General features: G+C 41.2%; 1 protein-coding gene, 1 long non-coding RNA gene and 1 pseudogene across 2 annotated transcripts; 2 read left to right on the top strand and 1 right to left on the bottom strand.

Annotated features, from left to right (window-relative positions):
• Positions 1-1,277: 1,277 nt before the first annotated feature.
• LOC145538378 (ubiquitin carboxyl-terminal hydrolase 46-like) lies at positions 1,278-2,429 on the top strand (annotated as a pseudogene).
• Positions 2,430-108,820: 106,391 nt separating this feature from the next.
• On the top strand, positions 108,821-286,210 carry COL6A5 (collagen type VI alpha 5 chain). The gene is made up of 41 exons (XM_081573212.1): positions 108,821-108,917; positions 152,422-152,517; positions 154,426-155,016; positions 160,450-161,082; positions 166,630-167,190; positions 171,674-172,228; positions 174,490-175,065; positions 177,613-178,188; positions 180,005-180,345; positions 180,458-180,539; positions 182,309-182,451; positions 183,352-183,444; positions 186,096-186,149; positions 188,344-188,415; positions 188,733-188,759; positions 188,851-188,895; positions 188,986-189,039; positions 191,401-191,463; positions 192,093-192,158; positions 192,587-192,640; positions 196,625-196,660; positions 197,119-197,181; positions 200,159-200,221; positions 201,222-201,284; positions 203,107-203,169; positions 204,600-204,650; positions 204,952-204,987; positions 206,631-206,693; positions 209,044-209,106; positions 211,280-211,315; positions 211,437-211,473; positions 215,074-215,085; positions 217,389-217,876; positions 222,641-222,734; positions 223,289-223,942; positions 227,287-227,377; positions 234,456-234,661; positions 262,336-263,025; positions 264,360-264,456; positions 265,211-265,452; positions 285,491-286,210. Exons 2-41 carry the CDS (start codon positions 152,451-152,453, stop codon positions 285,508-285,510), a joined length of 7,821 nt encoding a protein of 2,606 aa, XP_081429338.1. The 5' UTR covers positions 108,821-108,917; positions 152,422-152,450; the 3' UTR covers positions 285,511-286,210.
• LOC145539335 (uncharacterized) lies at positions 209,941-224,377 on the bottom strand. Its single transcript, XR_014077724.1, has 2 exons — positions 224,306-224,377; positions 209,941-214,715 (listed from the first exon to the last, which is right to left on the bottom strand). It is a non-coding gene; the product is annotated as an uncharacterized LOC145539335 (long non-coding RNA).
• Positions 286,211-288,358: the final 2,148 nt, after the last annotated feature.

Raw genomic sequence — 288,358 nt, 5'->3', positions numbered from 1 at the left:
AGTTTCCATTATGCAGATTAATTCAGAGATATTTGCCAGTCTTTTTAAACTAAAAAAATAGTCAGTGGCATATTCTCAGGCTGCTTTTGTGTGCCTTGACTTCAGAATAAAAGAATGTACAACTATGGAAAAAAAAAAGAAACGCAATGGCAGAAGGACGAACGTTAGCATGTAGACAACCTGCGAGGAAGGTTTCATTCAGTCTTGTGAGGGAGTTACAGTACTTGTTCCAGTGTTAAAATGTAAAAGGAAGTCTTTTTGTCCATTCAGAATCTGAGTTCCTTTTCTTCAGCATCTAAGCTGTCAGGAAAAACAGTATATAGAGCTACTATCCACCTTGGGAAGAAAATAATTACTGGTTTTTAATGCTTGAATGCAGTATATAAATGTTGTTTTAGGAGGTCTAGATTCTTGCACCAACTGAGAGGAATATTAGCAAAGAAATAAGCATCAGAACAAGAACACGTACCCTGGTCCTCTCTGCCTAACGTTCTCATCTTCCTTTGTACCACAGGACAACCCTGGTGAGGAGGGTGTTGATGGCTTGCACGGAGACCAGGTACACAGAGTCTCTCATTCTGCGTCCCCAGCCCCTCTCCGTCCCCACTAGTTTGGCATTAATAGTCTCTATGGTTGTCACAATTGGTCTGGAAATGTAAATAAATATGCATGCTTAACAATGTCGAAAGTTAGCTTATATATTTTCTATTATCTTCAAAACACAAGGCCTTAGAAACTTAATTCCCATTTCACATATTATTGTCCAGTATTTTATTTCTGTCTTTTTATTTTGTTAATTTCTACTAAATGAGACATTGTGATAATTATTGTTTTATTTAGTTGATCCTTATCTGACTTTACCCTCATTTCTATTGCTATCACTGATACCTTCAAAAGAACATGAAAAGATGTTTCTTTTGCCTAAGGTACAACTTTTAGAGTTTTTCTTTAATAAAGGTTGTAAACTCCCTTGGTTGTTTTTTATCTGGGAAAAAAAAATCTCATGATTTCACACTTTTACTTGAAAGATTGTTCTTTGGTAAACTATTTTCTCTCAGACTTTGGAAATGTGATTTCATATTCTCCTGGGCTTATATTGTCTTCTCTCATTCGCTTTTGCTGTTAAGAAGTTATCCATCAAGCTGAAAGCTTAACCCCAGCTCACATCCCCACTGCCAGGGCCACCATGCCTGGCCTCCCCTTGAACACCCCACCATGGCCAGTCCTGTTTTCACCTTATAAAGATAGTGGTGTGGGATCTCTGTAACTTTAGACTAATGACTGTCGGAAACATTGCCTCCATCTATAATATGGTTGCAGTATTCTGCGATGATTTGACAGAGAAGAACACCTGTGTTCCTCATTCTCAAATATTTTGAGTGGTGCCTCAAAGGGCACCCAATGCCTCTGCTCTGGAAAAAGACAGTGATTCAGTGCAGTTTCCAGTCAATGAACAATGCTTCAACCTGGTCAACTTTGGAAACACGTGCTACTTTGGTTCCATGCTGCAGCCTGGAACTCCTGCCAGAGGTTCTGGGAATGTCATGGCATGCAAGACCCAGCCCAGAAAGAAGGAAAACTTGTTGACCTGTCTGGGAGACCATTTCCACTGCTTTGCCACTCCAAAGAAGGTTAGTGTGACCCCACCAAAGAAGTTCATTTCAAGGTGGAGACATGAAAGCGATCTCTTAGATAACTATATGCAGCAGGATACTCATGAATGTTTAAATTATTTGCTGAACACGGACATCTGCGGGAAAAGAAGAAACTAAGTGGGAGATGAAAAAATGACAGTGTAAAGGAACTGCAGAGAGTGATAAACCAGAATTCACTTGTGTCCATGAGATTTCTCAGGGAGCACTCACCCATGAAACTTGATGCTTGAGCTGTGAAACTGTAGCAAGAGATGAAGATTTTCTTGACCTTTGTGTCGATGTGGAGCAGAATATATCTATATTGCTCCCTGTCTAAAAGACTTCAGCAACACGGAAATGGTGTGTCGTGGACAGGAATATTGTCGTGAAACAGGCTGCAGGAGAGGCCCAGCAAAGGATAAGCGTCAGAAAGCTGCCCGTGATTTTGGCCTTGCACCTTGCGCGGTCCAAGTACGTGGAGCAGCTCCAGGTACACCAAACGATCTTACCAGGTGGGCTTCCTGCTGGAGCTTCAGCTCTTCAACGCCTGCAGCGACGTGGTGCATCTGGACTGCATGTATGAGCTGGTTGTGGTGGCGGCCCACTGGAGCAGTGCTCCTCATCATGGCTTTATGTCAGTATTACTGTGGCGAAAAGTCATGGCTTCTGGCTTTTGTTTGATGATGACGTGGTAGAGCAAATGGATGCTCAAGCTATTGAGGAATTCTATGGCCTGACTGCAGATATAAAAAAAATTCAGAATCTGGCTATATTTTATTCTATCCATCAATATAATAACTTAAAGGACTGTGGGACTCATCTGAATGGGGGGAAATTTTCAAAGCACTCTGAGCTGCTGACGTTTCTCTGTAGACACCCATCCTCCCCAAAGACGCACTAGCAGTGTACTCTGTGTCTCTGGGGTCTGGCTGTGTGACTCCCCCGTCCCCCCCAGCTCCCCTTCATTTTCCTACATGCAGCCCAACTCGTGGTTTTAAGTTAGTCTGAGGTAACTTTAACTGCAGTCAGATTGTAGTGAGGTTTAGATGAATGACATTTGCTAATTTTAGGATTGAAATCAAGATTGCTGGGAGAAATATTAACAACCTCAGATATGCAGATGATACTGCTCTAATCTAGTCAAGGCTATGGTTTTTCCAGTGGTCATGTACGGATGTGAGAGTTGGACTATAAAGAAAGCTGGGTGCTGAAGAATTGATGCTTTTGAACTGTGGTGTTGGAGGAGACTGGAGAAGGCAATGGCACCCCACTCCAGTACTCTTGCCTGGAAAATCCCATGGATGGAGGAGCCTGGTAGGCTACAGTCCATGGGGTCGCTAAGAGTCGGACACGGCTGAGCGACTTCACTTTCACTTTTCCCTTTCATGCACTGGAGAAGGAAATGGCAACCCACTCCAGTGTTCTTGCCTGGAGAATCCCAAGGACGGCGGAGCCTGATGGGCTGCCGTCTATGGGGTCGCACAGAGTCAGACACGACTGAAGCGACTTAGCAGCAGCAGCAGCAGTTGGAGGAGACTCTTGAGAGTCCCTTGGACTGCAAGGAGATCCAACCAGTCCATCCTAAAGGAAATCAACCCTGAATATTCATTGGAATATTCATTGGAATATTCTTGCCTGAAAAATCCCATGGACAGAGGAACCTGGCACGCTGCAGTTCATGGGGCTGCAAAGACTCAAAGGACTGAGTGACTGAGCACACATTCATTGGAAGGACTGATGCTGAAGCTGAAGCTCCAGTACTTTGACCACTTGATGCAAAGAGCTGACTCACTGGAAAAGACCCTGATGCTGGGAAAGACTGAGGGCGGGAGGAGAAGGGGGTGACAGAGGATGAGATGGTTGGATGGCATCACCGCCTCAATGGACATGGGTTTGAGCAGACTCTGGGAGATGGTGAAGGACAGGGAGGCCTTGGCGTGCTGTAGCCCGTGGGGTCACAAAGAGTCAGACATGACTGAGCCACTAACAACGACAACATGCTATGCCACTGGCTCTGGCTGAATTAGAATGACATTTCTTATAAATGTGGGCAGTCTATTTGGGGTCTTTACTCATCTTCCTAAATGACTTCCAGGGTCCCATTTCAGTGCATTCCTTTAACTCATCTTTGGAAACACTGCTCTCCATTCTTAGCTTCTCTGCCTCTGTTCCGACAGAAGAGCAGAAGAGTGGGGTGGATGCTCACCTTTTAAGAGCTGAAACTATAGCTTTAAGTTTGCGTGAGTGAAAATGTTTAAAAGTAACCTCAAAACTGAATTCATCCTCCAAGTGGAACTTGGAGAAGAGAAGCTGCTGAGGGTGTCTAGTGGCTGCCCTGGGCTGTGCCTACCGGCTGTTAGAATCCCAGGGACTGAGGAGGTGTGGGGCTCAGGGCAGGCAAAGCCGAGTGGGGGAAGGTCTTCTGTACAGTGGAAAGTTGCTTTTCTTATCTGTCAAAACCAAGGTTCAGGAAAGCAGCACTATGCGCTTTGTTTTTAGTGCTGCTTTTCTTCTGTCCGTGAGTTGTATCTATCCTTTATCTGATGCTGCTCAGCTTTCCAAGGGATCTTTCCAATCCTGCTGGTATTTCGCAGTCAGTGACGGCAGGGTGGAGACACCACAAAGACTGCCTCCAGCCCAGTTCTCCTTTCCTCGGATCAGTCGCATTGCACAACTGTTCACCTGTTAGCATTTCGGATGGTGTGCTGAGGCCCCAGCAAGGCCCAGGACTAACATGGAACTTTCCCTAGAGGAGATACTGGAGTTAGCTGGGGATACAGGTGGGTCAAAGGGAGCGTCCGTGGGTGGGTGGAGAGGGGAACAAAATAGCAGTGTTTCCTCGGCTCAGATTCCCAAGGTGCTTGACAAGACAGTGTTTTTTGGAAGAACCTCATCTCACCATAGTTATTTTACTCTTTTTACTTTTGTTTTATATGTATTAAATCGTTTGAGTATCGGTACCTTTTATTAAAAGGGTCCTTATGGGGAAAAAAAAAGTTATCCATCAAATAATTGTTGTTCCTTTGTCAGCAATCTTTAAAAAATAACAGGCTGCTTTACAAATGTCCCTTTGTTTGTAGTTTCCTGGACTTTCGTGTGATGTGTCCAGCTGCGGATTACTTTTCACTTATCCTGTTTGGGACTTATTAAGCTTCTGAATCTGAGCATTCATCCCTCCTCTTAAGTTTTGGAAAAGCTTTAGCAGATTATCATTTCAAAGTTTTAATTTTTCCCATTTTCTCTATGATCTCCTCCTGGAAGTCTAATTGGAAATTTGTGGACCTTCTCATTTTACCTTCAATAGCTTAGTCTCTCTTTTATGTTTTCTATTTCCTTATCTTTCTGTGCTGGATTCTGAATAATTTCTTCAGTTTCTAGCTCACCAATCCTTTTGTCACTGGTGTTTAACGTACAATTTAACCTGCCAATCGGATTTTTAATTTTGGTTATTCTAATTTTCACTACAAGAAGTTCTATTTGATTTTTCTCTCAAAAATGCTTGGTCTTTTTTAGAAATAAAGAATATAATGGCTGTTTTACTCTTTCTTTTTGGTTATTTAGACGTATTAAAGATACACGGTAATTCTGATTTGTTGTCTGTTGGTTCTGCTGGCTTCTCCCTCGGTGTCTTCCTCATGTGTGTTGTGACTTTTGATTGAAACTCATTTTTGATGGAACTTTATCAGCAAGAAGTTGCTGAAGTCTGAGTGGAGTGCTTCTGCCACGTACTTTGTGGCTCTACCTCCTGGAAGCACGTTAAAATAAATGTGGTTTTCACACCACACACTTGCAGAATGATCAGAAGTCCTTAGGGAAGCCAAAGGCTATTGCTTCCCTAGGTTCTCTTTCTCTTTATTATGAGCTCTAAGGATTTATCTTTTTCTTTATCAGCTCATAGATGTAGGTAAGGTATAATTGTTCAGGATATCTAGTCTGTTGTAGAGTCAGATTTAGAACTTCCTGCTCTTGGCTAGAACGTGAAAGCATGTGAAAAAGTTTCCGGTGTGACTAATGTAACAAGGATTCTTTGTATGTTTCTTTTTCTTTTCCTAGGGTGATCGTGGAGTCCCAGGGTCATCAGAAGAAAAAGGAAATCAAGGAAATAGGGTAAAGTATGAGGGTCCTTCTCTGAGGATCCTTCTCTCCTATTTTTCATATTCCTGCTGTGTAAACTGACCTTGACAGTTTATTTTTAAGCTCTGGGAAGCAATCATCTAGTGACTTTATACTAGACTGGGAGTTAAAGGGCAAGAGACATTAGATGAGTATTTGGAACCTTTACTGAAGGCCTGGCTCTGCTGATAGTGAGAGGAATAGGTAAACCAAGTTGCCTACCGTTTGTGGTTTATTGCCTGCGTCACTCCCTGTCTCACCAGCTTGCTGTGGCTCCCTGTCACCGAGGATTTCATCTGACGTCCAAGGCCTTTCAACCACACCCTTCTCGAATCTCGGCCGAGAGCCTGTCTTTCCAGCCAGATTGTACTTCCTACTGTCACTTGAAAGTCCCTTCTGCGTCCCTACCTCGGTCTCAGCCTGTGCCAAGCACCCCATCCTCAAATGCCCTTTCCCTGCCTCCGTCGTTTTACAAGATTTGTAAAAACTTTATTGAAGTGTAATTGATTTGCAATGTGGTAATGGTTTCTGCTGTACGGCAGAGTGATTCAGTTATACATATGTATTTATTCTTTTTCATGTGTTTTCCGTTCTGGTTTATCACGTATAGTGTTCTCTGTACGATACTACAGGACTTTGTTGTTTATCCTGTGGATACCAGTTTGCATTCTGCTAATCCCAAACCCCCACCCTCTCGCTCCCCCATCTCCCCCCTGCCTCCGTCATCAGTGCTTATTTGAACATCACTCTTTCTTCAGTTTCCATCTTCTTTCTTTCTCCCTTGTGATGCCCTCCTTGGCCCTGCCGGTCTGGTCTCCCCCTTCACTACGTCCCCCCCGTGTGCACTGTCGCACTATCTGCTTGATGTCGCCTCTCTGTGTGAGGGAAAGCAGATACCCGGGGTAAGGGTCGCCACGCCCCCTTCCTGGGCCAATTCTGAAATCCAGCCCGAAGGGCACAGCACCATAGTCAGCTTCTGTTGATTCACCGGATTGGATAAAGGGGGTGAAATTTATTTACTTATTTCTTTGTGTACCCCGTATGGAATTAGAGTAATGCATTGATTTCCTGATAAGTAAAACAGAGAGTTACAAGACGTGGCTTTTCATTGAGGTTCAATTTCCAACCTGTAGTTTGTAGACCAAAATTATGGAGAAGGTGGGGCATACCACACTTCCTTCCGTTTCCACCACATTTTGTTAAACGCCCTTCAAGTGCTTCCTGTCTGCAGGGCATTTGGGTAGATACAGAGACGGTCCACAGGTAAGCAACAAAGAGCTGGTTAACTGGTGCAGGAGACTGGATTTGTAGAGGAAGGACTCTAACACAAGATAGGATAAAATAAAATCTGTAAGAAAGGTGCAAATGAAGAAGAGTGGGAGCACACAGTGACTTGGGGAGGAGTCTAAAATAGAGTATCCTTCTCCATCCAATCAGTCGTAAATATTTACTGAGTAGCTACTGTAATTGAGGCATGACTTCTGTGTCTCAGAACTGGCCTTTATGGGGAAAGACAGACATGAATGAATCAGTCGTGGAAATAGATGTAAGATTACTGCTGAGATAAGTATATGAAGAGGAGGTAAATTTCAGGGGCATCTGATCCAAACTGTGCGATCAGGAGGCCTTCACTGAAGAAGTAAAGATGGGAGGCAATTTAAAGGATTAGTAAAACCCGATTGTGGGGAAGGAGAAAGGCGGAAGAGACCAGACCTCCCTACTGATGTCCTATGGGCCTTTGAGAATGTGCTGAGGGTAGACAGGACTCAGGCATTCCAGGGAACGCAGGAAATCAAGACAGTCTTCACTCCAACCTGTGAGAGGCACACACAGGGTGTTCCAGCTAAGTTTCAGCTGGCCTAGAAACTTTCAGCAGGAAGGTTTATAGGCAAGGAAGAACATGTTCAAAGCCATCGATGTGGAGGATTACTCTGGAAGCCAGTATCTGGGTCAGCAAAAGGAGGAGCTAGTTGTTGGACAAAACAAAATAGGAATCATATGCCAGATTTTATATTTAGCATTTTAATTTATTTTTCTATTGACTCCCTGTAACAGCCCTAATAAGACATTATCAGTTTTACAAAAGAGAAGATTGTCTTAGAGAAGTCAAATAAATTTGCCTTGCTAGTAAATTAATCAGCAGGATGGGAATTTGAAGTCATGAATTCCGTCTTATCACTATATCAGGCCAGGGATGAGTTGAGGGGGGATCTCCAGTAACATGAGGAGGTGGCTTCTTGTAGAGCCCAGAGAACATCTGTTTCCTGTGTGTCTGAGACCCAGATCTCAGAGGGGTTGCCCCACGTCACTATTCTCAGAGTGTGTGTACCGTCCATCAGTTCAGTTCAGTTCAGTCGCTCAGTCGTGTCTGACTCTTTGCGACCCCATGGACTGCAGCACGCCAGCCCTCCCTGTCCATCACTGTGCACATAACACCCTCTGCAGAAGGTTCCTGCAGTGGAGCAGCTCTCTCTGCTCTGTAGGAACTAGGACACAGAGATGGTACCATTAACGGCAGATTTTAAGAGAAGCAACCATTTGCTTATCATGTCACAGTCTCATAGCAAGTGGCCCCCGCCCCCTGGTTCTCCATCTACAGCAGTTAGGAGCTCTGCAGGTCCTTTTTGTCTCTTTCTCCTCCTTTTTTTCCCATGAGATTACTTGCTCTGCTAATGCTGTGCACAGCTGTGATGAAGAAAGCCTTCTTCTTTTTCTTTCACGTGTGTATATTTGGGAGCATCAGGAAGCTGTGGAAAGATCCAGGGATTTGGAATTGGGGAGATGAGGTCCAAGTTCCTGATACACAAATGGGTTAATTCTTGAGTTGTCAGTGTTAAATGAGGTAATATACACCTAGCGCTGGGCGTGTCACAGATTTCCAATAAAAGTATGTGAGTTTTTTTTTCTGTGTCTCCTCACCTCTTTTGCAGCGAACGCTTTACAGTTCAAGTCCTAAATTGCCCTTTTAATTTAAGTCTCACTTCTCCTCTCCCTTTAGGCAATAGGTGATTTTAAAAAGTGACACTTGTTTTTTAATGTGATTTAAGGGCTTGACAGGACCACCTGGACAATGTGGAGAGCGTGGAGAGCCTGGGCTAAGGGGAGATCCTGTGAGTGGTGGTTGACGGGTTTCTGCTGCTTACATACAGGGACTGTGAACTGTTTTCTTGGGCACAACAGCAGAGAACAATGAATTACTCATTAATGAGGCGTCTGTTCAGCCTATCTAAGTATTGCAACAAATAAGAGATTTGAGAGAAAACCCATATTATAGAACATCTGAGTTCTTAAAGATCTTGGAATTTTAGTTACATTGGGTATTTGGGACGACTGCGCAGATCCAGACAATGAAAAGACACGACTTTGGTACCTTTTTTTTTTTTCCAATCTTACTTCCTGTACTTTCTTTCCCTGTCTTTCCTGTCCAATTGAGCTAAGAAACTTTCGTTTTCTCATGGGAGATCCTGGAATTGATAGTTTCATCCAAGGCCCTAAGGGAGAAAAAGGAAGGCGTGGACACCAGGTAAGCCAGTCTTTTGTTTGCCTGCGGATGCTGGTACCCATGGGAGCAGATGCTAGCTGGTGCAGAAGACTTGGGCATTCAGGTTGGATCAACATAGAAAACCAGAGAACAGACCTGTAGGACTCCATTATCCACAGGAACTCTGAATGCTAATCCCCACCTATATCCTTGCCTCTTAGGTTTTTTTTTTTTTCACAAATTTTATCTCACACAACGTTAATAATATAAGTTATTTACATTTTTGGCCCTTGGTTCATCTCCAAAATGAAACCATTAGACTCAAGGATGCCTAAGGTCTTTCCAGTTTTAAAATTCTCCAATTTTATAATTTGAACGATGCTCAGGGTTTTACACTGCTGGCTTGCTTTCTGTTACTGCCTGTGTTAATTGATGTGTATCAGGTACCAGTCATTTTTAAAGATAAGATCATTGTCTAGTTCCAAATACTAGAAGTATCCTGACAGGAGTCATCACAGATGCAGAAAGACTTTTTACCTTGACAGACACTAAATTTGTTGTAAGCTAATTTTAGATTTTTATGTCCTAGACATTCAAATGCACTCTGAAAATGACCAAAATAACCCAAGTCCTCGCGGTTCATCATTCCCAATTTCCAGGAATGAAGTCTGCATAGCAAATGCTTACATGACTATAGAGGAACCACTATTACTTTGAACTCCAGTTTGCATCCTTTGACAAAACCTTACAACTGTGGGACTCCCCCCTGGACTATGAGTGGTTCACAACCATTTGATACACATGCAGGTACTGAATAAAATCCAGTTTGTAATGAGATCATTATTATATAGCTATGTGAGAAAATTGTCATGACTTGCTGCAAGAATGTCTCATCCTTTTGTCAACTGCACTTATTTTGGACCAGCTGGGAGGATTTTCTTTGCTGAGTTGAGATCAGAGGCCCTGTGAATAATAGCCAGCCACCCATCAGCTATGGTGTTGAGCTAAAGGAACAGCAGGGAAACAACTCTTTACCTGTGTGGGCCCCAGTTTCCTAATGGGCAAGGTTGGACTATTAGAGAAATCATTTCAAAATTTCCAGGAGTCAGTGGGTGAAAGGACCTGATCGTATAAACCATGGTTTGCTCCTGTTTCACTGCTGGGAAGAAAGGCCCCTGTGCAAACTGTCTAGTGTGTGACTATCACAGCACCACAGCCAGGCAGAGAACCTCCTGCTCCCAGCTTTCAGAGGCCTCCGTGGCCGACTTTAGCTGGGGGTTATTAACCTTGAACACCAGATCCCCAAATTGTGTGTGCAAACAAGAACTGCAACTGAGGCAGTGTCATAACATATGCATCTAGGCTCCCTATGCTTTTCACTTCTATGCAGAGCTCCAGGAAGGATCTTAACTAAGTATTCTTTGAATAGATTTGGAAAATAGAAGTCACTCCTTCTGCTAGGTAAGCTGGCAGCTAGATGGTGGCTCAAAATTCTCCAAGCCAGGCTTCAACAGTATGTGAACCGTGAACTTCCAGATGTTCAATCTGGATTTAGAAAAGGCAAAGGAACCAAGGATTAAATTGCCAACATTGTTGGATCATCGAAAAAGCAAGAGAGTTCCAGAAAAACATCTACTCCTGCTTTATTGACTATGCTAAAGCCTTTGACAGCATGGATCACAACAAACTGTGGAAAATTCTTCAGGAGATGGGAATACCAGACCATCTGACCTGCCTCCTGAGAAATCTGTATGCAGGTCAAGAAACAACAGTTAGAACCAGACATGAAACAACAGACTGGTTCCAAATTGGGAAAGGAGTACGTCAAGGCTGTATATTGTCACCCTGCTTATTTAACTTATATGCAGAGTACATCATGAGAAACGCTGGGCTGGAGGAAGCACAAGCTGGAATCAAGATTGCCAGGAGAAACATCAATAACCTCAGATATGCAGATAACACCACACTTATGGCAGGAAGCAAAGAGGTAAAGAGCCTCTTGATGAAAGTGAAAGAGGAGAGTGAAAAAGTTGGCTTAAAACTCAACGTTCAGAAAACTAAGATCATGGCATCTGGTCCCATCACTTCATGGCAAGTAGAAGGAGAAACAATGGAAACGGTGACAGACTTTATTTTCTTGGGCTTCAAAATCACTGCAGATGGTGACTGCAGCCATGAAATTAAAAGTCTCTTGCACCTTGGAAGAAAAGCTATGACCAACCTAGAGACTGTATTAAAAAGCAGAGACATTACTTTGCCACCAAAGGTCTGTCTAGTCAGAGCTACGGTTTTTCCAGTAGTCATGTATGGATGTGAGAGTTGGACCATAAAGAAAGCTGAGCGTGGAAGAATTGATGCTTTTAAACTATGGTGTTGGAGAAGACTTTTGAGAGTCCCTTGGACTGCAAGGAGATCCAACCAGTCCATCCTAAAGGAAATCAGTCCTGAATATTCATTGGAAGGACTGATGCTGAAGCTGAAACTCCAATACTTTGGCCACCTGTTGCGAAGAACTGACTCATTGGAAAAGACCCTGATGCTGGGAAGGATTGAAGACGGGAGGTGAAGGGGACGACAGAGGATGAGATGGTTGGATGGCATCACTGACTCGATGAATATGAGTTTGAGTGAACTCCGGGAGGTGGTGATGGACAGGGAGGCCTGGCGTGCTGCAGTCCATGGGGTCGCAGAGAGTTGGACACGACTGAGTGACTGAACTGAGCTGGTGGCTGCTGATATTGTAGCCTGTGAAGTGCTATGTGAAGAGAGCCCTCTAGAGAGCAGCCTTTCCTTGGTGTTAGTTCTGAGTTGATGTGAAGTGCAGATTCAATATCATCTGGATAGAGAAACTTTACCATATGCCTAGTATTGGGGGAAGGAAGGGGAAACCAATCGTGGCTTCATACTTCTGGAGAGAACAAAAACCAATACGACTTTTCTGGAAGGCAATCAGATAATATACATCCATCAGGACTGCTGTTTTTCTTTTTCTTTTTCTTTTTTTAAATATGCAAGTGACAGAAAGCCTGACTGGCAGTGTTTAGCTAATCAATGTGTTTGATAGTCCAGGGGTAGGTGACTCCAGGTCTTGTTACACCAGCTCAATGATGCCATCAAAGCCCAGTGTGTCCTCAGGGACTCAGCCCCTTTCTTTCCACAGTGCCATCCTCAGTGTGGTTCTTGGGCTTGACACTACAGAGCATTTCATCTTCATCTTTGCATAAGATGCCCGTAAGATGCCGGAAGGAAAGGGGCTTTTCCTCACCTGAGTACACCCAGCAGTATTCTCTTTAGAGCTCATTTGGCCCATTAGCTGGGTCCTGTGCTCCCCACCCGCCCTCACCCGATTTTAAGAGAGCCAGAGAAAGCAAGTCTCTGACAAAGGACATGAGATCGCGATGACTGGTTTAGACCCGTCATAAGTTGGTCCCTTGGAGCCTGATGTGTTGTTGCAGCAAACAAAGCTGAAGTTTTCTTAGCGAGGAAGAAAGGGTCGAGAGAGCATTGTGTAGTCACAACTGTGTCTGCCGTGGCTAAGGTGTTTGTGTACTTGGACCCAATCTTCACAATTCTAGAAATTTATCCAGAAGCTTATTATGGGCCAACTCAAAGATTTAGCTCCAAGGATGGTCAATGCAGAGACGTTTAATCACTTTGATGCTTGAAAGTCCAGTGATAAGTTGTTCATATAACAGTGGCACCGTCACACGTTAGGCTGTTATTAAACCATGAAAAATAGTTTAGAAGACTATTTTGTAATGAAGAAAACATCCATGGTATAATACCATCATTTTTTCAAGTGAAAAAAACAGATTACAAAACTCTATATTCAACAAAGGGTCCAGATTGGTAGAATGTATCTATATCTATTTATCCTAGAAGGATAAACACCCAGCAGTTATACAGTTCTTTTTCTTAATCTTATTCTCTGAATTGTCGAAATATTCTGTGATGAACTTGTATTAATTTTCCCCCAATTTTTTTATTTTGAAAAAATTTAAAACTACAGAAAAGCGTTGTAGTTTCAAGAATAGCATGGTAAACACCCATTGTTATTATTTAGCCCTATTTGCTTAATGTCTGTCTGTACAAATACATAGATAATATATGTACATATTTTGCTGAGTCATTTGAGGATCAGTTGGAAGTATGACATTTTGCTTCTGAATATTCAGCATGTATCTTTCAAGAACAAGGACATTCTCCTATAGAAGCACAGTAGAGTCATCACATTAAAAAATGTCTATGTGGATGCAAAATTATTTTCTAATATTTACTCTCTGTTCAGATTTCTATACTTGTCCCAGGAACGCCCTTATGGCTGTTTTTGTTGTTGTTCTGGGACCCAGCTAAGCACTGTGTGCTGCATTGAGCTGTGTTGGCTCCGAGGTATCCTAGTCACAACTGTTTCCCAGTTATGTGTCTATTTACACGACGTTGACATTCCAGACCAGTTATTTTGCTAAATATCCCTCAATAATGATTTTTCTAATTGTTTCCTTATGAACGTGTGTATGTGCTCAGCCATGTCCGACTCTTTATGACCCCATGGACTATAGCCCGCTAGGCTAAACGTTTTTGGAAGGAGATTAATTAATCCTGAATCCTTCTCAGTCAGTAGAAGAGACACTGTCATTTGTCTCATTGCTGTGCTTAGTCACTGCTGCTGCTGCTGCTGCTGCTGCTAAGTCGCTTCAGTCCGACTCTGTGAGACCCCATGGACTGTAGCCTACCAGGCTCCTCCGTCCATGGGATTCTCCAGGCAAGAGTACCGGAGTGGGGTGCCACTGCCTTCTCACTTCAATCGTATCCAACTCTTTGCAACCCCATGGACTGTAGCCCAGCAGGCTCCTCTGTCCATGGAATTCTCCAGGCAAGAATACTGGAGTGGGTTGCCATGCCCTCCTCCAGGAGATCTTCCTGACCCAGGAATTGAACTGGTGTCTCCTGCATTACAGGTGGATTCTTTACCGGCTGTCTCATTATTGGTACATTGATTTTGTCACTGGATTAAGATAATGTTCACCAGATTTATCCAGTGTGAACATGCTTTTCCCTCTTTCCAAGATTAACTAGTCTGGGAAGTGATACTCTAAGACTGTATTTCTTCTTTCTGTACAATCTTTTGTCCAATGGTTCTAACATCTGCCCAAATAATTCCTTTACTATGCTGGCTGCAAAAAAAAAATAATACTGAAATGAGAAAATGATAGTTTAAGAAAGAATATTATATCTAGAGCAGTTGTGAGAGTGCCTTGGTGAAGCCTCTTCCCTCATACGACCTACTTTATTATTTTAAAAATTCTCATTATAAAAATAACACTTACTAGAGATACTTTGAAATTCATGAAAGTAAAATGTAGAGAAAAAAAGCAATAGTTCCAGTAACCAAGAAAGCCATCAGTCTATTGAACTTTTGTTGATGGCAAAGTTCCTCTCCGTAAGAAAGTCAGATGAGGATTCCATGAGCTTATTAAAAAATGTCCTAAAACAATATAAAAAGTGAGGAATCATCATTTTGTCTTTCTCCTTATTTGGAATAAATTATTTTTTCATAAAATTTAGCATACTTGAAAAGAACAACACGGTAGCACATTTTTTTCCTACCTTAAAAACTGATAAACATAATTTCAATAAGCATTTCTACCATAATGTAAATAACACTTCCCTCATATTGTGGAATATGTAAATTGTTTTAGAATCTCATCTTTTATAAATAACAGTTGGAAGAACAGCTTTGCATAAAACGTTTTCATTTCTGTATTTCATATACTTTCCCAATTTATGTATTCTTACTGAGGTCTTCCCTTATAGCTCAGTTGGTAAAGAATCCACCTGCAATGCAAGAGACCCCAGTTCAATTCCTGGGTCAGGAAGATCCGCTGGAGAAGGGATAGGATGCCCACTCCAGTATTCTTGGGCTTCCTTAGTGGCTCAGCTGGTAAAGAATCTGCCTGCAGTGCGGGAGACCTGGGTTCGATCCCTGGATTGGGAAGATCCCCTGGAGAAGGGAAAGGCTACCCACTCCAGTGTTCTGGCCTGGAGAATTCCATGGACTGTATAGTTCATCGGGTCGCAAAGAGTCGGACACGACTGAGTGACTTTTTCACTGAGTTAACAGGTGACTTCACTGACTAAAATATCCCTACTTGGCATCCGAGGTGGTTCTCCATTTCTCCTGAAGCGTGGACATCACTTATTTTCTGACCCTAAAAGAAGTTAGACCATCTAGAGAGTTCCCTCACTGTGACTGTATTGGCGTCCCCCTCGTCACCTTCTGCGTGTACCCTCGACCCCTGTGCGCAGAGACACGCTCTTTGCCTCCTGTTTCTGCTTGCCACTGTTGCCTATGTGACACAGGGAGAGAGGAAAGTGCCAGCATTTTTAAAGTAGTAAGCCTGGCTTGTTGGAGAATAGCGGTGATTACTGTCCCACCATGGGGACCCTGAGGAGTTGTCAAAAAGTCTTTGGGGAGAGAATGCTTATGACATGGATATTTTAAAACACCAGAATTAAATCCATTTGCTTCTAAAGAAGTGCTGACCAGCAGAACTTTCTGAGATCATGGAAATGTTCTGTATTTGTGCTGCCCAGTATGGTAGCCCCTAGCCACATGTGGTTATTGAACAGTTGCAATGTGCCTACTGTAACCAAGAAACTAAAATTTTAAATTTAATTTACTTTAGATGAATTTAATTTAATTTAATTTTTAGCGCTTCCCTCATAGCTCAGTTGGTAAAGAATCCGCCTGCAATGCAGGAGACCCCGGTTTGATTCCTGGGTCAGGAAGATCCGATGGAGAAGGGATGGGTTACTCACTCCCATATTCTTGGGCTTCCCTTGTGGCTCAGCTGGTAAAGAATCTGCCTGCAATGCGGGAGACCTGGGCTTGATCCCTGGATTGGGAAGATCCCCTGGAGAAGGGAAAGGCTACTCACTCCAGTATTCTGGCCTGGAGAATTCCCTGGTAGCTCAGACGGTAAAGCATCTGCCTGCAATGCGGGAGACCTGGGTTTGATCCCTGGGTCGGGAAGATCCCCTGGAGAAGGAAATGGCAACCCACTCCAGTACTCTTGCCTGGAATATTCCATGGATGGAGGAGCCTGGTAGGCTACAGTCCATGGGATCACAAAGAGTCGGACATGACTGAGCAACTTCACTATACAGACCATGGGGTTGCAAAGAGTTGGACACGACTGAGCGACTTTTTCACTTTCAGCCACATTGGGCTAGTTAGTGGATTCCATACGGGTCGGCCCACGTCTAAAGAGTCAACCCAGACATCTAAACCGATCTTCCCTTTACCTCTTGCTTTCCAGGGAAGTTCCAGTATCGATGAATCTCCGGGGGAAATAGGAAATGTTGGCCCTCAGGTAGATGTAGCTGCTCGTGGGATGTATTTCATCTGCTTTTGTGGAGGAGAAAGGTAGGCTTGGGTGAAAACTGGCTTGTTTCCTTCTGTAAGGTCTCTGCTTCCCTTCCGTCCTTAGGGTTCAAGAGGAAGATGAGGCCTGCCAGGGATGAAGGTCAGTGCTTGCTGGGGAGAGTTGCTGTTTTGCTCCACATATATGGCTACTTCATCTAAGTCCTCTCTGGGGTCAAGGGGAATGTTGGTTGGGTTGTTGGAGGCTGCATTGTCCTTGGAAAGTTTCCAAGAAGAAAGGAAAGTGTATATGGTTCTCTGCTGCCTCTCCAACCTGCTATTTCATTTAGATGGAAAATAAGCTAATACCTCAAAGAGTTGCTTTTACCTATGAAGTAATGATTTTTCCATTTAAAGAAGTGGGGCTTTCAATGGGTGCATAAGGGGTCTCATAGTCACTAAATAAAGGTAAAAGACAGAGTTTGCTATTTCCAAAGAAGGAATGGTATGATTTGCAGGTGGAATAGGATATCTCTGTGATTTTACTGAGCGATTATCCAGTACCACTCACTGCATTCGACCTTCATTTATATGACTTCATGTAAACCTTTCTGCAGCCCCAGGAGTTATGAGCATCAATTACTTTTTATGGCTAAGAGAGGAAATATAAGTTTAGCAAGGTGAAGTTGTTGTCAGAGGTCACAGAGCTTTGGATTCAAATGCAAAGATCAAGATTACTCTTGGAAATTTTTGTACAAAGTAGGGTAAAATTTGTTACATAACTTCCTTTCTAACAGATTCTGGTCATGCTCTGCTGGTATTTTTTTCTAAAACTCTCATGTTTGAGGATGAAGGAGAAGTCAGAGACTGGTTTAAGTCATCTCTGAGGTTGGGAATGGGTGAGCGAGTGAGCGTCCATGTGTGTCTTCAAACCACACATGTTGCAAAAGCACAGCTATTGAGAAATCCCAAGTCTCACACATCCAAACAAGTATTGTTGATGCCAACTCAAGTATTATTTCTCGTAAAATGTTAAAACTTGAAATAAATTCTTAAATAGACCATTTCTGTGCTTTGAATTCAGTTTTAACACTTGTGAAATAAATAAAGTCTTCAACTGTCATTTTAGCCTGTTGTTTTTATCCCCTACAAGGCAGAAATAGACTGTGAGTTGACCGGGCTCAGTTTCAGAGAAATTCAGTGGCTGTACTTGGTGGAAGGAATTTCCTACTCTTGAATTATTTAATACTTTTGTTGTGCTATGTGCAGTTTATCTACATAGCCATGGATAGAAGGTCTTCTTCTCAGATGGGTCTTGGGTTTTTGGTTCCCTAAACTAAATTCCACCTCCCATATCTTTCCTTTTTATTTAATTTAAACCAGAGCTGAGCCTGTGCATAAATTTAAAATCCAGTTGCGCTCACAAGCACGTCATGAGAAATGTTTCCCTGGTTGTTGTTTCCCAGGTATTCAGGAGTGTTCATTTTCGTCCTTTAGGGCTGTTCCGTTTGGTATTTTTTGCCATTTTCCTAAAGAACATGCTTCCTTTGCTCTTTCTTGGTTTTAAACTTTAGATGTCTTTCTTTTGATTTCTTCCAGTGGAGGAGAAGAATGTTTTTTAACCTGTCCATTTCCTCCATATGCTGCCCCCCACCTCGTCTTACAATATACGTATTTTCTCCACCTTTGGTCAAATCAATTTGCTGTTCAGATGGTGACTGACACATCGTACTTACAGCTACTTAACTCGGGTCTTCCTTGAGTCACCCTCTCTCCTCATTTGTTTGTGTTCTGTTCACCTATTGCTAGTTAATCATAAAGCTCTTTGACAAAATTGATTGCCTCCAATGTGCTCAAACATGTAAGGTTTATGACTGAGTCACTTTGCTGCACACCTGAAACTAACACAACATTGTAAATTAACTCTACTTCCATGAAAAAATATTAAAAAATGTATAGGCATGGAGTTACAATAGAATAGTTTGGGCTTTGCTGTCTACAACCACATCATTTTCTGATGTGTTACACCATGAACGTCACTAATGTGATGTGCAGATTAGGCAACATTTCACAACCAGTTTCAAAATTTCTAGGTTCATGCCTCTTAAAACCTGATCCACATTTATAAATCTAGGCATCAACTCTTAAATAAATACTGATTTAACAGTAAAGACTAACAGATGTGCTTCCCATTTATCTGAATGGTCTAAAAACTTATGAAACACTAATAATTGGTCCACAGATGGATTAATTCTGAGTATAGGATTTCTTCTGTTTGTAAATCTATGAGTAATCAGTAATCTAGGCAACTTGTGAGCAACATGAGAAAGAAGGCAGCATCATTCGCAAAGTAGATTATCACCCTCAGTCGTGGAAAATGTATCTTCTCTGTAGAAATGAAAGTCTTCATTTGAGGGAGGTATTAAATCAGTTACCAGATAAATCATTTTGACAGATCATCCCATGCCTAGAAAACTAGCTTCATGCTGTAAGAATCTATAGGGTTTTAAAGCCAGTTTTTTGCAATCTTTTGGTGTGCTTTTTGTGCTTTGTTCAAAAATGTCACACTTGCCGCTGAGCTCAACATTCTGAGTCTCCTCAAATGGGATAAAGGTCCTTAACACCAGTGAGCATTTAGCCCACAGCCCTTACAAGGAGTGGATGAGCTTTTAAGAGCCAGTTATTATGTAAAATGGGAGTTTGGGTTTTTTTAAACAAAGCATTTTTGCTTCTATATGTACTAGCTTACATATTGGAAGGGGACTAGGAAAGACAGTAAGAATATAGTTTTTCATTTTCCCAAACAAGTAGGTGGGACCTCCTTATTTCCTCTTCAACTCTGATCCTAGGATGACTGAACACAAGGCCCACAGATATTTTTTGTCTTTCTCTTACTGCTTTCAAGTGACTCTTGCAAAGAAAAACTGCCTTCCAGGGACACGGCACATGTCTGGCAAACTCAACTAAGTTCTATTCATTTTGACAGGGTGTACGTGGAGAATTCGGTGAAGAGGGTTACCAAGGAGAGCTTGGGTATCCAGGTTCACAGGTGGTATCACTGAACTTGTTTTTAGTGCTGAAGAATATTTGCTTGAAATTTTAAGTTAAGTTCTTTGATAGGATTTGACATATATCAGGATGGTCTAGGATGCTGCCCTCCCAAAGGAAACTGCCTCCCAAAGAAAATTGTATAGCCTCTCTTCTGGGCAGGTTAAATCCTAGTAGCCAATATTTACTAAGCAATTACTATGTCCTGTGTATGACCCCAAACACTTGTATTAGCTCATTTAATCCTTCAATGGGGGAAGTTTTATCATGCGCATTTTACAGGGGAGAAATGGAATGGGGATAGAAAAATTAGGTAAATTGGCCAAGCTCACATAGTGTTGTAAGTGACAGAGATGAGATTGAAATTCAGGCCGCCTAGTTATGAATCTGTGCTCTTAACTACTGCCTCTGAAGCTGTGTATGCAAATTACTTAAATAGTATTTACTTCATTAAAATTGGATTCAATTTTGCCGGAAAAATCAGCAAAGTGTTTATTGAGCATTAAGTATATAGAGGGTACTTTACAGATATGCCTGAGTCATTCAGGAGTTCAGGTCTAGTGGGGCATTGTAAATTGTTGGTGATAACCAGGACCAACCAGTTCTTTTGCAGTCTTCAAAGTGTAACCCAAATCTGTCATTCTATAAACCTCTTTGGAACACTTTGTGCATCTTTCTTTGGAAAGCCAATTGTTTCCAGGGATCCTCAAAAGGAGAAATTTTAAACAACAGACTTTACTAACACATTGAATCACTCTCCGTAATTTTGAAACTCATATGAGTGGCGGATGGTCATTTGAGAACGTTTATGCTCTTTTTGACTTGACTAAGGTGCTAACAAAAGAAATGGGTCATCAAAGTGTAATTAGAGATTGTATGTATCTTACAATAGAAAGTAGTGTCTGAACCCAGGGGAAAACAACTGAGAAATATTTTTGGCTTTCCTTTTTTTCACTGGCTTAATTCAAATGTGGACCCCACCTCCCCTACCACTGTTGTGTCCTGGACTTCCTCTTTAAGTTCACTTTATTATATGGCTGAACATAAGGGGAGCTGATCATGAATAAGATAATCCAGAAAGCTTCCCTTGATTCTCACCTTCCCACTGGGATGTGGATATGATGGTCTGTTTAAAGAGATCATTACAATACCTCACCCAGGAGTATAGAAGCCAGGATCAATGCTTCTAATGGGAAAGCATTTCTCAGAAATGCTGAAGAAAAAGTAAAATGTCAAAAATCAGTAAAGTCAAATAGATTGGAGAGAAAATGAAGAACTCCCCAGCAACTGCCCAGTGAGATTAAGCCAGTTAAATGTTTGGGTTCTTGATACCGGAACGCAAACTCGTGCCGTTAACCCTTGTGTGGATAAGGACACAGCTGATTTTCCAAAGGAGATCAATATCCCAGCCACTCTTCTCAATTCCCTTTTAGGGTTAAAATTAGTTGAGTGAAAAAAGCAATTTTTAAATTTTAGTGTTCATTCGATTCAACTGGGGAAGTGGTTAAGAACACAGATGCTGCTTAGACGGAGGGAGTGTGGAAGGAATGAGCTGTAGGTGCTTCAGAGGGCAGTGGCTGCTTGAGTCAAGTGTGATGAGTGCAGTTGTGACGGGTCAGAGCCCCTTAATTTGTGCTTCCATGGGCATCCGAGGTGATTTTATGGTTACATGGAAAATAAATAACTCTATAAAAACTGGTTGAATTCCAATGTCATCTCTGGACTAGGGACCAAGAGGAAGGTGAGGACCACCAGGAAGTTGTGGAGAAAAGGCTTAGTGGGTGCTCAGGTAGGTTTGACAAACTCACGGCTCAACACAGCTGCTCATTCCCCATGGCCAGCTCATAGACTATGTCCCTGGACAAGTAATGTAGAGATACACTGTTTGTTCTGGGATCTGTGGGTATCAGGACTTTGTAGAATTAGTTAATTTGAGGAAATAGACACTGATCACCAGCTATATACCTCTTCTACTCTAGGGGTATGTAGGATTGTGGGAATACAGTGATGACTTAGATTCGGTTTGAGCCACAACGGTGTGTAACACAAGCTCATACTTAGCTGTAGTATAAGAAATACTACTATCAAAGGGGCAAAAATGACTGATTCATTCCTCATAAACACATAAGGAAGCATTACTTAAAATCATCCCAATTTTATAGAAGGGAAAACTGAGGCTCTATGGGATTTAATGAGTTTTCATCTGAATGGTAAGTGGCTGAGCTGGCCACCAACTTGGGTCTTTCTAGTACCTGTTTATTGCCTCCTCCATATGCTATCCTGTGGTTCATAGAAGGGTCAGATCAGGTTGAAGCAGGTGATCAGAAGTGGCTTCCTATGGAAGGAGCATTTGAGACAGCTTTAAAAATCCAAGCAGCACCATTTGAGCCAGGGATTAAAGTGTTTGGAGATTCAAAATGGCCTACGCCATCTCTCTCTTGGTTGGGAAAGGTCAAGTCCTATAACTGATCGTATCATTTTTGTTCTCATTTGATCATATTTTCTATTTGGAGTGGGTAAAAGTTTAGACATTTGCCTTCCCAATTTCTTAATCAGATGGTGTTTTTCTCTAGTAGCCAGGTGATTCCTCCAATTCTTGGTATCTGGAGTATGTGGCCTCTTGCATAGATCACCCTAGTCCCTCACCTCAGTCCCCTGCTCAGAGGTTAAATGTGCATGTTATGCTCTTTAGAGGATAAAATTAATTGTATCAAACATCAGAGCTGATTTGGGTTGTGGTCTTATTACAGGGGAATCCTGGGCCTCCAGGCCCAAATGGTTCAAAAGGAAAAGATGGACCAAGGGGAATGAAGGTAAGTGTCAGAAAGCACACTCTTCCTTGTGCAACTGGGTTCTTTCACATGAATGTCTCCTTACACAATCATTTCCAGCATGAGAGTCTGATGTGTTTGGTGATGATACTGACTCTTCATTACCTTGTAGTTAGATAGATGGAGACCAAGAAGGAAAGATGCTTAGACAGCCATATAGAAAGATGGATGGATAGATGGTCACATACATCAGTAGACATGGACACATTGATAGTTAGATAAATGTACAGATTCACCACCAATGTAGATTCACATTCTTACACCTAGAAAAAGCTATAGTAATATAAAATTCTGTAACTGGTGCTGTATACCTGGTTTGTTAATTTTCAATACCAAAATCTTTACTATAATAAAGTTAATCTGTATATCACAAAGTCTAGAGGAAGATTTGACATTAGACTGTAGGATGATGTCACGAGGACTTAAAAGGAATGTAAAATCTCTAAGGAAAATGGCATAAAATTGATTGAACTTAGAAAATTGACTTCATGTTTGCCTTTTATTATAAAAGGGAAAGCTTGGTGATGTAGGAAAAAGAGGACCGCCAGGTCTACAAGGACCAAGAGGGCAACCTGTAAGTCTAGTTTCTCTGTTTTGGACTCCTGATAGAATTTCATGCCATTTGTTCTTGTTTCATACAAAATTCTAACATTCTTGATGAAGACTTGGAGTTATGAATATGACATGAATCATCAGTAGAGCTGTTGTAAATCTCCATAGTTCAAAGATTCCCAGACTCCTTAACTCAATAAAGATTCCAAAGATATCTTGGGATTTATTGTTGGAGAGGGAGGTTCCAAAAAGACTCTTCTGTTTGACAAATGTATTTTACAAGCGTTTGAGTCTTTGAGAGCACAAAGATGTTCAATGAAACATTTTTTTCCGGAACAACAAGTAAGACAGCCAATCAGAATTGAAAACTTTTAAAGGTCTGGGTTTGATTATTCAGAGCCTGACATCATCTTTGGAGACCAAGGATGATCTGCAGGTCTGTGCCTTTTCACCTTAGTCATTACTCTGAACATGAGAGCAAGTTAATTGTTTCATGACCATTTTCAATTCACTACCTCACTATTACAGAGTAATGCTGTCTTCCAACCCATATTTCTGAGATTTCTTTCATTACAGTAGGAAGGACCTGCTGCTGTTTTGCCCTCAGCATTGAACTTGCATTTTTTTTTTTAGCAAGCAGAAGAAATAAAAACAGGCCTAAGAAGCTTAAACTTAAATGTGGAGAGGGGAAAAAAATAGGATTACTGTCAAATGCATCTACACGCAGGTCAGATGATAAAGTTAACACTGTTGATTAGACTATCTTGACTTGAAATAATGCTGGCCTCTCCCTGGAACAGGCCACACCGGAGAGCAGTGCCTTTCTTGAAGGTGTCACATCTGAGGGGACATCTCCAAAATATACAGTTTGGGCCTCTGGGGTTACAGATGCTGAAGGCCTTGCATGTCCTTGAGCAGAGCAGAGCTGGAGTAAAGCAACTGAGCCTTATTTGCATCTTTTTCCCCCTTCAGTAATTTATTTCTGGCATTTTTTTTTTTTACATTCTTTTTGTTTCTTTTCTAAAATTTCCAACTTTCCCTCTTAGGTCATTGCCACAACTTTTGTGGCTTAAAATTTAAAAAATCTGCCCAGTTGATTTGGGTGCAGTCTTTGTCCATTCAGCAAAGAATAGACAGAAAGTTCTGTATTGACTCTTTATTACAAGTTGCTCACTGTCTAAATGCACAGTACAGATCCCAGTAGAATCATCAACATTTTCATAATTGCCATCGTCATCAGCTCCATGTGGAATTCCACCATCACTGCTTCCATTGTCACCAGTGCTGTCACCATGACCAGCATCACCATCGCCACTACTACCACGGATCCGCACCACCATTACTACTGCCCTACCAACATTACCAGTACCACGGCCACCACCAGAAGCAGGATAATGGCATGGATCAAGCACGTTCCCTGTGCTTGGCATGATGCCAAGTGCTTTCCACGTACAGTTATCCTTAGTCTTTCCAAAAAAAGAATCATGCTGTGTAGATGATATTATTATCCCCATGTAACAGACGAGGAGGCTGAAGCTTATAGAGGTTGAATAACTTGGCCAAGGTCACTTATAGAACCAGTGTTGTAAGTGGAAGAAAATTTAGGTCTGTCTGGGTTTATATCATACGGACCACATTGGCTCTATCCACCCCTCCTCCCCAATTTGTCTTTATCCCTAGAGACTTACCAGTTCTGAAGCTTCTTCTGTTGTGATTTTATCCTACAAACAAAGCAAGTTTAGCCCAAGGGGAACTTTGTACAGTGATTTGGCTTCCTACAACTAAGACGGCATCTTGCTGAGGTCAGAATCTTGCTGAAGAGGTGGTCAAAAAATTAACACACACACACACACACACACATACATACACACACACAAACTTACTTGCCTTGTGGTCTTTTAAAGTTTTAAACCCTTATCCCCTCCTTATCCTGTGAAGGACATCCAGTGTTTATGCTGTAGAGGTAGGAGAAATCTCCACCAAGTCCCTCTAACCTCCACCAAGCCCCTTCTGCCTTCCCTACCTCCTCGCCCTGCTGGTTTGTCCAAGAGTTCAGAGAATATTTTTGACCAAGTGTTGTTGTGGATGACTCTACAATTCATCACGTATCTTTTTCTTAGGGTCTTTCTGGTCCAGATGGATATGGACATACACGAAGAAAAGGAACAAAGGTAAGGCTTACCTTACAGATTATTCTCAACTAAAGACTGTAGTTTTTATTTTACTTCACTAGAATAAGAGTTATTACCCAAGTGGTGTACCAGAAATGGTTTCCATGTATTTTTTTTATGACATATATCGTAGCTGCCAGAGTTCCCTCTTTAAAAAACAAAAGCTGATTTTGTTACTCCCTTATTTAAAAAACAAATTCCTAGCCCCACCCTAGCTCTCGGCATGCCAGGCCCTTTGCAACTGCTTGTCTTTGCAAATGCTCTTGCCTCTCTTTGGCATGGTCTCCCATCTCCTTCTTTTGGACCATTTTTACTCACTTTCTTAGACCGACTCAAGTGTCGACTGCTTTTTGCTGATGGCCTGTTGGGCTTCCCCAGACAGAAACCGTGCTGTGCTCTCTGTTCCTAAAGCCCAGTGTCCGTGTTTCTACAGCAGCTTCCCCATCTAGGTTGGGTTATAATTTATCCCTGCAGCTACTTCCAGTTTGTGAACTTGCCAGCAGGCTTGCATCTTATTCATTTTTAGAAATGTTAAGTGTTTTATTTATTTATTTTTAAATTAATCTATTTAAAAAAAAATTGCTGTGTGGTTGATTTACGCTGCGGTGTTAGTTTCAGGTGTACAGCAAAGTGATTCATCTGTCGAATCTATTCTTTCTCAGGTTCTTTTCCATTATAGCTTGTTACAAGGTTTTGGATATAGAACCCTATACAGTAGAGCCTAGTTGGTTATTATTTTATGTTTATCAGTGTGTGCTAGTCACTCACTCAGTCGTGTCTGACCCTTTGCGACCCCATGGACTGTAGCCCGCCAGGCTCCTCGGTCCATGGGATTCTCCAGGCAAGAATACTGGAGTGAGTAGCCATTCCCTTCTCCAGGGGATCTTCCTGACCCAGGGATTGAACCTGGGTCTCCTGCATTGCAGGCAGATTCTTTACCGTCTGAGTCACCAGTAAAGCCCCCATGTTTAGAGTAAAAGTGTTAATCCCAAACTCCGCCTTTCCCCTTTGGTAAATTTGTTTTCTATGTCTGTGAGTCTATTTCTATAAATAAATTCATTTGTATCATTTTTTAGACATTTTATTCATTTTTGTATTGCTGGAGCAGAGCCTGGCACTGAGAATAGGTGCTCAGTAAGTATATTTGAATATTTCCCCTCCTAGGAGAATCTAGTATTTTAGCAAAACCTCAGTGACAGAGGTTTTGAAGCTTGGAAGCCACATGAAGCTTGAATCAAATGTCATTCACTACAATTATTCTGGTGGCTTCAGTCTACAAGTTACATTTCTTGCCTCACAAAATAACAAATCACTGGGCTGTGCAGTGGTGCTCAGCTGCTGAACAGGACTCTGGGCTGACTTTTCTGCAATTCTCTTGTTTCCTCGTGGCTGCCAAATGGCACCACTGCCATTTTATCAAGCAGAAAAGAGCCCCGAATGCAGTAAGTTCTTAGTAAATATCTGTGGAATGATGGAACATCTAGTTTAGCTTTGTCAGTGTACAGATAAGAATATGGAGATTCAGAGAAGTAAAGCAACCTACCTAAGGTCACACAGCTTGAGCTAGACCTGAGTGTAGGAGCTAGCCTTTGGAGCCCCATCCTGGCAAATTAAATCTTTCTTCTCTAAGCTAGAGTTTGCATAAAAAGGATTCTGGGTCGAATTCAAACCGGCATGTTTGGAGCCGCAGGCCAGCTGTGAGCTAAGCACGAGGGCAGCTCACTGTAATAGAGTTAACACCGTGGAACACAGGGCTTGGGTTTACATTTGCATCATGTTTTCCTGGCAAGACATCACAGTCTCCCTCGTGGCTGTCATGCTGCTTGGCCTACTACCTTTTCCTAGTTGATTCACTCTTCTCCTCTCCGAGTTGACTGTTTCACATCCTCCTGTCTCCCCTCAAGCCTCCAAGACCTGCTTTCTCGTCTACGTTTTCAGCAGGTGACCGTGCCTCCTATTTCTTTAAGTAAGCAGATCAGTGAGGAGAAAACCACTATGTGCACCCAGCACCATGAAGGCCGCCTGCTGGCCTCCGTGCTTGCATGTCCTGCCTTCCCTTGCCCTGCCCTGGATTGGAGTCCATGCCGTTATCTGTCTGTGAGCCTCCTTTCGCCTCCTGTGGACCGGATTCCATTCTTTTCTTTTTGCTTCCTTAAAGCCCTGGCTCTTGCAACAGTTACCTTTCTTTCCTGCATCATTAAATTTTCTTCCCTTGCCATAGACCATTCCCATCAGTATACAAAGAGGTGGAAATATCCCTCATCTAAAACAAACAAACAAACCAATTAAAAAAAAACAACACCCAAACCAAAAAAAAAACCTCTTACTTAACTATGTACTCCCATTGCCCCATTCCTCTCTGACAAAACTCTCTGAAGGAGCAGTCTGTACTAGTGGTTCTTACACAGGGGTGATTTTACCCTCCAGGGGGCATCTGGCAATATCTAGAGATGTTTTGGTTGTCTGAACTGGGGCGAGGATGCTGCTGGCATCTAGTAGGTGGAGACCAGACGTGCCGTTTTATGTCTGTGATACACAGGATAGCCCTTCACGGCCAAGAACCACCAGGTGTAAAATGTCAGTAGTGCCACGGTTTGGAAACACCGCCTTCTTTCCTCTGCTTCTCTGCAACTGATGGCAATTGAGCCTCCACTCCTCAGCTCTCCCCTCCCACGACGTCGGGTCCAGTCGTGGTAAATGTGTGCTGCGTTTGAGGAACAGTGGTGCTGAGTCCAGTGGTCAGTTCTTTGCCCACATCGTGCCACGTGTCTCGGCAGCATTTGGCAGAGATGATCGAAAGGGCTTGATCTTTAAACCTTTCCCCACCCAACTTCCAGCACACACCGCTTCCTTGGTTTTCACTGGCTGCTCTTGGCTGGGCCTTCTCAGTGTTCCCGAGCGCTGAATGTTGAAGACTCGGGACGACTCTATCCTCACATCTCTCTCCCTCGTTAGTGACTCCTGAGATGACCTGACTGGCGGCTCTATCCTCACATCTCTCTCCCTCGTTAGTGACTCCTGAGATGACCTGACTGACGGCTCTATCCTCACATCTCTCTCCCTCGTTAGTGACTCCAGAGATGACCTGACTGACGGCTCTATCCTCACATCTCTCTCCCTCGTTAGTGACTCCTGAGATGACCTGACTGACGGCTCTATCCTCACCTCTCTCTCCCTCATTAGCGACTCCTGAGATGACCTGACTGACGACTCTATCCTCACATCTCTCTCCCTCGTTAGTGACTCCTGAGATGACCTGACGGACGACTCTATCCTCACATCTCTCTCCCTCTTTAGTGACTCCTGAGATGACCTGACTGACGGCTCTATCCTCACATCTGTCTCCCTCGTTAGTGACTCCTGAGATGACCTGAGTGGCGGCTCTATCCTCACATCTCTCTCCCTCATTAGCGACTCCTGAGATGACCTGACGGACGACTCTATCCTCACATCTCTCTCCCTTGTTAGCGACTCCTGAGATGACCTGAGTGGCGGCTCTATCCTCACATCTCTCTCCCTCGTTAGTGACTCCTGAGATGACCTGACTGACGACTCCATCCTGACATCTCTCTCCCTCGTTAGTGACTCCTGAGATGACCTGCCTGACGGTGTCAAGCGTCATCCGTCCTCCAATCTTCAGTTTGTTTCTCTGGCCTGAACCAGTCTCTTAAGTTCCAAATATGTTCCCCTTGGTTATCTAATAGGTACCTGAAAATTGGCATGTCCCAACCAGCCTTTTTCTTCTTCTTTCGTTTTCTAATCGTTTATTATGGAAAAATCCATGCATATATACAAGTGGAGATACAAACATAATGACCCCTCTTCTTCTGTGCACATTACCTTGCTCAAACAATGAGAAACACTTGGCCAATTTACTTCTGTTTTATTTGTGGTCTCACCCACTTTTCTTCACTCCCCTCCCAATTATTTTGAAGTAAATCCCTGGTATTGTATCAGTTCAGTTCAGTTCAGTAGATCAGTCGTGTCTGACTCTTTGTGACCCTATGGACTGAAGCACGCCAGGCCTCCCTGTCATCCTACTTCCGGAGCTTACTCAAACTCATGTCCATTGAGTTGGTGATGCCATCCAGCCATCTCATCCTCTGTCATCCCCTTCTCCTCCTGCCCTCAATCTTTCCCAGCATTAGGGTCTTTTCCAATGAGTCAGTTCTTCTCATCAGGTGGCCAAAGTATTGGAGTTTCAGCTTCAGCATCAGTCCTTCCAATGAATATTCAGGACTGTATATTTCATGCATAAATATTTCAGCTTGCATCTCTAAATAGCCTTTAAAAATGTACAATACCATCATCACACCTGTGTGCGTGCTAAGTCACTTCAGCCGTGTCCGACTCTTTGCGACCTATGGACTGTAGCCTACCAGGCTTCTCTGTCCATGTGATTTTCCCAGGCAAGAACACTGGAATGGGTTGCCATCTCCTTCTCTAGGGGATCTTCCCGACCCAGAGATGGAACATGTTTCTCTTACATCTCCTTCATTGGCACTGGCAGGCAGGTTCTTTGCCACCAGTGCCACCTGGGAAGCAATGATGCTGATCACTTATGGTGAATGGTGCCGCCAGATTCCCCCTCTCTGAAGGATAAAATTTCACTCCGGGACCAAAGACAGTCTCAGACACCGAGAGCTTTGTGAAGCAAAGATTTTTATTTAAAGTGAAAGTGAAAAAGAAAAAGTGAAAAGTTATGTCTGACTTTTTGTAAAAAGAAAAAGTGAAAAAGAAAAAGTTTCTAGCACAGACATCAGAAGGGGGTAGAAAGAGCACCCACCCCCACTATTTTAAGCAGGGCACTGGATATTTCTCCACTGGCTGCTGAGAATAGAGAAAGAATACCTCAAGGTTGTAAGTGCTCCACCAGACCCTCTCTCAAGGCAGACATCCTGAGATAACCGGCATGAGACTAGCCAGGGAGAACATGTTCTGAGCAACATCTCAGGGCAAGATATACCATTGCTGTGTAATCAGGGGGACAAGTCTTGAGAACGGGTTCCCAGGCAAGATTTGTTACAATTATAATCGTTAACATAGAGTCTAAGAAAAGCATTTCCATGAGTAAGACACTGTCTCACTCTGTAATTATCAACTCCAGACCCAAAGAAAGGCCAGTTCTCGGGCAAGATCCACAGCAGCACACGGCTTAAGGAAAGCATGAGGGAGAATGCTCACCTCCTCCTGAAAGGGCCCCAGACTACCTGCCTAAGTTAACTCGCTCAATCTTTTAATGTCATCAAGCATGCAGTCAGTCAAAACTGATTCACCTGCCCTTCACCCTGCCTTCCCCAGCATGGGAAGCAGAGACTGCATCCTGCCAGGTACTCAAGACAGATGTTTGTTTCATCTATAATAAGTCTCCTTCTCTCCCTACCTGCGTTTAATCCATCAACAAATGAGGGTGAGTCTATCTTCAACATACATACATGGGATGAGATTTCATCCCATCTCACCACCGCCAGTGCTGCCCCTGGGCTAAGCCAACAGGCTGCACTAGCTTAATGACGGTCATCGCCACCTAAGTGTTCTCCCTGCTTCCGCCCTTCAGGTTAGCTCTGCTTGAAGGAACCAGAGCCATGTTTAAAATACAGAGTCAGATCATGTCACTTCTTTACTCAAAGCCCAGCCGTGGCTCCTGATGGCATTCAGAGTTAACCGCATTGTTCCGTGACCTACAAGACTCTCTGTAATCCACCCTCCCCATCCCCTTGTTCTGTTTCACTGTTCCTCAAACTTGGCACCTGTTCATACTCTTGTTTATGGTTTTCACACACTCCTTCCTCTGCCTGGATGCTCTTCTTTGGCGCATCTGTTTGGCTTGCTTCCATAATTCTTACTGGAAGAATTATGGAAGAATTCTTTACCCAAATGCCACCTCTCCAAAATGGTTTTGCCCGACACCCTTATATAAAATAGTTACACTCCTCACCCCTACATATCATTATCTATTTCTTAATCCTTTTTTCCAGAATAGCATTGATCTCACCCTGGCAGATTGTATGTCCCTTTCTCAGAAGCAGGAAATTTCCTTGATGGCAGGATCTTTGTTCTGTTTGTTCTCTAGGAATTCCCAATGCCTAGAGACACGTCTGGCAGACAGTAGGTGCTAAATAAATATTCATTGACTGAATACTTGCTTGGTAGTAGTATGTCTTTGGTCTGACAGTGATCACCTACTTCCCTGCATCAATTTAGTGGCCCTTCCCTTGGTTTCCATTGGATCATACCTCTGGTTACTTAAACTGATAGATAAAAATGCATGAAGAGAAAGTTTAGTTACACAATATACAAGGAAGGAGGAAGAGTTTGTAAAAATCATGTGCACATTGTTTGCATTGAATTGCAGAAGGAAAATATGGCCGCTTGGGAGTAGCTTGAGATAACAGCCGTTGAGATCATTGTTTTTTCTGGCACTTGTTTCTGAGTCTGCTTCCTCAAAATTATAGTTTCTTCATTTCCCCCCAAGGAATGTCAAAGAAAGACTTAATCACATGACACTAAACAAAGCCCTTATCTCATCTCTGACACTAGGGTGAACCTGGATTTCCTGGCTACCCTGGTGCACAAGTACGAAGATATCTTTTTGGCCCTGACATCTGGTATGCAGCTGTGTCATTTGTTTGTCCTTTATTTTTCTTTGCACTCATGGTTCTGCTTTTGATCCTATTAAGGGAGAAGATGGTGACCCAGGCCACTGAGGAGAAAAGGGGGCAAAGGGAATCAGAGGGAAGAGGGTAAGAACCAAAGGAATTTCCCCAGATCTACAGAGGCCACATTGTCACTCACAGGACTCTATTTCTACTGAGTTAATGGATTTTTTAGCAGGAAACCCACGTCCTCCTCAGAATATTCTATACCGTTCTTGGTCACTCCCCACTTAATGATAATTAATAAATTATCATTTATCATCTGAATGCAAATGCAGCTCACCAAACCATAACACAGAAAATTCAAGTTGGAGTTTCAGTTATGCAGTATCAACCTTTTAAAGAACGGCTTTGGGGGTAGCCTTGTCTTTGGTAAATCTAGACATTATTTGAAAAATGATGGTTTAGCTGCAGGACAAACATTACTGTTTCTTTAAGATTCTTCTAAGCCTTGACTTTCTCTTAGGTATTCTAGGATTAGACTCTCAAGAATGTGGCTGCCATCTTGGTGGACTTGGAGTCATGTTTCCACTGTAGTTTAGGGAGTCTACCATTAAAACCATTAAAATCTTCATGTTTGGGAGATTCTGCCTTGAAGATCCATGATCACTGGCAGCCCTTCTTGGAAGAAGTAATTTGTGGATACCCCATACCTTGGTAGTGCTTAGCTGATGGATAGGGGCTTCCCTGGTGGCCCAGATGGTAAAGAATTTGCCTGTAATGTGGGAGACAGATCCTTGGAGATTGATCCCTGGGTTGGGAAGATCCCCTGGAGAAGGGAATGGCTGCCCACTCTAGTATTCTGGCCTGGAGAATTCCATGGACAGAGGAGCCTGGCGGGCTACAGTCCACGGGGTCGTAAAGAGTCAGACATGACTGAGCGACTAACACTTTCACATCAGAGAGTAAGATCTTTTGGGAAAGAACATGGACCAGGGTTCAGTGTAGAAAAGAAGAATGGAAAGAGGGTGTGTATTGTCTGGGCACCCGATGATTGGCATTTTCATACACTGGCAAGAACATAAAGAAAAATTTGATCTTTGTCTAACCTGACTTGCCATTGGCTGAACAACTTGTTGTTCAGTCACCAAGTCATGTTTGACTCTTCACAACCACACGGATGCAGCACTCCAGGCTTCCCTGTCCCTCACCATCTCCTGGAGTTTGCCCAAGTTCCTGTCCATTGAAATGGTGATGCCATCCAACCATCTCATCCTCTGTCACTCTCTTCTCCTTCTGCCTTCAATCTTTCCCAACATCAGGGTTTTTTCCAATGAGTCAGCTATTTGCATTGGGTGGCCAAAGTATTGGAGCTTCAGCTTTAGCATCAGTCCCTCCAATGAATATTCAGGGTTGGTTTCCTTTAAGATTGACTGGTTGGATCTCCTTGCAGTCCAGGGGGTTCTCAGGAGTCTTCTCCAGCACCACAGTTCGATCGAAAGCATCAATTCTTCAGTGCTCTGCCTTCTTAATGGTCCTGCTCCCACATCTGTACATGACTACTGGAAGGACCATAGCCTTGACTATTCTGGCTAACATTACCTTGTTCAGTTAAACTTCTCTTTCTTGTTTAAAATTTAAAAAGATAAAGTGTCGGTTACATGCAGATAATTCAGTATCAGTTCAAATACCTGTAAGATAAGCAGCGAGTCCGTGGCCAGCATAGACTTCTTCTGAGACACTAAAGATCAGAAGCTAATAGGAACTTTTCCTTTCTCCTGATGCCTGACCCTCAATACTCATTTCCTGCATTCATTTAATTATGTCACCTGGAGCCTCAGCTGAGGACTGAGACATGTTCTAAGGCTCTGATTGGGAGTACTTGTGTGAATGCACACACTGACCGGGGTTAAATATGTGAGGTGGGGACTCAAGTGGCTGTCACAAAGATACCTCCCTCCAGACTCTGTATCTCACCCCACTAACTGGTCCACAACAGACTCACTAGACCTTGTATATAAGGACAGCTTGGAATCTCAAAGTGGGTCTATTGGTCTTAATCAAGTTGTGTTCAAGGGGGATACTTGCTCCTTGCTTTGGTCATTTTCAGGGTAATGCTGGACTTCCTGGATTTGCTGGAACTCCAGGGGACCCAGGCCCTCCAGAACCAGTGGTAACATGGACTTCTCCTTTCTTTTATTTGAAAATAAAAGCGAATAAGGATTTGATGAGAGGCATCTCTAAGAAGAAATAAACATTTAAAATGCACAGGAGAAGCTTTATAGGGAATAGGCCAAACTTGCTTTAGAGGACATTAGCTCCAAGTCCTTACACAGTATAGTATTTATTAAATATAGATATTTTGACTTAAATGTGGGGAATATGTTAAAGTGGCTGAAGATTCATGAATCTGTCTAAATACAAAAACAATACATAAAGCTCACTGGAGAGTGAATTTGTCATTGTAAACAAGATGACAACATTTATGCAAAAACCAGAAAGAAATCCTAACAAAATATGACATTTGTAAAATCTTTCCTGAACTGACAATGTTGCAGGTCCACAGATATTTGTAAAATTCCCTGGAAGGTCACTTGGTATGAAAGAAAAAACCTGAGGTGGTTGTCATTTTGCCCTATGCTTCATCCTACGAGGCCAGACTGTCATCCATGCAGGAAGGTGCAGTGAGTCAGCAGGGGGTTGAACCCAGGGCCTTCACTGCAGTCTAGTGTTCGCAGGGGAGATACACAAAAATCTTAAAGGTAGACTAAACAATCTTAAAAGTAGAAGGGCCACCATGCCCATTTTTCAGATGGAAAAACAAAGGCTGAGGGGGTTATAGTGAACTGCAGGAAGTCACAACTGACTATCTCAGAGTCCGAGTAAGAACAGAGGTATTCAGACTCCTGGGTGGCCGGAGTCGGGCGGGTCTGTTGTGAAGGTTTCCAGGGGAGACTTGTGTGTGCTCGGAACAGATAGGGTTGTGGTGGGTGGGAGGAGAGGGAAAGGGGAGGGCTGGGGCCCACTTTAGCACTGCCTGTCAGTGGTCCTGGAAGCTTCAAGGACCTTTTCCTGATTTTGATCCTCAACTGTGGCTTGGTCTCAAAATGACCTGTAGCATCCCCCTGGGCACCCTGAACCCTGAGGTCTGGGACACCTTTCCTAGACACTCTGACCTCCTTCCTTAAGGAGTCAGACAGAACTTCAGGCCCAAAGGGGAGGCAAAGGGTGCTCTCTGTACCTTGGTAAACTTTCTCAAGTTCTCTTGCCAAGTCTTCAGAATAATGTGTTGGACTTCCAAAATCTTGCGTTTGAAACCCATTACTGTCTTTTCCAGGGCATCAGGGTCCCAAAGGTGTGGTAGATATGACGGTAGGTGAAGATATTTTTTTTTTTTCATACTTTCAAGGATCTTTCTTATTTCTTCAGACGTACAAAGCATAGTTATTTTGTATTCTCTGATTATTCCAGCATCTGAAATGGCTACAGAATCTGTTGTTCTTCCTGGGTGTGAAGATTTTAATTCTAAACTTTATTCTTTTTAAAACATAAAAATTTCCACTTTCACAAGATAGAAATCTGTAAAGATTCTTTAGTTTTTCCTCTTGTAAGTTCTCCTGATACTTTAAAATGTATAGACTTTACTCTAGTTCGTGATAAGCAAATCAAGTAAAAGGAAAAGAATAATATTTTAAATATTTAAACAATATTTTAAAGAGTGGAATAATATTTTAAACCTGGATGTTTTTGAGTAATACTAGTTGGCATGAAAGGAAGACTTGGAGGCCTACTTGGGAAGCTCCCCTGGAGAAGGGAAAAGCTACCCAGTCCAGTATTCTGGCCTGGAGAATTCCATGGACTGTATAGCACATGGAGTCGCAAAGAGTCGGACATGACTGAGAGACTTTCACTTTCTTTCACTTTTCACCCCTGTGCAAAAAACAAACAAGCCTATTTTGTGAAGTTCAAAAATTGCTTATACGGTATTTATCTTTCTCTTTTTGACTCACTTCACTCTCTAACACACATATATATATATGGAATCTAGAAAAATGGCACCGAAGAATTTATTTATAGGGCAGCAATGGAAAAACAGACAGAGAATAGGCTTATGGACCTGGGGAGAGGAGAGGAGAGGGTGAGACGTACAGAAAGAGTAATATGGAAACTTACATTACCATATGTAAAGTAGATAGCCAACGGGAATTCGGTAATTCGCTGTCTGGCTCAGGAAACTCAAACAGGGGCTCTGTATCAATCTGGAGGAGTGGGATGGAGAGGGAGATGGGAGGGGGGTTCAAGAGGGAGGGGATATATGTCTACCTGTGGCTGATTCATGTTGACGTTTAACAGAAAACCGCAAAATTCTGTAAAGCAATTATCCTTCGATAAAAAATAAATCAATTTTAAAAATTGCTTATAGAGTATTTATAAGCCAACACATAGTATAATACAGGCCACCGTGTCTTATGGCACACCTGAAAAGGATTTCAGCCTACGATTATTTTTCATGTCCCAAGTGCAAAAGTACAATGAAGGGAGGTAGGGAAGGATGTGGAGCAACTGAGGAGCAGAAAGGAATGGGGTCGGTTGGAGAGGAGGACAGAGCAGAGAGGAAGGGATCGAGGGAGTGGTGAAGGTTTCTAGGGGAGGTGCTGGGGTAGAATGTCTTGGCTGTCGCTCTGAAGAAATGTTACAGGAGTCATTAATGTAGAGACCCAAGAATTGAAGGCACTTCTCTGCCTTATGTGCTGAGATTCCTGGATTAAACTTCTTCAAAATCAGATTTGATTCCATTCCTTTGTGAAGCAGATAAAAAAAGAGAAGGGTTCCCCTTATCTAGCTATCTCTAATAATATGGGCAGTGTATTATATATAAAATATTAACAATATCCACTGGATCCAGAAATAGAACTTCTGGAAAGTTTCATCTGCTGTGACAGATTTTGGGTTTTCTGCTGTGGATTAAAAAGCATCAGATAGGCACTGATTCCTTATAAGCTTTTGAAGTCATGAGGGTGAGGAGGAATATGCTTCAAATTAAGTCCTGTTTATTTTACCATCTTTCAAACAGCCTTGTGAAATCATGAAGTTCGCTCGTGAAAATTGCCGTAAGTTGTTAGAAAGGCTCAAAAGGAACCAGCACTGTGAAGTGGGGATGGAACATGCTTTGGGAGCATAAGTCACCTGGGATTTGGAGAGGCATGGTCCACTCTGGGAGGGTCTTATAATTTATAATATATTCGACTCAGTTCCCCCTTGGGTAAGTAACCTTCTTCAACATGATCTCAGCAATGAAGTGGATGAAATGGGGAGCAGTATGGGGGTTCCCTAAAGAACTAAAAACAGAGCCGCCACACTACGCTGCGCCCCAACTGCTGGGAGTGTGTCTGGAGAAAACCATAATTTAAAAAGATGCATGCACCCCAGTGTTCACTGCAGCACTTTTTACAATAGACAAGACGTGGAAACAACCTAGATGTCCATCGAGAGATGAATGGATAAAAAAAATGTGGTATTAGAGTGAAGTGGTCATATTAAGTGAAGTAAGTCAGACAGAGAAAGACAAATCTCATATGATATCCCTTATATGTGGCATCTAAGAAAAAAAGTTACAAATGAACTTATTTACAAAATAGAAATAGACCCACAAACATATGAAACAAGCTTATGGTTACTGAAGGGGAAATGGGGAGGAACAAATTAGGAATTTGGGATTAATGTACTATATATATAAAATAGATAACCAACAAGGACCTACTGTATATAGCACAAGGAACTATACTCAATATTTTGTAATAACCTACAAGGGAAAAATATGAAAAAGAATATATATACACATGTGTGTATAACTGAATTACTTTGTTGTACACCTGAAATTAACCTGACATTATAAATAAACTAGACTTCAATAAAATGAAATTAAAACAAATGAAATGGGCGAAAGGCTTGCTATCTCAACAGCGAAGAAAAATTCCACAATGTGGCACCTCACACAATGATAATTGCACGCCTGCACTTCTTGGTGCTTCTTAACACAAAACAGGCAAAGAGAAGCTCTGTTCTTTTATTTCATCCATTTAAACAAGGGAGATCAACAATGAGCCTTCAGTAAGTAACGGGCCCTTTTAAATTAGCATTTGTGTTTTAAAAGTGGAACTATGAATCACCAGATTTTAAGTAATGGTTGTCACATTCCCAGATTGAAATTCACTGGCCGTCTTCAGTGTACTGCAGGGTATTTGCACTCTATAATAATATACGCTGGCAATAGAAAGGGAACATTGACTTGACAAGTTGCTTAGTTTGGGTTTTCTCCAAAATCATCCCACCCCTCGTACACTAACTCTCCCATATTCTGTCCATTCCCATTCAGTTGCTGTTCAGAGAGAGTCTGGATTATTTTCTCCTGGAAATCATAAAGAATAATACCATTATCTTGACCACAAAGGAAAACAGTTTCAAAGTTAAAAGTGAAACTCCTTTTACATTCAAAAGCGTTGTGAAGTAAAAAACAGGAAAAAAAAAGGGAAAAACATGTGCAATATAAACCATGAACCCAGGGAAACGCCCTAACTTCCTTACTCTATCATGTTGGAATATATAAAATCACTGCTGCTCCATAATTTTCATCTACAAAAACAGACATTTCATAATTTGCTAAACCTGAGTGTAAAAAACTCTTTTAGACTGAAAATGGGTCAACCACATGAATGGAGGATTCAGGAAAGAAAAATCATAATATACCTGTAACAATGGTTGACTTCATAAGCAGTCAAAGAATACAAATTAAAGTAAGATATTTTTTGTTTCAAATTGGAAATATTTTTAAGATGAGAAAAAAGTCCCTATCCAAGGTTGAGAAATGTAGGCATGCCAACTGGCACAGCTTTTCTGAAAAGCCACTGGACAATATATTTATCAAAAGCCATGGTTGTAGAGACTTATCTGGGGCTGTAACTGGACAGATATGCAAGGTTCAAGTATTCTCACCACAAAGGGATGTTGGCATCAGACATCATAGTTCTCTAGATGATATTGCTCTAAATTTATTGATGGAAAGAATAGATGTTCATCATATATGAAGTGAAAAAAGATTCAGTATAGAACATATCATAAGCTCCCAGTCTTATAAAATAAAACAAAGCAAAGCATGTGTTGTTGTTGTTTAATTGTGTCCGACTCTTTGCAACCCCATGGACTGTAGCCTGCCAAGCTCCTCTGCCCGTGGGATTTCCCAGTCAAGAATACTGGAGTGGGTTGCCATTTCCTTCTCCAAGGATCTTCCTGACCCAGGGATCGAACTCGAGTCTCCTGCATTGGCAGGTGGATTCTTTACTGCTAAGGCACCTTGGCAGCCCCAGACAAATTATACATATATACACATGTATATGATAAACTAAGGGTAATTTTAATTTTTGTTTTCTAGTGTCTTCCATAAAAATATATTGCTTGAGTACACACTGCTGCTGCTGCTGCTAAGTCGCTTCAGTCGTGTCCGACTCTGTGCGACCCCATAGACAGCAGCCCACGAGGCTCCGCCGTCCCTGGGATTCTCCAGGCAAGAACACCGGAGTGGGTTGCCATTTCCTTCTCCGATGCATTAAAGTGAAAAGTTAAAGTGAAGTTGCTCAGTCGTATCTGACACACTTATGCATAATATATGCAACATATTAATTATTGTTATTAATAAATAACAAATTAATAAACAACAATATAGTATTAATACTTGGGCTTCCTTAGTGGCTCAGAGAGTAAAGAATCTGCCTCAATGCGGGAGACCCAGGTTGGATTCCTAGGTCAGGAAGATCCCCTGGAGAAGGAAATGGCAACCCACTCCAGTATTTTTGCCTGGAGAATCCCATGGACAGAGGAGCCTGGCTGGCTACACTCCATGGTAACAAAGAGTTGGACACGACTGAGCAACTAACACACACAATATTAATACTTAATTACTAATATTACTATGTTTTATTATATATATGGTTTAAGATAGGTATATATACATATATGTGTATGTGTGTATGTATATATAGTTTGCGAGTAGCTCAATGCATTATATTTAAGTTCAGTACAGTGTGACTCAGAGCTCAAAAGCAGGGACACAAACATGGTTCTTGAATCAGAGCCAGAGACAGTTCAGTTTGGAGTTGGTGGAGTGCCATGGTGCTCAGGGGTGCAGGCTCTTTATTATATAATATATATTATAATAATATAAGTGCTATAATATAAATGTTCCCATTCTGGCACTGGGGTGGGAGTTCTGTTTCCCGTATCACCTCATGACCCAAGAGATCTGTCAAGCTTCGGCCAGCAGGTGAAGGGAAGGAAGAGCATACTTTTTTGGAGTAAGATGCTATCCCACTGAGAAGTGTAGTCTTTGTTCCAGGCAGCCACACACCCAGTCAGAGACTGGGGTTCTTTTACTGTGGGGAAAAGCGGGGAGTGGATATTGGAGAGCAAGCTGAGGTCTCTGCCACGCTCAGGCGGGAGTCACAGCGGCTTGAATTTCTCAGAGGAGATGGTTTTCATATTGATGCTGGCAAACACGTCTTTGCTTATGTCAATTAACAATGTCCTCTTTTCTCTCCGAAATCATTTCCCTTCCAGCCTGTTCAGCAGGTAGATAACATTTGTTAATATTCATTCTGGCCTTTACCCACGTACAGGCATTGCAGACAGTCCTAAATCTGTGTATCCACGTGTCTGAGTTCAGCTCAGTCGCTCAGTCGTGTCCGACTCTTTGCAACCCCATGAATTGTAGCACGCCAGGCCTCCTTGTCCATCACCAACTCCCAGAGTCTACCCAAACCCATGTCCATCGAGTCGGTGATGCCATCCAACCATCTCATCCTCTGTCGTCCCCTTCTCCTCCTGCCTCCAATCCTACCCAGCATTAGGGTCTTTTCCAGTGAGTCAACTCTTCACATGAGGTGGCCAAAGTATTGGAGTTTCAGCTTCAACATCAGTCCTTCCAATAGGTGTTTCCAAATGCCCAGTGTTCCCGACCGAGGTGGTCGTCGCCTTGGACATGTCAGATGATGTCATCCAGCTGGGTTTTGAGAGGATGAGAGACATTTTACTGTCTCTGCTGATGAAGATGGAAATCAGTGGCAGTAACTGCCCCACGGGTGCCCGGGTGGCCATTGTCTCCTACAGCAACGAAACCGATTACCTGGTTCGCCTCTCTGACCACAAAGGGAGGCCCGCGCTCCTGCAGGTGGTCAGCGGGCTCTCGCTGGCAGGGTCATCTGGCAGCAGGCACCTTGGGGACGCCATGAGGTTTGTGGCTAGACACGTATTCAAGCGCGTGCGTGCGGGCCGCCTCCTGAGGAAGGTGGCAGTGTTCTTCCAGGCGGGCCTGACCGGGTTGCAGGTTCTATCAGCACCACCATGCTAGAGTTCAGCGCGCTGGTCATCACTGCTGTGGTCATCACCTTCACAGAGGACCACAACCTCCCAGGTGCCCTGCTGGTGAGTGGGGGACTGAGGCTGGGCAGGGGTCCAGGCTCGTGCTTGGCATGTGGGGAGTGAGAGCTGGTCAGGGGAAGTATTCTCCAGAAACTGATGTATATGTTGTGGCAGGAAGGCACAGGGTTAGGGGGATGTCTCATTACACTCTGCTGCCAGTGTTCCTGCTGGTACCTAGTGGCCATCCTTGAGTATATACTCCATGCCGTGTGCCTTTTAAAGAGTCTTATTGAATTCCCCTCAAACTCTGTAAGGTAGATGCCATTGTAGAGCTCCATTTCAGAGATAAGAATACTGAGGCTTAGACAGGTTAAGTATGTCATCAAAGGTCAAATGTCTTGTTAGGTGCAGGCTGATTTTTATCTACCTTAAGAGCCTGTGCTTACCCACTCTGCTAACCTGTATCATGAAGCGGGGGGTGGGGGGGGTGGTCTACAGACTGTAATTTATTTTCTCTGTTTTACTTGGGGTATAAAACCCATGGCAGCTTACCCGGTGGCTCAGTGGTAGAGAATCTGCCTGCTAATGCAGGAGATGCAGGTTCAATCCCTGAGTTGGGAAGATCTCTGGAGGAGGAAATGGCAACCCACTCCAGTATTTTTGCCTGGGAAATCCCATGGACAGAGGAGCCTGGTGGGCTACAGTCCATGGGATTGTAAAAGATTTGGATGTGACTGAGCACTCAGCACACGCATACATAAAATCCATATACAAAGCGGATAAGGGGTAGTGATTTTAAGGATACAGCTAGATGGATTTTTATTTGTGTTTAAAGCTCAATGACCAAGACATAGTTCAAGATAACTGAATACTTTAGGCATTCTGTATGTTTTCTCATATGACCTCTCCAGCTTCTGTCACCATTGAATGGCTTCATCTGATCTGGTCCTTTGTGCAAATTGAATCCAACAGCATGTACTCTTTGTATCTGGATTGTTTCACTCAACTTTCTGTCTGTTCTCTTGTTCATCCATATAGTTTAATTTTTTATTGAGTAATTTTTTAAAACTACAGTTTTCTAGTGTATGTATATACCATACTTTATTTTTTGAAATTGAAATATAGTTGATTTATAGTTTTATGTTTCAAGCATATAGCTCAATGTTTCATATATATGTATATATGAATGTGCATATCATATATATATGAATCTTTTTCAGATTCTTTTCCATTATAGATTGCCACAAGGTGTTGAGTATAATTCCCTCTGCTATACAGTAGATCTTTGTTGTTTATCTGTTTTGTATATAGTAGTGTGCATATGCTAATCCCAAACTCCTAACTTATCCCTCCTTCCTTTTTCCACTTTGGTAACCATATGTTGGTTTTCTACATGTACCATGATGTATTCATTGATCTAGTCTCTAAACTTTACTTTTCTAACTAAAACCCATGTAAAACATTCTTATGGAACATCTGGAATGACTTATAAGAATGAAAGACGATTTCCTTCTTAAGTGATTTCAGGAGGCTGATGCATATCAGATTGAGCTATGTTCCACTGGCAATATTCAACTGTTTCTGACCTGAAAACATGGAAATGTCATATGGTTCAATCTAATAGCTAAAAAAGTCATCTGTACTGGACCATTGAGTTTTCTCTGAAGGTTGGCTGTGCAGGTCGTGTGGTAGGTGAGAGATTTTGTTGACATAGCTGTGAATATGCTTCCAGGAATCAATAGGTAAAATTGTGATAGCTTGTGAGCTGTTGAGAAGGATGGACAAAATATCTTTAGTTTTCAGAAATAAAGTTAAGATACCAAGGATCAGTCCCTCTTGCCTCCCAGGATGTCTGGACAGAAATGGATAGGGGATGGTGGCAACTCTCAGTAACTGCCTTGAATCGATTAATAAAGACAGAGGAAGACAAGTTGTTCTCATTCAGTCGCTAAGTAGTGTCCAACTCTTTGCTACCCCATGGACTGCAGCACACCAGGCTTCCCTGTCTTCCACTGTCTCCCAGCATTTGCTCAAGTTCGTGTCCATTGAAAGTGAAGAGGAACTATAGAGCCTCTTGATGAAAGTGAAAGAGGAGAGTGAAAAAGTTGGCTTAAAGCTCAACATTCAGAAAACTAAGATCATGGCATCCAATCCCATCACTTCATGGCAAATAGATGGGGAAACAGTGGAAACAGTGGCATACTTTATTTTTTTGGGCTCCAAAATCACTGCAGATGGTGATTGCAGCCATGAAATGAAAAGATGCTTACTCCTTGGAAGGAAAGTTATGACCAACCTAGACAGCATATTAAAAAGCAGAGACGTTACTTTACCAACAAAGGTCCATCTAGTCAAAGCTATGGTTTTTCCAGTAGTCATGTATGGATGTGAGAGTCGGACGGTGAAGAAAGCTGAGCACTGAAGAATTGATTCTATTGAACTGTGGTGTTGGAGAAGACTCTTGAGAGTCCCTTGGACTGCAAGGAGATCCAACCAGTCCATCCTAAAGGAGATCAGTCCTGGGTGTTCATTGGAAGGACTGATGTTGAAGCTGAAACTCCAATACTTTGGCCACCTGATGCAAAGAGTTTACTCATTGGAAAAGACCCTGATGCTGGGAAACATTGAGGGCAGGAGGAGAAGGGGACGACAGAGGATGAGATGGTTGGATGGCATCACCAACTCAAAGGACATGAGTTTGGGTAGGCTCTGGTAGTTGGTGATGGACAGGGAGGCCTGGCGTTCTGCAGTCCATGGGGTCGAGAAGAATTGGACACGACTGAGCGACTGAACTGAACTGATGTCCACTGACTCAGTGATGCCATCCAAACATCTCATCCTCTGCTGCCTTCTTCTTTTGTCCTCAGCCTTTCTCAGCATCAGGGTCTTTTCCAGTGAGTCAGCTCTTCATATCAGATGGCCAAAATATTGGAGCTTCGGCTTCAGCATCAGTTCTTCCAATGAACATTGGGGGTTGATTTCCTTTCAGATTGACTGGTTTGATCTCCTTGCAGTCCAAGGGACTCTTGAGAGTCTTCTCCAGCACCACAATTCAAAAGCATCAATTCTTTGTTGCTCAGCCTTCTTTATGGTCCAGCTCTCACATCCATAAATGACTGCTCTAAAAACCATAGCTTTGACTGTACGGACCTTTGTCCACAAAGTGATGTCTTTGATTTTTACTATGCTGTCTAGGTTTGTCATTGCTTTCCTTCCAAGAAGGACGCTTCTTCTAATTCCATGGCTGCAGTCACCATCTGCAGTGATTTTGGAGCCCAGAAAAGAAATCAGTCACTGTTTCCATTTTCCCCTTCTACTTGCCTGGAAGAGATGGGACCAGATGCCATGATCTTAGATTTTTTTTTAATGTTGAGTTTTAAGGCAGCTTTTCCTCTTTGCTTTCTGCCATAAGAGTGGTATCATCTGCATATCTGATGTTAATATTCCAGCTTGTGATTCATCCAGCCTGCCATTTCCCATGATGTACTCTGTATATAAGTTAAATAATCTACAGCCTTATCAAATTCCTTTCCCAATTTTGAACCAATCAGTTGTTCCATGTAAGGTTCTAACTGTTGCTTCTTGACCTGCGTATGGGTTTCTCAAGAGATGGGTAAGGTGGTCTGGTATTCCCATCTCTTGAAGAATTTTCCACAGTTTGTTGTGATCCACACAGTCAAAGGCTTTCTCCTAGTTTATGAAGCAGAAGTAGATGTTTTTCGGGAATTCCCTTGCTTTCTGTATGATCCAACAAATGTTGGCAATTTGATCTCTGGTTCCTTTGTCTTTTCTAAACCCAGCTTGTGTATCTGGAAGTTCTCAGTATACATACTGCTGAAGCTTAGCTTAAAGGATTTTTTAGCATAACCTTACTAGCATGGGGAATACGTGCAATTGTCCGATAGTTTGAACATTCTTTGGCACTGCCCTTCTTTGAGGTTGGAATGAAAACTGACCTTTTCCAGTCCAGAGGACACTGCTGAGTTTTCTAAATTTGCTGACATATTGAGTGGAGCACTTTGGCAATAACATCTTTTAGGATTTTAAATAGCTCAGCTGAGATTCCATCACCTCTGCTAGCTTTGTTCATAGTGATGCTTCATAAGGCCCATTTGACTTTACACTCCAGGATGCTGGCTCTAGGTGAGTGACCACACCACCGTGGTTACCCCAGTCATTCAGACCTTTTTTGTACTGTTCTTCTGTGTATTTTTGCCGCCTCTTCTTAATCTCTTCTGCCTCTGTTAGGTTCTTGCTGTGTTTGTCCTTTATCATGCCCATCCTTGCATGAAATGTCCCCTTGATAGCTCCAATTTTCTTGAAGGGATCTCTATTCTATTGTTTTCTTCTTTTTCTTTGCACTGTTCATTGAACAAAGCCTTCTTATCTCTCCTTGCTATTCTCTGGAACTCTGCATTCAGTTGGATGTATCTTTCCTTTTCTCCCGTGCTTTTCACTTCTCTTCTTTTTTCAGGTATTTGTAAAGGCTCCTCAGACAACCACTTTGCCTTTTTGCATTTTTTTTCTTTGGGATGATTTTGGTCACCACCTCCTGTACAATGTTAGGAACCTGTTTGCATAGTTCTTCAGGCACTCTGTCTACCAGATCTAGTCGCTTTACTCTGTTTATCACCTCTACTGTATAATATTAAGGAATTTGATTTAGGTAACGCATGAATGGCCTAGTGGTTTTCCCTACTTTCTTCAGTTTAAGCCTGAATTTTGCAATAAAGAGCTCATGAAATGAGCCACAGTCAGCTCCAAGTCTTGTTTTTGCTGACTGTACAGAGCCTCTCCATTTTTGGCTGCAAAGAATGTAATAAATCTGATTTTGGTGTTGACCATCTGGTGATGTCCATGTGTAGAGTTATCTCTTGTGTTGGAAAAAGATTTGGGAAAGGGATTGTTGGAAAGGGTTTGTTGTTGTTGGAAAATGATATTTATTATGACCAGAGTGTGTTTTTGGCGTGGTTCTCCCCTTCATGTATCACAGCCTTGAAGTGGTGAGGGGGCTTGCATAATTCAATGAAGCTATGTGTGGTGCCATTCAGGGTCACCCAAGATGGATGGGTCATAGTGGAGAATTCTGACAAAATATCATCTGCTGGAGGAGGGAAATGCAAACCACTCCAGTATTCTTGCTGCAAGAACCCCATGAACAGTACACAAAGATGACAAGATATGACACTGAAAGAAGAATTCCCCAGGTCAGAAGGTGCCCATCATGCTACTGTGGAAGAGCGGAGGACAATTACTAGTAGCTCCAGGAAAAATGAAGCCGCTGGGTCAAAGAGAAAATGATGCTCAGTTGTGGAGTTGTCTGGTGGTGAAAGTTAAGTCTGATGCTCTAAAGAACAACATTGCATAGGAACCGGGAATGTTAGGTCCACGAATCACGGTAAACTGGACATGGTCAAGTAGGATATGGCAAGAGTGAACATCGACATCTTAGGAATCAGTGAACTAAAATGCCTTTTTGTACTGTTCTTGGGGTTATTGCAGCAACCAGTGAACTAAAATGGATGAGTATGCGCAAATTTAATTCAGATGACCATTATGTCTGCTACGGTGGCCAAGAATCCCTTAGAATAAATGGAGTAGCCCTCATAGTCAACAAAAGAGTCCAAAATGCAGTGCTTTGGTTCAGTCTCAAAAAGACAGAATGGTCTTGGTTCATTTCCAGAGTAAACCATTCAACACCACAGTAATCTAAATCTATGCCCCAACCACTGATGCCAAAGAAGCTGAAGTTGACCAGTTCCATGAAGACCTACAAGACCTTCTATAACTAACACCAAAAAATATGTCCTTTTCATCATAGAGGATTGGAATGCAAAATTAGAAAGTCAAGAGATACCCGGAGTAACAGGCGAATTTGGCCTTGGAGTACAAAATGAAGCAGGGAAAAGGCTAACAGGATTTTGCCAAGAAACAAGTTACGCCTTATTATTTTTATTTTTATTGAAGTATAATTGAGTTACAATATTTTATTGGCTTCAGATGTGTACAACATAGTGATTCAATATTTTTATACATTACAAACTGATCACCACAGTAAGTCTAGTCATGATATGTCACCATAAAAGATATTGCATAGTTATTGACTATCTTCCCCACACTCTACATTTCATAGCTGTGAGTCGTTTATTTTGTAATGGGAAGTTTGTACACCTTAACCTCTCTCACTGGCTTCTCTCACCCCCTACACACCCCTCTCTGGCAACCGCCTGTTTGTTTTCTGTATCTATGAGTGTACTTCTGTTTTGTTACTTTTGTTCATTTGTCAGATTCCACACATGAGTGAAATCATGTTGTAATGTTGTTTCTCCATCTGATTTAGTTCACTTAGCATAATATCGTCTAGGTCCATCCATGTTATTGTCACATATGGCAAGATTTCATTCCGTTTATGACTGATATTCCATTGTGTGTGTATATACACATCTGTGTGTATGTGTGTGTGTGTTTGTGTGTGTATCTGTGTGTGTGTGTATATGTGTATATATCTCTATATCTATATATCTGTGTGTGTGTGTGTGTATATCTCTATATCTATATATCTGTGTGTGTGTGTGTGCACGTGCACACACAATGTGTTCAGTCACTCAGTCGTGTCTGACTCTTTGTGACACCATGGACTGTAGCCCACCAGCTTCTTCTGTCCATGATATTTTCCTGTCAAGAATACTGGAGTGGGTTGCCATTTCCTCCTCCAGGAAATCTTCCCAACCCAGGAATTGAATCCGTGTTTCTTGCCCCTCCTGCACGGGCAGGCAGATTCTTCACCACTGTGCCACCTGGGAAGCCTGTATATATATATATATATAGTCCCCTCTGTCCATGGATATATATGAAAGTGTGAAAGTGAAAGTGTTAGTCACTCAGTCATGTCCAACTCTTTGTGACCTCATGGACTGTAGCCTGTCTGCCAGGCTCCTCTGTCCATGGAGTTCTCCAGGCAAGAATACTGGAGTGGGTAGCCATTCTCTTCTCCAGGGGATCTTCCTGACCCAGTGATTGAGCCTGGGTCTCCTGTATTACAGGCAGATTCTTTACCATCTGAGCCACCAGGGAAGCGCACACACACATACACACACACACACACACACACACACACGACATCTTTTTTATTCATTCATCTACTGAGGAACACTTGGGTTGCTTTCATTCCATAGCTGTTGTGAACAATGCTACCATGAACACAAGTGTGCATATACCCTTTGTATCTGTATTTTGTTCTGTTTGGGTAAATACCAAACTGCTGGATCATATGGTAGTTCTATGTTTAGATTTTGAGAAACCACTATACTGTCTCCACAGTAGCTGTGCCCGTTTACTTTCTCACCAACAGTGCATGAGGCTTCCCTTTTCTCCACATCTTCGCCAATGCTTGTTCTTTTTTTGATGATGACCATTCTGACAGGTATTTCGTTGTGGTTTTGAGTTCCCTGGTGATAGCGATATTGAGCATCTGTTCACGTGTCTTTTCAAACATGGCCATCTGTACGTCTTTGGAAAAATATTCAGGCCCTCTGCCCATCTTGTGGTCAGGTTGTTTTTCAGTGCTGAGTCGTATGCATTCTTTCTATACTTGTTGGATATGCGGTTTGCAGATACATTCTCCCATTCTGTAGGCTGCCTTTTATTTTTGTCAATAGTTTCCTTCACTATGCGAAAGCCTTTTAGTTCACTGCCAGCTGAAAGGTACTTGCATCTCAGTTCTATCCTTTCTTTGTTGTTGTTGTTCCACTCTCCTCTTCATTCCTTAGACATGGTCTTGCCCCAAGATGCTGAGGGATGACTCTGTGCCTTAAATTTAACATTTAGAAGGAATGTTTAGCGGTACTTGCTAGCTCAAATGTAGTGAATGACCTTGTTTCTGGTGACACTGGCAAGGAGATAAACCATAAAAACGATAATCACATCCTCAGAGCCTTTCAGAAAATCCTCATTTCTTCACAACTGGGCATATTGCATCCCATAACCTTCCCCACTCTGTGCTTTATCCTTTGTGGAATTGAGTCAGGAGAGTGAGAATATCCTGTAATTTTCCTTCTGAATTATCTGCCTGAGGGCTCCCTTTGATGATCTGTGGGGCTTTTTGTCTTTCATCTCTATGTTATTTTATTTTTTTAGAATAACTTATTATTCTAATGCTTCTCAAAAAATGATGGTTGTTCAATTTAAAATGATTGTACAAACTGATGCCCTAATTTCTCAGTCCATTTAAACATGCTTGGAAGTTGTGGGCATGTTGGAAAGATTTCTTAAGCCATCCATTTTATCAACCTGAGCTCTAGATAAGGCAATATTATAACACTTGGGATATTTGTGCCTAATCCCATTAAGAACTGTCCAATTGTCTTGTGTCCCAAAACATAAGACTTAATTTGCACCCCCTTTTAAAGTCTAAAAATGGAGCATTACAGGGAAAATGCGACTCGTGTGCCTCATTTTAAATTTCATTTTTCTTTATTAAAAATCTAGCATTTGCTCCTTTGAAACAATAGCTTTTAAAATAGCTCATGTTTATTGATCCAGGTGCTATTCAAAGATCTTCCTATGTATAGATTCATTTAATCCTTACAACAACTCAAAGAGATAACTCACATTATGGGTGCATTTTTCAGATGATAAAACTGAGGCACAGAGAAGAAAATAAGTTTCTCAGGGTCTGGAATCCCCATTCACAATGAGATTTTAATCCAAAAGTCAAAAATAGGAAAATAAGATAGTCGAGAAGTTCTTAGGTCTTCTCATGTGTAATTAATTTTATCCATACAAGAATACTGTGAGAAAGTTTATGAACTGGCTCTATTTCTCTTTCTATGTGTTGCTCTTAAAAAAAAATTTCTAAGAATTGGCTATCATGGAGACAAAAGCCATTAGCTGTAGAGATGAAAATATTAACAGGAAGGCCAAAGGGATCTGGGGGGAGTAATTTAAAAATGGTGTAATTTGGAATTCAGAAAAGTTGCAAAAGGACATTCATTTTCTTTTTTTATTCTGAAGGATGTGCTGGGTTGTCCAGACACACACCCAGAGGCCATGGATGACCTGCGGCTGAGGCCTTGTGGGCTGCTGGTTTTGAGTAGATCGTTACCACCCAAGAGGGACCACCAGGATCAGAAGCCAAGGAAAGGAGTTAGGCAGTGAGGCTCTAAACTCCGGCTTTGTCCCTTGTGTAATCTGGACATGTGATTTGTCACCGGCGCTTCAATTTAGTCACATGTGAAATGGGGATAAACTCCCAGATGTGCTGTGAGAGCTACAAGCGGTAGTGTTTACAGGGATCTCTGACACTTTCTGTGTAGACAAAATGCAGGCCATTGTAATTGCTGTCTCCTCAAGGTCATTACCAGTGTGCCTTTGCCTAGTAACTACGTGTGAAATTGGAAAGCATCCATTCGTTTATAGCACCTATGAAGCTCCAGCCACCGTGCTATAAGCTCTTCCTGCCTTGTCATCGTCACTCCTCACTCCTCAGGGTGTGTTCATGGGACCACAACCTATGAGGCTCACCCAGGTTTGTGAGAAACGTCCAATCTTAACCTTTCTCCCTGACCCGGCCCATCAGGCTCTGCATTGTTAATGAGATCCCCGCATGGTTTCCATGCATGGTAAAATCTGAGAGGTTTGGGGCTGATCCTCATACTAATCCTGCAAGTTAATTATGGTAAAACATTTCCCAGAGAAAGTGAGGGAAGGTCAGAGCTGAACTGACTTGTTCTAAACGACACAGTCTTAAATCTGAACTCTGGAGATCTGATTCCCAGGTTCCTCTCTGTCACTCAACACCCCCAATCCAAGGTCGACCCTCGGCGTTTGCTGGGACGTCCAGGAGGAGCCAGCAGCTTCGTGGCGGTTCTGGTGGGACCACGCCTCCTGCCTGGGGCTGAAACCGGACACCAGGTGGTTTCTAACCCTCCCTCCCTGGGGTTCCGTCAGCCCTCCCTCAGCCCTCGGTGACTCCCGCTTCTCACTTGCTTCCTTCCCCTCTCCTCCCATCCGCCCGAGCCAAGAGCCTCTTCCAGCTCAGTCCCAGGAAAGAGCGTTGTCCTGTGGCCTCTGGGAACTCAGCACAAAAGCAACCAAGTATTGATTTGAACCCTGTGGGTTTCTTGAGCTCAGAGCCCACAGAGTGTTCTTTAATGCTGGGGGCTGAGGTTTGAAGGTTGTCTGTATCCTTCAAGAATGTTATCTTTCTATTTTAAAAAAAGAGATTGTTTATACAAATCCCTGTGCTTTAGCCTTTCCCGCCCCTCCCCCACGCACTCTGTCTTTCAGTTCAGGTCAGTTCAGTCACTCAGTTGTGTCCGACTCTCTGCGACCCCATAGACTGCAGCGCGCCAGGCCTCCCTGTCCATCACCAACTCCCGGAGTTTACCTGCCTTTAGTACCCAGCTAAGATCCCCTGGAGAAGGAAATGGCAACCCACTCCAGTACTCTGGCCTGGAAAATTCTATGAACTGAGGAGGCCTGGTAGGCTACAGTCCATGGGGTTGCAAGAGTCGGATGGGACTGAGCGACTTCACTTCACTTCAGTCTCATCAGAAGGGAAGCTGGTTGACGGAATCTTGAGAGGTGCTGATTCAAACTACAGTGCAGCTCTGAGCTGTCAGCACATCACATGGCTTGCGTTTCAGGTGCCCCGTTGGTGAGATTTCCTTCTCTGGCGCTGATGGGCGTCTGCAGCGGGGATCATGGAGCTGGTGACCTCTTTTCATGCTGCAGTTTCCTCCCACACAATCTCTCTGCTTGAGCCTTCTTCAGAATCATCTTGTCTACCTTATCAGTGCCTGTGCTAGCAAGCCCAAAGTCAAAGTAATGAGATGTTAATGAACAACAGCTAGATGCGGATAAGTCTAAAGTGAATCAGAGTTCCCCATAGACCTCCACTGTGTCTTTGTGTACTCGTTCCCAAAGTTTGATCTTTGCAAGAATAGTAAAAAACGTTAAGCATTATCATAAAAGCATTCTTCCTCAGAGTTTAAAAAAAGATAAAATTTTGTAGTGATTCCAATTCAGTTGAATTTGGTTGTTCTCCAACCAGCAGAATAGCAGATGGAAGAGTTGAGCTGCTGTGAGTAGAAAAGTTAATACTGTGTCCCGAACAAGGCAGATACAGAGGACACCAATGAAGGGCCAGGCTGCGCTGAGACAGGAAGAAAACTCAGCAGCATTGACTCCTACCCCAAATTCTATTGTGAGGAAATAGGCCAAAGGCTTGTCCAAGGCTACGCAGCCAATCCTGGCAAACCAAGGACTAGGACCTGGGTTCCTGACACCTACCTAGTTCCATTGGTGCTGCCTCGAAATTTTCCTGTGAACCTTTCCTTTATAATTAATACAAACTTGAGGGTATGCTTGAATTTATTTGAAGTCTTTCATACTACCTTTCAAAGTCTCATCAATTTTGCATTTTATAAGACACTTCAACCATGTTTCCCATGATTTAAGCATTATATTCACCAGATTAGCCTTTCCCCACAACTCCTAGAGGAAAGTCCACATTCCTAGTGTTAACCCAGGCTTCTCATATCTCCTGGAACACTGCTGTGGATCGTGGTTTCAGAAGCCTTCCAGACTGCCTCATGTAATTTCCAGGAAAGCTGTTAATGTACCACATCCATGCCAACACTGTTGTCTCTAATGCTTGGTGATTTATTAGGTCCACTTTTGTTTGGTCGATACTCAGATCTGATGACTGTGTGAAATGGGTCTGAATGTTGGCTGTTGGCAACTTTGCACTCATTGCTCGTGTCAGCCTCCTCCATCTGGCTGGGCGTTGCAGAGCTTCAGATGTGTTGCCTGTTGGAATGTGTCTTCTCCAGTCTCTGGGGATAGAGGGTGTTGAGAAGAATCATGAATAACCACTGCTTATCTCTGGGCATCTGCGCATGCTGTTCCTTCACACCATACTGCTTCTTTGCCCGATAAGTGTCCTACTGATTCTCCCAAAAGTGCCAGATGTCATTATCCTCATCAGGTTCCCTTTATTCATCCACTTTGAAATGACTTTCCGGTTCCTGTGTTACTAAGACGTGTTATGGGGTCTCTTTCTTTCTAGAAAATTGTTTCTCCATCCTTCCACTTAGGTTTTTAAGCTCTTTGAAGGTGTGGCTCTATCATTTTCGTATCTCCAAATGGTTTGTTATGTCTTTTACCTAGCAGTCGTCTCATCGGTCCTCGTTGACTTGAATGTCTAAGTCAGGAAGAAGCCTCATTTTAGGTGGTTTTTAGCATGGAAGACTTAGGAAAGTTCTCGTGTTTGTTTTGTGTTATATTAGCATAAACGAAAGTTCCACTCTCGATATTTCTTTCCCCACAAGTGTTTTTCCTTCAAGGAAGCTCAGTGTGAAGGATCACGCTGGGGATACGCTGCAGCCCTAACAGAAAGAGTGAATGCTCTGTACGGAGTGTGTGTTCCAGAATGTTCTTTTCCAAAGTAGACCCTGCCTGTCTCACTCCCGGAGGACAGGCATGACATCTTTGTACCCTGAGCACGTTGCCACCAGAGGAAGGGCCAGGTCTGCTTGGTCCCAGCCAAAGGGCAGGGCTGACTTCCAGGGAGGTACTGTCCTACATGCTTTAAAAAAATATTCATTTTATATATTTATTTGGCTGTGCTGGGTCTTAGTTGCAGTGTGCGGTCTTCTCTTGTGGAGCACAGGCTCAGTAGCTGTGGTACACGAGCTTAGCTGCCCCATGTGGGCATGTGGGATCTTTCCCAACCAGGGATTGGACCAGTCCGCTGCACTGGAAGGCAAATTCTCAACCAGGGAAGTCCCTGTCCTACATGCTTTGACAGAGTGGAAAACCGCATGGCCATGACTAAGCTTAGATATCCAGCTCTTTCCAAACCACACCTCAATTCCTGAGAGAAATAATACAAAAGTGTTTCTAATCATTACAAGGTGGAAACCCTGCAAAGAGCCTGTATTAGCCAGAGCATTCCTGCCCCAGTCTGAGGGGCTCAACACCAGAAAGTGTTATTTCTCCATCTGTCACCAGTGATGTGGGTTCCTTGAGGGTGTGGGTGAAAGGAAGGGTACTTTGCTGCATTCAGGACCCAGGCTCATTCTATCAGTGACCCCATCATGCCCTAGGGCCTCAAGGCCTTTTCTGAATCCTCCACAGCTGGCAGGCAAAGGAGGTGGTAGAGCTCGTACATACTCTGGAAATGGCATTCACTGCTTCCACCTCCATGCTGTTGGCTAGACCCTGGTCATATGGTCCAAGTGACTGCAGGGAAGGATGGAAATGTCATCCTGTTTTCAGAAGAAGAGAGAATAAGTTTGTTGATTATCTAGCCAGTTATCACACGGATCTTGCTGGATTCATTCAGTTCAGTTCAGTCGCTCAGTCATGTCCGACTCTTTGCGACCCCATGGACTGCAGCATGCCAGGCCTCCTTGTCCATCACCAACTCCCGGAGTTCACCCAAACCCATGTTCATTGAGCCGGTGATGCCATCCAACCATCTCATCCTCTGTTGTCCCCTTCTTCTCCTGCCCTCAATTTCTCCCAGCATCAGGGTCTTTTCCAATGAGTCAGCTCTTCATATCAGGTGGCCAAAGTATTGGAGTTTCAGCTTCAACATCAGTCGTTCCAGTGATCACCCAGGACTGATCTCCTTTAAGATGGACTGATTGGATCTCCTTGAAGTCCAAGGGACTCTCAAGAATCTTCTCCAACACCACAGTTCAAAAGCATCAGTTCTTTGGCACTCAGCTTTCTTTATAGTCTAACTCTCACATCCATACTGTTAATATAATTTGTCTTTTAAACTGATATCAGTTATTAAATTAATCATTATAGGAAAGTTTCTTGAAGGAGATAAGTGGATTTTCCATCCCTACAAAACCTTCCCTGATTCCCCTTCCCTCTTACCAGCTCTGGCCTCCCTGATGATCTCTGCCTTCTTCCATCCTCATGGCTTATGACCTAGATCTGTGACCACGTCCTTGAAGGGTCTTCATGTTCATGATTAATAACTCCCAGCATACCGCATCGCACACCGTGGGCAATCACTAAAGATTTACAGAATTTATACATGATTGAAGCCTTAACTTCCTTACCCTCACTCCAACACAACCTGGCGTTGGTTGAGTTTTATACATGTGGCCACACCTCATGTGCCCATACCGATGGTATAGTCCAGCCTCCAGGTTAGGACTAGAGAACTAAGTGACTGTAAATAGCTGGACTAGAAATGCCAAATTATATAGACATAGAGAGTTACGTGTGTTCTTTAAAAATATCATATTAATACTTTTCTCATCTGAATTGGAAGGTGCAAGAAAAATGTGGCCTGAGATTTAGCTCCACTAACGATAACCTCGTGTGTGTGTTGGCACTAGATGAATGGAATCAACAGATTTCATCTGTATGTCCGGGAGACGGAGAGCCAGCAGCGTGTGGAACGCATGGCCCGCTGCACTCTCTGCGATGGTAAGCCTGGAGGGCACTGCTGGTGGGATTGATGTCTTCAGAGCAGGGTGAATTAGCTGGTGGCCACAGGCCAGTTCTGCTCCGCAGATGTGTATCCGTTTTTCCTGAGAAGTCAGAGTGGTTTGGAGAGTCTCAGACACGGCATTCCCTTGTGGCCACAGTCAGCCAGAGATGCGCGGTGCCTGCCCCCTTTGGAAAGCAAGTGTCAGCTAGTTCCCCACCATCTGGTCCCCTCCCGCTCCCTACCTTCTCATCCCGGCCCCTCCGCCTCCTTGCCTGTCCTGCCAGGCTCCTGGATGTGCTTGGGTTCGTGTCCTTTCTTCATTGGCCCATTAGTGTGATGGGTGGACCACTCAGCTCAGGTCAAGAGCCTTGAGTTCTTGGCCTGGAACTGCCATTGGCCACCAGCAGGGTCTCGGAAAGACCCCAGCTTCCCACACCTCACACCGGCCTGGGCACAGAAAGGGCAGGGTTGCTGAAACCCACGCACACCCACGTGTGAAGAGCTGTCGTGCACATTACCTTCCCCTGGGGCCACCCCAAGTCCTGCACAGGAAAGCAAAAGGGGATTCTGCAGCTCCCTCTACTGGATCCACACTAAGTCCTAAAACTGCTGTGAGAGATGTGGTTCTGAAAACTGTCAAATACAGGAACGGCTGTTCGTAGAGCTTGTTATAGCTGATGAACTGCTTTCCCGTTCATTATTTTGTTTGGCACTGTGGTCTTTCTGGGCCTCTACCCGCCTCCTGCACAAGCAAAAACCCAGCTGAAGTTTATGGAGCCTGAGCTTTGACTACACAGGTGTTGTTCTGAGCACTTACGTATTATATTAACTCATTTTAAAGTTAAACTGCACAAACAGCTTCATAAGGGAGGTTTATTATTATGAGTATCATTATCTCCATCGGTGGAGAAGGCAATGGCAACCCACTCCAGCAGTACTCTTGCCTGGGAAATCCCATGGACAGAGGAGCCTGGTGGGCTACAGTCCATGGGGTCACAAAGAGTCGGACACAACTGAGCAACTTCACTCTCACTTTCTCTTTCTGTCTCCATCGGGCAGATGAGGAATCTGAGTAATCTACCCCAGGTCACACATTAGGAAGCCATGTGGCCTAGTGGTTAGAAACATTAACTGTGGAATCAGATATACTCTCAACTCTTCCTTCTGAAAAACAGGCATGTTTATTTACAGTGCCCATCTGCTGGCCGAAGTCAGTCCCAGGCAGGCAGCCTTTAGCAGCGGCTTTCCCTACTGAGCGCCTGGAAGCATGTGTGCCTGGAAAGGGAAGGGACATGTGGTAACCCCACTCTTCCTCCACAGATCAGTGCCTCCCGGCCCCAGAGTGCGGGTGGGGTGCGCCTGGGCCTCTACAAGTGGACACGGACGTTGCCTTCGTGGTGGATGGCTCCCGCGGCGTGGGCGCCGACCTCTACCACACAGCCTTGACCCTGGTGGACGCTGTGCTCGATGACCTGGAGGTGGCTAGGCAGCCGAGCGTGTCCCCCCCGCGAAGCCCGCGTGGCCCTGGTGACACACACAACCCTCAGCTTCTGGCCTGGAGAGGGGCGGTCCCCTGTACTCAAGGGCTTCCACCTGACCACGTATGGCCACCAGATGCAGATGCAGAGGAGCGTCCGCGAGGCCGCGGGCAACCCCCTGCAGGGAGTGCCGGCCCTAGGCCATGCCCTGGAGTGGACGCTGGAGAAGGTGCTCCTGGCTGCCCCGCTGCTCCGGAGGGCGCAGGTCCTCTTTGCCATCGTGGCCAGTGAGACCAGCAGCTGGGACCAGGAGAAGTTAAGGACTCTGTCCCTGGAGGCCAAGTGCAAGGTCATCACTCTGTTTGTGCTGGCCTTGGGCCCGGGCGTGGGGACCAGCGAGCTGGCAGAGCTGGTCCATGTGGCCAGCTCCCCCTTGGAGCAGCACCTGCTGCGCCTAGAAGGGGTCTCGGAGGCGGAGGTGGCTTATGCCCTGGGCTTCACGTGGGCCTTCCTGAACCTCTTAAAAAGTGAGCAGATGGGGATGCGGGGTGGGGTGGGAAGAGGCAAGCACAGATCCTGGCATATGGGTGGGTGGCTGCCCATGGCACCTTCACCCTTGCTGAGCTGTAGGCTGCCCCGGTGGTCTCCACCTCTAAGGGAGACCCCAGGGAGCACCCTGCTTCCTGGGAACCCTTAGCTATGTTGCCCTGACATGGTGCCAAGCTTAGTGTTGGCTTCTTGTCTGGTGGCCAGGAGGCCTCAGGTTTCCACTGAATCTTTTGATTTTGTCGTTTACCAGGATGAGGATAAAAATCTCTTCTCTATTTGTGAAGCCTGTGTTCAAATATGTGCATGGAAGCACCATTGCTGTACATGCATAAAGCATAGTTCCTGTTATTGCTGTGTCCAGTGATCCAGAATCCACTGCTATGGAATAGTGCTTCTCAGATTTTAACATGCACGTGCATTTCCTGGGGATCTAGTTAAACTTTGGGTTTTGATGCAGGGGTCTGAGCTGGGGCCTGAGAGTCTGCATTTTTTAAAAAGATTTCATTGAAGTATAGTCAGTGTACAATGCTGTGTATTTCTCTGTGCAACACAGTGGACAGTCTGCATTTTAAATAAGCTCCTGGTTGATGCTGATGCTGCCGGTGCAGGGACCATACTTTGAGTAGCAGGAGTTTTCAGGAACTTGCTAGGAAATGAGGGAGACAGGACAGAAATCCGGGACCTCCCATCTCAGGCTGGAACACCGGTGAAAAGTGCTGTAACAGTGCATCTTGGCCAGAATTCTTCCCTGTATCCTGTCCTGCTTCCTCACTTCCAGTCAGGACAAGCTGAATGAGATTTATGGGTTACTGGCACCAAATCTGTGTCCTAGCATGATGATGGAGATGGTTAGGACTAGAGGGTGGGTGTTATCCTGGTCACATTTGCAGGAGTTTGTCTTGGGCTTTGTCCAACTGTAAATAGTCCCAAACAACTCATGTGTGGGTGCCTGCTTGTGACATGGGAGGCCTTCCGGCCCTCTTTGCTGGGAGACATCAGTTTCTCAGTTTATAAGTGGGTATGACATCCTGTCACATAAAGCTCCGCTGTCACTGAGGGAATAAAGGAAGCCTGATGGACACCTTAGCAATAGAGACACAGCACTTGTGCCTCTGTAACTTGAGAGACATGGACTTACGAACTGGTTCCAGTCTAAGCTTTGCCACTCAAGAGCTGTGTGATTCTAGAAAGGTCAGTGAACTGAGAGATTCCTTACCTTTGCAAGAGGTGGAAGAAGGAATTGTAACAGATGACTGAAGGCTTAGTGATTCTTTGAGGGAGAAGGAGGCTAGAGGATTATTTTTCTAGTCTGTTTTAATTTCACTTTATATGTTTTATTACATTAGGTTGCATTTCATATTTTATTCTATTCTTTTATGTTATGGTTTTATTTTATATTGCTTATACAGTAGAATTCATTTTATACTTTTATTTTGCTTATATTTTATTTTTATTTTTGTATTTTTTTATGCTTTGAGTTTACATCTTTTTGATTTTATGTCAATGAATTTTTTGTTTTGTATTTTATTTTGTTATACTTTATTTTGTTTTATTGTATATTTTATACTTTAATTGATTTTATTTTATGTCTTATGTCTTAACGGATAATATTTTGGTCTTGTGCTTTATTTTGCTTCATTTTATTTTTGAGTTTCATATCATTTTATGCTTTATTTGATGTGATGTTTTATTTCATTTTTAGGTGGCACAAATCAGTATCCACCTCCAGAGCTCACTGAACGGTGTGGGGGCCCAAGCCGAGGGGACACCCCGCTTCAACCCATCTTGCCTGTCAAGAGGTAGGCTGAAGGCAGGGCTGGGCTTGTCCCACAGCTCTGTGCCCTGCAGGGACTGTCTCCCTCAGGTCACAGGCAAAGCAGCCCTTGACTCAAACCACTGGGATTCAGATGCTCCTGTGTTTGATGATTCTGATATGGTTTGGTTTTTGTGTCCTTATTTTTCAGTAGTAAAAGTAATACAGGACCGACAAAATTCAAGGAGCACATAAGTGTATAAGAGCAAGCAGTAACAATTTTCCTATCCATTGCATTTCCCATCCTCTAATCCCACATCGTAGAGGTAAACTTGATAATGCTAAACATTTTATTCTGATGCTTGTCCCAACACCTCTGCAAACCTAGGGCAACGGCTGGTTTGCTGATGGAGTCATCAGCAGATAGCCAAGCCTGAAGCTCCCTGAGCCCATTGGTGCCCAGTGGGACTCACCCCCTCATCCTCACAGTCTTTTCTTTTTGTGCAGGTTGTGCAAGCGTGAGTTTGGCAAATCTGGAATTACTGATGATTTGGAAGCACTCGAAGCAGCAGGTTCTCTTCAAGAGGAGGATAGAGAAGCTGCAATGACGTCCATCACTCAGCAAGAAGCACTTGAGAACTATGAAAAGAGTGGCTACAATGCTGAAGAAAATCATGAAAAAGACCCGGCAAAACTGAATAAAACTGGAAAAGAAAGAAATTCAGGCACTGTCTATGGTAAAAACCCAACTCCTCCTTGCTCCTTGGGTTGAATTTACCTTTAAAAATCTTTAGTTTTAAAAAAAAATCCTGTGCACTGTGTTAGCAGGCAGACATCAGCTTTTTATACATTTTGCTTGCAGGAGCACAGACTCCTGTGTGCAGCTAAAAATAACTAGTTTAAGGAAATAGTAGAAGGCTGACTTTTATTTGACTATAAATCTGGAGCCAACAGAAGCTGTCTCAGGGAGTGTTACCGAGTCTCACTCCATGGAGTGTCTGTACTTCATTGTGTAAACAATGATCTGTTGCAGAAGTGGTGAACATATCCTTGACTGTGAGGAAAGATGCTCTGGCTTGTAGAAGGCTCCTTCATCTATGAGTGGCCACGTGTGTTCTGACCGAGTTTAAGGAACAGTTTGAGTCCATCTAAGACAACCATGCTTCCTTGGTGGCTCAGACAGTAAAGAGTCAGTAACATTTCACCTCCTTAGGCTAGACATTAACCACAGAAAAACTTATCTTGTTGACTCTTACGCTTTTGGTGTATAATGTCTGCCAAGTATGCCAAAAGTTACTAAGGCAGTGGTTTTCTTGGCTGTAAATGAGAATCATCTGAGAAGTTTTAAGCATTCTCAATGCCCAGACCTCATCCCAGAACGAAGCAATCAGAATCTCTAAGTGTGGAACTGAGCCGGTGATTCCACCGAGAAACTGAGAGTGAGAAATACGGCCCGCACGAGTCTTTCCCCCCAGAGTCAAGGTGAACGGGGTGGAAGAGAGCTTCCTTGTGAGCGGGCTCAGTCCTGTTCGCGGGGCTTGAAGGCTTCCAGAATTCCGCTGGAGCTCTGCTCCTTGGCTCCGGCCAGGACCCTCTCCCGTCGTATCCCAAGGTTGTCCTGTCCCTTTACCGCCTCCTCAGCCTCCTTCCTTCTTGTCTCCTCCTCTAGCATATGCCCTATTGACTTGTTTTCAGAAGTAAAGGCAGCCAAGTGCAACCTCCTGCAACTCCCTGTGTTGCTGACAGCCTTGCTCCCTGCCCTCCAGTCAGAAGCAAGAGCTGTCTCTTGTCTCTAAGGGTGTGCTGAAAGCCGTCAAGGGACCAAAGCGCTTGTCAGACCTCGCTGACTGCAGCTCTTCAGGACTGAATCACTGCTGCCCACTGCTTCCTCTTCAAGTTCTCTCCTGTGTGAGCTTCAGAGACAACACTCTTTTGGAAATTTATTCTTTGTTTATTTTTTAATGGAAATATAGTTGATTTCCAACGTTCTGTTAATTTATGCTCAGTGACTCAGTTACGTGTGTGTGTGTGTGTGTGTGTGTGTGTGTGTGTATTCTTTTCCATTATGGTTTATCACAGGATATTGACTACAGTTCTCGGTGCTTTATAGTAGGACCTTGTTGTCTATCCATTCTATATGTAATAACTTGTATCTTCTAACCCCAAACTCCCAGTCCATCCCTCCCCTAACCGTTTTCTTCATAGCAACCACAAGTCTGTTCTCTATGTATGTGGGTCTGTTTCTGTTTCATAGATAATTTTATTTGTATCATATTTTAGATTCCACATATAAGTGATATCATATGGTATTTGTCTTTTTCCTGATTTATTTCACTTAGTATGATAATCTGTAGTTCCAACTGTGCGTGTGTGTCTGAAGTTGCTTCAGTCGTGTCTGACTCTTTTTTGACCCCATGGACTGTAGCCCACAGACTCCTCTGTCCTTGGGGTTCTCCAGGCATGAATACTGGAGTGGATTGCCATGCCCTCCTCCAGGGGATCTTCCCAATCCAGGGACTGAACCCACATCTCTTATGTCTCCTGCATTGGCAGCCGGATTCTTTACCACTAGCGCCATCTGAGAAGCCCCTAGGTCCAGTGCTGCAAATGGCATTCATTCCTTTTTATGGCTAATGTTCCATTGTACCTAGGTACCATATTTTCTTTATCCATTCATCTGTTGATAGATACTGGGTTGTTTCCATGTATTGGTGAATTCCAAATAGTGCTACTATGAACATTGGGATACATGTATCTCTTTGAGTTGTATTTTTTTCCCAGATATATGCCCAGGAATAGGACTGCAGAAACATATGGCAACTCCATTTTTAGTTTTTTTGAGGAACCTCCACACTGTTCTCCATAGTCGCTGCAGCAACTTATTAATATATTCCCACCAGCAGTGTAGGACAGTTCCCCATTCTCCAAACTATCTCCAGCATTTGTTATTGGTAGACTTTTTAATGGAAAGATAATTGCTTTATAGAATTTTGTTGTTTTCTGTCAAACCTCAGCATAAATCAGCCATAGGTGTACATATATCCCCTCCCTCTTGAACCTCCCTCCCATCTCTCTCCCCATCCCACCCTTCTAGGTTGATACAGAGATTCTGCTTGAGTTTCCTGAGACAGATAGCAAATTCCTGTTGGCTATCTATTTTACATATGGTAATACAGCTTCCATGTTGCTCTCTCCATACATCTCACCCTCTCCTTCCTCTGCCTGTGTCCATAAGCCTGTTCTCTACGTCTGTTTCTCCACTGCTGCCCTGCAAATAAATTATTCGGTACCATCTTTCTAGATTCCATATATATGCATTAGTATGTGATGTTTGTGTTTCTCTTTCTGACTCACTTCACTCTGTATAATAGGCTTTAGGTTCATCCACCCCCTTAGAACTGACTCAAATGCATTCCTTTTTATGGACGTCTGAGTAATATTCCATTGTGTGTATGTACAACAACTTCTTTATCCATTCACCTGTCGATGGACATCTAGGCTGCTTCCATGTCCTAGCTACTGTAAATAGTGCTGCAAGGAACAGTGGGGTACATGCGTCTTTTTCACTTCTGGTTTCCTCAGGGTATATGCCTAGGAGTGGGATTGCTGGGTCATGTGGTGGTTTTAGTCCTAGTGTTTTAAGAAATCTCCATACTGACTTCCATAGTGGAAGACAATTTACATTTCCACCAACAGTGTAAGAGGGTTCCCTTTTTTCCACATCCTCTCCAGCATTTATTGTTTGTAGACTTTTTGATGAGGGCCATTCTGACCGAAGTGAGGTAGTATCTCATTATAGTTTTGATTTGCATTTCTCTAATAATGAGCAATGTCGAGCATCTTTTCATGTGCTTGTTAGCCATCTGTATGGCTTCTCTGGAGAAATGCCTGTTTAGACATGTCTTTTTGCCAGTTTCTGATTGGGTTGTTTGTTTTCCTGGTATTGAGTTGTATTAGCTGCTTGTATATTTTAGAAATTAATCCTTTGTCAGTTGCTTCATTTGCTATTATTTTCTCTCATTCTGAGGGTTGTCTTTTCACCATGCTTATAGTTTCCTTTGCTGTGCAAAAACTTTTAAGTTTAATCAGCTCCCACTTGTTTATTTTTGTTTTAATTCCCATTACTCTAGGAGGTGGGTCATAGAGGATCTTGCTTTGATTTATGTCACTGAGTGTTCTTCCTATGTTTTCCTCTAAGAGTTTTATAGTTTCTGATCTTACATTTAGGTCTTTAATCCATTTTGAGTTTATCTTTGTGTATGGTGTTAGGAAGTGTTGTAATCTCATCCTTTTACATGTAGCCGTCCAGTTTTCCCAGCACCACTTAATGAAGAGGGTGTCTTTGCCCCATTGTATATTCTTGCCTCTTTTGTCAAAAATAAGTTACCCATAATTGCATGGATTTATTTCAGGGCTTTCTATCTTGTTCCATTGGTCTATATTTCTGTTTTTTGAGACAGTAGCATACTATCTTGATGACTGTAGCTTTGTAGTGTAATCTGAAGTTAGGAAGGTTGATTCCTCCAGCTCCATTCTTCTTTTTCAAGACTGCTTTGGCTATTCACGGTCTTTTGTGTTTCCATATGAATTGCGAAATTTTTTATTCTAGTTCTCTGAAAAATGCCACTGGTAATTTGATAGGGAATGCACTGAATCTGTAGATTGCATTTGGTAGTATAGTCATTTTCACAATATTGATTCTTCCTTCCCTGGTAGCTCAGTGGTAAAGAATCTGCTTGCAATGCAGGAGACCCATGTTTAATCCCTGGATCAGAATGATCCCCTGGAGAAGGAAATGACAATCAACTCCAGTATTCTTGCCTGGGAAAACCCATGGACAGAGGAACCTGGCCTCCATGGGGCTACAAAAAGTCAGATATGACTGAGTGATGAACACTGGCACACTCGCACCCAGAAATGTGGACTATCTCTCCATCTGTCTGTGTCACCTTTGATTTCTTACATCTGCTGCTGCTGCTGCTGCTGCTGCTGCTGCTGCTAAGTCGCTTCAGTCGTGTCCGACTCTGTGCGACCCCATAGATGGCAGCCCACTAGGCTCTCCCGTCCCTGGGATTTTCCAGGCAAGAACACTGGAGTGGGTTGCCATTTCCTTCTCCAATGCATGAACGTGAAAAGTGAAAGTGAAGTGGCTCAGTCATGTCCGACTCTTAGCGACCCCACGGACTGTAGCCTACCAGGCTCCTCCATCCATGGGATTTTCCAGGCAAGAGTACTGGAGTGGGGTGCCATTGCCTTCTCCCTTTCTTTCATCAATGTCTTCTAATTTTCTGTATACATCTCTTTTGTCTCCTTAGGAAGGTTTATTCCTAGATATTTTATTCTTCTTGTTGCAATGGTGAATGGGATTGATTCCTTAATTTCTCTTTCTGAGTTTTCAATGTTAGTATATAGAAATGCAAGTGATTTCTGTGTATTGATTTCATATCCTGTGATTTTGCTAAATTCACTGATTAACTCCAGTAATTTTCTGATATATCTTTAAGTTCAGTTCAGTTCAGTAGCTCAGTTGTGTCCAACTCTTTGCGACCCCCTGAATTGCAGCATGCCAGGCTTTCCTGTCCATCACCAACTCCCAGAATTACCCAAACTCATGTCCATCAAGTCAGTGATGCCATCCAGCCATCTCATCCTCTGTCGTCCCCTTCTCCTGCCCTCAATCCTTCCAAGCATTAGAGTCTTTTCCAATGAGTCAACTCTTCTCATGAGGTGGCCAAAGTATTGGAGATTCAGCTTCAACATCAGTCCTCCCAATGAACACCCAGGACTGATCTCCTTTAGGATGGGCTGGTTGGATCTCCTTGCAGTCCAAGGGACTCTCAAGAGTCTTCTCCAACACCACAGTTCAAAAGCATCAGTTCTTCAGTGCTCAGCTTTCTTCACCGTCCAACTCTCATGTCCATACATGACCACTGGAAAAACCATAGCCTTGACTAGACGGACCTTTGTTGGCAAAGTAACGCTTCTGCTTTTTAATATGCTGTCTAGGTTGGTCATAACTTTCCTTCCAAGGAGTAAGCGTCTTTTAATTTCATGGCTGCAGTCACCATCTGCAGTGATTTTGGAGCCCCAAAAATAAAGTCTGACAGTGTTTCCACTGTTTCCCCATCTATTTGCCATGAAGTGATGGGACCGGATGCCATGATCTTAGTTTTCTGAATGTTGAGCTTTAAGCCAACTTTTTCACTCTCCTCTCTCACTTTAATCAAGAAGGTTTTTAGTTCCTCTTCACTTTCTGCCATAAGGATGGTGTCATCTGCATGTCTGAGGTTATTGATATTTCTCCCAGCAATCTTGATTCCAGCTTGTGCTTCTTTCAGCCCAGCATTTCTCATGATGTACTCTGCATATAAATTAAATAAGCAGGTTGACAACATACAGCCTTGACATACTCTTTTTCCTATTTGGAACCAGTCTGTTCCATGTCCAGTTCTAACTGTTGCTTCCTGACCTGCATACAGGTTTCTCAAGAGACAGGTCAGATGGTCTGGTATTCCCATCTCTTTCAGAATTTTCCACAGTTTATTGTGATCGACCCAGTCAAAGGCTTTGGCATAGTCGATAAAGCAGAAATAGATGTTTTTCTGGAACTCTTTTGCTTTTTCAATGATCCAGCGGATGTTGGCAATTTGATCTCTGATTCCTCTGCCTTTTCTGAATTCAGCTTGAACATCTGGAAATTCACCGTTCACGTATCGCTGAAGCCTGGCTTGGTGAATTTTGAGCATTACTTTACTAGCATGTGAGATGAGTGAAATTGTGCAGTAGTTTGAGCATTCTTTGGCATTGCTTTTCTTAGGAATTGGAATGAAAACTGACCTTTTCCAGTCCTGTGGCCACTGTTGAGCTTTCCAAATTTGCTGGCATATTGAGTGCAGCACTTTCCCAGCATCATCTTTCAGGATTTGAAATTTCTCAACTGGAATTCCATCACCTCCACTAGCTTTGTTCATAGTGATGCTTTCTAAGGCCCACTTGACTTCACGTTCCAGGATGTCTTCAGGGTTTTCTAAGTATCGTGTCATCGCAAACAGTGGGAGTTTCACTTCTTCTTTTCTGATCTGAATTCATTTTACTTCTTTTTCTTCTCTGATTGCTGTAGCTATTACTTCCAAAGATATGTTGAATAATAGTGGTGAGAGTGGACACCCTTGTCTTTTTCCTGATCTTAGGGAGAATGCTTTCAGTTTTTCACCATTGAGAATAATGTTTGCTGTAGGCTTATCATATATGGCTTTTACTGTGTTGAGGTAGATTCCTTCTATGCCCATACTTTGAAGAGTTTTAATCATGAATGGGTGCTAAATTTTGTCAAAGGCTTTTTATGCATCTATTGAGATTATCATATGGCTTTTATGTTTCAATTTGTTAATATGGTGTATCACATTGATTGATTTGCATATATTGAAGAATCCTTGCATCCCTGGAATAACCCAACTTGATTATGATGTATGAGCTGTTTAATGTGTTGTTGAATTCTGTTTGCTAAAATTTTGTTGAGGATTTTTGTATATATATTCATCAGTGATATTGGCCTGTAGTTTTCCTTTTTTGTGTTGTCTTTGTCTGGTTTTGATATCAGGGTGATGGTGGCCTCATAGAATGAGTTTGGAAGTATTCCTTCCCTGCAATTTTTTGATAGAGTTTTAGAAGGATACGCATTAGCTCTTCTCTAAATTTTTGATAGAATTCTCCTGTGAAGTCATCTGGTCCCAGGCTTTTGTTTTTGGGGAGATTTTTGATCACAGTTTCGATTTCAGTGCTTGTAATTGGGTTTTTCATAATTTCTGTTTCTTCCTGGTTCAGTCTTGGAAGATTGAACTTTTCTAAGAATCTGTCCATTTCTCCCAGGCTATCCATTTTATTGCCATATAGTTGTTCATAATAGTTTCTTATAATCCTTTGCATTTCTGCATTGTCTGTTGTAACCTCTCCTTTTTCATTTCTAATTTTGTTGATTTGATTATTCTCTCTGTTTTCTTGATGAGTCTGGCTAAAGGTTTGTCAATTTTGTTTATCTTCTCAAAGAACCAGCTTTTAGATGTATTAATCTTTACTATTATTCCTTCCATTTCTTTTTCAGTTATTTCTGCTCTGATCTTTATGATTTATTTCCTTCTGCTAATTTTGGGGGTTTTCTTATTCTTCTTTTTCCAGTTGTTTTAGGTGAAAAGTGAGGTTGTTTATTCGATGTTTTTCTTGTTTCTTGCAGTAGGATTGTGTTGCTATAAACTTTCCTCTTAGAACTGCTTTTGTTGTGTCCCATAGCTTTTGAGTTGTAGTGTTTTCATTGTCATTTGTTTCTAGGAATTTTTTGGTTTCCCTTTTGATTTCTTCAGTAACCTGTTCGTTATTTAGAAATGTATTGTTTAATCTACATATGTCTGTGTTTTTTTACAGTTTTTTTTCTTATATTTGATATCTAGTCTCATAGCATTGTGGTTGGAAAAGATGCTTGATACAATTTCAATTTTCTTAAATTTCTTGAGGTTTGATTTGTGACCCAAGATGTGGTCTATCCTGGAGAATGTTCCATGTGCACTTGAGAAGAAGGTGTATTCTTCTGCATTTGGATGGAATGTCCTGAAGGTATCAATGAGATGCATCTTGTCTAATGTATCATTTAAGACTTGTGTTTCCTCATTAATTTTATGTTTTGATAATCCATCCATTGGTGTAATTGGAGTGTTAAAGTCTCCTACAATTATTGTGTTAATGTCAACTTCTCCTTTTATGTCTGTTAGTGTCTGTCTTATGTATTGAGGTGTCCTATATTGGGTGCATAAATATTTACAATTGTTATGTCTTCCTCTTGGATTGATCCCTTAATCATTATATAGTGTCCTTCCTTATCTCTTGTGATATACTTTAAGTTTTACTTTGTCTGATATGAGGATTGCTACTCCAGCTTTCTTTTACTTTCCATTTGCATGGAATATGTTTTACCATACTCTCACTTTCAGTCTATATATGTATTTAGGTCTGAAGTGGGTTTCTTATAGACAGCATATTTTTTGGTTTTGTATTCATTCAGCCAATCTGAGTCTTTTGGTTGAAGCATTTAATCCATTTACATTTAAAGTAATTATTGATATATATGTTATATATGTTCCTATTGCCATTTTCTTAATTGTTTTGGGTTTGTTTTTGTAGATCTTTCTCTTCTCTTGTATTTCCTGACTATATAAGTCCCTTTAACATTTGTTGTAAAGCTGGTTTGGTGGTACTGAATTCTCCTAACTTTTGGTTATCTGAAAAGCTTTTGATTTCTCCATCAATTTTGAATGAGATCCTTGCTGGGTAGAGTAATCTTGGTTGTAGATTTTTCCCTTTCAGTACTTTAAATATATCCTTCCATTCCCTCCTGGCCTGCAGAGTTTCTGCTGAAAGATCAGCTGTTAAACATATGGGGTTTCCCTTGTAAGTTACTTGTTGCTTTCCCCCTGCTTCTTTTAATATTTTTTTCTTTTTTTTTAATCTTTGTTAATTTGATTAGTACCCCTCTTGGACTTGATTGACTATTTCCTTTTCTATGTTGGGGAAATTTTCAACTATAATCTCTTCAAAAATTTTCTCATACCTTTTCTTTTTCTCTTCTTCTTCTGGGATGCCTATAATTCGAATGCTGTTGCATTTAATATTGTCCCAGAGGTCTCTGATACTATCCTCAGTTATTTTCTCTCATTTTACTTTATTCTGCTCTTCAGCAGGTATCTGCACCATTTTATCTTCCATCTCACTGATCCATTCTTCTGCATCATATATTCCACTATTGATTCCTTCTAGGGTATTGTTAATTTCCGTATTTGTGTTGTTTGTCTCTGTATGTTTATTCTTTAATTTTTCTAGGTCTTTGTTAATTGATCCTTACATTTTCTCCATTCTGTTTTCAAGGTTTTTGATCATCTTTACTATCGTTATTCTCAATTCTTTTTCAGGTAGTTTGCCTATTTCCTCTCCATTTATTTGGACTTCTTTGTTTCTAGTTTGCTCCTTCATTTGTGCAATATTTCTCTGCCTTTTCACTATTTTTTTAAAAACTCACTGTGTTTGAAGTCTCCTTTTCCCAGGCCTCAAGGTTGAATTCTTTCTTCCTTTTGGTTTCTGCCCTCGTAAGTTTGGTCGAGTGATTTGTGTAAGCTTCACATAGGGTGAGATTTGTGCTGAGTTTTTTTTTTTTTCCTTTGATGGGCAGGGCTGAGTGAGGTGGTGATCTTATCTGCTGATGATTGGGTTTGTATTTTTGTCTTGTTTGTTGTTTGGATGAGGCGTCCTGCACAGGGTGCTACTGGTATTTGGGTGATGCCAGGTCTTGTATTCAAGTGGTTTCTTTTGTGGGAGTTCTCACTATTTGATACTCCCTAGGATTAGGAGGTCTCTGGTAGTCTAGGGTCTTGGAGTCAGTGCTCCCACTCCAAAGGCTCAGGGCTTGATTCTGAGTTTTGTGTGGTTTTATATATTCTTTTCTGGTATTCAGGTACTCTTGTCCGCCCTCAGCTGGTGTTCTGCAAGCACTTCTGTCTCTGAAGGTGTATTTCTGATGTATTTGTGGAAAGAGATGTACTCCATGTCCACCTACTCCTCCGCCATCTTGTTCAATCTCTAGTAGACTTTTTAATGATGGCCATTTTGACCAGTGTGAGGGGACACCTCATTATAGTTCTGATTTGCATTTCAGAGACAACATCCTTATCTTTTCTTCCACTTCTGACCAGCCCATATTTGTGGGCTCCTCTCTCTAGGTTCATTCTTATGGGCCTCCAGGTTTCATGGAGTCTGAAGTTCATAGAACTTAGGGGACCCTCTGTAAGAAAAAGATGCAAAATTATTTAAGGACAAAAATAAATATTTATTTTTAAAAGGAGTATGCACATAAGGGCCCTTTGCACATAAGGGCCCTGAAGCTTAGGCTTCATTAATTTCATGGTAAATCCACAATGCCTTCCCCAAGTCTTGTCTTCAGACCTCGAAGCTGTCTACGCATACTACCGGGCAAGCTTTACTACCATGACTTCAACTATGCCCTCTAGATAAATGACTCCAAATCCATATCTTCCATCTTTAACTCTGTCCTAAGCTGCAGACCAGTGTGTTCAACTGCCCTCCTGACAGTATCACTGGAAATGCTGACAGTCATCTCACACAAACCCATTTAAACAGACTGGCCTTGCCTGCCCTTGGAACATTCTCTCCGTTTATTCCTGTCCTGGAAGGAGCCATGCTGGCCCAGGAATGGAAAACCAAGCCCACATATCACCAGTCATTCTCCACTCACCACCTGAATCCTCAGTTGGGAACCAGATCTTGGCATGGCTCCCTCCTCCACATCCCTCGGACCTGCCCCCTTCTCCACATCTTCCCAAGATATCTCCTGCCGTCCACCTCAAGTGTAATTGCAGTGTACTCTAACGGGTCTCCTTTCTTCCCGTTTGTTCTTTCCCCAATTCCATTCTGAAGACCAACTCATTTTTTCCAAGATGCAGATCTAGCCATGTGATTTCTCTTCTTCTGTGGTCCCCATTGTCATGAGAGCATGTCCGGGTGCCTGGATAAGGCACACAGGCTTCTACATGGTCCCGGGGCCCTCACTGGCCACCACTGCCCTGAATACACACCTTTTATACCACTGAAGTAACCCTTTTATCTTCTTCTTTACCCCCTGTCCTCATTCCATCTCTCCCATCACCTGCCTGTCTCCTCATCCTCTCCACAATGTCCATCTGGACCATATCTGCTTGTCTTTTACTGCTCAGGCCCGTATTATTTGAACTTAGAGCCCTCTTCAGTCCTGAGTAGTGTTAAGCTACCATGGCTTCCTGCATCTCAGGCCAAATTCTGCTAGAGCTCTGGCCCCTTTTGCTGTATCTAGTTGTGAAGAGTTAAATGAACATCCTTTCTCTTCTCAGCAACCAGGCTGATCTTGGTATACTTTCAGCTTCAGTGCTATCTCCAGAGTGCACAGATCTATTCTGTGGTTTTCTCCTCCTGGTAGGGCTGTTATAAGATGTACATTAAGAGACAAAACTGGCCTCGGCAGAGTTGCAGTTTCCCCGTCACTGCTGTCTGTAACTTTCTGGTGCTCTTCTCTCTCTCCTCCCATTTTCTTTCCTTTCTTCCTGAATTCCATGGACTTGCTTCAGTAAAACTGACACCTGCTGCAGGGTTCTTCTGAAACAGCAAAAGTTAATACCCATGGTGAAAATAACACCAAATATAAAGTTGGAAGCTATCAATAATTATGTGGGTGAAATGGCCCCTGATACTGACTAAAAAAAAACCAATTGAGGAGTCTGAGGCTTCCTGAGTGTTAGGTTACAAAGAACACCTTAGCGATAATTAGTTCAAAGCAGTAAGAGTTTACTTACCTAGAGCTGCACCACATTGTCTATTTCCATTTTCATTTCAATAATTTGCAATTGAATCAAAGGAAAAATGTAGTTCCTTGGTTGCAATAGCCACATTTCTAATGCCCAGCAGCCACATGGGCAGTAGCTCCTGTATTGGATGGGGCAGATATAGACTGTTTCCCTCATGGCAGCAAGTTCTGCTGGACAGTGCTACCCTGAGAAGTATAATCTAGAAGAAGCAACCCATGTTTGATTGCCCCAGGCTAAAGACAAGGGTGGGGCTTCTAAAGATGAAAACCACAAAGGACCACTGGGAAAAGTGTATTTGTTACATTAGTGCTTGGCTTGTCATTTTGGAATCAGTTTGTAATGGTAGAGGTTGGGGCCAATTGATTGTTGAGCCCCAAGTCTCTTTGTTGATCCTACAGAGCACAGGCAAAGGTCACCACTGGATTGTTTTTCTGTTGATCACCCCCACCTCCCATGTTTTTGGAGAAGCATTTTCTCTGGTTTATCCTGGGCGCTTGCTACTTGCTGTTTTACATTCTCCATGGAGTCATGGAACAGGCTAGTTCTGATGTGCTTATTTAAGGTGGAAGACAATTCCCATGAATATGTCTCATTTGCTGGGATCCAGCACATCTGCTCACTCAGGAAAACTGATCTGTGCTGATTATACTAATGGGAGGTGAGTAGGCAACTTCCAGGGAACAGACCATGAATTTCTTTCTGAAGACAACATCCTCTTTATTTGGGAGTACTTGGAAGGCCGAGGGGAAATTATTTGCAAGACACCATCATTCTGTGCTTATAAGACAAGAATATTTTCCTCCAGTATAGAGTGTGCCCAGGGAAATCTATTCTGCCTAAAAGATAGAGATTACAGACCTGGGAAAATTCATGTCTGGTTTAAAATTTAAAGAGGGCATTCCAGATCTTGCTCTTGCAACTGGTTGATTCTCAATGCTATTTTCCAGGAACATTTTATTTTTCTTTCAATAGATTTCTGGGGCAAGTGTCAGGCTGCAGTAAATAATAAATTAGCTTGATTTGCTTAAGCCTTTAGAAGCCAGGAACATTTGGGGATTAGGCAAGGGACTGAGAGATGGTTTGAAAAAAAAAAAAGGGAAATAAGCATGATAAGCAAGTGAGGAGTTCTCTGGAATTTTGTGAAGTGCTTTTTCTTCATCTGTTGAGATAATCATATGATTTTTACACTTCCTTCTACTAATGTGGTGATCATGTTTATTGATTTGTATATTGTGAACCATCCTTGCATCCCAGAGGTAAATCCCACTTGATCATAGTATACGATCCTTTTAATGTGCTGTTGAGTTTGGTTTGCTAGCATTTAATTGAAAAAAGCTTTATTGATTCATTCATTCACTCATTTATACATTGTCTGATATATCTGCCATATACTATACACTCTGCCAAATAATAGCTCTAATTGTATTACCCTTTTCACAATACGTTATGTGACACTTTATGACAAACTTGTAATGCAGTGTTTTTTTTTAATATTGCTTTTATGGTTGAGGAAATTGAGGCTCATAGAGGGTAAGTTACCCTCGAGGTCACACAGCCAGTTGTTAGTGAGGTTAGGATTCATTTTTAAGCTGTCTCGCTCATGCAGGTCTCTCTTTTCTGCATTCACGTTCTTGTAGATCCTTGTTCCCTAGACCCAGTAAAAGGAGAGTGCCAGGATTATGTCCTGAAATGGTGGTAACCAGCAGGAATGGGTGTGCCAACAGTTCTGGTATGGTGGCTGTGGGGGCAATGCCAACCGGTTCGAGACTGAGGAGGCATGTGAAGCCCATTGTGTTCCAGTTCCCTGTAGAGTCAGGAAGAGCCTCAGCACTACTGCCTCCTTCTGAAAAACTCACGAGATGGAGACAGCCTTTTCTGAGACAGTGCCACACAGCTCAGAAGTGATGAAGCCCACACCACAACCTCAGAGTCTGGACCCCTCAACCTGTGACGTGTTTTCTGCCGGCGAGGGTTTAGGCAGATTTGTGAACGACTGCACTCTAGTAGTTTTAAAAAAAAGAATTGAAACTTTCCTGAAAATTCTTTCAATGATTTAAAAACTGCATGAAAAAGAAACTCGACCCTACCTAAAAATTTTCTTGGCGTGGTAGCAAAAAGAAATTTTTCTTGACATTGTAAGTAAAACCTCATTTGGAAATGAGTTGAAACAATATCCTTTTTTTTGTTTTTTATCGTTAAGACAACATGGAAGCATTAGTTCAAGAGGGGGTCTGGAAAAGGGATATCTAATGTGAAATTTCATCCTTATTACCTAGTGTAAGAATAAAGGCATTCTTGATTAAACCACTTGGTGTGAGATGATATATGATACCACTCACTGTGATCTGTGTTACACTGTGTGAAGTAACAGTAGGGGGCAAGGAAACAGCAGTGAGTTTGTGATGGGCTGGATCCATTGACATCAACTACAAAGACTTTTGTCCTCCAAAATTTGGGGATTGGGCAATTCAGGCAACCTTGTCAATACATATATGGGACTAAGGGTCTAGGTTCACCCTGCAGAAGGAACTTTGTAATATGGTAGGATAACTGTGATATTTGCAAGACCTTCCTCCAACTCACAGCTCAGTTCTACAGGCTCTGAACTTGGGTTCAGCTTAAGGGAAGAACTGAACTGCATGGAATTCTGCAGCTACAGGGTATTGAGGGTGCCTGGTGCAGGGCCTCTAGGGCATCATGTAATAGCCCAGGTTGCCATGACAAAACACCATAGACTGGGTGGCTTAACATCAGTAATTTATTTCTCACAGTTCTGGGGGCTGCAAGTTCGAGATCAAGTTGTTGGCTGATTGGTTCCTGGTGAGAGCTCTTTTTCTGAACTGCAGAAAACTGCCTTCTCACTATGTCCTCAAATAATCTTTCTCCTCTGTAGAGAGAGAGACACAGTTCAGTTCAGTTGAGTTGCTCAGTTGTGTCTGACTCTTTGCGACCACATGGACTGCAGCACGCCAGGCTTCCCTGTCCTTCACCAATTTCCGGAGCCTGCTCAAACTCATGTCCATCTAGTCATTGATGCCATCCAACCATCTCATCCTCTGTTGACCACTTTTCCTCCTGCCTTCAATCTTTCCCAGCATCAGAGTCTTTTCTAATGAGTAAATTCTTTGCATCAGGTGGCCAAAGTATTGGAGTTTCAGCTTCATCATCAGTCCTTTCAATGAATATTCAGGACTGATTTCCTTTAGGATAGACTGGTTGGATCTCCTTGCAATCCAAGGGACTCTCAAGAGTCTTCTCCAACAGCACAGTTGTATAGCATCAATACTTCAGCAATCAGCTTTCTTTCTGGCCCAACTCTCACACCCATACTTGACTACTGAAAAAACCATAGCTTTGACGAGACAGACCTTTGCTGGCAAAGTAATGTCTCTGCTTTTTAATATGTTGTCTAGGTTGGTCATAGTTTCTCGTCCAAGAAGCAAGTGTCTTTTAATTTCATGGCTGCAGTCAACATCTGCAGTGATTTTAGAGCCCCCAAAATAAAGTCTGTCACTGTTTTCCCATCTATTTGGCATTAAGTAATGGGACTGGATGTCATGATCTTCGTTTTTTGAATGTTGAGTTTTAAGCCAACTTTTTCACTCTCTTCTTTCACTTTCTTCAAGAACCTCTTTAGTTCTTCTTCAATTTCTGCCATAAAGGTTGTGTCATCTGCATATCTTAGGTTATTGATATTTCTCCTGGCAATCTTGATTCCAGCCTGTGCTTCATCCAGTCCAGCATTTCACATGATATACTCTGCATAGAAGTTAAATAAGCAGGATGACAATATACAGCCTTGTTGAACTCCTTTCCCAATTTGGAACCAGTCCACTGTTCCTTGTCTGGTTCTAACTGTTGCTTCTTGACCTGTGTACAGATTTCTCAGGAGACAGGTAAGGTGGTCTGGTATTCCCATCTCTTGAAGAATTTTCCACAGTTTGTTGTGATCCACACAGTGAAAGGCTTTGGCATAGTCAATAAAGCAGAAGTAGATGACTTTCTGGAATTCTCTTGCTTTTTCTATGATACGACAGATGTTGGAAATTTGATCTCTGGTTCCTCTGCCTTTTCTAAATTCAGCTTGAACATCTGGAAGTTCTTGGTTCACATACTGTTGAAGCCTAGCTTGGAAAATTCTGAGCATTACTTGGGTAGCATGTAAGATGAATGCAATTGTGCGATAGTTTGAACATTCTTTGACGTTGAATTTCTTTGGGATTGGAATGAAAATTGACCTTTTCTAATCCTGTGGCCACTGCTGAGTTTTCGAAATTTGCTGGCATATTGAGTGCAGCACTTTCACAGCATCATCATTTAGGATTTTAAATAGCTCAGCTGGAGTTCCATCACCTCCACTAGCCTTGTTTGTAGTGATGCTTCCTAAGGCCCACTTGACTGTGTACTCCGGGATGTCTGGCTCTAGGTGAGTGGTCACACCATCGTAGTTATCTGGGTCATTAAGATCTTTTTTGTTTACTTCTTCTGTGTATTCTTACCACCTCTTCTTAATAAATCTGCTTCTGTTAGATCCATACTCTTTCTTCTGTTAGGTCCATACCATTTTTGCCTTGAAAACCCCATGAGCAGTATGAAAAGGCAAAAAGAAATGATACTGAAAGATGAACTCCCTAGTTGGGTAGGCTTGCAATATGCTACTGGAGAAGAGTAGAGAAATAACACCAGGAAGAATGAAGAGACGGAGCCAAGGCAAAAACAATGCCCAGTTGTGGATGTGACTGGTGATGGAAATAAAGTCTGGTGCTGTAAAGAACAATATTGCATAGGAACCTGGAATATTAGGTCCATAGGTCCATGGAATGTAAGATAAATGGGAAGTGGTCAAACAGGAGATGGCAAGAGTGAACACTGACATTTTAGGAATCAGTGAACTAAAATGGACCAGAATGGGCGAACTTAATTCAGATGACCATTGTATCTACTACTTTGGGCAAGAATCCCTTAGAAGAAATGAAGTAGCCCTCATAGTCAACAGAAGAGTCCAAAATGCAGTACTTGGGTGCAATTGCAAAAATGACAGAACGGTCTCTGTTTGTTTCCAAGGCAAACCATTCAGTATCACAGTAATCCAAATCTGTGGCCCAACCACTAACGCTTAAGAAGCTGAACAGTTCTATGATGACCTACAACACCTTCTAGAACTAACACCAAAAAATAAGATGTCCTTTTCATCATAGGGGACTGGAATGTAAAAGTAGGAAGTCAGGAGATACCTGGAGTAACAGGAAAGTTTGGCCTTGGAGTACAAAATGAAGCAGGGCAAAGGCTAACAGAGTTTTACCAAGAGAATGCACTGGTCATACAAACACCCACTTCCAACAACATAAGAGACAACTCCATACATGGACATCCCCAGATGGTCAACACCGAAATCAGATCGATTATATTCTTTGCAGCTGAAGATGAAGAAGCTCTATACAGTCAGCAAAAACAAGACCAAGAGCTGACTCTGGCTCAGATCATGAGCTCCTTTTTCCAAAATTCAGACTTAAATTGAAGAAGGTAGGGCAAACCACTGGACCATTCAGGTACGACCTAAATCAAATCCCTTACGATTATACAGTGGAGATAATGAACAGATTCAAGGGATTAGATCTGGTAGATAGAGTGCCTGAAGAACTATGGACAGAGGTTTGTAACTCTGTACAGTAAGCAATGACCAAAACCATCCCAAAGAAAAAGAAATTCAAGAAGGCAAGTGGCTGTCTAATGAGACTTTACAAATAACTGAGGAAAGAAGAGAAGCAAAAGGCAAGGGAGGAGAAAGATATACCCAATTGAATGCAGAATATAGCAGAGATAAGAAGGCCTTCCTCAGTGATCAGTGCAAATAAATAGAGGAAAACAGTAGAATTGTAAAGACTACAGATCTCTTCAAGAAAATTGGAGATGTCAAGGGGACATTTCATCCAAGGATAGACACGATAAAGGATAGAAGTGGTAAGGACCTAACAAAAGCAGAAGAGATTTAGGTGAGGTAGCAAGAATACACAGAAGAAGAACTATACAAAAAAGGTCTTAATGACACAGATAAACAGAATGGTGTGGTCACTCACCTAGAGCCAGACATCCTGGAGTGTAAAGTCAAGTGGGCCTTAGGAAGCATCACTATGAATAAAACTAGTGGAGGTGATGGAATTCCAGCTGAGCTATTTAAAATCCTAAAGATGCTACTATTAAAGTGACTGACTCAGTATGTCAGCAAATTTGGAAAACTCAGCAGTGTCCACAGCACTGGAAAAGGTCAGTTTTCAGTCCAATTTCAAAGAAGTGTGTGCAATACCAGTATTCAAACTACTAATGCTGAAGAAGCTGAATAGTTCTCTGATGACCTACAAGACCTTCTAGAAACTAGCACCATACAATTGTGCTCATTTCACATGCTAGCAAGGTTACGCTCAAAACCCTTCATGCTAGGCTTTAGCACTATGTGAACCCAGAACTTCCAGATGTACAATCTGGGTTTAGAAAATGCAGAGGAACCAGAGATCAAATTGCCAACATTTGTTGGATCGTAGAGAAAGCAAAGGAATTCCAGAAAAAACATCTACTTCTACTTCATTGACTATGCTAAAGCCTTTGCCTGTGTGAATCACAACAAACTGTGGAAAATTCTTAAGGAGTTGGGAATACTGGAACATCTTACCTATTGCCTGAGAAACCTTTATATGGGTCAAGCAGCAACAGCTAGAACAGGACATGAAGCGATGGAACAACTGACTGGAAACAATTGGGAAAGGAGTATGACAAGGCTGTATATTGTCACTCTGCTCACATAACTTCTGTGCAGAGTGTGTGTGTGTGTGTGTGTGCGCGCGCATGCTAAGTCACTTCAGTTGTGTCTGACTCTTTGCAACCCTATGGACTTTAGCCCACCTAGCTCCTCTGTCCATGGGATTCTCCAGGCAAGAATACTGAAGTGGGTTGCCATTTTCTTTTCCAAGGGATCTTCCTGACCCAGGAATTGAATCTACATTTCTTACATCTCCTGCATTGACAGGTGGGTTCTTTACCTACTGGTGCCACCTGGGAAGCCTGTTCTGTGGTCTAAGGAGTTGCAAAGAGTCAGACAGGACTTAGTGACTGAACAACATCAAAATCCCATAAGGATTAGGACCCCATTAAATGAGGATTATGGCCTCATTTAACCTTAATTACCTTCTAAAGGCATATCTCCAAATACAAATACAGTCACATTAAAGGCTAAGGCTTCAATATATGAATTTGGGGTGGGGGGTACAAACATCTGGTCCATAACAGATCACCAACAGCTGGGACCCAGAGTGGAGCTTGTTTTCTGGCAAATTCCCAGTTCAGTAATGAAAGTAATGATTTCTAGAATCTCTTTGCTCTTCTCTCAGCCTATTGACATTGCAACAGAAGTGGGAACATGCTTGATCATAGAAACATGAGAATTTTAATCTATTGTTATGACAATTATTTCATCTGATCACAAAAGGATAATCGTGTGTGTATGGTAATAAACAGAAATGCACATGGAGGATATAATAATTATCTATCCTCTTTTCTCCCAAAGGTAACCATTTTGGCATAATCTAGGCTTTTTCTTTTTTTTCCTTTTTCCTATATTTAAAAAATTTAAATATTGTTTTTTTACATTATTGTGCTGGTAATGGCAACCCACTCCAGTATTCTTCCCTGGAGAATTCCATGGACAGAGGAGACTGACAAGCTACAGTGCAAGGGTTGCAAAGAGTCAGATATGACTGAGCAACTAACACTTTCACTTTCAATAATATAGCCTCCAGATACATGAAAGACCAATGCAGTTAAATTAGAGAAATCATTTGGGGGCAGACAAATTGGAAAGAAAGAAATAATACAACCTCTATCCGAAGATGACATGAATCTATACCTAGAAAAGTAAAAAGGTCCAGTATAACAACAGTTAAAGCCCACACCATCAGCCAGATTCTTGCTGTAATCATGCAACAGCTTCCTGTGATGGACATGAAACAGAACTGAGAAAAATATTTTTGTTGTTGTATGCCACTGAGATCTGTGGTTTACTGTAGCATTACCAAGCCTGTTCTCACAAATACAGACAGATGGCAATGGGGACTCTCAGACACAGCTGCTGGCAGTGAAAACTAGAAAGTATTTTAGCATTTTCTAGTAATATGGAAACACAAATACACTGAACTAGCAATTTTACTCTTAAGCATATTCCCCAAAAATTCAAGTGCATGGCCATCAAGATATATACTCATTCATGAGCAACATTCAGAGAAGTGTAATTTAAAACCCAAAGTCAAAGTCATAAACAGCCCACAGGTCTGTTAATTAGTGGAATGGGTGAATATACTGTGGTATATTAAAACAGGGTGTACAACAATGCAAATGAATGAGTTAAGCTGAACTGAAATTCAGTAACATGGCTCAGTCTTAAAAAAATATTTTTGGGAGAAAGACAAAAAAAATGCATACAGTAGTATTCCATTCATCTAAACTTCAAAAATTTTAAAAAGTAAATGCATCCCTATGTTTGCAGCAGCAGTCTTTGCAATAGCCACTTGTTTACAAGACATGGAAACAACCTAAATGTTCATTGACAGAAGAATGGATAAAGAAGATGTGGTACATATATACAGTGGAATATTATGCAGCCATTGAAAGGAATGAAATACTGCCAGTTGCAGCAGAATGGATGGGTCCAGAGATTATCATACTGAGTGAAGTAAGTCAGAGAAAGACAAATCTCATACGATATCACGCCTATATGGAATCTAAAATATGACACGAATGAACTTATCTACGAAATAGAAACAGACTTATAGACATAGAGAACAGACTTGTGGTTGCCAAGGGAGTGAGGGGATGAAGGATTGGAAGGCTGGGGTTAGCATCACAAGCTATCATATATAGGTGAGGATGAATAAACAACAGGGTCCTACTGGGAACAATATTCAATATCCTGTAATAAACCATAATGGAAAAGAAAGTGAACAAGAGTATATTTGTATGTATCACTGAGTCATGTTGCTATATAGCAGAAATTAACACAGCATTGTAAATCAACTATCCTTCAATAAAATAAATTTTAAAACAGGCAAAAGTGAATTATATTGTTATTCCTGATGTGATTAAACTAGAAAAGGGGGCACAGGTGCAATTCCCATTGAAGTCAGGATGGCAATGCAGTGGAAGTTGGGATGTGTTTTCCACATGCCCCTTTAGGAATGGGGGACTTAGCCCTCCAGCTGCTGTGAAGTGAGATGTTAGTTGCTCAGTCGTGTCCGACTCTTTACGACCTCATGGACTGGGGCTCTCCAGGCTCTTCTGTCCATGGGATTCTTCAGGCAAGAATACTGGAGTGGGTTCCTGTTTCCTTCTCCAGGAGATCTTCCTGATCCAGGGACTGAACCCAGGTCTCCTGCATTGCAAGCAGACTCTTTACTGGCTAAGCCACTAGGGAAGCTCTAGCACCAATTGCCGTGAGTGCTGTAGGAAGGTGACCCTCAGAGGTCAACCTTTATTGGAGATTTCCTCAGTTGAAGGACAGTTCAAATCTTTCCACAGGTAGATATAAACAGTGACCGATTAACAGTGAGTTATGAAGGCATAGCTCTACAACTTGGGACAAGCTTTGAAGGGCCATCCTAGCTCCAGGGTTGCCTTTGGAGTGGGCTCAGACCTTCACTCAATTACAGCCCAGCCCAGCTTCTCTCCCTGCCTAATTCAGCTTTCTCGCCTTTCCTTCCACATATGTTGGCCTCAAGGGCACTCCCTTATAAATATCATATGTGCTTATCTCTGTTTCAGAGACTGCTTCCTGGGGTTCTCAGCCCATAATCCTTTTGCAGAGGGAAATGCCTGGTATCTGGGAAGCAGAACATGAATGCTGATAATTTCCCATTCTTCTATCTGAGTTACATTTCCATAGTTACTCACTTTATATGTATTCATTAAAGAGTACATTAATGTTTTATGTACTTGATTTATGGGCTTCCCTGGTGGCTCAGTGGTAAAGAATCACCTACAATGCAGGAGGCACGGGTTTGATCCCTGGGTCAGGAGATTCCCCTGGAGAAGGAAATGGAAACCCACTCCAGTATTTTTGCTTGGAGAATCCCCATGGACAGAGGAGCCTGGCGGGCTTCAGTCCAAGGGGTCATAAAGTGTCGGACACGACTGAGCAACTGAGACGAAGCTCAGCACAGCACAGAAATACAGAAATTCCTTAGAAACATAAATCTAGTACATGTGGACTGATGTTACCTTCATCTGACCCCTGATTCAGGGAAGTATAGCATGTTCTATGTTGGCCTTAGTTAATCTTTTTCTTTGGAAGTGGCAGCAAATTCTTTCTTATGCATTTATGAGTAGATGCATTTTGAAAGCATGAATTTTTTTTTTCATTTATCAGAACACAGCGATTGCATCAGAATTCTTTCTACTAATAAACAAGTAACCCATATGGGGTCCCAGTCTTGATTTCTTAATCACATTCCTCAGGGGAAACTAAAGTGTGATGTTAGAATGTTTGATCTCATTTTAATGTCAAGGTACTTTAGAAATAACTTACTTTTGACTCCTAAAACTGCACAGGGGCTTAGAGAGAAACTTATAAGAGGAAATGTAAGAAGTAATATCTATTCATTCAAAAATTATTTACTGAGCGCTTGCTGCTAAGTCACGTCAGTCGTGTCCGACTCTGTGCGACTCCATAGATGGAAGCCCACTAGGCCCCCATCCCTGGGATTCTCCAGGCAAGAATACTGGAGTGGGTTGCTATTTCTGAGTTCTTATATGCTAGGAACTCTTCTACTAGATTGAGATACATCCATCAAGAACTAAGAAAAAAGTCCTTGCTCTCATCTGCTCACATACTTCCCATTTTTTGGTGTGTAGTGAGAGCACCTGAAATTTACCATCCTAGCAAGTTTCCAGTGTAAAATATAGTAATACTAACTATAGTAATGTGTTGTTGTTGTTCAGTCTCTAAGTCATGTCTGACTCTTTGTGACCCCGTGGACTGCAGCACACCAGGCTTCCCTGTACTTCACTATCTCTTGGAGTTTGCTCAAATTTATGTCTACTGAGTCGGTGATGCTACCCTACCTGTAAACTTTTTCATCCTGCATAATTGTAACTTTGCACCCTGCCTTTCATCCACCTCCTTGACCCGAGTGAAAGTGAAAGTCACCCAGTCTTGTTGGACTCTTTGAGACCCCATGGACTATACAGTCGACAGAATTCTCCAGGCCAGAATACTGGCGTGGGTAGCCTTTCCCTTCTCCAAGGGATCTTCCCAACCCAGGGATTGAACCCAGGCCTCCTGGGATCAAATCCAGGTCTCCCGCACTGCAGGTGGATTATTTACCAGCTGAGCCACAAGGGAAAGCTACTGCTTTTCTCTGTTTCTGCATATTTGACTTCTTTAGACCCCACATGGCAGAGAGATCATGCAGTGCTTTCTTTCTGGGTTTGGCTTGTTTCCCCAGTGTGATGTCCCTTAGGTTTATCCGTATTGTAACAAATAGCAGGATATCCATCTTATTAAAGGATGAATAATATTCTGTTGTATATATACACAACCCTGATGTCTTTATATATTTCCCTGTCAGTGGACACTTAAGTTGTTTCCACATCTTGGCTATTGTGAATAGGTTTCCATTTCCTTGTCCAATGCAGGAAAGTGAAAAGTGAAAGTGAAGTCACTCAGTCGTGCCCGACTCATAGCGACCCAAGGACTACAGGCCACCAGGCTCCTCAGTCCATGGGATTTTCCAGGCAAGAGGACTGGAGTGGGGTGCCATTGCCTTCTCCATATTGCGAATAAGGCTGAAGCAAACCTGAGATCACAGGTATCTCTCCAAAGTACTGCTTTCATTTTTTTGAATGTATGTGAATACATACAAGGTGGGTTTGTTGGATCATGCAATATGGTAGTTCTATTTTTAGATTTTCGAGGAGCCGCCATACTATTTTCCATAATGGTTATACCAATTTACATTCCCACCAATAGTGCACAAGTGCTTCTTTTTCTCTACATCCTCACCATTTGTTATCTCTTGCTTTTTCAATAGTCACCATCCTAACAGGTGTGAGGTGATATCTCACTGTAGTCTTGATTAGCATTTCCCTGTAGCTTAGTGATGTTTCATTTTTTCACTACCTTGTTCATTTGTATGTCTTATTTGGAAAAATGCCTATTCAGGTCCTTTGCTCATTTTCAATCAGGTTGTTTGTTTTTATTTGCTATGGAGTTGTATGAGTTCCTTATTTTTTAAGATATTAAGCCCTTATTGATTACACGGTTTACAAATATTTTCTCCCACTTCATAGGTTGCCTTTTCATTTTGTTGATTGTTTCCTATGCCATGCGAAAGTTTTTTAGTTTGATGTCGTCCCACCTGTTCATTTTTGCTTTTGTTGCCTGGGGTTTTTGTGTCATATTCAAAATATCATTTCCAGTCGGTAAGATGGCAGAGTAGAATATACCAGCCTTTGTCTCCGATCTCTCCAGAAAAACACAACTAGCTATCCATGACAAAAATAACCTTGGAAAGGCTCAAGAGTTCAACAAAGAACCTGTATTAATACAGCAGAGCAAAAAAATGAATCCTGCTGCTGCTGTCATTCAGTCACGTCTGACTCTTTGCAATCCCATGGACTGTCGCCCTCCAGGCTCCTCTGCCCATGGGATTATCCAGACACAAATACCGGAATAACTGTACTGAAAAGATTGCTGAGGAGATTATCTTAGTTCAGATGTTTGGAGACGACTAGGAACAAAGAAAAGGGGGAAGGGCTCTCAGAATCAGCCGTGTGGCAGGTGCTGTCTGCTGTTACCTCCCTAGTGCCTGCACTGCACAGGACCCTGGCAGCCTTTGCCACCGAGGATCTCACAGGTCCAGTGACTGCTGCAGATTCCTGACAACTTTACAGCAGAGGACCCTATAATGTTCATCAGCATGGGCCCCAAAAGTTTGCTTCACAGTGATTACCAACAGTTTTTGCCGCTGAAGTACCAACAGCCATAGCTACTGTGGACCCCTGGAAGGGAGATGCTGATATGCACCCCGCAGAAGGAGCCATTGCTGTGCTGCTGTGGGTCTGGGGCTGCCAGTCTTCGCCAGCCCCACGCACGCCCTGGATGTCAGAGCTGGAGCTCCTCCACACGGGCCCATGCTCCAGACCCTGGCTGCGTGATTGTTCTATGCACACCCACATCACAGGGCCTGGGGTCACTGTTGTGGGCTAACCAGCATCCCAGGCCCTAGAGTGCCGTCTCTCCATGCATGCCTTCACTCCAGAACCTGGATCCTTGGGCACTTGGTGCTTGCCCACCTCTCAACCACCCAAGTCACCATGCTATGGGCTAGCCAGTGCCCTGGACCTTAGAGGGAGTCACTGTTGTTCTGTGAGACCCATGCTCTAGAGCCCAGCTCCATGGCTGCCCCACAGGTGCGCATGCATTAGACAGCAGTACCACCACCATGAGGGCACCCGTAAACCAGACCCAGGATCAAGAGGAAACCCCTTGGCCATGACATCCCTCATGGGAAAAAAGATCAGCAGCCTCCACCACTGAAGACCCTCGCAGCCTTTACTGCTGCTACAGAAATCAGTAGCCTTAGTTGTTTAAGGTTCCTGCAATCTTTGCCAGCACTGACTTCAGTGCACCGAGACTGTACCATCCGCCTTCCCCAGGTCTGAAACCACCACACACACCTATCTGCAACCCTAGCACCTACCTGCAGGTGAACCAGTTGGTATATCTGAAAGGGGTAACTGCTCCAACAAATGTGTAGACAACCAAGACTACAAGAAACATGAAAAATCAAGTAAATATAACACCATCAAAGGGATACAGTATTTTTTCAGTTCAGTTCAGTTGCTCAGTCGTGTCCGACTCTTTGCGACCCCATGAATCGCAGCACAACAGGCCTCCCTGTCCATCACAAACTCCCGGAGTTTATCCAAACCCATGTCTATCGAGCCAGTGATGCCATCCAGCCATCTCATCCTCTGTCATCCCCTTCTCCTCCTGTCCCCAATCCTTCCAAGCATTAGGGTCTTTTCCAATGAGTCAACTCTTCGCATGAGGTGGCCAAAGTATTGGAGTTTCAGCTTCAACATCAGTCCCTCCAGCGAACACCCAGGACTGATCTCCTTTAGGATAGACTGGTTGGATCTCCTTGCAGTCCCAGGGACTCTCAAGAGTCTTCTCCAACACCACAGTTCAAAAGCATCAATTCTTGGGTGCTCAGCTTTCTTCACCGTCCAACTCTCACATCCATACATAACTACTGGAAAAACCATAGCCTTGACTAGACAGACCTTTGTTGGGAAAGTAATGTCTCTGCTTTTTAATATGCTGTCTAGGTTGGACATAACTTCCCTTCCAAGGAGTAAGCATCTTTAATTTCATGGCTGCAATCACCATCAGCAGTGATCTTGGAGCCCCAAAAAATAAAGTCTGACACTCTTTGCCCATCTATTTCCCATGAAGTGAAGGGACCAGATGCCATGATCTTAGTTTTCTGAATGCTGAGCTTTAAGCCAACTTTTTCACTCTCCTCTCTCACTTTCATCAAGAGGCTCTTTAGTTTTTCTTCACTTTCTGCTATAAGGTTATTACAAGATATTGACTATAGTTCCCTAAGCTATACAGTAAACCTTTGTTGCTTGTTGCATACCTATTTTAAAATTAGAATTCTAGCATTCTATTCATACTAAGTCGAACAAGTGGAATCAAGATGTCATAGTTTTTTAAGTTAACCAAAAATTCATAAGCTTTCTAATATATATAGTATGTATTTTTATATATGTATACAAAAGCTTTTCTACTACACTTGATGAAGACTTGAGAAATAACATAAAAAAAGTGATGCAGAAATTGGAGAACGTAAACTAAATGAAATGGGAGCACTGAATATGACATAGAGAAAGTGAAACAAACTAGATAAAAGTAAAACATCATCATATAGTCCAGTTGTTTTTAAACATGGCTGCCCATTAGAAACATATCTGGAGCTCTGGAGAAAAAAAGCAATACTTGAGCATTTGTATTTTTCAAAAAATTGCAAGATAATTCTGACATACATCTGGATTTTAAAAAGTGATTACAGGTTTTTATATTAGATCCTAATTTTGGTGATATAGAGTTCTATTATTTTTCAGTTGATCAATCATGATACAATGGTATTAAGTGAGTAATAGTTATATAATTGCTTCCCTTGTGGCTCAGTGGGTAAAGAATCCGCCTGCAATGTGGGAGACCCCAGTTCGATTCCTGGGTCAGAAAGATTCGCTGGAGAAGGGATAGGCTACGCACTCCAGTATTCTTGGGCTTCTCTTGTGGTTCAGTGGGTAAAAATCCACTTACCAAGCAGGACACCTCAGTTCAGTCCCTGGGTTGGGAAGATCCTATGGAGAAAGGAAAGGCTTACCCACTCCAGTATTCTGGCCTGGAGAATTCCATGGACTCTTAGTCCATGGGGTTACAACGAGTTGGACACCACTGAGTGACTTTCACTAATCACAGTGGTAAAAGATGTTTGTCAGTTTTTATGAATAATAGCCAGACCAAAAAAAAAAAAAAAGATAATTACAATTATGAGCCATAATGGAAGCGTGATTAACTTAACAATATAAAACAACAATCTGGGGGGGGTCAAGCACAGTGATGCGGTAAGTAGATGTGCATACATGCACATGTTTTCATCCACCAGCCAATCTATGCCTTTCGGTTGGTGCATTTTAATCCATTTACATTTAAGGTAATTATCGGTACGTATTGAACTGTGGTGTTGGAGAAGACTCTTGAGAGTCCCTGGGACTGCAAGGAGATCCAACCAGTCCATCCTAAAAGAGATCAGTCCTGGTGTTCATTGGAAGGACTGATGTTGAAGCTGAAACTCCAATACTTTGGCCACCTCATGTGAAGAGTTGACTCATTGGAAAAGACCCTAATGCTTGGAAGGATTGGGGACAGGAGGAGACGGGGATGACAGAGGATGAGATGGCTGGATGGCATCACCGACCCGATGGACATGGGTTTGGGTAGACTCCAGGAGTTGATGATGGACAGGGAGGCCTGGTGTGCTGTGATTCATGGGGTCGCAAAGAGTCGGACACGACTGAGCGACTGAACTGAACTGATGAGTCTATTACTGTTTTGGTAATTGTTTTGGGTTTATTTTTCTGTAGGTCTTTTCCTTCTCTTGTGTTTTCTGACTAGAGAAGTTCCTATAGTATTTGTTGTAAAGCTGGTGTGGTGGTGCTGAATTCTCTTAACTTTTGCTTGTCTGGAAAGCTTTTGATTTCTCCATCAAATCTGAAGGAGAATCTTGCTGGGTAGAGTATTCTTGGTTGTAGGTTCTTCCCTTTCATCACTTTAAATATATTGCGCCATTCCCTTCTGGTTTGTAGAGTTTCTGTTGAGAAATCAGCTAATAGCCTGATGGGAGTTTTGCTGTATGTTATTTGTTGTTTTTCCCTTGTTGATTTTAATATTTTATTTCATTTTTGTCAGTTTGATTTTTTTTGCCTTTCATTTTTGTCAGTTTGATTACTATGAGTCTGGGTGTGTTCCTTCTTGGGTTTATCCTTGCAGGGACTCTCTGTGCTTCCTGGGCTTGGTTGACTATTTCCTTTCCCATGTTCAGGAAGTTTTCGGCTATTATCTCTTCAAATATTTTCTCAGGTCCTTCCTCTGTCCCTTCTCCTTCTGGGGCCCTACACCAACTAGAATGCGAATGTTGGTGAGTTTAATGTCCCAGATGTCTCTTATTCTGTCTTCATTTCTTTTCATTCTTTTTTCTATATTCTGTTCTGCGGCAGTGATTTCCAGCATTCTGTCTTCCAAGTCATTTATCCGTTCTTCTGCCTCAGTTATTCTGCTATTGATTTCTTCTAGTGTATTATTCATCTCTGTTTGTTTGATCTTTAGTTCTTCTAGGTCTTTGGTAAACATTTCTTGCATCTTCTCGATCTTTGCCTCCATTCTTTTCCCAAGATCCTGGATTGTCTTCACTATCATTATTTTGAATTCTTTTTCTGGAAGGTTGCCTATCTCCACTTCATTTAGTTGTTTTTCTGGGGTTTTGTCTTCTCTCTTCATTTGGGACATAACTTTCTGCTTTTTCATCGTGATTATCTTTCTGTAATATGGTTTTTGTTTTAGCTGCTCTGAGACTGTGCTTCTTCTTGCCTCTTCTGTCTGCCCTCTGATGGATAAGGCTAAGAGACTGTGTAAGCTTCTTGATGGGAGGGACTGGTGATGGGAAAAATGGGTCTTTCTCTGGTGGGCAGGGCCTTGCTCACTTCAGTTCACTTCAGTCACTCAGTCATCTCTGACTCTTTGTGACCCCATGGACTGCAGCACACCAGGCCTTCCTGTCCATCACTACCTCCTGGGGTTTACTTAGGCTCATGTTCATTGAGTCAGTGATGCCATCCAACCATTTCATCCTCTGTTGTCCCCGTCTCCTCCAGTCCTTCTTCTCCTATATGCACTGGAGGAGAAGGGGACAACAGAGGATTTTTTGTATCATCAAAAAAGCTACAAACAATAAATGCTGGAGAGGGTGTGGAGAAATGAGAACCCTCCTACACTATTGGTGGGAGTGTTAACTGGTACAGCCACTATGGAGAACAGTATGGAACTGGTGGCTCAGACAGTAAAGAATCTGCCTACAGTGCAGGATACCCAGGTTTGATCCCTGGGTCACGAAGACATGAATGAGAGACTAACACTTTCTTTAAAAACTGAAAACAGAGTTACCATATGACCCATCAATCCCACTCCTGGGCATATATCCAGAGAAAAGCATATCGAAAGGATATATGCACCCCAATGTTGATTGCAGCACTGTTTACAATAGCCATGACATGGTAACTACTGAAATGTCCATCTACAGGTGAATGGATAAAGAAGATCTGATACACAAATACAGTGGAATTGTACTCAGTCATTAAAAAGGCTAAAATAGTGCCATTTGCATCATGGATGGACCTGATGATTATCATATTAAGTGAAGAAAGTCAGACAGAGAAAGACAAATACCATATGATATTGCTTATATGTGGAATCTAAAAAAAATGATACAAGTGAATGCTTTTACAAAAGCGAAACAGGCTCACAGATTTGGAGAATGAATTTATAGTTATTGGAGGGAAGGTTGAGGGGGAGGGATGGATTGGGAGTTTGGAATTGACATGTACGAACTGTTATATTTAAAATAAAAAATCAACAAAGGCCTAATGTATTAAAAATTAAAATATTTTTAAAAAGCAATCTGGAAGTTTATTTTCTTTTTCTGGAGCTAAAGCAGTTCAAATAGTGCCAAGTCTTTGTATTTTATTTTGATTTAAAAATTGACTAAAATATTTGAACCTTTTGTTTATTTCTTGGGGTGGTACAGAGTGTACAGAAAGAATTTCTTTGGAAACTTAGTCAACTTCGTTCATGGATTTAATTCATTTTTTTCTATCTCTTCTTAAGACAGTTTTAATAATTGCTGTCTTAAGACAGAAAACAGTCCTTTCAATCCAGATGGGAATGGTAATCTAAATTAGTGTTATTGAAAATAGAACTTCATAGAGTTTTAAATTTCATTGACATCTAGATGCAGATGTCTTGTACAAATATGTTTCAAATTTGTTTTATCATTTGTGATGCTACCTTGTTCTTACCTCATGTTTGTCAGTCTTTTTTTTTTGTAATTTAAACAAATTTTTAAATTAAAAAAAATTTATTGAAGTATAATTGATTTACAATGTTGTGTTAGTTTCTGGTGTAGAAGCAAATGGATTCAGTTTTACATTCTTTTTCTGTCATTCTTTTAATGAACTAATAATTTCAAGTGTATTTAATAGTTTGCTTATATCTGATGAGTCTATTATCTGAAGTTCTGAGACTCTAATTATAGTATATGTTGCTTCGGCAGACTCTCGTTCATGGTGGACTGATATTTGCTTCTTTCCTTGTTGCTTTATACTTTGTTTTCTAACTTTGTGTTTGGGCTTACGTTAAGGTAGAATTTTATGCCATCAGAATCCTGTGATCCCTAGGTTAAGTATAAGTCTCTCCAGAGAGGATTTGTGTTAGCTTTTGCCAGGAATCCCAGAGTTGTTTTTAATTCAAGACTTTTTATGAAAATTTATTAGCTTTGGGATCCAAGATCTTACATAGTATGTTTAAACCCCTGTCCCATGTGAGAGCAGAACTTTGCCTATAAATTATAACATTCCTTCCATTCAAGGCCCAGGGCAAAGTGGATGAGTTCCTTGTCATGTCCTTTTCTGCAAAGAGTTGTTCTTTTCTGTTACCCTCTCTCACCATGAGAGCACCTCTTTGAGATTCTTGGTTTTATGTAGGGATCTCATTCCAACCCCTTGTATCACCCAACACTTTGTCCTATCCCTGAGGGGTCATTGAATTTTAAGTCCCTTCTTTTCTGTAATTGGCAAATTATGTCAAGATGCTTTCAGTCTCTTTTGATTTTTCCTGGTGGCAGAGGGGAGCAGAGGTGCGGTAGGGAGTGGGAGGTGGATCTTCCTCTCACTGCCCTTAAATTCAGGTATAGAATTAAAAGGTTTAGTGTATTTCACCAATATTTCTAGTTGCTTTTGAGAGGTTTCCCCCCATATACATATATAGCACAAAATGTTAATGGGATTGGAAATCTGACACACAGTATTTATTTCATCTTTTGCTTAAAATTTAACTTTAATTTTTAATAAGATTTTACTGGTATATAGATTAAGAAATCCATCAGTTCTACTAAGGTAACCACAGAGGACACAATTTTCTTTGCTCTTACCTCCTCAATTCATGGAGAAGGAAGTGGCAATCCATTCCAGTACGGTTGCCTGGAAAATCCCATGGACGGAGGCGCCTGGTAGGCTATGGTCCACGGGGTCACGAAGAGTCAGACACGACTGAGCGACTTCACTTTCACTTTTCCCTTTCATGCACTGGAGAAGGAAATGGCAGCCCACTCCAGTATTCTTGCCTGGAGAATCCCAGGGACGGCAGAGCCTGGTGGGCTGCCGTCCATGGGGTCGCACGGAGTCGGACACGACTGAAGCGACTTAGCAGCAGCAGCAGCAGCAGCATACCGTCTGCGGCAGCGTATACCGTCTGCGGCAGTGTGTACCGTCTGCGGTGGTTTATACCGTCTGCAGTAGTGTGTACCATCTGCAGTGGTGTGTACCGTCTGCGGTGTTGTGTACCGTCTGCGGTGGTGTATACTGTCTGCAGTGGTGTATACCGTCTGCGGTGGTGTATACTGTCTGCAGTGGTGTATACTGTCTGCAGTGGTGCAAAGGCTTCTTGTGGTGGCTTCTCTTGTTGTGAAGCACAGGTTCTAGGCACGTGAGCTTCAGTAGTTGCTGACTACCGGTTTCCTTAATCACATTTGTTTTCCTTCTCCACATTTTCCAAACAATGTTGTCTATTTAGATGAGATCAATGCTCAGGGTTTCTATTGCTAGGATTATGTAAACATTTTTTCCAGTAGAGCCATGTCTTGTACATTTGATACAACTTCTTTGGGATTAACAGTCACTTCTGTTATTGATTTTGTCTGATAGTCATTGGTATGTGTGTGACTATTTCATTGCCAAATGCTCTGAGAAGTGTAGCTCCTCTCCAGATCTCTTCAAACATAGTTATTCTATCCCTTTTTACCTCTTTACCTCTTTCCTGGGCCCTTCTGCTTTATCTGGGACTGGCTGTAAAACTGTCACCCTGGGAATTGTAGGGTGGTGATTGCCAAGAGTGGGAATGTTGCCAAAATTTAGTCTCTGCTCATTGGTGCCAAATAGAAATGCAGAAACAGAGTTTTGGGTGAGGTAGAAAAGAGTAGTTTTTATTGCTTTGCCAGGCAAAGGGGACCACAGTGGGCTATGCCCTCAAGACTGTGTAACCTACCCTGGAGGGGGTAGTGAGGAGTTTTACAAGGTTTAAGGAACAGGATGTGATCAGCTCATGGACAATTCTCAGATTGGTTGGTCTCAAGGTGAAGTTTCAAGCATCATCAACCTTCTGGTTTCAACTAGTCTAGGATCTACGTTCTCGTGGTCAGTGGTTTTCATCTGGAGGAGGTCCGCTTCCTGTAGAAACAACTTAGGAGTGCGTGCCAGGCGTTTATTTGTATCTTTCAGGCAACCGGGATTTTGCTGATTCTGCCGAATCACAGTCTAAATTGTTACCAGATCCCTAATCCAACAGCTAGTCTTTGTTTCTACATCCTCACATTTCCCAATCATTAACTCTTGAATCAGCATTTTACTTCAAAAGACAAGAATACAGAGACTTATACACAGTTTCAGGAATAGCATCGGGTGTTTGGATTACAGAGGTATATGTACTTACTAAAACTCAGCCAGTGCACACTTCATTTATGTTAGTTAATTGTATGCAAATTTTATGTCAGAAGGAGATGCATAAGCAAATATTAAACTTTATTTAATGGTACAGTGTCTGAAGCATTTAGGGGAAGTGTACTGATGTCTGCAACCTTGAAATGCATAAAAAAAAAGATGAATGGCTAAAAGGACAGCTAATTCTTTGTCAAAATAAGTAAATTGTTAACAGTAGAATCTACATAGAGGGTATACTATAAAATTCTTCCAACTTTGCCATATATTTGAACATTTTTACAATAAACTATAGGAGAAAACAAGAATGTAGATAGCAAAATGAGTTTGTCTGTGTAGTGATTTCAACAGAAGCTCAAGATAAATGTATCAACTGAAGAAGTATTGGTGAGGAACTAAGAAAGAATGTATGAAATATCATGTGTTAAAAGGTAAACTCAACTGCCTGCCTTTAGAATAATTTTTCAATATTCGGTCTTAAATATGATCCAAATCCAAAGCAACTGATTAGTTTCTCTGTCTCTCTTTTTAAGGAGAGTCAGTGGAGTTATGCATGAAGAAAAAAGTATAAATCCTATAGAATCTAAAAAAAAAAAAGATAGAATGAACTTATTTACAAAACAGAAATAGTCTCATAGTGGTAGGGAAAAAACTTAATGATTGTCAAAGGAGATAGTGTGGTGGGGAGAGTTTGGGATTAACATATCTATGCTACTATACATAAAATAGGTAAACAATAAGTACTTCCTATATATCACAGGGAGCTATATTCAATATCTTGTAATAACCTAGAGTGGGAAAGAATCTGAAAAGAATAGATAGGCAGATAGATATATGTATAACTGAGTCACTTGGCTGCACACCTGAAACTAATATAACATGCTTTTCTATAGTTGTAAGTCAACTATATTTCAATAACTTTAAAAAAAAGGTAGAAATTTTAGAGACAGGAACTCCTTACAGGGATCAAAAGACCCACAGAAAACACTTTTGCTGCAAGTGTCAGCTCTCTCAGAGAATCAGAGCTTTTTATTCAGCCTCAGCATGGAAGATTCTTTGAGTTAGAATAACTGTCACACTGACAGCTTTATTTTTGCCAATTACTTACTCACTGACAATCACACCAAATAAGCAGTGTGTTCAGAAGACAATTACAGAGGACCCTGGGTTGCTACAATGACAGACCAGGCTGCCAGACTTAATATTTCCCCTTACAGCTTCTTATTAAAATAGCTTTAAAAAAGAAAACAGAGAAAGATAAAAACTGGCAAGCACACTGGAAGATGAAGATAAGAGATGTTAGGCTTGGAGTGGAATTTCTTCTGAACACATCATTTTAGAATGACCAAGGAGCACAGTCTGAGATCATCTCCTTGTCCACCTTTTGCAACAGTGAATTCAGAGCCCTCTCATAGAACTGAGGGAAGACTTGAGCGATGCATTTCTAAACCTGAGATATGGGGCCCACTGACTGAAAAACAGTGAACTTCACTCCAAAACCCAGTCTCCTGCCCTCCCTTTACCCCATTAACACCTCTTCCCCCCTATATTAATGCAGAAATTCATATTCCTAACGAAAAACATGTCAGGAGTCAAAGGAAGGAAAAGGTTCATTGTATCCTCGGGTTGTTTGTCATTGAAGAAATCCACTGAATAGTTAGATAGGAAGAATTCTAGGATCAGTGCTTACCGAGCATTTAGTATTCCCTGCAACGTCATTCACTGGAACAATAGCTATGGACCTCTGGTTCAGAATTAGAGATCTCTGCCTGACAGATCAAGAAAGCACTCACTCTCAGGCCAGCAAGATTATGCTAAATGAACACAATTAGACTTTACTAATTAAATTAGTGACTGTCCAGGCTTACCTGACATCCACATCTGGGGCTGAGATGATGAGGCTGCCAGAATCTGAGAGAACAGCCAAAGGGCCTAAGGACATTCCACACTGTCAGATTCCAGGTAGATCTCTCTCCTTTCAAAGTATGAAACCTCTGTGGGTATTCTATAAGGATAATGCAACATAAGAGAAAGGAAATGCTTTCCTAAAGACTCTGAGAAGTACAAGTACTAATATTTGAAAATAGTTTAAAAAAAAAGAACAACTTTTAAAAAGCAGTTGTGGGATGGGGTGGGAGATGGGAGGGAGGTTCAAGAGGGAGGGGACATATGTATACCTGTGGCTGATTCATCTGGATGTAGGGCAGAAACCAACACAATAATGGAAAGCAATTATCCTCCAATTAAAAATAAATTTTAAAAAGGCAGTTTTGGTTTTCTTCCTAAAAGATGAAAAAGATAAAACCTCTACAACACAAAACTGGGTATACAAGGAAAGAAGTGAATCTCTGTAGTGTATCTCTGAAGTGTGTCTCTGCCTTGAAGTGAAGGCATAATACAAAGTGTGCTGGCTTATATAAGGAAATAATACAAAGAAACCCAAAACATGATAGGATACTTTCACAGCAGTGATAATCAAAAGCAGAAAACTCTCTCATGATACAGAGAACAAATGTGGAACACTTCCAGAATCCACAAGGGAAAAATGAAGGGAAGAAAATGATCAAGAAGTTGATGGATATAGGAAAGAGACAGTAGAGATTTTGTTTCAATAAAGTAAATAAGAAAAACAAGGACATGGCACTGACTGAGAGTGGGGAAAAAACCATCCAGAACTAAATAAAACCTTGAATTAAAAAATTTGAAAAGGCTCTATTGTGTCTTTGGGGAAGTTAACAGAATAAACAACACTTGGAACTATCCTGGTGGAATTTTTAATATTAAAAGAGAAAGAAAAAATTCTCTAAGTATTCAGGTTGAAAAGGAAAGTTATGTGTAAAAATGAAAATATTAAGATCAAATCAAGATGGCAGAGTGGAAAGACATGCACTCATTTCCTCCGGGGAGAGCACTGAAATCGCAACTAATTATTGAACAACCATCGACAGGAGGATGTTGGAACCCACCAAAAAGAGATAACCCATGTCCACAGACAAAGGAGAAGCTGCAATAAGATGGTAGAGGGGCCATTCACTATCAAACCAAATCTCCGGTGTGCGACCTGGTGTGCGACCCACAAACTGGAGAATGATAACTCCTTAGAAGTTATCCCACTACTGTGAAGGTTCTGAGCCCTATGTCAGGTTTCCCAGCCTGGTTAGCTGGCAAAGGAACTGGGAATTTCCAGGGAATCTGACTTTGAAAGCCAGTGGGATTTGATGACAGGACTTCCATAGGACTGGGGGGAAAGAGAATCCACTCAGAGGGCACAAACACAATCTTGCACTCCCCCGGACCCAGGGGAAAGGAGCCATGAGCCTAGGGAAGACTGAGCCAGATTTAACCTGCTGGTACTGGAGAGTCTCCTGTGGAGAGGTGGGTCAGCAGTGGCTCACCACGGCGATGGGAGCACTGAGAGCAGCAGTCCTGGGAGGTGCCCCTGGGCAAGCATGCCCTCTTAGAGGTCACCGTTAGCCCTACCATACAGACTAAAATGGATGGGAATGGGAGAATTTAATTCAGATGAACATTGTATCTACTACTACGGGCAAGAATCCCTTACAAAAAATGGAGCTGCCCTCACAGTCGACAAGAGATTCTGAAATGCAGTATTTGGGTACAGTCTCAAAAGTGACAGGATGATCCTGGTTTGCTTACAAGGCAAACCAATCAACAGCACAATAATCCAGTTCTATGCCCCAACCACTATTGCAAAAGAATCTGAAGTTGACCAGTTCCATGAAGACCTACAAGATCTTCTAGAACTAACACCACCAAAAAAAAAAAAAAAAAAGTCCTTTGCATCATGCTGCTAAGTCGCTTCAGGCGTGTCCGACTCTGTGCGACCCCACAGACGGCAGCCCACCAGGCTCCGCCATCCCTGGGATTCTCCAGGCAAGAACACTGGAGTGGGTTGCCATTTCCTTCTCCAGTGCATGAAAGTGCAAAGTGAAAGTGAAGTCGCTCAGTCATGTCTGACTCTCAGCGACCCCATGGACGGCAGCCTACCAGGCTCCTCCATCCATGGGATTTTCCAGGCAAGAGTACTGGAGTGGGCTGCCATTGCCTTCTCCGTTTGCATCATAGGGGATTGGAATGCAAAATAAGATATTAAGAGATACCCAGAGTAACAGGCAGATTTGGCATTGGAGAACAAAATGAAGCAGGGCAAAGGCTAATAGAGTTTTGTCAAGAGAACACACTGGTCATAATAAATACACTTTTCCAACAACACAAGAGATGACTCTACACATGGATGTTACCAGATGGTCAATATCAAAATCAGACTGATGATATTCTTTGCAGCCAAAGATGGAGAAGCTCTATACATCAGCAAAAACAAGACCTGGAGCTGACTGTGGCTCAGATCATCAGCTCCTTACTGAAAAATTCAGGCTTACATTGAAAAAAGTAGGGAAAATCATTAGGCCATTCAGGTATGATTTGAATCAAATCCCTTATGATCATACAGAGGAGGTGATGAGTAGATTCAAAGGAAGAGATCTGATAGACAGAGTACCTGAAGAAATATGGATAGAGGTTCATAATATTGTACAGGAGTCAGTGACCAAAACCATTCCCAAGAAAAAGAAATGCAAGAAGGCAAACTGGTTGTCTGAGGAGGTTTTACAGATAGCTGAGAAAAGAAGAGAAGAAAAAGGCAAGGGAGAAAGGGAAAGTTATACCCAACTGAATGCAGAGTTCCAGAGAATATCAAGGAGAGACAATAAGGCCTTCTTATATGAACAGTGCAAAAAGATAGAGGAAAACAATAGAATGGGAAAGACTAGAGCTCTCTTCAAGAAAATTGGAGATATCAAGAGACCATTTCATGCAAGGATGGGCACAATGAAGGACAGAAATGGTAAGGACCTAACAGAAGCAGAAAGGATTAAAAAGAGGTGGCAAGAATACACAGAAGAATGATACAAAAAAGCTCTTAATGATGCAGATAACCACCATGATGTGATCACTTACCTAGAGCCAGACATCTGGAATGTGAAGTCAAGTGGGCCTTAGGAAGCATTACTATGAACAAAGGTATTGGAGGTGATTGAATTCCAGCTGGGCTATTTCAAATCCTAAAAGATGATGCTGTTAAAGTGCTACACTCAATATGTCAACAAATTTGAAAAACTCATCAACGGCTGCAGGACTGGAAAAATCAGTTTTATTTCCAATCTCAAAGAAGAGCAACACCAAAGAATGTTCCAACTACTGTACAATTGTGCTTATTTCACTTGCTAGCAATGTCATGCTCAAAATCCTTCAATCTAGTCTTCATCAATACATGAACTTAGAATTTCCAGACTTACAAGCCAGGTTTAGAAAAGTCAGAGGAACCAGAGATCAAATTGCCAACATTCACTGGATCACAGAGAAAGTAAGGGAATTCCAGAAAAACATCTACTTCTGCTTCATTGACTACACTAAAGCCTTTGACTGTATGGATCACAACAAACCTTGGAAAACTCTTAAAGGGATGGGAGTACTAGACCCCCTGACCTGTCTCCTGAGAAACCTGTGTGTAGATCAAGAAGCAACAGTAAGACCTGGACATGGAACAACTAACTGGTTCAAAATTGGGGAAGGAGTTCAACAAAGCTATATATTATCACTCTGCTGATTTAACTTACATGCAGAGTCCATCAGGTGATATGCTGGTCTGGATGAAATATAAGCTGGAATCAAGATTGCTGGGAGAAATATGAACAAGCTCTGATACATAAATGATACCACTCTATGGCAGAAGAGGGAGAGGAACCAAAAACCCTCTTGATGAGGGTGAAAGAGGAGAGTGAAAAAGCTGACTTGAAACTCAACATCCAAAAAACTAACACCATGACATCCAGTCCCACCACTTCTTGGTAAAAATGGACACAGTTACAGATTTTATTTTCTTTGGCTCCAAAATCACCATGGAGATTGACTCTAGCCATGAAATTTAAAGAAACTTACTCCTTGGAAGGAAAGCTATGGCAAAACTAGACACCATATTAAAAGGCAGAGACATCACTGTGCCGCCAAAGTCCATATAGTCAAAGCTATGGTTTTTCCAGTAGTCATGTACAGATGTGAGAGTTGGACCATAAAGAAAGTTGAGCACTGAAGAATTTGTGATATCAAATTGTGTTTGAGAAGACTCTTCAGAGTCCTTTGGACTGCAAGGAGACTGCAAGGAGGTCAAACTAGTCCATCCTAAAGAAAGTCAACCCTGAATAGTCACTGAAAGGACTGATGCTGAAACTAAACTCCAACATTTTGGCTACCTGATGTGAAGAGCTGACTCATTGGAAAAGCCCCTGATACTGGTAAATATTGAAAGCAAAAGGAGAAGGGAGTGGCAGAGGATGAGATGGTTAAATTGCATCACCAGCTAATGGACATGAGTTTTAGCAGATTCCAGGAGATAGTGAAGGACAGGGGAGCCTTGGGTACTGCAGTCCATGGGGTCTCAAAGAGTCAGACAAGAGTTAGCAACTGAACAACAAGCATCTGTATACCCAACCTAGACTCCAGGGCTGGGTTGCTCAGGCCAAACAACTCACAGAGAAGGAGCACAGCCCCAACCATAAACAGATAGTTGGATTAAAGTTTTGCTGAGCATGACCATGCCCACCGGAAAAAGACTCAGTTTTTCCCATCCACCTCATCCACCAGAGGGTGGACAGAAGAAGAATTACTATCCTGCAGCCTCCAGAATGAAAACCACAACCATAGAAAGTTAATGGAAATGAAAAGGCAAAGATTATCTCCCAAATGAAAGAACAAGATAAAACCCTAGAAAAACAAATGAAGTGGAAATAGGCAACCCTCCCAAAAAAGAATTCAAGCTAATGATGATGCAGATGACCCAGGATCTTAGGAAAAGAATGGCAAATATGCAGGAAATGTTGACCAGAAACCTAAAAGAACTAAAGAACAAACAAACAGAGACGAATAATATAGTAGGAGGAATCAAAAGCAGAGAAACTGAGGCAGAGGGATGGATAAGTGACCTGGAAGACAGAATGGTGTAAGTCAATACTGTAAAATAAAATATAGAGAAAAGAATGAAAAAATAGTGAAGACAGCCTAAAAGTCCCCTGGGACAACATTAAATACTCCAACATTCACATTATAGGGGTTCCAGAAGGAGAAGAGAGAGAGAAAAGAAACTATTTGAAGAGATAATAGCTGAAAACTTCCCTAACATGGGAAAAGAAATAATCAACCAAATTCAGGAAGTGCAGAGAGTCCCAGGCAGGATAAACCCAAAGAGGAATACACCCAGACACATAGTAATCAAACTGACAAAAATTAAAGACAAAGATAAAATATTAAAATCAACAAGGGAAAAACAACAAATAACATACAGCAAAACTCCCATCAGGCTATCAGCTAATTTCTCAGCAGAAATTCTACAAGCCGGAAGGGAATGGCATGATATATTTAAAGTGATGAAAGGGAAGAACCTACAACCAAGAATACTCTACCCAGCAAGATTCTCCTTCAAAAGCTTTGCAGACAAGCAAAAGTTAAGAGAATTCAGCACCACCAAACCAGCTTTCCAAGAAATGCTAAAGGAACTTCTCTAGTCAGAAAACACAAGAGAAAGAAGAGACCTACAAAGAATAAACCCAAAACAATTAAGAAAATGGTAATATGATCATACATATTGATAACTACCTAAATGCAAATGGATTCAATGCGCTTACCAAAAGACATAGACTAGCTACGTGGATGAAAACATGTTCAAGCATGCACTTCCACTTACCACATCACTCTACTTAACCTCCTGAATCGTATGTAATTATTTTATAATGCTAGGTTAATCATGTTTTCATTATGGCTTGCAATTGTAACGAACCTTTTTTTGTTTGTTTGTTCTGGCTATTAATTGTGAAAACTGATAAACACCTTTTACTATTTTGATTATGTAACTACTATTCATTTAAACACCATTGTATCATGATTGGTCAACAGGAGGTAATAGGATCTGATATCAATAAATCTACCATTTAATAGAAAAACCTGTGACCACTTTTTAAAATCCAGATGCACGTTAGAATTACTTTGGAATTTTTTGAAAAATACAAATGCCAATGTATTGTTTTTTCCTCCAAACGTGATTCTAATGAGCAGCCATGTTTAAAACTATCTGGAATATATGATGATCTACTTTTGTTCGTTTCACAGTTTCTGTTTCAGATTCAGTGCTCCCATTTAACTAGTTTATGTTTCCCAATTTCTCTGTCTCTCTCTCTCTCTCTTTTTTTTGTTCTTTCTCAAGCCTTTATCAAGTGTAGTAGAAAAGCTTTCATGTGTGTACATACATATATATATATATAGTATAATATATATATTTTAGAAAACTTACGGTTTTTGCTCAGATAAATAATTTGACAGTTTGATTCCTCTCGTTTGACAAAGCATGAATAGAATGCTGGATTTCTAATTTATATTCACTCAAAACTTTGATATAGCTCCATTTATTCTGGCATCTAGTATTACTGCTCAAAGTCTAGAAAGCTTATTATTTTTGCTATTAAAAAAAATTTAATGAGGTTTGAAACTTCTAATCCAATTCTGAAAATGTAAAGAAATACTAACTGCAAAAAAAACAACAACAGGAAATTAACATGTGATATAGTATTGTTAACTAGATGACACAGATTTTGTTCAGATTTCACGAATTTAAGGACAGTGTCCGTTATTTGTCTTCACACCTTATTCAAGATTCCACACTGTACTTAGTTGCACTGAACAGTTTCAGCTGCATGCAACAAATTCTGATAAATTCTCTTTTCATTTTTATTCTGTTACAAATATTTTATATATATTTTTTGTTATGGCTTCTTAGATACACCCATCATTTAAAAGTGGACATTTAATTTTCAAACACATGTTTTTTAAAAAAGTAACCTTGATATTAATTTATCATTTAAATGCTTTCTTCTCTGTAATCACCCTCTGTATTTTTTTTTCAGTATTTAACCTTCTTGAGGCTTTCAATAGCTAGGTTAAAGATCTCTCTTGCTAAATGTCACATTGCAATTGAAAATAAGTGGGTTATTTTAAACTGTCTGTTGATATTGATTTCTAACATAATTCCACAGTGGTAAGAGAACAGACTTTGTATGATTTCAGTACCTTCAGACCACAAAAATTTTGCACCTTACTTTATGGTGCGGGATATATTCCAGTGCCTTGTGGTTTATAGTCTGTGGAAATTTGAATAGAATCTGTACCCTGCTGCTGTGTGAAAATTATATAAATATTAATTACATTGATTTGGTTCATAGTACTTTTAAGATTTACTATATCCTTTTGCTTTTCTGTCTATTCATTTTATTATTTTTTGAGAGTTTGATAGTGATACTGCAACTAAAAATCTTAATTTTTCTACTTAAAAAATAATTGTAACATACAGCGGAACTACATATAACTTTGTTTTATATTTTCCAAGTCTCTTGTAAATGTGTTATCATACTTTAATAATTTAAAAAATAAAAAAACTTAAAAAAATGAAAACATTAGGCTGATCACAGATTATTCCTCTCCCTGCAAAATTTAATACCAGAAAACAGTGGAGTAAGATCAACAATGTTTTAAGGGAGAAAAAAAATGACCCTCAAATTCTATATTTTGTTAAATGTTATGAATGTCTAAAAGTCAGAGGCATCTAAGATAACGTAAGAACTCCAAAAAAGTAATAATTATTCTTCCCTTTTAAGAAAACTTCTCAATAATGTATCCAGCAAGTTAAATGAATCAAAAATTAAAGAAAGTGTTCTGATTCTGTAAATTTCCTATAACCCGTGTGTGTGTATGTGCGCGCGTGCGCGTGCACGCGCAGGTGTTACTTGCTTAGTCGCGTCTGACTCTGCGACCCCATGAACTGTAGCCCACCAGGCTCCCCTATCCGTGGAATTCTCCAGGCAAGAATACTAGAGTGTGTTGCCATTCCCTTCTCCAGGGGATCTTCTCGACCAAAGGATTGAACCCGGGTCTCCTGTATTGCAGGTGGATTCTTTACCGCTTGAGCTACAAGGGAAGCCCAATAGCCCACTTCTCTCACTAGATACAATGAAATAATCTGGAAGGCATGTTCTTGTATGAAAGCATCCCTATGCAGTCTGCACATGCCCAGTAGGTTTGGTCGGAGAGCTGGATCTGAAATGAGTACAGGCCACATCACCACTTGGGGTGTGCTTGCAGCCACCACTTTGTTGGGTGGTAGGGCTGAAAAAAATGCAAAATGGCAAAATGGCTGTCTGAGGAGGCCTTACAAACAGCTGAGGAAAGAAGAGAAACAAAAGGTAGGGGAGAAAAGGAAAGATATACCCATCTGAGTGCAGAGTGAGGGAGTAACAGGCAGGAAGGCCAGGGGTCTCCAAACAGAGGAAATAGGCTGCAAGTATCACATTTTTTTTTTCTCTTGAAATTCTGTGTTGCCTCGACAACACCTGGTTCCACCTGAACTTAACTTTTCTCAAACCTTGAGCTAACTGATGATGCCTTTTCTTATGGAAATGTTTTTCTTAAGCTATGTTAATGGAACTATGTATTTGCTTTGTAATTTGCCTTTCTTCATCATGGTTCCACTTAAGACTAACTTTTTTCTTTTCTCAAATCTTGGGATGACAATAGGTCAACAGACCAGTGTTCATATCAATTGTTTTATGGCTGGGGGATGACACACCTCTGTCATCCTATCTCAAAAATGCATATTGTGAGAGAGGGGCCTGGTGAAACTCCATCAGCCTTGAGCTGTCTCTATTATCTGATTAATAGCTTTCTAACAGACATAAAACATTTGGCTAAAGACTAGCAGGGGGGCACTCTTTCTGCTGCATTCTGATGTCTATGTCAGAAGATTTTTCTATCTCTTTTATACATTAATAAACCTTTATCGCACAAAAGCTCTGCATGATCAAGCCTCTTCACTGGCCCTGTATTGAATTTCTCTCCTCCAGAGGCCAAGAATCATGGCATCTGTTATGGCTCAACAACAACCTTTCAAGAGTTCCAAAGAATACTAAGGAAAGATAAGAAAGCCTACCTAAGTGAACAATGCAAAGAAATAGAGGAAAACAATAGGATGGGAAAGACTAGAGATCTCTTCAAGAAAATTAGAGATACCAAGGGAACATATCATGCAAGTTCAGTTCAGTTCAGTCGCTCAGTCGTGTCTGACTCTTTGCAACCCCATGGACTGCAGCACGCCAGGCTTTCCTGTCCATCACCAACTCCCACAGCTTACTCAAACTCATGTAGATAGTATTGGTGATGCCATCCAACCATCTCATCCTCTCTCATCCCCTTCTCCTCCCACCTTCAATCTTTCCTAGCATCATGGTCTTTTCCAATGAGTCAGCTCTTTGCATCAGGTGGCCAAAGCATTGGAGTTTCATCTTCAGCATCAGTCCTTCCAATGACTATTCAGGACTGATTTCCTTTAGGATGGACCTGGTTTGATCTCCTTCTGGTCCAAGGGACTTTCAAGAGTCTTCTCCAAAACCACAGTTCAAAAGCATCAATTCTTTGGTGCCCAGCTTTCTTTATAGTCCAACTCTCACATCCATACATGATTACTGGAAAAACCATAGCTTTTACTAGATGGACATTTGTTGGCAAAGTAATGTGTTTGCTTTTTAGTACGCTGTTTAGGTTGGTCATAACTTTTCTTCCAAGGAGCAAGTGTCTTTTAATTTCATGGCTGCAGTCACTATCTGCAGTGACTTTGGAGCCCAAGAAAATAAAGTCTCTCACTGTTTCCATTGTTTTCCCATCTATTTACCATGAAGTAATGGGACCAGATGCCATGACCTTTGTTTTTTGAATGTTGAGTTTTAAGCCAACTTTTTCATTCTCTTCTTTCACTTTCATCAAGAGGTTCTTTAGTTCTTCTTTGCTTTCTGCCATAAGGGTGGTATCATCTGCATATCTGCTGCTGCTGCTGCTGCTGTGTCGCTTCAGTTGTGTCCGACTCTGTGCGACCCCATAGACGACAGCCCACCAGGCTCCGCCGTCCCTGGGATTCTCCAGGCAAGAACACTGGAGTGGATTGCCATTTCCTTCTCCAATGCATGAAAGTGAAAAGTGAAAGTGAAGTCACTCAGTTGTGTCCGACTCTTAGTGGCCCCATGGACTGCAGCCTACCAGGCTCCTCCATCCATGGGATTTTCCAGGCAAGAGTACTGGAGTGGGGTGCCATTGCCTTCTCCGCTGCATATCTGAGGTTACTGATATTTCTCCCAGCAATCCAGCTTGTGCTTCATCCAACCCAGCATTTCCCATGATGTACTCTATGATGTAAGTTAAATATGCAGGGTGACAATATGCAGCCTTGACATACTCCTTTCCCAGTATAGAACCAATCCATTGTATATTATTGGAGGTTAATTAAAATTGATTGCTGAATCAATACACCTATATGATGGAGTAGCTGAGGTTTTGTTATATTTCAAAGTCACTTTTCTTTCAAATATGAATCATTTGTTATTTATGGTAAGTTTACTTTGATAATGGTAAGTTTACTTTGATAAATTTACTTTAGAGGAAAAAATTAACAATCAGATTCATAGGGCAAATTCTACATACTACTAAGTTCTGATTAGTATTTTGTAACGACTCATAAATGCCATATTTAGAACCTTCAATATAGAAGAGATGGCAGTGAAATCATGAGTCACAGTGGATATACACAGAAGAGAAACCACACAAAATTTAATCTAGTTAGACCTTTGTCAACCAGAATCGTGCAAGAGAATTATCCCTTAATGCCTTAAGGCAGTGGTTCTCAAAGTGTGGTCCCAGACTAGACCTAACAAGTGGGGACTTGTTAGAAATACATATTTTCAGGCTTTGCCTTATACTTTTTTGAATATGAAAGTATATGAGGTTGATTCCAGTTGTTTTAACAAGCCCTTCAGGTGCTTTTGATATTCACTGATGCTGAGAACTACTGACCTAAAACATCTTATGCATACCATGGATTATTTTATTTCCTTTGTATCTAATACTGCTATACACCATTCTTGGGAGATTGGAAAAAATAGCCACTCAAATAATAATTTTTGTGTTCAGATTGAGATCATCTAGAAGGGTTCTTGGCTCTTTAGAGCTGCTATCCACCCTACAATAAGGCCAAAACAGGGCCCAAAGGCTGACACATCTGGGATCTGGAGTTCTGGACATCCAGCTGTGGGCTTGTTATCTTTGGATTCAGCTTTATCTCCAGTTTTGATCATCAATTCCCAAGCGTCCCCAATTTCTTCTGACTCTCTTCCCCTGAGATGTTGCGGTTCTCTGTGACATGGCCTCAAACTAGGTATTCTTGGGAATTTTCTCCTTGAAGAGTCTGGGAAGGTGGCCCACATACATCTGATGCAACCTGCCTCTCTTTCTGGTGCTGGTTCTGTGGGGATCAGTAGCAAGAAAATAGTACCTATGGTTGAAAGTTGGAAGAATGTCATGGGTACTTAATTTAGTTAAGCCAATCAAAAGCCACTGTTCTCCAACAGGGAACAAACAGTAGTGAAAAATATAGGATAAAGTTTTCCATTCTTTGTTAACAGTTGTGGTAGCTTGTGGTTTACTCTTCAAGAAAGGAAAGCCCAGTAACACGTGGAAGGTATTGAGGTTTGGGGGAGAACAGAGGAATAGAACCCTCTGCAGGGGAAAGGGCAAGGGGAACACTCAGGAGAAGGAGGCAAGAGAAGGGACTTAGGATAACATGTCTAATGAACATTTTTATTAGATTGTGTTGCAGTGTGTGCTATAAGTCCTATTTTGTTGCCCGTTCAATAATTGTCGACAAAACCTACGTTGCTCATTAATCCTTCCAATATGAGTGAATTTTCTTTAGGGAGTTCAGCTAATGTTGAGTTTTGGGTAGTTAAGAACAGTAAAGAGTGAAAATGGAGTCTCCATATGGAACATGAATGTATGCTCAGTTGCTTCAGTCCAACTCTGTGTCTGCAGTATCCAACTCTGCAATCCCATAGACTGTAGCCTGCAAGGCTCCTCTGTCTATGGGATGCTCCAGGCAAGAATACTGGGGTGGGTTGCCATGCCCTCCTCCAGGGGATCACCCAGGGATCAAACCCATGTTTCCTGTACCTCCTGTATCGGCAGGAGGGTTCTTTCCTGCTGAGCCACCAGGGAAGCCCTCCTTGTGGGGAAATCTGGCCTTTGGGTTCCATTAGTCCTTAAGAGTGTTAATTTAAAATTATTCCCACAGAGGTGATGACTCCTGACTATTTTCTATGTTTCTTAAGGCCAGAATAAAGACAGTGTTTTAATTAAAAAGTAAATCAGAGATGTAACTAGAGATTACCATACTAAGTGAAATAAGTCAAAAAGAGAAAGACAAATACCATATGATATCACTTGTATGTGGAATCTAAAATATGACACAAATGAACGTATCTACTAAACAGTAACAGGCTCACAGACATAGAGAATAGACTTGTGGTTGCCAAGAGGGTAGGGGTGGAGGAGGGAAGAACTGGGAGTTTGGGATTAGCAGATGCAAACTATGATATATAGAATGGATAGAATACAAGATCATACTGCAGAGCACAGGGAACTATATTCAGAATCTTGTGATAAACCATAATAGAAAAGAATATGAAAAATGACATATATGTATATGCAAAACTCCATAACCAAGTCACTTTCCTGTGTAGCAGAAATAAACATAATATTGTAAATCAACTATACTTTAATTTTTAAAAAAGTAAATTATAGATGGAGTTGCTTTAAGAAAAACTTCCAAACAGTGATACTTATGAATATTGGTATGATTTCAAAAACAAAAAAGGGTTCGAGAATCAAATGAGGATGGCTAAGTTCCCTCCTCTCTTTCTCTAGATCAAGTCTCCTTTTCAAGATCCATTTTCATTTGACCAAAAAGATAGGAATCATGGGCCCCTTACCCAAGTCTTGTTCTATTTAAACCTGTTTAAAGACTAAAGAAGGCAGAATGCCAAAGAATTGATGCCTTCAAACTGTAGTGCTGGAAAAGACTCCTGAAAGTCTCTTGGACAGCAAGAAAATCAAACCAGTCAATCTTAAGGGAAATCAACCCTGAATACTTGTTGGAAGGACTGGTGCTAAAGCTGAAGCTCCAATATTTTGATCATCTGATACACACAGCCAACTCATTGGAAAAATCCCTGATGTTGGGAAAGATTGAGCGCAGAAGGAGAGGGCATCAGGGGATGAGACGGCCGGATGGCATCACTGATGCAATGGACATGTGCCAGAGTCCTGCTCCAGCTGGTCCAGGGTTCCCTCAGGATGGACGGCGTCGGTGATGCGAATGAGAAGACACAGTGAGTCTCGGTGTTTCCAAGTGTCTCCTGACTTTATTGTTTTCAAGGCAGCTTTTATATTTTTAGTTGTACATAGAGGAAAATGTACAATGTTGAGTCATGCCAAATTAGCTCAACGGGTCAGCAGTTTCTTGACCCTTATCAAAACCAGGACACTGTTTGTATTTCTTAGTTACAAAAGTTTTAAGTTGTTTACATCATCTTCTGGCCAGGAGGCCTGCTAACATCTTGTGACTCTTTATTGATAAGGGTTGATCAGCCAGAACACTTTTTCTAAAAGTATTTTGTATTAGGCACAGAACAAGCCAGAGCTACATTTTTTAAAGAATACAGGCACAGCAGATTATGACAAAGAAAGAATTCATCAACTCAGGAGTTTCAAGGTAAAACCTGTTTTCTGTACTCTATCTTATGCCTTGAGCTTAAGGGAAAAGAATGTGGTCCCATAAAGTCATGGTATGGCAAGCTGAAGCAATGTAGCACAAAGATCAGTTCTTAGCAAAAATCACCAGCTGAATTAACAATTGTCTTATTATTTGTATTAAGGCTAAGCTTTTATTTTTATAATTCTTAAACTATTATATTTGTATTATGCAGGCTAAATATGTTAAGAGCAAAAACATAGTGAGTAAATATAGACCAAGTAACAGTTTCATGAAGCAATATTTCTTATATTTCCTAATAAGCCTTTTTTCCTACGAAGGGCTCTGTGCTCATTGGGGCTTTCTGTGTGGAGGCTCTCAGTATTGTTCATTGTTAAGGAGCAGTCATGCACATTAGCTCCAAAGGCACAGGTACATTTATTAAACAAACCAATATGCTAGCAAGAGGAATTTAGATTAGCATACTCTATATCCTAGATAATTTTATTAGGGTGCTACCGTTCAGGGGCCTTGTCGATTGAGGTTTCAGATTGATCTAGTTTAGAAGAGAATCAGGAAAGGCCTTTTGCCTAAGTCACAGAAAATAAGAAGAGGTTTACTATAGCAAACATCAGAAAGACAGATATCATCTTTAAGGTGAGCACTGAGGCAGCCTTCCAAGAATCCCTTGAGGCCTGAGTTGCTCTGCTCGTCAGGTCTTCTCCTCATGACTCTGTCATGGGTGGGATCTCGTGAGCTGGCTCCTGGCAGACATGAACTTGGGCGAACTTCGGGAGATGGTGAAGGACAGGGAGGCCTGGTGTGCTGCAGGCCGTGGGGTCGCAAAGAGTCGGACATGACCGGATGACAGAACAACAGCAACAACAGCAAGGACTGTACCCTCGTCTCTTTTCCTGATATAAGCTGGGCAGGACACAGATGAGGTAGCTCACACTCCACTAGCCAGGTGGGCTATAAGGTGGTCTTTGGCTATTGTTTACACAGAGGCTAAGGGCTTTTCTATCTCCTCCCAGTACAGAGATGGCCTCTCCTCAATTTTTCACATTTCTGTATAGAACTATTTAGCTTGGACTCAGCTTTCTCCATCTCACATGTTCCCATCTGCTAGTTAATCCTATTTTCCAAATATGTGAATCTCTCATAGTGAAGATGATGACTTTGTTTGGTTTAAGTAAACAGAAACACCCTCCAGTTGTAAGCATCCCCTTCCTTAGAAAGTTATTAGGATTGTGATGAATAAACAACTTTTTTTCTCATATCACTAAAAGCTTCAGTCTTCCTCTCAAGGCACTCAAGCCAGAAAACTAGCAGCTAGCTCTCACACTTTTGTTTCCTTCATATCCCATATCAGATTCAATGCCAAACCAAAGTAATCTTGTTTTCAAGTTACAGCTAAACTCTGGCCAACTCCGTTCATATTCACGGTCACCACCCTAGTCAAAGTCCCCATCACCTGTCACCTGGACCACTGCAATGATCTTTAGTTTGGTCCTCTGCTTTCATGGTCTCCGTTTAGTTATCACAAAGCCCACATGCTGTTCTACTTAAAATATAAAGGGAATCATGTCACTTTCCTGCCCAAAATCTTTCAGTGGTTTCTCAATGTGTTTAATAAACTCCAGACTCTGGAACAAGGCTAGATAATACTTGACCATGCTTATTTCTCTAAGCATATTTTGTGGTATTCCTCCCTCCCCACTCCATGCTTTTCTTCACTAAATTGGTAATTTAGTTCAGCTGTATTGGGATGAATAGTGTTTGCAGACTCCCAAAGCTTAGCCTAAAACCTTAGCCTGTAAGTTCTTCTGACAGCTCTTACTTAACTGTACAACACTGGCATTTTTGTGTCCTCACTAAAGCATTTAACCTGGGTGAACACGCGCCGTGAGTTTAGCTACTACAGAGGCATGTTTTCCCCAGTTAAACTTGAAATGGTTTCCTGCCTCTTCCAAGATATTAACTTGCTTTAGTTTGATGAAGAATCATGCACATATTTCTTTCGACATTTTTATTCTTAATTTATGACAGAACAAAATGTATCATCTAGGTAATGTGTTTATCATATATTCCCACAAAATATGATGTGTCTTATTTTTGTCTGGATTATCATTGAAGAGTGCCAGACATTAAAAAAAAAACTTTATATTTTTCAGTCTTAATCTTAAAATTTTCTGAGTAATTGTTCAATGTCATGTTTTTTTTGAGGGAAACACAGTTGAGACAATCATGACTGCAAATCATGACGAAGCCTAAAAGCCTGGTATGTGTCCTTTTAACCATCAGAGACCCCAGAGAATGGATAATCAGTGTAGAAGTTGTGGGAAAGAAATGGCAAAAAGGACACATTTGATTGGGCACATCAATCAGCTCCAGGTTGATAGTTTTCTCTTGTCTTATTCTTAGATGGCAAACTCAAATTAGGTAATCTGAAGAGAGTTTAATAAAGTAACCTACTACAAAGGTGTAGGTAGGGGAGAGGAAGGACAAGAAGAAATGGTATAACTTAGGATATAGCATATAAATTTCTGTAGAGTTTGGCTCAATTTCCTACAGCTGTTAGCCTATTCTAATACATAAGTGACCTCTTAAAAATTTATAGCTTATTTAAAATATATTTAAGAATATATATCCCTATATAAATTAATTTTAAATAGATAACAAAGGTACATAGATCAAACAACAAAAGGAATAAGAAGTTTACAGTGTTAAATCTCTCTCCCCCATTCCTTGAAGGCAACCAATCTTTTTATCTTAAATTTAAGTATAGTTGGTTTACAAAGTTGTGTTAGTTCTATCTATCACATAGTTATTCAGTTTATCTATCTGTCTTCTTTTTCATATTGCTTTCCATTATAGTTTATTGTAAGATAAAAAGAAGAGAGACTTAACACTGTAAACTTCTTATTCCTTTTGTTTCCATGTATTGGCTACTGTAAATAGTCCTGCAATGAACATAGGGTGCATGTATCTTTTCAAATTAGAGTTTTCATTTTTTTTCTGGTTATATGCTCAGGAGTGGAACAGCTGAATAATATTTACTCTAGTTTTAGTTTTTAGAGGCACCTCCATTCTGTTTTCCATAGTCTCTGCACCAGCTTACGTTCCCACCAACAGTGCAGAAGATGAACACCACCAATCTTATCAGTTCACTGTGAACCTACCAGAGATATACTAATGTATAAACAAGCAAATAAAAATAGTTATTCTCTTTTCCCCTTTAAAACACAAATCTTAGTAAGAATTTAAGTGTTTATACTTGCTTCTAAGAATTTTATATATATTAACTCATTGACTTCTCTATAAGATATATATTGTTATAATTTTTAACTTATAGATGAGGAAGCTGAGGGACAGAAAAGATTACATGACTTGCTTGAGATCACACAGCAAATAAGTACTGGGAGTAGGATTTGAACTTCGGTTGTCTCATTTCAGAGTCCATCTTCTTCACAGTTATTTTGTACACCTTTGGAGATAACCAAGGTTAACATAATGAATGCATTTTATCTATAGTAAAAAAACCCTATAAAATGTTGTGTATGTTACTGAGTCCAAGCTCACGCTGCTCACCACACAACACACCAATAAATCCAAGAGACTAGGTGTTGAGGCAAGGAGTATAACTTTATTTGGAAAGCCAGCTGACCAAGAAGATTGCAGACTAGTGTCTCAAAATAGCCATCTTATTGGGATCTGGATGCCAGGTTCTTTTCTAAAGCAGAGAGGAGGAGAGGTGAAGAGGTAAAGTAAAAAAAAAGAAAAAAGTCAATTAACCTTGTAAATATCTCCAGGAATGGCCAGCCTCATGGAGGGGATGTGTTAATTTCTTCCTTTCTATAGCCATGCGTAGGGGGACAGGGCCCTGAATAAAAGCATTTTGACTTAACATACAGGCAGAGGGACAGGGCTCCCCAGTGCAGGCCGTTGTGTATGGACAGTACTCTTTTAGTGAACCAAAGCCACAGGAAGCAAAGGCTGAAGTAAAAGAAATAGATCCAACCTGGAGTCACTTCTTCCCTGTAACATACACCCCCTATGGCACCCTAATGCATTTTTTAAAATTCCATTTATTTGCTTCTACTGGTTTGGAAATTATGCACTCTCTATCTTTTAGTCATTACTCTTAAAAACATGCATTCTTACCACAACAAAGCCTATAATGAATACTTCTATTCCCACTCAAAATTCAGAAAGAATTTGCGTTTGCTTTTGCTAGGTATCAGATGGTACCACAAACTTGGAACCACATTAACCTCTATACTATACCTAAGTAGTATAAATCTGAATTCCAGACTCTTACTAGAGCAAGGCTATAGTTACCATTTCTCCAAAAATCTATTGTTATTATTTAATAATTTTTCCACCCAGAAAAGGAGTGCTGCTACTGCTAAGTCGCTTCAGTCGTGTCCGACTCTGTGTGACCCCATAGCCTGCAGCCCACCAGGCTCCGCCGTCCCTGGGATTCTCCAGGCAAGAATACTGGAGTGGGTTGCCATTTCCTTCTCCAGTGCATGAAAGGGAAAAGTGAAAGTGAAGTCGCTCAGTCGTGTCCGACTCTTAGCGACCCCGTGGACTGAAGCCTGCCAGGCTCCTCCGTCGATGGGATTTTCCAGGCAAAAGAGTACTGGAGTGGGATGCCATCGCCTTCTCCGAGAAAAGGAGTAGAAAGAGCTGTTTCCCATGTTGGCTCCCTTTGTAAGACCTTTTTCCTCAAGGATCCCTTTTAAGTGATTCCTGACAGGATTCTCTGTAAACGCTACTCTCCTATTCCCTGAATCAGCTAAACCCATACTCTGGGTTCCTGAAACTGGCTTTTGCTCCCAGAAGCACCACCTTTGTCCATTTTTGCCTATCTCTCTAATTGTATTTTATTTTTAATGTTCTCCAGCCCTTAGAGATATCTTGCACTTTCTTATGAGCCCAGCAATGCATTTAAAATATATTCATTATAATTCACTTAGAAGCTAGCTTTTTATTTCATAATCATGGAGGAAGAGCTTTTCAGAGTGCTTTGTACTTTTAACAAGAATATTTTAATGGAGTCTTGATGATCTTGGAATAAAGGCCAAAATATATCTTTGACATGGTCTATGAAGACCTCCTTAATGTAGACATGATTTTACATTTATTTTTGCTATCATTTAATGATGTCTGGTAGCCTGTCCACAAGGACCATCCCTCCCCCCCACACACACACAGTGATTCTCATCTCCCTGTGTTGATGCCCTATGTAGTCCTCTCTCATAGGCTGACCTGTGGAGCCATGATTTTGTGGAAATGACTGGGTGTGACTTTCAGGTGAGAGCCTGAAAAGCAGTTTTATTTCTGCCTTGCTCTCTTGAGTCTCTCATTCATGGAATCATTGAAGCAACCCCGTAGGACTCCATATGCTGAAGAGCTGAAGCCTCCTGCCAGCAGCCATGTGAATGAGCCATTTTGGAGGTAAACGTCCATCTCCAGTCAAGCTCTCATCTGGCAACAACTCGAGTCTTTAGGAACCTGACCAAAAACAACGGAAAGAAACCACTTCTGAATTTCCTGCCTCACAGAAACTGTGAGGTGAGGTAGCAACGGATAACCATACCATGTCCATCCCTTCCTCAGCACCAAATGCCTCCCAAAGCAGGGAGTGCTTTTGCTTTCCATTGCATGCCCTGTGCCCAGCATATAGTAAGTACCCTATAAATATTTGTTGACTCAATGAATAAAGCAATGTAAAGACTACGTATCTGGTGCCATAGAGAGGACCAGGGAACCTCACAATGGAAGCTGCTGGGAAAATTACCCTGACATTATATGGCAGTGTAGTTTTTTCGTTTTGTTTTGTTTTTAGATCATAACTTTATATTTTATTTATGTATTTTTTGGCTGTGCTGGGTCTTTGCTGCAGTGTGTGAGCTCTTCTCTGTGGCGTGTGGGCTTTTTCTAGTTGTGGTGCATGGGCTTCTCTTGTTGCAGAGCATGGGCTCGAGAGTGCACAGACCCAGTAGTTGTTGGCTTGTAGTTTTGTTTTTTTTAAACAGACTAAGAAATTTTGGATCTAGAGTGTTCTAATGCAGATGATGCTCTGTATGTGGGTTTTCAAAATATTTGGACAGAGGATGATAACAATGGGGAACAAGCTAAGTAGTTCTCATCACTAAGCTCTTTAAAAGAAAACAAGAAATGACAAATGATCCAAAACGACTTTGGTCCTATTTAAAAGAAAGAATTGAAAGTGGAAAAGACAACATGTTTTTCTAGAATTTGGGTCACTGGATATTTCTGGTCTGCATATTATATGTGTTCATTGTAGTTTACTACAACGGTGATGGCAATGGTGGTGATGCTGGTCCTGGAAATGGGGGGTGGATGGTGATGATGATGGTTCTGTAAATGAAAATAAGATGAAAATGGAACAGCAAAACATTCTCCTATAGAAGAATTTTCTCTTTAGCTGATGGGTTTATCTCACAGACTTTTCCTCGCTCTGCTTTCTCAGAATACTTTCCTTCTTCTTTCTCAGCGTTCCTCACATTTTCCATCTGCTTGCCTAGCCTTTACCCTTTCAGCAAATTACAGTTCAAATCCTGCTTCCTCTGGACACTTGCTCTGATTTGTTTAGCTTTTAGGGATCACTTGAATTTCTATTACATTTGTCTGTGGATCCCTCCTGGGCTTCTTGGTTGGGATTACTTTATCTTATGATTTATCCTTATTTGCAGGTATACCATGTGCATGATTTTCTTCCATGGGACAGACAGCATTCTCAGCAGGAGTAGGACTCCCTCAGTTAGAGTCACTATTTGGAGCAGTGGGGTCACACCGAGTCTAAAGTAGGCCTGGCTGAGGAGGGATGGAGTTTACTCTCAGAGACCTTGAGGCTGAGGTTCAATTTCAGACCCGAGGGGTCTTAGTACTCAGGCAGAGAGACTGAGACTGTAGGGAGGCTAGATTGAGAGGCAGGAAGATACAGCAGACGTGGAGTGCAGGCATGAAAACACAGGGACAGGTTGTTGTTGTTCAGTTGTTAAGTCGTGTCCCATTCTTTGCGACCCCAGGGACTGCAGAACGCCAGGCTCCCTTGCCTTTCACTGTCTCCTGGAGTTTGCTCAGATTCATGCCCATTGAGTCAGTGATGCTATCTAACCATCTCATCCTCTGCCGCCTCTTCGCCTTTTGCCTTAAATCTTTCCTAGCATCAGTGTCTAAACTCCTTGCAGTCTAGGAACTCTCAAGAGTCTTCTCCAGCACCACAATTTAAAAACATCAATTCTTCAGTGCTCAGCCTTCTTTATGGTCCAACTCTCACATCCACATATGACTACTGGAAAAACTATAGCTTTGACAATATGGACTTTTGTGGGCAAAGTGATGTCTCTGTTTTTTTAATATGCTGTCTAGGTTTGTCATAGCTTTCCTTCCAAGGATTAAGCATCTTTAATTTCATGTCACAGTCATCGACCACAGTGACTTTGGAGTCCAAAAAAATAAAATTTGTCCCTGTTTTTGCTTTTTCCCCTTCTACTTGCCATGAAGTGATGGGGCAAGTTGCCATGACCTTAGTATTTTTAATGCTGAGTTTCAAGTCATCCCTTCCACTCTCCTCTTTCACCCTCAGCAAGAGGTTCTTTAGTTCCTCTCCACTTTCTGCCATTAGAGTGATATTATCTGTGTAATTGAAGCTGTTGATATTTCTCCTGGCACTCTTGGTTCCAGCTTGTGCTTCATCCACCCTGACATTTCTCATGATGTACTCTAAATATAAGTTAAATAAGCAGGGTGACAACAAATTCAAAGATGTTTACTCCTTGGAAGAAAACCTATGACTAACGTAGACAGCATATTAAAAAGAGACATTAATTTTCCTACAAAAGTCTGTCTAGTCAAAGCTATAGTTTTTCTAGTAGTCATGTATGGATGTGAGAGTTGGACCATTAAAGAAGACAGAACACCAAAGAATTGATGCTTTTGAACTGTGGTGCTGGAGAAGACTCGTGAGAGTCCCTTTGACAGCAAGGAGATTAAACCAGTCCATCTTAAAGGAAATCAGTCCTAAATATTCATTGGAAGGACAGATGCTGAAGCTGAAACTCCACTACTTTGGTCACTTGATGCGAAGAACTGACTCATTTGAAAAGACTCTGATGCTGGGAAAGATTGAAGGCAGGAGGAGAAGGGGACACAGAAGATGACATGGTTGAATGGCATCGCTGACTTGATGGGCATGAATTTGAGCAAGCCTGGTGTCCTGCCATCCATGGGGTCACAAAGAGTTGGACACAACTGAGTGGCTGAACAAGAACAGCAAAAATCTTGATTCCAGCTTGTAACTCATCCAGCCCAGCATGTCACATGATGTACTCTACATACAAGTTAAATAACCAGGGTGACAATATTCAACCTTGATGTACTCCTTTCCCAATTTTGAAGCAGTCCATTGTTCCATGTTCTAATTTTTGACCTGCATACTGGTTTCTCAGGAGGCAGATAAGGTGGTCTGGTATTTCCATCTCTTTAAGAATTTTCCACAGTTTGTAGTGATCCACATAGTCAAAGGATTTAGCATAGTCAATGACACAGACGTAGAATTTTTTTCTGGAATTCTCTTACTTTCTCTATGATTCAGTGAATATTAGTATTCTGATATCTGGTTCCTCTACCTTTTCAAAATCCATCTCATACATCTGGAAGTTCTCAGTTCAGGTACTGCTGAAGAGCACCTTGAAGGATTTTGAGCACAACCTTGCTAGCATGTGAAATGAGCACAAATGTACAGTAGTTTGAATAATCTTTGGCATTGCCCTTCTTTGGGATTGAAATGAAAATTGACCTATTCCAGTCCTGTGGTCACTGCTGAGTTTTCCAAATTTGCTGGTATAGTGAGTGCAGCACTTTAACAGCATCATCTTTTAAAATTTTAAATAGCTCAGCTGGATTCCATCACCTCCACTGCTTTGTTCATAGTAATGCTTCTTAAGCCCCACCTGATTTCACACTGCAGAATGTCTGGCTCTAGGTGAGTGACCACACCATCATGGCTATCCATGTTCTAAGACCTTCTTGTATTTAATTCTTCTGTGTATTCTTGCCACCTCTTCTTAATATCTTCTCCTTGTCTTCAGTCCTTACTGTTTCTTTCCTTTTTTTGCCCATCCTTGCATGAAATATTTCCTTGGTATCTCCAATTTTCTTGAACCTCTAGCCTTTCTCATTCAATGGTTTTCATCAATTTCTTTGCAGTGCATTTAAGAAGGCTTTCTTATCTCTCCTTGCTATTCTCTGTAACTGCGCATTCAGTTGGGTGTATCTTTCCCTTTTCCCCTTGCCTTTCACTTCTCTTCTCTTCATAATTTGAAAATGCAAAATATATGATACCCAAAGATGAGGCTCTCAGGGTGGAAGGTGTCCAGTATGCTACAGGGAAAAAGTGAGGGCAATTACTAATAGCTCCAGAAAGAATGAAGTGGCTGGGCCAAGTGGAAACAGTGCTCAGCTGTAAATATGCCTGTTGGTGAAAGTAAAGTCTGATACTGTAAAACTCAATATTGCATAGGAACCTGGAATGTTAGGTTCACGAATCAAGGTAAATTGGACGTGATCACGTAGGAGGTGACAAGAGTGAACATCGACATCTTAGGAATCCGTAAACTAAAATGGGCAAATTTAATTCAGATTACCATTATAATTTTGCTTCCCTTGTGGCTCAGCTGGTAAAGAATCCACCTGCAATGTGGGAGACCTGGGTTCGATCCCTGGGTGGGGAAGATCCCCTGGAGAAGGGAAAGGCTACCCACTCCAGTATTCTGGCCTGGAGAATTCCATGGATTGTATAGCCCATGGGGTCGCAAAGAGTCTGACACGACTGAGCAGCTTTCACTTTTCACCATTATATCTACTACTGTGGACAAGAATACATTAGAAGGAATGGAATAGCTCTCATAGTCAAGAAAAGAGTCTGAAACACAGTACTTGGGTGCAGTCTCAAAAATGACAAAATGATCTTGGTTCGTTTCCAAGGCAAACCTCTTAACATCACAGTAATCCAAGTCTATGCCCAACCACTAATGTTGAAAAAGCTGAGGTTGACTGGTTCTATGAAGATCTTCAAGACCTTCTAGAATTGGCAACAATGAAAAAAGATGTCCTTTTCATCATAGGGGACTGGAACGCAAAAGTAGGAAGTCAAGAGATACCTGGAGTAACAGGCAAGTTTGGCCTTGGAGTAAAAATGAAGCAGAGCAAAGGCTAACAGAGTCTTGTCAAGAGAACACACTGGTCACAGCAAACACTCTCTTCCACCAACACAAGAGACAACTCTATACATGGACATCAACAAATGGCCAATACTGAAATCAAGCTGATTATATATTCTTTGCAGCTGAAGATGGTGAAGTGTATATAGCCAGCAAAAACAAGACTTTGGCTGATGGTGGTTCAGATCATGAGCTCCTTATTGCAAAATTTAGACTTAAATTGAGGAAAGTACGGAAAACTACTAGGCAATTCAGATATGACCTAAATCAAATCCTTTACTGTTGTACAGTGGAGGTGATAGGGATTAGATCTGATAGATAGAGTACTATGGACAGAGATTTGTAACATTACAGGAGGCAGTGACCAAAACCATCCAAAAGAAAAAGAAATGCAAGAAGGAAAAGTGATTGTCTGAGGAGGCTTTACAAATGGCTGAGGAAAGAAAATAAGCAAAAGGCAAGGGAGTAAAGGAAAGATATACTCAACTGATGAGACTCTGATTCTGTGTAATTCTCTCAGCAATCCTTTTAGTCTTGTCATCAGATTAACTTGCCTCATGGAAGCATATCATACCATCAAGAGCAAGAGACTATCTTTATTCAAGGGCTTTCCAGAAAGTATCCTACAGAAGAAAATTTCCTGACTGATACATATGTTCACCGGAAGATCAGACACTGACTGGGGTAGCCTAGGATTACTTGACCCAATAGAATGACAAAGCGGAGATTACACTGATAGTTCTCGATCAGTCAGTCTATTCCAGGAACAGAGGTGAAATCAACTTCACCAAATTTTCATAAATGCTATAAATGAGGAAAGGGTAGAATAGATGTTAAGGTTGTTGCTATTCAGTTGCTCGGTCTTGCCCAACTATTTGCGACCCTATGGACTGCAGCACGCTAGGCTTCCTTGTCCTTCACTGTCTCGCAGAGCTTGCTCAAACTCATGTCCTTTGGGTTGGTGATGCCATCCAACCAACTTGTCCTCTGTTGTCCTCTTCTCCTGTCTTCTATCTTTCCCAGCATTAAGGTCTTATGAGTTGGCTCTTCACATCAGATAGCCAAAGTATTTGAGTTTTAGCTTTAGCATCAGTCCTTCCAATGAATATTCAGGATTGATTTCCTTTAGGATTGACTGGTTGGATCTCCTTGCAGTCCAAGGGACTCTCAAGAGTCTTCTCCAACACCACAGTTCAAAAGCATCAATTCCTCAATGTTCAACCTTCTTTATGGTTCAACTCTCATATTCATACGTGACTATTGGAAAAACCATAGCTTTGATTAGATAGACGTTTGCGGGCAAAGTAATGTCTCTGATTTTTAATATGCGTCTAGATTTGTCATAGCTTTTCTTCCAAGGAGCAAGGATCTTTTAATTTCATGGCTGCAGTCACCATCCGCAGTGATTTTTGAAGCCCAAGAAAATAAAATCTGTCACTGTTTCCATTGTTTCCCCACCTATCTGTCATGAAGTAATAGGACTGGAAGCCATGATCTTAGTTTTTTGAATGTTGAGTTTTAAGCCAGCGTTTTCACTCTCTTCTTTCATCTTCATCAAGAAGGTCACCTTTAGTTTGTCTTCACTTTTTGCCATAAGGGTAGCATAATCTGCATATCTGAGGTTATCGATATTTCTACTGGCAATCTTGATTCCAACATGTGCTTCATTCAGCCTGGCATTTTGCATGATATAATCTGCATATAAGTTAAATAAGCAGGGTGAGAATATACAGCGTTGATGTACTCCTTTCCCAATTTGGAAGCAGCCCATTGTTCCACGTCCGGTTCTAACTATTGTTTCTTGACCTGCATATAGGTTTCGCATGAGGCAGGTAAGCTGGTCTGCTATTCCCATCTCTTTAAGAGTTTTCCACAGTTTTTTTGTGACCACAGTCAAAGCCCTCAGCGTAGTCAGTGAAGAAGAATTTTTTCTGGAATTCTCTTGCTTTTTCTCTGATCTAATGGATGTTGGCAATTTGATCTCTAGTTCCTTCGCCTTTTGTAAATCCAGCTTGTACATTTGGAAGTTCTCAGTTCATGTACTGTTGAAGCCTAGCTTGGAGGATTTTCAGTGTGACCTTGCTAGCATGTGAAATGAGTGCAGTTGTGCGGTAGTTTGAACATTCTTTGGCACTGGAATGAAAACTGACCTTCTCCAGTCCTGTGGCCACTGCTGAGTTTTCCATATTTGTTGGCATATTGAGTGCAGCACTTTAACAGCATCATTGTTTACCTGGAATTTCAGCACATCCACTAACTTTGTTCGTAGTGATGCTTCCTAAGGCCCACTTGGCTTTGCATTCCAGGATGTCTGGCTCTAGGTGAGTAATTACACTGTTGTGGTTGTCTGGGTAGTAAAGATCTTTTATGTATGGTTCTTCTGTGTATTCTTGCCACCTCTTCTTAATGTCTTCTGATTCTGTTAGGTCCATATCATTTCTATCCTTTATTGTGCCCATCTTTGCACAAAATGTTCCTTTGGTATCTCTAATTTTTTTGAAGTAATCTGTAGTCTTTCCCATTCTATTGTTTTCCCTCTTTTTCTTTGCATTTTTCACTTAGGAAGGCTTTCTTATCTCTTCTATTCTTTGGAACTCTGCATTCATATGGGTTTATGTTTCCTTTACTCCTTTGCCTTTTGCTTCTCTTCTTTTCTCTTCAGACAACCATTTTTCATTTCTTTTTCTTAGGGATGGCTTTGATCACTGCCTCCTGTACAATGTCACAAATGTTAGATGTTGGGGAGACAAGTAAAATGCTATTATAAGAACAAAAGGAATCTTGATGAATTAGAAAGCACTCATATCAAATAAGTCATGCTCAATGATTTTATGTTATGCAATATAAATATAGATGGAAAAATAAAATACACTTAAAAATAACTCAGGTTAAGAAAGGAAATTTAAATAAGTTAAGTGTATTTAGAAGTGAATGAAAATGAGAAGACTACACAAAAAAGCTTTTTAGTTGTAACTGCAGTTGTGTTCAGAGGAAATGTCTGTAGCCTTAGATAAATTAATTTTTAGAAATTAGGGGATAATGTATTGATACCAAAAATATGAATACAGTGAAACTGAACGAAATAGTAAAGTTGGAGCAAAGATTAATAAAATAGGAAAGGGACATTTGATCAATAAACCAGGCAGTGATAAAAATCATCCCAAAGAAAAAGAAATGCAAGAAGGCAAAGTGGTTGTCTGAGGAGGCTTTACAAATAGCTGAATAAAGAAGAAAAGCAAAAAGCAAGGGAGAAAGGACAGCTCTACCCAAATGAATGCAGAGTTTCAGAGATAGCAAGGAGAGATAAGAAGGCCTTCTTGAATAAGCAAAGAAAAGAAATAGAGAAGAACAACAGAATGGGAACGGCTAGAGATCAGAAAACTGAAGATATCACGGTAACATTTCATGCAAGGATGGGCATGAAAAAGGGCAGAAATGGTGTGGACCTAACAGAAGCAGAAGATATTAAGAAGAGGTGGCAAGGATACACAGAAGAACTGTACAAAAAAAAAAAAAAAGATCTTAATGACCCAGATAACCACGATGGTGTGGTCACTGTCCTAGAGCCAGACATACTGGAGAGTGAAGTCAAGTGGGGCTTAAGAAGCATTACTGTGAATAAAGCTAGTGGAGGTGATGGAATTCATGCTGAGCTATTTCAAATTCTAGAAGATGACACTGTTAAAGTGATGCACTCAATATATCAACAAATTTGGAAAACTCAGCAGTGACCACAGGACTGGAAGAGTTTAATTTTCATTCCAGTCCCAAAGAAAGCCAATGCCAAAGAATATTCGAACCACTGTACAACTGTGCTCACTTCCCATGCTAGCAAAGTTAGGCTTCAGCAGTATGTGAACTGAGAACTTCCAGATGTACAAGCTGGATTTAGAAAAGGCAGAGGAACCAGAGATCAAATTGCTAACATTCACTGGCTCATAGAGAAAGTAAAGTATTCCAGAAAAAGATCTAATTCTGCTTCATTGATTATGCTAAAGCCTTTGACTGTGTGGATCACAACAAACCGTGGAAAATTCTTAAAGAGATGGGAATACCAGACCACCTTATTTGCCTCCTGCAAAATTTGTATGTGGGTGAAGAAACAACAGCTACAACCAGATATGGAACAATGAACATGTTCAAAATTTAGCAAGTAGTATATCAAGGCTGTACATTGTCACCCTGTTTGTTTAACTTATATGTAGAGTACATCATGTGAAACGCTGGGCTGGATGAATCATATGCTTGAGTTAAAATTGCCAGGAGAAATATCAACGTCTTTAGATGTGAAGATGATGCCACTCTCATGGCAGAAATTGAAGAGGAATGGAAAAGCCTCTTGATGATGGGAAAAGAGGAGAGTTAAAAAGCGACTTGAAACTCAACATTTAAAAAACTGGGGTCATAGCATCTGATCCTATCAGTTCAGTTCAGTTCAGTCGCTCAGTCATGTCTGACTCTTTGTGACCCCATGAATCGCAGCACTCCAGGCCTCCCTGTCCATCATCAACTTCCGGAGTCTACCCAAACCCATGTCCATCGAGTCGGTGATGCCATCCAGCCATCTCATCCTCTGTTGTCCCCTTCTCCTCCTGCCCTGAATCCTTCCCAGCATTAGGGTCTTTTCCAATGAGTCAACTCTTCGCATGAGGTGGCCAAAGTATTGGAGTTTCAGCTTCAACATCAGTCCTTCCAATGAACACCCAGTACTGATCTCCTTTAGGATGGACTGGTTGGATCTTCTTGCAGTCCAAGGGACTCTCAAGAGTCTTCTCCAACACCACAGTTTAAAAGCAACAATTCTTCGGCGCTCAGCTTTCTTCACCATCCAACTCTCACATCCATACATGACCACTGGAAAAACCATAGCCTTGATTAGACGGATCTTTGTTGGCAAAGTAATGTCTCTGCTTTTAAATATGCTGTCTAGGTTGGTCATAACCTTCCTTCCAAGGAGTAAGCGTCTTTTAATTTCATGGCTGCAATTACCATCTGCAGTGATTTTGGAGCCCCCCCCCAAAAAAGAAAGTCTGACACTGTTTCCACTGTTTCCCCATCTATTTCCCATGAGGTGATGGGACCAGATGCCATGATCTTAGTTTTCTGAACGTTGAGCTTTAAGCCAACTTTTTCACTCTCCTCTTTCACTTTCATCAAGAGGCTCTTTAGTTCTTCTCTTTCTGCCATAAGGGTGGTGTCATCTGCATATCTTAGGTCATGGCATCTGGTCCTATCACTTCATGGCAAATAGAAGTGGGAAAAGAGGAAGCAGTGACAGATATTCTTTTCTTGGGCTCCAAAATCACTATGGATCATGTTTGTAGCCATGAAATTAAAAAATGCTTGCTCCATGGAAGGAAATTTATGACAAAGTTAGATAGCATACTTAAAAGCAGAGACATCACTTTGCTGACAAAGGTCCATATAGTCTAAGCTATGGTTTTTCCAATAGTCATGTACAGATGTGAGATTTGGATGACAAAGAAGGCTGAGCACTGAAGAACTGATGTTTTAAAATTGTGATGCTGTAGAAGACTGTTGAGAGTCCCTTGGACTGCAAGGAGATCAAACCAGTCAATCCTAAAGGAGATCAACCCTGAATATTCATTGAAAGGACTGCTGCTGAAGCTACAATACTTTGGCCACCTCATGGGAACAGCCGACTCATTGGAAAAGACCCTGATAATGGGAAAGATTGAGGGCAAAAGTAGCAGGGGAGTGGCAGAGGATGAGATTGTTAGATGGCATCACTGACTCAATGGACAGAAATCTGAACTAACCTTGGGAGGTAGTGGAGGACAGAAGAGCTGGTGTGCTGAAGTCCATGGGGTTGCAAAGAGTCAGACATGAACAATAATAAGATTTCTTAAAAAATACCAGTGAAGAGAAAGTATTTTGAAAATTCTGTAGAAGAAAAATAGAAGACACAAATAACTTATACAAAGACTATATTCAAAACTGCTTAGAACAGTGACCATATAAATATTATGTATTTTTGTTGCTGTTGTATTGATATGGAGGACAGTAAGTATTTAGGATGATATGTAAAATTTTATGCCAATTATTCTAAAAATAATTATATTTATTATTTTTATTTAATAATTATTCTAAAAATTAGGCTAGAAGCCTAATTCAAGCCACCTGAATAGTAAGAAAATGTAATCAAATTTGAGGATCTAAATCAGTACCATGGCTGCAGTCAACATCTGCAGTGATTTTGGAGCCCAAAAAATAAAGCCTCTCACTGTTTCCATTGCCTATTTGCCATGAAGTGATGGGACTGGATGTCATGATCTTCGTTCTTTGAATGTTGAGTTTTAAGCCAGCTTTCTTACTCACCTCTTTTACATCAAGACGCTCTTTAGATCCTCTTCACTTTCTGCCATAAGGGCAGTGTCATCTGCATATCTGGGGTTATTGATATTTCTCCCAGCAATCTTGATTCCTGAACCTTGCCCTCATCCAGCCTTTAAAAATATTTTGCTGAAACTCTATGAGGAGTTTGGGTTATTTGAGCATGAGCCACCTGTTCTTGCATGCCCTGTAATAAACCTTTCTCTGCTCCAAACTCCGATGCTTTGGTTTGTTTGGCCTCACTGTGCCTTGGGCACATGAACTTGTGTTCAGTAACAGTGTAGGGTTCACAAATTTGGAAATACATCAATGCTTCTCAGCAAGAATTAAGGAATGTAGAGTAGAATAGAGTTGTAGAGGGGTTCATTCTAATGTTATCTCCATAGGTAAAACAGTTGCAGAAATCCCAGACTGTAGAGGTTGGGTTAATTAAAAGCAAATAACTAATGATGATTCTGGGAAAACATTTAACAGTCCACAATTTTGAAATACTTGATTTTTTTTCTTTTATTCAATATCAAAGCCAGATAAACGTAAGTCCAAATAGTCTACTCTCCATGGTAACTAATTGAAAACTTGGTGATTTTAGTACCTGAATTTCTTGTAAAGTTGAGCTTAAAACTTCTACTTTCTGAAATAAATTAATGTATCTTTAGTAGAACAAGTGTAATTCCTAACAGAGGACGAATTTTGCATTATCATTTCTTTAGGAAAGGGCTTCCTTGGTATTTCAGCTGGTAAAGAATGTGTCTGCAATGCAGGGGACCTGGGTTCGATCTCTGGGTTGGGAAGATCCCCTGGAGAAGGGAACAGCTATCCACTCCAGAATTCTGATCTGGAGAATTCCATGGACTGTATAGTCCATGGGGTCACAAAGAGTCGGATACGACTGAGTGACTTTCACTTCACTTCTTTAGGAGAACAATTGTTTCAATTTTACAAACAGAAGGAGGAAAAAATTAAGTGTTGGATTCTGTAGAAAAGGCTGTTGATCCCCAAAGCCATTTTTATATCATAGTGTGATTGTGAAACTTAAATTGTAACTGTATTACAAGTAAAAACATTCCTAGAATAATACTTTTCCAGAAAAGTTACTCAAAAAAGCCAAATTCTGATTGACTTCAATGCAATTGGAATACTACTTCAGTTAAGTGTGAGGAAAGAACCGCACCCTTCTCCTGAAGTGAAACAGGTCTCCTTGGAATTTCACTCTTGGTTAGAAAGAACATCTCAGTTAATCAATCTTTGTCCACAGAGGGTATATGGACACCACATGAGGGTGCAGATGCCAACAGCATGTGTGCTGTGTACTGGACGCAACCCTGACTGTCGCTCCTTGTGTTTCCCTTGTGAGGCACACTTGTTGTTCAGTCGCTCGGTTGTGTCCAACTCTTTCGATCCCCATGGACTGCATCACACCAGGCTTCCCCGTCCTTCATTATCTCTCAGAGGTTGCTCAAACTCATGTCCATTGAGTTAAAGATGCCATCCAACCATCTCATCCTGTCATCCCCTTCTCCTTCTGCCCTCAATCTTTCCCAGCATCAGGGTCTTTTCCAATGAATTGGCTCTTTACATCAGGTGGTCAAAGTATTGGAGCTTCAGCTTCAGCGTCAATCCTTCCAATGAATATTTAGGGTTGATTTTCTTTAGGATGGACTGATTGGATCTCCTTGCAGTCCAAGGGACTCTCAAGAGTCTTCTCCAACACCACAGTTCAAAAACATCAATTCTTCGGTGCTCAGCCTTCTTTATGGTCCAACTCACACATCCATACATGACTACTGGAAAAACCATAGCCTTGACTAGACAGATCTTTGTTGGCAAAGTAATGTCTCTGCCTTTTAATACACTGTCTAGGTTTGTCATAGCTTTTCTTCCAAAGAACAAGTGACTTTTAATTTCATGGCTGTGGTCACTGTCCGCAGTGATTTTGGAGCTCAAGAAAATAAAGTCTGTCACTGTTTCCATCTGCCCCCCATCTATTTGCCATGAAGTGATGGGATCGGATGACATGACCTTAGTTTTTTGAATGTTGAGTTTGAAGCCAACTTTTCCACTCTCCTCTTTCCTTCATCAAAGCCTGGACAGGATCTGAGACTCATCGATACTAAACAATCAGTCCTGGGGGCAGGGAAGGGTGGACAGTGGAGAACAGCTCAACCAGGGAAACCATTCTTTGCTACCTTGAGGTTTTTTCTGATTATTTTCTAGAAGTAATACTGGGTGGTGTTATACTTGAGAACATGGCCTCTTCCCCCTCATTCTACTTTTGCTGGATTGTGTTCCTGGTTCTCATCACACCTCTTGGGGGATTGCTGAGGTGGGCCATGTCTGATAGCACAAGTCTGGTGGGCAGTGCCAGGGAAGGACAGTGAGTACCAGCACGTCCCTCCCCTCAACACACACACACAGAAGGAAAACCACTGGCGAGAGGAGACAGGTGAGGCTTGCAGGGGCTTCCAAACCCTGTGGGCCAGGATGAGACCTTTCCTCCAAATGGGACAGGACTAGGTTCAAACCCAGCATTTGGGGGTATCCTGTGAAGAACACCCTGGGATCCTCACTCTACTAAGTAGATCCCAGAATTCTAGGTAAGCTTTGGTGGTGGTTTAGTTGCTAAGTCATGTCTGACTCTTGCAACCTCATGGACTGTAGCCCACCAGACTCCTCTGTCCACGGGATTCTCCAGGCAAGAATACTGGAGTGGGTTGCCATTTCCTTCTCCAAGGTAAGCTCTAGCTTACAGCAAATACACCATCTTCTGAGAAAGATCATTTTGCCCCTTACTAGTAAAAAAAAAAAAACCAAAATGAAATCAGTTATTAATTTTACACATATTTGTGTTCTCTTTGTTAAAAAATAATAATAAAAGGAAAAAGTCCTGACAGCCCCCCTTCCACTTCCTTCTCTCCATTCTTCCAGCCCCATTCCTTCTGAGAGACACCTAGGAACCTCCTGATTCACTTCTGAGGCTATTCTAGAATGAAGAGGCCTGGAGCTCTAATGGTCCTTGCTAAGCAAGGATCTTTTGACCTTTTAATAAACTTTCCTCTTGACCTTTGTGGAGGACAAAGGAGCCTGGCTTCCTGCAGTCCATGGGGTCACAAAGCATCAGACATGACTTAGTGACTAACGACAACTTGACTTTTTTAATAAACTTTCATCAGTGTTAAGTAATTTCCATATTTCTTCAAGGACAAGGGAGAATGGCAGGCTGAGCATTGTGGGGATAGACTGAATTCAACTGCACAAGCTGGGAATAGGTTTATCCATAAAATCTCAATCGTGGGTTCACGTCAATGGAAAACAAACAAGCAAGGAGACACCTAAGAACGGGCAATACTTTTTTTTATTTTAATATATTTTATTTAATTCAATATATCCAAAATATTATCACTTTACCATGCAGTATTTTATTTTATTGCTTTTTTAAAAAAATTTATTTATCTATTTTTTTTTTTTACTTACTTTTCAAGTGCATCATCGGGATCCCTGCGAGAAATCGAGTCCTCACTCATGTTGCCCACCCCCCTCCCAGCCCTCTCCCAGCCCTGCCCTTGCTGGGAGCTGCTGGGGAGCTCCTGCCTTTAGCCCAGCTTTGCCCTCTGCTCGCTCTAGGACCTCAGTTCCCCCAGACATCGCCTGCTCTCTGGCTCTCTGGGAATGTTCCCTGGTTCTCTGCAGGCTGGCTTGGAGGAGACCCCTGAGTAAACCATTGGAGCCAAATGGCGAGTCCTCAGCTCAAGTAGCAGCAGTGATCTCAGTTCAGCAGATAAAAGTTGCCCTGGGTTTCTGAGAAACCGCTTTCTCAAGTTTTATTTTTGGCAGTCCCGCCCCCCCCCCCCCAACCCCGGCTTCCTCCGAAACCGCTGCTGGCAGCTGCGCACAGAGCCAACAGCTGGAGAGTCTCTGGACACTCACATGAAACCCACGAGGAATTAATAGTCCAGCACCACCCCCCCCGCCACCGCGAGGGGAGCCTAGCCAAGCTCACCAGTCCGCGCGTTTTAAAGGGCCCAGCAGGGCGCGGGGCGCTCCGTACCACCCGCGGTAGAGCGGGAACCTAGCTCCGCACCTCGTCACCGCGCGCCGTTCCCGCGCCCAGGCGCTAGAGCAGGGGCCGTGCTCGCGGTTCCGAGGAGCCCCGGGCCCTGGGAAAGCTCGGTGAGTGCCGGTTGCAGGGGCTTGGGGCATAAAATGGGCGGAGGAGGGCTCCGAGGGCAGGTAGGTAGACGTGAGTACATCCTGGTAATTTTTGCCCCTGTAGGATGCTCTCAAATCCCAGACTAAGGAATTTTGCAAACTGAGACCAGGTTCTGAAAGGTGAGACTCTGAATTGAAAAGGATGGAATAGCAGTGCTCTTCGACGTGTCCAAGGACAAGTAGCAGCTCCATCCCCTGGCACCTTGTTAGAAATGCAAATTCATGAGCCCCATCCCACACCTGCTGAGCCTAAACCTCTGGGACCCAGGAGTATGTGTGTTAACAAGCCCTCTGGAGATTCTGACCCCGCAGAAGTTTGATAGCCACTGAATTAGGGATCACTTGGGTCTAACACTTGGGCCACTTAGCCCATACAGAAACCCTGACATAAACAGCAGTGGGTGCAAAGTGAGCCCTAAGGCGTTAGTTTCTGGGGTGGATTCAGATACTGCATCAGAAGAGCTTTGAAACACTCACAGTTTGTAGCAATTGCTGCTCTGTCCCAAACTGTGAACTACTGTCTCTGAAGTTTCCTCGAAACAGCACTCACCACTTTAACAAACATCTCTGAGTTTCTGCTATGTGTCAGGTTCCAATTAAGTTTCTTTCAAAATGAAGGAAGGAGGTATCTGGCTCTTAAGATCTTCAAACTGCCAGCGTATTTTTCCTTTAACCAGGATCTTTGTAATTTGGTGTAGTGTTTCATATCTCATTTTTTATTTTGGTTTTTAGCGTTTAATTACTCCTTCTGAAGTTATTTTTTATTATTGTTGTTAACTGAGAATGCCAGAATAGATATTTTGGAAGAGATATATTTAGTGTGTGAGTGAGTTCTGAACAAAATCTTTAAGAAAAAAAGATTCACATTGGCAGGACATATTTTTTTGATCTTTTATTAGTTTATGTAATATATTTTACAAGTAGAATAAATAGGGATCCTGAAATTTCTTATGAATCAAAATGAGAGAGAAAATTTGTCCCCTTCTCTGAAGAGCCCGATGCCAGAGCTAGCTACCCCATAGGAACTCTGAAAAGGAATCAGTTGCTATGGGGATGCCCCTTAGAAACAAATATGGATGCCAGGTATACCCAAATTGTGTGGTTCCTCATTCTCCAAGGTTCTGAACAATTTCTGTACATGAGGCTGTCTTTTCACCACTGCTGAGAACGTTACTCATGAAATATTCAGTGATGAAGATTCTGTGAATGGTTTTCTTTAAATCGTGGGGGTTTTTGTTTGTTTTTCTGCTTCTCCTTTGGTGGCTTATTTTAAATATTATGTCTAAATCCATTACTGATTCATTCTGAGACTCTGGAAAAATGTTGTATAAATTTCTCAGTTTTCTGGATGCAGGAGTATGGTTTTGAGGTGGCACTTGCCAACATGATTTCAAAGTACCACCCCAGAGCTCCCTACCTGCTGTATGGTTACAACTTGGACTCCACTAATATGTTAAAGCAGAGAAAATGCTTAATATGGTGACCATATAATTATATATGCATGTTTTAATTTAAAACATCTGAAAGGCTTGCTCACAGATATCAAAGGTGAACTAAATTCTCTTTGAAAACAACTTTGGAAATGTTGGTAAAATTTTAAGCCATTGCTAGGAATGTCATGAGCGTCTGAAAATAAAGTTTGCCCCTGTAAACTTTTCTGTATTCCTCAGAATCATGTCTGTCATACTTGTTCTTAAGTACTCAAAGAACATATAATCAGCATCCTTCTATAACAAAGTATAAGATTCATGACATATATCTTGTTTTCCTGTTATTTTATGTTGTGATTTTCCGCCTTCAAGTTCAAATCACCTTCCAAAAGGGAAGACTTTTGAATCCTGGAATATTTACCTATAACTCGTTAGCTCTAGCAGTGAAGGACAGAAATTCACTTGAAATGTGTACTTTTCATGGCACTGCAGTTTACTTTTGACAGGATACCCCTGTCAATCTTGTAGGATATAGCTCCTCTCTGAGCAGATACAAAGGAGGAAAAGGTAAGGGCGGGGCAAAACTGGGACCTCGGTTACAAACAAGATGCATGCCTACCTCCCTGAGGAGGAAGAGCCGGCTTGTAGTACCTGTGACAGTTGCCAGCATTTTTGTTACTCCTGTCAATCCCCAGTGCCTGACCGTACTGCCCTAGATTTCTCTGACTTGTTTGAATTCTCGCTTTTCAAGCCATTCTTTAGGGGGTATTCTGTAATTCAAGACTGGGTCTCTGAAAAGCCACTGTAAAATTCCATATTATTTGCAGGGCCCAGATGATACCTTGAGCCTTCTCCCTTAGCATGGTTAACTAATTATCTTTGACAATAAGGGACATAAAAGAGACATGAATAGTGAGAGGAGAGCCTTATAAAGGCGGTGTAAGGCAATGGAAAGAGCATCATCATCTTTATAGTCAGAGAGACCTCAAGTTTTGGGGCAAGATGTACTACTTTGATTTCTCCAGCAGTAGTATAGGCATAATTATACTACATGAAGACCTATTTCCTGCTGGGTCATCCACTTTCTTTGTATATTTCATTGGCAAACCTTTGTGACAAAGGAGGTTTGAAAATGTGTTTTTGTAGCTGAGCATGTTGTCCCGTTCATTGATATAGAGATTCTGTTGATGAAGATATAATAATGGGTAATGGGTAGGCAACTAGAAATCTGTGTAGCGCAGATGCTGGACAGGAATGGTTCTTTGAAGAGCAAGTGACAGTGGATATGTTGGGTACATGTGAGTGCATTGGAGAATAGAAGGTGAGAGAGAAAGTGTAATAATAACAAATTTCTAGGCAGCTAGGTGGCTTGAGGATGTTCAAGTCAAGCAGACAGGCCCTGAAATAGAAATGCTCTGGGCATGATCGCTGTTGTTCAGTCACCGAGTCATGTCCAACTCTCCATGACCCCGTGAACTGCAGCATATCAGGCTTCCCTGTCCTTCACTATCTCCCTGAGTTTGCTCAAACTCATATCCATTGAGTCAGCAATGCCATCCAACCATCTCATCCTCTGTCACCCCCTTCTCCTCTTACACTCAGTCTTTCCCAGCATCAGGGTCTTTTCCAGTGAATCAGCTCTTCACATCAGGTGGCCAAAGTATTGGAGTTTCAGCTTCAGCATCAGTCCTTCCAGTGAATATTCAGGACTTATTTCCTTTAGGGTGGACTGGTTGGATCTCCTTGCAGTCCAAGGGACTCTCAAGAGTCTTCTCCAACACCACAGTTATAAAACATCAATACTTTGGCTCTCAGCCTTCTTTATGGTCCAATTCTCATATCCATACATGACTACTGGAAAAAGCATAGCTTTGACTAGATCGACCTTTGTCAGTAAAGTGATGTCTCTGCTTTTTAATACACTGTCTAGGTTTGTCACAGCTTTTTTCTTCCAAGGAGTGAATATCTTTTAATTTCATGGTGGCAGTCACCATCCACAGTAATTTTGGAGCCCAAGAAAAGAAAATCTGTCACTGTTTCCATGATATTGTATTAATAGTGATATCTCTGTCTAGGTCTTGAAGCAGTTTATTAAATGATTATATCTAAATCTTGCAGTAATCCTGAAAGTTTTTTTTTTTAAGTAGATGTGTTTATTACTATTTCATTAATGAGGAAGTTTGAGGCTTAAGATGGCAAAAGCACATGCCCAGTTAGTAGAGACCCACCCTGGACCTTAGCTTTACTTTACTCAATTCATCTCCTTAATGGAGAGGGAGCAGGTTGTAGAAGAAATGAGAGAAGGAAGATGACTCTGCAATTAGGTAAGAAAAAAAAGGAAAGAGGGAGGTAACATAGTCAAAAGTTTCAAACAGTGTAACGATTTAAGAGTCTACCCTACCTGTCAGGGCTTCCCTGATAGCTCAGTTGGTAATAAGACTGCCTGCAATGCAGGAGACCTAGGTTGGATCCCTGGGTTGGGAAGATCCCCTGGCTGGAGAAGGGAACGGCTACCCACTCCAGTATTCTGGCCTAGAGAATTCCATGGATTGTAGAGTCCATGGGCTCACAAAGAGTCAGACACAACTGAGCAAGTTTCACTTTCACTACAAGGGTGCAAATCAAAATTTCATCGTTGGATAGCTGTGTGACCTTGGGTGGGGCTTCCCAGGTGATGGAGTGGGAAAGAATCCACCTGCCAGTTCAAGAGATGCAGGTTCAATCCCTAGGTTGGGAAGATCCCCTGGAGAAGGAAATGGCAACCCACTCCAGTGTTCTTGCCTGGAAAATTCCATGGACAGAGGAGCCTGGTGGGCTACAGTCCATGGGGTCGAAAAGAGTTGGACGTGACTAAGCATGCACGTGCTTGGGTGAGCTAGTTAACATCACCATCTTCTTTATCTTATGGGCAAGAGGTAGTAGTGACCCACAGAGGCCACAGCTAAGAGAAACAGTTAAAAATTGATTGAGTTAATGGAGGTTGCTGACAAAATCAATCCAGAAAAAAAAATCAGCAGCTTCTCTATAAAGTAGTAACAAGCAGCTAAAAGTATAATGAGAGGAAAATGTCTCTTCCCAATGTCAATAAACTACAAAATATCTGAGAACAATAAATGTGAAATTTGTACAACCAACTTCTGTTGGATCCTAACTTTACTCCCCTTGCCCCTCATCCCCCTACCCCCAAAACATATCCAAAACCTACACAAAGAACCCAAAGCACCAATGTCGGTCTTATGCAAAACTGCTTCCAATAAAGAAGGAAGCATTTGGTATATGCCAAACAGAGATTAAGAATTATTCCAAAAAAAGAAGAAAATTACTCCCAACTCTAAGGCATTAGAGAAAACACGTTTATAATAAAAGTGGTCAAAAAAAATGTAAGACATAATGATAAGGAAAGCCAAGAAAAGCACAAAAGGAAGATAAAACTGTTACAAAACCAAAAGCCATATTAGAAGCAACTAGATGTAAGTCAACTTTGTGGAAAATTGAGCTTTAACTTAGAGAGCAGTTTGGGGAAAAATTTCACAGGTTGAGAGCATATGGACAGAGGAAGAAAACTGGTTAAGGAGAGTAATGGTGATAGAAGACAAATAACAGAGAAAAAGCACAAAACCGTGTGGCTTTCCAGGAGAAAAAAAAGAGAGAAAGACCAAAGGGAAGTGAAAATAAATATAACACATATTGCATTTCTTTGGTCTCAAACTATCGTTAATTTCAAGATGCACCATTGGTTTAAAAATAGCTTTCAAGAGAATAAAAGTAAATCATCAATTACTCCATGGACATGTTACTTACAAGTTATTTCTTAGTTTGAGAAACACCAAATGTGAAAAAAATCTTTTAATTGAAGAAATACGAAATTAGATGAAAACTTTGCCAAAGTAAAAGAACATCTGATTTGGCAGATCAAAAGTCTCACTATGTTCCAGAAAAACAAAAACAAAGATTAGCATGGTGTTATTGAGATTAATAGATAACATTATGCGGGCAGAAAAATTAAAAATAAATTAGGGTAACCAAATGAATTATCTCAGTAACATCAGATTCTGGAAGACTCGGTAACAAAGAACTAAAAGGAAAAATGAAATGGATGAGACCCAAGAATATATAGCCACATCTATATGGCTTGTGTTCTATTTCTGTTAAATAGTACTGGTTTAGACTGCTCTAGATGACAGGTTGAAAACGTATCAGAAAGACATTTACAATTATGACAGACTTCAGAATATATGACTTAATCCTTTGCTACACAAAGTGTTTTCAGAAGACCAGCATCCTTTGGGGTCTTGTTAAAAATACAGAATACACTCCAGAGCTATTGAATCAGAGCCTGCATTTGAAAAAGATACCCACTATCTTGACAAAACTTTAAATCAAAAAGATACAGGCAACACTATGTTCATAGCAGCACTATTCACAATAGCGAGACATGGAGAGCACCTAAATGTCCATTGGCAGAGGACTGGCTAAAGAAGATGTGGTACATATATACAATGTAGTACTATTCAGCCATAAAAGATAATGAAATAATGCCATTTTCAGCAACATGGATGGACTTAGAAAGTGTCACGCTAACTGAAATAAGTCAGAAAGAGAAAGACACACACCACATGACATCCCTTATATGTGGAATCTAAAACACGGCACAAATGAGCCTATGCAAGAAACAAGCAGACTCACCGACATGGAGAACATTCTTGTGGTTGCCAAGGGGACATTGGAAGGGGGAGGGTTGGAGTGGGGGTTTGGGATTCAGTTCAGGTCAGTTCAGTCGCTCAGTCGTGTCCGGCTCTTTGTGACCCCATGGACTGCAGCACGCCAGGCCTCCCTGTCAATTACCCAAACTCATGTCCATCGAGTCAGTGATGCCATCCAACCATCTCATCCTCTGTCGTCCCCTTCTCCTCCTGCCTTCAATCTTTCCTAGCATCAGGGTCTTTTCCAATGAGTCAGTTCTTCGCATCAGGTGGCCAAAGTATTGGAGTTTCAGCTTCTGCATCAGTCCTTCCAATGAATATTCAGGACTGATTTCCTCCAGGATGGATGGGTTGGATCTCCTTGCAGTCCAAGGGACTCTCAAGAGTCTCCTCCAACACCACAGTTCAAAAGCATCAGTTCTTCGGTGCTCAGCTTTCTTTATAGTCCAACTCTCACATCCATACGTGACTACTGGAAAAACCAAAGCTTTGACTAGACGGAACTTTGTTGGCAAAGTAATGTCTCTGCTTTTTAATGTGCTATCTATTTTGGTCATAGCTTTTCTTCCAAGGAGCATGCGTCTTTTAATTTGATGGCTGCAGTCACCATCTGCAGTGATTTTGGAGCCCCAAAAAAGAAAGTCTGACACTGTTTCCACTGTTTCCCCATCTATTTACCTTGAAGTGATGGGACCAGATGCCATGATCTTATTTTTCTGAATGTTGAGTTTTAAGCCAACTTTTTACTCTCTTCTTTCACTTTCATCAAGAGGCTCTTTAGTTCTTCTTCACTTTCTGCCATAAGGGTGGTGTCATCTGCATATCTGAGGTTATTGATATTTCTCCCAGGAATCTTGATTCCAGCTTGTGCTTCCTCCAGCCCAGTGGTTCTCATAATGTACTCTGCATAGAAGTTAAACAAGTAGGGTGACACTATACAGCCTTGATGTACTCCTTTCCCGATTTCAAACCAGTCTGTTGTTCCATGTCCAGTTCTAACTGTTGCTTCCTGACCTGCATACAGATTTCTGAAGAGGAAGGTCAAGTGGTCTGGTATTCCCATCTCTTTCAGAATTTTCCACAGTTTATTGTGATCCACATAATCAAAGGCTTTGGCATAGTAAATAAAGCAGAGGTAGATGTTTTTCTGGAACTCTCTTGCTTTTTTGATGATCCAAAAAATGTTGGCAATTTGATCTCTGGTTCCTCTGCCTTTTCTGAATCTAGCTTGAACATCTGGAAGTTCATGGTTCACGTACTGTTGAAGCTTGGCTTGGAGAATTGTGAGCATTACTTCACTAACGTGTGAGATGAGTGCAATTTTGTGCGGTAGTTTGAGCATTCTTTGGCATTGCCTTTCTTTGGGATTGGAACGAAAACTGACCTTTTCCAGTCCTGTGGCCACTGTTGAATTTTCCAAATTTGCTGGCATATTGAGTGCAGCACTTTCACAGCATCATCTTTTAGGATTTGAAATAGCTCAACTGAATTCCATCACCTCCACTAGCTTTGTTCATAATGATGCTTCCTAAGGCCCACTTGACTTTGCATTCCAGGATGTCTGGCTCTAGGTGAGTGATCACACCATCATGATTATCTGGGTCGTGAAGATCTTTTTTGTATAGTTCTTCTGTGTATTCTTGCCACCTCTTCTTAATACCTTCTGCTTCTGTTAGGTCCATACCATTTCTGTCCTTTATCGAGCCCATCTTTGCATGAAATGTTCCCTTGGTATCTCTAATTTTCTTGAAGAGATCTCTAGTCTTTCCTATTCTATTGTTTTCCTCTATTTCATTGCACTGATCACTGAGGAAAGCTTTCTTATCTCTCCTTGCTATTCTTTGGAACTGTGCATTAAATGGGTATATCTTTCCTTTTCTCCTTTGCTTTTTGCTTCTTTCCTTTTCACAGCTATATGTAAAGCCTCGTCAGACAGCCATTTTGCTTTTTGCATTTCTTTTTTTGGGGGATGGTTTTGATCACCGCCTCTTGTACAGTGTCATGAACCTCCGTCCATACTTTTTCAGGCACTCTGTCTATCAGATCTAATCCCTTGAATCTATGTTTCACTTACACTGTATAATCATAAGGGATTTGATTTAGATCATACCTCAATGGTCTGGTGGTTTTCCCTACTTTCTTCAGTTTAAGTCTGAATTTGGCAATAAGGAGTTCATGACCTGAGCCACAGTCAGCTCCGGTCTTGTTTTTGCTGACTGTATAGAGCTTTTCCATCTTTGATTGCAAAGAATATAATCAATCTGATTTCGGTGTTGACCGTCTGATGATGTTCATGTGTAGAGTCGTCTCATATTAGCAGATGCAAACGATTATATAGAACAGATAAACAACAAGGTCCTACTATATAGCACAGGGAACTATATTCAGTATCCTGTGATAAACCATAATGGAAAAGAATATGAAAAAGAGTGAATATTCTCGGCTAACTGAATGACCTTGCTGTATAGCAGAAATTAACACAACATTGTAAATCAAATCTACTTCAGTAAAACAAATTTTTAAAAAAGATGCCCAGGTAATTCTTGGGCATATTAAAGCTGCAGAACCACTGTCCTAATTAACCACTTCTTAAAAGTCACCCAGCCCAGCACTTCCTAACTGGTTTGTGGTATAAACACTCTGGATGCGCTGAGATATTGCTCTCCTTAACCTGGGGCGATGAGGTAGAAGACCTTGGACTGAGGACCTAAAGAACATTGTCCTTTTCTCTGTGTTCCATGATCTATAATTGTGCTGTCCAGTTAGGTAGCCACTCAGCATAGGTAGTTATTGAACACTTGAAATGTGATGAGTCTGAGTTGATTTGTGCTGTGGGAGTAAAATATATACCAGAGTTTGAGGGCTTAGTATGAAAAAATAATGTGAAATGTCTCATTAATAATTTTTATGTTGATAATATGTTGAGATTATAATATTTTAGATATGTCAGGTTAAGTGAAACATATTAATTCATTTCACTTATTTATTTGGAAGAAAAGCAATGACACCTAGACAGTGTATTAAAAAGCAGAGACATTATTTTGCCTACAAAGGTCTGTATAGTCAAAGCTATGGTTTTTTTAGTAGTCATGTGCAGATGTGAGAGCTGGACAATAAAAAAGGCTGATAGCCAAAGAATTAATGCCTTTGAACTGTGGTGCTAGGGAAGACTCTTGAGAGTCCCTTGGACTGCAAGGAGATCCGATGAGTCAATCCTAAAGGAAATCAATCCTGAATATTCATTGAAAGGACTGATGCTAAAGCTAAAACTCCAATACTTTGGCCACCTGATGCGAAGAACTGACTCATTGGAAAAGACCCTGATGCTGGGAAAGATTGAAGGCAGGAGGAGAAGGGGACGACAGAGGATGAGATGGTTGATAGCACCACCGACTCAATGGACATAGGTTTGAACAAGATCTGGGAGTTGGTGATGGACAGGGAGGCCTGGCATGCTGCAGACCATGGGATTGCAAAGAGTCAGATATGACTGAGTGACTGAACTGAACTGAACTGACTCAAGGGAAAACAGGGATTATAATGTTGTATCAGATAATGTTGAGAGCAATTAAAATATACTCAGTGAGGCCTCGTGCATTTTTTTTTTTTACTTCTCTTCCTTCTCCATCCGCCCCTCCCCCCCTTTTAACTGTCTTTTTAAAAAACTGTTATTTTTTGAGTGCTACTTATAAACAACAGTAAAGTCTGGGGATCCAACAGTGACCCAAAACAGATATCCTTCTCTGATGGAGCTTCTGACCTAGTGGTGGCACAAGGTGTTTTCAAAGGTCACATAATAGTGATTAACAAATGATGAATACAGTCCATGAGGACAACATAAACCTTAGGGAATAACTAGCATGTTACAGAAATATATAAAGCTAAAATGTAGGAAATAAAAGAAAATTGATGAAAATATAGTGTAGGGGAAATGCGTTACCCTTATTTGAGTCCTTGAGAAATTAGATAGGCAAAAATAAATAAGGATAACCTAATAGATTAATAAAAAATTCTATTATTATCAGGAAGAATATGCTTTTTTGTTCAAACACCTGTTAGTCATGTTAAAAAGTGAGCTTATATTGGTCACAAGGGAAACCTCAGTAGATGAAAAAAAAGAAATAGCACAGATCACAATCTCTGAATGCAAGGCATTAAAGCCAAAAGCAAATAATAAAGGTAGGAGTTACACGCACACTGAAAAATAAAATAACTTCAGTAAAAAAGCCAAGAATTAAAATCTCTAACTGCTTAAACATTTAAAACCATAATTGAAGAATAACTGCCCTATAATAACGATGAAAATGCTCGCTTACCAAAGGCAGTGTTGTAGAGACATAGTTATAATCAGGAAAATGCATTGCCTTGAAAAGTTTTCACTCCTAAAAAAAAAAAAGAAAGAAAGAATAGAAATAATGGTTTAATCATTCAATTCAAGAAATTATAGGAAAACACAAAATGAACCCAAGTAACAATAGAAACAGAAAATTGAGAATTAAGGCAAAGAAAAACAATAGGATTGATTAATACATGCAAAAAATTCCTCGGTGAAAAATTTCACAATAAACAGGATGACCTACTAATTGCCATAATCCAGAAAGAAAGAAAGAAAACAAATATATAATATTAGGAAAGAGAAGTTAGAGATAACCCTAGAGGGGAGAGAAAAAAGAGAAAATAATGTGCCTAAATTTATCATCAACAATCTGAAACCAAGATGCAATGGAAACTTGCAGAAGAAAGCAAGAATGATAATTGCAGCATCCATCTAAAGAAGTAGTAGAAAGCTGATGAGGCATATGACACTGGGGGGAATTAAGACAGCTGAAAGCTAGCACTCTTGACCCTGGGTAAATCCTGTCAAAACTTACATTGACAGATAATTCCTCTAACATTTAAAATGTTTAGAAACAAAGAGAAAGAAGAAAAGCTTCCAAGTCATTCTTATAAGTCCAGTAGAATTAATACAAAACCAAAGAGAGGTCACAAAAAATAAAAGACATCAGCGTTCCTTGCTTCAAAGCAATGGTTCAAACTTTCTGAATCAAATATTAGCAAGTAAAACCCGACAGTACGGAGAAGAGGATACGTGATGACTGAGTGGGGTTTGTTCCATAATTAGTTAAATATTAAGAACCATAATAAATTACCCACTAATGTCTTGTTAAGTGCTTCCCAGGTAGCTCTAGTGGTAAAGAACCCACCTGCCAATGCAGGTAGATGTGAAGAAACATGGATTTGATCCCTGGGTCAGGAAGATCCCCTGGAGGAGGACACGGCAACCCACTCCAGTACTCTTGCCTGGAGAATCCCAGGGACAGAGGAGCCTGGTGGGCTACAGTCCATGGGGTTGCAGAGTTGGACACCGCTGAAGTGACTCAGCACACACACACACACACACACACACACACACACACCTTGTTAAAGCTAAACATATTATTAGTTTGTAGAAGAAAATATATACCTGGTAATTACAGTCAATGTTGAAAAAGTAATTGGTAATATTTCACAGCCATTCATGATTTTTTTTAATTTTAGGTTAAAATAAAACAGGATTTTTAAAAAATTAATTTATTTTTTATCGAAGGATAATTGCTTTACAGAATTTTGCTGTTTTCTGTCAAACCTCAGCATGAATCAGTCATAGGTATACATACATCCCCTCCCCTTTGAAACTCCCTCCCATCTCCCTCCCCTTCTGACCCCTCTGGGTTGATACAGAGACCCTGTTTGAGTTTCCTGAGATATACAGCTAATTCCCATTGGCTATCTACTTACATATGGTAATGTAAATTTCCATGTTACTCTTTCCATACATCTCACCCTCTCCTCCCCTCTCCCCATGTCCATAAGTCTATTCTCTATGTCTGTTTCTCCACTGCTGCCCTGTAAATAAATTCTATAGTACCATTTTTCTAAATTCCGTGTATATGTGTTAGAATACGGTATTTATCTTTCTCTTTCTGATTCACTTCAGTCTGTATAATAGGTTCTAGGTTCATCTACCTCATTAGAACTGACTCAAATGTGTTCCTTTTTATGGCTGAGTAATATTCCATTGTGTATATATACCACAAGTTCTTTATCCAATCACATGTCAATGGACATCTAGGTTGCTTCCATGTTCTAGCTATTGTAAATAGTGCTGCAGTGAACAATGGGATACATGTGTCTCTTTCAATTTTTGTTTCATCAAAAAGTCTACAAACAATAAATGCTGGAAAGGGTGTGGAGAAAAGGGAACACTCTTGCACTGTTGGTGGGAATGTAAATTGATACAGTCACTTTGGAAGATGGTATGGAGAGTCCTTAGAAAAACTAGGAATAAAACCACCATATGACCCAGCAACCCCACTCATGGGCATATACCCTAAGGATTTTTTTTTAAAACATGGTGTGGGGAGACAGCAAATTAGCCAAGATAGTGTGTTTAGACTCTCTTGCCCTATGTTTTGTAAATAATGACTATGTAACAGCTGAGATCGTCTATAGCACTGTGCACACACACCATGAGGTACTCGATCACGAGCAACTGTTTGCAATATGCTTAAATAAGCTTCACCGGGAAAAGCCCTGAAGGGTTGTGTGAGGTTTTGTTGTGTTATGCTGTGTTTGCTGCTAACGGCTGTTGTGTCAGCCAGGAGAGAATAAATGCATCTGCGGTTCCTACAGCTCTCCAGTCTCTTAGCTCGTGCCTGGCCTACCCCGGGGTCAGTGAACAGTGCCAGCTGTTCAGTGTGAACAGCGAGACACTTGGCATCGGAAAGAGGATCAGCAATACAACTGGCATAGTTGGCAGGATACCCAGCGGGTAGGGGAGCCTAAGGCTCCGCTGGATGGAGGAAGCCAGTGGCCACCAGGTAGTATGTGGTACCGCATGACCGTCATCCTCTCGGGCGTTGGAAGACAGGGAGGCAGTGGGCGGTTCACCAGGCAGCAATGAAAAAGTGCTGCTGGCACCGTGGGGTGGATTTTCCTGACTGCCCTGAAGGCTGGTGTGGGTAGTAATCTCCGTGATGCCAAACTGATGAGCAACGTGAAGAGACACTTGGAAGAGCTAGAGCAATGTATATTGGTGTTAGAGCAAGTGCCCCGTGACCCTGAAGAACCAGCATCTCGGACAGCGAGGCGGTAAGTGTCGGTGACGATGAACCTTATGGGACCGTGGGAATGGATTCAGGCTGCCATCCCCGCCGCGTGCTACTATTCTGAACACACTCTTATCTGTTAGATCAATTAAAGAATAAGAAAAATAAAAGTTTTAATTTTAACTTCGCTCATTCCTTCTTTATTGCTCTTGTATAAATAGTATTTTCTTATGTGCTATATTCCTTTTTGTTAAATTCAAATATAGTTGATTTACAACGTTAATTTCAAGTGTATAGCAAAGTGATTCAGATATATGTGTGTGTGTATATATATATATATATATTCAGATTCTCTTCCCTCATAGGTTATAAAAAATATTGAATATAGTTTACTGTGCAATACAGTAGGTCCTTGTTAGTTATTGATTTCATTTATAATTTTTAAATTTTTTATATAAATTAAATTCTATTTTATATACATTATAAATAAATTACTTGTAAATTTAATTTTTATTATAAAAGTACAATAGTGTGTACTGTATTTTTGATGCTCTGGCTTCTGAGACCTTGCTGACCCAAGGAGGGACTACCCTTCCCCAGGATTAACTAATTCCTAGAAATAGTAGGACTTGCCTGCTACATGCCTCTTATTTCTAAGGGGCTGTGAGTACAATAAAAACGTCTTCCTTTTTAACAATCATCTTGTGTCTGTGCATCTTTCTGTGTCTGATGAAAACATAATTTGTGTCTTTATGGAGATCCAAATTTCTGACCTATATTATTTTTATTCTCTCTGAGAGCTTCTTTGAACATTTCTTGCAAGTCAGGTCTGCTAGTGACAAATTCTCTCATTTTTTTTCTTTGTTTGTTTGAGAAAGTCTTTATTTATCCCTCGCTCTTGAAGACAGTTTCACAGGTTGCAAAATTCCAGGTTTGTGGGTCTTTTTCTCTCAACTTTTAAGATAGTCCACTTCTGGGACTTCCCTGGTGGTTCAGTGGTTAAAAATTTGCCTTACAATGTGGGGGACACGGGTTGAATCCCTGGTTGGGGGAATAAGATCCCACATGCTGTGGGGAGACTAAGTCCATGCACCCGTTACTGAGCCTGTGCACTCTAGAGCCCACGCTCCAAAACAAGAGAAGCCTGTGTGCCTCAGCAAAGAGCTTGTACAATGCAATGAAAACCCAGCACAGAAAAAAATGAATAAACAAAATAGTCTGCGCCAACCTCATCTTGTTTGTGTGATTACTGAGAATTCAGATGTAATTTTTGCTCCTCTATAGATGATGCGTTTGTTTTTTGTTTGTTTTTGGCAGTTATCCTTTTTGATGTTGTTTGAGCTTCCCGGATCTGTAGTTTGGTGTCTGACATTAACTTGTGGGAAATTCTCAGTCATTACTGTTTCAAGTACTTCTGCTCCTTTCTTCTCCTGCTGGTATTTCCACTACACATATATTATACTTTTAATAGTTGTCCCCTAGTTCTTACATGTAACGGTCCACTTTTTTCTTTGCTTTTCAGTTTTGGAAGTTTCTACTGATAAATCCTCAAACTCAGAGATTCTTTCCTTAGCTTAAGTCCAGTCTACTAATGAGTCCATCAAAGACATTCTTCACTTCTGTTACAGAGTTTCTAATCTCTTGAATTTGTTGCTTGCATCACCCATCTGTTCTTGCATGCTGTCTACTTTTTTCATTAGAGCCATTAGCATATTAATAATTTTTATTTTCAGAGAGTTCTCCTTTGAGTGTAATTTTCTTAAAAGGATATACAATAACAAGTGTTAGTGAGAATGTGGAGAAATTGGGACCTTTATATCTGCTGGTAGAAGTATAAAATGAGGCAGCCACTTTGGAAAACAATTTGGCAGTTTCTAAAAATGTTACACATGAAGCTGGCATAAGATCAAAAATTCTTCTAGGTGTCTACCAAGAGAAATGAAAACATATATCCACATAAAAATTTGTACATGAATATTCATAGCAGCATTACTCATAATAGCCAGAAGTAGGACAATCCAAATATCCAACAACTGGTGAATAGATTGTTTATACGTTGTATATCCATACAGTAGAATATTGCTGTTCTTCAGTTGCTAAGTCATGTCTGGTTCTTTGCAGCCCCATGAACTGCAGCACTCCAGGCTTCCCTATCCTTTATTTATCTATTTATTTTTAATAAATTTATTTATTTTAGTTGGGGGCTAATTACTTTACAATATTGTAGTAGTTTTTGCCATACATTGACATGAATCACCCATGGGTCTACATGTGTTCCCCATTCTGAACCCCCCTCCCTCCTCCCTCCCCATCCCATCCCTCCGGGTCATCCCATTGCCCCAGCCCTGAGCCTTTGTCTCATGCATCAAACATGGAATGGTGTTCTATTTCACATATGATAATATACATGTTTCAATACTATTGTCCCAGAACGTCCCACCCTCACCTTCACCCTCAGAGTCCATAAGACTGTTCTATGCATCTGTGTCTCTTATTCTGTCTCGCATATAGGGTTATCGTTACCATCTTTCAAATTCCATATATATGCATTAGTATACTGTATTGGTGTTTTTCTTTCTGGCTTACTTCACTCTGTATAATGGGCTCCAGTTTCATCCATCTCAATAGAACCGATTCAAATGTATTTTTTTAATGGCTGAGTAATATTCCATTGTGTATATGTACCACAGCTTCCTTATCCATTCGTCTGCTGATGGACATCTAGGTTGCTTCCATGTCCTGGCTATTGTAAACAGTGCTGCGATGAACATTGGGGTACACGTGTCTCTTTCAATTCTGGTTTCCTCGTTGTGTATGCCAAGCAGTGGGATTGCTGGGTCATATGGCAGTTCTAGTCCCAGTTTTTTAAGGAATCTCCACACTGTTCTCCATAGTGGCTGTACTAGTTTGCATTCCCACCAACAGTGTAAGAGGGTTCCCTTTTCTCCACACCCTCTCCAGCATTTATTGCTTGTAGACTTTTGGATAGCAGCCATTCTCACTGGTGTGAAATGGTACCTCATTGTGGTTTTGATTTGCATTTCTCTGATAATGAGTGATGTTGAGCATCTTTTCATGTGTTTGTTAGCCATCTGTATGTCGTCTTTGGAGAAATGTCTGTTTAGTTCTTTGGCCCATTTCTTGATTGGGTCGTTTCTTTTTCTGGAATTCAGCTGCAGGAGTTGCTGGTATATTTTTGAGATTAATTGTTTGTCTTTTGCTTCGTTTGCTATTGTTTTCTCCCATTCTGAAGGCTGTCTTTTCACCTTGCTTATAGTTTCCTTTGTTGTGCAAAAGCTTTTAATTTTAATTAGGTCCCATTTGTTTATTTTTGCTTTTGTTTCCAATATTATGGTAGGTGGGTCATGGAGGATCCTGCTGTGATTTATGTCGGAGAGTGTTTTGCCTATGTTTTCCTCTAGGAGTTTTATAGTTTCTGGTCTTACGTTTAGATCTTTAATCCATTTTGAGTTTATTTTTGTGTATGGTGTTAGGAAGTGTTCTAGTTTCATTCTTTTACAAGTGGTTGACCAGTTTTCCCAGCACCACTTGTTAAAGAGATTGTCTTTTCTCCATTGTATATTCTTGCCTCCTTTGTCAAAGATAAGGTGTCCATATGTGCGTGGGTTTATCTCTGGGCTTTTTATTTTGTTCCATTGATCTGTATTTCTATCTTTGTGCCAGTACCATACTGTCTTGATGACTGTGGCTTTGTAGTAGAGCCTGAAGTCAGGCAGGTTGATTCCTCCAGTTCCATTCTTCTTTCTCAAGATTGCTTTGGCTATTCGAGGTTTCTTATATTTCCATACAAATTGTGAAATGATTTGTTCTAGTTCTGTGAAAAATACCGTTGGTAGCTTGATAGGGATTGCATTGAATCTATAGATTGCTTTGGGTAGTATACTCATTTTCACTATATTAATTCTTCCAATCCATGAACACGGTATATTTCTCCATCTGTTTGTGTTCTCTTTGATTTCTTTCATCAGTGTTTTATAGTTTTCTATATATAAGTCTTTTGTTTCTTTAGGTAGATATATTCCTAAGTATTTTATTCTTTTTGTTGCAATGGTGAATGGTATTGTTTCCTTAATTTCTCTTTCTGTTTTCTCATTATTGGAGTATAGGAATGCAAGGGATTTCTGTGTGTTAACTTTATATCCTGCAACTTTACTATATTCATTGATTAGCTCTAGTAATTTTCTGGTAGACTCTTCAGGGTTTTCTATGGAGAGGATCATGTCATCTGCAAACAGTGAGAGTTTTACTTCTTCTTTTCCTATCTGGATTCCTTTTATTTCTTTTTCCGCTCTGATTGCTGTGGCTAAAACTTCCAAAACTATGTTGAATAGTAGTGGCGAAAGTGGGCATCCTTGCCTTGTTCCTGACTTTAGGGGAAATGCTTTTAATTTTTCACCATTGAGGATAATGTTTGCTGTGGGTTTGTCATATATAGCTTTTATTATGTTGAGGTATGTTCCTTCTATTCCTGCTTTCTGGAGGGTTTTTATCATAAATGGATGTTGAATTTTGTCAAAGGCTTTTTCTGCATCTATTGAGATAATCATATGGTTTTTATCTTTCAATTTGTTAATGTGGTGTGTTACATTGATTCATTTGCGGATGTTAAAGAAACCTTGCATTCCTGGGATAAAGCCCTCTTGGTCATGATGTATGATCTTTTTAATATGATGTTGGATTCTGTTTGCTAGAATTTTATTAAGGATTTTTGCATCTATGTTCATCAGTGATATTGGCCTGTAGTTTTCTTTTTTTGTGGCATCTTTGTCTGGTTTTGGAATTAGGGTGATGGTGGCCTCATAGAATGAGTTTGGAAGTTTACCATCTTCTGCAATTTTCTGGAAGAGTTTGAGTAGGATAGGTGTTAGCTCTTCTCTAAATTTTTGGTAGAATTCAGCTGTGAAGCCGTCTGGTCCTGGGCTTTTGTTTGCTGGAAGATTTCTGATTACAGTTTCGATTTCTGTGCTTGTGATGGGTCTGTTAAGATCTTCTATTTCTTCCTGGTTCAGTTTTGGAAAGTTATACTTTTCTAAGAATTTGTCCATTTCTTCCAAGTTGTCCATTTTATTGGCATATAGCTGTTGGTAGTAGTCTCTTATGATCTTTTGTATTTCTGTGTAGTCTGTTGTGATCTCTTCATTTTCATTTCTAATTTTGTTGATCTGATTCTTCTCCCTTTGTTTCTTGATGAGTCTGGCTAACAGCTTGTCAATTTTGTTTATCTTCTCGAAAAACCAGCTTTTAGTTTTGTTGATTTTTGCTATGGTCTCTTTTGTTTCTTTTGCATTTATTTCTGCCCTAATTTTTAAGATTTCTTTCCTTCTACTAACCCTGGGGTTCTTCATTTCTTCCTTCTCTAGTTGCTTTAGGTGTAGAGTTAGTTTATTTATTTGATTTTTTTCTTCTTTCTTGAGATACGCCTGTATTGCTATGAACCTTCCCCTTAGCATTGCTTTTACAGTGTCCCATAGGTTTTGGGCTGCTGTGTTTTCATTTTCATTCATTTCTATGCATATTTTGATTTCTTTTTTGATTTATTCTGTGATTTGTTGGTTATTCAGAAGCGTGTTGTTTAGCATCCATATGTTGGAATTTTTAATAGCTTTTTTCCTGTAATTGAGGTCTAATCTTACTGCATTGTGGTCAGAGAAGATGGCTGGGTTGATTTCAATTTTTTGGAATTTACCAAGGCTAGATTTATGGCCCAGGATGTGATCTATCCTGGAGAAAGTTCCGTGTGCACTTGAGAAAAAGGTGAAATTGATTGTTTTGGGGTGGAAAGTCCTGTAAATATCAATTAAATCTGATTTGTCTATTGTATCATTTAAAGTTTGTGTTTCCTTGTTAATTTTCTGTTTAGTTGATCTATCCATATGTGTGAGTGGAGTATTAAAGTCTCTCACTATTATTGTGTTATTGTTAATTTCCCCTTTCATACTTGTTAGTATTTGCCTTATATATTGTGGTGCTCCTATGTTGGGTGTATATATATTTATAATTGTTACATCTTCTTCTTGGATTGATCCTTTGATCATTATGTAGTGTCCTTCTTTGTCCCTTTTCACAGCCTTTATTTTAAAGTCTATTTTATCTGAAATGAGTATTGCGACTCCTGCTTTCTTTTGGTCTCCGTTTGCATGAATATGTTTTTCCGTCCCTTCACTTTCAGTCTGTATGTGTCCCTAGTTTTGAGGTGGGTCTCTTGTAGACAGCATATATAGGGGACTTGTTTTTGTATCCATTCAGCCAGTCTATGTCTTTTGGTTGGGGCATTCAACCCATTTACATTTAAGGTTATTACTGATAAGTATGGTCCCGTTACCATTTACTTTGCTGCTTTGAGTTTGTGTTTAAACATCTTTCTGTGTTTCCTGTTTAGAGAAGATCCTTTAGCATTTGTTGGAGAGCTGGTTTGGTGGTGCTGAATTCCCTCAGCTCTTGCTTGTCTGTAAAGCTTTTGAATTCTCCTTCATATCTGAATGAGATCCTTGCTGGGTACAGTAATCTGGGTTGTAGATTATTCTCTTTCATTACTTTAAGTATGTCCTGCCATTCCCTTCTAGCCTGAAGAGTTTCTATTGAAAGATCAGCTGTTATCCTTATGGGGATCCCCTTGTGTGTTATTTGTTGTTTTTCCCTTGCTGCTTTTAATATTTGTTCTTTGTGTTTGATCTTTGTTAATTTGATTAATATGTGTCTTGGGGTGTTTCGCCTTGGGTTTAACCTGTTTGGGACTCTCTGGGTTTCTTGGACTTCTGTGACTATTTCCTTTCTCATTTTAGGGAAATTTTCAACTATTATCTCCTCGAGTATTTTTTCATGGCCTTTCCTTTTATCTTCTTCTTCTGGGACTCCTATGATTCGAATGTTGGGGCGTTTCATATTGTCCCAGAGGTCCCTGAGGTTTTCCTCATTTCTTTTGATTCTTTTTTCTTTTTTCCTCTCTGCTTCGTTTATTTCCACCATTCTATCTTCTACCTCACTTATCCTATCTTCTGCCTCCGTTATTCTACTGTTGGTTCCCTCCAGAGTGTCTTTTATCTCCTTTATTTCATTATTCATTATATATTGACTCCTTTTTATTTCTTCTAGGTCCTTGATAAACATTTCTTGCATCTTCTCAATCCTTGTCTCCAGGCTATTTATCTGTAACTCCATTTTGTTTTCAAGATTTTGGATCATTTTTATTATCATTATTCTAAATTCTTTTTCAGATAGATTCCCTATCTCCTCCTCTTTTGTTTGGTTTGGTGGGCATTTCTCATTTTCCTTTACTTGCTGAGTATTTCTCTGCCTTTTCATCTTGTTTAGATTGCTATGTTAGGCGTGGCCTTTCTGTATTCTGGTAGTTTGAAGTTTCTCTTTGTTGTGGAGGTTCCTCACTGTGGGTGGGGTTGGACGGGTGGCTTGTCAAGGTTTCCTGGTTGGGGGAGCTTGTGTCGGTGTTCTGGTGGGTGGAGCTGGATTTCTTCTCTCTAGAGTGCAATGGAGTGTCTAGTATTGAGTTTTGAGATGTCTGTGGATTTGGTGTGCCTCTGGGCAGCCAGGCTTCCCTATCCTTTACTATCTCCTGGAGTTTGCTCAAACTGAAGTCCATTGAGTTGGTGATGCCTTTCAACCATCTCATACTACTCAAACATAAAAGCAATGTCACAACATGGATAAATCTTGAAAGCATTGTGTTAAAGAATCCAAACACAAAAGGCCACATGTTATATGGTTCCATTTATATTAATGTCTAGAATAGGTAAATCTGTAGGGAAGAAAGCAGATCAGTAGTTACCAGGAACTTTGGGAAGGGGAGAATTAGTAACTGCTGATGGGTATGGGGTGTCATATTTGTGTCATTAAAATGTCCTGGAATTAGTGATAATTGATGCAAATCCTGCTAATAAGCTAAAACACATTGAATTGTCCACTTTAAAGGGCAAATTGTATAGAATGTGAATTATATCTTAAAAAATAAAATTGATTAATAAGTAAAATATATGATATGTTAGAATATGATGACTACAGATTTGAAAGTCAGCGATGACATGATTCAGCCACTAACTACCAGGGAGCCTTGATTTCCTCTTTGGCAAAATAAGGTTTAGTCTAAATGATCTATAGGGTGACTTCCAAATCTAGTTTCCAGTGATTCCCTCAGTCTTCCTACATGATTAGCAATTTCAAAATAACTGCTGAAAGGTCAACTCTAGAATAAAATACAGCCCTTATACTTTAGGTATTTCATTAAAGCCATCTCTATTCTTGAGTATTGGTTATTTTATGTATTTCCCTATTAATCAAAACAACTTTGACTTGGTGGAGTTTCTGTAAGATTATAATTTCCCATGAAGAATATTTCTAACTGATTGTGAGCTCATGAAGAGAAATACTGAAGTTAAAGTAATTTACAAAATTGAGTATAACCAGAAATGACAGAACAATTTTCACAAGGGTTTAATGAAGAAAGAAATGTGGGTAGCTGTTGGATTTTTGAGCCAAGTTGTGAACATATACAATAGTTATTGTTGACATGAAAATGGATAATCAAGAATAGTGACTTCATAAATTCTGCGAGATCATAGATTTTGTATAAAGCTTATAGAACAGTGGTTAAAGTTTGGGCTCCGTGATCACCTGTCTGGGTTAGGATGCTGGATTCACCACTTATCAGTACCAAGCCACCTGTGCCTATTTCCTTATTTGTCATGTGGATATAGTAGTTGTACCTCAGTAAGATAGTTGTGAGGATTAAATAATATGATGCTTAAAGAGCACTAAGAAAAATATCTGAGCCATGGTAAGAACACAGCAAACATTAGCATTATCTATTTTCAACAAATGGGCTCCCCTGGTGGCCCAGATGGTAAAGACTCTTCCTGCAATGCAGGAGACACAGGTTCGATCCGTGGGTCGGGAAGATGCCCTGGAGAAGTTAATGGCTACTCACTCTGGTATTCTTGCCTGGAGAATTCCATGGACAGAGGAGCCCTGTGGGCTACAGTCCATGGGGTCGCAAAGAGTTGGACCCGACTGAGCAAATGCACACACACACAGATATTTTCAACAAACACTCAAACACTTGATGAATACTTTCCTCGTAGTTCAGATGGTAAAGAATCTGCCTGCAATGGAGACTTGGAATCTGCCTGCCAATGCAGAAGACAAGAGACTCGGGTTCGATCCCTGGGTCGGGAAGATCCCCTGGAGGAAGAAATGGCAACCCACTCCAGTATTCTTGCCTGGGAAATCCCATGGACAGAGGAGGGTGGCAGGCTATAGTCCATGGGGCTGCAAAGAGTCAGATATGACTGAGCAACTAACACTTTTCACGTGTTGAATGTTTTAAATACACCTGACACTGCTTGACAAATACAGTGTTTACAGTGTCTTTTGTTCTAACTCAATTTTCTCAGTAGTTATTTCTTGTTAAACAATGATATTTTTCATATTGTAAATAACATTTTTTTTTTTTACAGAATAAAAGCAAGAAAACTTCACTAATAAAATGAAGATCCTGCTAATTATATTTGTTCCGATCTTCTGGACTGAAACACTGACATATCAGAGCCCAGGTACCAGTATATTTTATGTTTATTATTATTAGGAAAATAAATATTTTTATGTTTCAACAAATCTTTATTTTAATAAATAGAAACACGGGATGTATTTCTTTACTGAAAAATCAAAGTAAACAGAATTTATTTGTAGTTGGTGATATACAATGTCAAGCATACTGAAGCTTTCAAAGATGACAGAATGCTAGTTGTAAAAATCATGAATTATGCTACACCTGGCCAGAAAAACTTCAATTATTCTTTGATTTTCTGAAGTCCTGATGTTCCATGTCTCTATGAATAGCTGCTGCTGCTGCTGCTGCTAAGTTGCTTCAGTCGTGTCCGACTCTGTGTGACCTCATAGACGGCAGCCCACCAGGCTCCTCTGTCCCTGGGATTCTCCAGGCAAGAACACTGGAGTGGGTTGCCATTTCCTCCTCCAGTGCATGAAAGTGAAAAGTGAAAATGAAGTCGCTCAGTTGTGTCTGACTCTTAGCGACCCCATGGACTGCAGCCTACCAGGCTCCTCCATCCATGGGATTTACTAGGCAAGAGTACTGGAGTGGGGTGCCATTTCCTTCTCCATCTATGAATAGAGTCAGCCCATTTGTTTTGTAGGTCAGTTTGGAACTTGACTTTAATAAATGAAAGAAAAGGGAAAAAAGGAACCCTACAGAGGAAATTATATGTATATAATAATTAATATAAAAGCTTTCATATTCCACATATATGTAGAATATGAGAGCTAGATTTCTTGTATTTATAAAAACATCATTCAAAGAAATATTTTTAACTCTGCACTGTGCTACCCTCAGATTTCCTAATATCTGGGTCATTTTTAAAGAAATATCCTGCTAAAACACTTACAAGCAGATCACTAATTGAGAGGGTGGAGGTGACGGACCGTTTCTGCAAGAGTCAACACTTGGAGTGCTTTCCGTTGTCCAGACTCTCTTTATGAGGTACACATACACTCCCCCACTCCTAGTTGCTGTGAATATTGCCTACAATGGCTCACAGCAGTACCTCACTTTCTCAGGAGAATTGCCCTTGGCTTTCCCAGAACCACCTTACCCAGGAGGTTATGCCTGTAATCCTCTGATCCTTCTCTCCAATTCTTGGGGAAAGGTATGTAGCTGATAACTGACTGTTGTTAGTCACTAAATCATGTCCAACTATTTTGTGACCCCATGGACCACAGCCAGCCAGGCTCCTCTGTTCATGGGATTTCCCAGGTGAAAATACTGGAGTGGGTCGCCATTTCCTTCTCCAAAGGATCTTCCCAACCCAGGGAATGAACTTGTATTTCCTGAATTGGCAAGCGGATTCTTTACCACTAAGCAGGGGATGAAACTGTGTTTCCTACATTGGCAGGTGGATTCTTTACCACTAAGCTCTCTTTCTTGACCCAAAGAGGGATGCTCTGGTATAAGGGATGCACCAGAGTCTCCTCAAATCAAGCCACACCCTGCTTCTCTTCCTCTGCCTCCCCTCAATCAAGCTCCTGTTTCAGATCTGCCTCTATGATCTCCAGTCCCAGATAGCTGCTTCTTTGCTTGATACTGTTATAAAAGTTGCTTTTAATCCACAGGCCACTTGGCGACTTTCTGGTATCACATTGTTTATTCTTATAGTACAATATCAGGTTGTTTGGGGTTCCACAACCAAAAAATGAAAAAAAATATCAGTTGGTTGCCTTTGGCACAGAGTTGAGAAAGAAAAATCTGTTGTTAACATTACAGAAGTCCTCTTGTTTGACATTTTAGCATAAACAAGTACAGTTTCCTCTGTTGACCTCCAGAAGACACTTTCCTTGGGATTCTGAGTCACCCTCAACACTAGGACATAATCTCAAAGGAGATGTGGTTAAAATATCAAGGCTAAACCATCACCTCATTTGGGTTTGTTGTCATCTTATTTTGATAGAGCCAGGCCCTGAGTATGCTGATGTGGTGTTTCTGGTAGACAGCTCCGACCACCTGGGAATTAAGTCCTTCCCATTTGTGAAGACGTTCATCAACAAGATGATCAGCAGCCTCCCCATAGAGGCTGACAAGTACCACGTAGGCCTGGCCCAGTACAGCGATGGGCTCCACAGAGAGTTCCTGCTCAGCACCTTCAAGAGCAGGAGCCCCATGTTGAACCACCTTAAGAAGAACTTTGAATTCCTGGGGGGCTCCCTGCGGATTGGGAACGCTCTCCAGGAGGTGCACAGGGCCTACTTCTCAAACGGGAGGGACAGGAAACAGTTTCCCCCGATCCTGGTTGTCCTGGCTTCTGCCGAGTCCGAAGATGCTGTGGCAGAGGCTGCCAAAGCGCTGCGCAAAGATGGGGTGAGGATCGTCTCTGTGGGGATGCAGGGGGCGTCCGAGAAGACCCTGAAGGCCATGGCCACGGGCCAGTTCCACTACAGACTCCGGACGGTCAGGGACCTCAGCACGTTCTCCCGAAACATGACGCAGATTCTCAAGGATGTAGCCCAGTATGAAGATGGAGCAGCCCACTCTGATATAGAAGGTAAGGAGGTTCTTGGTTGACGAGATGTCCTGCCCCCATGCAATCTGGCCCAGAAAGCCATCTCCTGTTATCTCTAAGGTGCCACCCACCAGAAATCTCTATTTCATGCAGAAATGTAGAAGACTTCCTTCTCTTCAACTTTCATTCCTGATCCCCTAAAGCTAAAAGGAGACTACCACAGTTTCTCATTTGAAAAATGCTTTATTTATGTCTTAGGAAAGTTCTCCATAAGACCCCCAAACAGAAGACCTTTGAGTACAAAGAGTTTACTTAGGAGATAATCCTAGAAAGCGTTAGCAAAGAGAGGGTGATGTGAGACAGGAAGCCACATATGCAGTGTTGGTGAGCAGGTGGAACAGGTCAGTACACTCATGGAAGTCACCCGGTAAGTATACTGCTTTGCTGAGGGCGTCCAGCCATTCTATCCAGAGTGAGGTAGAAAGAGTTTCTAGCCAATGGATTTTCCTGGCTGCCTCTGTGCCCAGTTAATGATGAGAGGCTATTCTGAGTAGGTGCTATCTAGCTCTAAGACTCACGGAAGCCACTTGGTGTGGTAAAAAGTGCCCTTACCACAGGTCAAAAAGATCCAGACAATGCCACTAGCTGGCTATGAACTTGAGGAAGTGATGTTGTCTCTGTGAGCCTTGCATCAGCGTCCTCATTTGTAAGATATAAAAGTTGGAATGATCTTGAAACCTTTTTCCTGCTTTCATTCACCAATTCCTTGGCTATCACTATGGATTGATTTTGTAATCAGACCAGTCTATGCCTTAATAAAAAGTAGACTTCCCAAATAAGAAGTTTATTGATTTCCCTTGTAACATTATAGGACTAGTGCTCAGGTTGACCAGTTGTTTTGCTTCTATTCAAATAATTAGGCTGGTGGTGGCTCTTCCATCTTCAAATAATACTTTCAAGGTGCCCTGGGAATTGGTATGCAGCTGGTGAAGGGGAAAAAGAGGGAAGGTCACTCATGGGATGATTTTATGGGCTAAGCTTGGAAGAGGCACGCATTACTTCTGCTCACATTTCTTTAGTTAGATCGTAGTCCCATGGCCACACCTAATTGTAGGTGAGGCTGGGAACCATGTCTTGTCTTGTGAGCAAGAAGAGGAAAGGGGTTTGGGTAAGTATTGGGCAGGGTCTGTCACAGTTAGTGTTGCCTCTGAAGCACCAGGAAGTGCTTTTACCTCCACTTTTCCCATCCTTCATTCCTCCTGCCTTGGGGGAAATAGCAAGTTCTCAGAGCACATGTACTTCTTCTCCTAGAGAGAAAACCCTTCTGTGACCCTTCCCTGGTGGCTCAGACAGTAAAGAATCTGCCTGCAATGTGGGAGACCCAATGTCTGGATCTCAATCCCTGGGTTAGGAAGATCCCCTGGAGGAGGGCATGGCAACCCACTCTAGTATTCTTGTCTGGAGAATCCCCATGGACAAAGGAACCTGGCAGGCTACAGTCCGTGGGGTCACAAAGAGTCAGACACGATTGAGTGACTAAGCACATGAATGAATGTGACCCTTCAGCTTGGGAACTTTGGAGATCTTACAACCCTGTAGGTAGCCTGAGGTCTCCATGACAGCAGGGCTTTACCACTTTCTTAGAAGGCTCTGGGTATTGACTGTGTTTCTCTCACTCTTCCCGATTTATTTCACAGCAGTATATGGTTCAACAAAGGCTGCTTGTCAGGACCCTATCCTTCCCTTTGAAAGTGAAAGTGTTAGTCACTCAGTGACATCCGACTCTTTGCGACCCCATGGACTGTAGTCCACAAGGCTCCTGTGTTCATGGAGTTCTCCAGGCAAGACTATTGAAGTGGATTGCCATTCTCTTGCTGATCCAGGGATTGAACCCAGGTCTTCCACACTACAGGCAGATTCTTTACCATCTGAGCCACCAGGGAAGCTTAGAGGTTAAGAATAAGGGTTTTGGAGTCTGAGTTCAAACTCTGGCTTGGCTGCTAAGGGCCTTGAGTAAGTTGCTTAACTTCTGAGCTCCAGTTTCCTTACCTATAAAGAAGGATAATAGTGTTGGCCTTATGATATGAGTGATATGACTTGTATGGAGTTTGGCAAACAGTTTGTAATAGCTATTTGCAAATAAATGCTGAGCTGAGCAGGCCATGCTGAAAGTTTGTTTTAGCCAACTATGTGGGGGTTCAGAGTACATTAGTAGATTTATGAGAATTATAATTCCACAAATACTTCTGAGCTCCTACCAGGCACCAGGTACTGGAGAGATAGAGATAAGTAAGATATGTCTTTTGGCTTCTAGAGCTCACTATCTTATGGGTAGTTTTTGGCAAGATTTGAGCTTATCTCTCAGCTGCACTTATCACAGTTGTTGTTCCCCCATCTATGCCTGGAGTGGGTATTTTCTATGCATGTGATGTACTCTCCCCTGCGTTCCAGATTTATACAACCAACTGCTTACCTGGCATCTTCAATAGATCTCAAACTTAGCATGTCTGAAACAGAGCTCTTGACTCCTCCCTCCAACCTGTTCTTCCCCTTATCTCTCCTATCTTGGAAAAAGACACAACCAACGTCCTCTCAGTTGTTCAGATCAAAAACTTAGGCGTTTTCAACACTTCCTTTTTGTCTCCCAACACATATCTAATTTATCATCAAGTCCTCTCTGTATCTCTAATTCATGTATCAAAACTACTCTTGTGTTCTACCTTATCTGCTTTATCTTTGCCCAAGAACCATGATCTATTTCCTATATTCAGTTCAGTTCAGTCACTCAGTCGTGTCCGACTCTTTGCAACCCCATGAATTGCAGCATGTCAGGCCTCCCTGTCCATCACCAACTCCCGGAGTCCACCCTAACCCATGTCCATCAAGTCGGTGATGCCGTCCAACCAAATCATCCGCTTTCGTCCTCTTCTCTGCCTGCCCTCAATCCTTCCAAGCATTAGAGTCTTTTCCAATGAGTCAACTCTTCATATGAGGTGGCTAAAGTATTGGAGTTTCAGCTTCAGCATCAGTCCTTCCAATGAACACCCAGGACTGATCTCTTTTAGGATGAACTGGTTGGATCTCCTTGAAGGCCAAGGGACTCTCAAGAGTCTTCTCCAACACCACAGTTCAAAAGCATCAATTCTTCGGTGCTCAGCTTTCTTCACCATCCAACTCTCACATCCATACATGACTACTGGAAAAACCATAGCCTTGACTAGATGGACCTTTGTTGGCAAAGTAATGTCTCTGCTTTTTAACATGCTATCTAGGTTGGTCATCACTTTCCTTCCAAGGAGTAAGCGTCTTTTAATTTCATGACTGCAGTCACCATCTGCAGTGATTTTGGAGCCCCAAAAAAGAAAGTCTGACACTGTTTCCACTGTTTCCCCATCTATTTCCCATGAAGTGATGGGACCAGATGCCATGATCTTAGTTTTCTGAATGTTGAGCTTTAAGCCAACTTTTTCACTTTCATCAAGAGGCTCTTTAGTTCTTCTTCACTTTCTGCCATAAGGGTGGTGTCATCTGCATAGCTGAGGTTATTGATATTTCTCCCGGCAATCTTGATTCCAGCTTGTGTTTCTTCCAGCCCAGCGTTTCTCATGATGTACTCTGCATATAAGTTAAACAAGCAGGGTGACAATATACAGCCTTGATGTACTCCTTTTCCTATTTGGAACCAGTCTGTTGTTCCATGTCCAGTTCTAACTGTTGCTTCCTGACCTGCATACAGGTTTCTCAAGAGACAGGTCAGATGGTCTTGTATTCCCATCTCTTTCAGAATTTTCCACAGTTTATTGTGATCCACACAGTCAAAGGCTTTGGCATAGTCAATAAAGCAGAAATAGATGTTTTTCTGGAACTCTCTTGCTTTATCGATGATCCCGCGGATGTTGGCAATTTGATCTCTGGTTCCTCTGCCTTTTCTAAAACCAGCTTGAACATTTGGAAGTTCACGGTTCACGTATTGCTGAAGCCTGGCTTGGAGAATTTTGAGAACTACTTTACTAGCGTGTGAGATGAGTGCAATTGTGCGGTAGTTTGAGCATTCTTTGACATTGCCTTTCTTTGGGATTGGGATGAAAACGGACCTTTTCCAGTCCCTTGGCCACTGCTGAGTTTTCCAAATTTGCTGGCATATCGAGTGCAGCACTTTCACAGCATCATCTTTCAGGATTTGAAATAGCTCAACTGGAATTCCATCACCTCCACTAGCTTTGTTCATAGTGATGCTTTCTAAGGCCCACTTGACTTCACATTTCAGGATGTCTGGCTCTAGGTGAGTGATCACACCATTGTGATTATCTGGGTCACGAAGATCTTTTTTGTACAGTTCTTCTGTGTATTCTTGCCACCTCTTCTTAATATCTTCTGCTTCTGTTAGGTCCATACCATTTCTGTCCTTTATTGAGCCCATCTTTGCATGAAATGTTCCCTTGGTATCTCTAATTTTCTTGAAGAGATCTCTAGTCTTTCCCAGTCTGTTGTTTTCCTCTATTTCTTTGCATTGATCGCTGAGGAAGGCTTTCTTATCTCTCCTTGGTATTCCTAGGCAATTATTTTAAAGTAAATTTTAATGAGCTAATTGTCTCCCTTCGGGAACTAGGGTGACATTTAAAAGGCGTAAATAAGATCCTGTGAGCTCCATATGATTGGACCTGGTTCCCTCTGACCTCATCAGTCATTGTTCCCCTCACTCAATGGCTCCAGCTACTCTGAGCTTCTTGCTTGTTTCTACTTCTTCCTTTTCTTTCTGCCAGAATTATTCTTTTTTTTTCAAACAATGTGCAGCTGAATCTTTCTCTTCACCTTTCTCAACCTAAATGTGATCCTTTCAGAGAGGCCTTCCCTAACTTATTTATGTCTGAGATAATTTAGTTCTTATCCCATATCACCAACATAGGGCAGCTCCTTTGAGACACCTGTTTTATTTTCCTTGTTAGCATTTATTATGGTCTGAACTAATACAATCTATTTTTCTGTCTTCCGCATAGAGTAAGAACTCCCTGAGATCAAAGATATTTCCATGAACTCATACCTATATCTCAGCATTTGAAAGTGGTGGTGGTGGTTGTGGTGGAGGTTCATACTGGTAATAATGGACTTGGAGGTAGTGGTGGTGGCTGGTAGAGGTGGTGGTGGTCATACTGGTGGTGACGTTGGTCATGAAGATCATGGTGATGGGATGTGATAGGAAAACAGCAGTATATGGTTCAACACATATTGAACCATATACTATCTGAAGAACTTCAGATAGGGCAAGAGCATTTCAAGCTCTCTGATGTCAATGGGCAGTGTAAATTTTGCTCAGAATTTTTATATTTTTTTTCAGCAAAAATTTGCAACTCTATTTGTCATGACTCCCTCCATTTTCCCTAATGACGTCTGACAATCTATACGGTTTGACAATCAATCTGTTTCTCACTGAGCCAGGGATTTGTGCTAACCTACCTGCTTTTTATCTCTCCATAGTCCCCTTTCCCAGGGCCTGTAAGAAAGACTCAGTTGCTGACCTCATGTTTCTGGTGGATGTGGCCGTTGGGACCACGGAGAATCTGAGGCTCCTGCAGAACTTCCTGAAGAACATCACCTCCTCCATGGATGTACAGGACAATTGCCTGCGGCTTGGACTCATGAGTTATAGTGACAAAGTCGAGACGTTTTCTCTTCTGAACTCGAGAACCACCCAGTCTGAATTTCAGGAGCAAATCCAGAAGCTTTCTCTGCGGGCTGGGAAACCCAGGGCTGCAGCTGCCATTGAGCAGATGAGGAGGAAAGGCTTCTCAGCATCGCACGGCAGCAGACGGGCGCAAGGAGTGCCCCAAATAGCAGTCCTGGTTACTAACAGGCCCTCAGACGACAATGTGCGTGAGGTAGCCCTCGACCTCCGGCTGCAGGATGTAACTGTGCTTGCCGTGGGCATTGAAGGGGCCAACAAGACCCAGTTGGAAGAAATAGTGTCTTACCCTCCGGGACAGACCATCTCCATGCTGGAGTCCTATGCAGACTTGCCTAATTACAGTAAGAACTTCTTAAAAAAGCTCCAGAATGAAATATGGTCCCGAATTTCGACTCATGCTGAACGAAAGGAACTTGATAAAACTGGTATGTTTTAAAAAATACTTTTCATATTATAAAAGTAATAGAAGCAGTTGTCAAGGGTGGGAGCAGGGGCAGACTCAAGGACTTACTGTAATTGGGTAAAGGAATTTTGGGAGTTATGAAAATATTCTAAAGCTAGATTTTGGTGATGGTTGCACTTTATAAATTTTCAAACCTTGTGATGTTCCTAAACATTATTAAATGATTGCAATGGATGTTTTAAGCATGTAAGTCATACCGGAATAAAATATAAAAGTGGTAATTATGAAATAGTTTAATAGTGTTAGTGAACACAAAGAAAAAACTAAAATCTCTTGTAGTCTTATCTTTCAGATAAAGCCATTCTTAACATTTCTCTTATCTTTTAGTCTCTTCTCTCTATACTCATGGACACACAAACACATGCATACATATTTTTTAAAAATGATGTAACCTGTGTATCAGTGCTGTTGAAAAGAACTTTATGTAATGATGGAAATGTTCTTTGTCTTCACTGTTCAGTAAGGCAGCCACTAGCCAACTTTGGCTGTTGAGCACTTGGAATATGGCTAATGGAACTGAAGAACTGAGTTTAAGTTTAATTTAGTTTTAATTTATTTTTAACAGCCACATGCTGGTGGCTGGCATATTGGAGAATGCAGGAACACACTGTTGGGTACTAGTTGTATCATTTACAATTACTTCTGAGTGTGACTAACAAAAGGAAAAAAATAGCAATGATTTAGATATGATAAAACTATTTTCTGTTTCACAAATAAGTCCTAAGGTAGGTATAAAGAGCTGGATGGTACACCAGTGTCAGTGTCTAAGTTATTTTCTTGTTTGTGGTCTCTATTCCCAGTATCGTAATCCAAGATAACTGCTCCTGGCATTACATTCACATCCAGCAGCTGGAATGATGAAAGAGAAGGAAAAGGCAGGCTTCCCCCTCCTTTTCTTCAATGATATTCCCGGGAATTACACATGCCATCTTTGCTCACATCCCATTGGCCAGAACTTAGTCACATATCACTCCTCATTGTACAAATGAGAGCTAGAAAATTTAATCTTTATTTGGGGCAGCCAAGTACCTCAGCAAATTACTGGGGCCTAAATTGGTTTAGAAGAGAGAATGGATATTAGGGATAACCAGGATGATATGCCGTCCTCACTTTTCTATCAACCTTATACCATGAACTTTTGTCCACCTCTCTAAATGTTCATTGACAATATTATTTTTAGGTTGGAAGTAATAGTCCACCCTCTGGGTATAACCGAATTTGTTTGATATATCCTAAATTGTTGGATATAAAGGTCGTTGCCAGCATTCTGCTCTTATGAAAATCTTAGCAGGATCATCATTGTACTTATATCTTTGTGCACAACTGAACCTGCTATAGTCTTACCAAGTTCTTTTCAAAGGAGCTAGGATGCACAGACAAAAGACACTTGATGTGACTTCGAGTTTATTTACTTCTGAGCTATCCGCTGTCTTCACACATTTCCCTGCAATACGATGCTTTCAGACAACTGGACTCAAATTTGGCAGCATCCACCTGGAAAAGAATCCTCCAATCATATTAAAGCTTAATTTTAAATTCGCATTAGTCAACTGAAAGTGTAAGGATGCAATCCTGGGCCAGCACTGACTTTCCCCTTGCATATATACATTGCACGGCAGCAGCAAAGAACCAGTGTTCCATTACCTCCTGCGTGATACAGAGAGCCATTACCCCCTGCGTGATAGAGAGCGAGCCATTACCTCCTGCATGATAGAGAGAGAGCCATTACCTCCTGCGTGATAAAGAGAGGGCCATTACCTCCTGTGTGATACAGAGAGAGCCATTACCTCCTGTGTGATACAGAGAGAGCCATTACCTCCTGCGTGATAGAGAGAGAGCCATTACCTCCTGCGTGATAGAGAGAGAGCCATTACCTCCTGTGTGATACAGAGAGGAGTCCTTCAGAGTGGCAGCTGCTTTTTTGTAGTATAAAGTTTAAGGCATGGGGGGTGTGTGTAGTGTGGTTTCTTTCAGAGAGTTTGCAGTTATGTGACAAAAACTATTATTGCCATCATAGAATTTCTAGATGGGAAGAAATGGGACCACGGCTAGGACAAGGACTGTCCTTATCTTCCATAAAGCCTCAGTAAGTGGCTTTGTATTCATTCAGTGGCTCTCAAATATTGGTACCTTAGGTTGGATTCCTCAGATGTAGATGTCAGATAAGGATTCATGTAAAATTGATGTATTAAAATACACCCAGGAAAACTGGAGATCGGTAAGGAAGTGATGACATGGGACCAGGAAGGGCAGGATGACAAGCACAGTTCCATGGAGGGCCGGTTCCAATGGACTGTTCTAGAGACAGTGTAGGTTAAACCTTAGAGCTGTCCTAGTCAGGGGGCAATGTAACCAAAGAATTTCTATTCCAGCACACAGAAGGAAATGTTCATTTCCAGACCCTTCTGGCTCAAGTAAAAAGCGAAAAGGATTTCAACAACCTGAGCAGCCACCCACCCCTAGACACTGGTGCTAGCTGTTGGAATGAAAGTGCTGGGAACTGGTTACACAAAAATGGTACAGGATTTGAGAGGATATAGGTAGAGCACCCACCGTGTCTACTATACATTTATCAGGGCTTCCTGAGGAGATTGTTAATAATTCAGTGGCCCAATCCAATGACTCAGTGTCTGCAGGTAGGGAAGGCATCTTAGAAAGCTCTCCAACGAACTTACACTAGCAATATCTGAAAACCACTACCTCAGTGAATTTGCCATGGTCTGCAGTGAGACAGCCAGTTTTACAGTTTCAAAATGATCAAACACAGACAATCAGTCTCTACTGACTTAGTCACTGCTGTGTCCACCACCTCTGACACCACTGGCTTCAATTCATTTAATAGAACTTCATTAAAGCAAGGAAAATCTCACATTAACCAAACGAGGAGACTGATGGGTAAGAAAAGATTGATGATTATCTTTGCAATGGAACTATGGTGCCAGGGACCTGGACACTGGAGACCATATTCCTCTAAGAAATATAGTCTCTCCCTGTAGACATATATACAAATGGGAAGCTAGGCCGTAAGCAAAAGATTGCTGGAGGATGTGGAATTAGAGCAAAGGAGTTAGTTTTATGACTTCAATGTCTGGAGGTATTTAGTCAGGGGAATGATTCTATTTTAAAGTCCAATCAATAGCTCTATATCTCTGGATAACTGTGCAGGTGAGACCTTGCACCAGGGGACACATTTTTGTTTCAACCCTTTCCAATTGAACTTTTACACTGTCCAGTGTAATAGCCACTAACCACATGGAACTGTTAAGCACATGAAATGTGGCTTTTGCAACTGAAGAGCTGACTTTTAAATTTTATTTGATTTTAAGCAGTTTAAGTTCACATTTTAATAGAAACATGTGACTAGTAGCTAGTGTATTGGACTGGCACAGCTTGAATTTTTCTCTCCCTCATTACTGACCATCATTTTTCTTTATTAGATATATAAATCAATTCATTCTGCTTTCTATCAAGTGTTTCTGTCCTGGGATCACACTTGTCTTTTGCGGATAACTGCTTACCTTTGCCCTGATACTTTACATGTTGACTTCATAGTTTAATTCTCAGAGTCAAACTTATTTTCAGTATTTCTGATTTCTTAAGAGCCAGCTCCCATAGCCTGAAGTAGTGTCAACAGCTGTAAATTACCAACAAGCTATCAAGAAAGAAAATATTTCTGAAATGACTAAATTGTCTTGTACTTTAGAGACTTTTTCACATACTCAACCAAGTAATTGTGCACATAACCTACAATTTAAAGGTATATTTGTTCTTCTACCCAATTTAAAAAATGGCTAACTAGAGTAGTAAATAGACTATTAGGAAAGGTAAAGCACTTTTTGAAGGAGAATCTGCTCAACAAAGGGAAAATATTGAGAGCTCTTTTATTTACAGTTTTCCGTTGAAGTCTTGTGATGTACCAGGCCTGAACTGGGCAGAAGCAGAAAACTAGGCAAAGTCTCTGCCCTCATGGAGCTGACATTCTGAGTCAGGAAACAGGCTGTGCTTATGAACAAATGAATAAAGTGATTTCAGGAAGTAATGGGTATTGTAAAGAAAGTAGACAGGGTAATAGGATAGATAATGATTGATGTGCTTTAGCTGGAAGGGAAGAGAAGGACTTCTAAAGAACCTACATCTGAGTTGACACATCCATGAGATGAGAAGGAACCAGCCCTGTGAAGATTTGGGGGGAAGAATATTCCAGGAAAGAAGGCAGGCACAAAACTACAGGAGGAAGCCCAGTGTTGTTGAAACACAGTGAGGAAGATAAAGAATTGCTAGTTCCCTTGTGGCTCAGCTGGTAAAGAATCCGCCTGCAATGCAGGAAACCCGGGTTTGATCCCTGGGTTGGGAAGATCCCCTGGAGAAGGGAAAGGCTACCCACTCCAGTATTCTGGCCTGGAGAATTCCAAGGACTGTATAGTGCATGGGGTCATAAAGAGTCAGACATGACTGAGCGACTTTCACTTGCTCACTCAGAAATAAGATGAGAAAGAAAAGGAGGAAAGATTAGTGTTATTTTTCATTTCTAACTACAGTGATAAATCATTTAAGTAGAAGAGTAATATGGTCTGGTTCTAGTTTTAAATATATTATTCTAGTTGCTCCAGGTAGAAGAGGTTATTGGGGAAGTAAGAACAGAAGGTCGTCTGAACCTATTTCTCAAAGGAATAATAAAGCATGAACTACAAATGCGGGCAGGCATTAACACCAGAAAATCAATCTTCACTAAAAGCCTGGAGGTTTGGGAGTCTGGTCCTTAGTCTTTAATTCACTGACTGCATGACCTCAGTGACCAGGTCTCACAGTTTCAATTTCCTCACAAGGTTGTGGTAAGTTTCACAGGAGAAAATGGGCCTGAATGTGCTCAGCACACTTTCCAGGCCTCAACTGAAGTGTCCTCATTCTTCAGAAGCTGTTACCGAATCCAAACTCACTCTGCTCTTGATACACAATAGGCCAGTAAATCTGAGATATGAGGTGTTAAGGTAAGGAATAACAACTTCATTAGCCAGCAAACTGAGAAGATGGCAGACTCATGTCTCAAAATAATCATCTTATGGGGCCTGGATGCCATGTTCTTTTATAGAGCACAAAAGGGGAGGAGATGAGGAAGTAAAGCAAAAAGATCGTAAGTTTTGCAAGCATCTCCTGGAAAGGCCAGCCTCAGGGAGGGGGTGTGTGTGTTACTTTCTTCTTTTTGTAGCCATTCACAGGTGGGCAGAGTCAGAATGTTTGCCTGAACAAAGGCACTCTAGCTTACCTTTCAGGCAGGGTGGCAGAGTTCCCTAGGCAGGCCTTTATGTATAGACAGTATCCTTTTAGTGAACAAAAGCAACAGGAAGCAAAGGGTAAAGTAAAAGAAACAGATCCAACGTGTAGTCAGATTTTGTTCTTCCCTGTAACAGCTTCACAGCCTCAGGCTCCTCTCCAAATCCTCCTGCAAAGTTCTCTCCAGCTTCTCTACAATTAACAGAAAATATACTTTCTGTTTTCAATTTTTCTGCAGGCTGTGTGGACACAAAAGAGGCTGATCTCTATTTCCTCATTGATGGCTCAAGCAGCATTCGGAAGAAACACTTTGAGCAAATCAAGGAGTTCATGTTGGCAGTGATAGAGATGTTTAGCATTGGTCCAGACAAAGTTCGAGTCGGAGCTGTGCAGTATTCCCATGAGAAGAAAGTGGAATTTGATATCAATGACTACCTTAATGATGTGAAATTAAGAAAGGCTGTTTTTAACATCAAGCAACTTAAGGGCGGAACTCTTACTGGCGCAGCCCTGGATTTCATGCTGCCGCTGATGAGGAAGGGAAGGAAGCAGAGAACGAATGAGGTACCCTGTCACCTCATTGTGTTGACCGATGGGATATCTGCAGACGCTGTCCTGGAACCTGCTGAGAGACTAAGGGTTGAAAACATCATCATCCATGCAATTGGTATTGGGGAGGCTAACAGAACACAACTGCAACAAATTGCTAGGGAAGAGGAAAGGGTTAACTTTGGGCAGAACTTTGATTCTTTAAAAAGCATCAAAGATGAAGTTGTTCACAGTATCTGCACTGAGAAAGGTAAGCAAAACAAAAAGGCTTTATTATCTGTGCTTTCTTAGTTGTTTCAGGGGCACTAATAGGCCAAGTAGAGGAGTGATGTGACCATTTGTCTGGCTCACATTTTGCTGAAGGGGTTCATGATGTGACCATTTGTCTAGCTCACATTTTGCTGAAGGGGTTCAGCCCCTGACTTTAAGCCAATTGCCAAGGTGGGAGAATCCCTCTGTAGACAGCTGCCCTGAGGCCATCTTGAAAGCTGTAAGTGAAAAGGTTGCTGAGGATGCTGTTGCCTTAACCAAGCCCACTGCCATGGAGGTGAAAGTGTTAAAGTGAAAGTGAAAGTGTTAGTCACTCAGGTGTCCAACTCTTTTTGACCCCATGGACTGTAACCCGCCAGGCTCCTCTGTCCGTGGAATTCTCCAAGCAAGAATACTGGAGTGGGTTGCCATTCCCTTCTTCAGGGGATCTTCCTGACCCAGGGGTTGAACCCAAGTGTCCTGCATTGCATGCAGATTCTTTTACCCTCTGAGTTACCAGGGAAGCCCTATCTTTGTGTATATGTGTGAGACACACTAATGCAGGCAGAGGAGAACAGTGGAAAGAAAACGGGCTCTGGTTTTCGGTGGGTTAGGATTCAACTCATTTCATTACTTGAAACTTGTACTTGCTCATCTATAAAATTAGGGCAGTACCTACATCAGAGTATCCTTACAGTACACATCAACTTTTGTTTCTTTATTATGAAAGCATACCTAGTACATATGTAACCCTTGTTTATTTTTATTTATAATGCAAACACATACTTGCATTTTTGTTCTGACTAAAAATTAAATAACAGAAGTTAGGAAGAACAATGTGAAAATTCCTGCTGTGAACCTTGAATGGGTTACTTACTGTCTACCTGCCTTGGTCCTATAAGTGTAGGCTTATTGTGAAGCTTAAAGGTAATAATGCATGTGGAGCAGTTAGAAGAGGGCTTAGCCCTTGGTCAGTGCTACATAAATGTGATTATTGTAAAAGTTGGTCAAGGTGTTCACTGGTATGGAAAAGAAAATGATTCTCACTTTACTTGAACTTACAAAAGTGAAACTGTGTTGGAACTTTCTCTGAGTCACTAAAATCCAAAGAAAAATAAGCCAGCAAATAAGTAACATTGATAGTAAAATCCTAAATCATAACTTTATTGATCTTTTTCATCCTGTTATGGACAGGAGTAAAGTTGGGTCTTCAGGATGTCTTAGAAACAGTATGAATACAAGTTCCTTTATGTTTCCTGGAGTTGATGCCAAGGAAAGTAAAAAGATTTCAGGAAAAATAAAATAGATTGTATCTGAGGTCTTTTCAAAGGCAGGGACCAGTCTGAGAAGGGACAGGATATTTCTTATTGGTTAAGTAGTTGCAGTCCATGTGCCCAAACCCTGGCATACCTGAAGGAAGAGACAAACTGTGGACAAGAAAACGAGCCATAAGATGGTGAACAGAGAGGCAGAAAAACCAAGACGCCAAAGCTGGAGGGCCTAGGAGAAAACTGATTCCTCTCAGAGAAGACGTGGATGGAGTGAGGCACAGGGTATCCATTCAGGGGCAGGTTAAGAGGCTCTAGCAAAAAGGCCCCATTCCACACAACACAGAATATTGTTTCTCTCTTGTGTAGTTGTCCAGGGTGAGCAGTCCAGGTCTAGCAAAGAGGCAGGTCCATTTGCAACACGTAGTAACTATCTGTAGGTCAAAGATGGAGCTCCACATCCGGTCGTCTTCTGATTGTGGAAAGGGAAATAGGGCCAGGGGCATCTCATTAGGCTCAATTGTTTTATTGTTCAGACCCAGAAGGGATTACATCACTGCTCCTCATAGCTACTAACAAATCCACAGTCACAGGGCCACATCTAGCTTCAAGGAAGCCTGGGAAATGTAGTCTTTAATTGGGTGGCCATCTTCCTAGTTGAAATTCTTTTATTGACATAGAGGAGTGGGAGATGAAGAGGTTCAGTTCAGTTCAGTTGCTCAGTTGTGTCCGATTCTTTGCGACCCCATGGACTGCAGCACGCCACGCTTCCCTGTCCGTCACCAACTCCTGGAGTTTACCCAAACTCATGTCCATTGAGTTGGTGATGCCATCCAACCATCTCATCCTCTGTCATCCCTTTCTCCTCCAGCCTTCAATCTTTCCCAGCATCAGAGTCTTTCCCAATGAGTCAGTTCTTTGCATCAAGTGGCCAAAGTATTGGAGCTTCACCTTCAGTATCAGTCCTTCCAATGAATATTCAGGACTGATTTCCTTTAGGATGGACGGGTTGGATCTCCTTGCAGTCCAAGGGACTCTCAGAGTCTTTTCCAACACCACAGTTCAAAAGCATCAATTCCTCAGCCAACAAAGGTCCATCTAGTCAAAGCTATGGTTTTTTGATGAGGAGGTAGATCCTGTGAATAGTGACTGCATGTAGAAATCTCCCCCTTTGACATGTTATTTGTGGAAGAGGGCATTCCACACTTCCCAGCACTGGGGATTTGTCAAGACCCTCAAACATCTTTGGCAACTTCCCTATTCACAACTTTTAAAATGGCCCCAGGGCAGCGTCGATCTCAAATGGTTTTAACCCCCCTACTGGGCCTTATGTTGTTGTTTTTATTGTTGTTGTTTAGTCACTGTGTCATGTCCAGCTCTTTGCAACCCCATGGACTGTAGCCTGCCGGGCTCCTTTTGTCCGTGGGATTTCCCAGGCAAGAATACTGGAGTGGGTTGCCATTTCTTTCTCCACAGGATCTTCCTGACTCAGGGATTGAACCTACATCTCCTTCATTGGCAGGTGGGTTCGTTAGCTCTGAGTCACCAAGGAAGTTCTGGTGGACCTCATATAAATTATTAAAAAATAGTAAGCATTTGGGAATTTGCTGTATGACTCAGGGAATTCAAACAGGGGCTCTGTATCAACCTGGAGCAGTGGGATGGGGAGGGAGCTGGGAGGGAGGTTCAAGAAGGAGGGGATATATGTATACCTATGGCTGATTCATGTTGAAGTTTGACAGAAAACGGCAAAATTCTGTAAAGCAATTATCCTTCAATTAAAAGTAAATAAATTTTAAAAAAAAGAAAAAGGAAGTAAAAAAAAAAGTTGGCATTTTTTAGTTCTTCTATGGTTGGTGATAACTGATCATATACAAATAGTATGGGATAGATTCTGTGAGGACTGAGGAAGGGACTGGTAAGAGAATGGCAGTGAGAACGAAAGAAAGGGTTAAGACTAAGAAGATATATGCTGAAGACAATATATTTACAATTTATGCTATATATATTATATATATATGTACTATGGTGCATATGTGTGTATACATATGTAAATATATATATACACACACATGGCTTCCTAGGTGGCTCAATGGTAAAGAATCTGTCTTCAGTGCAAGAGATGCCAGAGATGTGGATTCGATCCTGGAGTCAGGAAGATCCCCTGAAGGAGGGCATATCAAGCCATTCCAGGATTCTTGCCTGGAGACTCCCATGGACTGAGAAGCCATAAGGTCTCAAAGAGTCAGACAGGACTGAAGCAATTGAGCGTGCACACATGCTCACACACACACATGAATTAATAGCACTTTTTTATGGCTGATAGAAATTGATCTTCTATGTGTTTATATATGTACAGATATGTATGAGGTGGAGGTGAAAGTGTTAGTCACTCAGTCGTGTCTGACTCTTTGTGACTCCATGGACTGTAGCCCACCAGGCTCCTCTATCCATGGAATTCTCCAGGCAAGAATACTGGAGTTGGTAGCTGTTCCTTTCTCCAGGGGATCTTCTGACTCAGGAATCAAATCTGGGTCTCCTGCACTGCAGGCAGATTCTTTACCATCTGAGCCACTATATACATGCATATATATGTCTATCTCCAGTCAGTAGGGTATCGACAAATTTTATGTATAAATAAAGTAATAGTCCCTGTTGAATACTAATGTACTTATTAACTCTAGTAAAAACTTTTCATCCCAATTTCTAATATTGATATTTTTAACTGATTTAAATTATCCCAGAAAATAATGCTATATAAAGGTTACTTGGAATTTTGTGCTTCAAGAATACACATAAAACCCTGAAATACTAGTCATATTGGTGCCAAAAATTGATTACTTTTCTCTGACTTTCTTTGTTGATCACCACTGCATCCTTAACACATGGCCTGATGTGCACCATTTCATACACTTCAAGAATTGTGAAATATGAATAAATGTATAATGTGTGCATGCATAAGTGAGTGAATGAATGTATACTTTGGAAGTTGCATTTCTTCTTTGAAAATTTTTAGGTAATCTTCAATGAATTTCTGATTTAGGGTTCTAGTTAGCAGACTACTGCAAAAGAAACAGGTAAAATTTTCAAATGCAGTGGCTTCAGTTAATTTTTGATATTTACTGATTAAAATATTTATTTCTGCTTTACTGTCTCTTACATATTCTGATAACCATGCCAACCTGGTATATTTCTGGTCTTTTTGATTACATGCAGGATGTGAAAACATGAAGGCTGACATCATGTTTCTGGTGGACAGTTCTGGCAGTATAGGACCTGAAAATTTTGAGAAAATGAAAACTTTCATGAAAAACCTGTTAAATAAGATTCAGATTGGTGAAGACAAAAGCCGAGTTGGCGTAGTTCAATTCAGTCATTATAGTAAGGAAGAATTCCAGCTTGATAAATACTTTACACAAAAAGAAATTTCTGATGCAATAGACAGCATGTACCCCATCAGTGGCAACACTTTGACTGGAAGCGCGATAACCTTTGTGGATCCATACTTCACCGAGTCCAAGGGGGGCCGCTCAATGGTGAAAAAGTTTCTCATCCTTATCACTGATGGAGAAGCCCAAGATGATGTGAGAGACCCCGCAAAAGCTCTTCGGGACAAAGGTGTGGTCATCTTCTCTGTGGGGGTATACGGGGCCAACAGGACTCAGCTGGAGGAGATCAGTGGGGATGGCAGCTTGATCTTCTACATTGAGAACTTTGACGATCTAAACACAATAGAGAGTAAACTCATCTTCCGCGTGTGTGCCCTTCATGGTAAGTGACCCTCTTATCCTTCAGGACGCCAGGATGTGAGCTGTTGACATTATAGTGGGGTGAACAGGAACTTGGATTCCAGACTTGGCCTCTAACTGGACTTTGGTGTTAAATGTTGGTCTTATCTATGCTATGTTAAAAGCCATGACCTCAGGGCTGTATACTTATGTGAAATACACAGGGATATTCTAGAATAACAGTTTTGTCTGCTAATTTGGCAATATATAGTCTCATTTTGACGACTTCAAATAGATATACCAAGAGAATACTAGAGTGGGTTACCATGTCCTTCTCTAGGGGATCTTCCCAACCAGGGAATTGAACCTGTGGCTCCTGCCACTTCTCCTGCATTGCAGGAAGGTTCTTTACTGCTGAGCTGCCAGGAAGCCACATATACCAAGGTCTCAGAATTTTACATTAAATTTCCAGCTTTTTAATACCTGCATACCTAGATTTTCCAGTCAATTTTTAATCCCAAATGATTCTCCCACATTGTTTCTTGGCTACCTATAGCTGTTGTTAAGTATGTATACGTAAGAATGTATAATTAGAAATAGTCATCTTCCTCTCAGTTAAATTAAGTACAGTATCCAAAGCACGACTCTGCACCTTCTTTGTATTTTAAAGATACAGTATATTTTTATTCATTTATTACCTACATTATTCTTCTTACCCTGTCTCAGCTAAGTAGTTTACATTTGCCTGTTCACATACCTATCCTTTTGGAAATTTTTTATTTGTTAAAGTGATCCTTGGAGTCAGCACTTTTATCTGACAAACTATAGTGCTTTTCAAATTGGATTAAGCAACCTTAGGTTTGAGTCCATCAATTTTAATGACTTGTGTCAGAATTTGCTATAAATTCACAGGTAAGGCTAATGACACCAGTACTTTTAAATCTATCATGTGCTGTTGTTATCTGTGTTTTGGATACAACTAAGAGAACAAACCAAAGCATTAGTCAGTTTGTTGTATGTGGTTCCTATGGCAATAGAAACCTCCTTTGGACTTTGTTCTTCAGGATTTTGCGTGTGAAAATTTCAGAAGGTTAACAAGTAAGATGTCTCAGTGTAAACTGAGCTTTAGGCAATGGGCCTAAGGTTTCTCTTGGAAAGGCTTAACTTGAATTTTTCTTCTTCCTCCATGTATGGCAGTAATTCCCAAACTCTTGGGATTGTGGAGACATTCTAAGAAAGGCTCACAGTAAGGCCACAGCCCCACCTTTGAAATCCAAAGGGCTCTTCCTGGGCTTTCTTCAATGAGAAATGTCATGTTTGTGGAGACCCTGTCTATAGCCTAAGGTAGAATTTTAGCTGACTTGTACACTCAGTTTATAAATTTATTTATCAAGTAAATTTATAAATATGTATCAAGTCAACTCATAAATATGTATTGAGTTATGACTCGTTGCCAAATTATGGCGAGTCATTCTTTATTCATGGCTTGGGCTCATCTGCAGTGGATGATCCTTGAAAACCTGGAGACCTCACTGCCAGAAATAAGGATTGGAGGTAAGGTTGGCAGGTGGAGGGTGAACCATTGGGAAGCATGTGCTTAAGCTACTCAAGGAAGGAAAAGAGTGGAAAGAAGCCCATACTTTGGAGACCTACCCAGAGCGGGTGCTTGGCTTCTGAGGAGGAGGGCTTGGGGCTAGAGTGTGGTGACAAGCGCCTTAGCTCTTCCCCTGTGTGGGCTTTTCTGGGCTCCAGCTTGGGAAGGTCAGAGGAAGGGCCACACATAAATGTGAAGAGGCATGGTGCACAGAGGAAAGTTTATCTACCAGAAGCTGAGGCAATAGCTGGAGCCTAAAGGGGCAAGACAGAAGCTCCAAGGTTGTACACTGAGCCCCTAAGCCCTTCAAAAATGCAGGCCGGTGTGGCAAGAGTTGGTCGTGTCTCACCACTGTACTACACTGACTCACCTCCTGACATTCCCTTCCAGGTGAAAGCCTGCTTAGCAAACGTTGTTGTAAACGACCTGAAGAGGTTTAGCAGAACAGAGTAGGGAGGTGTGAGAAGCACTGATCTGATCATGGAGTTATACAGATAGGAGCGCCAGTGTCCTTAGAATCGTGATGGTGGGCAAGTTGAACATCTCTGAGCCTGCAGCTTCTTTTCTCTTTAAAATGGCATCAGCCATCCCTAAGTGCGGTGAAGTGTCCAGCACGTGAGAGGCACAAGGCACGCGTGACTGGTTTCCCTTCTAGGCGTCTGTGCAGAACGCGCTGCAAAAGTCTGTCACGCCTGCTCTCTTGCTTTCAGATTGTAAACGGATTCAGCAGTTAGATGTCGTGTTTGTGCTGGACCATTCAGGCAGCATCAACGCCCAGGACCAAGAAAGCATGATCAACCTCACCATCCATTTGGTGAAGAAATCAGACGTGGGCTTGGACCGCGTTCGGTTTGGAGCGCTCAGATATTCAGATGATCCCGAGGTTCTTTTTTACCTCAACAAGTACTCAAGAAGATCAGACATCATCGAGCATCTGAGGAGGCGCAGGGACACGGGGGGAAACACCTTCACCGCCAAGGCTCTGGAGCGTGCAAACGACCTGTTCACAGAGGAACACGGCAGCCGTATCAAGCAAAACGTGAAGCAGATGCTGATCGTTATCACAGACGGGGAATCCCACGACAGAGATAAGCTCAGCGAGGCAGCCTCCAAATTAAGAGCCAAAGGCATCATCCTCTACGCGGTGGGTGTAGGTGCGGCAGACCAAGTGGAACTGGAGACCATGGCGGGGGATAAAAACTACACCATCCACGTCAGTAGTTTTGACAAACTGAAAGATATTTACCTGCCTGTGCAAGACAGTATGTGTAACAACTCACAAGAGGGTAAGTTGTGCTTTTAAAGTTGGGGTAGCAATATATGTTTACGCAAAAAATAAGTGATAACGCTTGGCTTCCCGTCATCCAGATGGCATGGGCTGAACGTTCCTCTTCTCGGGCTCCCAGTTTTCTTGTCTCTGAGAGAAATGCATTATTGATTAAGCAATATCTAAAGGTCCTTCGCTGCTGTACTGAAGACATTATACGAGAAGTTTGGAGACGCGTTCCTTGCTGTCTGGCCTCTCTTTCCCTTTCCTTGGCTCTTCCTAGGGCCCTATTCAGCTTTCCTCATTTCACGGTTGCCTCTGCTGAGCATTTGATCGATGGCCCCAGCACAACCACTCTGTATCAGGTTCAGGCCAAACTCAAGTGGAAAGTTTCATGCTTTAAACAGATAGACTTTTGTCTTCAAAATTCCAGGACCCTCTAAATGGGATGGTCAGCATCCTGTAGGACCACTGGAAGTCCAACCAGGGCGGTGAGCTTTTCTTAATAAAGGCCAAGAGTGGGGGTTGAATGGGCTAATAGAGACCAGCTTCTAGGAACCAGGAGGGAAGGGGTCAGAGCTGAACCAGGAGATACCCCTGGGGTAGGGCGAGCTGGAGACATAATGTTTGAACGAGCAAGGGGTGAGATTTGCCACCTGACCTAAAAGCAGCAGAGATCAACACGCCCTCTAGTAGGGTCACTGTGCCTCCTTGGAAGCCTGGAATCCTTCCCAGATACTGGCCTGGTCCTCCTCACATGGAAAACACATCAACCTACCAGCTAAGTTCCTTTCTTCTTACCTCCCTTTTTCCGACTTCCTTCTCTTTTTCCTTTACACCTCCCTTCCTTCTTCTCTATCAGCTTGAAACCTACTTTTGTGTTCAACACAAATCATGTTTTGTCCACTGACATTAACCCACTCACTTCTCTGTGAAATCGTCCAGCCCCAAACAAAACCTCCCCTCAAATCTGTGTCAGACCAGCATTTGCTGGGCTGAGTAAAACTACATCTGATCTCCACAACCCTACTTTACTTAAGTAAGCAATAAATTCAGATTCTTGGTTTCAGATACAGAATGTGGGTATCATCTTTAAGAAAACATGACTGTCCCCAAGGCATCTTTCTGATACAAACTGGGCTATGTCACTGAGCTGCTCACAGATTACCGTTTCTAAACTCCTGAGTTCCAAGTAGGTCCTGGTGACGTCTCCAACCTCAATTGCCCCCTGCTTCACGGCCTCTCTAGTCATCCTGAAGTTTCTTCATCTTCGCATGCATCATCTTACCTAGCACAAACACACCGGCCTATGGCTTCCCCTGGCTGTATCTAGCTTGCTTGTCAGCTTTCAGGTTTTGTTTGCCAGTTTTCTGACCCAGCACACGTCAGTGTCCCTGCTGTGTCCCCTGACTCCTGCACCTTCTATTTCTCCTGATGGTAGCATCTAACATATATTTGCTGTTTCCTTATTTGTCCTTGTAACAAGACTGAGTTCACTGGGCAGGCTGGGACTCTTATTTATCACTGGATCCCCACCAAATCTAAGACGTTAGTAGGACTACAGTCTTTTCCTTGTGGGCTGCTTTCTTCTCATCTCCCACACCTCTTTTGGAGGTAGGTGTTGAGATGGAGTTTTGAGATAGATGTTGAGATAATAGAGTCTAACTTTTGGATGCAAGATGTCTATTAAGGGGGCACAGCTCTGAAGGAAAGAGGGGGAAGCAGAAGAAGCAAAAGAAGTCTGCGATGCATGCCCCATCATCCCAGTTGAGGATGATGCCCTTTAATACAGCCCCATCCCAGCCTTTGCATTTGATGGAAACTGCGCATAAGAGATCATTCCTCGTTTTGGGTCATTTCACATGGGACTTCAGAGAGATGACCCTGTAAACAATGTTGACTAGCACTTGTCCATGAAATTTTAATATTTGGGCCATGATATTATTAAAGCAACTTGTAGTAGAAAAACATGCTGGATTTAAGGATAAAAGGGATCCAGATACCAGCTCCACTGCATAGTGATTGACTATTCTGAGGCACCTTAACCATTGAATTCCTTTTCTCTACCTAAGATCAGAATAATTCCTCATAAGGTGGTCATGAATATTAACCGTTACTGTATGCTAAACAGATTTTTAAAATGATAATTTTCAGCACAAATGTAAAGTGGCATTAATAGTAACAGAATTACTAATAATAGTACAGTGGCACTCAACTTGGGTGGATCTTCCAGTATGGGAGTGTTGAATGGATTTCAGGCCTTTGCAATGACCTTTCAATGAATATAGTCAATCTAGTCAAACTTCTTCCTTCCCTTCTCAGAGTAGCTTTCAGTGTCCTTTCAGATGTATCATGTAAAATATTAAAATTTGAAACCAAGACTATTAACTTTTTCCTCACCACTTCTTTTTCTTCTCTTTGAGGTCAATTGTGATTTCTCATCAGTTATCTTATCTCAATTTGCCATAACCGTGAGGATTTAGTAAAAGCAATTAAATATTTGAGCGAAGGGAAAATTTAGAATGATTCTTGAGGACAATAAGTGATTTATTTTTTTCCATTGCAGTCTGTAACATTACAGAAGCAGATGTGATTTTCTTTTGTGATGGCTCTGACATGGTATCTGATTCAGACTTTGTTACCATGACAACTTTCTTGTCAGACTTAATTGACAATTTTGACATTCAGTCTCAGAAGATAAGAATTGGGATGGCACAATTTGGGAGCCGCTACCAAGAAATTATCGAGTTACAAAACTCTCTGACTAAAACCGAATGGAAGTCTCGGATTCAAGCTATCACCAAGAGCCAGGGGCCTCCTCGAATAGACTTGGCCCTGAGACAAGTGAGTGTTATGTTTGAGCCGTCCGCCGGTGGCAGAAGGAATGCTGGTGTCCCTCAGACTTTGGTGATCATCATATCTGGGGGTCCCCGCTACGATGTGTCAAAGGCAGTGGAGATCCTGAGAGAAGCTGGCATTTGTATTCTGGCTCTGGGCATAGGAGATGTTTACAAGGAACAGCTCTTGCCGATAACAGGCAGTTCTGAAAAAGTCATCACTTTTCAAGACTTTGATAAGTTAAAGAATGTGGATGTGAAAAAAAGAATGGTCCGTGAAATCTGTCAGAGTTGCGGGAAAACCAGTAAGTGCTCCTTTGCTCCTTCTTTGTTTTTGTTTGATTGCAGCTTCCTGGTTGTCCATTTCCCAGGGTGTCTTTGGGCGAACCTAATAGAATGTGGTTTAGAACAATATGCAATGAGAATAGGCATCTCCTCTGCTTCCAAAAGTTTGGGATTGGTCAGCCTTCCTCAGAGACAGGGGAAAGGGTTCAGAGGCCAGAGGACACCCTGGGTTGTGTGCCTGGGTCAGCCCTGTCCTCCACTACAATCCAGGGGTTACATTCTTCTTAACACTTGGAACTCAGCCTTCTATTTCTATCCTCTCTGCTTCCGGAAGTCCCAGAGCAATACCCTGCATCCTGCAGGAAGTATGTAAAATAAACATTTGCTGATTGGAATTTTTCCTATTTTAACTTTGTGGAACCGTCTTGTAAGGGACTCAGTATGTGTGCACCTGTGTGCACATGTGTATATGTGTCTGTCTGTGTCAACTGTATCAGCACATGTCTGGTACATTTTCCTCTTTGAATGATGGCATTCGTATAATCATAACATAGTAAAGATTTGAATTGCCCTTGGGGATTATTTAATTTCCATAGGTCACCAAGGCTGATGGCTGCAAAGGCCAGGGGTGTCATGGCAGTGAGTCACGTGAGCTGGGACTGAAGAAAATAAATGCAGAGCTGTGGTCCTTCTGATGGGGATGTCACTCTTCAGCACCAACTGAGAGCTGTGTGCGGGACTCTGGTTCTGTACACTTGGGACTGCAAGTTGGAGGGGCAGAGCATCAGTTCAGTTCAGTTGCTCAGTCGCGTCTGACTCTTTGCGACCCCATGGACTGCAGCACGCCAGGCCTCCCTGTCCATCACCAACTCACGGAGTTTACTCAAAGTCATGTCCATTGAGTCACTGACAGAGCATCAGTGAAGGATAATATTTTGTGGCATTTGCGCAACAGGCAGAAATTCCCCACAGGGCTTCTGTCTCTAGACTTACTATGATGGAAGCCAGTTCTCTTACAAACCACACTGGTTTTTCCAAGCTGTCTGGTGGGGTGCTCACTGGGGGCAGATGACAGTGGTGGAGGAGCCCAGGACTGGAATCAGAAAGCCAGGGTTCCCACTCTGCCTCACCATCTCCTCGTGTGTAAGACGAGCAACTGGACAGGCTCATGGGTGACCAAGTAGCAACTCGCTGCTGAATTCAGTTTGTCCTATTTGGTGTTGTGATCTTGTGAAATTAGTTGATAGCATTTACAGACTGGAGGTTTTGCATTAAAATGTAGATTTCAGGCTTCTCTGTGAAAAAATCAGACAATGTGACCGGACTGGGCCCCCTGTCCCACATGGCGACTCTCAGTTGGAAATGAATGGTGAACAGACGCGTCATTGCTCTGCATTCACTTTCTCACACATTGCCCACTCGACTTGATGACACGACCCTCCTGTCTTTGGTTGTTGACTGAGTTGATGGCCTCTTGACTAAATAAACTCTAAGAACAATTCAAATATTTTATTTTATATTTTATAATTATATTCATCGTAATATGTCCTCATTAAATGAAGAAAATATGCATGCATGTACACACACACACACACACACACGAGGCCAGCCTGAGAATAAACCAAGATTAGGCTTCAAATAGCCACTGAAATGAGTAACATTTGAAAGGGGACAGAAGAAACACCTGTATTGCAAGCTGACCCAGCAGCCCGTATCCTCCTTCTTAGACATTTTTGGGTCCTAGAGACCCTCCAGCCCGAGACCGCGATGCTCCCCCTCTGCCCTTCCTTACTCCTGGCTGGTCATTAATTTGGCCTTGCTTCCCTTGGTCTCCAGACTGCTTTCTGGACATAGTGGTTGGCTTGGACATTTCCACTCACCTGCGGGGCCAGCCATTGTTCCACGGCCACCCCCAGCTGGAATCACACCTCCCAGGCATCTTAGAGGACATCACCTCCATCAAGGGTGTCAGCTGTGGGGGAGGTGCAGAGGTGCCGGTGAGCATGGCCTTTAAGGTGAACAGTGACCAGGATGTCCCTGCCAAGTTCCAAATCTACCGGCAAACAATATTTGACAGCCTCCTGCAAGTCACCGTCAATGGGCCGACTCACCTGAATGCGCAGTTCCTGCAGTCCCTGTGGGACACGTTTGAGAACGTGTCCACATCCCAAGGACAGGTAACCAAGTCACTTTCTAGCTCCCGTCTCTACGTCCTTCGGTTAGTTTCTCCCTCCCAGTTATATGCTTTGTTCTCAAGTCATCCCATTCCACGCTTTCCTCTTTGTCTAGGTGTTGCTCATCTTTTCAGATGGTCTTGGAGGTGAAAGCAAAATGATGCTTGAAGATCAATCGGACAGGCTCAGGGAAGCAGGTAAACTTGAAATTGAAAATGTAAATGAGGAAGCAGGGGATGTGCTGCACAAGTCTACCTACGCGGGTGCTCTGGAACTTGCAATTTGCCCGGCCCCTTGAAGCAAATGCTGCTGGTGCCCTGCCCAACCCTTCTTGACCACACATGCCTCCCCCAAATACTGCAAATTCCACAGCCAAGTGCTTATTCCTGTGACCTTCTATAGCCTGGTACCCATGACCGACCTCACCAGTGACCTGATTCTTAGAGGGGAGGTTGGGGTTATAACATATTCCACCTGATGGATGGAGGCAAGGGTAATTAATGCAGAGGGATATAGAAGCCCAGCACCCTTGCCTGAAGTGTACAGCCTCGCTCCAGAGTCACTCGGGAATCAGACCAAGGTGAGGACTTCATGGAGACACATCCTTATCCACAACCTCCAGTTCTCTTCACTGCTTCTCTCTCTACCTCTGTAAGCCATGCACACACCGATGCCTTTCCCAGATTCAGCTTCTAGGGAGCCTAAGACACTTGCTGTCTCTGTCTGTGATGCTCCGTTTCTGCTCCCGGCTCATCTGAAACTATGACATGGACAGGGGAAGGACAGCGAGGAGTGCTTTTCAAAATCCATGATGCAATCTTTCCCATGGAAAATCAGACACAATAAGAAGTGTCTTAGGTTCCCCAGAAGCTGAATCTGGGAGAGGCATCCGTGTGTACGTGGCTTACCGAGGTAGAGAGAGAAGCAGTGAAGAGAACTGGAGGTTGTGGACAAAGATGTGTCTCCATGAAGTCCTCACCTTGATCTGATTCCCGAGGGACTCTGGAGGGCAGGCTGTACACTTCAGGCAAGGGTGCTGGGCTTCTATATCCCTCTGCATTAATCACCCTTGCCTCCATCGGTGGAATTCTCCAGGCCAGAATACTGGAGTGGGTAGCCTTTCCCTTCCCCAGGGGATCTTCCCAACCCAGGGATCGAACCCATGTCTCCCACATTGCAGACGGATTCTTTACCAGCTGAGCCACCAGGGAAGCCCAAGTAAAGTAGGTCAGAGAGAGAAAGACAAATATGTGCAAAACAGATATAGACTCACAAACATAGAAAACGAACTTATGATTATCAAAGGGGATAGTGGTGGGGGACATAAATTAGGAGTTTGAGATTAACATATGCACATAACTATGTGTAAGACAGATGAACAGCAGGGACCTACCGTATAGCACAGATACTGAAGTATATTCAGCATCTTAGAACACCTATGTGTGTGTATGTGTGTGTATATATATATATGTATATATGTATATACATATATATATATATAACTGAATACCTTTGCTGTGCCCCTGAAACTAACACAACACTAAGATTTTTACACAATACTTCAATTTTTAAAGTGATAAGAAAAAATACGTTACTAACTACCATGTTAAAAAACATTCAGAAGAATTCTGAAGATAAGCAATACCCTTTCTTAAAAATTGCTTTCAAATGCCCAAGAACTCCATTAGGACTGGTGGTGAGGTATTAAACACAGCTTTCTGCTAGTATTTTTCTGTAAGATTTCTTAGATTTCATGCTGAAGTTAGGAAACAGTGCCTCATGTGTGTACAAAAGATGCAGGCAATGCCGCTGTTGGGCTCTTCAATGTCAAGAGTCCTTCTTTCTCTTATTTTTCCCCTCTTTCTGATTCTTTGAATCATGTTCACTGAAAGGAAATAAGATGGGCTTTCCTTCTTTTGGGGGTGCGATTCCTTGGGTTTTATCACCACTTTTTTTTGCTGCCTAGGACTTGATGCTTTGCTGGTAGTGTCCTTAAATGCAACCGCTCATGACGAGTTTTCCAGCTTTGAGTTTGGAAAAGGATTTGACTACAGGACTCATCTGACCATTGGAATGAGAGAACTGGGCAGTATGCTATCACAGTATCTGGTGAGTTGCTGAACAAAAACCCAGCGTTATTCAAAATGCCCTGGGAGGTCTTCCCTGTGGTCCAGTGGTTAAGAATCCGCCTGCCAGTGCAGGGGACATGGGCTCCAGGAATATTCTACATGCCTCAGGGTGACTAAGCCCATGGGCCACAACTACTGAAGGCTGAGTGCCCAGAGCCTGTGCTCCACAGCAAGAGAAGCCACCACAGTGAGAAGCATGCACACAAATTACTTGTTATCAATTTTATTTTTCATATAAATTTATTTATTTTAGTTGGAGGCTAATTACTTGACAATATTGTAGTGGTTTTGCCATACAATGACATGAATCTGCCACGGATGTAGATATATCTTTTTAAAAAATGCCCTGGGAACAAGATTGGAATCTTGATGAGTATTCGCAAAGATTCCCTTGTTTGCCCTAAATTCAGTACATGGTCTTTAGCATATGAAAAAGTGTGAAAGCCCAGAGGATGTTTTTTGTTTCTCCATGACATTTAATCCTTTGTCATCTCACCAAATGAAAGGTGAGGGAACTAAAAACCCAACCAACCCCTAATCAAATAAAAAACCCCCCAGCAGTTTATGCTGCAGAAATCCCAGGAAACCAGAGCCTGTCAACTAGGAACCAACCAGTGGTCATCTGTGTGGTGGTGGTGAGTGCCCGTTCTATAAATAGAGGTCATTTCCTTGGAGAAGGTATGTTGCCAGTGCAATTGCTAATCTGATGCTTTATCTTCAAGGTTAAATAAATTTAAAAAAAAACCTCTTATTCTCTGCAGTCCCTCACCCAATGAGAGAGGACAGGCTATAGGTGGTGAATTATGATTTATGTCAATTCAGTTCTTATGTGATGAATTTCCACACCGTGGTTTGTTACTCAGTTTTTCTTTTTTTCCAGGGAAACATTGCAGAGAGGACTTGTTGCTGTAAGTTTTGTAAATGTACGGGGATTCCAGGACCTCAAGGGATCCCAGGGCCACAAGCCTCCCAGGTACCATTCAGCTGTGACACTGTTGTACCTAATGGGCTTTGATTTGGTATAGACGGAACTGAGATTGAGTAGTTGGGTTTGCAACCTTTGCTGATGCTGATGTAATTCCTTTGGTCCATTTGTGTGACTTCTCTGCGGTAGGAGCCAGATCAGAAAGGCTCACGTTTAAAAAAAAAGTTATTTTATTGAAGTATAGTTGATTTGCAATGTTGTGTTAATTTCTACTATACAGCAAAGTGATTCAGTTATACATATATATAGAGAGATATACATTCAGTTATATATATATTATACATTCTTTTTCTATAAACCTATAACAAGCCATTATTGTTTATTATAGGATATTCAGTATAGCTCCTGTGCTCTACAGTAGGAACTTATCTATTTTATACACAGTAGTGTGTATCTGCTAATCCAAAGTCCTAGTTGGTCCCTCCCCTCCATCCCCTTTGGTGGCCATAGGTTTGTTTCCTATGTCTGTGGGTCTATTTCTGTAATGCGTTCATTTGTATAATTTCTTAAATTCCACATATACACGATATCATATGATGTTTGTCTTTGTCTGTCTGACTTACTTCACTTTATATGATGACCTCTAGGTCCACCCGTGTTGTTGCAAATGGCATTATTTCATTCTTTTTATGGCTGAGTAATATTCCATTGTATAAATATACCACATCTCCTTTACCCGCTTTTCTGTCAATGGATATTTGGGTTGCTTCCATATCTTGGCTATAGTAAACAGTGCTGATATTAATATTGGAGTGTGTGTATCTTTTCAAATTAGAGGTTTTTTTCAGATATTTCCCCAAGAGTGGGATCACAGAATTGTATGACAACTCTATTTTTAGTTCTTTGAGGAACCTCCATACTGGTTTCCATAGTGGCTGCACAAATTTTCATTCCTACCAGTAGTGTTGGAGGGTTCAGAAGGCTCACTTTTGATTCTACTATTAAGAGTGACTCCTTTTTTTCTTATGTAGACTTTGGGGTATTGCTCCTTGGCTTTGCAATTTAGACTTTAGACAGTTTGAAAGGTGGCAAGAGGTGTTAGAAATGGTGGGGCAAGTTTTGCTTCATCAACAATGGGACATGATTGAACTGCAAAAAGATTGTAGCCTTGCAGAGTAATAGCCCTTAAAAAATGAATTACACAGCAATAGCATAAATAAATATATCATATATAAATATATCATGTATATATGTATATATCATGGTATTTTAATTCAGTGAAATGCTCTAAGGGAATGAAAATGAATGAACTACAACTACACATGACAACGGGTATAAATTTTATAAACACAATAATGGCCAGAAAAAGGCAAAATACAGAAACGTGCATATGGTATGATAGATTTATAAAAAGTTTGAAAACAGGCAAAACTAACCTATAGTTATTCTATCTAGGGATGAGTAATTAAGTAGTGAAGTATTTTTTAGAGACTTGGAAATATCATCATAAAAGCAAGCATGTGTTCCCAGGGAAGGGGTGGGGTTTGTAATTGGGGTAGCTGCTAAGGGTTATCAGCCATGTCCTATTTCTTGGCCTGGGCAGTGGTTACACCGATATTCACTTCATAACAATTAAACTGTACCTTTATAGTCTGTTTACTTTTGTGTACTTTTTCAAATGCATTTTAGACCTCACAATGAAAAGGAGTCTGGTTTATTTTAAGGGCTCAAAAATGATTCTTGCTCAGGAGTCTTACACTGTCCATCCTTGTGAAAGGATAATTGATCTCAGCCTTTTTACTGACTTCTTTTAAATTTTTTAATTAATAAATTTATTAATATATTTTTATGGAAATAGAGTTGATTTGAAATGTTGTGTTCATTTCAGGCATACAGCATGGTGATTCATACGTGTGTGTGTGTGTGTATTCTCTTTCAAACTCTTTTCCCTTATAGGTTATTACAAAATATTGAGTAGAGTTCCCAGTGTTATCCAGTAGGACCTTATTGTTTACCTATTTTATTCATAGAAGTGCGTATACATTAATCCCAAACTCCTAATTTATCCCTCCCCTGGACTTTTTACAAAGTTACGATGTTTTGTTAGCAGTTTCCTCTCTTATTATGTTGCTGGAGACGAGAATTCTGTTCCGAGAGTGCAGCCCCCCAGTATACTGAGCAGACAGTGGGGATCTGTGTTAGAGGGTGAGGAAAGCAAACCTCAAGTGAAATCCTTGCCAAAAATAAACCAGGAGACAATGAAACAAGAGAGGGAGAGAAGACAGCAGATTACAGCAGATGGAGCTGAGAGGGAGAAGGCTCCTTCTTGTCCTCAAAAAAAAAAAAGGAAGAAAATGAAGTGATGTCTTTAGAAATGTTCTCAGTTTGCCGGCTGAAGGGGTCGTGGTGGACACTGCTGTCCTCCATGCAAACCCCCAGGCGCAGACCTGGCCCTGAAGGATGTGGGGGCTCCAAACCCAGCCTTCTGGAGGCATTGGGAGGCCCACCTCTGCAGAGACCTTCAGAGCCGAGAGCCAGGATCAAAGCCAGCCCCAGCGCTTGTCCAGCTCTCCCCAAACTCACAGCCGCGCCTGCAAAACCACAGCTAGGCTGGAGGGAGGGACTTGCCTGAAATGCCTAAAGTAACAGGTCTGAGTTGCTGAAGGATGACTGAGATGGGTTTTTCTCTTTCCCCGCAGGGTTTTCCAGGTGTGAAAGGCAGCAGGGGACACAGAGGAGAGGAGGGAGAGCCTGTAAGTTTTTGTGACTCTCTGCCCACCACACTCTTTCCTTTTCCATAAAAAAGCTTTATTTTCCAGAAGGAATAGTGGGGTTTTGTTTATATGCTTTTTGTAGTTTGAGGGGTGGGATGGGTTGCTTTTTTCCCCTTCTCTTTGTCTGTATCATGAGGCACTTGCTGAATCTACTTTTGGGGGAAAGAAGGGAGTAGACTCACTCACGTTTTGCCTGGCACGTTTTTGTGAGGGTGGCAAGGAACTGGGCACCCTCCCTCTGCCCCCGCATAGGGTGAAGCCTGAGAGGGCATCTCTCTGGACCAGCAGCCCAGTGCTTCCACTGTGGAAAGAGAAGTGGGCAAAGCAGCCCACATACGATGTCACGGTCATACGCCACACAAGGCTTTTGAATTTCAGTCTTTGACTCCCAAACCATAACTCTCTCTTGGTTCATCAATCAACTTATAAAAATGGATTTGGAGGAACAGAAACCACTTGGGTGGCTCCACTGGGATGGGGAAAGTTCAGGAGGTATCCAACCTGCATCTCCACCCGCTTAGAACCCTTGTCTGCATAGCAAGTTGAGATTAAAAGTACAGGCTCCAGCACTGGACCGTCCAAGGCTGACCTAGATGTGAAACCTTAATAAGATATGCAAGTTCTTGACCCTTGGTTTCCTCATCTGTAAACTTAAAAATTCCTCTTAGACTATAGTTTACCCACCCTGTACCTGTGGAGGGCTTATGAAGCCGACTGAGCCAGTCAGGGTTTGAGTGAGGGGAAGAGAGTCACCCACTGCCAGACTGAGCCCGCAGCCTGCTGAGTCCAAACAGCGGGGACGGTTTGGTTCCTCTTATTGCCTGCAATGCGGGAGGCTTATGTTCGATCCCTGGGTTGGGAAGATCCCCTAGAGAAGAGAATGGCAACCCGCTCCAGTATTCTGGCCTGGAGAATCCCGTGGCAGAGGAGCCTGGTGGGCTACAGTCCTTGGGGTTGCAAAGAGTTGGACACAACTGAGCGACTTTCATTCACTTTCAGCAACCTGTGGCCTTGAGTGAGGCCTCCTGCTTTTACTGCAAACAATCCTCAGTAAAAATAAAGAAAGCAAAGCAGTGAAAGGAAAATTGCCTTTCTTCTCACCTACCAGGAAGAGAGAACTAAGTTCATGGCTAGTATTTAAACACACAGCAAACCACTAGCACCATCTGTGCACCCAGATGTGAGGCAAGCCCCCAGGACCCAGTGGGGAAAGAGACAGTTGGGGATTCCAGTTTTCAGGAAACACAGTATTGTTCTCTTGCTGCTGCTGCTAAGTCACGTCAGTCGTGTCCGACTCTGTGTGACCCCATAGATGGCAGCCCACCAGACTTCTCGTGAGACTCATTTTATTCTAGCCATTGTGTGGTGCATGCATGCTAAGTCACTTCAGTTGTGCCTGACTCTTTGTGACCCCATGGGCTGTAGCCTGCCAGGCTCCTCTGTCCATGGACTTCTCCAGGTAAGAATAGTGGAGTGGGTGGCCATGCCCTCCTCCAGGGGATCCTCCCTACAGGGATTGAACCCAGATCTCCTGCATTGCAGGTGGATTCTTTACTGTCTGAGCCACCAGGGAAGCCCATTCCAGCCCTTACCTGTATTTAAATATTTCCTGGGAGAAGCTGGACTAGTGAGAGATGCACAGGCCATTGACCTTGGGTGTTCTGCCCTGTGAGGATGCTCTAATTTGGGGGCATCTTTAACTGGGGAGTCCTTCCTGTGAGCACTGGCTTGAGGCAGTGTCACTTGTGATCAGCTGCTTATGCTCAGCTCCTGTCCCCTGGAACCAACTTGCTTCTCTGCCATGAGCCATGGTGATTTTTCCAGGCTGGTTAGGGCCTGGGCAAGATGTCAGGGCCAACATGTGTCAGGGGAGCATTTGAAATGTGGCTGCAAAGTAATGTGACTCCAGACCTTCGGCTGTGCTTTCTGTCGAGGGCAGGGAAGCAGCTGAGCTCACGTCATACGTTAGTGTGATCCTGGGTCTGTACAGAAGCACTGAAGGGAAAATGTTTGAATCCAGGGGGAAAACAGAGTTAGTGAACCAGGGTGCAAGGGCATTGCTCTAACTGGAGCCCAGAGTGCCCAGTTCTGGCTTCACTCTAGAAAAGTAAATGGCTGGCAGCTTTCTGGCAAAAGAATCACTACGGATATGTGTTTGGGTACCTTTCCCTAGGGAACTCGAGGAGAAATTGGACCCCAAGGAAACAGCGGCAGTGCAGGATGTCCAGGGCAGCAGGGTGAAAAGGTAAGTGTTGTTTTTAAATTCCCTATGGCATCTGCTGTCTCTGCTCCATTCCCTCCCTCTTCCATCTGCCCTCCCGCTTTCCCTGTCTCTAATTATATGTTAGTTTCTTCCTCGGCAGATTAAGTCTCTTTAGTCATTTCAAGAAATTATGAGCATTAATTAAATTCCACCCATAGCCTCTTTGTGGCTGCATAGCCAAAAGTAACTAAAGGAATACACAGTCACTCTTAATGGAAGCAGCCCCTTCCCACCCCAACAGGCTGTGAATCCACGTTTGGTCTTTGACATGCCAATGAGAGATGTTTAATCTTTTACAGGGAGCCAGAGGATTTTCTGGATATAAGGTATGTGTAGTTACTCCTCAGTCAAATTTGACTTCCTAATGGGATTAGTTTGCCCGTTAGGTGGCAGAGATCTGCCTTGTCTGTCTTTCAGGGAGAACACGGAGATGATGCGGTTGATGGATTGGATGGGGAAGAGGTAAGCCATTTTTCTTCAAGTGCCACAAAAATCATCATCAGATTGATGTATCTCTTTAACGGGAATTCTGTTTGCTTTGTCTTCTTTTAGGGTTTTCATGGACTTCCTGGGAAAAAGGGAGAAAAAGGTGATCCAGGTTCCCAGGTAACACTTTTCTGTACTTCAAAGAAGGAGAATTTGGCATTAGAGATAGTCTTAACTGTAGTGTGTCAGAGGTTATGAGGAAGAAAGTTGACAGCTGACGGGGATACGATGAAGCCTATTACCACCAAATAGATGGTGCTTCCCTATTTGGGGCAAGCGGGTAACTATGCAATTTCCAAGCTAGAAAGATCCAAGGCTTGCAAGAATCTATGAGCATGCTTTTCAGAAGTCTGCAAGTGAATGCATTTGCCCATCAGCAATTTGTTTTCTTTATTGCATCAAAAAAAAGCAAGAGAAAGGGACAGAATTATTTTGGTGGACTTGATATAGCAAATTACAATTATATATATATATATATATATATATATATATTTATATTCAGTTCACTTCAACACTCATTAATGTGTGCCTCCTTGGTTCCAAGCAGCTCTCCTTTTATGTTCTGATTCACTTATTTATCAAATACTTTTGAATACCTGGCATGTGTCAGGCACTGAGTTGTGCATGAAAGGCTCAGAGATGAACCAGACTGTCCTTGTCCTCAGGGATCCTCTGGTGTAGTTGGGAAGACAGAGATGTCAGTAGCTAATGGAGATGCAGGATGTGGTTGGGATCATGTTATAGGAAACTGTGTGGGCCCAGAGAAGAGTGGGGAGGGAGTGCAGGAAATCTTTCTGGAAATGATCCCTGAACCGAAGATGAATAGGAATTAGCAAGACGTGGAGAGAGGGCATTCCAGACAGAGGGAGCAGCTGTTGTTGTTTTTTTAAAATTTTAATTGGAGGCTAATTACTTTACAATATCGTGGTGGTTTTTGCCACACATTGACATGAATCAGCCACAGGTGCACGTGTGTCCCCCATCCTGAACCCCCTCCCACCTCCCTGCCCATCCCAGCTTTGAGTGCCCTGTTTCATGCATCGAACTTGGACTGGTTATCTATTTCACATATGGTAATATACATGTTTCATTGCTATTCTCTCAAATCATCTCACCCTCACCTTCTCCCACCGAGTCCAAAAGTCTGTTCTTTTTATCTGTGTCTCTTTGGCTGTCTCGCATATAGGGTCATTGTTACCATCTTTCTAAATTCCATATATGTGTGTTAATATACTGTATTGGTGCTTTTCTTTCTGACTTCACTCTGTATAATAGGCTCCAGCTTCATCCACCTCATTAGAACCGATTCAAATATGTTCTTTTTAATGGCTGAGTAATATTCCATTGTATATATGTACCACAACTTTCTTATCCATTCATTTAAGCAAAGACATGGAGGCTTGGGGGCCCTGCAAGTTGTTCTGCCTGGTGTGAGCATTAGGGTTCAGATGGAGGGAGTTGGGGCTCAAAAGGGGATGGAAAGAGCTGGGGGAGGCACCGATGAGCCAAGGAGAAGCGATCTGGATTATGGCCATTAGGGAATGCAGAGCCTTAAAAAGCTTTTAAGTCAGGAGCTCACAATCCAATTTGCATTTTGGAAATATTCCATGACAGTAGTGTGGAGGATGTGTTGGGGATGACATGGATGCAAGGCAAAGATGAGAGGTGGATGTGTAGGAATCAAGGTGAGAGGTGCTGAAGCCTTCAAATGAAGCAACAGACAGAAGACACATTAAGGATGTAACGGGGTCCAGGCTGGAGTGAGGTCCTGGCGAGCAAAATTTAAGGAAGCGCTTATTCTCAGAGTGATGTAGAGTGGGTACCTGCCCCAATTTTGTACCCTCAGTATCTTGTTTGTCTCACCCTGGCTCTGGCTCCAGGATGTCAGATTTCCAGGTGACCAGAGGAGCAGGAGATGAGAAATCAGTCAAAATTCCTGCAAGGATGCTGGCTTGGGCAAGTTCAGTTGTGAATAGTCATCGGAGGGGACAAGGGAGCATCCCAGTGAAGGTTTCCAGTGGACAGCTTAATTGCAGATGTTAGAAGTTGCTAGACTGGCTAGGGTGTCCCATAAGATACCCACTAGTAATATGTGACTACTTACATTCAAATGAACTAAAATGAAAAATTCTGCTCTCCTGTCATACCTACCACATTTTGTGTGCTTGACGGCCACCTATGGCCAGTGGCTAGTGTACTGGACAGTGCGGATGGAGAACCTTGGCATCTCTGCAGAAGGTTCTAGAAGGTGGTTCTAGACCATGAGCATTTTTACTTTTTCTCAGCCTCATTATAAATAGTCCTGACCATAGGCTTCAAACTGGGCTTGGTTCTGCTTGAGAGGCTGAAGGGAATCTGGCTGGGATAGAGGAATGTGAATCATTTTGTCGGATTGATTTTCTCCCCTCCAAACGCCACAGCACTTGATATTTTAACACCCTCATGCAAACTAACTCAGAGCTCATTTTATTTTTTTTTCAGGGCAGCCCAGGTTCCAGAGGCCCCCCTGGGGGATATGGAGAGAAGGGCTTCCCAGGGGATCCTGTAAGTTTCTGGGGCCCAGGTGGTTCTGAACTGTAGTTACTCCACATTTCCTGTCTTTTTTTCTCATGTTTCCACTAACCTGTAGGCAAACACATGACTTGGGAGGGGTGTAGTAGGTATTGAATGAGGCTTATTTGTTTGAGGTAAGCCTGCATATGATCTGGGCTGATTATATATAAAAAGCTCAGAGATGGGAACAAAAATTCCATCTTATTCATTTTGAGACTTTCAAGTTCCTTTAGGAACGAAATTTCCATAATTTTGCTTACTGAGTTTTCAATCTTGTAGATTCCCTAACGCAGACTCGATTACAGGGGAATCTTGGTACACCTTTGAATGAGTGGCGTAAGCCTGTTTGGATGTGTGCATTAGTGAATCTGCCAGTATAGAGAAGGGAAAATCACTGTAACTTCAGCAAGCACTCATAATTCTTCATTTATCACTAAGGCTCCTTCAGATTTAGGGAAGTATTACTTTCATCTTTAAAAAAACTTGTGTTTCAAATATGGAGAATTTTCTCCCACCTCTCATTACTTAGCCCAAATTAGCTTAATTCTTGAACATTGTACTTTTGAGATAAAAAGGCTGATATTTCTTGATTCTAAAGTACTTTTTAAATCTTCCTCTAGGGTAATCCAGGACAAAGCAATAACATCAAAGGACAAAAGGGCTCCAAAGGAGAACAAGGAAGACAAGTAATTGGATCTATTAATGTATATGAGTTGGTTAATTCTGTTATGGAGCTGAGGCTCTTAAACTCTAAATTAATTATTTAGTAAAATACATAACTCTTTTTTATAATTGAACAATCACTCCTAAGTTTAAGAGAGCCTTATTTTCTTAAAATAAGGCATGTCTGTAGTAGCTTACATCTCTATTGGGCAAAATTATCACATTTCTGGCAGGTGATATTATTATGTGGGGAAACTAGTCATAGCAGTGCATGTTGCTATATTGTTTTCCTCTTTAATACATTTATACCCAATAGGGTTAATATGCAGAAATATTCTGGCATGACGCATCTGTTCAGTTTTAATGGTACTTGATGTTGTTATGCTGATGCCTTTGTCCTTTCTCCAGAATCTTTTACCTTATGATCTTGGGGGAACGATTTTCTTTCCAGGGTAGAACCGGGCAGAAAGGGACGCAAGGCAGTCCTAGCTCCAGAGGGAGCAGGGTAAGTATTTCCATGGACATTTATTGCCCCTCCTTATCACCTGAAGATGCCACAGAGGCATTCAGAATATGCGTCCCTGCAGTCAACTGATCCGAGAGTACTATCTTGACACTGTTGTCATTTGAGGTCAAGATAGCTCAGTTGGTAAAGAATCCAACTGCAATGCAGGTGACCCCGGTTCTATTCCTGGGTTGGGAAGATCCGCTGGAGAAGGGATGGCCATCCACTCCAGTATTCTTGGGCTTCCCTTGTGGCTCAGCTGGTAAAGAATCCTCCTTCAATGCAGGAGACCTGGGTTCGATCCCTGGGTTGGGTAAATCATGGGTTCGATCCCTGAATTGAGAAGATCCCCTGGAGAAGGGAAAGGCTACCCACTCCAGTATTCTGGCCTGGAGAATCCCATGGACTGTATAGTCCATGGGGTTGCAAAGAGTTGGAAGGGACTGAGCAACTTTCACTTTCACAATTCTTTGTTTTGAGGGGCTTTCCTGTGCATTATATGATATTTTGCAGCATCCCTGGTCTCTACACACTAGATGTCGGTAGCACCCGCTTTCCTGAGTTGTGGCATCCAAAAATGTCTGCAGATCTTGCCAAATTTCAGTCGAGGATAGTGATGGGGGGCAAATTGCTCCTGGTTGAGAACCATTGTGATGGGGTGTTTTTCCCTTTCCACCTTCTGGAAGCTTTTAAATGTCTTTGGAGAGAGCCAATGACTTTCACATACAAATCCTCCTCCAGTAGCTCAGCATCTTTGAGCTTTTTAAAGAACATTAACAAATATATATCTTCCCTGGTAGCTCAGAAGGTAAGGAATCTGCCTGCAATGCAGGAGATCCCTGGGTTCAATCCCTGGGTCAGAAAGACCCCCTGGAGAAGGAAATGGCAACGCACTCCAATATTATTGCCTGGGAAAATCCCATGGACAGAAGAGCCTGGCTGGCTACAGTCCGTGGGGTCGCAAAGAGTCGGACATGACTGAGTGACTAACACTCAGATATACTCTCTTCCTCTTCGTTTATCACCAGTGGGAAAGATAAATCACAGATGTTAATAGATTCTTCCTGAATAAACCAAAACATTGGCGATTAGGGCTGAGCCAGTGGCAACCTTGAGATGCTGCAGGTAAAATTTTACAACATCCTGTGTGATATCAAGCCTAAAACAGAAATGTTGGATTTCCCCTTCTTTTTAAAGAACAACCAAGAAACCACTTTCTCTTTGTGGACTACTGAAATTAGAGAGCATGTTTTTAATGTGTTAGAAACCCATTCATCGTGCACTCAGATGGAGATCATAAAAAGAAATGACATACAACATCCTAGATTTGGCCCTGGGTTTTGGTCAAGAGAACAATGGAAACTCTTGGCTTCCTTTTCTGTTATAAATTTGGAATCTTCCTGCTACTTTGAAAGCTGTGGCTTTTGCTTCTCTCTCTGGGAGAGATAACGGGTGAATGTTCTAATTCCTCCTGCCTTTGTTTATCTTGACTCAGTTCTTAAGGGAAAAGGTCTCCAGTTGGATGACTTAGGCCTCCCAATGCTACTAGTGAAATTCTTTGGGACGTTGCCCTCCTCTCCACACAAGATAATTCAAATTAATCAGAGGAAGCTGGAGATCAGCAAGATGAACTAAATGCTGTAAATCTTAAAGACAAATATGTAGTTTTGTTGGTTTGAAACAGCTTTATAGCGGTCACCATCAATCAGCACTTTTTAAAAAAGAGGTGCTGGGGCCGGGTAAAGGATTACTACTTGGACAAACCAACCAATGACTTTAAGTCACTTCACAGACAGGAGGTGCAGCTTCTTTCTGCCGTCCTCACCCACTTTCCTGCCCATCTCCTCCTCTAACCTCTTTTCTCTTGAATTAAACAAGGCAACGTGGATGCATATAAAGCAGTGGCTTTTCTACTTCTCTTTCACCTTTCCAGTGAAGGCTAGAATTCTCTATGATGGTCAGAGGATCTTAAATGGATGACAAATGCTAAAAACACAAGCAAACCTAAGACATCTCCTTTTGGGTGGCACAGTTTCAAACCATATAAATTAAATTGTTGCCCCAGCTATTGAGAAAGCAATGGATCTGTATACTAAGAGCCAGATCATTTAAAAGTGCTCCAGACCCATCTGGGGGCTTCCCTGGGGGCTCAGATGGTAAAGAATCTGTCTGCAATTCAGGAGACCTGGGTTCAATCCCTGGGTCGGGAAGATCCCCTGGAGAAGGAAATGGCAACCCACTCCAGTATTCTTGCCTGGAGAATTCCATGCACAGAGGAGCCTGGTGGGCTACAGTCCATGGTTACAAAAAGTTGGACACGACTGAGTGACTAACACACTTTTCTTCCAGGCCCATTGCCTTTGGCCCATCAGGCACAAGGAATGCTTATAGATAATAGTATTTATACTTCTAGAGCACCTAATTTGTGCCAGGTCCAGTTCAAATCACTTTCAAATATTGATTTGTTTAATCCTCATAAGAAATCTATCAGGTAGAAACTATGATTATAGCCATTTTACAGATGAGAAAAAGCAAGGGACCTTGGACAAACTGGCCGGGATCAGAGTAGGTAGTGAATGTTGGAGCTGGGGTTTGAACCAGGGTGTCTTACTCCCAAGCAGCCAGGCTCAGGTTTATTGTGCAATTGCTCTGTGCCACCCAGGCTTCAAAGGGCAATGCTGAGCTCACAGCCGTCTGACTTCTGAGGACACGTCCCTAACCATTGTACTACACTGTCTGTGTACAGAATGAATGCTATTTTATCCTTGCTTTTTAATGGAGACAGAATTAAGACATCATGAAACAGTGACTTCAAACTTTATTTACTGTTTCTTCTCCGCTTTCATCTGTCAAGAGTTCTGTGAGTCACATCAAGGTACAAACAACTGACACATTACAAAGGGCAGCTTCTCTCAAAGGGTATTTGCACTTTATAAGCAAAGAGTGCCTGAATGAAGCAGCAGAATTTCGTTGGAGGAATTCTAATCTAATCATTAGCCAACCTGGTGGAGGTGATATTTGGTCAGGTGGTTTGTTCTAAGAAGATTCAGAAGCTGGGCAGTTGAAAGAAAACAGCTGTTCTGCAATCATTTCCATGGCTACCTTTCCAAACAAATGTAGGGGAAAATTTTTGTTTAAGTTTTTGTTTTGTACATGAAGTAATCACAGCTGTTCGTCACTACACAAAGTAGATTGATGGGTGAGGTGTCCCTCCAGCAACTTCAGTGAGGCCGAGTGGGAGGTGAGGGATGAGGACAGACCTCATCATAGCTTTTTAGGAAAAAGTTAGGATCTGGGGCTTGGATATCTTCTTCTGGCTTAGCCACCCTCTGGAAGGCAGAGACCACCACTTGGTGGAGAGCCTGCCCTGGCAACGTGAAGCTGCTTCTGGAGACCTGCGGCTGGGTTTTGGCTTCAGACCAGCTTTTCTCCAACGACCCTGATGGTGGCATTGCACCAGCACATGGACACCGTTGGTGTCCGACGGCCATGTCCTCCTTGGAGAATTCCATGGAGTCTAACCCCTTGGGCCCATGAGGGGCACTGTGTGTAATGATGTTTCACTCTCCCCTAAGATATGATCAGGGCCTGGGACAGAGAGCGATGGACATGGCACAGCTTGTTCTCAGGCAGGAAACCTCTGATCAGCAGACAGTACTTTGTGGGATTTGCTGGAGGGGGTGGGCATCAGACAGGTGCTCTGGGATGATCTGATTCTCCAAACAGCCTCCCAGATAATTATCAGGGTTGTCAGACTCGAGCTGGGTCTGTAATGACTTTTAGATTGGTTTGCAATCAATCCCCCAAATGTTAGTTAGTAATTAAGTGCCTGGTGTGTAAGCTTGTCTTTGGAGAGTGGCTTGGGGAAGTCGTTTCTGCAAGCTGCCCATTACTCTGTCTGTCAGGAGCAAGAGAGGTCGGATTGCCTCTAAGGAGCCTCCATCTAGACACCCACTCACTAACCCTCTGTCTTTTCTGATCCAGGGAAGAGAAGGCCAGAGGGGAGTCCAGGGTGCCTTGGTGAGTAGCCTCTCTCTCCTGTCCTCTGTGGGCGGTGGGGCCAGTGAGCTAGCATTTGATAAGGGTGCCGCAGGAAGTGCAGAGCACTGGATACGAGCCCTACCAACCGGTGGACCCAGTGTCCATCAATTAGGCTGCCAGACATGGACAGACCTAAAGGCAAGCCTCCTTCATGAACACCTCAGAGACAGGGGACCTGTGCAGTTCTGCATATTGGGCTGTTCGCACACCCTGGGTTTCAACTGCAAGTCAGTGAGATTCTGTCTTAGAGTAAGGAATGACCGGGAGTTCAATCCTTAGACAGCACGGGAGAGTACAATCCTAGGCCAAGAGGGCCATGATCCAAGTCAGACAAGACAGTTCCAGGTACCGTGCCATGGAGCACTAGGTACTGTGAAGAGAAAACCTATATGGAAACCGTGTGAAGAGAATGTTAACACTGAAAATTCATCCAACAGGGGGAACCAGGGACGCCTGGACCTCAAGGTGCGTCAGGAGCTGAAGGGCTACAAGGCTCCCAGGTGTGTTGGAATATTTATGAGACTGATAATAATGCTGCTATTCTGAGGGGAAGATGTAATCCTGTATAAAAATAAAAAACTGGAACAATTTGAAGTTGCCCCTACCCTTCTCCATGGTACATGTCTCAGGGATGCTGTATTTCCCACTGTGGGTAGATGACTTTGCCCCATTTTTGCAGCTCACTGATAGAGGAAAGCTTGCTCTTCTGTGTTCCTGGCATTGTGTCTGCATTTTAATCACAATGAGTTATTGAGACCTTAATACTTTGTCACTAATCAGTATCCGAATCAACAAATTGGTTTTACTTAAGTGAGGTCCTGCACGCAGACTCCCATAAAGGAAAGTTAGAAATTGGCAGCTGTTATTCACCTCTTCTGAAGCTAGCTCTACGGGGGGTGACAGTGCTTCCAGAATATCACTGATAGGGCTCCATTTGAGGCATCTGCATTTTCTCTCGGTCATATCATTAGTGAGATAGGCATTGGAGTTGCGACATCTCTTTCTTTTCCGTGTGAGAAATATGTTAGTGTCACCCAAGAGAGTGGCTTTAACACAAGGGTAGTTGGTCACCTTGCTATCCTTTGGAACTCTGCATTCAAATGGGTACCTCTTTCCTTTTCTCCTTTGCCTTTTGCTTCTCTTCTTTCTCAGCTACTTGTAAGGCCTCCTCCGACAGCCATTTTGCCTTTTTGCATTTCTTTTTCTTGGGGATGGTCTTGATCACTGCCTCCTGTACAATGTCACGAACCAAGATGATCACTCACCTAGAGCCAGATATCCTGGAATGCGAAGTCAAGTGGGCCTTAGGAAGCATCGCTACAAACAAAGCTAGTGAAGGTGATGGAATTCCAGTTGAGCTATTTCAAATCCTAAAAGATGATGCTGTGAAAGTGCTGCACTCAATATGCCAGCAAATTTGGAAAACTCAGCAGTGGCTGCAGAACCGGAAAAGGTCAGTTTTCATTCCAATCCCAAATAAGAGCAATGCCAAAAAATGTTCAAACTACCACACAATTGCACTCATCTCACATGTTAGCAAAGTAATGCTCAAAATTCTCCAGGCCAGGCTTCCACAGTACATGAACCGTGAACTTGCAGATGTTCAAGCTGGATTTAGAAAAGCCGAGGAACCTTCAGTGAGGCTTGATTTTCAGAGATCAAATTGCCAACATCCGCTGGATCATCGAAAAAGCAAGAGATTTCCAGAAAAAACGCCTGCTTCTGCTTTATTGATTATGCCAAAGCCTTTGATTATATAGATCACAACAAACTATGGAAAATTCTTGAAGAGATGGGATTATCAGACCACCCTACCTGTCTCCTGAGAAATCTGTGTGCAGGTCAAGGAGCAACAGTTAGAACCAGAGGTGGAACAACTGACTGGTTCCAAACTAGGAAAGGAGTACGTCAAAGCTGTCTATTGTCACCCCGCTTATTTAACTTATATGCAGAGTACATCATGCGAAATGCTGGGCTGGATGAAGCCCAAGCTGGAGTCAAGATTGCTGGGAGAAATATCAATAACCTCAGATACGCAGATGACACCACACTTATGGCAGAAAGTGAAGAAGAACTAAAGAACCTCTTGATGAAAGTGAAAGAGGAGAGTGAAAAAGCTGGCTTAAAATTCAACATTCAAAACCTAAGGTCATGGCATCTGGTCCCATCACTTCATGGCAAATAGATGGGGAAACAATGGAAACAGTGACAGACTTTATTTTCTTGGGCTCCAAAACCACTGCAGATGGTGACTGCAGCCGTGAAATTAAAAGATGCTTGCTCCTTGGAGGAAAAGCTATGACCAAGCTAGACAGCATATTAAAAAGCAGAGACATTACTTTGCCAACAAAAGCCTGTCTAGTCAAGGCTATGGTTTTTCCAGTAGTCATGTATGGATGTGAGAGTTGGACCATAAAGAAAGCTGAGCACCGAAGAATTGATGCTTTTGAACTGTGGTGTTGGGGAAGACTCGTTTGAGAGTCTGTTGGACTGCAAGGAGATCCAACTAGTCAATCCTAAAGCAAATCAGTTCTGAATATTCATTGGAAGGACTGATGCTGAAGCTGAAGCTCCAATACTTTGGCCATCTGATGTGAAGAACTGACTCATTAGAAAAGACCCTGATGCTGGGAAAGATTGAAGGCAGGAGGAGAAGGGGGCAGCAGAGAATGAGATGGTTAGATGGCATCACCGACTCAGTGGACGTATTTGAGCAAGCTCTGGGAGTTGGTAATGGACAGGGAAGCCTGGTGTGCTGCAGTCCATGGGATTGGAAAGAGTCGGACACGACTGTCAGCCTGAGTCCATCCCCAGCGTTTGTAGGGAGAGGAATGACATCACCTCAGCCCCTCAGGGCTCCTGTGATGCTCAGGCTGTGAACCAAGGTGAGCCAGGGCCTCTGACCATCCCTTGCCCTGAGCAGCCAAACATGTTACAGCTGCTCTTTTGGTGAAGAGAAGCTATGCCAGCACCTCCAGTTTTTCCTTCCGTGCGAGAGAACCATATGAGAACCAAACAATTGATGGGAAATACGGCAGAAAATATGTTTTAATTCCTCTGATAGAGATCTTCTGTGAAAATGTCCTTTTGTGCTAACTTAGAGCCGCTTGCTTTCTCTTTTACACATTGAAGCACTTTGGCCCAATAACTCGCCACATCAAAGGAGTCCATCTGCCTATTGCTTGTTTCTCGCTTCCTTCTTCTGTGGGTTTTATTTCTTCTTTAAATCTGTTTTCCATTTCTCCCCATTAAAGAGGGATAAGGTCTTATGCTCAGGCAGGGAATTTCTTCATAAGAGCTGCTCCACTGAGTCTGGATCTCCCAGCACCTTCTCTTCTGAGACAAGCTTAGTCACGGTGTTAAACTGCTTGAAGGGCTGGACTGGTGCTTTTCCATGCATGTCTTGCAAGAGCAGCAGCGAAGACAGTCACTTTTCATTGACTTCATTGCACTGTGTTTCTTTTGTTACTACCAAAGGGGTTAAGCGGACCTCCGGGCAGGAAAGGAGAGAAGGGAAGCGAGGGACGCAAAGGACCTCAGGTGCGTGACTAAGGTGGTCTTGTCAGTGGCCTCCAACCTTCCTTCTCCTCTTGCTTCAGAAACATCTTTGCATAGAGATTATTTTATATTATCTAGATGTGGAGTCTTTCATTTGAGGATTAACTTGGGACAAACTGGGAACAAATACTTAGCACAGCTCAGATTCCTCGTGCATTCCCCCTTCTCCTTCCCTGGGGTTTGATTTGGAAAGCACAGACCTATTTCATCTGCCTGAAGAAAGCCTTTAGGAGAATGCAGACTCATGAACATTTACAAACCTGATACATTATTCAGACCCTTCTAACTTTTAAAAATGATCTGTGCCATGCCTATCTCCACTGAAGATAGATATTGGAAACTGACTCTGCAAAGATCCCTTGCTACCCAAATTTATTTGATTCCAAAGTCCAGCGTTGAATTCACCCCCTGAAGCTACTTGGTTCCTGAGTTTCTGACGATGAATAATGAGAGTTTGGATGGTAAGAGAGTCATATGAGAAACGTTCTGAATCTGTTCACTTTTTCGGTGCAGATGGCAAGAGTTTAGAAGGCAAGGGATATCTGTGTTTGCTCAGTAGTCTTCCCAGCACGTTTGTGAGAGACCTTTTGGCCCCCTTTGCAGGTTAGGAACACACTCAGCATCCCTTTTCACATACGTGGGTGGCACAGAGCACAAAAGTGACAAGGACAGCACAATGTCTTGTTCTAACAAGATCAGTTGGTTACAAAGTTGCCACATTCAGAAATAATGTGTGCTGCGTCAAGGGTGCCATTTTAATTTCTCACTAAGGCTCCATTTGGACTAGCCACATCCCTGTAAATGAAGACTTGGGCTCCTTTAACCAGGACTGAAGCCCAAGGCATCTGGTTTCAGGTTGAATTCCTTCTGAAGCAAGTACCAAGAAGTCGTTAGAAATGACACACGGAAAAGCCAATCTATTCTGACAGATTTTGGATGAATTGTTGCGGTGCCAACATCTGTGTTTCCTGTTTTCTTTCAGGGCGCTCCCGGACCAGTAGGAGATAAAGGGAGTGTTGGAAGGCCTGGTCTTTTGGGGAAAAAGGTAAATTCCTACAGATTTCAAATGCTGAGAAAAGAGGAGCTCCATTTTATGTTTGATTTTCATATTAATTCTTCACACGATCCAGGCACCATCAACCACTCACCCGTTTTCTGCAATAGATTCTTTTCCTTCCTCTGTGAAATTGCCTCATTTCACTAGGAGAAACATGGTTTATTCACCTATCGTAAAGCGACTCTGATAAACTCAACTCCCTGCTTTTCTGAATGCATCAAGGCACTTGTGGCAGAGTCGGCCAGGGACATGGGGGATGTCAGAACTCAAATCTGTTCATGCATGCAGTCCTCCGTCTAACTCAACCTGCCTTCTTAGAAGTGTCCTTACTGGAGATCCCTAGAGAACAGACCACTGGCCTGTTCAGAATCTCACTTCCCTTCTCAAAACCTTCCAGAGGCTCCTCCTCCAGGGCGGCTTCATGGGCCTGAGATCCGTTCAATCATACAGGGGACCTCACTTAGAAGGCACCTGTGCTTGGCTTCACGCTCTGCTTTGACTGTCTGGAAGGTCTTTGTGTTTGGGTTAAGGGTCCATGCTTTCATTTGGGTCCCAGAAATTACGTCACTGGTCCTAACTTCCCAGTTGCCCTTAGGAAAATCTCCAAACTTTCCAGTAGCTTCAGTTCAGTTCAGTTCAGTCACTCAGACATGTCCAACTCTTTGCAACCCCATGGACTGCAGCACGCCAGGCCTCCCTGTCCATCACCAACTCCTGGAGTTTAGTCAAACTCATGTTCATTGAGTCGGTGATGCCATCCAACCATCTCATCCTCCGTCGTCCCCTTCTCCTCCTGCCTTCAGTCTTTCCCAGCATCAGGGTCTTTTCAGATGAGTCAGCTCTTCTCATCAGGTGGCCAAAGTATTGCAGCTTCAGCTTCAACATCAGTCCTTCCGATGAACACTCAGGACTGATCTCCTTTAGGATGGACTGGTTGGATCTCCTTGCAGTCCAAGGGACTCTCAAGAGTCTTCTCCAACACCACAGTTCAAAAGCAACAATTCTTTGGTGCTCAGCTTTCTTTATACTCCAACTCTTACATCCATACATGACTACTGGAAAAACCATAGGCTTGACTAGACGGACCTTTGTTGGCAAAGTAATGTCTCTGCTTTTTAATATGCTGTCTAGGTTCGTCCAGTAGCTTAGAAGACTCTTTGACCCTAGTTAATTCTCAAGCTTCCTCCCTCATCTTGTTCCTGAGCAGCTGCCCAGGCTTCTCACTTTCCCTTCCCTTCTCCATACTCATTCCTCCATCAGTCCTTCTTCAGCTCACACAACTCATACTTTAAGCCTCAGCCTCCCTGTTTCCTTCCTTTAGGCAGCCAGCCTGCCAACCCCACCAAATCTGATTTAGAGTCCCCTTCTCTCTGCTGCCATGGCACCCTGAACTTGATCACGTGGTGTAGAATTGCCTGTCTCTCTTTCTAACCAGAGTATTCTTGATGAGGGCAGAACCATGCGAGCTGTGTTCAACAGTTCCTTTTCCAGGACAATAGATACTTGTTGGATGGGTGAATCAATCAGGAAATGAATTCACTCTCCCTGGAGTAAGTTTTCCACTCTTTCCCATCTCCAGTAGTCCGTCTGGAGCACTGGGATAGCAGTGCTGAGTCCAGTCTTGGGCTGTGCTAATGCTTCCTACTCACCTTTGGGAAGATCATCCTTTCTTCCCTACACTCCCTTTCCTTCCTGAGCCCTGGACCCTCATTGAGAACACAGAGTGTCCCCAACGAACAGACAGAATGTCTATGGTGGAAACCAGGCTTGATTTGCACTGATCTGAAGCTCTTCTTGCCTCACTCACTAGGGAGAACCTGGGATTCCTGGAGATTCAGGGCCAGCGGGGCAAGTTGGACAGCGAGGAAAGCAGGTACGAGGTTTTAGGACCCTCACCCTTGCTCAGTTCCAAGGGCTCAGTAAAGGGAAGAGGGCTGATACTATCAGTTCAAGCAGCTGGGTCCTGAAGATGTTTTGGGACCTCCGAGGAAGATGTGAGGACATTCCTCTGGCTCCCTGCAGCTTTCATTCTGCAGCTGGTCTGTCTGCTGAAACAAGGGGAGAACAGCTGTTAACAGAGAAAGGGGAATGCAGAGGGAATAACGGATGAGTTCAGGATGTTAAAAATCTATATGGCCTTGTCAGCTGTGTCAGGACTGCCAATTTCTCTTGAGTTCCTGCAAAACTCCAGAGTGATGAGAAGAGGGGAGTAGGATTAAGAAACAGGGCATCTGGTTTAGTGCCTCTGGCTGTACCAGGAGCTCAGTAGTTCACTGAGCCACCAAAAGAGGAAAAATTAGGAAAAATTTTATTTTCTTCTCAAAAATAATGTTTATTAAAGTGTTGCACATAGATATTGTAGAAAGTTGGGTAAGTGTAAAACATGGGAAATGGGAAAAAAAGTCACCCATAATCCCACAATTTTGAAATATGCAACATTTATATCCCAGGATACCGAAAAAACTTCTATTTTTCCCTTTTAACACTGTATCATGAGCATATTTCCAAGTCATTATATTTTCCCCTCAGTGTTGCTTTTAATAGCTTCAAAATATTCTATTGAATGTATGTACCTTAGCTCATTTGACCGATTTCTTATTACTGGATATTCAGTTTACTTTCAGCTTTTCAGTGTCTTAAATAGCACAGCAATGAACATTCTTGTATGTAACTAAGTTTTTGGATGAAGCTGTAATTAATTTCTACATAGAGATTTCTAGAAGTAGCCTAGCTAGGTCAAGGAATATGTACATATTTAACTAAGGCTTTAAACCCTATTGCAAGATGCCCTTAGGAAAATTCAAACAAGATATGAATTGTTATTCAGGAAAAGTATTCACTTCAGGGCATACATACCAACAATAGGCATTGTCCTTTTTTTCCCTTCATCTTTACCAATTTTATCTTGTTACTGTTTCAAATTGCATTTCTTTGGTTACTAGTGAGGATAACTATTTTCCATGTTTATTGGCCATTTATAATTCTTTGAGGAATTCCTCACCCAGTGTTCTTTGGACTAGCTCTTAATTTTCCAGGCAAGTAACCACTACTGATCTGTCAGTCTAAATGGCCATCCCTCTGCCTCCTGCAATGTCTGAAAAACAGAGCTGGTCAGTGAAGTACCAGGGCCACACCAGGAAGTGCAGAAAACTAAGCAACATGCATATTTTAAGAGTGCAAGGTCGTCAGGCCCCCTCCACCTGGAAGTCCCCAGGGCTTTGCTCCTGACACCATAATCTCCCCAGTATAAGTTACAATTAATTTCCACTCTTAAGAAACTGAAATAAACTGATTTGTTCACAGGGTGATTATGGCATCCCAGGCTATGGTCCTATGGGACGAAAAGGAGTCAAGGTAAATATGGAAAACAATTATTTCTTTAATTGGTGAAAGTGTTAGTCTCTTACTTGTGTCCAGCTCTTTGCGACCCTAAGGACTGTAGCCAACCAGCTCCTCTGTCCATGGAATTCTCCAGGCTAGAATACTGGAGTGGGTTGCCATTCCTTTCTCCAGGGGATCTTCCTGACCCAGGGATCAAACCCAGGTCTCCTGCATTGCAGGCAGATTCTTAACCATCAAACTTAATAATAGAAGAAATGATTATACTGCAGAAACGGTGTGTTGATTTATTTATGTTCTCTGCTGAAAATTGCAGGGTCCAAGAGGATTCCCTGGAGATATGGGCCAAAAGGTATGGTGCACATGAACTTGTTAAACTTACCGTGATCTTGACCTTCTACATGAGAAGTAAGATAAGTCAGTGGATCTGAATGAAACAGAAAAAAAAAAGGCAGGATAATTGGTAGCCTGAGCTTCATGAAAAAAGGACCATACTTAACGCCTATGAATCCTTAAATTGGAAAAGATGTCCTTCACTGCCTGATGTTCCTTGTCTTGAAACCCTACCTCTAGGTACCCTCTCAAGTTCACTCCTTTGTCTTTTTCTTGATTTCTCTGCTCTGGTGATCTCATGCAAAACTCTTGGCTTCTGCTATTGTTCTTTGCCCTTCATTGTCATGGCTTCACTTCCTCTTACCTGAAGGATTACAAGAGTCTTCCCATTGGTTTCCTACTTCCAAATTTAACCTGTCTCAGTTAGTTCAAAACACTACTGTCACCTGATTTTTTCCAAGGTATAGCTTTGTTATGTTACTTTCTTGTTCAAACATCTTCTAGAATTCCTCATTGCCTATCAGCTTGAATTTGACCTCCGAGGGCTACGACCAGACGCTCCTTCCATTTCAACCAGAGTAGCTCAGGTTATATGTGTTCTATACACTGGGATTCTGTGATAAGATTTCTTCTAAAAATCTTACAAGTGAACTTATTTACAAAATAAACCTATTGACACAGAAAACAAATGTGTGATTACCAAAGGGGAAAGTTGGGAAGGGATAAATTAGGAGTTTGGGATTAATATATACACTCTACTATACATAAAATAGATAACCAGCTGTATAGTACGGGGAACTATACTCAATATTTAGTAAAAATTTTTAAGGAAAAAGAACCTGAAAAAGAATATATATATATGTGTGTGTATGTGTATAACTGAATCACTCTGCTGTATACCTGAAACTAACATCATAAATCAACTATACTTCAATAAAAAATCAAATAAATAAATAAAATTATCCTGTATAGAAGAGTGGCTTCCAATCATTGATGGAAAATATGGGTGAAAAATTAGAACGTCTGAGCAAATTGACTCAACCTCAGTATAGGAAAATAGCCAAGTTTTGAGTCCCCTTATAAGTGCTATTTTAATTGATGAATTACCAAAAGAGATTCTTTCCTAGGTGGAGAAGGGTACAAGAAGGCACTATACAAATAACTTTTAGGATAGGAGTTCTCATTGTAAAGGACCAATTTTCTAATTTGCTGATAAAGAGAAAATTAGCATATTTCAATTTACAGATAAATGTGAAATTAGTTTACTGTGCTAAATTAATTTTCTACCCAAGTCAGAATAAATTTGTTTTTACCTTTAACTTTTTGAGAAATGACACAGGAATTTAGGAGGTAATTCATTGTTTAGTACTTTATAAAGTCAGTACCCCATATATTTTCCTTGATTTTCAAGCAATTCTCTTTAGGTATTTTTAGTAACTGATGAAATAGCCATTGGATTGATATTTATGCATAAATAGTTTGGGGAATATCTAAGTGTATAAGAGATACATTTAATGTTTAGTATGTGATATAGTTATGAAATCAATTAGGGTTTGGTTTGGAGAGAATTATTTTCATTTTTTCATAGCAAGCATTTTAACATCTTGATTTCTTTTTTTTTTTTTTTTTTTACATCTTGATTTCTTATATTTGAATCTTTAGGGTGATGCTGGTGATCCTGGAATTCCTGGGGGGCCTGGACCCAAAGGATTTAGGGGATTAACAGTAAGTGGTCTATAATTGCAGAAATAATAAATATTTCTTTGGAAGATTCTGGCTTTTATGTTATAATTATAAATGTGGATTGTCGATCCAACCCAGGGTCATCTGAAATGCCACTTCCTAGCTGTGTGATCTTCAACACAACTTTTCCGGATCTCTATTTCTGTAACATCAGAGTTAAACTTAATGACACCAAAAGACACTTTGAGCTCCAAAATTCTATGGTTGCATGAATCTGAACTATTTTAAGTTTTTTGCAGATTGATAACAAGCTGTTCCAATAAATGCCAGTGTCTTCCAGTCTTTTCTAAGACATATATTAAAGCCACTCGCAGGGTTAGTATAATATAATATTATATAATATTAACCTTGTGAGTGGAAATCTTCTACTATGAAGAAGCTGACATCTTCCCACCATGTTCTGGAGCATTTTCTGACAATTCCGGTCCCTAGAGCCATGGTCACTTGAGGTGTTCATTTTAAGAGAGTCTGTTGAGATGTTCTGATTAGCAAAGTGCAGAGTGTTAAAGTTATTGAAAAACAAAATGCTGAGACAAGCATTCTTTCATTTTAAAATTGAGTGTTGTATCAATGGTCATTAACATTGTGAAAGAGATGCAATTCAGTAGATGCAATTTACATCTGGCTGGATATTTTTCATTAGCATCTATATCCATTACCTTGAATTATGGGGAATGATACAACCAACCCATGTTCTAATGTATGTGGGGAATTACTTTTCTTGTTTGATCCTTTGCAGATGGCAGGTTTTTATTAGAGCTCCACATGCTCTAGTATATTTGCTTTTTTAAATGCTAATTCTAGCTTATGATTGATTTAGATTTAAATGCACAGCCAGTACCAGAGCAAAGGATGTCACTAGATGAAGAGGCTAAGAAGGAAATGAATGTTTACCAATTATTAAGAATGGCTATTTAAAGAGCCTCTTGATGAAAGTGAAAGAGGAGAGTGAAAAAGTTGGTTTAAAACTCAACACTCAAAAAACTAAGATCATGGCATCCGGTCCCATCACTTCATGGCAAATAGATGGGGAAACAATGGAAACAGTGACAGACTATTTTTGGGGGCTCCAAAATCATGGCAGATGGTGACTGCAGCCATGAGATTGAAAGACTCTTGCTCCTTGGAAGAAAAGCTATGACCAACCTAGACAGCACATTAAAAAGCAGAGATATCACTTTGCTGACAAAGGTCTGTATAGCCAAAGTTATGGTTTTTCCAGTCGTCATGTATAGATGTGAGAGTTGGACCATAAAGAAAGCTGAGCACCGAAGAATTGATGCTTTTGAGCTGTGGTGTTGGAGAAGACGCTTGAGAGTCCCTTGGACTGCAAGGAGATCCAACCAGTCCATCCTAAAGGAGATCAGTCCTGAATGTTCACTGGAGGGACTGATGCAGAAGTCCAATCCTTTGGCCACCTGATGCGAAGAACTGACTCATTGGAAAAGACCCTGATGCTGGGAAAGATTGAAGGTGGGAGGAGAAGGGGACGACAGAGAATGAGATGGTTGGATGGCATCACTGACTCAATGGACATGAGTTTGAGCAAGCTCCAGGAGTTCGTGATGGATGGGGAAGCCTGGCGTGCTGTGGTTCATGGGGTCGCAGAGAATTGGAGACGACTGAGTGACTGAACTGAACTGAACTGAAGAATGGCTACTTAGAATTAAAGATAAAAATTATAGAATCATATCAATAAATGCTGAAAAAACATTTGACAAAATTCAACATTGTTTCCATATAAAAACTCTTAACAAATTAGGTATAGAAGGAACGCACATCAACATAATAAAGGTCACATACAAAAAAAACCACAACTAACATCACACTCAACAATGAAAGATTGAAAACTTTCCTGCTAGGACCAGCTACAAGACAAAGGTGTCCACTTTCTCTACTCTATTCAACATAGTACCGGAAGTCCTAGCTAGAGGGATTACACAAGAAAAGGAAATAAAAGTCATTCTAATGAGAAGGGAAGAAGTGGAAGTGTCTATTTGCAGTGACATGATCTTATAGATAGAAAATCTTAAAGACTTCATCAAAAAAATGCTAGAACTAATACAGTCAGTAAAGTTGCAGGATACAATATCAACATATAAAAATAGGTTGTATTTCTATACACTAACAATGGACTGTTTGGAAAATGATTTTTTCTCTGAGTTCTATGAGTAAAAAGGATGGCTATTTATATTAAAAGTAAGGAACTTGCTTGACTTGAATTATTGTTTGCTTTTTCTAAATTTTTCAAAGCAATTACAAGGTCTCATTAAGGCTGAGGGAGTCCCCATGGATAGAGGAGGTGGAAACTCATGTATATTTCTACCTGCAGCTCACGGTAGGCTTGAAAGGTGAAGAAGGTGCTCCTGGACACCAAGGCCCTCCTGGACGTAGAGTGAGTACACTCGTGAGAACTAAGTAGTGTGTGGCTTCCTAGGATGCCCAACGGAACGGGCACAGAACTTAAAGTCAGAACATTGGGTTCAAGTCCAAGTTCTGTTTCTTGCTGCCTGGGTGCCCTTGGACGGGTCCCTGGGTCTATTAGTCTCCTTTTAAGATGGTAATGATGTGTCCTGTTTGAACCACCTCCAAAGGTAGCTGTGAGGATCAGATAATCAAATGTGAATGCTCTTTGTAAACTATAAAATTTCAATACAAATATGAGCCGTGACTGTTAATATTTACTGAAGTTTTAAAATAGGGACAGAATTGCAAAAGCTTTATTAAGGTGTCTTGACAAGTTGATAAGAGTTTCCCAAGCTACTGTTGTTACCTTCCTGAACTCATGATTTAGATACTAAAGAGATACGGAGATAAAATTGCCACTTTCCTCTGTGATTGAATTACAAGAGATTCAATTACCTCTAGAAGCATTCCTGAGCAGAGCCAGGCACATCTCTCACTGGCAAGATATCCACATCTCTATTTTAGTGCCTTTTGTGTTACTGTGATGACGTATTAAACTGTTTCTCTCCTCCTAAACAGAACAGTCAAGTAAGACCTAAATGTTGCCAATGCCTGTGTTTTGTGTGTGAGGTGCAGAAAGCAGTGTGTAAGGAGAGGAGAAATTGCTTCTCTTGTTTTGGGCAGTGTGGCTGTTTTCTGATTAGCTGAAGGGATTCTTTAACTTGCAACTTTATAAAGAAAACAAAAACCTGAATCTTTTGTGGAAAACTGACTCTGTAATACAATGAGAATCAACTAGAGTAAAGGATACTCTGTTATGATCTTTTCTTTCTTTTGAATGAAGGAACTAGTGAGTATTCTTAGTCACGTGGGTGAGAATCTAGTTCCTGGCTCAGTCTGGACGGGCCTGAATTTGTCTTCTTTCCAGATTCTGGAGCTCACCCTGGGGGTCCCGCATCTTCCTGCTCTTATGTTTGGCCATGCTGGCCTAGAATGTGGCTTCTCTGTCTCAGGCCTGTGGCCCTTAGCTTCTCCTTAAGAAGTTGCTCCAAGTTATTCTTAAACTCAGTCTTTTGGGACCTACTCTCTACAGCATGATCTTCTGTAGGATGTGGGCTGTCTATCCTATTCATTAGTTGGAAACTGTTCCTCCTTCTGTTTAAATGGCTGTGCATTCTTTTCAGTTTTCTCCTGTCACTTGTAAAGGGAAGAATGAGGCTGCAACTTTTAGTGAGATGCATATTTCCTGATTTGGATCAGGAAGAAATATGCCCCCAGAGGGTAAACTCGTGGATACCATCCCAGTTCTGGTTAACAGTAGTGGCACACAGACGGGCACCTCAGCACTCAGCAGATGTTTAGCTGTTCATTGGATGGATGGATGGATGGATGGATGGATGGATGGATGGATGGATGGATGGACAGATGCTCAAGTTATCATTTGGAAAGAGGTTCTTTCACTGACATCAGTAGTTGAGCTTCTGGCGAGAGAGTCAGTGAAACTGTATAGCAGTCATGAACATGTGATAACATTTTCTGAAGTCAGCATCTTAGCTTTCACCAGCTGCCCAAAGGGATTCATACGTGCAAACACGTTAAGAACCAAATGCCAAGAAGAAGGCTGATCCTCATAAAAGGAATTAAAAGAGAAAAACTCACAGTGTCAAGAAAGGCAGCTGGGTGTGTTTAGGAGCCTTCCTTGACTCATCTCACCCGATTATTTGTACTCCTTCCATCCAACACCTTTCAGCATTTATAGGCTTGGTATGCATACTCTCCTTATGTGTAGTGTCCATTTTGCTATGTAATTGCCTTTTTCACATATGGGCTGGCTGTGTGCTGCTGCCAGAAATTTGAATATACTTCAGTAAATGTCTCTCCTTTATGCTATTCCTTGGGAAGCTTACTGTTTATAATTTTAAGTATTCTTGTCAGAAATGCCTTCTAGATGTTCTATCTGCAGTACGTATATCTTTAAGAAATACTTTTGTTTCTTTCCTTCTTGTCATCCTAGAAAAATCATTCAGTTCAGTCTAGGTAGATACTAGCTTAATTGATCAAACGCTGAAACAGAAAGTTTTACACCCCTGGTGTGTGTGAGGAAACAGCGTTGAAGACTCCAGTTCTTCTACTAACACCATTCTCCGTGTTTGTTTTCCTAGGGCCCCAAAGGGATGGCAGGGCAGCCCGCATATTCTGTATGTATCTCATTATTCACACACACACAGAATGCAACCCGTTCCCTGGGAAGTGAATACGGCCACTTGGAAGTCCCCGTGCTCACGTTTCTTTGTTTTCTCTCTCCTTTTCCACGTACAGCAATGTGATCTAATCCAGTTCATGCGGGACCATAGTCGTGAGTATCTGTGAGTCTTAGGGCATCAGTGATTGGTGAGGCCGTGGGGGGATGCGGAACCAGTAGGCTGGACTCGCTGGTGGAGAAGCCCTATGTCCTTGGCAGCAGGCTTGCTGTGAGTGCCTGCTGTGGGAACAGCTCATGACAAAGGTGGAAGGGAAAGACACATGCCTTAGCTCAGAGGTGTACTTTCTAGAGGGAGAGAAAACACGCCTGTGAGACACAATGTGACCAACTCAAAAGGTGTGTGACTTAGCTCACACTAGTATGGCAGCTGTGTACCAAGGCCTGGAGGGCGTGGTGTTAAAGGGATGACATGGCGGTTTGAGGTTATATATATGCTGTTGCTGTTTGGTTGCTCAATTGTGTCCCGTGTCCAACTCTTTGTGACCCAATGGACTGAGGCCCACAAGGCCCCTCTGTCCATGGGATTTCACAGGCGAGAATACTGGAGTGGGTTGCCATTTCCTTCTCAAGGGGATCTCCCCGATCCAGAAATTAAATCCAAGTCTCCTGCATTGGCAGGCAGATTCTTTCCCACTGAGCCACCAGGGAAGCCCCTATATGTACACACACACACACACACACACACACACACACAGAAACACACTAAAAACAAATATGAGAAGAGAAATTGGGAAAATGTAACTATGTGTCATGTTAGGGTGGTAGACTTTTATGTGGTTTTTCTTTCTTTGTGTTTCTATTGTGGTTTATAGTCATACTATGCAATCACAATCAGAAGAATGGAAAATCCAAGACACTTACTGAAGGAGATGAGATAAAAATGTAGTCACTGCAGGTGTGTGGCCAGGAAAGACCAACAACAAAAACAAGTTTAAAATACTGTAAGGCCAGAGGGGGAGAGGTTTGGTACCACCGTGGATGAGCAGGCAGAGGAAGAACTGTGAAGAAAATAGATTGATAGGAATAGGTGATGAGTTTCAACATTTCAGAGGGAAAGGAATGCTATGTAGACCCTAAAGTGAAATGATCTACAGGCAGCTGATGAAATGGAGTTCTTTAAAGGTGAGAATCAGGGAAGAAACTCAGAAAGCTGGGGTCACTAATGTCCTTAGAGCCACAGAGATGGATGAGATTCCAAAGAATGTGCAACTAGAGAGACAGATACGGAAACCCAAGGGATGAACCCAGGGAGATGCTCTAGCAAAAAGAGTGGACCTAACCCCAGAAAAATGGCATTGCAGAGAGTCCTGCCAAGTTTGGGCAGCTTCAGTTCAGTTTAGTCACTCAGTCATGTCCAACTCTTTGTGACCACGTGGACTACAGCATGCCAGGCCTCCCTGTCCATCACCAGCTCTCAGAATTGACTCAAATTCATGTCCATTGAGTCGGTGATGCCATCCAACCATCTCATCCTCTGTCGTCCCCTTCTCCTCCCACCTTCAATCTTTCCCAGCATCAGGGTCTTTTCAAATGAGTCAGCTCTTCACATCAGGTGGCCAAAGGATTGGAGTTTCAGCTTCAACATCAGTCCTTCCAATGAACACCCAGGACTGATTTCGTTAGGATGGACTGGTTGGATCTCCATGCAGTCTAAGGGACTGTCAAGAGTCTTCTCCAACACCACAGTTCAAAAGCATCAATTCTTTGGCGCTCAGCTTTCTTTATAGTCCAACTCTCAAATCCATACATGACTACTGGAAAAACCATAGCCTTGACTAGACAGACTTTTGTTGGCAGAGTAATGTCTCTGCTTTTTAATATGCTGTCTAGGTTGGTTGTAACTTTTCTTCTAAGGAGTAAGCGTCACTTTATTTCATGGCTGCAGTCACCATCTGCAGTGATTTTGGAGCCCAGAAAAATAAAGTCTGCCACTGTTTCTAGTGGGCAGCCTGGAAAAAGGCAAAAAGCAGCCAATGGAGAGAACTTCAAAGTGAGGTGTTGGGTGGGTGGTGGGTGGAGGGAACCCATGTCAAAGATGTTGCTTGAGAGCTGAAAGGCTCTCCAGCACAGTGAGGAGCTGAGAACCAGCCTGGGGGCTCAGGGAGAGAACAAGGGGCAAGCCACTGTGGAGAGAAGAGTGTGTGACCTAGATCAAGGACAACCCGAGAGGCAGAAGGGGTGGGGAGGTGAGTGCCCGCCTTGGAGGATTTGGGCTTTGAAGGGCACTTTCCAATACTGCACGAAAGGAGTTAGTCAGGAAAGTGGGTGGTGGGGAGGCAGTGGGCAGGGTCTGTAACCAGACCATGGAGCTACAGAAAGCAGAACTGAGATGGGGTTTTGGGGAAAAGACCTTTGGAGCCAATTCCGATGCCTTCCTTGATGTCTGACACCCAAGGTCCCGCGGGGTTGGAATCCTGCTTCATCGGGGTTGTTCTTCAGCCCTCTGACAGCTCTAGCCACACTGGGATGAGGGCCTGGGCCCTGGGCTAGTGGGTGGCACCTTCCCCCAGAATAAAATAAGATCTAGGAGGCTGTGGAGAATGGGGAGAGAAAGTGGTGGTTAGAATAACATAGGAGGGCCCAAGTAATTAGAGCTTTAGAAGAAGAGACATAATAAACAGGACTTTTAGGAAAAACTACATATAAAACAGGAAACATGCCGAAAGAAGTCAAGGAGTTTCTCCAAAGTCAGGCAGCTTTGCCAGACTGAAACTCAGACAGATGTGTCTGTTGCTAGAGTCTGTGCTTCTAGCGTCGCAGCTGGGCTGGAGGTTAACCAATGGGACTTCTCAGTCAGAAGAAAGAATCTACTTCAGGCCCTGAGACGCAGAGGAGGCGGTGGGCCCTGTGTGCCCTCTGCTGACCCTCAGCATCTCAGCAGCTGCAGGATAAAGACAAACAATCATGCTCATAGGTTTGATGTGAGGGGGCGCAGGCTGTGGGCCAGCGGGCTGACAGCTGGGTTGTTGCCAGGGCTGTAAAATCTTTTAGTGTCTTGGAGTGATCATTTGCTTCCAGGGTGTTGAGTAAAAGGAGCATGGAAATTGTTAGGCTTGTGCTTAAAGATTTACCAGTATTTCCCCCTGATTCATCTCACGCTTACCAAGCAAATCACTTGGAGAAACCAGATGCTCAGTAGGAAGCCTTGGGTGTTCCTTCTGTCTGGGTATGGAGATCACTCAAGCAAAGGAGCTGTATTTTTTTTTTTTTTTTTTAGCAGAGACAAAATTCATTTGGAAATCCCCACAGTTCTGCAGAAAAATAGAGGTTCCCAAGGTGTTCATCAAGGAAGACCCCATATTTTAGTCCTGCCTTGCTGAACGACTCTCAGAAGGCTGTAAAAAGAGAGACAAAACAAATTTAAGTTTAGAGCTATCATGCCATTTAATCAGAAGCTCATCTGTTCTGTTTCTAAAACAAGTGACCAGTGATTCAGATTTCAGCCAGAGTTCTGCTAATGTCTGCTGTCAGGGCTCGCAAGGAGGAAAGGTCAGGAAAATCCATAAAATAGCAGAATTCTGTGTCCATCCTCCTCTCACTTTTAACCTTGACTTCCTGTAATTAGGAATTAGCCTCATTTGCAATAAAAGCTAAACAGAATACTAAGTTTTGCTGAAATTTTGTTTTGGGGGTTATTTTTAGTCTGAATTCCAAAAATGTAACAGACTCTTTCTCTCTCTCTCCTTTTTATAGCTTGTTGGACAGGTGAGTATTCTTACCATGTTATGTTTCTTGCTGAACTACTTCCTGTGTTCTGACAAGCCCATATACACACTACTACATATAAAACAGATTACCAACAAAGGCACTGCATAGCACAGAGAACTCTGTTCAGTATTTTATAATAATCTATAAGGGAGAAGAATCTGAATATATATATTTATGCATAAATGAATCACTTTGCTGTATGCCGGGAATTAATACAACATTGTAAATCAACTACACTTCAAAAAATCATAAAATAAGAGTAAAGATAAATGGGCTAAAAATTTGAATAAGCATTTCATACAGGAAAGAAAAAAAAAAAACTCTCATCCCCATGAGAAAAGGGACCTCTAACTTCTTTGCAGACACGTATTATGACTGTAACTGTACATGTCATGTTTGGACCTGACTATAAAATGCTGACCACCTGGTCCCCAGCCCCTTCACAAGCTTTTCTTTCCAAGTCCTGCCACAGTTTCCGACTCATTGTCTTCATGGGGTAGGTTCTTTGCTGCTGAGCAGTTCAGGGCAAGGCCAGGGGTCTGACCACCTTCTGCTGCTCCATCGACTGCTAACTCTGTGGGCACTGGTACCTTGGCCAGGTGATGAGTCCTTTCTCCCCTTTGACCCCCATTCACACCTGTCACCTCCACGCGTCCACCACTCGTCAGCCTGACCCGGAGGATGGAGGAGAATCCTCCAGGACCTTGATGCAGCTGGCGTTCAGTGAGCCCTCAGATGATGTTGCCCCTGAAACCAGTTAGATCAACTCCAAGACCTCCTGGTCTCCTAGAGGCCTGTTGAGATAGATTAACAGGGTCTTTGAGCCCATCCCAAAGTTTGGTGCCATTCCCTTTAATTCCCCCAAAATCTGATGTCTAAGGGCTCAATAAAACTTCATGGATTTGAATTAAATTTATCAGGTACCATGCTGGCACTAGGAAAGGGAGAGATTAAAAATAAATGGAAATTGGTACTGCCTTCTGGGAATATCTGTGATGATGGGTCATCCATGAAGATGCTTATCTACCACTTTATTAAGCATTTTTACTATAAGGTTAAGAAATATGTGCTACAGTCCATGAGGTTGCAAAGAGTCAGACATGACTTTGCAACTGAACAGCAAGAAACAAGACATCATTTTTTTCATTTTCTTTTTCATTGTTGGGTTTCATATTTTTAAAATTTCTTCACAGTAAAATGTGTTGATTCAAAACACATCTTGAAATCAACACTTCCTCCTCTATTTCTGTTATTGAGAACAGCGGTTGGGAGATGGGATATTTTGAATTTAATGTGCTTTGGGAGTAAGCCAGATTGGGGAGAGTAAAACAGCCTATGTACATGGAGGGTTGGCTAATTTTTAAATAATTTCTTTTTCTCTTCCTGTGTTCAGGCTTTAACAAGGCCTTTATTTATAATCATAGAGGAGATTCCCTGTGAAATTCCCAAAGTGCAGTTATCATAAAACCATTAGGACTGAGCTGGGGATTGCAGACAGCTCAGTGCAGGTCTGCTGTGTCCACTATGCTGCCCCTTCCTCCTGCCACCCTGGCTGTCACCCCAAAGCCCCTGAAATCCCCTCTCCCTGGAAATAGCCTCTTTGTCCTCTGAAGAATAATCCCCGAGAACAATAATGATCACTGTCTACCTTTGAATATCATGATCCTCCGTAGACAAGTTCCTGGAGGGCAGACCTGTGTTTATCCATCTTCACATGTATCTCACAGTTCATGTTACCCTGCATTTCACATGATGAATACTCAGGTGTTTGCCACATAAATGGATGAAAATCTTCCAACTGACTTTGTCATTATTAGTATGTCATTTCTGAAGATTTTTTTTTAAGAGAATAAGCTTTCAGGTTTTCTGATAAACCATAGTTTCCTTTAAAATTTTCCATAGAATAAAATTCACTCTTTTGTTCAGTTTTTACACATGCGTGATTCATGCAATCATCATCACCACTATCAGGATACAGGATAATTCCATCAGCTCAAATACTCCTTCCAGTTTCTTTTTATTTTTTTTTTTCAGTTTCTTTTTAAATAGCAGACAGATGGTAGATGGTGAAGTCTGAGCATTATATTGCCAGCTATCACTACTCTGTATTTAGGTAACACTTTAGGCTAACAAAGCAGAATCCCTTCCCCCTTTACACGCGGATAGCTCTGATTCTAGATTTTATGTGACAGCTGCGTTTTCCCAGACCTCAGTGTCAACTATCTCACTGGAGTAAATGCAATGGGAAAGCCTTTTGACCCAGTGAAACGACTTAACACTTCTGATTCTCATTTTTGTAGAAAAGTGTCCTGTGTATCCAACAGAGCTGGTGTTTGCCCTGGACCAGTCCAGCGATATCACGGAGCAGAGATTTAATGAAATGAGGGACATCATCACTTCTATTGTCAGTGACCTTCACATCAGGGAAAGTAATTGCCCTGTGGGAGCAAGAGTTGTTGTGGTTTCCTACAACTCAGGCACTGGCTACCTCATTCGTGGGTCTGACTACCGTAGCCAGAAGCAGCTTCTTCAGCTCCTCTCCCAAATAAAATATCAAAACTCTGGAGAAGTCCGAGACATTGGTAACGCGATGAGATTTGTGGCTCGGAACATCTTCAAGCGGACGTCTGCAGGAGCCAATGTGCAGAGAGTTGCTGTGTTTTTTAGCAACGGACAAGCTGCAAGTAGGTCCTCCATCATCACGGCCACCATGGAGCTCAGCGCCTTGGATATCAGTCCTGCAGTCTTTGCTTTTAATGAAAGGGTTTACCTCGATGAGGCTTTTGGGGTAAGTACCTCCCTTGGTGATGTCTTTATTTTTAGATACTGGTACTGGCAGAATAGGAATCCTGGGGAGTAGGGGTCGAGTGGCCTCTTGACCCCTTCTGCAGTTTTCATAGCTGTCTTGTTGCCAGAGTCCTTGAAATCCAATGTCTAGTAAACACTGCAGTGAATGCATGTTATTTTCATTTAAAAAATCGAGAAACTGAGGCCCAGATTGTTGAGTGACTTCTCCCATTTTGTACAGCTACTAAGTGGCTAAATCAAGCTTTGAACTCGAGCTTGTCTGATAGAGAGGGCTGTCAGTACACTGCTTTACCAGTCTTCTGCTGATCTAGTATTTCTCAAATCTGCCATCTGTAGGCTGTGTCTCATTGAACAACTGGTCTTAGGGACTTTTGTGTAAAACTTTGTTGTGTATGAACGTTTTACCCAAGAGGAGTTCCGTCCCTTTTGGATTCACAGATTCTTATGGGATCTGTGCTTCCCTCTTTCTCCCACCAAACATAAGAACTTCATCTACTGTCCTACTGTTATAAAATATGTTCATATTAACCATGAAATACATGCTCCTGAAGCTGGGGAAAGCCATTATGTTGCCCAAGAGATTATAAATATCTATTTTATACAAACACACATGTGTGAGTATGTGCTAATTCGCTTCAGTCGTGTCCAACTCTTTGTGACCCTACGGCCCATAGCCCGCCAGGCTCCTCTGTCCATGGGATTCTCCAGGCAAGAATACCGAACTGGGTTGCCGTGTCCTTCTCCAGGGGATCTTCCCAACCCAGGGATCAAACCCACGTCTCTCACATGTCCTGCATTGGCAGGCGGGTTCTTTATCACTAGTGCCAACTGGGAAGCCCACAAATACATATATTTCTACTATAAAAAGAAAAGCCCTCTATAACATGAAGAGATTTAATCTGCTCATAAGAAAAACACAACTTTTTTGAAAATAGGAGCCATAGAGTCACAGTAGATTCTGACAGAAAGAATTGTAGGAAGTTAAAGTATTTTTATAAAAATATTACCTCCCAATATAGATTATTTATTTATTTGTTTTCTTATGGTATGTGTCCCCCCCACACTGGAATATAGGGTAGAGGGTTCATCTGCTTTGTCTATTTCTGAATCCCCAACACCTAGAATAATACCTATTTAACATTGTATGTGCTCAATGAATATTTGTTGAATGAACAAATGAATGAAGAGCATGCGGTTGACTCCTGTGAATAAACTTCCTTGATTTACCAGGGTTGCAATTAATGTTTTGGGCTTCCCTGACAGCTCAGTTGGTACAGAATCCTCCTGCAATGCAGGAGTCCCCGGTTCGATTCCTGGGTCAGGAAGATCCTCTGGGAAAGGGTTAGGCATTTAATGTTTAACACATGGGAGCAGCAAGGTCAATACAAAATTATACCAAAGCCTCTAGTTTCATAAAAATTAGAGAGTAGAAATGTAGTAGCTACTTCCTAACGATAAGGCTGGAATGATTATAAATATTTCAAAATACTCAGCACTTTACAGGAAAACAGAGGGGGTGGTTTTCTAATCAGTTTCTTCCCCCTAATCTTCGGGGGGAAGAAACAAAAGCAGGAGCATGTCTGTGGATCGAGAGACCCATTCATCACCTGAGAATGATGTATTTCTTTCCGATAATCAAAGTATCTGTGACGCACGGTGCCTCATACAAAGTAAACGCCCAATATACAGTCAGTGAGTCACTGAATGAATCAATGAATGAATAAATTGAAGTATAGTTGATTTACATATTGTGTTAATTTCTGCTGTGCAGCAAAGAGATCCGGTTATACATATATATTCATTCTTTTTCCATGATGGTTTATCACACGATATTGAATATAGTTCCCTGTGCTATACAGTAGGATCTTGTTGTTTATCCATCCTGTATATCATAGTTTGCATCTACTAACCCCAAACTCCCGATCCTTCCCTCATCTGCACCCCCTCGGCAACCACAAGTCTTTTCTCCATATCTATGAGTCTGTCTCTGTTTTGTACATATGTTCATTTGTGCTGTGTTTTAGATTCCACATATAAGTGATATCATATGATATTTGTTTTTCTCTAGGTCCATCCATGTTGCGGCAAATGACATCATTTCATTCTTTTTCTATGACTGAGTAGTATGGAATAGACTTTTTTTCTTTTGAACTTTTTATTCTGTATTGGGGTATAGCTGATTAACAATGTTGTAATAGTTTCACGTGAACAGTGAAGAGATGTATGACTGGAATAGACTTTAAGTTGGAATTTGTGATCAGGGAAACCCATTTGACATCTGAAAGATGCCCCTTTTTCTATTAATAGATAGCATAGCTGGGTGGGAATAGTGGTGTGTGTGCGTGCTAAGTCACTTCGATTGTGCCTGACTCTTTGCAACCCTATGGACTGGAACCTGCCAGGCTCCTCTGTCCATGGGATTCTCCAGGCAAAAATACTGGAGTGGGTTTCCATGCCTCCTCCAGGGGATCTTCCTGACCCAGGGATGGAACCCGCATCTCTTATGTCTGCTGCATTGGCAGGTGGGTTCTTTACCACTAGCACCACCTGGGAAGCCCAGAAATAGTTGGAATCACTACTTAAAGAAGTCAAAGGTAACTAGTGAATGTAAAATTTCTATAGGACCCAACTCCAGAAGCTGATGTATAGCTCATAATCAGAATTGTGTAAAAATTCAATGCAGAATTGCAGGCTTGGAGAAAGGAATGAGGTTGTAATATCTAACCCAGTGAGTGAATCTTGTGGTTATTTTGTGGTAGTTTTCTTATAAAATTGAGCTGCTGATACAATTTCTGTATATCCTTAGGTTATGTTTAGGATCAAAGGGGGGTAGTTTGTGTGTGTGTGTTTGTGTGTGTTAGGATCACAGGGGGGTAGTTTGTGTGTGTGTGTGTGTGTTAGGATCAAAGAGGGGTAGTTTGTGTGTGTGTGTGTGTGTTAGGATCAAAGAGGGGTAGTTTGTGTGTGTGTGTGTGTGTGTGTTAGGATCACAGAGGGGTAGTGTGTGTGTGTGTGTGTGTGTGTGTTAGGATCAAAGAGGGGTAGTGTGTGTGTGTGTGTGTGTGTGTTAGGATCACAGAGGGGTGTGTGTGTGTGTGTGTGTGTGTGTGTGTTAGGATCACAGGGGGGTAGTTTGTGTGTGTGTGTGTGTGTGTGTGTGTGTTAGGATCACAGGGGGGTAGTTTGTGTGTGTGTGTGTGTGTGTTAGGATCACAGGGGGGTAGTTTGTGTGTGTGTGTGTGTGTGTGTTAGGATCACAGGGGGGTAGTCTGTGTGTGTGTGTGTGTTAGGATCACAGGGGGGTAGTTTGTGTGTGTGTGTGTGTGTGTGTTAGGATCACAGGGGGGGTAGTTTGTGTGTGTGTGTGTGTGTGTGTGTTAGGATCACAGGGGGGTAGTTTGTGTGTGTGTGTGTGTGTGTGTTAGGATCAAAGGGGGGTAGTTTGTGTGTGTGTGTGTGTGTTAGGATCACAGGGGGTAGTGTGTGTGTGTGTGTGTGTGTGTTAGGATCACAGGGGGGTAGTGTGTGTGTGTGTGTGTTAGGATCACAGGGGGTAGTGTGTGTGTGTGTGTTAGGATCAAAGGGGGGTAGTTTGTGTGTGTGTGTGTGTGTGTTAGGATCACAGGGGGGTAGTGTGTGTGTGTGTGTGTGTGTTAGGATCACAGGGGGGTAGTGTGTGTGTGTGTGTGTTAGGATCACAGGGGGTAGTGTGTGTGTGTGTGTTAGGATCACAGGGGGGTAGTTTGTGTGTGTGTGTGTGTGTTAGGATCACAGGGGGGTAGTTTTTGTGTGTGTGTGTTAGGATCACAGGGGGGTAGTTTGTGTGTGTGTGTATGTGTGTGTGTTAGGATCACAGGGGGTAGTTTGTTTGTGTGTGTGTGTGTGTGTGTTAGGATCACAGGGGGGTAGTTTGTTTGTGTGTGTGTGTGTGTGTGTTAGGATCACAGGGGGGTAGTTTGTGTGTGTGTGTGTGTGTGTGTGTGTTAGGGTCACAGGGGGGTAGTGTGTGTGTGTGTGTGTGTGTGTTAGGATCACAGGGGGGTAGTTTGTGTGTGTGTGTGTGTGTGTTAGGATCACAGGGGGGTAGTGTGTGTGTGTGTGTGTGTGTTAGCATGCGTGTGCACACGTGAAGGAATAGGGCCATGAGCAGCAATGCAGGGTGATGGTGACTAGTCGGGTGTTTCCGAGCCCCTGAAGCGGGCGCACAGGGATTCCTGGTGACGTTACCAAGTCCAAGCTCGCTCTGCTTGTTGAACAGCAGGCCAGCAAGTCTGCAGACGGGCTGTTGAGGCGAGTTATAATGCCTTTATTGGAAACTGGCAGACCAAGAAGATGGCAGACTAATGTCTCACAGTTACCTGAGAAAAATCACCTTATTGGGGTCTGAAGGCCAGTTTCTTCTATAGAACACAGAGGCGAGGTGGGAGGGGAGGAAATAAAGTAAAAGGGCCATTAATCTTGCAAATATCTCCTGAAACAGTCAGCCTCAGGCAGGGGATGTGTTAATTTCTTCTTTCTTGCAGCCATTCACAGGGGGACAGAATCACCTGTGATTCTGAACAAAGACACTTTGGTTTCACATTCAGGCAGAGGGTCAGGGTTCCCTGAGGCACTTTTGTATGGACAGTATCCTTTCGGTGAACCAAAGCAACGGGAAGCAAATGTTAAAGAAACAAATTCTTCTCTGTAACAAGGATGACTAAAGAAAATAATCATATAAGCACATATTTCTTTTTCAATGCAGTTTGACAACACAGGAACATTCCAGGTGCTCTCTGTTCCTCCAGACGGGGAATATGATCCATTAGAAAGGCTTCGGCGCTGTACACTTTGCTATGGTAAGATTAATGAGAAGAATTTCTTGGGCTGAAACACTTAAATGCCTTCTGGGTGAGTTATTAAATCTATCTTTATCAAAGATTTTTATTTTGATTGTAGATTCTATTTTAAGTTTTCCCGTCTTTCAACACCGTATGTCAGGGTTTCAATCTCTGTAATGTTGGAAGTTTCCATAGAATGTAAAAATTAGTTTAGAAGATTATCCGGGTTGATTTGACTCTTCCTGGGGACAATTTGATAGTTTGTATCAAAGGCTTCTAAAATACTAAAAACATTTTCTAAATGAGTTTGGACATGAATTATAGACTTCAAATATACATGTTCCTTATATCTACTTTCAACAAAGATGTTCACTAATTGTCTGCTAGTGGTCATAGAAATTATGAGGAAGTTGAAAATTCCTTATTAATTTAAATGATGAGGTATTGAAGTTGAAGGGGTATTGATCAGATGATTAATTTTTGGTAATCAGCTCCTTATTCACTGGAAGATTTCAACCAACAGCGTCTCCTTGTGCCAACATTGAACCAATGATGAATCTCTGTGTTTTCAGATAAATGTTTTCCAAATACTTGCAAGAAAGAAATCATCTTACCTGAAAGTTCATATATGGATGTCGCCTTCCTCTTAGACAATTCTAGAAATATAGCAAGTGATGAGTTTAAGGATGTGAAAGCCTTGGTGAGCTCAATGCTTGACAACTTTGACATTGCCTCAGACCCTATAGTCTCAGACTCTGGTGATAGGATTGCCTTGTTGAGCTATTCTCCTTGGGATAGGAGAAAGAAGAATGTGGTAAAAACAGAGTTTGTGTTTACAACTTATAACAGTCGAGCTCTAATGAAAAGGTACATTGAGACTAACCTCCAACAGCTAAATGGAGAAGCCACCATTGGCCATGCCCTACTGTGGACCATGGAGAATCTCTACCCAGCAACACCCAAGCTAAGAAAACACAGGGTCATCTTTGTGGTCTCTGCTGGAGAAAATCGTGAGAGAAAGGAATTCTTAAAGAAGATGGCTCTGAGGGCCAAGTGTCAAGGTTATGTCATATTTGTGATTTCCCTGGGTTTGATGCCTGAGGAGGACGTGGAGGAGCTAGCCAGCTACCCGCTTGACCACCATCTGATTCAGCTGGGGAGAATTCATAAACCAAATCTGGATTACGTTGTGAAGTTTTTAAAGCCATTTGTGTACTCAGTGAGACGTAAGTCACTATTTTTGTAACCTCTTTGTTTTAATAAATTAGTGTTTGTTAATAGTATTGATAACCCAAGATATCTCTGTATCTATAGCTTACCAAAATATATGAATTAGGTGGTAAAAGGGTGACAGGAATAGGACACATCTTGGTTATACCCTACTTATACCTGGGTCATGAGACCTCTTTCATGATAGAATGCCTCTTAGCCAAAATCTCAGCACTATAAAGCACAGAGTGACTTCAGATCTCCTAGGCCACACTTGGTCAACCTAAACAAGGTCTCGCAGCCCTTACGTGGTCTCCAGGTTGAACATTTAAATAAAAGTTTTCCCTGCCACACCTGGTTTATTTCCAGTCTTGGCATACCTGGAGATCTGTGTGAGAATGCTGCTCCCCAAAAGTCTAAGCATACAAATCACCCAAGAATCTTGTTAGAATGCAGGTTCTGATTCAGTATGTGTAGGGTGGAACCTGAGATTCCACTCAGTGACATCAGTGCTCCTGGTCCACAGATCATCCTTAGAGCAGCAAAGTTCTAGGCCAATGTACTACAAAGCCTCACCCATTGGACCAGTGTTAGTCCATAAACTGAAGAGTAAAGATAGAAATACACAAATTGATAATGACCTTCTAGAAACTCTTAGAGCGATTTGACATGGCCACATTATACAAGAGTAAAGATAGAAATACACAAATTGATAATGACCATCTAGAAACTCTTAGAGCAATTGGACATGGCCACATTATACAAGGGTAAGAATGTGTACTTTGTCTCACTGAACAAAAGATAAACCAAAAGGATCAGTCTGCAAAGGGCTGGAAATAAAAATACCTTGTCCTTCCCCACAACTGGTTCAAGAAATGCTCTTTCCAGACAGATAGTTCTCAGCTGGGGATGATTTTGCCCCCTAGATAATATTTGGAAATACCTGGAGACATTTTTATTTGTCACAACTAAGGGAGAGGATCAATGCATGCATGCTAAGTCGCTTCAGTCGTGTCCAACTCTTTGCGACCCTATGGACTGTAGCTCGCCAGGCTCTTCTGTCCATGGGATTCTCCAGGCAAGCATACTGGAGTGGATTGCCCTGCCCTCCTCCAGGGGATCTTTCCAACCCAGGGATTGAACTTGCTTCTCTTATGTCTCCTGCGTTGCCAGGCCGGTTCTTTACCACTAGCACCACCTGAGTAGAGACCATGGAGGCTGCCAAACATCCTACAATGCATAGGATGCTTCCCCCACAATAAGGAACAATCCAGCCCAAAATGTCAGTAGCATTGAGGTTGAGAAACCCTGCTCTAGAAGATCCCATGGAATCAGAGCTGAACCTCTTCTTTCTGGGAATCTGCTGGAACCACTTCCACCACCTTAGGATTCCAGAGTCACCCTAGTATTCAAGGAATCTCTAACACTACCATGGTGACAGCATCTTGGGAGTTCACTCTTCATTGCAGAAGGAGCTTCTCCTTTTTCCTGCAACTCACATTTGATTGAAGAATTCAATAATTGCCCCCTTTGGAATATCATGTCATTTCTTTAACCCTAAGTCCTTCCATGGTAATGCACCATTGCATTATGAAAAAAGGAAAAGTACTTCCAAGTAAATGTTGACACCGACTTCCCTGTTAGAGTTTTTTATTTTATAGTCATTGAGTTATTTTAGACAGGCTACGATATGTCACTCTTATGCATATATAAAAAGGGAATATACAGGTAGTGCTAGTGGTAAAGAACCTGCCTACCAATGTGGCAGACATAAGAGATGCGGGTTCAATCCCTGGGTTGGGAAGATCCCCTGGAAGAGGGCATGGCAACCCACTCCACTATTCTTGCCAGGAAAATCCCATGGGCAGAGGAACCTGGCGGGCTACGGACCATGGGGTCACAAAGAGTCAGATACAGCTGAGCATGCATGCACACATACATGAAATAGACTTGGTTAAAGCATGCGAAGACTTCTTCTTATTCAAAATTTGACTCTTGTGAGTTCTTTCTTAAGAGTCATCAATAGCCATCTTTTCCCATGTGATATTGTTCTTTGTGCCATCAAGATATGCCATCATAATATGCCATTATGCCTTTTTTGTCTTCTTAAAAGAGTTTTTATTGGAGTATGTTGTGTTAGTTTTAGGTGTATAGCAAAGTGAATTAGTTATACATACACATATATGTACATATATGTGCACATACATATACACTTGTTTTTAGATTCTTTTACATACAGGTCATTACAGAGTTCCCTGTGCTATACAGGAGATCCCTATTAGTTATCTATTTTATATATAGTAGTATGTATATGTCAATCCTAATCTCCCAATTTATCGCCCTCCCTGATAATCATCATGGAGCAGCACTTTAAAAAGACTCCACAAAACAACCCCAAACTACCCTTGCTGGCCTATTAAATGAGGCTTCACAGTTACTTGAGCTGGCTTACTTATGATTGCCATCTGAACCGTGTTGTGTGGTATTCACTGCCTTCCCATATCCACTTGATTTGTAGAGGTTAAAAGTCTCTTTTACTACCAAGAGTTTTTTTCCTACAATTCAACAAGTTTTGGAGCTGACACATTTACTGTTCCCACATGCACAGGTGATGACAATGGCATCACGATTCCTTCCTCATCAATAATAACTGTCAACCTCAGTTAATGAGAAGACAGTTTCATTTCAAAGAAACAGAAATATTGCTCATCTTAGAACCAGAGAAATATGATTATTATAAAACCATAAGCATTTGTAGATGTTTTCATGGAGTCTTTGATCATTCAATGATTTATTGAATGATTTATTTTCCTGAATAAGGAGGGAAATTATATACTTCTCAGTATCCCACAGTTTATAGAACAACAATAGGAAGAGGTAAGGATATACTATTTAAGTCAGTAAGCTAAAATCTTTCCTGTGACTATTTTCCTCCTAGAAAATCAGTGTTAATTGGTGCAGAAACACAGGCATAGCATTATGTAATAAAACATTACATCTTCTATATTTCAGCTATTAGCATAACTCTGAGTGAAGAAAGTATTATAGAATTAGAATAAAAATTTCCTAAGATCATGTCAGCCTGAACATATGGAAATCAAGTGTCTCTGCCTCACAATGAACTCTTAAAATGAACAATTTGAGGCGGTCCCTGGTAATTCTTTGGTTGGAAAATATTCTATAATCAAATTCTGAATGCTATTTCCAGTTGCTACTATTTTCTGTTTTCACCCCAGCCAAATTGTGCTGAAATATTTTAGTGACATTTATTGCTTCAAGAAGATTCCTACTGAGATTCTCTTCCCCTTAGCACATACAACTTATACTTTAAAATTTAACTATCACTTTCCTCTCTCAATAGGAGGATTCAATCAGTACCCACCACCAGTGCTTGAGAACATCTGCAAACTCATTGATTCAGAAGACGAGGAAAGTCAAAGCATCGGTCTCCCGTAAGTTGGAAAGCTCTGATATTTATCAGTGATCATTGATTGACTGAGCAGTGTGTAACTGGCTGATGGCAGGTATTAGGTGGAGGAAGCTGATGAGGTCTCTGATGAAAGGCCCTTCACGTGTTCCACAATCTGCAACAGAAGTTACAAATCAAGCATGCTTTCTGGATTGACGGATTTTATAACATCCTCACTAGCTTATTGCAATTTTGCTTTAAAATTCATGGTTTCCTCAGAAATTTCCATATTGAAATTTTACCCCAGAATAGAACCCAGAATTCAGCCTCACCCTACCTCAGTCTTACTTCCCATCTCTCCCCCTCATGAGCACAGAGTTCCGGCCACACTGGACTCCTGTCTGCCTTGTGTGAACTGCTGTTCCACCCTTCTGGACCTTGGTCACGCGCCCTGAGACCTTGTTCCTCCCAGTGAAACCCTACCATCCCTCAAGGCCCTGATTGAAGCTGTTTCCTCTTCGAAGCCCATCTTTACTCTCAGCCAAAATCCAGAGTTCTTCCTTTCTTAATTCCGTTTTACACCTCTGCTGAGGCGTTTATTACAATTTATCCCATTGTCTTGTCTCACTGAACCTGGGGTTCCATGTGATTCATTGTTTCATTCCAAAAACATAGTGTGAAAGACCCCATGATATCATTGCATATGTAAATATTTGTTTTTAGTTGCTAAGTCGGGTCTGACTCTTCGTGACCCCGTGGACCGTAGCCCATCAGGCTCCTCTGTCCATGGGATTTCCCAGGCAAGAATCCTGGAGTGCGTTGCCAGTTCCTTCTCCCGGGGATCCTCCTGACTCAGGGATTGGATCCACATCTGCATTGGCAGGTGGACTTTTTTTTTTTTTTTTTTTTTTTTTTACCACTGAGCCATCAGGGAAGCCTGCACATGTAAACAGTTTTTTTAAAATTTTTATTTATGAATGAATATACAAATAGTTAATCTGAATGGATCTTGAACCTCAGTGAGGATGAGAATAGCCTGTTTGCTTGCTCTGTGCCTCTCTGTTTCACAGACCTTGGATCCCTGACTGTAGCCTGTGAAAGCCCAGAGTTAGGCCCATAATGGCCCTGCCTGATCACATTGCAATTAACTAAAGAGCTTCTCAGAACAGATGCAGTCTTTCCCATATATCCAGGAGCAAATTGGCAAGATTAAAGTGTTCCTGTCATGTCGGTAGTTTAACAAGGAGCATCCATCAGCTCACACTTTCTGAAGGACAATATGGCACTGATGCCCTATGAAGCAGTGTTTCCTCATGTGGAATAGACAATAATCTTATTTAAAGGAAAATCCATTCTTACATAACTATATTCTAATATAATGTCATTTAGGCATGTACAAAAATAAACTAGCTGTGAATACCGTATGTGTATTGTTCCTAAGCAACTATCAAACAAAAACAAATTTGTACATCAAACCCAAGAAAATTCAATAAGACGCTAATTTAATGTATTGGATGATTCTGTTTTGCCAAAATAAAATTCCTAAAAACAAAAGAGCATTTATAGTCAAGACATGGAAGTAATCTAAATGTCCTTTGACAGATGAATGGTTAAAGAAGATGTGGTTTACACACACACACACAGACACACACACACATGATGGAATATTACTCAGCCATAAAAAATGAAACAATGCCATTTGCAGCAACATGGATGGACCTAGAGGTTATCATACTAAGTGAAGTAGCCAGACAAAAAGAAACAAATATCATATGATATTGGCTATATGTGGAATCTAAAAAAGTGATAGAAATGAACTTATTTACAAAACTGAAACAGACTCACAGACTTAGAAAATAAACTTGTGCTTACCAAAGGGGAAAGATCAAGAATGTGGGATAACTTAGGAGTTTGGGATTAACATATACACACTGAAATTAAAGTGAAGTATATAAAATAAGTAATCAACAAGGACCTACAGTATAGCACAGAAAACTACACTCAATATCTTATAGTAACATATAATATAAAAGAATCTGTATGTATGTATGTATATATACATATATATATGTGTGTGTGTGTGTGTGTGTGTAACTGAATTTCCTTGCTGTACACCTGAAACTAATAAAACATTGCAAATTAACCATACTTCAATACATTTTTAAAACATACTACATATTGGTAAGACATATAAAGCAAGGTGCCTGCTGCAGAGTCACCTCTGCTCTCAGCTTGCCTCCTTGACTCCATAAGGCCTTGATTCTCCAGCACTCGTCCTCACCTCCACTGCTATAAACTGGTCACTCCCACTCTATGTCGTCTCTCCTGGGCTTTGCTCAGTTTGAGTGTATTATTGATATTTTATATCAGACTTTATTTCCTTTCCTCTCTCAACAGTTCAAGTAGTGTCAGTGGGTGCCAGACACCAGTATCAATGCAAATGTAAACATGGACTTGAAATTGCACATAGTTCCATTAATAAAATAAGGGTAAAATTATATTGAATATGGTTTTATAATCATCTAAATAAAATCAAAAAATATTTTCAAACTATCACTCTTACTCCAAAGAATGTAAACTCAAGCACCATTTTAGGAGGGACGATGTCAATGAGATATGCTTTATATAGTCTATTCCTCTCAGGGTAGTTGATAGTAACTTAAACAACTATATTCTAGGTTTTCTGTGGAGATTGATATCAGTCAGAGACACATTATTTGGTTGTCCCAAGTAACCTATGAGTTTCTTGTCATTTATCCAAAACTCAGTGACAAATTCAGTTCAGTTCAGTCGCTCAGTCATGTCTGACTCTTTGCGACCCCATGGACTGAAGCACGTCAGGCTTCCCCGTCCATCACCAACTCCCGGAGCTTGCTCAAACTCATATCCGTTGAGTCAGTGATGCCATCCAACCATCTCATTCTCTGCCGTCCCCTTCTCCTCCCGCCTTCAATCTTTCCCAGCATCAGGGTCTTTTCCAGTGGAGTCAGTTCTTCGCATCAGGTGGTCAAAGTATTGGAGTTTCAGCTTCTGCATCAGTCCTTCCAGTGAATAGTCAGGACTGATTTCCTTTAGGATGGACTGGTTGGATTTCCCTGAAGTCCAAGGGACTCTCAAGAGTCTTCTCCAATACCACAGTTCAAAAGCATCAATTCTTCGACGCTCAGCTTTCTTCACCGTCCAACTCTCACATCCATACTGGACTATTGGAAAAACCATAGTCTTGACTAGACAGACCTTTTTTTGGCAAAGTAATGTTTCTGCTTTTTAATATGCTGTCTAGTTTGGTTATAACTTTCCTTCGTGGCTGCAATCACCATCTGCAGTGATTTTGGAGCCCCAAAAAATAAAGTCAGCCACTGTTTCCGCTGTTTCCCCATCTATTTGCCATGAAGTGATGGGACTAGATGCCATGATCTTAGTTTATTGAATGTTGAGTTTTAAGCCAGCTTTTTCACTCTCCTCTTTCACTTTCATCAAGAGGCTCTTTAGTTCCACTTCACTTTCTGCCATAAGGGTGGTGTCATCTGCATATCTGAGGTTATTGATATTTCTCCCAGCAATCATGATTCCAGCTTGTGCTTCATCCAGCCTGGCATTTTGGATGATGTACTCTGCATATAAGTTAAATAAGCAGTGTGACAATATATAGCCTTGAAGTACTCCATTCTCAACCAGTCTGTTGTTCCATGTTCAATTCCAACTGTTGCTTCTTGACCTGCATACAGATTTCTCAGGAGGCAGGTAAGGTGGTCTGGCATTACCATCTCTTTAAGAATTTTCCACAGTTTGCTGTGATCCACACAGTCAAAGGCTTTGGTGTAGTCAGTAAAGCAGAAGTAGATGTTTTTCTGGAACTCTCGTGCTTTTTCTATGATCCAACCGATGTTGGCGATTTTGATCTCTGGTTCTTCTGCCTTTTCTAAATCCAGCTGGAACATCTGGAAGTTCTCAGTTCACGTACTGTTGAAACCTCGCTTGGAGAATTTTGAGCGTTACTTTGCTAGTGTGTGAGATGAGTGTGAGTGTGCGTTAGTTTGAACACTCTTTGGCATTGCCTTTGATTTATTTCAACATATTAAATAATGTTTCATAGGCTATAAGCAAATGGAGGAAAGGGTAGGATAAATGGGAATTTACAAAAATGTATCAGTGTATGCTTTTTAAGAAATGAAATATAGTTGATTTACAATGTTATATTAGTTGATTTACAATGTAATATTAGTTGATTTACAATGTTATATTAGTTTCAGGGGTACAACACAGTGATTCAGTACTTTTACAGATTATATTCAAAGTTATTACAAGATAATAGCTGTAAGTCCCTGTGCTATACAAAATATTCTTGTTGCTTATCTATTTTATACATAATAGTTTCATATCTCTTAATCCCATACCACTAACCTGCCCCTCCCCCCTACCTTCTCCCCTCTGCTAAGCATCACTAGTTTTTTCTCTGTGTCTGTGAATCTGTTTCAGTTTTTCTATATACATTAATTTGTACTATTTTTTATATTCCACATATAAACAATACCATACAGTCTTTGTGTTTTTCTCTCAGACTTACTTAACTAAGTATTAATATTCTCCAAGTCTATTCATGTACCTTCAAGTGGTAATATTCCATTCTTTTTATGATTAAGTAGTATTCCATTGTATATATATACCACATCATCTTAAACCACTCATCTGTTGTTGGGCACTTGGGTGCTTCCATGTCTTGGCTATTGTAAATAATACTGCTATGAACATTGTGGAGCATGTATCTTTTCAGATTAGTATTTTGTTTTCTTCTTATATATGCCCGGGAGAAGAATTGCTGGATCATATGGAAGCTCTCTTTTTGGTTTTTTAAGGAACCTCCATACTGTTCTGCCAAATGGTTGTACCAATTTACATCCCCATTCAGTGTACAATGAACACTACACTGTGTACCTTTTTCCATATTCTCTCAAACATTTGTTATTTTGATGTTTGCTATTCTGACAGGTGTGAGGATATGTCTCATTGTGGTTTGTGTTTTTCTGACGATTAGCAATGTTGAGCATCTTTTCATGTGCCTGCTGGCCATCTGTTTGTCTTTGGAGAAATATCTGTTTAGGTCTTCTCTCCTTTTTTAATTGGGTTTTTTTTTTTGGCATTGAGTTGTATGAAGTATATATCTCTTTTGAATATTAACCCCTTATAAGTCATATCATTTGCAAATATTTTCTCCCACTCCCTATGTTGTCTTTTAGTTTTGTCAATGGCTTCCTTTGCTGTGCAAAAGCTTTTAAATGTAATTTAATCCTGTTTCTTTATTTTTGCTTTTATTTCTTTTACCTTAGAAGACAGTTCCAAAAAATATTGCTATGATTTATGCTTTATGTTCTCTTGTAGGAGTTTTATGGTTTCTGGTTTTAACATTTAGGTCTTTAATCTATTTTGAGTTAATTTTTGTATACAGTGTGAAGAAATGTTCTAATTTCATTGTTTTATATACAGCTGTCCATTTTCTCATACCACTAATTGAAGAGATTGTCTTTTCTGCATTGTACATTCTTGCTTGTTTCTCTCATAGATATATCAATTGGCCATAAGTGTGTGGGCTTATTTCTGGGCTCCCTATTCTGTTTCATTGATCTATGCATCTGGTTTTGTACCAGTACCTTGCTATTTTGATTATTTAGCTTTGTAGTATAGTCTGAAGTCTGGGAGAACGGAATCTCCAGCTTTTTTTTTTTTTTCCAAGCTTGCTTTGGCAAGTCAAGGTCTTTTGTGGTTTCATTTGAATTTTAAGATTATTTTTTCTAGTTCTGTGAAAAATTTTCATGGGTATTTTGATAGAAATTGCATTAAATCTGTAGATTGTTTTGGGTAGCATGGCCATTTTAACAATATTAATTCTTCCAACCCAAGGGCAAATGATATCTTTTATTTCTTTGTATCATTTTTAATTTTCTGTATCAATGTTTTATTGTTTTCAGAGTATATATATTTTCCCTCCTTGATATTTTACTCTTTTTGATAAAATTTTAAATGGGATTGATTTTTTTTGCTTTCTCTTTCTGAGAGTTCATTATTAGTATATAGAAAAGCAACATATTTCTGTATATTAATCTTGTGTCCTGTGACTTTGCTTAATGCATTTATTGGTTCTGATACTTTTGGGGTAGAGCCTTTAGGATATTCTTCTGAAAGTCTCATTCCATCTGCAAATAGGGACAGTTTTGTTTCTTCTGTTCCAATTTGGATGCCTTTTATTTCTTTTTCTTATCTGGTTGCTGTGGCTAGAACTTTCAAAATTACGTTAAATAGAAGTAGTGAGAGTGAATATCCTTGTCTTGTTCCTAAAGTTAGAGGAAAACCTTTCCACTTTCCACCATTGCATATGATGTTAGCTGTGGATTTGTCATAAATGGTCTTTATTATGTTGAGATATGTTCCTTCTATACCCACTTGGATCATGAATGATTGATTTGTGTAATTTCAATGATTCTTGTGTCCCTGGAATAAATCTGACTTGACATGTGGTTTATGATTCTTTTATATACTATTGGATTCAGTTTGCTAATATTTTGTTGAGAATTTTTGCATCCTATACTCATCTAAGATATTGGCATATAATTTTCTTTTTTTTTTTTGTAGTGTCTTTGGTTTTGGTTTCAGGATATTGGTGGCCTTATAGAATGAATTTGGGAGTGTTCTGTCCTCTTGAATATTTTTGAATAGGTTAAGAAGGATGGGTATTAGTTCTTCTTTACATGTTTAGTAGAATTTCCCTGTAGTATAATGAATCTTAATGAATTATTTGATTGAAATAAGTTTAGATTTTTAACACCCAATTATCTTTCTAAGAAATAATTAAGTAATAATATTAAATTATTGGGATGTTTTATTTGTATTCCCCCAACCGGGAAGACCCTGGGAGAAGGCAATGGCAACCCACTCCAGTACTCTTGCATGGAAAATTCCATGGACTGAGGAGCCTGGTGGGCTACAGTCCATGGGGTCGCAAAGAGTCGGACACGACTGAGCGACTTCACTTTCACTTTTTAATACAAATAAAACTAAAACTTCCCTGAAGTTTAAACTTTTCCTAAAGTTTTAGTTCACCTAAAGCCTTCCTTTTTATCTTCTAGATTTACTCCTGAGACTTATGAGTTTTCTTCAGGCGAGAACATCATTGGCCAGAAATTGAGTGCTAGGAGAGATTCATCTTTTGTATTGGAGGACAATGGAAGCGACCATTTGATTTACATTCCAAGCCAGATGCTCATGCCGCAGAAATTAACAACTAAATATGAAAAAGATTGGGATTCTGAAGCAATCACAAGTCTCACATCTGGTAAGGAAATGAAAAATTATACTGAATAACTTGATCTTCATCTTTTTAACACTAATAGAGAATCAAATAAACAAGCCTGGTATAAAAAGCAACTTTTTTCAAGTTAAAGACAGTGGCTACAATTGCTATTTTTATTTGATTTGAAGATTTAAATGGTCATAGGTACCACTCTGGAAATCACTGGTAAGCCCTGAGAAACGTCCCTGATATTCTCACCAAACTTGAGATTTCTCTAGAAGCCACAATTTAGGTTAGTATGACGTAGAAGGAGGCAATATAGAGAAATAACAGCAAAGGAGGAATTAAAATAACTTTTAAAAGTTGGCCTGGCCAGTGCCCCAGAATTTGTGACTGTATAAAAAGGTGTAAGGTCCTCCCTCCAACAGAAATAAATACCCCACTGTCTACTCTATACATTTTAATGGCAAAGCAGAAATGCTTTTTGTCAGAGTTTAATAGTTTCAAACAAATCAGATACATAGAATTTTGGATTTATTTAAATTTTAAATGGTGACATTCTAAACAGACTGTTCAGCTATTCCATCTATACATCTAGAGTCTTCCAAAATGCTCATTTGGCCAGAGTGCAAACATTTAAAGCATTATATCATAAGTATCATGTGTATTGTTAGCACATGCAAGTTTGAAAGAGAAGGGGGCCAATCGCATGCCAGTTATTCACAAGAATGAGTAATACTAATTCTTAATAACTCCCTTGGATAAATAAATGTTCTTTTGCTTGGGTTCAACTCTCATGTTCCCATATTTCCCCCTATTTCTGAAATATATATGTTTGAATTTTACCTTTAAAATCACTAAAATTTCCTTTACAGAAGCTAGAATTCAGAATTAAAAAGTCAATTAATCACTAGTTGGAAAATAAGACTGTTTAAAAAAGGTAATGGAGTAAAACGGTATGTACATACTTCCTTGGCATTAAGGTATTCAAGTATGTGCATTGCTTATTTAAAACAGATATTATCATTATATAGACATAGCTTAAAGAAGAGAATAAAACATTGTTTTTTTTTAATGAATGCAGTTAATTTGGGGTATTCATTTTAATGATATGGGAATTAAAACAGTTCTCAAGGCACAGGAATTTATCATGCTCAAGTTTTAAACAAAGAAAAAGAGAAGTTCTCTTGGCAGTGTTGAAATACTAAATTGTCATTTGTGATAGTATGGTTAGAGGTAAGCACTTTAAAGTCTGATAATTCAAAAGTGTGAACCTTTTCAAGAAAGGCAGAAATAATTGGATACTTAAGGAGAAAAAAATGAAACTCATCTTTGCGGCCATCTTTAATGAACATTGTTCAGTAATAATAGAAAGACTTTTCACTTGGTTTGTCAGATGTCTGGGAATGGAGATACTTATAAAAGTACCAGTTTAAGGTCTAATTTGGCTGAAGAAATAATTGCTGCCTGGTTCTGTAGGGAAAAGTGTCAATTTTCTCTTATCCCCACCTCATACAATCTCTCTTGCTGTGGTTGAAGTGTGTTGAGAGTTCCATGGAGGATTATGTCAAGTTGCGATTTCCTGGAAACAGAGTCTCAGACCTGTGGATAACGTGTATATATATATATATATAGATATAGATATAGATATTTTTTTTTTCCTTTATGATAAATCTGAGTCTCAGATCATCAGTCTTGTCTAGGGAGTTTGTACTGTTCTTATCTTTCTGTTTTTTTCTCTTTAAAATCGTTGTTAGCTGGTTGTTAAAAGCTGCTAAGAACTTTCTGTATAATGTGCCATTCTCAAAGAGAATAAATTGTAGTTCAGATATTTCATTTAGTCACCAAGAGATAAGCGTTGATACATTCCAGATGTATTGCACAAATAAAATGTTGATAACATCCATATGCTATGCATATTACTCATTTATAATGTGATTCACGTGCTCAATAGCTAATTTTTGTGCCCTTGAACTAAGAGTCCTGCGGAAGTCAGGAATCTTAACCATGTAAGAATTTTTAGAGTTCCCAGAGTACTGTAGCTGGCAATGAGTTATGTATCACTCTCTTTCATAAGAAACACAACCACTATCTCTTTACCTAGTCCTCTCCTCCTGCTGCTTCCTCGATACTCTGGCTTCCAATTCAACTTTAATTCCATCTTCCTTCCTTGCCCTCTCCACTCCTTCAGTTCAGTTCAGTTCAGTCTCTCAGTCATGTCCGATGCTTTGCGACCCCATGAACCACAGCACGCCAGGCCTCCCTGGCCATCACCAGCTCCCAGAGTTTACCCAAACCCATGTTCATTGAGTCGGTGATGCCATCCAATCATCTCATCCTCTGTCGTCCCCTTCTCCTCCTGCCCTCAATCTTTCCCAGCATCGGGGTCTTTTCAAATGAGTCAGCTCTTCGCATCAGGTGGCCAAGGTATTGGAATTTCAGCTTCAACATCAGTCCTTCCAATGAACACCCAGGACTGATCTCCTTTAGGATGGACTGGTTGTATCTCCTTTCTGTCCAAGGGACTCTCAAGAGTCTTCTCCAACACCACAGTTCAAAAGCATCAATTCTTCTGCGCTCAGCTTTCTTTATAGTCCAACTCTCACGTCCATACATGACCACTGGAAAAACCATAGCCTTGACTAGACAGACCTTTGTTGGCAAAGTAATGTCTCTGCTTTTTAACATGCTGTCTAGGTTGGTCATCACTTTTCTTCCAAAGAGTAAGCGTCTTTTAATTTCATGGCTGCAATCACCATCTGCAGTGATTTTGGAGCCCAAAAAAATAAAGTCAGCCACTGTTTCCCCATCTATTTGCCATGAAGTGATGGGACCAGATGCCATGATCTTAGTTTTCTGAATGTTGAGCTCTAAGCCAACTTTTTCATTCTCCTCTTTCACTTTCATCAAGAGACTCTTTAGTTCTTCACTTTCTGCCATAAAGGTGATGTCATCTGCATACCTGAGGTTATTGATATTTCTCCCAACAATCTTGATTCCAGCTTGTGCTTCCTCCAGCCCAGCGTTTCTCATGATGTACTCTGCATATAAGTTAAATAAGTAGGGTGACAATATACAGCCTTGACATAGTCCTTTTCCTATTTGGAACCAGTGTGTTGTTCCATGTCCAGTTCAAAAGTCTTTCTATTATTACTGAATAATGTTCATTAAAGATGGCTGCAAAGATGAGTTTCATTTTTTTCTCCTTAAGTATCCAATTATTTCTGCCTTTCTTGAAAAGGTTCACACTTTTGAATTATCAGACTCTAAAGTGCTTACCTCTAACCATACTATCACAAATGACAATTTAGTATTTCAACACTGCCAAGAGAACTTTTCTTCACCAACACTGTGGTGTTGGAGAAGACTCTTGAGAGTCCCTTGGACAGAAAGGAGATACAACCAGTGATACATAACTCATTGCCAGCTACAGTACTCTGGGAACTCTAAAAATGGTTGCTTCCTGACCTGCATACAGATTTCTGAAGAGGCAGGTCAAGTGGTCTGGTATTCCCATCTCTTTCAGAATTTTCCACAGTTTATTGTGATGCACACAGTCAAAGGCTTTGGCATAGTCAATAAAGCAGAAATAGATGTTTTTCTGGAACTCTCTACCTTTTTCAATGAGCCAGCAGATGTTGGCAATTTGACCTCTAGTTCCTCTGCCTTTTCTAAAACCAGCTTGAACATCTGGAATTTCACGGTTCACGTATTGCTGAAGCCTGGCTTGGAGAATTTTGAGCATTACTTTACTAGCGTGTGAGATGAGTGCAATTGTGCGGTAGTTTGAGCATTCTTTGGCATTGCCTTTTACAGCAGCTCAAAGACAATTTGTATCAGAATTACCTGGAAACCCTTCCTAAGGAGAGATTCCTAAGCCCTTCTCAGTACTACCGCTTCACATTTAGGGGTGTGTGGGGCTAGGAAAAAGCTACAAGCTTTAAAACCACCATAGGTGATTTTTGTAGGTACTCATTTTTGAGATCCACTATCCCAGTGATGCTCGAAGTGTATCTGTAAATGAGCAGCATCAGCACCACCTGGGAACTTAGACCTGCACTCGTCCTGGATCTGCTGAAGTAGGGGTGGGGGTGGGGCTCAGCCCTTTGATGTTTAACAAGCACCACGGGTGACTTTCATCCCGGCTGAAGTTTAAGAACCACTGTGCGTGCTACCACTTCAGTGTGCCAGAGTGGCTCTGGGTTCTCAGCTAAAAGCCACTGAGCAACTACTGATGGTTGGAGAAGGCAATGGCACCCCACTCCAGTACTCTTGCCTGGAAAATCCCATGGATGGAGGAGCCTGGTAGGCTGCAGTCCATGGGGTCACTAAGGGTCGGACACGACTGAGCAACTTCACTTTCACTTTTCACTTTCGTGCATTGGAGAAGGAAATGGCAACCGACTCCAGTGTTCTTGCCTGGAGAATCCCAGGGACAGGGGAGCCTGGTGGGCTGCCGTCTATGGGGTCGCACAGAGTCGGACACGACTGAAGCGATTTAGCAGCAGCATCGGCAACTATTGATGGTATCACAGAACAGAAGAATGCCTATTGCCAAAGGGATCCAGGTGAACTGGATTATAATTTTATTTTACTCATCCAAGAACACTGAACATTCATCCACCCATCTATTCATGTAACATCTATCTAACAAAACATTTTTAAGATCCAAATATGTAGAGGTTATATAGCAATACCATTACACATTTTGACCAAGACCTCCACAATATAGAAATTCCTTGGAAAATTCAGTTCCTCTTAATTGCTCACCAATGGATTACACATAGTTCTTTGGAATTACATGATGAAAAATGATGGTTTAATTCTAATTAAATTCAGCTGTTGACCCAATGGTGAGCCTAGCACTTTCATTAAAGATGCTGTATGAATTAATACTTAAGGCATGATTAGTCTACTGTCAAGATTAAACAGGGACAGGATCATTTTTTAAAATGTGAAATACCCACCCAAACTCAGCCTGGGGCTCACTTGTAGCTTTAGGCGTCCCCTGGCCTTAGGACAACTTCAACTGATGTTCTTTTCGATGAATTTTATTAAATAATGAGAAGGAACACTTCCCTCTTAAAACTAGTCTGGAGTTGTTCACAAGGGAATTGCCTGAATTTTGCTTTACGTTTTTATTGGGTTGGACAAAAATTTCATTTGGGTTTTGCTGTAACACTCAAACAAATTTTTTTGGCCAATCCAATATTTTTCTAACTTGACTGTGATCTATAGTCAGCTTTTTTTTTTAAAGCCAATGTATCTTTGTACTTTGAATCAATCATAAGGTATTAAAGCTGGAAAGGTGCTTAGTGATTTGTTGTTGTTGTTGTTCAGTCACCAAGTCATGTCAACTCTGTGGCCTCAATTAGTGGTTAGCTCTGGCAAATTCACCTGGGGCGATTCCATCCTACTCCACCCCAAGAGGCATATTGAAGTGTCTGGAGACACTGTTTAGTTTTCATAAGTGGAAGGTGCTACTGGCAGCTAGTGGGTAGAGGCCACAGATGCTGCTAAGCATCCTCCAGTGTGCACTGGACGTTCCCTCACAACAAAGAATTATCCAATCAGAATGTCAATAGGGAAAGAAACCTTGTTAGGAGAAACTTCATGCCCTCAAGATTATGAAACTAAAAGACTAGTTCAGTATAGGACTCATGATTTCTACACACTGTCCAGTTTCCCAGTACACACTCAGGATTCTGCTAATTTTTAAGAAAAATTATACAGATACTATCATACCATATAAAATTTTATTACAGTCATAAATCAAGCAATTTAGCAAACTGAGCTGTTTGTGGTGTGGAATGCATTCTTTCGCATGTATGTTTACATGGGATCCCCAGGTGGTTCAGTAGTAAAGAATCCCCCTGCCAGTGCAGAAGATGCAGGAGACTTGGGTTCAATCCCTGGGCTAGGAAGATCTCCTGGAGGAGTAAATGGCAACTATTCCAGGATTCTTGCCTGGGAAATCCTATGGACAGAGGAGCTGGGTGGGCTACAGTCCATGAGGTCACAAAGAGTTGGACATAACTGAGCAACTGAGCACGCACGCACGCACACACACACACACACACACACACACACACACAGGTTTACATAGTTTTATTCAGTTACATATCCTGCTTTTCACATATATTATACATTTTACATACTGCTGCAAGCTTCATACTGATTTTTCTGTGCTCTCGTAATGTTTCTCTCAGTGAAGGAATGTACTTAACTGTTTACCTCTTGAACACTTAGCTTGCTTCCAATTTTTGCTGTTACATGTTGAATTTGAATACATATATCTTCTGCTACACTAAAATCTGCACTGGAATTAAATGCAGCAGAATTGGCTTCTGAGTCACCCATTAAAACAGTCCCCTAGAGTACTCTGAACGTCCTACTTTCATATTCGTACATGTGCGAAAGAGGTCAGTGGTAGAATTGGGGTTATGTCTGAACTGTAGTGGCATGTCTCATGAATGCTTCAGGAAATCTCAGCCATCTGGATGCTCTTTGGGAGATAAACTGAATCTTCTGTTCATATTAAACTGTAAACAGGTTGTGTCATTCACTTTTGTTTGGGAATTTATTGTATAGTTATTGTAGTTTGGGTGACTTCCTTGAAGATTTTGAGTATGGCAGAACTAATGTGAATTGCGAGTTCAAGATACATGGATGATTTGACTTCACAGGCTGCTTCTGTAGGTCTCATGCAATCATTGGTTGCAATTACTAAAGCAATGTTCTACAGTGTTAGCAATACTTTTTTCATCGGGACCCTTTGATAATGGAATAAAACATGGATAGCTGAAGAAATAATTGATGATGTGAGTGGTGGCGATGGAGGAAGCAGTGGTAGCCCTTACCATTGGTGTGTGTGTTAGTTGCTCAGTCGTGTCCAACTCTTTGCGACCCCATAGACTGTAGCCTTCCAGGCTCCGCAGTCCATGGAATTCTCCAGGCAAGAATACTGGACTGGGGAAGCTATTCCCTTCTCCAGGGTACCTTCCCAAACCAGAGATCAAACCAGTGTCTCCTGCATTGCAGACAGATTCTTTCCTGTCTGAGCCACCAGGGAAGCCAGGGCTTACTATAGGAAAGGACTCCGCCAAGCATTTAAGTGAATTTTCCTATGAATATTAATGCAGCAAATATGTATTTGGCTCCTGTTCTGAATCAAACCCAGTGCTAGTCTTAGATAAAAAAAAAAAGATTCAGACAGAGGCCTTGTCTTAAAAGGAGACTATAATCTGATAGAGTATACCCTGTGTGTACAAAAAAATAAATACCTAACACAAGTCAGAAAGTATTCAGTTCAAAAAAGTGCAGATGGAATGCTCTGGGGACCAATATTGATTTCAGCATTGTATACAGTGTCTCACTTGATGAAACAATGCGTTAGGAGTAATAGTAACTAATCATAGTAATAGTTCAGTCAGTTCAGTCGCTCGGTCGTGTCCGACCCTATGAACTGCAGCACGCCAGGCCTCCCTGTCCATCACCAACTCCCAGAGTCCACCCAAACTACGTGCAATTACATACCAGGCACTGTGCTAAACTGTTTATAAATTAATACATGACTGCATTTCATCCTTACCCACCAAATCTATTATTGTTATTATAATGACTATTGTATTTTACAGATGAGGACACTAATGCAAAGAACCACGAGCACAAATTATAAGCAGCAGAGCCAGAATTCAAACCCATGCACATTTCAACAAAAATGCCAACTCTTTTAAATATTTTTAATTGGAGGAAAATTGCTTTACAACGTTGTGTTGGTTTCTGCCGTCTAACAACTCGAATCAGCTGTAATTACACATACGTCCTCTCCCTTTGGGCCTCTCTCCCCTCCTCCCATCCCACTCCTCTAGGTCATCACGGAGCGCCAGGCTGGGCTCCTTGTGTTATACAGCAGCTTCGCGCTATCTCTTTTACACATGGTAGTGTCTGTATGTCAATGCTGGTCTCTCAGTCCGTCCCACCCTTTCCTTGCCCCACTGGGTCCACAAGTCATTCTCAACTAAGTTCACCAGGACCACTTTTCTAGATTCCATATATGTGTGTTAATATACGACACTTGTTTTTCTCTTTCTGACTTAGTTCACTCTGTATACACTCTGTATTCATCCACCTCCATAGAACTGACTCAGATTCACTCTTTTCATGGTTGAGTAATATTCCATTGTATATATGTACCACATCTTTTTTTATCTATTCATCTGTAGATGGACATCCATGTCCTGGCTATTGTAAATAGTGCTGCAATGAACATAGGACTACATGTGTATTTTAGAATTTGGGCTTTCTCAGGGTATATGCCCAGGAGTGATATTGCTATATCATATGGTAGATTTATTCCTAGTTTTTAAAGAAGTTTCCATACTGTTCTCCATTAAGGCTATATCAGTGTACAGTCCCACTGAGAGTATAGGAGGGTTCCCTTGTCTCCACAACTTCACCAGCATTTGTCTGTAGATTTTTTGATAATGGCCATTCTGGCTGGGGTGAACTGATAGCTCATTTTAGTTTGATTTGCATTTCTGTAATAATGAGTGATGTTGAGCATTTTTCATGTATTTATTAGCCATGTGTATGTGTTCTTTGGAGAAATGTCTGTTTAAGTCTGCCTGTTTTTTGATGAAGCTGTTTGTTTTTCTGATATTGAGCAGTATGAGCTGCTTATATATTTTGGAGATTACTCCTTTGTCAGGTGTTTCATCTGCAATTACCTTCTACTGTTCCGAGGGTTGTCTTTTAATCTTTATAGTTTCCTTTGCTTTGAACTTTTAAAGCTTTGACTTTTTATTAGGTCACATTGTTTATTTTTGTTTTTATTTCCTTTAGGGGATGGGTCAAAGAGGATATTGGTATAATTTATGTCGAAGAATGTACTGTTAATGTTTTCCTCTAAGATATTTACAGTTTCTGGCCTTATATTAAAGTCTTTAAATCCATTTTGAGTTTCTTTTTTTGTATGGTGTTAGAAAATGTTCTAGTTTCATTCTTTTACATGTAGCTGTACAGTTTTCTTAGCATTGTTTATTGAAGAGACTGTCTTTTCTCCATTGCATATTCTTGCCTCCTTTGTCAAAGACAGGTTGCCCATCGATGTGTGGGTTTATTTCTGGGCTTTCTATCTTGTTCCATTGGTCTATATTTCTGTTTTTCTGCCAGTACCATACTTTCTTGATGACTGTGGCTTTGTAGTATAGTCTGAAGTCAGGAAGGTTAATTTCTCCAGCTCAGTTTTTCTTTCTGAAGATTGCTTTGGCTATTCAGATCTTTTGTGTTTCCATATAAATTGTGAACTTTTTTGTTCTAGTTCTGGTGAAAAGTGCCATTGGTAGTTTGATAAAGATTACATTGAATCTGTAGATTGCTTGGGGTAATAGAGTCATTTTCAAAATATTTATTCTTTGATTCCAAAAGCATAGTATATCTCTCCATCTGCTTGTGTTGTCTTTGATTTCTTTCATCAGTGTCTTATAGTTTTCTGTATACAGATCTTTTGTCTCTTTAGGTAGGTTTGTTCCTAGGTACTTTATTTTTGTTGCAGTGGTGAATGGGATTGTTCCCTTAATTTCTCTTTCTGATTTTTCATTGTTAGTGTATAGGAAAGCTAGGAATTTCATGGATTAATTTTATATCCTGCAACTTTACTATATTCTTGATTAGCTCTAGTAGTTTTCTGGTGGCATTTTTAGGATTGTCTATGTACATTAGCTGCAAACAGAATTTTATTTCTTCTTTTCCAACCTGGATTCCTTTTATTTCTTTTTATTCTCTGATTACTGTGGCTAAGACTTCCAAATCTATGTTGAATAATAGTGGTGAGAGTGAACACCCTTGTCTTGTTCCTGATCTCAGAAAAAAATGCTTTCAGTTTTTCACCATTGAGAATAATGTTTGCTTTGGATTTGTCATATATGGTTTTTATTTTGTTGAGGTATGTTCCTTCTATGCCTACTTTCTGGAGAGGTTTTTTTTTTCCATCATAAATGAGTGTTGAATTTTGTTGAAAGCTTTCTCTACATCTATTGAGATGATCATGTAATTTTTATCTTTCAGTTTGTTAATACAGTATATCACATTGATTGATTTGTGTATGTTGAAGAATTCTTGCATCCTTGGGATAGAGCTCACTTAGTCACGATGTATTATCTTTTTCACGTATTTTTGGACTCTGTTTGCTAGAGTTTTGCTGAGAATTTTGGCATCTGTATTCATCAGTGCACTAGTATGTGATTTTTTTGCGGTTTGTCTTGTTTTGGTATCAGGATGATGGTGGCTTAGTAGAATGAGTTTGGGAATTTTCCTTCCTCTTCAATTTTCTGGAAGAGTTGAGCAAGATAGATGTTAGCTCTTCTCTAAACTTCTCATAGAATTTGCCTGTGAAACCATCTGGCCTGAGGTTTTTGCTTGTTGGAAGATTTTTTATTACAGTTTTTATTTCCATTCTTGTGATTGGTCTGTTCATATTTTCTATTTCTTTCTGGTTCAGTGTTAAAAAGTTTTAATTTTCTAAAAATTTGTCCATTTATTCAAGGTTATGCATTTTTTTGGCACATGGTTGCTTGTAGTAATCTCTTATGATACATTGTATTTCTGTGTTGTCTGTTGTAATTTCTTCTTTTTCATTTCTAATTTTATTGGGTTGACTCTTTTTTCCTTGAAGAGTTTGGCTAATGATTTGTCAATTTGTTTTAAATCTTCTCAAAGAAGACGCTTTTGGTTTTATTGATTTTTGCTATTGTCTCCTTCATTTCTTTTTCACTTATTTCTGCTCGGATCTTTATGATTTATTTTCTTCTACTGACTTTGGGGTTTTTTTTGTTCTTCTGTTTATGATTGCTGTAGATGAAAGTTTAGGTTATTTGTTTGATGCTTCTCCTGTTTCTTGAGGTAGGTTTGTGTTGCTGTAAACGTCCCTCTTAGCACTGCTTTTACTGCATCCCATAGGTTTTGAGGTGACATGTTTTCATTGTCATTTGTTTCGAGGTATTTTTTTTAATTTCCTCTTTGATTTCTTCACAGAACTCTTGGTTATTCAGAATAAATAACTCTTGATTGTTTATTCTCTATATATTTGTGTGTTTTTTTTCCCCTATAGTTGATATCTAATCTTACAGCGCTGTGGTCAGAAAAGATGCTTGTTACAAGATCAGTTTTTTAAAAAATTTACCATGGCTTAATTTGTGACCCAAGGTGTGATCTATCCTGGAGAAAGTTCCATGTGAACTCGAGAAAAAAGTGAAATCTACTGTTTTTGGATGAAATGTCCTATAGATATGAATTAGGTTCATCTGGTTCAATGTATCCTTTAAAGCTTGTGTTTCCTTACCAATTTTCTGTCTGGGTGATCTATCCATTGGTGTAAGTGGGATGTTAAAGTTGAAAAAGAAAATGTGTATGGACAGAGTGGTAGTAAGAAGAATGTCCTCCTGAGTCCTGCATTGTCCTCTCCACACAGCGAGCTCCAGCCAATCGCCTAATCAGGAAGTCCTCCAATTTTCTAGGCAGGACTCAGACCTGGCCTTACTCCAGTTTGTACTTGCTCCCAAACCCCACAGTTGCCCCCAAAGTTCACAGTCTCAGGCTAATTGCGTGGATTTAATCCTGTGCATCTGTGGCTCCATGAACAAACCCCCTTCCTTCCCTTTGCTCACACAGCCCCTGGGGCTCCTCTTCGGTTTGGGGCTGCCTCTGCTTTCAGGCCACCCTGCAGTGTCTGTTCCCCTCCCAGACCAGAGGGGGTGAAAGTAGTGGCTTATTAGGGCTCACTTGCTCAGTTAGGCCACGGAGAGAGAGGGGTATGAAAGCCACAGCTGAGGTGTTTGGGGAGTGCCTTCTGCAGCCGGGTCATGTGCTCTCCCAAGGGAGTCAGCCCTGAGTCATGTGTCCCTTGACAGAGGCAAGTTACATAGGCTCCTAGGAAGGTGTGGGCAATAACTGTGCCCGATCATGGCTCGGTGACAGCTGATATCTCTGGGGTTGGGACCGCAGTGCGGGTATTTTGTCTCCTGCCTCAGGCACTCGCCTTGGCTTTGGCAGTGGCCAGTTAGCTTGCATTCCCCTCTCTGGGTCATAAACTGCAGTCACATCTAGTTTGCCTCTGATGCTCTTGCTGGGTTTGGCAGCAGCTGGGCATATCTACCCCTGCAGCTGCACAGTTCACAGCTATGGCCTGTCCCACCTAGGCCACTCACAAAGGTGAGTTCCTGAGATCTGAAAGTATGGGGAGTTAGCGATCTCTCTGGGAGTCCCAGGCTTTTTCCAGGACCCCCTCATCTGTGCTGTACCAGGCCCTTCAGAGTATCTTCACAGCAGTCAACCCCGGTCCTCCCCCTGGGGCTGCACCCTCAGCACCCAGCCCCCATTTGCCTCGGTGGGTGTGCACACAGCTTCTCTGCTGGGGAGTGCTGGTCAGCAATGATTTCCACAGTGAATTCTCTCTGTTTTGCCTTCTGAGCACCTGTTGCTGCTGGTTCCCCTCTGAGGTTCCAAAGGCCCTGTCCCCGTCCCTGCCTGTGAGGGAGTTTCTGAGTGTGCAGAGACGTTTCCTGCTTCATGGCCCCCTCCCTGGGGTGCAGGTCCCTGTCCCGAAATCCTTTGTCCCTTTTCTTTATCTTTTGCCCTATCTCATTCTGAGGAGACTGGCTTGCTTTTTGGAAGTCTGGGGTAGTGTGCCATTGTTCAGAAGGTGTTCTGCAGGAACTGTTCCACAGGCAGATGTATTTCTGATTTTGTGGGGAGAAAGGTGACTGCTCTGCCTTACTCCTCTACCGTGTTGAAAGCCTCCCCCACCCCCAAATGCTAACTCTTAACAATGCAGGCTGTGTTGTCTGGCAAGGGCATTGTCTGCATTTACAAATAAGGAAATATATCCAGTTGCTAAATTTGAGGAGTATCATGTCATCATTGGGAGAGTTATTTTGAATTTTTGTGGTACAACTCAAGCTCTAGATTTTAATTTAATTTTTAAAAATTCCTGCTTATAGCTCATTTAGAGGACACAGATCAGAATAAATTGGCTTTGTAAACTGCTTATAAACTCATCCAGAGGTCAGAGCTATACAATAGCCAAGACATGGAAGCAACGTAAATGTCCACAGACAGATGAACAGATAAAAAAGGTGTGATATATATGTAATGTGTATATATACACACATATATTAGAGAAGGAAATGGCAAACCACTCCAGTATTCTTGCCTGGAGAATCCCATGGACGGAGGAGCCTGGCAGGCTACAGTCCACGGGGTCGCAAAGAGTCGGACATGACTGAGCGACTTTCCTATTACCTATATATAAACATTATATATATAATACACATACATTACATATATACACATTATATATGTATACACACATTATATATATACACTCATTAAATATATATACACACACTATATATACACACACATTATATATGTATACACACCTTATATATATACAGACATTATATATAGTATATACATACACATTATATATAGAGACACATATATATAATGTAATATTAGCCATAAAAAAGAACGAAATAATGCCTTTCACAAGAAGAAGGATGGACCTAGAGATGATAATTCTTAGTGAAGTAAGCCAGACAAAGACAAATATATCACTTACATGTGTAATCTAAAATATGACACAAATGAACTTATTCGTGAAACAGAAACAGACTCACAGACACAGACCTCAAACTTATGGTTACCAAAGGGGGAGGGATAAATAATGAGTTTGGAATTAAAATATACACATATATACAATGTAAATGTATCTATGAATAGGTAAATATCAAGGGCCTACTGTACAGCACAGGGAACTACATTCAATGCCTTGTAATAATCTGTGATGATTATGTATAACTGAATCACTTTGCTGCACACCTGAAACTAACACAGCATTGTAAACCAACTGTGTCTCATAGTGACAGATCCAGGAGGTCGGCTGTAAATGCCTCCTGAGGCTGCATCTCTTTTCTCAGTGCGCTAGTGCCTCTCTGTAGATTGTTGTTTCAGATGTGATATAGACGGAAAGAGTGAATCCTGTGGACAAAATGCCACCTAGAAAAGTCTGTCTGGGAAATTCTGTCTTCTGGGAAAAAGATGAAATTTATTTTAGGGCCATGACTCCTACTTGGTCAGGCAAATGGGGGAGAGAGGAATTCATTCAACAAAACAAGGGACTTTAAAATATGTCTCTATTTCCCTTTGGCATAAAATTAATGACACACAGTCAGAGACACATACATGTGCTCCATCCTGTAGCTTCACTAGTGACCTCAGCAGAAAGGCCTGAGGTGACAGTATTAAATGGAGAGGTGTGCAAATCATCACAACTCCTCCCCAGTTAAGTATGTGTAAACACAGCAGAATGAGCTTGAATGCATGTCTGTTGTGTTCCACTAATACCAACTGGCTTTGCATTTTTTGGAATTTTCAAATGTCTGAGACTTCTATTTGTTGTTTTTTTTCCTCTAAAAATTATATTTATAGAGTACTTAGGATATGCTTGGCACTGTGAAAATTTTATTCAATTTTCTCAAAAAACATAATGTTATAGTTTATTATTATAATTATATATATTTTTAGAGAATGAAACAGATGCATGGAAGAGACTCAAGGTCACAGAGCTAAAAAAAAAAAAAAAAAGAAAAAAAATGGTATAAATGAGCCTCAAACTCCAAAGATTCAGCTCATAACCATTGCTCCATAAGGTCTAGAGAAGAAAATATTGAAAATTTTATTTAGTTGCCTAGTTTTGAAAGAAAACTTTCTTTAGTAGTTTCAATCAGAAAGAATAGCATTGATAAAGACCCTGGTTCTTTAAACCAGGTCCTGGGCCCTTTGGCGAGGTGATTAGTGTGTTCCTTAATGTGTTTGCTCCACACTCAAATCTGATAATCAGTTCTTCTGAAGGAGTTAAAGAAAGCTGGGTGCAAATCCTGCCTCTACCACTGCTAGACTATCATTTCTTGGCCAAGTCATTTGCTCCCTCCAAGCCTCAGCTCGCTCATCTGTAAAACGGGCATGGTGATAATTTCAGCCTCACAGTGCCATGTGGAATATTAAATGAGAGGAGATAGGCATGGAGCTGAGCACAAGCTCTGAAGCTCATTCAACACTCAGAAAATGGAAGAATTGAAAATGAAAGCATTGCCAGTCTCGTAGGAAGCCTTACAAAAAAAAGGTTAAGTTGAAAAATGTCTTTTGCAGTCCATGTGGACAGAAAAGTACATATAAAGCAGCCACATTGTCTATGTGGCTTGCCTGTTGGAGAACACATGACTGATTCTGGCCACTGGACAAATCCAAGGCAGATCACAAGATAACTTGTGTATATTTTGAGATTTCCCACAACCATGAAAGGCATCATAACTCCACAGCATCACAATGCCTGTCCAGATGGTCCAGCCCTGTAGATGCTCCTTTCTCCCTAAATTCTCTTTCCATCTCCACTTCTCCTGAAAGGTGATGACTACACTCAGCCCTGTGGATGCAAAATTAGGCTAATCTCTGGGGGTGCTTCCCTGGAAATCCAGCTGGGTCCCTCATTCCTCTCAAGCCATAACAAGTGAGTCAGCCCTTCCTCCTCTTCCATTCCAAGGAATTTATCCACAGAGTTGGAGATGAGTATTTGGCTTGGTGACATTACCAGAAAATGCACAGCATTGCTCTGAGTGATAGGTATTCTTTAACCACGCTTCTACCAGACTTTGCTATTATTGAAAAAAAGAAATTTTTTAAAGGCCCAATCTTTCCAAGAAAGATATTTTAGACTCAGAATAATCATAAGTGATTATTTAGTGTTTGGGTAAATTTTAGAGTTTAGCACTTAGCTTCTTTTATTTTTATTCTAATCCTTTAAGTAGGTAGATAACCTATTTTTAGATATTTTAGAAGTGAAAAATATCTCTACATCTCCCCATCTATTTGCCATGAAGTGATGGGACCAGATGCCATGATCTTAGCTGTCTGAATGTTGAGCTTTAAGCCAACTTTTTCACTCTTCTCTTTAAGGGTATTTAGATCTTCTTTGCTTTCTGCCTTAAGGGTGGTGTCATCTGCATATCTGAGTTTATTGGTATTTCTCCTGGCAATCTTGATTCCAGCTTGTGCTTCATCCAGCCCAGTGTTTCTCATGAAACGTTTCTCATGTATTATGTATATAATACATTCATCAATTGATGGATACTTAAGTTGCTTCTATAGATTAGCTATTGTAAATATTGCTGCTATGAACATCAGGGTGCATGTATTTTTTTGAATTAGTGTCTTTACTTTCCTCAGATACATACTGAGAAGTGGGATTTCTGGATCACATGGTAGTTCTATTTCAGTTTTTTTGGTGGAAGCTCCATACTCTTTTCCATACTGACCATGCCGATTTATATTCTCACCAACCATGTAAGAGAGTTCTCTTTTCTTCACGTCTTTACCGCATTTGTTATTTGTGACTTTTTTTTAGGCATTTTTACTTTATTTATTTATTTTTAACACCAAAAGCATTCTGTATTGGGATACAGCTGATTAACAATGTTGTGATAGTTTTAGGTGAACAGTGAAGGGACTCAGTCATACATATACATGTATCCATTCTCCTCCAAACCCTCCTCCCATCCAGGCTGACACAGAACATTGAGCAGAATTCTATGTGCTATACAATAGTTTTTCGTTGGTTATCCATTTTAAATACAGCAGTGTATGCATGACCTTCCCGAAGTCCTTAACTATGCCTTCCCCCTGGCAACCATGAGTTTGTTTTCTAAGTCTGTGAGTCTCTGTCTTGTAAGTAAGTTCATTTGTATCATTTCTTTTTAGATTCCACATATAAGGCATGTGATATGATATTTCTGCTTCTCTGTCTCACTTACTTCACTCAGTATAACATGCTCTAGGTTCATCCATGTTGCTACAAATGGCCTTATTTCATTCTTTTTAATGGTTGAGTAATATTCCACTGTATATATGTACCACACCTTCTTTATCCATTCTTCTGTCAATGGACATTTAGGTTGTTTCCATGTCTTGGCCATCATAAACAGTGCTGCAATGAACACGGGTGCATGTAACTTTTTGGGCCATGTTTTTCTCTGGATATATGCCCAGGAGTGGGATTGCAGGTTCGTATGGTAGCTCTATTTTTATTTTTTTAAGGAACCTCCACACTGTTCTTCATAGTGGCTGTACCAATTTACATTCCCACCAACAACTGCAAGAAGGTTCCCTTCTCTCCACATCATCTCTAGAATTTGCTGTTTGTGATTTTTTCATGATAACCATTCTGACCAGTATGGGGTGAAATCTCATTGTAGCTTTGATTTGCATTTCTCAAACAACTGGCAATTTTGAACATCTTTTCATATGCCTATTGGCAATCTGTATGTCCTTTATAGAGAAATGTCTTTCAGGTCTTCTGCCCATTTTTTGAGTGGCTTGTTTGTTTTAATGCTATTAAATGTCATAAGCTATTTGTAAACTTTGGAGGCTAATCACTTATCAGTCACATCATTTGCAAATATTTTCTCCCAATCTGTGGGTTGTCTTTTCATTTTGTTTATTGTTTCCTTTGATGTGCAAAAGCCTTTGAGTTTTGGTGGGTTCCATTTGTTTATTTTTGCTTTTATTTCCACTATTGTGGGAGATAGATTTAAAAAGATGATGCTGTGATTTATGTCAGAAAGTGGTCTGCCTATATTTCCTCTAAGAGTTTGTTATTTGTGGACTTTTTGATGATGGCCATCCTGACAGGTGTGAAGTGATATCTCACTGTGGCTTTGGTCTATATTTCTCTGATGGTTAGCAATGTTGAGCATCTTTTCAGTGCCTGTTGGCCATCTGTACGTCATCTTTATACAAAGGTATCCCCGTCTTCTGCTGATTTTTTCACTGAGTTGTTTTTTAATATCGAGTTGTATGAGCTGTTTATATGTTGTGAATATTAACCCTTTATCATTCATATCATTTGTAAATACTTTCTCCTATTCAGTAGGTTGTCTTTTTGCTTTGTCAGTGGTTCCGTTTGCTGATACAAAAGCCTTTAATTTAAATTATGTCCCATTTCTTTATTTTTGCTTTCTTTTTTCTTTGCCTTAGGAGCCAGATCCAACAATTATTTCTACAACTTATGTCACAGAGTATTTAGCCTATGTTCTCTTATAGGAGTTCTGTGGTTTCTGGTCTTACAGTTGAGTCTTTAATCAATTTTGACTTTATCTTTGTATATGGTGTGAGTAAATGTTCTAATTTCATTGTTTTTGTATGTAGCTGTCCAGTTTTCCCAGCACCACTCACTGAAGAGATTATCTTTTTTCCATTGTACATTTCTGCCTCTTTTGTCATAGATAGGCTAACTGACCACAAGTGTGTGGGCTTATCTCTGGGCTCTCTATTCTGCTTCGCTGATCTATATGACTGTTTTTGTGCCAGTACCTTGCTGTTTTGATTACTGTAACTTTGTAGTATAGTCTGAAGTCTGTGAGGGTGGTATCTCCAGCTTTGTTCTTTTTCTAGCTTTCTTTGGCAATTCAGGGTCTTTTGTGGTTTCATATGAATTTTAGGATTATTTGTTCTAGTTCTGTAAAAAATGATTTTTTAGACATAGGTAGCTAGAGATTCATTAAACATAGATAGAGATTCATTAAATCCATAGGTTTCTTTGGATAGTATGGACATTTTAGCAATATTAATTCTTCTAATCCATGAACATGAGATATTTTTCCATTTATTTTATCATCTCTAATTTCCTTCATTTATCAATGTTTTATAGTTTTCAGGATATAGATCTTTAACTTCCTTGGTTAAGTTTATTTCTAGCTATTTTATTCTTTTTGATGTGATTTTAAACAGATTGAATTCTTGTTTTCTCTTTCTGATAGTTCATTATTAGTGCATAGAAAAACAACAGATTTCTGTATATTAGTCTTGTATCATACAATTTTACTGAATTCATTTATCCTAATAGTTTTGGTAGGGAGTTTTCTATATATAGTATCATGTCATCTGCAAATTGTGACAGTTATACTTCTTCCCTTCCAATTTGGATTCCTTTTATTTCTTATTCTTATTCTTGAGATTTCTCTCACCAGGACTTTCAATACTATGTTAAATAGAAGTGTCAAGAGTGGGCATCATTGTCTTGTTCCTGGGGATTTAAAATAAAACTTTTCAGCTTTTCAATCTTTCATATGATGTGAGCTGTGGGTTTGTCACAAATGAGACAGACTTATGAAAAACATATCTTTTATTATGTTGAGATATGTTTCCTCCATATCCACATTTTTGTTTTGTTTTTAATTTATTTTTGCTAATTGAAGTATAGAGATTTACAGCATTGTATTAGTTTCAGGTGTACATCAAACTCATTCAGTTATATATGTGTATGTGTTCTTTTTAGGATTGTTTTCCCATATAGGTTATTACAAAATATTGAGATAGTACCCTGTGCTGTGAAGTTTTTATCATGAGTGTATGTTGAATTTTGTCAAATGCTTTTTCTGCATCTACTGAGGTGATCGTGTGATTTTTGTCCTTCCTTTTGTTAATATGGTGTATCATACTGATTGATTTGTGGATATTGAGCCCTTCTTGCCTCCCTAGAATAAATCCCACTTGATCATAGTGTGTGATCCTTTTTGTGTATTATTGAATTAGGTTTACTAATATTTTATTGAGGGTTTTGCATCTATATTCATCAGGTATATTGGCCTATAAGTTTCTTTTTTGTGGTATCTTTGTCTGGTTTTGGTATGAGGGTAATGGTGGTCTTGTGGAATGAATTTGAGAGTGTATCCTTCTCTTCAATTTTTTGGAATAGTTTGAGAAGGATAGGTATTAGTATTTCTTTGTATGTTTGGTAGTATTCCCCCATGAGGCTGATCAGTCCTGGGCTTCTGTTTGCTTGGAGTTTTTTTGATTACTAATTCAGTTTTACTGCTAGTGACCACTCCGTTCAGACTGTGTATTTCTTCCTGATTCAGTTTTGGAAAATTGCATGATTCTAGAAACTTATTCATTTATTCTAGGTTGTCTATTTTGTGGACATGTAACTGATTTAAAAAAAATCATTGGAGTATAGTTAATTTACAACGTGTGTTACCTTCTGCTGTACAGCAAAGTGAATTAGTTACGCATATACATATATCTGGCTTTGCAGATGGTGCTATTGGTAAAGAACAGGAGACATAATAGACATGGGCTTGATTCTTGGGTCAGGAAGATCCCCTGGAGAAGGAAACGGCAACCCACTCCAGTCTTCTTGCTGTGAGAATCCCATGGACAGAGGATCTTGGTGGGCTACAGTCTGGGGGGTCCAAAGAGTCAGACACAACTGAAGCAACTTAGCATGTACACATACATATATCCACTCTTTTTTAGATACTTTTCCCATATTGGTCATTATAGAGTATTAAGTAGAGTTCCCCATACTGTACAGTAGGTCCTTATTTAATAAATAGTAATGTGTATGACATGGAACTGTTGATTGTAGTGTCTCATGATGTTTTGTATCTCTGTGATGTCAGTTGTAATTTCTTCTTTTTCATTTCTACCTCTTCCTCTTCTACCAGAGCATTCATGAAATATTTGTTCTTATGTTTTAACTAAGTATGTCGATTGGCCTTTTTCTTTTTTTTTTTAAGTCAAAGCAGAGATTCTGGTGACAGAGCAGGTAATGATTAGCCAACTCCAGGGTTGTAAACTCAAAAGGAAAGAAATGTCCATTTAACTAATATTCACAGATCCTGATACACTATTGCCAAGAGCTCTGGAAGAGGTTTTGTTGGTATTTTAGGGTTAAAGTATATTACACAGCATCTATTGCATAGACAAATATAATATCTATGCTTTGGTCTTCACTACCAGTTTTATATTTAGTAATTTGATCAAGAATTTGATATTGATAAAAAATTCTAAGAAGAATTTGAAGCTAAGTTCCTGGTGAAGGATTGGTGATCCATACATGTCAAACACACTACTAATATGTAAAATCCTGTTTTATGACTATGAATGTATTGATAAAAGTCTGGTACGTCAATGACATCTACCAACCTGGGGAGTCCATCTTTCAGTGTCATAACTTTTTGCCTTTTCATACTGTTCATGGGGTTCTCAAGGCAAGAATACTGGAGTGGTTTGCCATTGCCGTCTCCAGTGGACCACGTTTTGTCAGAATTCTCCACCGTGACCCGACCATCTTGGGTGGCCCTACATGGCATGGCTCATAATTTCATTGAGTTAGACAAGGCTGTGGTCCATGTGATCAGTTTGATTAGTTTCCTGTGATTGTGGTTTTCATTCTGTCTGCCCTCTGAGGGATAAGGATAAGAGGCTTATGGAAGCTTTCTGATGGGAGAGACTGACTGTGGGGGAAGCTGGTTCTTGTTCTGATGGGCAGGGCCATGCTTAGTAAAAATTTAATCCAATTTTCTGTTGATGGTCGGGGCTGTGTTCTCTCCCTGTTGTCTGACCTGAGACCAAACTATGAGTATGCAGATGATATGATATGCAGATGACACCACCCTCTTGGTAGAAAGCAAAGAGGAACTGAGGAGCCTCTTGATGAAAGTGAGAGGAGAGTGAAAAAGTTGGCTTAAAATTCAACATTCAAAAAACTAAGATCGTGGCAACCAGTTTCATCACTTCATGGCAAATAGATGGGGGAAACAGTGAGAAACTTTATTTTTGGGGGTTCTAAACTCACTGCAGATGATGACTGCAGCCATGAAATTAAAAGACACTTGCTCTTTGGAAGGAAAGCTATGACCAACCTAGACAGCATGTTAAAAAGCAGAAATATTACTTTGCCAACAAAGGTCCATCTAGTCAAAGCTATGGTTTTTCCAGTAGTCATGTGTGGATGTGAGAGGTGGACTATAAGGAAAGCTGAGCATTGAAAAATTGATGCTTTTGAACCATGGTGTTGGAGAAGACTCTTGAGAGTCCCTTGGACTGCAAGGAGATCCAACCAGTCAATCCTAAAGGAAATTAGTCCTGAATATTCATTGGAAGGACTGATGCTGAGGCTGAAACTCCAACACTTGGCCACCTTATGTGAAGAACTGACTCATTGGAAAAGACCCTGATGCTGGGAGAGATTGAAGGCAGGAGGAGAAGGGGACTACAGAGGATGAGATGGTTAGATGGCATCACCAACTCAATGGACATGTATTTGAGCAAGTTCCGGGAGTTGGTGATGGACAGGGAAGACTGGTGTGCTGCAGTCCATGGGGTCGAAAAGAGTCGGACATGACTGAGCAACTGAAGTGAACTGACACCAATGACAGTTTTCATAGGAACATCTCAAACAAGATGATCAGTTCTCATCTGTTAGAAAGCCCAAGGTGAAGTAACAGGAACTGGATTACCTACCAATTGAAATAACCAAAAGAAATATATATGTTTATTAGCTCATTTCATATATATATACATATATATATGAAATGAAACAATTGTCAGGACAATGGACATCAGGAATAAAAGACAGTGATCCCTGCAAGATGAGAAACAAATGAGATGGACCCTATAACTGCTACAGTTTCCTGCCAAGAGTTTCCAGGCCATGGTGCAGGAAAGGGAATTCAGGTGGAGCCTAGTGTACGCCTTGAGATGAGGAGACAAAGCTGGGAGCCTGGGGAGACCAAGGGATGAGAGTTCAAAAGACAGAGTACCAGAGAGGCATGAGCTGTTCAGAGAAACACAGAGCTCTGCAGAGGAGAGGGGCTCACCAGCCCCTTTGTTATTCAACAGAGTGCTGATAGCACAAGAAATGGAGGAAATGACCCAACTGGGAACACCCATCTAGAAAGGATTAGAGGATAATTTCCATTGCTCACAGGATCAAGGATAGTGCCTTTTACCATTAGAGAGATGGGGAAAACTCATAATTTATAAAGCACTAGGGAGAAAATTCAGAAAGGTCTTATTTCAGTAGTGGGGAATAATTACCCTTAAATTAAGTGCCACTCTGGACATACTTAACAAACCATAATACCAATACTCAAAAGGATCAAACTGTTTCCAAGTAGCTTAACTGCTTCCCCAAACAAAGTACATGAACATTTATAGGAATGTAAAAGTATCCCATATCCAAAGAAGCAAATTTCATAATGTCTGGCATAAAAAGCAGAAAGAACATATAATCAAAAGCACAATCACTTAAAACCAAATCAGAACTAACAAAGATGTTAAAAATTAGCAAATATATTAAAAGTTATTATAACTAAATTCTATATGTTAAAAAGTTAAGTAGAAACACAGAAAATGTAAAAAAAATATTTAAATACATTTGTAGAGATGAAAGCTACAGTGTCTAGGATGAATAATACACTGGATGGGATTAATAGGAAATTAGATTTGATAGAAGAGAAAACTAGTGACCTTGAATATGTAGCAATATAAATTATTCAAAATAAAACAAAGACAAAAATTATTTAAAAAAATGAGAAGACCCTCAGTGGGTTTCAATACCCTCTCTCAATAAGTGGCCAAAACATAGACAGAAAATCAGCAGGAATATCATAGGCTTGAAGAACACTATCAATTAATTTGACCTAATTTATATTAATAGAACACTGCACACCAATAATAGCAAGTGCAAATCCTTTTCTTTTTTAAGAATTAAAAATGTTCTGGAATTATTTATTTATTTATTTTAGTTGGAAGCTAATTACAATATTGTAGTGGTTTTTGCCATACATTGACATGAATCAGCCATGGGTGTACATGTGTTCCCCATCCTGAACCCTCCTCCCACCTCCCTCCCCATCCCATCCCTCAGGGTCATCCCAGTGCACCAGCCCTGAGCACTTGTCTCATGCATCGAACCTGGACTGGCGATCTGTTTCACATATGATAATATACATGTTTCAATGCTATTCTCTCAGATCGTCCCACCCTTGCCTTCTCCCACAGAGTCCAAAAGACTGTTCTATACATCTGTGTCTCTTATTCTGTCTCGCATATAGGGTTATCGTTACCGTCTTCCTAAATTCCATATATATGCGTTAGTATACTGTATTGGTGTTTTTCTTTCTAGCTTACTTCACTCTAATTTTTGTTGAGGTATAGTTGCTTTACTCACTGCTCTGTGGTGACCTAAATGGAAAGGAAATCCAAAAAAGAGGAGATATATATGTATACATATAGCTGATTCACTTTGCTGTGCATCAGAAACACATCATAAAGCAACTATATTCCAATAAAACTTAATTGTAAAAAATTACAGAAATACACATTGTTTTCAAGTACGTATGAAACATTTACCGAGATAGAGCATATTGTGTATCATAAAAACATTCTCAAAACTTTAAAGGATTCAAGTCATTCCAAGTATATTCTCTGACCAAAGCAGAATTAAATTGAAATCAGTAACAAGAAAATCTTTAAAAAATCCTGAAGTATTTGGAAACCAAGTAAAGCCCTTTTAAATAACCCATGGTCAAAGAAGAAATCAAAGGGGAAATTAGCAAGTATTTTGAAAGTAATGAAAATAGAAATCACCATATACCAGAATTTGTGAGATTCCACTAAAGCAGTACTTTGGAGATTTTGCATAGCATTAAATGCCTATACTGGTAAAGAAGAAAGATTTCAAATTAGTGACCTCAATTTTCATTTTGAGAAACCAGAAAAAGAGGAACAAGTTAAACCTAATGTAAGGAGAAATAAGGAATAATAAAATTCAAACAGAAGTCAATGAAATAGAAAAGAGAAAATAAATAAAATCAAAGTTTTGGTTTTTTTTTTCTATAAGAGCAATTAAATGGGTAAACCTATAGTCAAACTCACTGGTGAAAATGAAAATACAAATTACCAACATCAGGAATGAGAGAAGAGACATATTTTACAGATATTAAAAGGATAGTCAGGGAACATTGTCGACAGTTTTTGCTTATGTGTGTGTGTATTTGGGCTTCCCAAATGGTGCTACTGGTAAAGAACCTGCCAGCAGATGCAGATAGGAGACACGGGTTCCATCCCTGGGTCAAGAAGATCCCCTGGAGGAGGGCATGGCTACCCACTCCAGTATTCTTGCTTGGTGAACCCCATGGACAGAGGAGCCTGGCCAGGTCCAGTTCATAGGGTCACAAAGAGTTGAACACAACTGAAGCAACTTAGCACACATGCTCCTGCGTGTGCTCAGCCACTCAGCCATGTCCGACTCTTTTGTGACCCCATGGACTGTAGTTTTTGCCTATCAATTAGACATTTTAGGTGAAATAAACAAATTACTTGCAGTGCACTAATTACCAAAGTTCACTCAGGGAAAAGTAACCTAAATATTTATTCCTAAACCTATTAATGAAATTGAATTTGTAGTTCAAAACTTTCCATAAGGAAAACTCCAGGCCAAGATGACTTCACTGATGCATTCAACTAAACATTTAAGGAAGAAATAGTATCAATTCTACACAAACTCTTCCAGAATATTAAAGAGGAAGGAATGCTTCCGAACTCATTCTTTGAAGCCAAAACCACACAAAGACATTACATGAAAAGGAAACTACAGTCCAACATTCCTTGTAAACACGGATGCAAAAATTCTAAACAAACTTTAGCAAATCAAATCCAACAATATTAGATTAATTGTGGCAATCATTATATGTTTACACTTATATCAAAACATTGTATACTTTATTATTAATGTTTTCCATTTAATTTTAAAAGTTTTTATTAAAATATAGTTGATTTACAATGTTGTGTTGGTTTCAGGTTTACAGCAAAGATTCAGTTATAATACATATATTCATGTGTGTGTGTATATATATATATATATATATATATTCTTTTAAAAATTCTTTTCCAGATAGGTTATTAGAAACTATTGAGTGTAGTTCCATATGTTATACAATAGGCCCTTGTTGCTTATCTGTATATATGAATCCCAAACTCTTAATTTATCCTCCCCACATTTTCTCCTTGGTAACCATGTTCCTTTTCTGTATCTGTGAGTCTATTTCTGTTTTGTAAATAAATTCATATATATCATTTTTTAGATTCCACACATAAGCAGTATCATAAGATGTTTGTCTTTCTGTGTCTGATTTACTTCATTTTGTGTGATAATCTCTAAATGAAGTGTCCATCCATGTTGCTGCAAAGGGCATTATTTCATTCTTTTTTATGGCTAAGTAATATTCTATTGTGTATATATACCACATCTTCTTTATCCATTCATCTAGCAGTGGACACTTAGGTTGCTTCCAAGTCTTGGCTATTGTAAATACTCCTGCTATGAATATTAGGGTGCATGTATCCTTTCAAATAACAGTTTATTTCAGATATATGTTCCAGAGTAGGGTGCCTGGATCAAATGGTAACTCTATTTTTAGTTTTTTAAGGAACCTCTATACTGTCCTCCATAACGGCTATACCAATTTACATTCTCACCAACAATTAGAAGGGTTCCTTTTTCTTCACATTCTGTCCATCATTTATTATTTGTAGAGTTTTTGATAAACATTGTGCACTTTAAACACATACAAATTTTATTTATCAGAACTAATCCTATAATAGATTAAAAAGATAGTATGGAGCTGGCCCCAGGAATGCAGAAATCATTGAGCATTTGAAAGTCATCTGATAATATTCGCCCTGTTAATAACATCACTCATGATATTGTTTTTCTGCATTCCATTTCAATATTAAACTTCTGTGGCATTCATAAACGTTAATTAATCCATTTGTGAGGTTGTTGTGAGGATCAAGTTAAGCAATAGATGCAAAGCCTTAATAATGGGCCAAGCACAATTGGACAGTAATACATTTTTGCCAGTTAGGAATCTACTTCTTGCTTGATTAGGTTCACAAACACATCTCTTTCATAGAAAAAAAAAAAAGAACATTGATCATGTCCTTCCTGTATTTCTGAGCTGGCATTTCCTATTGGGCCTCACCAACCAGCCATTATCCTCATGATTTTGGACATGATTTCATGACCCTTTAGAGCTACTTGAAGTGTTGGCCTCCAACGAGATAAGAAGTTAGCATTAAAGTGTAAATTGAGGCACTATTTCCTTCATTGAGAAAGTCTTGCTACAATAATAATAAAATCAATGAAATAATCTGTGTGCTTAGTGATGTAGCTGATCTACTTACATCATGGTCCAAGCTTCTTATCTTGTCATGGGCCAGTAAACTGTTTGCAGATTGGAACTTTGACTACCAAGGTCTTAGAGTATGTCGTGTCTTACACAGAATTTGGATTCTGAAGTCAGCATTTATACTTGCTCTCACTGCATCATACTATGGCACATATATTAAACATGTATATAAGGATGTCATCAATAAATGTGACTTTGACATATTTACTTTTCTCTTGGGGTCATTGTATATAATGAAATCTCATGCAATATGTACTCCAAATTGTGCAACTAAAAAGTAGTTTTAGTTACAACTAAAGTAGTAAAAATAGCTGTGTGTTTCTTACCTTGCTTATTTGAAAACAGCAGGAGGATCGATCAATCCTTTGACAAAGATCAGAGATGGGGTAAGTTTCTTCACATGTGACAGTATCTGTTGAATGATAATGGCCCTCCACACACTGTGTAGAGATGAACTTAGAGAATGTATCTGAGAGCAAGTACTGATATTGACTAGTAACATCTGCCATGGGTATGAGGATGATGTGTGATAACACCCCATACTAAGCATTGCCATTCTTGGCTAGGAATTCCAAGTTTATCCTCCTACTAAAAACAGTGACTTGAGTTATTCTGTTGCAGGACATGAAAGCCATGGCAGAAAAGAAGAACCAGGTCTTACTTATGAAAGTAGAGATGCCTCTCTTCAAGAATATTACATGGATGTGACTTTTCTCATAGATGCTTCCAAAAGAATAGGAAGTGATGAGTTTAAGGAAGTGAAAGCTTTTATAACCTCAGTGCTTGATTATTTTCATCTGGCCCCAGATCCACTGACCTCCACCTTGGGAGACAGAGTAGCAGTCCTGACCTACTCTCCTCCAGGCTATATGCCCAACACAGAAAAATGCCCTGTCTACCTAGAATTTGATTTGGTCACTTATAACAATATACCCCAAATGAAGCATCATCTCCAAGACTCCCTTCAGCAGCTCAATGGAGATGTTTTCACAGGCCATGCCCTTCAGTGGACACTGGACAATGTCTTTGCAGGAACTCCCAACCTGCGGAAAAACAAAGTTATCTTTGTTATATCTGCTGGTGAAACCAACCCTTTAGACAGGGAAGTCTTGAGAAACGTGTCTCTGAGAGCCAAGTGTCAGGGCTTCTCCATATTCGTGTTTTCTTTTGGTCCCCTACACAATGACCAGGAATTAGAAGAATTAGCTAGCCACCCACTGGATCATCATTTAGTCCAGCTTGGCCGAACCCACAAGCCAGATCTGAACTATATCATCAAATTTGTCAAGCCATTTGTTCATTCAATCAGACGTAAGTCATTAACGTGTTCTTTTCTGTTGCTTTCGCAATAGATATCTCTGTGTACAGTCCACCAGTAACATGATTCTCATTTTCGTCAATAGTGGTGGAGTCTTAGGTGTAAGTAGGAGGCAATGAGAAAACCACAGAGAAAACCCCAGGGCCTAGTCACCTTGAGTTCTGTTGTCTCACTGTCTAGAAACTAATACGTGTCTTTTAACCCTAACATGTGAGTGCTTATTATATGTCAAGTTTTTTAAAGGATTGGATCATTTAATCCTCAAGATGGCCCTCAAAGGAAAGTAGTAATATCCCCATTTTACACATGAGAAAACTGAGGTTCAGAGATACTAAATCAGTTGCTCAAATGCTCACAGTTAATAGCAAATTCTAGACTCAATCCTATGCATTCTGACCCCAAAGTTGTGCTCTTGTCCATTAAGCTATACTTTAATTACTAAAGCCTTAATGAAAGTATTACAGTGACATCGCTTTAATAAGTAATACTCCACTCCCACCACCCTCCACCTACTCCAAGGACTTCTGTTTTACCTTGTCACTGTAAGCCAACTTTGGTTCTGGCTTGAATTCTTAAGAGCCATGGGCATAAATCTCATGTAGAGCCTCTGTCTCAGACAGCTGGCTCAGGCACAGCCAGGCAAGGGGTTTGAGTGTATCTTTGAATAGTATGCATTTGAGAGAGGGTTCCCAGGCTCTGTCCGTGTGCTATCATTCCAAATGTGGTTATAGTAGCAAACCTAAAAGCTGTAGCATCAAACCAGTCCTGGCCAGTGCTGGGAATTAGGAGTGCCGCAGAGACCACTCTGAACGTTTGTATGCAGCTCCTACAGGTTTAGTGGGAAATCATGGGGATGCAGGTTTTTCTCCCTCCATGAAGCCCACGGCTCATGGAACCCTCAGAAGTGTTGGCACTCAGGCTTTCTATTTAGTGGCAAGTTTGTCATTTGAAGAAAAAAAAAAAGATACCTTCTTCCAACCTCAAGATAAGTAAGGCAGATAATCTCAATAGTTAATTCTGTCTTCCAGAAAGTCCTCCTTTCAGAAGGAGAGAAACAGGTGATAGTAGGGGTTAAGAGTTATCCCTGAATCATATCACAAGCCTGTAACACAGAGAGCATGAGAATTTTTGACTGAATCACTGCTACATCTCGCTGACTTTGCCAGTGAGGTATTGCAAAGTCAGAAGGTGCATACTTTGCTGAGTCTCTTATAAAATTAATTGACTCTTGGAAACACCCCCAACTACAGGAAAAAAAAATGAACTGACTTTGGGTGATAGAATATGGAAGGGTAAAATTTAGACTAACTGTCCACTCTCTCTCTAGGTGCCATCAACAAATATCCCCCTGCAGATATGAAACCCAAATGTGTTAACATCACCTCTTTCAATCCAGAGAATAATGGCATAGAAAACACTGTATTGTGAGTTGAAAAATTCACAGTTTGGGTAATATTACCACTAGAAAAAGTCCTTAAGAAAATAAGTTGAAATAAATGGCATTTTAGTTTTCAGGCTGCAAGTTTGGTTGTGGGGTATATGTGTGTGTGCGCGCATGTGTGTGTGGATGTGTGTGTGTTTTAAATGTTCCTGATTTGTGACAACATCACAGATTTAGTGTTAATAGCACATAGAGTATGATGCATATTAGACAGAACCATATTTCTATTTCTGTAGTTTTTATGAAAGAAAGGGGCTATTAACACCTTATTCGTAACTATATAATATCATTCAAATACTGGGTACTGTCAAAACAGAAAACTTATATATCAAAGGTTAGATGTAATAGTTTTAGAGAATAAGAAAAAAAGATGTAAAAGAAAAACTAATAAAGCAGCAACAAAAACATACCATTTTGAAACAGTACCCATACGGAGCCTGGCGGAAAGAATTCTTTTAAGTTTGATTTTGCAAAGTCCAGTAAATTTTTACTCAGTAAAAATTAAGTAGTGAAAATAATATGGTTTGGAGCTCTAAACCATGGGCACAAATGTTTAATTTCCCTTTGGAATATTAAAAAGTTGCCCCTCCAGTCAGATTTCTTACACAAACTACATTTGGACTATTCCAATAGCATGCATAAAATTGATCCCTGTTACCTTAGCTGCCTGTAACTACATTGAATGCTGAAAGGGACTTGGTTAACTTATGTTTCATCACTTTTCTCTGTTACCTTAGCCTTCTTCCTGAGGTATATGAAATTGAGATGGAGAGCAGTGAGCTTTCGGGTGAACCCGATTCCCAGCAGCAGCATTTCTTTGAATTAGGGAACAGTCATAGTAACATTTCTGGTATCACCACTGATTTGATCCAGAGGTTATACATGCTCTTTTCATCTGGGGAACTGATGATGAAAGACAAGAAAGAGACACATTCAGAAGAAATTACATCTCCAGCAAATGACAGACAAGATGAAAAAGGTAACCTTGAGTGCCGAAGAGTTGACAACCCTGAAATACCTTTGTTTGTCTGGATTTTCCCTGGTAGAAGATGAGCGATTCGAACTCATTGGGATGAGTAGAGAGGGCATAACAGGAGTTTATCATCTAGGCTACATGGGGTCCCCAAAACTAGGGGACAAAGGAGATAAAACTCCAGAAGGGCGAAAAAAGGGAGACCTTGGTGTTGACAAAACCAGAACTAGATAAGAATGCCTAGGGCGAGTCAAGGAATAGAAATAAGAGGGACTGGAGGGAGGGCCACAGGTCCTGGAGGAGCAGGAGAAGCTCTGCTTTCTTGGGGAGATGGGAGAGGAGAGGAAGTGGACGACAGGCCTCCAGAATATGAAGGCTGGGGGTCTGCTCTATTCCTTTGTGACTGGGGCTTTCCTGGCTTGAAATGTAGGCTTCTGGCTGAGCCCCAGTGCAGCAGAGCCCAGACAGGACAAGGCTGCTATGGTTCTGAGATCTCTGTGGGCTTCTTAGGCTGCATGGGGAAGTGGCTCTGAGCGTACAGCTAAAGAGTAAAGAGAGACAGAGAAGAGGCAGCCGTAACCGGTTTCAGAGAAACTGTTCACAATCTCTGCTGTGTACCAAAATCATGGGAGAAATTGTTTTAAAATAAATATTCCTGGGTATCTACTGAAGGTGAAAATATGCATATCCTATGACCCCAAAAATTTTACTGCAATGTCTATACCCAACAGAAAAATATATATTTACTAAAGGGCAGGTACTAGAATGTTCATAGCAGAATTATTTGTAATGGCCTCAAAGTGGTAACAGAAATGCCCAACAGCAGATATGATAAACACTGGCACAGCTATGTAATAAAGCTGTCCATTACGTATGTAATTACGTATGTAATTACGTGTCCATTACGTATGTAATATACTCTGTGTGCTGTGCTGTGCTTAGTCACTCAGTCGTGTCTGACTCGTTGCGATGCTATGGACTGAAGCCCGCTAGGCTCCTCTGTCCATGGGGATTCTCCAGGCAAGAGTACTGGAGTGGGTTTCCATGCCCTTCTCCAAGGGATCTTCCCAACCCAGGGATCAAACCCAAGTCTCCCATGTTATAAGCAGATTCTTTACCACCTGAGCCACTGGAAAGTCCCAAATACTATATGCGTATGTATACATGTGTGTATATTTCATATATATACATATATACAATGTATATCATGTTATATAGTATACACTATATCAGTTCAGTTCAGTTCAGTTACTCAGTCGTGTCCGACTCTTTGCGACCCCATGAACTGCAGCACGCCAGGCCTCCCTGTCCATCACTAACTCCCTAAGTCCACCCAAACCTATGTCCATCGAGTCGGTGATGCCATCCAGCCATCTCATCCTTTGTTGTCCCCTTCTCCTCCTGCCCCGAATCCTTCCCAGCATTAGGGTCTTCTCCAATGAGTCAGTTCTTCACAAGAGGTGGCCAAAGTATTGGAGTTTCAGCTTCAGCATCAGTCCTTCCAATGAGTATTCAGGACTGATCTCCTTTAGGATGGACTGGTTGGATCTCCTTGCAGTCCAAGGACTCTCAAGAGTCTTCTCCAACACCACAGTTCAAAAGCATCAATTTTTTGGTACTCAGTCTTCTTTGTGGTCCAACTCTCACATCTGTACATGACTACTGGAGAAACCATAGCTTTCACTAGATGGACCTTTGTTGGCAAAGTAATATCTCTGCTTCTTAACATGCTGTCTAGGTTAGTCATAGCTTTTCTTCCAAAGAACAAGTGTCTTTTATTTCTTTTTTTTTTTTTCATTTCTTTCTTTTTTTTTTTTCATTCATTCAACAGTATTTATTGGGCCAAACTGTTCTAGACGCTAAGAATACAGCAGTGAACAAAGATGACTAAGTTTAAGAAGAGAGATCATGAAAATCTTTAAGAGGTTGAAATCAATTTTTAGCTATAGTATTGATTGAGATTCTGAGGTGGCTGTAGTGGTAAAGAATCTGCCTGCCAATGCAGGAGACACAAGAGACTCGGGTTCTATCACTGGGCTGGGAGATCCCCTGGAGTAGGAAACAGCAACTGCTCCAGTAGTCCCGCCTGGAAAATCCCACAGACAGAGGACCCTGGTGGGAGTCACAAAGTCAGACACGACTGAGACTGCACGCATGCATTGACTGACTATGAGCAAACGTCTTTTAATTTCACGGCTACAGTCACCACCTGCAGTGAGTTTGGAGCCCCCCCAAAATAAAGTTTCTCACTGTTTCCATTGTTTCCCCATCTATTTGCCATGAAGTGATGGGACTGGATGCCATGATCTTAGTTTTCTGAATGTTGAGCTTTAAGCCAGCTTTTTCACTCTCCTCTTTCACTTTTATCAAGAGGCTCTTTAGTTCTTCTTCGCCTTCTGCCATTAGATGGTGTTATCTGCATATCAGAGGTTATTGATATTGGTCCTGGCAATCTTGATTCCAGCCTGTGCTTCATCCAGTATGTCATTTTGCATGGTGTACTCTGAACATAATTTAAATAAGCAGGGTGACAATATACAGCTGTGACACACTCCTTTCCCAATTTGGAACCAGGTCATTATTCCATGCCCGGTTCTAACTGTTGCTTCCTAACCTGCATACAGATTTCTCAGGAGGCAGGTAAGGTGGTCTGATGTTCCCATCTATTTAAGAAATTTCTTCCTTTTGTTCTGATCCACACAGCTAGTCAATAATGCAGAAGTGGATGTTTTTCTGGAACTCTTTTGCTTTTTCGATGATCCGACTAATTGTTGGCAATTTGATCTCTGGTTCCTATGCCTTTTCTAAATTCAGCTTGAACATCTGGAAGTTCATTTCATGTACTGTTGAAACCTGGCTTGGAGAATTTTGAGCATTACTTTGCTAGTGTGTGAGATGAGTGCAATTGTGTGGTAGTTTGAGCATTCTTTGACATTGCCTTTCTTAGGGACTGGAATGAAAACTGACCTTTTCCACTCCTGTGGCCACTGCTGAGTTTTCCAAATTTGCTGGCATATTGAGTGCAGCACTTTCACAACATCATCTTTTAGTTGAAATAGCTCAACTAGAATTCCATCACCTCCACTATCTTTGTTCATAGTGATGCTTCCTAAGGCCCACTTGGCTTCGCATTCCAGGATGTCTGGCTCTGGGTGAATGATCACACCATCGTGGTTATCTGGATCATGAAGATCTTTTCTTGTACAGTTCTTCTGTGTATTCTTGCTATGTGTTCTTAATATCTTCTGTTTCTGTTAGGTCCATACCATTTCTGTCTTTTATCGAACCCATCTTTGCATGAAATGTTCCCTTGGTATCTCTAATTTTCTTGAAGAGATCTCTAGTCTTTCCCCTTCTATTGTTTTTGTCTATTTTTTTGCATTGGTCACTGAAGAACGCTTTCTTATCTCTCCTTGCAATTCTTTGGAACTCTGCATTCAAATGAGTATATCTTTCCTTTTCTCCTTTGCTTTTCATTTCTCTTTTCTCAGCTATTTGTAAGGCCTCCTCAGACAACCATTTTGCCTTTTTTGCATTTCTTTTTCTCGGGGATGGTCTTGATCACTGCCTCCTGTACAATGTCACAAACCTCCATCTATTTTAGTTCTTCAGGCACTCTGTCTATCAGATCTAATCCCTTGAATCTATTTTTCACTTCCACTGTATAATCGTAAGAGATTTGATTTAAATCATACCTGAATGGTCTAGTGGTTTTCCCTACTTTCTTCAATTTAAGTCTGAATTTTGCAATAAGGAGTTTATGATCTGAACCATAGTCAGCTCCTGGTCTTGTTTTTTGCTGACTGTATAGAGTTATAGTAATATATATATATATATATATACAAACACATTGTGTGTATATATATAGTAAATAGTAAATACATATGTTATATATATATATTTTACTATATATAATGTATACATACATTCTATATATTAATATATACTATATATATTTTATATACTATAGAGAAAAAAGAAAATAGGAAACTCCTGCCCCTTCACAATAAAGCATGTACTGTATATAATGTATGTATACATTGTATATATAGTAGAATACTGTGTACATATATAATGCATGTATACTTTATATACATATACATATGTTATTTTCATATATACTATATATATTATATATTAGTTTAATTGTAGATAACATATGGAATATAATAAAATGGGCAAAATTATGGAAAACAAGAGATGAGTATAGAGAAAAATATTGACAGGAGAGAGAAGATATGATGTAAGAAAAGGAAAAATAAATATAAACCTGATGAAATATCTGGTCTGGTAAAGAAAAGCTAAACCTACTTTGGTCTCAGGATGGAGTGAACCCTTACTATCTCTCTTTCCCACTAATTGCAGCTGAAAACTCTGGACAAAACACAAAAAGTAACTACTTACAAACTCTGAGCAGTAAGCAGGAGCAGACGTTGTGATGGGGCATGAGTTTCCCATTTTCTATTCTCTTTTGGCCGGGTGCAGAGCTGCATTCCTGGATCTGCGCGATGACCATGGAGCAGGTGGCTGAAACTTGATACAAACCTCATATTTCTGGCCAGGAGAGCTAGGGAATCCTGTGTGTCCAAGGTTATGGAAGAAAAACTCATTTTTTTCTTCCTTTCTCTCGTGGTTTTGCTCTAAAGGTTGACTCCAGTTTAGAACCGAATATAAGGCTAGACAGCTAAAATTAATGAGAAGTCCTATCTTTTGGGGCATGGTAACTGAGAAAACAGGCCCTGTTGGTCAGCATGTGGGGGTAGCCTCAGAGAAGAGAGCCAGAGAAGGGGGTCCTCTAATTTTAATTATGGGAATTTCATAAGTCCCAGAATCTCCCCTAAGCTGTACATAGGTTGGAAGGAACCAAAACAGGATAGCAAAGGTTTTGAGCACTAAACTGTGATTCAAACCACTGCCCATAGAAAGTGGGACACTGACATTCTGAACCTAGCACACTGATTGTCTACTTAAAAAATTAACATTCTGCAGAGAATTATAGTAGACTTGGAATCTATAAATATAATATTCAAAGAAGTTATAGTGTATATATAGGAATATTGCATGCATGCTAAGTTGCTTCAGTTGTGTCTGACTCTGTGTGACCCTTATGGACTGCAGCCTGCCAGGCTCCCCTGTCCATGGGATTCTCCAGGCAAGAATACTGGAGTGGGTTGCCATGCCCTCCTCCAGGGAATCTTCCTGACCCAGGGATCAAACCCACATCTCTTATTGTCTCCTGCACTGGCAGGTGGGTTCATTGAGACTAGAGCCACCTGGGAAGCCCAAACGGCATATCACTCAGCCATAAAAAAGAATGAAATAATATCATTTGTATCAACATGGATGAACCTAGAGAGTGCTATACTAAGTGAAGTGTTCCAAACAGAGAAAGACGAATACCTTATGATATCACTTATATGTGGGAAAAATACAAATGAACTTACTTACAAAACAGAAAGAGATTTACAGACATAGAAAACAAACTTCAGGTTATCAAAAGGAAAGGAGAGGGGGAGGAATAAATCAGGAGTTTGAGATTAACATACACACACTACTATATATAAAATAGATAACCAATAAGGATGTACTGTATAGCACCAGGAACTATACTTAATATTTTATACATGTATGTGTGTGTTTTTGCTTCAGTTGTGTCTGACGCTTTGTGGCTCTATAGGCCATAGCCTGCTAGGTGCCTCTGTCCATGGGGTTCTCCAGGCAAGAATACTGGAGTGGGATGCCATACTGTTCTTGAAGGTATCTCCCCAACTCAGGGATCGAACCCATGTCTCTTAGGTCTCCTGCACTGACATGTGGGTTCTTTACCACTAGCACCACCTTGGAAGCATACTCAATATTTTATAATAACCTGTAAGGAAAAAGAATCTGAAAAAGAAAATATATACATATATATGTATAAATGTATGTATGTATAACTGAATCATTGTGCTGTTTGCCTGAAATTAACACCACATTGTAAATCAACTATACTTCAATTTAATAAATGTATTTTTAAAACACCAAGATGCTTCAAACCCCCCAAAAAATTTTAGTATACAATGCAAAATTATTTAATATAACAGAGAACAAGTGGCTGTGAACGATATTCAAAGGAAAAAACAACAGAAGTCAACTTTCAAATTGACTCAGATGTTGCAATTATCAGACAAAGACGTTAAAGCAGCTATTATAACTGTGCTCCATGAGACGTGACTGCTGAGTCACTTTAGTCATATCTGACTCTTGGCCACCCTATGGACTGTAGGCCATCAGGCTTCTCTGTCCATGGGGATTCTCCAGGCAAGAATACTGGAGTGGGCTGCCTTCTTTTGAAATCTCTATTTCTCTGCTGAGAATATCTATCCTTCTGTTCAGATTGTTTATGTGCTCTATGAGATAAACATAAACAATTTGAACAGGAGAATAGATATTCTTAGCAGAGAAATAGAGATTACACAAAAGGACCAAACAGAAGTTTTAAAAGAAAACAATACAATCTCTGAAATTTTAAAAATTCTCTGGATGAGCTCAGGAGCAGAGTGAAGACGAAGAGTCAGTGAATTTCAGGGCAGATTAATTACATGATCTGAAGACAGAAAGGAGATTTTTTTAAATGAACAAAGGTGGACAGCATGGCCAGAGTAGAAGGACGTGCGCTCATTTTCTCCTACCAGAGCACCACAATCACAACTAGTTGTTGAACAACCATCAACAGAAAGACACTGGACCCACCAAAAAAAGATATCCCACGTCCAAGAACAAAGCAGAAGCCACCAGGGGTGCAATCATGATAAAATCAAACCCTATACCCGCTGGATTGGCTACCTCCAAACTGGAGAACAATAATACCAAAGAAGTTCTTGCACTGCTGTGAAGGTCCTAGGTCCCACATTGGTCTCCTCAGCCTGGGGAACTGACAAAGGGACTGGGAATCCCCAGGGAATCTGACTTTGAAGTCCAGGGTGATTTGATTACAGGACCTCCATAGACTGGGGGAAACAGAAACTCCATTCTTGAAGGGCACAAAAAATAAAAACCTATTATGCACCACTGATCGCTGAGGAAAGCTTTCTTATCTCTCCTTGCTATTCTTTGGAACTCTGCATTCAAATGGGTATATCTTTCCTTTTCTCCTTTGCTTTTGGCTTCTCTTCTTTTCACAGCTATTTGTAAGGCATCCTGAGACAGCCATTTTGCTTTTTTGCATTTCTTTTTCTTGGGGATGGTCTTGATTCCTGTCTCCTGTACAATGTCACAAACCTCCATCCATAGTTCATCAGGCACTCTATCAGATCTAATCCCTCGAATCTATTTCTCACTTGCACTGTATAATAGTAAGGGATTTAATTTAGGTCATACCTGAATGGTCTAGTCATTTTCCATACATTCTTCACTTAAAGTCTGAATTTGGCAAAAAATAGTTCATGATCTGAGCCACAGTCAGCTCCTAGTCTTGTTTTTGCTGACTGTATAGAGCTTCTCCATCTTTGGCTGCAAAGAATATAATCAGTCTGATTTCGGTATTGACCATCTGGTGATGTCCACGTGTAGAGTCTTCTCTTGTATTGTTAAAAGAGGGTGTTTGCTATGGGCAGTGCGTTCTCTTGGCAGAACTCTATTAGCCTTTGCTCTGCTTCATTCTGTAGTCCAAGGCCAAATTGCCTGTTACTCCAAGTGTTTCCTGACTTCCTACTTTTGCATTCCAGTCCTCTATAATGAAAAGGACATCTTTTTTGGGTGTTAGTTCTAGAAGGTCTTATAGGTCTTCATAGAACCATTCAACTTCAGCTTCTTCAGCATTACTGGTTGGGGCATAAACTTGGATTACAGTGATATTGAATGGTTTTCCCTGGAAATGAACAGAGATCATGCTGCTGTTTTTGAGATTGCATCCGAATACTGCATTTCGGACACTTTTGTTGACTATAATGGCTACTCCATTTCTTCTAAGGGATTCTTGCTCACAGTAGTAGATATAATGATTGTCTGACTTAAATTCACCCATTCTAGTCTATTTTAGTTCACTGGTTCCTAAAATGTCGACATTCACACTTGCCATCTCCTGTTTGACCACTTCCAATTTGCTTTGATTCATGGACCTAACATTCCAGGTTCCTATGCAATATTGCTCTTTACAGTGTCAGATCTTGCTTCCATCACCAGTCACATCCACAACTGGGTGTTGTTCTTGCTTTGGCTTCTCTTTTTATTCTTTCTGGAGTTATTTTTCCACTGATCTCTATTAGCATATTGGGCACCTACTGACCTGGGAAGTTCATCATTCAATGTCCTATCTTTTTGCCTTTTCATACTGTTCATGGCAAGAATACTGAAGTGGTTTGCCATTCCCTTCTCCAGTGGACCACATTTTGTCAGAACTCTGACAAAGAAGAGCAAGGAGAGATAAGAAAGACTTCCTCAGTGATCAGTGCAAAGAAATAGAGGAACACAATAGAATGGGAAAGACTAGAGATCTCGTCTAGAAAATTAGAGATACCAAGGGAACATTTCAGGCAAAGATGGGCACAATAAAGGACAGAAATGGTATGGACCTAACAGAAGTAGAAGATATTAGGAAGAGGTGGCAAAAATACACAGAAGAACTGTACAAAAAAGATCTACATGACCCAAATAACCATGATGGTGTGATCACTCACCTAGAGCCAGACATCCTGGAATGCGGGGTCAAGTGGGCTTAGGAAGCATCACTACAAACAAAGCTAGCGGAGGTGATGGAATTCTAGTTGAGCTATTTCAAATCCTAAAAGATGATGCTGTGAAAGTGTTGCACTCAATATGCCAGCAAATTTGGAAAATTCAGCAGTGGCCACAGGACTGGAAAAGGTCAGTTTTCATTCCAATCCCAAAGAAAGGCAATGTCAAAGAATGCTCAAACTACCACACAATTGCACTCATCTCACATGCTAGTAAAGTAATGCTCAAAATTCTCCAAGCCAGGCTTCAACAATATGTGAACTGAGAACTTCCAGATGTCCAAGCTGAATTTAGAAAAGGCAGAGGAATCAGAGATCAAATTGCCACTGAATCATCGAAAAAGCAAGAGAGTTCCAGAAAAACATCTATTTCTGCTTTATTGACTATGCCAAAGCCTTTCACTGTGTGGATCACAGCAAACTGTGAAAAATACTGAAAGAGATAGAAATACCAGCCCACGTTACCTGCCTCCTGAGAAATCTGTATGCAGGTCAGGAAGCAACAGTTAGAACTGGACATGGAACAACATACTGGTTCCAAATTGCGAAAGAAGTACATCAAAGCTGTATATTGTCACCCTGCTTATTTAACTTATATGCAGAGTTCATCATGAGAAATGCTGGGCTGGAAGAAACACAAGCTGGAATCAAGATTGCCAGGAGAAATATCAATAACCTCAGATATGTAGATGATACCACCCTTATGGCAGAAAGCGAAGAAGAACTAAAAGCCTCTTGATGAATGTGAAAGAGGAGAGTGAAAAAGTTGGCTTAAATCTCAACGTTCAGAAAACTAAGATTATGGCATCGGTCCCATCACTTCATGGCAAATAGATGGGGAAACAGTGGAAACAGTGAGAGACTTATTTTGGGGGGCTCCAAAATCACTGCAGATGGTGACTGCAGCCATGAAATTAAAAGATACTTACTCTTCGTAAGAAAAGTTATGACCAACCTACGCAGCACATTAAAAAGCAGAGACATCACTTTGCCAACAAAAGTCCATCTAGTCAAGGCTATGGTTTTTCCAGTTGTCATGTATGGATGTGAGAGTTGGTCTATAAAGAAAGCTGAGTGTGGAAGAATTGATGCTTTTGAACTGTGGTGTTGGAGAAGACTCTTGAGAGTCCCTTGGACTGCAAAGAGATCCAACCAGTCCATCCTAAAGGAAATTAGTCCTGAGTATTCATTGGAAGGACTGATGCTGAGGCTGAAACTCCAATACTTTTGGCCACCTGATGTGGAGAATTGACTCATTGGAAAAGACCCTGATGCTGGGAAAGATTGAAGACAGGAGGAGAAGGGGACGGTATAGGATGAAATTGTTGGATGGCATCACCGACTCAATGGACATGAGTTTGAGTAAACTCTGGGAGTTGGTGATGGACAGGGAGGCCTGGCATGCTGCAGTCCATGGGGTCACAAAGAGTCAGACTCAACTGAGCGACTGAACTGAACTGAACTGATGTATGCACCAGGACCCAAGGGAAAGGAACAGTGTCCCCACAGGAGTGCTTGAGGATCTCCTGCAGAGGCGTGGGTTGGCAGTAGCCTGCTGCAGGGACAGGGGCACTGGCAGCAACAGTCCTGGGAGATGCATCTTGGAGGTCACCAATAGCCCTACTGTAGAGCCTTTAGACTCCAGGTCTGGTCGCCTCAGGCCAAACAACTGACAGGGAGGGAGCGCAGCCCCACCCATCAGCAGACAATTGGATTAAAGTTTTACTGAGCCCTGGTCCTGCCCACAGAGCAATATGCAGTTTTCCCTACAGCCAGTCCCTCCCATCAGGAAGCTTGCGTAGCCTCTTATCCTCATCCACCAGAGGGCAGACAGAAGAAACAAAAACTCCAACCCCTGCAGCCTCCAGAAGCGATACCACGATCACAATCACAGAGAGCTAACCAAAATGAAAGAAACAGGATTATGTCCCAGATGAAGGAACAAGATACATCCATCCCCAGAAAAACCACTAAATGAAGTGGAGGCATGCAACCTCCCAGAAAAAGAATTCAGAATAATGATAGTGAAGATGATCCAGGATCTCAGGAAAAGAATGGAGAAGATGCAAGAAATGTTTACCTAGAAGAACTAAAGCACAAACAAACAGAGATGAACAATACATGAGAAGGAATCAATAGCAGCATAACTGAGGCAGAAGAACAGCAAAGTGACCTGGAAGACAGAATGGTGGAAATCCATAGTGCAAAACAGAACGTGGAATAACAGTGAAAAGAAATGAAGACAGCCTCAGAGACCTCTGGGACATTAAACGCCCCAGTAATCACATTATAGGCGTCCCAGAAGGTGAAGAGAAAGAGAAAGGGACCAAGGAACATGTTTAAAAATGAACAGTCTGGAGACTTGAACAATATAAAAAGGTCTAACATTTGTTTCACTGATATTCTAGAAGGAAAGTAGAAAGGGATCCATTCAGAAAAAAAAAAGAGAGAGAGAGAAAATAATGGTCAAAACTTCCCAAATTTGTAAAAGACACAATGCTACAGATTTTAAAATTTCAAAGAAAACCCCACTCAGACATCAAACTGTTCAAAATCAAACTATTGAAAACAAAGGAGAAATAACAATCTGGAAGCAATAGCTTCCCTGGTGGCTCAGGGTACCTTTTCTTCTCAGGTAAAGTTCCTGTCTGCAATGCAGGAGACCCGGGGTCGATCCTCAGGTAAAGTGCCTGTCTGCAAAGCAGGAGACCCGGGGTCGATCCTCAGGTAAAGCGCCTGTCTGCAATGCAGGAGACCCGGGGTCGATCCTCAGGTAAAGCGCCTGTCTGCAATGCAGGAGACCCGGGGTCGATCCTCAGGTAAAGCGCCTGTCTGCAATGCAGGAGACCCGGGGTCGATCCTCAGGTAAAGCATCTGTCTGCAATGCAGGAGACCCGGGGTCGATCCTCAGGTAAAGTGTCTGTCTGCAACGCAGGAGACCCGGGGTCGATCCCTGTGTTGGGAAGACCCCCTGGAGAAGGAAATGGCAGCCCACTGCAGTAGTCTTGCCTGGAAAATCCTATGGACGGAGGAGCCTGGTGGGCTACAGTCCATGGGGTTGCAAAGAGTCTGACACAACTCAGTGACTCCACTTTCACTTTCACAAAAGAAAGGAATAATTATTGCAATGACTGTAGATTTTTCATCAGAAGCCATGGAGGCCAAATGGCAGTAGAACACCATTTTTTTCTTTAAAGTGCTTCAAGGAAGGGACTGTGAACACAGAACTTTATACTCAACAAAGATTGCTGTCCAGAGTGAAGACAAAATAAAGACGTTTCCAGATAAAGGAAAACTAAGACGATTGTTGCCAGCATATCTATTCTAAAAGAACAACTGTAATTGGAAGAAATCTGAGTTAGTTCAAGTGACTTGGGAGTGGATGGAGGAGAGGACATGTCCGGCAGCTGACACAGAGGAAGGGACGCAAGTAAGGAATCAAGGAGGGGCTGGAAGGGAGGCTGGTTGAGGAAGGGGAAGCGGCAGGTACTGATGCAGCTCACCCCTGCACAGCTCTACATTTATAAGGCAATCTCAGTAACATGATCTCATTCAGATCCCCTCCAAAAGTAGGAGACAGGGATTAATAACCTTCCTACGCAGATGGAGAAACTGAAGCTCAGAGAGGTTTAGTGCTTTACGTGGACTTGACCCTGATCGGGCACCTCCTGATTCGGCATGCTCTTGCAACCTTGGAAGAAGAAATCTGGTAAATCAGGTCGGTCAGAGAGGATGGGTATAAAAGCGGATATCTTAGTCAACTCAGGCTGCCATGCCGAATACCGCGGACTGGATGGTTTGATGTGCAGTAATCTATTTTCTCCCAGCTCTAGAGGCTGAGAAGTCCAAGAAGAGGGAACCAGCCAGTCTGCTTCCTGGAGAGCTCTCTTCCTGGCTTGTGAATGACCTCCTTCTTCCCATGACCTGACATGGTGGAGAGTCCTAGTGTCTCTTCCTCTTGTAATTACACCACTTCTATCAGATCAGGCCCACACCCTTAGGACTTCATTTAACTTACCTCCTTCAAGGGCCTGTGTCCAATATGGTTCCATGGGGGTTAGGCCTTCAACATATGAATCTGGGGAGACATAGCAGGGAATACTTCCCCAGTGGCTCAGCAGTAAAGAATTCACCTGCCAGTGAAGGAGACTCAGGTTCAATCCCTGGGTTGGGAAGATCCTCTGGAGAAGGGAATGCTAACCCGCTCCAGTATTCTTGCCTGTAAAATCCCGTGGACAGAGCAGCCTGGCGGGCTACAGCCCATGGAGCAATAAAGAGTTGGACATGACTGAGCGATTAAGTATGACAGCAGGAAATATAATTAAGAATGTAAGCACAGGAATTACAGGCAGAGTCTTTACCATCTGAGCCACCAGGGAAGCCCTCCACTTCTACATGTGTGATATATAATAAAATAGAAAAATGGAGAAAACCTTTGAAGGGGAGAAATTATGAGAAATGACAATAAATGGGAAAGGTACTGATAATGCTTACTTGATTACAACCTTTTTGATTCTTCTAACCTTAGCATTTTTAGCCATAAACTACCTTAAAATACCAGAGAATGTGATTTAATTGAGGTGAGTGTGGCCTTGGCAATAGAACAGTCAGCAAATATCCAGCCATTTATAACGTATAGACACATTTGGGAAACACAGATTTAGAGGGTTCTTTCCCACGCTTGGGCTGCCCCAGTGGCTCAGTGGTAAATAATCCGTCTTGCAATGCAGCAGCTGCAGGAGATGGTGTTCGATCCCTGGGTGGGGAAGATCCCCAAGAGGGGGGCATGGCAACCCATTCCAGTATTCTTGCCTAGAGAATCCCATAGACAAAGGAGCCTGGCGGGCTACAGCCCATGGGGTCGCAAAGAATCGGGCGCGACTGAGCGACTAACACTATCACCTTAGAAGTGGATGGTGTCTCTAATCATTTCTCTCAGAGAAGTCCAGCTGACTGATTGATTTGGTGACTCGGTCAGCCCTGCTCCTTGAAGTCCGTCTGAGTCTCTTCAGAAAACCTCACTTTGGCTTTCTTCTTAGGCTTATGAGAAGTTAGAATTTGATAATTGGAAAAGCTTTAGAAATCTCTGAGTTGTACCGTATCGTTTTATAAATAAAGAAGTAGAAGATGCAGACATCTGAAGGGTCTTCCCAAAGAACATCCACAGCACCTACTGCTTTGTCACAGTGACTCATACTCTGTAATTATGTTTATAAAACAAAAGTGCACCGTAAAGCTTGAAAAGGAGATAATAAAACCTACCTCTGGGTTGTTGAAAGGTTGGAGATGATACCTTTGAAGCTCAGACTACACACTGTGCCCAGTACATAATCAACTAGGCTTGTCCTGTGAATTACCTGCCTGATAATATGTTTGACAATTAAAAATAAAAATCCGTTGTGAAGAATAGTCAACATTTACACTGCTTTGTTCACTTGTGTTTTCCCAAAGAGAGTGGGCTTTTCTTTTTACCTGCCCATTTTTTCTGTTTTCACTTTATCCACCTACTTAATGTATTCACTTTCTATTTGCTCAACATAATGTACATTTGCAAGGTTTTGATGTATGTTTTAAAAACTGTATTCATTTTTTCCATTATGCCAACCCAGGGATTCTTTCTTAGCCTTTATTTTTCCATCATTGAGTGCAGCGTCTCTCAAAGTGTGGTCCCTGGACCAAGAATGTCAGCATCACCTAGGCATTCATCAGAAATGCAGATTCTTGGTTTCTACCAAAGATCTACTAAGTCAGAAGCTTGGGTTGGGGCCTTCCAGATGACTTTGATGCAGGCTAGAGTTTGCCAACCACTGACCTAACGTATAGACCTTGAGCCTGAGTTAGTCTTCTTAATGGGGGTCCTGTCACTAGATATTACAAGTATTTGGGAAAAATCATGTTTCTGTAAAATACTAATAAGTAGGTATTTTTTTTTTTTGCATGATTTCTCATTGACTTTAATGAGCTTATTTTCATTGTAATTCTGAGAGAAGGGCTAATAGTCAAGCCAATTTGACCACAGCATTTTGTATCAGGGAGTATCTTTTCGGGCTCATGTTTTATAGAAACCACTTTGGGAAACAGTAGTTGAAAGAGTGAATCCAGAGGTCATGAATTTGCATCTTATTTCTGCCATTACTGGTACATCATTTTGCCTCTCTGAGCTTCCATTCTCCACCTGGGGTAACAGTGGCATACATCATAGGTTAACGTGTGTAGTAAATGAACATAAAATGCTTCAAACAGCAGTTTGCAAAGAGTAAAAGTTTAATAAAAGTTTAGGTATTGTTTAAGATGATGATGATGGCAGCCATAGTGGAAGAAGACTAAACTGAGAATAAGGAGATCCAGATGCTGGTTTTGGTTCTGTTGGCAACTAGCTTCGTGATCATGAAAAGTCACCTGATTGCCCTGGTCCTCAACTTTCTTTTTTGTATTAAGGAGGCACTTGGGTAAGACTACAGTTTTTTATACTTAGGGACACTGGGGGACATACAAAGACTTTCAAATGCATGGATTTCTAAGAAATAGTAGTAAAGGACTCTATCTACCTGAGACTGGTTATGTGTGAAGAATCATGGAGATCTTCTTTCTGTATCCCCTTTTACAAGAGTCCTCATGTCACACACACAAAGAATAGCATAGTTCTCAGTCATTGAAATCTTTGCATGACAGTTTGCCCAGGTGTAAAGTCTTCTGAGGGAAGCACGCATTGGGGGACATGTTGTCAAACAAAGTGTCATTTAAATGTTGGATATGGAGGCCTTCTTTACACCAGGTAAGAATTCAGAACTTTCCCATCCTGTACATGTTTCTGTGTACAAGAATACATAGAAGAGCTGTACAAAAAAGATCTTCATGACCCAGATAATCAAGATGGTCTGATCACTCACCTAGAGCCAGACATCCTGGAATGAGAAGTCAGGTGGGCCTTAGAAAGCATCACTATGACCAAAGATAGTGGAGGTGATGGAATTCCAGTTGAGCTATTTCACATCCTGAAAGATGATGCTGTGAAAGTGCTTCACTCAATATGCCAGCAAATTTGGAAAACTCAGCAGTGGCCACAGGACTGGAAAAGGTCAGTTTTCATCCCAATTCCAAAGAAAGGCAATGTCAAAGAATGCTCAAACTACCGCACAATTGCACTCATCTCACACGCTAGTAAAGTAATGCTCAAAATTCTCCAAGCCAGGCTTCAGCAATATGTGAACTGTGAAATTCCAGATGTTCAAGCTGGTTTTAGAAAAGGCAGAGGACCCAGAGATCAAATTGCCAACATCTGCTGGATCATCAAAAAAGCAAGAGAGTTCCAGAAAAACATCTATTTCTGCTTTATTGACTATGCCAAAGCCTTTCACTGTGTGGATCACAGCAAACCGTGGAAAATTCTGAAAGAGATGGGAATACCAGACCACCTGACCTGCCTCTTGAGAAACCTGTATGCAGGTCAGGAAGCAACAGTTAGAACTGGACATGGAACAACAGACTGGTTCCAAATAGGAAAAGGAATACGTCAAGGCTGTATATTGTCACCCTGCTTATTTAACTTCTATGCAGAGTACATCATGAGAAATTCTGGGCTGGAAGAAGCACAAGCTGGAATCAAGATTGCTGGGAGAAATATCAATAACCTCAGATATGCAGATGACACCACCCTTATGGCAGAAAGTGAAGAGGAACTAAAAAGCCTCTTGAAGAAAGTGAGAGAGGAGAGTGAAAAAGTTGGCTTAAAGCTCAACATTCAGAAAACTAAGATCATGGCATCCACTCTCATCACTTTATGGCAAATAGATGGGAAAACAGTGTGAACTATTTTTGAGGGCTCCAAAATCACTGCAGATGGAGACTGCAGCCATGAAATTAAAAGACGCTTACTCCTTGGAAGGAAAGTTATGACCAACCTAGATAGCATGTTAAAAAGCAGAGACATACTTTGCCAACAAAGGTCTGTCTAGTCAAGGCTATGGTTTTTCCAGTGGTCATGTATGGATGTGAGAGTTGGACGGTGAAGAAAGCTGAGCACCGAAGAATTGATGCTTTTGAACTGTGGTGTTGGAGAAGACTCTTGAGAGTCCCTTGGACTGCAAGGAGATCTAACCAGTCCATCCTAAAGGAGATCAGTCCTGGGTGTTCATTGGAAGGACAGATGCTGAAGCTGAAACTCCAATACTTTGGCTACCTGATGCGAAGAACTGACTCACTGGAAAAGACCCTGATGCTGGGAAGGATTGGGGGCAGGAGGAGAAGGGGACGAAAGAGGATGAGATGGCTGGATGGCATCACCGACTCGATGGACATGAGTTTGGGTAAACTCTGGGAGTTAGTGATGGACAGGGAGGCCTGGTGTGCTGCAGTTCATGGGGTCACAAAGAGTCGGACACGACTGAGTGACTGAACTGAACATGTTTCTGTTACAGAGGACGTGTGTTGCTAGAGTTTGGGAATTGGAACTCATGTTTGCATATTCTGGATCCAGATATGTTACAGAGTGAGCATGATTGGAGTTATGATAAATTTCATTTAGTAATCTGGCCTGTTCCGTTTCCCTTGTCAATGGATACAGCTTTCCCGAGTGAAAATTCTGAGAACAAAGCAGAGAGCATTACAACAGAAGCATAGAAGGACAGCAAGCACGGTTTCGCCAAACCAAAAAACTCAACGCAAGAGCCTTAATCACACAGGTGTTTCAGAATGAAATCTCAGCATGTCATGACAGATCCTTAGCAATGTACTTATTTCAAATGGAAGAAGAAATCGGACTCTTTTTAAGGTGGAAATTGTTTTACAGTAAGGACTAGTTGATTGGTCTTACAGTAAAGCCTAGTTCTACCAATTAGACTACTTGGGGATATGTCCTTAAAAGTGAATGAGCTAAGTTACAGCTTCAAAATTCTGAAGAAAAACTATGTAAAACAGAAAAAACTATGTAAATCATAAGAAATACTATTTTATCAAAGAGAGTACACATCCAATGTGCTTATTTATTATGTAACTGAAGGTTTGTACCTCTTAATCCCCTGAATCCTTTCCAGCTTCCACCCATTTGTTCTCTGTATCTATGAGTCTATTTTTATTTTGTTTTGTTTGCTTATTTTGATTTTTAGATTCCACATATAAGTGAGATCATGTGGTATTCATCTTTCTGTGTCCGACTCATTTTACTTAGCATAAAACTCTCTAGATCCATCCATGTTGTCACAAAGAGCAAGATTTCATACGGCTCCATTCATTATATAGACACATACATTATATATATATTTCATTATATGTTTATATATACACAATACACATTTGTGTACATATGTGTATATATATAAATATTCTTTGCATATTTTGCGTATTAATCCCTTATTGGACATACCCTTTGCCAGTATCTTCTCCCATTCAGTAGAGTGCCTTTTTGTTTTGTTGATAGTTTCCTTAACTGCAAAAGTTTTTTTTAGTTTCCTGAACTTTCATTTGTTTATTTTTGTTTTTGTTTCTCTTGCTAAAGAATCAGTCCTTTAGGAAAGCAGCTGCCTATGTTTTCTTCTAGGACTTGCAGATTTCAGAGCTTAGAGTTAAGTTTTTAATCCATTTGAGTTTATTTTTATGGTGTGAGAAAGCAGTCCAGTTTGATTCTTTTTCATATAGCTATGCAGTTTTCCCAGCATGACGTATTGAAGAGGATGCCTTTTCTCCATTGTGTACACTTGTCTCCCTCATTGTAGTTCAACTGACCATGTAAGCATAGCTTTATCACTGGGCTCTCATTTCTGTGCCATTGATCTGTATGTCTGTTTTCTACTAGTACCATACTATTCTGATGACTGAATTTTTGTAGTATAGTTTGGAATCAGGGTGCAGGATGGCTATGGCTTTGTTCTATTTTTCTCAAGACTAATTTGGCTATTCAGGGTCTTTGGGTTTCCATACAAATTTTAGAGTTAATTTGTTCTAGTTCTATGAAAAGTGCCACTGATATTTTGATAGAGATTGAGTTGAATCTGTAGATTGCCTTATGTAATGTAGTCATTTTAACAATATTAATTCCTCCAACCTATAAGCACAATAAATCTTTCCACCTATTTGTATCATCTTCAATTTCTTTTTTTTTTAATAAATTTATTTATTTTAGTTGGAGGCTAATTACTTTACAATATTGTAATAGTTTTTTGCCATACATTGACATGAATCAGCTATGGGTTTACATGTGTTCCCCTTCCTGGACCCCCCCACCCACCTCCCTCCCCATCCCATCCCTCTGGGTCATCCCATTGCCCCGGCCCTGAGCATTTGTCTCATGCATCGAGCATGGAATGGTGTTCTGTTTCACATATGATAATATACATGTTTCAATGCTATTGTCCCAGAACGTCCCACCCTCACCTTCTCCCTCAGAGTCCATAAGACTGTTCTATGCATCTGTGTCTCTTATTCTGTCTCGCATATAGGGTTATCGTTACCATCTTTCAAATTCCATATATATGCATTAGTATACTGTATTGTTGTTTTTCTTTCTGGCTTACTTCACTCTGTATAATGGGCTCCAGTTTCATCCATCTCAATAGAACCAATTCAAATGTATTTTTTTAAATGGCTGAGTAATATGCCATTGTGTATATGTACCACAGCTTCCTTATCCATTCATCTGCTGATGGACATCTAGGTTGCTTCCATGTCCTGGCTATTGTAAACAGTGCTGCAATGAACATTGGGGTACATGCGTCTCTTTCATTTCTTTCATCAATGTCTTACGGTTTTCCAAGCTATTCCTGTGAATTGTGCTTCACAGTTGTCTTGACTAGAGGCTTTCTTACTCCTTCATAGATTGTTGATTGGTCAAGGGTTGCCTTGAACTCCCAAGTACTCTGGCTCTGTGAGGTTAAAGCCACTCCAGCAGCTAGAAACAAGCTCTCCTAAGACTAGTATGTGGTGATGCTGGAGGCGAGGCTCACATGGAAGTGATCAGGGAAGAGTGGGGAAGAGGGATAGGAGGGGAAATTAATGCCAAAAAAATTAGAAATTGATGCTAAAAAAAAGATTAGGGGGATTCTGGCCAGAATCCTTCTATCTCTGCACTTTTCTTTTACCAGTCACTAAAGATGCTAAGCATCAAATTTCAGATCATCGGTGTACCGGTATTTTCCCAGGAAGAAGTATATCTATACTTCCATTTACATGTTGTTCTTCTATATCTATGATCACACCACTTTTTTATTATAACTATTGAAAATGTCAAAACTATGTCTTTTTTTTTTCTTATGTGACATAGAAAGGAATAGGCTCTAAAGGGAATATTTTAAATAAATCCAGTGACATTAAGAGCAACACATATTTTTGTTTTGCAGATGGTGAGGACACAAGATGATTATAGCAGAAAAGAACATAGCTCCACTGGCATGAGAAATTCCATCTGGTTCTAACTGGGAAGCATAAATCATCTATTAGAAGCGGAGTCGTAAGTGGCAGGAATTTTTCACGACTAATAACATACTAAATTTGTTTCGTTCCAAATCTGAGTGAAAGACTTCTCTGAGTGAAGACATCAATGAACCCACCCAAGAAACTAGGAATGATTTCATTTCTCCCAAGAATCTTGGGACAAATGACCTTGAAGAGTTAACTTAATCCTTTCTTTGACAACTCTGTGTGAGGCATCAAGTGTGATGATGCACCTGCCTACAGGATATTTTTGTCTTAATTTTTTATCACATCTATATCTCAAATTGGACATGAGTAAAAAGGATTTAGGATTAGAGTTTCCTAAGAATGTTTTCTATTTTTGAGAACTAAAAATCCATGCCCGTGTCTTCATTTCTGGTATGTCCGTAGAGCTGCATTTAATGCTGATTGACTCGTAAAACCCAGCTGCTACCATTATAGACAACGTTTGCCTTTTCCAGGACATTTACAAAACAATGGATTTGTAAGAAAGAAAAAAGTAAGATGAGGCTAATTTTATAGACTGCCATTTTGTGCTGCGATCATCTGTTTTATATTTTAGCATGTTTTACTCTGTGTGCTTGATCTTTGCTGCAAACAAAATAAAACATAGAAAAGCACGAGTACCCCATGTGACAGAGCTGTTCTTGGGAATCACAGTGCTAGCAAGAGACAGGCTCTAAAATAAAGGCAAGCTTGACATGGATGCTTGCTCTGTTCATTGTTACTTCACTGTAGTCCAACGCAGACCCATTAGACCACCAGTACAGGATAATTACCAAGTCAGGGAGTATATTTGATATATTTTTAAAGTGACTATGTTAAAGGGGTAATACTAAAGGCATTCTTATACTTTTTCTCTATAATTCCCCTTAACAATACTCTTGTGTTCAAATAATTTTTAAATAATCCAATCAACTAATTCTAGGTTGTCGAAAATTTTTACAGTAATCTGTATTGCTCTCTGGGAAGTTCTAAAGCAAACTCTACTCATTTAATAAAGTTTTATTTTCCCCTAAGAGTACATCAGAGCCCTAATCTCAAAGGGGCATGGGTTATCAAGAATATGAGGCCTGGAGGGAAGGGGTGGGGAGGGAGGTAGGAGGGAGGTTCAGGATGAGGGGGACATGTGTACACCTATGACTGATTCATGCTTATTGTGGCAGAAATCATCACAATAATGTAAAAAAACTGTCCTCCAATTAAAATTAATTAATCAATTTAAATTTTAAGAAATGTGAGGCCAACTATGGTGAACAGTATGGAGGTTCCCTAAAAAACTGAAAGTAGAGCTAGCATATAATCGAGCAATTCCACTCTGAGACATACATCTGGAGAAAACCATAATTCGGGAGGATACGTGACCCCAGGGTCCATTCCAGCACTGTTTACAATAGCCAGGACGTGGAAAAACCTAAATGGCCACCAACAGATAAATGGATAAAGGAGCTGTGGTACATATATAAAATGGAGTACTACTCCCTTGCATGTAGAATCTTTAAAAAATGATACACATGAACTTATATACAAAACAGAAATAGACCCACAGTCATGGAAAACAAAGGTATGGTTACCAAAGGGGACAGGGAGTGGAAGGGATAAGTTACGAATTTGGGATTAACAGACACACTATTGTATACAAAACAGATAACCAACAAGGACCTACTATATAGCACAGGGAACTATACTCAAGATTTTATAATAAGGTGTAAAGGAAAAGAATATGAAAAAGAATACACACACACATGTATATACATGTATGTGAAACTGAATCACTTTGCTCTACAACTGAAACTAATACAACATTCTAAGTCAACTACACTTCAATTTTTTAAAATGTGAGGCCAGAGAAACACGATGCTGAGGAGAGAATGAAATGTCTTGTCTGAACAGCATCCTTAGCCACATCTGGCTAGATTTATGATGTTTATGTCCTACAACCCAGCAACCTCACACTAGATCTGCATGCCTGTAGAAAGTCTTACACAGAGTACTCAAGGAACCAAATACAAGCACGTTCACTGAAGCACGGTGTGTTTTAGTGAAGACGTGAAACCAACCAAAATCTCCTAAATGTAGGATATGCATAGAATAAAGTACAATACAGCAGTTAAATTGATAAGCTAGGGCTGCATTTATGGACAAATGGCAACCCACTCCAGTATTCTTGCCTGGAAAATCCAAGGGACAGAGAAGCCTGGTGGGCTACAGTTCATGGGGTCGCAAAGAGTCGGACACGACTGAAGCGACTAAACAACAACAACAACGTGAAAAGAGTTGCAGAAGGATACATTATGACATCATTCATACAACACTCTAAAACCTGAGAAGCAATGCCATGCATTGTTTATGAGTACCCACGAATGGAGATAGAGTATATGTGGGGATGATAAACACCAAATTCAAGACAGCGGCTATCTTTCAGTGCAGAGGGGTAAAGCTAAGGTCCTGTTGTCATTATAATGCTTTATTTCTTTAGCTGGGTGGTGGAAAGTGAGTTTTCCTTACATAATTTTTTTTTAACATTTTTGGATGCTTGATGTATTTCATGATTTAAAAAATGTAAACCAAGTCATGGAAATAAATGTAAAATTCAAGTAAAGCCTTATGTTATACCTAGAATCATGTTAAGATTGTGAGGAAATAATACATACATATATCAGTTCAGTTCAGTTCAGTTGCTCAGTCGTGCCTGACTCTTTGTGACCCCATGAACCGCAGCACGCCAGGCCTCCCTGTCCATCACCAACTCCCGGAGTTTACTCAAACTCATG

The sequence above is a fragment of the Giraffa tippelskirchi genome, chromosome 2 (genome assembly GCF_054371585.1).
Source record: "Giraffa tippelskirchi isolate mGirTip1 chromosome 2, T2T-mGirTip1v1.2.pri, whole genome shotgun sequence".
NCBI classification, from domain to species: Eukaryota; Metazoa; Chordata; class Mammalia; order Artiodactyla; family Giraffidae; genus Giraffa; species Giraffa tippelskirchi.
Note: the sequence above shows the minus strand (reverse complement) of the source record. Positions and strands in the feature narration are given on the sequence as shown.

Coding starts and splice junctions, on each gene's coding strand:
- COL6A5 (XM_081573212.1), top strand. CDS start 152,451: ATGAAGATCCTGCTAATTATATTTGTTCCGATCTTCTGGACTGAAACA. Junction 152,518..154,425: donor ACTGACATATCAGAGCCCAG/GTACCAGTATAT, acceptor TTATTTTGATAG/AGCCAGGCCCTGAGTATGCT. Junction 178,189..180,004: donor TCAGAGTTGCGGGAAAACCA/GTAAGTGCTCCT, acceptor CTTGGTCTCCAG/ACTGCTTTCTGGACATAGTG.